Raw genomic sequence first — 244,639 nt, forward strand, 5'->3', positions numbered from 1 at the left:
CAAAACTTAGATTTTCAACTTAGAAACCAAGCCAAATCCGTGTGCAAGTTCATGATCGATTAAGATAGGAAATTCCCTTGGCAAACAATTCAAACGTGTTTCTTTCTTAAGTAGTTTTTAATGTTTCATGATTGACTAATTTTTAGATTTAAACCATCGATTTTGTATCATTGGAATAAAAAAAAAAAGATGATGGAGGAAAAAATTGAATGAAGAATTTTTTAAAATAGAAATAGTTGAGCAAAGCCTAAGTAAAGAAATAAAAATTGAGCTAGGAGATAAGATTATCAAAATCAAAATTTCATTGAAAAAAACATATAGTTGTGGGAGATTGATTGTTCACGAGCCAGAGACAACTTTTTGTGGATTAATTACGCTATTTATGACATTAAAATGTAGGTTAACCTCAAAGCAGTATTGAATGCCCAATTCCACGTTTTTTTTCTTTTCTTTATAAGATTCCATGGTTTTTTGTGGTCCTAGTTCAATGATTCAACACGTTCGCCACCAACGAAGCCGGTGTGCTCACCGGCTGGTGGTCAGAATTTCCATAATTAGCATACATGCTGTATTTTCCATCATACGATACGTGCCCGTGATGGACCCATACATGCGGTTGTTTCATTTCAGATATCCTTCATAAGTTCTTTATCTTAACTAAGTTCATTTAAAACAACAAAGTCGACCACAGACGACGAAACTATTTCCTTGTTCTATTTATTAGAATCGTTGATATAAAAAGACTACTACGGAACAGTGGAACGGCGCCATTCAAGATTTTAGGGGCCTCCGCTGCCGCTTGTCGGGCGGGTTGAACAGATTGCAGGCCCGTTGTTGTGGAGAGTGAAGCGGCGCGGACCGTAGGATCGCCTGCCGAGAGGTGACGTGCGTGTCTTCCTGCCGTTCCTTTTTTCTACCCCCGGGCCTGTCGCGGCTCCCGAGACGAAATCTCCGCCATTCCCTTCGGTCCTCCTCCGCTCTTCGGAAGCGGCTCCCAGCTCCGGCGACTTCCGCCAGTGCTCGCGGGTTCCTTTTGCGCTCCGTTCGGGCTAGGGTTTCAGCAGGGAGGTTCTTGCTTCGTTCTTCGAGTTGGAGGTGGAAGAAGAAGCCTAGGGTTCGTTTTCGGTGATTTGTGGTGCGATCTCATGGACGCGGCAGCCAAGGGAGAGAAAGGTATCCATGTGTTTTTTTTTTTTTTGGATAAAGGTTTTCTTGGTTAACCTCTCTTTTTAATATAATTTCGTGGATTTCTGCCCTTTTTGGAACTTTTTTTTTGAATTTTTTTAAATTATTTCTTTGATTTATCGTGGGTTTCGTTCTTGGAATCGAGTCTTTGATCGATTTTTTTTTTATGGATCCCCATACGTTATTCCTGATCTAGTTCTTTTTTGCTTCTTTGATCAGAGATCAGATCTGCAATGAATCTTTTTAATAATTTTTTTGGATTTGGACTGGATTTGCCGTTGTGGCGGATTTATTATATGTATTGTGGATAGATCTTTCTGCTACGTCGAAGTTTGTTGCAGATTTAATGGTCAGATGTTGTCGTCTTGGTCGGGCTTTATCAGCTCAGAGATCGGGATTTATAGAATTGTTATGAACGTGCGATTCATTTGGAATTCTATACGTCCTTTAGAGCGTTTCTTATCAGTTGTCTTTCTATCTCTTGTCTTCTTTTTCCCTTGTCTTTGATCAATAGATTAATTGAATCAGTTCCTTGGATCTGCAAAGATTCTTGGGGGAATGATAAAAATGTTTACATCTCGATATGCGCAATATATTTTGTTCAGCTTATTTGTACTGGCTTCTTGGAACTATCTCTGCTTCATGAGATCCAATATGAGTGCGAGAAATTCTGATTTTGTGTCCCCTGACTTTTCCAGCTTTCGAAGATGCAATGAAAAATCTGAAGATAGAGCCATCACCAAAAGCCAGCACCATCAATATGGTATTCGTATTCTTATTTGATTCATTCTACAATAGTAAATTTTTCTCTTTCTTGTCACTTGATCTTGCATTTACTGTCTTCCCAATTCTTGCACTGTTAGATGTAACTAAGTTCTGACTTGGGATTGCTTTCTAACAACTTGATATATCTGGTTCTCTGTTTTTCTTTAGTCTGGCCCCAAAGATGCAAGGCCTGCTGATGCAACATCTTGCATCTCCTCAAGGGATGCAACAAGCAGCATCAAAGGTAGTGAGGTGGACCAGGAGACTTTGGTGGGCGTGCCAGGCATGTATCACTATGGATGCTACTATCCTGGTTTGGCTCTTATCCTGTGTGTTTTATTAACGTTTTAGAAATATATTTGCCCCCTTGTCTGACGGTAGTACAGGCACAGGAAATGGATCGTTTGGAGAATGGGATGACCAAAGTTACTTTTTGGGAACTGATGGCTTAGAAATTCAGCCTCCTGTAAGTTTTCTTATTCATGTTATAATACAGACAAACATATATGTATATATTGATAATTTGAAGTCAATCTTAGTTTTTTGTGTTTGTCCTGATCCAGAGCAAGCTATACGTGCAGCTTATGGAACATTAGAAAGCTAAATTTATTTGCTCCATGTTTAATTTCTCCTTCACTCTATTAGTATATATTGTTACTATGTATATGTTTATATATGTATGTATGTGTGTATATATATATTTAGAGAGAGAGAGAGAGAGAGCTGGACTTGGCTACACTTGAGAGAATCTTCACTCACTCAGATTCAGTTAGGTCTCCATTGCATAATAGGAGTCCCACATCGATAATCTAAGTTGTTGGATGTGATCTATTATCTCTAAATTACTTACACACAAACAACCATGTAATTTGGAGACTCCTAGCCTATGCATCAAGTAATTAAAAATATATATCATTTAATATTATTTAGATTGTCCAATTTTTTGACTACTTGATGCACAACTATGCATCAAGTAATTTTTGGTATGCAAGCAATTTGAAGGTAGTAGATCATTTTTAACAGCTCGGATCATTGATATAGGACCTCTATCATCCAATTTAGACCTAGCCAAATTTGGGTAAAGATCCACTCAAGTGTAGCCAAGTCTGGCTCTACATTTTATATATTTCGCCGTCAAATTACTGTTACAATTAATACTACTACCACTATTACTGCAATTATCATTATAATTATTACTATTAGTCAATCTTCTTGGACCTAATATAGGTTGTAAATTATATAAAGATTCTGATTCTTGCTAGTGTTTTGCTTTTCCAAGTGGATGTTGTCTTGTATCTTATCAAGGGATGTTCAGGCATTTATCTACTATCTATTTTTTTTTAATTGTTTTTTGGTTTAACTGTTGATATGGGTATGAAAGGATTTTTTTTATTGAATAAAAGGACATTCCAAAAGCATTATTGAGTCATCTGTGTCGGTAGTATGACTTGCATTGTTGGATACATGAGATACTGTGATTCATATATTAGTTTAAGTTTTTTTTGAATGTGTTCACCTTTAAACCTTTTATTATATATATTATGTAACCTGAGTCTCTGTTAGGTGTATCTAGTCTGCAGAATTGTTCCAACACACTTTCAGCTATGGAAAAAGTTTTTGTATTTTGGCTCCAGAAACCTTGTACTCTACTGCGAATGCAACAATAAGTTTTATATTCTCTCTTTGGGAAGAATCCTGCAGTAGTTCTACTTACCTGGTTCCATTGTACAACTAGCTTTAAAGATTCTATGTTAGTTTCTCTACCTTTTTCATTCTAATAACTATTCTAGCGATTTTTATGTAACAATTAAATGAACAATCTTTTGTGAAACATGATGTGTGAAATCATCCTACTATTGTAGATTGGTAGTAGTAAGCTTGGAAATCTCAGATTTTTTACTTTTCTTGACTGATTGATATAAACAATGAACTAAAAAAAAAAAGGTGAAATCACCAGGAAATACCTCAGTTAAAGATGCTTGATTTGTTACCTTTATGATCAACTGTAACCACAGCATCAAGACAGCTTAAAAGGTCTGCTCTGTGTGTGAGGCTCCTATCATTGTAGGGTTTGGGGAGGGTGATTTTTGCAACTTTAGCTCCGCGTGTGGAAAGACTATTTCCGTGTTTCAAACCTGTGACCTCTAGGTCATATTGAAGCAACATTACCGTTGCACCAAGGCTCAAATAAGTATTTTCCTCTTATTCGAGAATCTTTGTTCATGATCATAGTCATGGATAGATAAATGATTTTATGGTTACTTATGCTTTTCTAAGGTGCTAGCTGATTATGCAACATTGGGTTGCACTAACATATGTTTATGCTTTATTTCAGGCCGTTCAAGTAGATGGATCATTTGTATATTATCTGCCAGGATTTCAACCTGGATACACTTCTTACAATACATCCTTTCCTGGAGCTATGATTGGTTTTGATGGACAGTACAACTTGGGCCAACAGTCATATTACCCAGCACCGATAATCCCTCAACCCCTCGTTTCTCCAGCACCTTTTCCTCAACCAGTTGCTTATGGACCTGAGCCTGTTCCTGTGTACCAATGGGATCCATCTTTTCTGTTTCCAGATGGGTTCCAAGGGAGCACAACTAATGGAGATCCATCAAATCTATGTAGCAAGCCTAATTACTCTTCCCAGAGCAATACATTTGCAAATTTAAAAGCTTCACCAAGCCCAAAGTTTACCTCAGAAACAAAAGGATCCTCACCAGCATCAGATGGGTCACTAACGCCTGCAGTATGTGGTCAACCTCTGAAGCCTGTGAATAAGGTAGTGCATTTTGTATATATTTAATAACTTCATATCCTCTGCCCTGCTTCTGGACATATGTGAATTTTGGAGTATCTTTTGGCTGATTCTTAATGTTTACTTGACTTGGTTATAGGCAGCTGCTGCTGTTCTATCCAAAGGTTATCCTCCCATAAACAAGTTTCCTTCGTATATTAACCAAGGGAAAGGTGGCCTGCTGTATCCAACCAGCTCCGTCAATTTTAAAGAAAATGGTAGAAGTTTGGTTGGCAGTGAGAAGATGAAACCAAGAAACAAGCTAAATGGCTCTGGCGATTTTGATTTGCTAAATGAACAGAATCGTGGTCCAAGAACAAATAGCTCCAAAAATTCTTGGAACTCTGAGGTTGAACCTGTTGGATCTCTCACTGTTGAGAAGAATGAGAACAGTAGCGCCTCAATTGCTGCTATTGTAAACAAAGATGAATATAACCGTCCTGATTTTCCTACAAAGTATGATCATGCTTTGTTCTTTGTGATAAAATCATACAGTGAAGATGACATTCACAAGAGTATTAAGTACAATGTCTGGGCAAGCACTCCAAATGGGAACAAAAGGCTTGACCATGCTTTTCAAGTTGCACAGGAGAAGATGACAGAAAAGGGAAGCAAGTGTCCTGTGTTTCTTTTCTTTTCTGTAAGTACACTAATCCTTTTACAGGCCTAATTATAGATGTGACCCGCTATGATCCGTACTATTTTCGACAATTACGGGCTATGGTTTGCTAGGCGCAAGCATTTGGGTCACCAATGTTACAAATTTGCAATCGATTGAATAAAGTCGCATTTTTTGTATTTGTATTTACAATCGATCGAATAAAGTTACAATCAGTACTATTTTCTAAAGTATGGGCTATGATTTGCTACGCACAAGCATATAGTTCACCAATGTTACAAATCTACAATCAATTTAATAAAGTTGCCTTTTTTTGTATTTGTAATGTTTGTGTCATAAGAAATGAACTTGTTATTGAGGAGACATGTTATTTACTATATGGGTTCCTGAAATTATTGGAAATTAAGGGTAGGGCAAATGTAGGCAGATCTTATATGGTGCTAACATTTACTTGAAAGTGATAGACCCATATTTGTTAGATCCCTGCTGCCAATTTGCTGCATTTATTTTGATCAAGACATGCTTAATCTTGCTCTCATCAGTTTTCATACTCAAGATGCATGTATGCATGCTTTTGTTTAAACTTTTGCGGTGTGATCAAATTCAGTTACATGAGTTGGAATTCAGATGAGGACATTGTGATTTGCAGGCTTTAGCATGCTTTCTTTTTTCCTTTTCATTTTAAATGCCAATTGTTTTGTCGAAGTTATATAGCAGTGTTTAGACAATCAGAATCCAACTGTATTACAGCTTCCGATTTTAAGGAACTTTACAGCTAGGGCATTCTCCTGGGGATACACGGTTTTGAGTTCAATTATCACAAGAGTTTGAGTTGAGATTGAGGTTTATAGATTTATACTGCTATTATTGCCATCCTAAATTCCATTTGTTCCACCCACAGAATTGTTTAGAATGCAGCTTTGCATTTTAAGGAATCTATTGCAAATTACCATTCAGCTTATCTCTTTGCTTGCTTACATCTTTTAAATCATTTTTAATGCCCAGGTTAATGCAAGTGGTCAGTTTTGTGGTGTAGCTGAAATGATTGGCCGAGTAGACTTCAGCAAGAACATGGATTTTTGGCAACAGGACAAGTGGAATGGGTTTTTCCCAGTAAAGTGGCACATAATAAAGGATGTTCCCAATCCGCAATTTCGTCATATAATATTGGAGAACAATGACAACAAGCCGGTTACTAATAGCAGAGATACACAAGAGGTACCCTTCAAAAACTATAATGTAACTTTCTGATAATTTATGTGGTCACAAGATGTATCAAACTGCCTAGATGGCGGCTAGTCCTGTTCATCTGCTTGTGCAAAATTTGACTAAACACGAAACTTTGTATTTATTATATATTCTCTTAATTTTGCTCCCAACACTTTGGATTTTGATTAACACCAATATCTGTAATATTTTTTCCCACAAAAAGACAATATCGGTGATATTGAAATGACAATTTACCCTCTTTAAACCAAATTTGATATCAATAAAATGACAAGTATTCTTAAAGAGAAAATTCTATCATGCCTAACTGTTTAAGTTTTGGACATGTCTCTATGTATACGAACTTCTTCAGCAACCATACTTTTTTGTCCATTGTTAAAGATGCAGGTTATTATGTTTTTAGGATACACAACACTATTTTGATGTTTACTTGGGCATTATTTCATTCCCTTAATCAGCTCTGCTTTACCATCAGAATTATTGTTTGTAAGCTATAAGTTGCATTGCATATTTTTTAACATGTGAAAACCTGCGTGTTATGATGGAGTCTGTAAACTTGGTTCGTATGCCCCACTATTCAAATGCTCTCAAGAATAGGGTGCACTATCCTTTTAAATAATTCCGTTAGAGAGTGAAACATGGTGAAGTTGGATGCGTCAACTCTTACTATGTCTTTCTTTTATTCATTGATTTTGAGTTGAGCTGTGGAATTTTTATGTGGGGGTTTCATTATCTGGATAACTGTTATATGGTCCGCCCAATTAAGTTTTCCTCATTATTTTGTGATAGTTTCTTCAATCTTTTCAGGCATTACCTTATTTGATATATTTTGTCTTCTAATCAAATTCTTATGCTGTATTAATATCAGGTGAAATTTCCCCAAGGTACTGAGATGTTGAACATTTTTAATAGCTATTCCTCGAAGACTTCTATATTGGACGACTTTGGCTTCTATGAGAATCGGCAGAAAGCAATGCAGGAAAAAAGGAGCAAGCCACCTACTCCAAATGTGGTACATTCATCGGTAATATTTTCCTTGATACCTTCTATCAAGGTTCTCATTTTTCTCTGATTTCTATCAGCTAATTGCATGTCTATCGTTGGCTGTACATGACCGTCTGAGTAGTATATTATGCTGCTGCATATGAGAGAAGAAGTATCTTGTTGAAGTGAGCATTATGGGCATCTACTGAATAGGTTGTCTTTAGTGGAAAAGAACCGTCTCTGCTTGCTAATTGAATATATCCAATTGGTCGGGTGTTATAGCAAATTCTGGTGATACTGGGAAAGTTTCATGGATCATTGTGTTTCTGCTTTCTAAGGAACGATAGAAGCTAGACTTTGACTATGCCTATTAAAATAGATATAATCAATTGCTAGACAATTACCAGATTTAATTAGTCTATATGCTACGGTGTTTTCTTTCTTTCTTTTTTGGTGGGGTGGGGTGATTATTGATAATATTGTGATTTGTTCGTTTTGTGATTTTGTTCTTTGTTAGATAGCTATTCATTCTAAGGATTTGATCGACGGCATTAGAGCTTCGCTAATGTTTTTATTTGTAACTTATACAGCCAAAAGCTGATGATGAATTAGCCCAGTTTGCAACGCAAGGTGATCCAGAGTTCGAACTTTCTAGTCCCCCATTGTTAGAGATGTCTGCTGGCAAGACCAAGGAAGAGCAAACAGCGGTGGTTGCAGCGAAGTAACAGCCGTGCCTGTCCGAATTGGGTGAGACAGCGGCATGCTGTGCGAAGATTAAGAATCCGGGTTCATTGGCTAGATAATGCTGTGGCGTTGAAAAATTTGAAAAATAATATAAAAAAAGGGCAGTGGCTGTGGAAAAAAAGTAACTCCCCATGAGCAAGTTTCCAATGATTGGGGATTGATGCGATGGCTGTTCCTAGTAGAGCCGAAAGCAGTACTCCTGGCGATGACAAGTCTGGTGCCGGCGCATTCCAAAGAATTTTTACTCTGCTTCTGTTCTTATTGGAGGAAATGTCGTTTCATATTTTTTTGGTTCATGTTTCTGGGGGGCGTCTGTTATTGGTCCAAGGTTTTTAGGTGGTTGTGTTGTGGGTCAAGTGAAGCCCCCTCTGTTGGTGGGATGGGTGGGTGGGTGGGTGGTCTTGCGGGTTCCTAGACCTGAGCTTTCCAAGTTGAAGCCCAAGGGCTATGTGAATGCAGTGTTGTTGTAAAATTGAGGGATGGAGGGGAAAAGAAAAAAAAAAGGTGGTGAAGAAAGAATTGGAGAAATAAAATCAATAAAATCTCTTTCTTTTTGCTCCCTCCTGCTTTTTCTTTGTAGTTGATGCTTTTTTTTTTCCTTTCCCCTCTTCCTTTTAGAGATGATTGATCAAGGAAGTTCGTGAACTGCCGCGTGGATGGCTCTTTATTGTCTTAGGTATCGTAAACTCACGGAGCTTTAATAACCGTTTGTATGCGAACGATGCGTTTGGCGAAAGCTTAGTTGAGGTAATTGTTTTCCGAATGACCTTAGCGGGTCATTACTGTTTATGTTGCTCGATGGTGATTGGAAAAACGTATGGGCCCGGCCCTCGGTGAATGATTTAGAAGTTGTACCCTTCTTTCGCTGGTTAATTTCGGTCCTCTCATCCAATACCGCAGAATATAAAGGTGAATTATTAGGGCGAATACATAATTAATAGCGGTTGGCGTTGGGTTTGGCTCTCAGCAGCTCCTGATGGAGACGCGGCAGCTAGCGAAAAGGAGCGGTCGACATTTCATTCTGTCACTCAGTTGGATGCTCTGTACGAACGCACTGTAGGTTGCCAATCCAATCATTTAACGATATCTAATTCGGGATACCAAAAGATTGTAAACGCCGCAACAATGACGTCTCTAGATCTCCAGATCGGACACGGCTAGTGATGGGATGGTTGGCCACCATCCTACTCTCTCCACGAAACAGGATTTTTCCAACAATCCTATAAAAAGGATGGTTTCAGGGAAAACGGGCCAGCCTGAGCAACTAAACCCAACATGGGAAAACAGGCTAGGGCTCAATTTTTAGGGCATTTTCAGAATTGAAACTTTGTACAGATAAACCAAGCCAGGGGGATCAGGTATGCTGAAAAATTCTCACAGGTTGGTGTCGGATGCCGTATCCGCAAGGCCTGAAGGTTTTTGAAATTTTAGATATATGTTAAATAAAAATGTTTTGAAAATATCATGGACAATTAAATGAAGTTGTTCATTTTTCACTTATTATAAGAACGAAATGCTTGAAATTGTTACTAAAAGAATTAATTATTAAAAAAGTTACAAGAAGAAGTTATATACAAGGAATATGTTGAAGTAATTGATACTTTTAAATATTTTTAAAAAAGTTTTGGAAATATTATAAAGATTAAAATGAAGTTATTTATTTTTTATAAAGGATTGAATTTTTATAATTAGAATTGAAATATCACAACATATTTCAAAATCAAAATATAATTGTATACCAAATGAAATGTTGTTACGGTGTTGAGGGGTTGTTGATCAGTTGAGAGATCATTGATTTGATCTTGATATTGGTGGTTTTTAAATTTTGCTTTTACTCGACCTAGATTGGCAAAAAAAATTTAAAATCCAAATCCGAATATGATAAACAGAGATTTTTCCCCCCCCTTATATTGTGGTTGTTACAATTCTTTTACGACATCTGTATTCAGAAAAAGCCTTAAAATTAGTTATCCCGATCCAATATCCAGCAAAATTCATGAGCATATGTTTGGATCGATATCCAGATCCAATCCAATGCAATGATTTCTATTTAGATTGGATCAAAACCTGATACGGAAATAGATATAATCGAACACCCTACCTAAATTCTGATATTGGTAATTTTTAGATTACTCTTTTTTTTTTGTTGCTAGTTTTGGATTCTGATTAAAATACTTAAATCTAGATTTGAATCTCTGTATCCAATCGGATACAAGCATTTCTATTCGAATTCGATCAGAACACGAAATGAAAATGAATGTAGTCAAAAAAATATCCAACCCGTTTTCAAGCCTACCTAAATTTTACCTATCAGATGTTGGCTGATTCGTTAAGTGGTCGGTACAAAATCGAATGCATCGATTTTGGTGCATGACTACATCCAAATGCACCGATGAATAGCGTTGTCATGGGATTGTGCCGCTTACAAAAGCCCAGTCACCTTGTCCGAGCATGGTCTCGATCGTATGGAAAATTGGACAAGTGGAGTGCTTTACCTTGATGGATGGTTTCCTCGCCGTCCGGTTCGCGAACGAGGCCGATCGGGAAGCTGCAATGGCAAGCGGGCCGTGGATGGTAGCCGGTCAGCTCCTTGCTGTAGACCGGTGGCGCCCGAACTTCATTCCGGGCGATGTGGGGCTGAGCCGAGTGGTGGTGTGGCTTCGTATGCCAAGGCTTCCCTTGGATTACTGGAAGAAGACGACTATCATGCGGATAGCTGCCTCTGCCGGCACGCCTTTGGCCTTAGATGGGGTCACAGAACAGGGGAGGCGGTGCAGTTTCGCCAGGGTGAAGATAGCGATGGATTGCTCTGCTCCTCTCAAGCCGGGGACGCTAGTGAGGGGTTCATCGAAGGGGGTGGCAGAGGTCTTCTGGCAGGATTTCGTTTATGAGAACTTGCCGGCTCCCTGCTCCAGGTGTGGGCGAATAGGGCATGGGTCGACCGGCTGTGCTTTTTCAGTGGCGGAGGCCGTGGTGGCGGAAGAAGGGGAGGTTCACGGGGACGGGTCAGAGGCATCGAGGTCGCCGTCGGTCCAGGAGAGCAGGGGCAGTGATGTTCCGGAGGAGGTGGCTATGTTCGGCCCGTGGATGGTCACTGGCCATTCGCGGGCGCCGCGGGCGGCTAATGTGCCGGCTCGGAGGAAGACGACGGGCAAGTCGGGGGTTGGCCCGAACTCTCCGCGATCCGGTATGAAGCCAGGCGCGACCGGGACTGAAGCGGAGTCTTCCCCGGTAGATCTCGATGGATGGCAAAAATCCTCCAAGGTCGCTCGCCGTCGAACGCCGGAGAAGGATGTCTCCGAAGCCGGTGGGGGTGGGATCAAGGGTGGGCCGAGTCACACTACTCAGGTCGCAGACGCGCCAGCTGAGTTGGAATCGGGTCCGAGTTCAGGGGGGAGTGACCCAGGACCGACTCGGGCTGGGGTCGATGGTGTGGGTGCGGCGGGACCTGACCCTATTCGGGTTGTGGCTGATTGCGATGACCTTGTTCGGTCTGCGGTCAGGGATGTCGTCGATGCTCGTGGGGGAAAGGGTCGGAGCCAGAAGCGGAGCAGAAGCCCGGCAAGACAGAAGGGGCTGCTCCGTTCGATCTCCCCCGGGGGAGGTGCTGGGATGTTGAGGAAGGAGCGGCCGGGGGGAAGCCATCGCTGGAGGAGCAAGAGCTCCCCCCCGCCTCTCTCGGCGGTGTGCGGGCGACCTCCCCGGGCGGAGCGGGAGTCCAAAGGAGGCGGTCCATCCCGGTGCGGGGTCGGGGGGGCGACAGTGAGGACGTTGGCCCGGTCTCTCTCAGGGGCGGCGCTGGTCTCGGACTCGGGGGTTGACTCGGGGGTATGGCCGACTGGGTCGAAGGGAGAAGACAGCAGTGCGGTGGGGCTGGGGGGTGCGGCCGGGCTGCACGACCTGCCATTGAAGGCGGTGCCCGTAGAAGTGGTACCGGAGGCAAGGGGGGAGCCCTCTCTGCCGCCGACTGCAGAGTCTTCTTCTAAGTCCAGTGGAAGGGGGTGCGGCCAGAGGGTGGACAGTGGGAGTGGGCAGTCTAAGGGTCGGGAGATAGTTGAAGCTGACCAGGGGGAGGTGGCGGGACAGGGGGCCATGCCAGTGACTTGTGATGTTCACCTCCGTGCCTTGGATCAATTGAAGGTTGCAGTGGGCATGGTGAACACAGGAGGATTGGGTAGTGATGGTGCTGTGAATGAGGTGGTGTTTCATGATTGCAACCCTGGGATGGCGGGTTGTGATACTCCCATGGGTGAACAATGAAGGTTTTCCTATGGAATTGTCGTGGTGCGGGGAAGCCCTCTTTTGCCCCGGCGTTCCGAAGGTTTGTGCAGCAGAACAGACCGGATATTTGTATTTTGTTTGAGACCCGTTTATCGGGTATGGGCCTTCAGAAGGCAAGGAGGGTGCTCCCTCGGACATGGGGTTTCTATGCTGTGGAGTCCCGTGGGTTGTCGGGCGGGATAATTGTCACGTGGAGGTTGGAGTCGTGTCGATTGGATACTTTTCATGTTTGTGGCCAAGAGGTGATTCTGGTGATCTCGGAGGGCACGAACGATCCCTGGGTTCTTGCGGCGGTGTATGCGAGCACTGACTTCAGGGAGAGGCGACGGCTGTGGGAGGAGGCTTCGCAGTTGGTTGATCAGGGTCTCCCCTTTCTGATGGCGGGTGATTTTAATTGTATTGTCGACCCTCAGGAGAAGATGGGGGGCAAGCCTTTCTCCCATGAGAGGAAGGTTAAGGAATTCCAGGATTTTATGACTACAAATGGGTTGATTGATTTGGGTTTCTCTGGTCCAAGATTCACATGGTGCAACAATCAACAGGGTCCGGCTAGGGTCTGGGAGAGACTTGATAGAGCTTGTGCGACAGCGGGGTGGGTCCAGAGATTCCCGGATCATCGTGTGTCTCATTTACCCAGGATTGCATCTGATCACTGTCCCTTGCTGTTGAGTACTGATGCCTTTGTTCCGGTGTATCCCCCTTTCAGGTTCGAGAAGATATGGCTCTCTTACCCTCGTTCATGGGAGATGGTTAGGGAGGCGTGGAGCACTCCAGTGAGGGGTGATGCCATGTATCGGGTGTCCCGGAGATTGAAGTTGGCGAGGAGGAGGCTGAGGAGATGGAATCGAGAGGAGGTGGGAGACATCTTTAGGAGGATTGAGGAGTCTGAGGTGGCCATTGTTAGGTTACAGGATCAGGAGGCTCGAGGGGGGGGTCTGTCAGATGAGGAGGTTGGGGAGCTTAGATCCTTACTTGCCCTGCATGATGGTCTACTTAGACAGCAGGAGATATTCTGGAGACAGAAGGCGAGGGTACAGTGGATCATGGAGGGGGATAGGAATACCAGATATTTTCACCAGGCGACAGTGATTAGGAGGAATCAGAACAGGATCAGAGTTATTAGGGATGAGGAGGGGCAGCAGTCGGAGGAGCCGGAGGTGATACAGAGGATTCTGGTGAGCTTCTTTAGGGGCAGATGGACAGAGCAGACTGGAGGAGCGAGTCTAGCAGAGATCCCACTGCCAGGGGTGGTGGTCACAGAGGAGGAGAATTCTGATTTGATTAGTCCGGTTTCAGAGAGGGAGATTAGGGAGGCGGTGTGGTCCCTCGGAGGGGACAAGGCGCCAGGGCCAGATGGGTTCCCTCCGGTGTTCTTTCAGCGATATTGGTGGATAGTTGGACGGGACGTGATGGCAGCTATACAGCAGTTCTTCAGCACGGCTGTGATGGCTGCTGAGTGGCAGAGGACCTTCATTGCCCTGATTCCGAAACGGCAGGATGCTACGGAGCCGAGTCATTTTCGTCCGATTAGCCTTTGTACGACTTTGTACAAGGTGACGGCGAAAATTCTTGCTATCAGATTGAGGGGGGTACTCCCTAGGCTTATTTCCCCGGAGCAGGGGGCTTTTTTGGAGGGACGGAGTATATCTGACAATGTGCTCATTGCTCAGGAGTTTATGTTTGATCTTAGCAGAGCACCGATGAGTAGAAGCTTGATGGGGGTCAAGCTTGATATGGAGAGGGCTTATGACAGGATGAGGTGGGATTTTGTGCAGCAGTCCTTGCGGATGTTTGGGATACATGAGACTTGGATCAGGTGGGCGATGGGCTGTATCAGGGTGCCCTCCTTTGCTATTTTGGTGAACGGTACGCCCTCCCGGTTCTTTTCGTCTTCTGGGGGTTTGCGTCAGGGATGTCCCCTCTCTCCTCTGTTGTTTATTATTTGTGAGGATGCATTGTCTCGATTATTGCGGCAGGCAGTGTCGAGTCAGGAGCTGGAGGCTTACAGACCGGTGGAGGGAGCAGTGGCGATTTTCCATTTGCTATTTGCTGACGATTGCTTGCTTTTAGCCAGGTCCTCGAGGCAGTCGGCTCGAGCTATAGATCAGACTCTTCGGGATTACTGTGCTCTTTCTGGGCAACAAGTCAATTTGGACAAGTCTTCTGTGATCTTTAGCCCGAAGACGCGCGGGGCGCTGAAGCTATCTATACTGGAGGTTCTAGGTGTGGGAGAGCAGGGGGGCATGATGTCCTATCTGGGGGTGCCTTTATGTGGACGATGACTGAGGATTAGGGATTGTGTGTCCCTTGTGACTAGAGTCAGATGCAGGCTGGAGGGCTGGCAGTCTCATTCATTGTCTATGATGGGGAGGATCATTCTGGTGCGCTCTGTACTTTCATCTGTTCCTATTTATCTTCTATCCCACGTCGATATTCCGGTGGCAGTTTTGAGGTCCCTTGAGCAGCTGTTCAGGGAGTTTATCTGGGGGAGGAGTAGCGGCAGAGGCGGGATCCACTTGGTGGCCTGGGAGAGTGTATGCCAGCCGACCAGTGCCGGGGGGCTGGGAGTGCAGTCCTTGATGACGAGACGGGAGGTGTTAGCGGCTAGGCATGTAGTCAGATTTGTGCTTGAGCCAGAGAGCATGTGGTCCTCACTGATGAGGGCCAAATATGGTGTCTTGGTGCCTGGAGGGCGGGTGGAGCGTCACCACTCTCCGATATGGCGTGTGATGTGTGCCAGGGCTATGGTGGTGCTTCCGGAGATTAGATGGGTGATCGGTGATGGGTGCTCGATAGATGTGTTGGAGGACAGCTGGGTGACCGATTGGCCGATTTGTCGTTTGCCGACCATGGTGGACTCTGCGAGGTTAGATGGATGCAGGGTCAGGGATCTGCTGGATTCTGAGGGGAGCCACTGGAGGGTGGGGCTGATCAGGGAGGTGTTTGGTGAGCAGTTGGCGGAGTTGATTCTGGCCCTGCCTATTCCCTCTGGTGGGTCGTCAGATAGGCTGCTCTGGACACCGACGGGGCGGTCGCGGGTGAGGGCCAGGGATCTTTCGGCGTTGTTCTGCAGGACGCCAGCGCGACAGATCGTGGGAGGATGGATATGGAGATTACGGATTCATCCACGGGTGGCACTTTTCATCTGGAAGGTGGCTTGGGGATGTCTCCCGACTAGGAGTTTGCTTGTTCGGCGTGGGATGGGGGTATCTCAGTTTTGTGAGACGTGCGGTGATATCGTGGAGACCACCGAGCATGTTCTCCTGCTGTGCCCTAGAGCTCGACAGATATGGCAGTGCTCTTCGGTCCCCTTGCTTGATGCGGGGGTCTCGACTCAGGATCTGTTGCGGATGTTGAGAGAGTCCATGTGTAGGCCCAGGCTGGCAGCGGAGGGTATATTGAGGGCGTACCTGTCTTATCACATTTGGTTGGATAGGAACGCACGCATATTTGAGGGGAGGCGGGTGCCTCCGAGGACGGTGGTGGACAGAGCGGCACGACATGCGAGGGAGGTTATGGCGGCTGCCACCGAGATTTCTTCTGGGATGGTCAGGGACACCTGGGGTACTTCTTACGCTGTTTCAGCGCCCCTTTTCGTTACTGTCTCTTGGGTACCCCCACCCCCTGACTATCTCAAAATAAATTTCGATGGCAGTAGGTCACTAGACGGTGTGACTGGAGGGGTCGGCTTTGTGATCAGGGATCACGGTGGTAGGTTGGTGGCTGCAGGTGGGCGTCGGACTCCTGGGATTACAGTTGTTGGTGCGGAGCTGCGGGCTGCTTGGGAGGGCTTATCATATGCCAGGCAGGTCCTTGGAGCCGAGCGAGTGTTCCTCGAGGGAGACTCTGCGGTGGTGATCGATTGGATCCGGGGGATGGACAGGTACGGTGACGGTCACCCTTTGATTCGGGAGACTCGGAGGATGGCTCAGATGATGGTCGGTTTCCAGATTGGTCATGTGTTTAGAGAGGCGAACAGGGCCGCCGACTGGGTCGCCTCTTTTGTGGCCCGGCATTCCGGGGATGTTTTGTGGACGTCTACTATAGACGCTCCTTCTCCTTTGTCGTCTTTTATTTCTTCGGACATGGCGGGTTGTACTCATGTTAGATCTATTTGAATGAGTAGCCGATTTTACCAAAAAAAAAAAAAAAAAAAAAAAAGCCCTTTTTGACTCAAGCCTCACCGAAGTTGCATCAAGACCCAGCCCGTGATTACCCCAAAGTTAATCTAATTACCCAACCGCAACCGGCCTCAGGGGAATGAGGCGTGCTTCCTTTTACGACATCTTTGACCATGTGAAAGGAAAGGAAGCTAGACTTGCAGAAGGCACCTAAAGCCAACGCGCATTGGAAGGGCACGTGCTCCATTCATTAAATCTAGCCTTGCCACTTGGCCACCCCTCTCTCTTAACAACAACACCTCCAAATCCTGCTCGACAATATTCGTCATCTTTTAGTTGATTGCATCTTCCACTGGGCAACTCATATTTATAGAAAGGCCAACAGTCACTAGGCAGTATCTTATGTGACTCATCACTCCGGTGATTTTATCTGAAAAGATCCGGCCTCTGCCCCTTCTTTTTGGATCTAATTTACTTTCTACTTTTTGGGTGACACTGATGTAGCAAAAAAAAAAAAAAAAAAAAACCACCTCCATATTGATCACATCTCTCTTTTCTCGCTCTCCCTCCCTCTCTTTCCATCCCAGGCGTTCTTCACGCCTGCCCTGGTCTTCATTAACTCTATAATTACCTTTTACCTTTTATCTTCACGCCTGCCAATGCCTCTTATCTCCACCACCCTATTGGGAGATGTTTGGTGCGAATCCCCCCCCACCCCATCTCATTAAATTCACTGGATGCCACATACCATAAATGCATCACCTAGCGTTAACAATTTAACGTTCAGGTGCCTCTGTTTTCCTTTGTTCTGGATCCACAACTGATGCCACTTACTATAAATACGTCACCTAATTATTCAACATTAAAGCCCCTTCGTTTTCCAGTGTGCTGGACTCGCACTGGGTAGCTACCACCTCAAGAGGCGTAAGCATGCATGCGCGCGCCCCTCCAATCGTTTATCACGGGGTCATGTTCCAATATCCCTCATCCTCACATCGCTTTGGCAGAACCCAAAACCAACAGGAAATAAAAAGACAAAAGAATTTATACACGCGTCTTCGAATCGGTTGGCCCATGCACGACAAATAAAACGTTCCGGAGGAACAACATCATCGAAACCTCGATCGGCCACGTAGAAATGCTTCTCTTTGATCTCCCATCACTCCTTCCACTCTCCTCATGGTCACCGCCGCCGTCCAACTCGAAGAGGGAGGGAGAGGAGGAGGAGATCAAACCCGAGCGAGCAGGATGCTCCGAGGGGCACCAAACCGGCGGTCGTTCTACGTTCTCCTGGCGGTCAACAATGTGGCTCTCTTCGTCGGCACCATCGCCTCCACCCTAGATCCTCTCCCGGTTCTACTTCGCCCATGGCGGTTCGAACCGGTGGGTCGCCACCCTGGTCCAGTCGGCCGGCTTCCCTCTCCTTCTCGTCCCTATCTATCTCGCTCCCTCTGCTTCTTCTTCTTCTTCTTCTTCCCCCTTCTTTCGCTTCACTCCTCGCTTTTTCGCTCTCTGTCTCTTTGTTGGCCTGCTCTTGGGTGTCAACAACCTCCTCATATCCTGGGGCGTACCCTACCTCCCGGTGTCTACATCTTCTCTTATTCTCTCGTCCCAGCTCGCCTTCGTTCTTGTGCTCTCCGCTCTTCTCGTTCGACAACCTCTGACCTTCTCGAATCTCAACTGCGTCGTTCTTCTTACGCTCGCCACCGTCCTCCTCGCCATCGGCTCCGACTCCGGCCGGCCCCCAGGCATCTCCCGAGCCAGGTTCTTCCTCGGATTCGCCGCCACCCTCGGCGCTGCCTGCCTCTTCGCCATCTATCTCCCGTTCATGGAATTGGTGTACAGAAAGGTGGATGGGTACCGGCTGGTGATGGAGGTGCAGGTGGTGATGGAGGTGGCGGCGACGGCGCTGGCGGCGGTGGGGATGGCGGCGGACGGTGGACGAGGGGTGGGATTTGGGGAAGGCCGGGTATTGGGCGACGATCGTGGCGACGGTGGTGAGCTGGCAGATGCGCTTCATGGGGACTGCTGGAATGGTGTTCTTGACGTCGTCGCTCAATAGCGGGATCTGCATGACGGCGCTGCCGGCGGTGAACGTTGTCGGCGGCGTGGTAGCATTCGGCGACGTGTTTGGCGGGCAGAAGGCGGTGGCGCTGGCATTATTTTTGTAGGGGTTCTTTTCTTATCTATATGGGGAGTATAAGAAGAAGAAGAAGGAGAAGGAGAGGAAGAAGGAGGAGGTGGTGGTACCCGTGGAAGGGAAGAAGGAGATGCAGAGCTCGGGCGCCGCCAGTAGTGGTGATGAGGAGTGTAACCCTTGAGTGGTTGGATAAAGAGGGTGGTTTTGTTAGGTTTAAGATTTACAAGAATAGTAGTGGCTGCTCAAAAGGATAGGGTGAGTTGATTTCAGAGTTTATCATTAGTAAAGATGCATGAATGCCAATTTAGTGCAGACAATAGACAAACACCTTATAGAATGAAAGATGCGTGTGTGCCATGTACTCATGCTGCTTTGATCTTGGCATTTGATAGTTTTTTCTAGTATTGAATCATGCCATCGGTCATTCTATTCATTGCTGGTTGGCCATCTTCCAATAGTACACTAACAACAGGTGCAAGTTGGTTTAATTCTGAGAGATTGTTGAGGCACAGTATTGCACTCCCACTCAAGGGTTAGTGTTGCTCATTCTTCCATGGTATTCACATAAAATATCAGCGGTCCGTTGTTTCGTTGCCAATCTCTTGAGCAGTTTTGCGTTTAATGGAGAAGTGCTAGGCTCGATCGACACTAGCTGGGGATGGAGAAGAGTGAGGTATGTCTGTTAATTTCCTCGTAGATCACAAATGCCACTATTTAATTAGCATAATATTTGATGGTATTCAGGCATGAGTGGAAGCTTGACATAAATCGAAATCAACTCATGAATAGGTTTATTTATAAGCTTCTGATGCCAAAGTGCACATGTACTGCAGTCGGAGTCATCAGTAGATAGCAGGGCTCATTGTAGCATTTTCGCCCACAACTTCAACGTAAAGCATTAAACAAAAACAGCATGGCAGCTAATAAATTGAGACATGCAAGATACGTTTGGACCATTTCGATGCATGTACGCAATGAGAGGAAATGAGTGCGAATCCCCTCTAACACTAATTATAGATCATTTTTGACCCTTTAAATTTCTCAAGTGTAAGAATTAATTTCTAAAGCGCTACCGAGGGGAACAGAATCATATATTGGTTGATTGATTAATTCAAAAAGGTGATTGATGGATGAATTTTGTCTGCCTGCATGCTTGCCAAATTAACAGTTACTGTGACTAAAGATATGTTTTGCAAATCTTATTATAGAGGTTAGTACAGCTAATTGATTTGATTTCATTACTGAAAAAATGGTATCCAAAGAAATAGTTTATAGAAATCAAGTAATTGAACTTCTTCATGTTATATTGGGGACTCGGATTCAAATTTTGTCTTCGCCCACATTCTTCAGAAAGATCACAAGATATTTGAGACAGGTCTATTCTCCGATGTTTGAGGCATCCAGGTTGTTGGCACTCGTCCAAAATCTTCGCCCACTGGCTTCTTCTTCCGTTCTGCGGCACAGCAGCAGAATTTGGTTCGAACCTTGTGCTTTTGAAAATTAAAGGCAATCATAATCTTTCTCATATTTTAAAAAAAATGAAAATAATGGCATGCACCATATAGTTGAAAGCCTGCAACTACCTCTCCTGATGCGAACCAACATAAACCTCAGCATGAAATGATTCGTATCCGGACAGCAGCGGACCAGGGAGTTCGTTGTCTAACAACATCAGGTTAATTACAATCTCGTGAGGTCAAATAGAAGATAATCCTGTCTGCAAAGTTATCAAAACACTCCACTTTGTAGTCAATATTTTATATATGTAAACATCATGCAAGATTGAAAAAATAATTTAAATGTTTTGGAACTAAAGTATCGTATTTCTGTATGCTTACTAAACTAGAGGGCATAATTTACATTAAAAAAAAAACTAATTTACAAAGGTATATATGATTTTGTAAGTTTGTGAGCAAAAGAGAATTTTTTAAAGGATATTTGATATGATATATGTTGCTGCCCAAAGTCTGACCGATGGAGCTGCGAACAAGTGTAGCTCAGGACGGTCTGCTTGGAGTAGAAGTCTGACCATAGCTGGATTTGATCTGTCGAGAGATCCTCCGATGTTTAAGTTAGATAGAGCTTTGGCATAGCAAAAAGGAGAATAAACAACATATGAGATGCAAGAATTTACATTTTTAGGTCTTCCCCCTAGACCCACGCTCCACAGGTAGAGAAGATTGGAAAATGCTTGGTGGAAAAGCACAAAGATGAGAACAAAAAAAAATCTTGATACGAATCCTTCAATAATATCAGTAGTTAAGCAAAGAACAGTCAAGTAAAGCTCAGAGGAACAAGCAACTAAGAGTTGTGTCCTCGAAGGACATAATTCAAAAAATATAAATACTGTTTCGAGAATCAAGTGCTTCATAGGATATAAACTATTAATTTGAACATTCAGGGCAGTCACTGATGTCCTAAGAAAGACATACATAAGAAAGACATATTGGGATAGTTGAAGTTTTATATTTTTGGACTTTCTAAAGTAATTTATGCAATATCAACTTCTTTTTAATTTTTTTGAGAAAAAAATAGTGATTTGAAGCAAAGGATGGTGCATTTCTTGATAAATTGCAAAATTATAACAACAAAGGGTCGCGCCAACGGGACAATAATCAACATTTTCTTAGTACTTAGAAACTACTAAAAATTTCTTTATATATAAAAAATGTTATAATAAAAGGAAATGCTTTTGAAAGCATCAAATATATCCACAACTACGACCATGGGGTGAGGTAGAAAAATAAAAAGTTCCGGATATCACAAGTCTCTTTGATGTCACAATTAGAAACAAGTGAAAAATCATCCATTCACCTTTAGAACAAAAAAACCACGGAAGCCTTAAAAGAAATATTTTTTAAATGGTAAGCTTTCAAATAAAGCTTAGAAATAGAAAATTTTATTGTCTACACTGCATGCACTACATCACATGGTCATGCACGTAGCTTAACACGGCCATTGTTCCTATGAACCTTATTCATCAAGCATGAATCTCAATGCATTACTATAGAAACGGGCAGTTGTGATTGGCTGCGTGCACAGCTATGCAATAATTTCCCCTCGAAATAGGCCTATGGTGGAGTGGTTTCCAAACCTCAAATATGAGAACACGCATATGCCCTAAAAATACAGGTAAGGACTAAGAACTGACACGAGAAAACCACCGCAAGAAAACCCATATTGATGCAAAAATTGGAAGCCTCTTTTTTTTGGAGGGGATCTTCATCTTCAAGACAATAGAAAGACGGAACTATCCAGAATGGCTTAACTGTTAATTGGTCATAACAATTTTGTCTTGGATTGATTTACCTAACTCGATTCAATCCGGACACCCGACCTATTGGCAAGTATGACTTAGGTTGGATTCATGGCGGAGCCTCGCAAGCTATCAGGTCAAGACATTTAGGCCAGTTAATTAAATATACAACTTAACAAGTTAAGGGAATATGAGCTATCAAATCAACATCCAATAGGTTGAATTAGTTGGCACAAAAACTAAGAGGAGAGGAAATCAGGGGTGGTGATCGGTGGAGTCAGGTTTGAGCCGGGTCAAATTTAAGTTGAAAAAATCTCCCAAGTTATACCCAATATATTTATAATTAAATAGATTTTTTACATGTATACCCTCTAAATATACAAAATTGTGTAAATACCCTCATAAATTGCTATTTACATGTATACACTTTGTTTTCTTTCTTTTTTATATATGTACTCATACAATCTAACGTCGTTAAAAATAAACAATTTAAATTTAAAATAACTTGAATACTCTTACAAGTAGACGCGCAAAAAGAAAACTTTATAAGAATATACATAAAAATAGCAACTTTGCAAGGATATTCATGCAATTACGCATATTTAAGAGCGTATACACTTAAAAAAAAATTCAATTCCTAATCTGCCAAATCAGCTTAACATATTAGTCTATCATATTGGCTTCTAAGTTATTATGTTAACTCCTAATCTGCCAAATCAGTTTCTAAGCTGTTATAACAGCTCGTGTTTTGTCATATTAGGCTTTATACTGCTACATCAGCTCTTAATCTACCACCATGCTAGCGTCTATGATGATGTGTCAGCTCCTAGTTTATAACGTCAGCTTCTAAATTGCTACTTCAACTCTTGATCTAGTATGTCAATTTCTGAGTATATTTGTGATCTAATTTTCAAACTCAAGTTGGTATTTATAGTTCCATCTTGAGTTTGAGGGAGAATGTTCCTATAATTTTAGGTATCGTATAACAACATACATTACCCATAATATTTTTCATTAGCGTGATCATGTATCAACTTATGTTATTTTTTTTGCTAACATGATTTTATTAGAGTGATTTTAGGGATCACATAACAATTTGTAATACCCATAATATATATTTTTTGCATGAATACCCTCCTAAATATCGAATTTTGCATAAATACCCTTCCAAAATTGATATTTGCATGTATACCCTCGTAAAATACTTGTTTTGCTATTATACATTTTTTTTATCCTCATTTTTGCATATGTACCCACGCCAACTGACGCCGTTAAAAAACTTAACGGTTTCAAATTAAAATGGCTAAAATATCCTTAATAGATAGATGTGCAAAAAAAAAAAATATTTATAAGACGATCGTGATGGAAGACAAAAAAGTAATTTCAAAATTATATTTTATTTTTAATTAAAATAAATATAATTTTTATTAACGGTGTTTGAAGAACCATTATATTAGGATCATCTGTGCAAAAAAACAAAATTTTATGAGGATACATAAATAAATATAAATTCGAAGAGGATATCCACACAAATTTGAATTTTTAGTAGGATATTCTTGAAAAAAATCATATTAAAATTTATACACGAATATGTATAACTCCGTAGATATACCGAATACGATGAAATAAAAAACTATTTTTTTTTTTTTTTAATTTAACAATCTTGGTCACGTTCAGCACGAGAACTGGAATAATATGTCTCGGGAGACCACCAGTGCAGAGGACGCATGCAATTCAACGACCAGAGGACCAGCTGGTCCTGGAAACGAAAACCATTTTAGTTCTCCCAGTCCCTTTGGACCAGCTCAGAAATCTCTTCCTCGGCCACGACGCAGTTCTGTCCCCGCTCCCAGCCCTCTTCCATCCCCACCAAGCCGACAGCTCCGACCGGACCAACAGGCTCAGATAAGTCCGGCGTCGTTCCACGCACCCGACCTATCACGTCGCCAACGACAGCGGGACCGACCGGCGCTTTCCCGATTTGTCCTCATTCGCCTGACATCGCTACGGTAAACAGCCCCGCAGGATCACCGGAACTGAAACCGGATCCGGTACCGGATCCCAAGACGCGCAAAAGAAAAAAAAAAACAACACACAAGCTCGTTGCCTAACACGTATGAGTTCCGTTGACGAGGTCAAATTTCCAGACGCGGGTAAAAAACCGCCAAGGGTAAAAAAAGATGCGGGGTAAAAGACGGAAGGAGTGGGAACGAAGGGCTAGCCTCGTTTCATTTGCCGCAGTTGGCAATTGGCATCATTGTTCGACCATAATGACCCTCGATTTAGAATTCCGACAACAGATTTAGCGTGGCTGTGTCAGAAAATTGAATAAGGTATCATGCAGCCGGTACCTAGATAAATATAGCGCTAAAAGACATAGATTGACCGAGAACAACGGGCTCAAACGTCCTTTAGTTGTTGTCGTCTTCGTTGTTGTTTAGAATTCTTTATTAGCATAGGTATTTTAAAAAAATAATAAACCCAGATAAAAAAAAAAAAAAGTACCTTACGGTTTGGATCGATATGGTATCGATGGATACCATGTCGATCCGAGACATAGGAGAACCCAAGAGTTAGGTACGCCTTGTTATTTTGCCTGCAAATCCATGAAGGCTTGATTTCTTTATTTTTGTTTTTGTGATACAAGAAAGGCTCCATCACTATTCCAACAAATGTAAAAATAAGTTGTGAAGACCCATACGGACGCGTATTTAGTCCCACATCGATTATTTGCTAGATAGATTTTGGATACTTATACAGGATCAAGAAAACCCAAATAATATATTCTACCTAGCCATTTTGAGTGAGATCCTGAGATGTTACAAATGGTATCAGAGCAGATCCGACCCATAACTTATGTGGACTAGGGGACACTGCAGCACGGATCCATTGGGGCTGACTATGGGCCGATCGTGGTATTTGTGATTAGATTTGAATGAATTTGAACTATAATCACTCATCTACCAAGAAAGAAACCAAAGCAATTCCATACACAATATATTGCACCGAGGTTCTTTGTTATGGTTATGGCCTTGTTTAGCTATGAAGTCCTCAGCTAGGGAGCAAAAATAAATAAATAGAAGAGCGCTTTCCTCAGGAATTGTCAATATATATTCAAAAAAAAATGAAAAAGGAAAAGCATCTAAAAGTCCTCACTCAAAAAAAGCATCTACAATCTTTTTATTGATTAGAAATGCATTTATCTTCTATAACTCTTCATCAACTTGAACCTTTTCTGCTAGTTTGATCTCTCCACCTTAGCCCTGAAGGCTGCAGCACAACTCAAGACATGACATGACATCCTGGGCTACAAGCCTGATATGAATAGTTCTTTAATACCACTAGTTAGAAACTCCTCTTTTATGCTCCCCTCAGTTATGGTGTTACTTTTTAAAACTTTCAAATGTGAGAAGCTTCTAAGCTCCACCATCATAAAAGCTTTATGAAGCAATCAGGCACGCCTAACAGCAAGGTATGTACAATGTGAAATGTAAGCAAATACAAAGAACAAGACATAAGCAAATCTTTCCATTTCTCTTATTCCGTCTTTCATTTTTATCTTCCTTTCTCTTGTTATCAGTTTCAGCGATGTAATAATTTCGAAGGCAACTCAGATCTTATCTGCTCACATTGTCTGTCAAACTAGAGACACCGAGAGCGACCGAGCCCAACGTTCATCAAATGAGGTCAAAAAAGCTTAATGAAAGGAACTTGTCGTCTTCTCTGTCAGCTGCTCTTCCGTTCCATAAATTTTGGCCTAACTCGTACAAGCAGACTGGCTGGATTATTTTTCCATCATTTGGTAAGCAAAACAGGGGAAGAAAAGTGTTTTTTGCCCTTTCTTTGTTGGTTTTTACCACGCTGTTGCTTCTGCTGGGAGTGAAAGGGACTGCACAATGGCATGATGGTGGCATGGTAGATACAAGCGATCTCTACTTAGATTTTCAGTATCCTCCTTCGGATCCTGCGTGGTGGAGTCAGTCGATTGTATCGTATGATGAAATTTTCTTTATAGTAATGAAGATATAAAAAATTCAGTGTCACTTCTTGGATCATGCTGCAGTGTTGCATGTCTACAGAGCGTAGCAGTAATACGGAACAAGCTGGCCAACCTCTATCAAAATCAATTCTATATCCTCTTCCGAGGCATTGTATCAGTCCTCTAATAATAGCCAAAATGCTTGCTGAGTGGCATGATCATCATTCTTCATAGGATTTCATGCCTCTCTTCTCATCATGGACCCAAAGGACTCTACTTGCCATGCCACAGACTTCTTAGGTGCTGGCCAGTTAAAAAGCTACGAGCAACATTTTAGATGGAATGCAACTTCAAAGTCCACTGAACATTATTCTAGCAAGATTCAGGCACACAATCAAAAAGGCAATATCATGCTACGGACTCCTGTGAAATGCACTCCAATAGCTGCTAAGACCCATGAATATCCACCAGTTTTGCCTCCATTTAGAATCTTTTGATACCCATAAGCATCCCTTCTGTTTGCTGGGCAACCACTATTCTCTTTCCGGATACCCATAAGCATCCCTTTCTGGTCCTTTTTCATTCACTGTCTATTTGTCCAAGCATTGTGGTCTCCTCTTTTATCATGCTCGAATCTCCGTGGTTTGCCCAAGAAAGTTAACATCTCTTTGGTCCACATGGAGGAGAAGAAAAATTCAGGTCCGTCTAAGAAAAAAGGCTGGGATCAATTGCTCATGGCACTCATGTGGAACATCTGGCACGATAGAAACTCAAGGATCTTGTTGAAAAGAAAATAGTTTTTTTTATTTTTTTGCTTGTGGAGCTATCTTTGTAATGCCAAAACCTCTGTTCCCACGACTGTTCTTTTAGATAAGTTTCTTCTCAGCGTAATTACCGCCCTACTTCTTGTAAATAATTCTTTTCTTTCAATAAAAACTGGGGAGAGTTACTCCCTCCATTGACACTTCGCTGCGACTCATGAAGGTCGGTAACATGCATGAGACACTTCGCTGTGACTCATGGAGGACGGTGGCATGATGTTGCTACGTTGGTCACAAGTAAACTAGTTCCACCAACAATAATGCACATAAGGCGGGGCCTATCCCTGCCAACTTCTGCATCTTATTACAGATACAAGGGTCCTCTGTGTCTGGCTGCATCATCGCCAACTACAGCACGGATTAGGACCATAAGGACTACCACGGAACCTTGTCACGCAGCTATAAGGTTGTCTCCACTCTGGACCACATAATTGGTTCAGTACCTTCCGTCAAAAAAATAAAGATAATAACGGGGCAAAAGTTTGAAACCTCAACTAAGAATCCAAATCTATTTAAACCTAATCACAAGCATCACAATCGGTCCGTAGTCAATCTCATAGAGCCCGTGCTATAGTATTCTCTAGTCCATATAGGCTATGGGCGGATCTCCTCTAATATCATTTATAACAACTTAGAACTTCATTTTTTGAATTTCTTAGTTCTGTATAAGTACCCAAAATCTTCTAATGAATAACTGATATGGGACTAAATATATGTCTACATGGAATCTGAGACAGCTGCTGCCAAACTGGCCAACAATAAGGACATCTAACAAGTTTCATATAAAATTAGCGGGACAAAGTATGCACATACTGGACCCATCACATGCACTAGTACATATAATTTGATAAACGACACCCCCATCAGCCAGAGGATTCCTCCCCATTATAACACCCACCATGCACCAGCAGAAAAGCTCTCTGCAAATTAAACTGCAGCGATTTTAAGGCATGGAAGAAGATCAGCGTGTCCGGATCCTGTATGAGTGCTTCGTCTGTTCAAGCATCTGAACAACCTCTCTCATGGTGGGCCGCTCGACGCTCTGCTCTTGGACGCAGAGCATCCCCACGAAGAACACCTGCATGGCCTCTTCCAATGGAACATTGATCAGCCTTGGGTCTAAAATCTTCACCACCCCTTCTTTGCTCCAATTTGTGTTCATCCTTGCCCACTGGACAATGTCTAGTCCTTCCTCTCCAAAGTCCCCCACTGGTTTCCTACCGGTGATCAGCTCTAAGAGAACAACTCCGAAGCTGTAAACATCGCTCTTCTCATCAACCCTCAGAGTGTATGCATACTCTGCAAGTAAATAAGAAAAAGGGGATAATTAAGCATTCTTATGGCCATATTTGAAGATTGAGATCGGTGGATATCATTAAAAAGCTCTCATTATTTCTTTTATGAAGGGAAAAATCGAAATTTTGTATGTAAGATAACCTTCGGATCCATGTCATGGCATGCAGGTTGGAAGTGAGAATTTTTTTCCAAATAAGAAGCCCATCAGCATATGGCACACAGGGCAAATGGAGCATTTGTATGGGAAGAAAGAGCAAATGAGGCGTCACCAATGCTTTATCCTGTTATTTATGTGCTTTTTCCTTCTAGGAATTGGAGAAAATATAAAGCATGGATCCCAATCAGGATTCCTAGACACTATGGAATCTGGGGTTTGTTATTGACTGAATGATGGTTTTGGGTCAAAAAGGTGATGCTATTGTGTTGAAAGCAAACTGGGCATGGGTTTCGAGGGGGAGAGAGAGAGAGAGAGAGAGAGAAGGTTGGTGGCACCAAATGGTGGAACGAGGGAAAAGCAAAAGGAAGGGATGCTGCTTTCTTTCTTTGAGGATATGGGTCCTCAGTGCTCTCCTTCTTAGGACTGCACCAGATAAAGCTCATTGCTTTAGCCCTATCTACCAGTGTATTTTATTGAGTATGTCTTCTTCATCAAAAGAATAACTCAGAGAATATCTGAGCATCAGAGATGGTAGGTCTAAAGACAAGAGGACCGTTCATGGTTTTGAGAGTCCACTGAATCGCTTCCAATATATAACTAGTTTGATATATTTTTCAAGGAATAATTTATTAGATATATAGATATGCAAACAGTTCCTTCCTTGGGATCATGGAAGCACAAGTTGCACTTCCTTTTCTACTTATAAACCAGAACGTAAAATATTAGAGAAGATCTATCATCAAAATAACTAAAACTAATCAAAAGTTTCAGATCAATTGGGTTAAGCTCAAGCTGCTAAATTCTAAACAAAGCTTAATTTGATCACATACCCGGAGCAATGTAGCCATAAGAACCAGCAATGGCTGACATGCATTCGGAGACTCCGGTGTCCCTCAGATACTTGGCTAGGCCGAAGTCCGCAACATGAGCTTCAAAGTCTTCATCCAATAAGATGTTATTGGATTTGACATCCCTGTGAAGTATGGGAGGACAGCAATCATGGTGCAGGTAGCATAATCCCTTGGCTGCCTCAGTTGCAATCCTCAGCCTAATTTGCCAATTGAGGTACCCTCCTCTCTTCCCATGAAGTACTTCTCCCAGGCTTCCATTCGGCATGTACTCATAGACGAGCAAATTAGTCTCCTTATTAGAACAGAATGCGAGCAACCGGACGATATACCGATGTCTTATCTTACCCAAAGTCTGTATCTCTGCAGAGAATCCATTATCATGCGAAGACCCTTTGCTCATCCCCAGCAACCGCTTCACTGCAACCTGCTCCCCATTCGGCATGGTTCCTCTGTAGACAATTCCAGCTCCTCCTCTACCTATAATGCAGTTCTCTTTGAGGCATTCTACGATGTCTTCACTCCCAAATTCTAACTTTTGGAATGCTGTGAGCTTCCATGACTTCGAGTTCCTCCTCATCATCGACCGGGTCTTCATGACAACTGTCGTGGCAAAAACAATAGAACAGGTTAAGAGGCCTAGTGCAAAGAGGAGCTTAAATTTTCCCGGGAGTTGGGTTTTGGCACCATGCTGTTGGTCTGGTTGGAACTGCGACATCGATGAGAAGTTGCATGGATTTGAAACGGACCCACAGAGTTGAGGATTGGCAAGAAAAGATGAGGCATTGAAATAAGCGAACTGCCCGGTCTCCGGTATTCTACCGGAGAGATCATTGTGCGAGAAGTCGGCCGAAGTTAGACTCTTCAAGCCTCCGATCTCCTTCGGAATACTCTGGTTCAAGTGGTTCCATGAGACATTGAGGTAATTCAGTATGCGAATTTGAGAGACTTGAGCTGGGATCGGTCCGGTGAGCTGGTTCTGGCTCAAATCCAAGTATGTGAGCAAGAGGCAATCACCTATCTCGGGGGGAATTCTACCAGAGAAGTTGTTCCTGCTCATATCCATCTTCAGCATGTGCTTCAGTAGGCCTATCTGAGGCGGCATCGGCCCGGTGAACTGGTTGCCTCCAAGAAGAAGAATCTCCAATGCAGAGAAGTTTCCGATCGATGACGGCAGAGGCCCGAACAACCTGTTGTTTGAGAGGTTGAGCTGGCCTAGCTTCCCGGGCTTCCTTGTTGGCTCCTCTGCTATTACTCCAGTGAGATAATTATTCTGCAATTCCATCAGCGACAGCTCCGGTAAGTAGAGAATTCCCCGGGGAATGGACCCGCTCAAGTAGTTCTGACCCATTCGAACCCTCGAGAGTGTCGAGCATTCTCCGAGATCATCTGGTAAGGGACCAAAGAGGAAGTTGTTGAGCAAGATTAGTATCTCCAGCCTCCGACCGAAGCAGAGAGCTTTTGGGACTAATCCGGTGAGCTTGTTAGTTGACAGATCAAGCTCTCGGAGCTTGCCATTCCGCCCGAGCTCAGGCGGGATTGCCCCGGTGAAGTTGTTCTGCCAGAGCATTAAGGCCTCCAGATTCGGCAGCTCAGCAATGAGCTCTGGAATCTCGCCATGAAACCGGTTAAAGAACATATGCAGCAAGACGAGTTCCCGGAGCTTGGAGAACTCTTTTGGGATCTCGCCGGTGAGAGCATTGTTCGAGACGTCGAGGTATCTCAAACTGCTCAAGTTGCCTAAGTGGGGAGGAATGGTGCCACCGAGCTGATTAGCATGCAGGAAGAGAGTGTCCAGCTTCTCTAGATTGCCCAACTGGGGTGGGATCTCGCCCTCCAAGCCGCAGCTTGATAGGTCAAGATGGACTAGGCTTGCCAAATTCCCGAGCTCGGCCGGGATGCCGCCATCAAACTCGTTGTAGTAACCCAAGTAGAGCTGCATTAGACTGCTGAGGTTGCCAAGCTCGGCCGGTATGGACCCGCTCAGATTATTTCCGGCGAGCGAGAGATAGCTCAGCGCCTTGAAATCGCCATAGCTCGCCGGGATGGCTCCTGAGAAGTAATTCCCGCCAAGGTCCAGGTGTTGAAGCTTGGGTAGCATTGAAAGGCCAAGAGGAAGAGACCCGAAGAAGTCGTTGTTGTAAGCATCAAACACTTCGAGCTCCACCATTGTAGAGAAGTTCCACGCCAAGGTACCATTAAACTGGTTGTCCGAGATGTTGAGATGTCGAAGGCCCGAGAGCTTAGTGATGATAGGTGGGAACTCACCCAAGAGACTGTTTCCGGCGACTGAAAGGTATCTAAGGCTCCCGAGCTGGGCTATTTCTGGGGAGATGAAACCAGAGATGTTCGAGTTGGATATATTAACCTCGACTACCAAACGCTTGGTGTCGTCGCATCGGACACAAGCCCATGAGCAAAGGGCTGCATGGCTTGACATGTTCCAGCTCTGGAGTAAGTGGTCTGAGGTGTATAAAGACTGCTTGAGGGCAACCAAGATAGAGGCTTGCTTCCTTAGAGATAAACTCAGGGAATTGGTGGGAGAAGCAGAGGAAGGAGATAAGAGGAAGAGGAGGACGAGGAGGAGGAGAGAGGAGAGGAAGAGAGCCATGGTGAGCCTTGTGGGGGAGAAGAGCGGTTAGGTTCTTCGGATGTTCTTATCCTTTTATTTGTGAGAGTAGAAGGAAAAGAGAAACAACGGAACTGCAAGAAGAGTTTCACAGGAATGAATGTTATTGAAGTGGTGGTGCCTCTCGGCTTTCGGGTTCTCTTTCTTCCTTTCTCTTCTTTTTGAAAAGAAAAGCTAAAGCTCTCGAGTGTATTAAAAGCGGATCCAACGGGCCGTCGGATCAGAACACCCTCCTCTTGGTGAAAGCCCCTCTTCATGGATAAATTTTCGAGAACACCCTCCTCATCCTACACTGCTGGCTGAAGTAGAGAAATCAGCAGGGTGTCAGCTAAGAGCTGCAATTCCACATCATGAAAAGAGAAATCACCATGCATCAACTGTTTCATGTAAGCATCATCACTCACAAAAACACTGTCAAAGTATTCATTAGTATAAAATTGGTCACCATTCTTTTCTGCTCGTAAAGTTTATTTGTTTTCAAGAAGGCCTTGTGACAAATAAGGGCTTTGCTAGGTAGTTGGTGTCTAACCTTTGTTCAGATAGGGAGAACGGGCTTGAATTTTTCTCAGGTGTTTAAAGATTTTCAGATCATTTCAGGTACAGTGCAGCTAGATGCATTTGTCATGCAGTGCGCATAGCATGAATGCTCATGAAGCCAGTTTGGTTGTAGAATTAGGGAATTAATATGCCACATAGCCTCTGTATTCAGTCTTTAAGGCTTAATCATCAAGAAAAAAAGTGGTCGGTAGGTAACTAATGCATGGATGTAAGTTGTTCTGATGTGAAATTTAATGATTTAGGAGCAATGTGGGGTCCTATCTTGGCAAAGAATAGCTTTTGAAGCCCTATTGCTGGATCCTAATGATGCAGCATTGCAAGGTCAAAAAGCTGTTGATAGGAATTAAATACCGGCAAAGAATAGCTTTTGAAGCCCTTTGTCCAACTATGAATCCCTAGTGGTTATCACCAAAAATATGGAAATAATAAATTCACTTCTCCAAGTCACTGCAGAAACTACATCAAAGGAAACAGAAGATGATGATGATGAGATGAATGATGGTGAGGAGGAGATTACAACCAGCTAGCAGAGAGATAACATAACATGCAGTAACTCAAGAAGGGAGATATTTACAGCTCTATCCTCATTTACCTTTACTACCGGGGACCGCATCATGCTTTTACTTCATGCATGGGGTGAATCCCTGCCTTGCATTCAGACTACAGAATGCAATAGAAAAGATGGATGTTGGTGGATATAAGGAATGTACTCATTCCATCTCTTTTGTTTAACATGTGACTGGAAAAGAGAGTTCACCTGTTGTCAACCATGAAGAGATTTATTTGATTTGTGAGACTGTTCTGCCTTCAAAATATGAGAACCATAAAGTAATAGGAAAGCATGTATGGAGGCTCTGAAAGGAAACAATCACCCATCATATATGTGTTCAATCATGTTACAGAGTAGATAAAGTGAGAGGGTCGTGCATAGGGAAGTAATTTAGTTTTGCCAAGGATGACCATCTAAAAGTTAAAAATGAGATAGATGATGGCTTCCTAGCAAAAGCAAAACATTGTTAAAGCAAGGGAAACACTTCCTCACCAGATGGGCAACAGCTGCTCCTCTTCAAATAAGCAGAGCTGCTGTTGTATCAGATAAGTAGCACGACTAATAATCTAAAATATGCGATGAGAAAAAGTAGTCCTTTTCACCCTGATCGAAATGAAATTCAACATAGCTCCAACATAAGTCATACAAACCAATAGCTGTTGTTATAGGTAACCTTGTTTTAGAGCAAAGACTAGTTTACTATGTTTGTTCCTCTAAATAAAAAAGAGAAGTTGGAGCATCCACCAAATCATGAAAGGAAAAAAAAAAGAATTTTGTAGAAGAAAAGAAATGAGAAAATAGTTGCAAGAAGACCATCCTCGCCATCAGTCATTGAACCAAAAGAGCCCAAGCACCTTTCCATTGATTATTCAACTTCCATTCTCACAAATAATTCTATTGATAAGTCATTCTCTCATGAGGATGTATAACAATGATTTTGCCAGTATCTTATCTACAACTAGTCAAAACATTTGGTCAAAAATACTCAAAATCAAGATGAGAAGAATCATTTGTGTTGACCTTACTCACATCATTACCAGTAATGCCAAATTCAGTGGCCTTCTTCCCAAGGTTATGAACTTCCTTGCAAGCGAATCGTGCAAAGTCCACTGGTTCAGGTATATGAGGTGGTGTGGAGCTCCTCACCAATGCCCAGTTCACCCCCTCGAAAAATGGATGTTGCTTAATCTCGGTGGCACCTCTTCGGTACGCAATCCTTTTCTCTGGGTCCTTCACCAAGAGGCTGCGAATGAGGTCTCGGGCAACTGAACTCACCACCGGCACCTCTGGGAACTTCAATGGCCGGCCTACTACATTTAAAAGTGTATCTCGATTTCCCGACCCCTTGAAAGGTGTTTTCCCATGCATTAGCTCATACAAAAAGATGCCAAACGTCCACCAGTCAACTGCACTGCCATGGCCCTCTCCTCGGATGATCTCAGGGGCCAGATACTCATGAGTCCCAACGAATGACATCGAGCGTGCATTTGTTGGCTCCGCCATTAGTTCTGGGAGGGCCCCTTTCTCAAGGCCAAAGTCCGATTTGGACTTCCGGTTCCTTTTAGGAAGTATGCGGGGAAAGAATGCCGTTGGTTGGACACAGCCCTGTACTGCATGCTCACTGTCAAGCATGCTTTCGCCGATGCCATCATGAGTGGATGAGGACTTGACAAGTGTTGGATTGACGGAGCACCGCAGTGACAGGTCGAAGTCGGATAGCATAATATGGCCATCCTCTCTGACAAGTACATTTTCCGGCTTCAGGTCCCTATATATAACACCAAGCATGTGCAAGTACTCGAGTGCAAGCAACACCTCAGAAGCATAAAAACTGTTCCAAACAATGCAGAAACATGTATGAACAAATTGTTGAAATGAACAAAGTTTGAAATATTCCTACAACGAATCAGAGATTGATTTGTTGAACTTGGACTCTCACTATATGTTCATATGGGGCACAAAGAAAACTGTATACGAGAAGTGAAGATTCTGGTGATGACAAACAAGACAATATGGATTTTCTTTTTAAAGTGAAGGGTGAGACTAGATAATTGAGTTATGAGTGGGGATTTTCTTTAGAAAGAAACTACAATTGAGGTTGTGGTTTGAATCTGCAACAATAGTCTGTTGTTTTTTAGCAAGGGAAATGAAGAGAAAAGAAGAGGAAGAAAATAGGAACAGAACATTCTAGCATCCACCTAAGGAAAAGAAAACTCATGCTTTATACTTTATCTACGTTCTATTTTCTTCTTTTTTTTAAAAAAAAAAAGCTCACTACTCTCAACACATCAATATATGTACTAAATGAATCATGTTTTAAGCTTGTGAACAGGACTTGCCTAGTGATTGACTCAGAAAAGAAGAGAATCCAAACTAGGATCCACTGAGATAGTTCTAACTCAGAATATTGACTCGTAATCTAATCTGAACTCTAAAATAAAATGCCACCCCTAAATCAATGTCTATCAACACAAAATTATTGGATTCTCAAGGATCAACTCAAAAAAAAGAGTTGGGGGGGGGGGGGGGTGTCGAGGGGGTTTGTTTAGAGCTACCAGCCCAAAATAGACCACACTATCTCCATAATATTTGAACACCCAGTAAGGCATGCCTTCCCAATATTTCCAGATTATTCCATATGAGGTGTTTACCATCTGAAATAAAGGCAACTTTACCTCATTGAGATATGAGATATTCCTCCCCTTCTCATCATATTATCTTAATTTTCCACCTGACACCCTTCCATGCTCCTTTTATTTTAAAAGAATTTCCCTCCCTCACTGAAAAGGCTCACCAGAATTCCTGCCTTGCTTTAAACCACAGAGAAAACCAACATCTTGATACATTAACCCTCTCTCTACGCATTAGATATTCTCCAAATATGCATCCCCCAACCCCCACAACAAACTACTAACTCCTGTAGAATCGTCTCTGCTACTCTCCTTAGTCACATTTAGAAAAGTGATTCTTTAAGTAGGTGGACTGCCAATTATGGAATTTACTAAAATTAACTTCAGACAACTTATAGAGCATCTCCACCATCGCACGGACATTCTCACTTTCTTGTGCTGGAAATAGGGGTTGATATTGAGATGTACATGCTCCAAGAGTATCTCTATGCCATTAAAGTAAAGGTTCTGCATCTTGAATGACATAATGCACATAATTTATTTTACTTTCTAGAAGAAAAGGTCATTTTATTTGCTCTGTCTTTCTGATTACTTTAACCACAAAATTTCCTGTTTCCCGTTAGTCATGCAAATAAAGCACTACAACAAATAATCCATGCCAAATGGAAGATTCTTGCACAGTTGTAAAAAAGAGTGAGATGAAATTCTAATTTCACCTCCTAGAACTAAGCAACAGTGAGTAGCCACCAATTAGTAAGAATTACAATAGTGCAAGAAATGGGAAAAACCAACACACGTCCAAGGTACAAAGAAAAAGTAGAAGACGCACACAGGGAGGTTCACCAAGGGGAAAACGAAATATTAAAAATAGTTGTAGTGAAATGACTAAATGCTAGAATGTGCCTTCGAACTGAAGGCTCTATGTAACTTTCTTACAATTTACTACATTATTTTATCACAATAACTGAAATTAACTAACACAAATTGTGGTAAATGAAGGAAGCAGAATAAAAGTTAGAAGCTCACCGTGCAGCCTGCTCACTGAAATACTTGTTAGGCTGCTTCTGCCGGAGAGAGTTTAGATTCCCTCCACTACAATACTCCATGACTAAGCAATAAAACTTGCCTGTCTCAACATGGGAATATAAAGTTGGTAGAAAAGGATGATCAAGGAGGCCAAGAATTTCCCTTTCAGTTTGTGCCCGGATTAGCTTATTTCTACTAACAAGTGAGGCCTTGTCCATAACCTTCATGGCAAAATAGGTGCTAGTGTTCTTGAGCTCGACAAGATAAACACTGCCAATGTCTCCATAGCCAAGGCGCTTCAGGAGATAGAAATGGTTTAGGCCAAGAGGGGGATCTTTGGAATAACATAGCTGAATGGCCTTCCAACGAGAATCACTCCCGGAGTGCCGCTTGATGGATGCTGTAGTGAAACTGTCTAAGCTGTCACTACGGGTGCTACCAGTGCTATCTCGGTCTACAGAGCAGGTACCTGAATTGCTGATCTTTGCGTCACTTGAATTCATGCATGATGTTGCTGTTGAGGAGGATATGGAGGTGGATGATGCCTTTGATCTCATTGGTATTTCCGGACAAGGGCTGGAGCTTGGTTGCCTTGACACCAATGGCCATGAGTCCCCTGATGTCAAAGCAGTACCATCTTTGGTTACTGGATCTAATTTTTTCTTGTTGCTTAATGCTTTCTTCCCTTTCTCTGGTGTTGCTTCTAGATTTGCAACAGGTCTTCGGCTTGGGCTCGGGCAAGAAATGGGATACCGCCCAGCTCCAGTATCATGACTCAGACTTGTCATTGTATCACTATTATACTTTGAAATTGTCTCCAATTTTCTGTTCTTGCACAATGATTTATTCAAAAAAAAACAGTATTCAACTGACAGTCCGTGTGACTATCTGCGTCAGACAATAAAAATTATTGATGTTATCTCACCACAAATAGATGAGTTAACATGTTGCATGGTTATGGCAGAAAGACGAATAACGCACAGTAACTGGTTTCTGAGCAATATTAATAAGCAACTTAAAATATTACCAAAAATATAACAGCAAATATTTGCACTTGTACAACTATATAGTAAAATTTTGTCCAATTGGTGTTATCCCTTTGCAAACCGTTAATTCAATATGTATAAAAGGCCCAATAATACAAGAGATGGGAAAAGAAAAAGAAAAAGAAAATGGCACAATGTGTGCTATTAACATCCATAACTCTAATTTCTTTTCTCTTTCCATGAGCTTAACCAAAAACAATATATTTTTGATGAATTCTATCAAATTATACATATATTATTGGACGATACAGTTTATATTAACCTTTGATTTAAATCTTTAAATATGATTTATACTAGTTTAAAATCTAAAATTTATGTATTTTGGTGGTTTCTAACCTATGCATCGGGTTATCATTAATTAAGGCATGATTCCACGTCAAACTAATAAATCGAAATAAAAATTCAGATTCTCAAATAGAATAATGGAGCGAAAGCTTGGAACGTAAATGCCCCGGAAGAGGGAGAAGGGAGAAATAATTTATACCAAGCTGGTCGGACAGCGAATTATCCTTGGAATCCGATATATTCTCTTGCCCCCCTCATCTATTCCCGATCAATTCCACAATCTCCAACCTTTGGTCAGACAAACTACAAGATGAAAATTTCCGTGAACCACGAGCCATACGGATAATCCCGAACAGGATTTGGGAGGAGAGTCACCCCCGAAAGAATCGAGGGATTGGAGAAGGTTGGAGAGGTCGTTGGGAGGGGAGAGGAAAGCGTGGAGGAAGAGGAGAGGGGAGAGGAAGAGAGAAAAAAAAAAGGGGGGGGAAAGAGGGAATCCATACATATGCAAATAGTTGGATAAATATAGATTTGAAATCAGCGCAAGAATAGAATAGATATAGATAGAGAGAGAAAGAAAGACAGAGGGCTTGGGGTGGGTAACTCGGAGAGTTGCCGATGGAAAAAGGAGGGCAGTTGAGGCGGGAGAGCATTGTATGGGCACGTGCGGTGCACGTTGGGGGAAAATGACGAAGAAATAGCACGCGGAGGGTTTGTTTTGACGGTTAAGCTAAATATTGTATTGGATTCCTAAATTGAGCTAATATAATTAGCATAATCAGTAGATTTTTTTTTCTTCTTCTTATAAAATTTGGGTCCGCTCACTTCGAAGTTTTTTATAAGTTTTTATAAATATAGGTCTAGCTCATCCTGTCATCCTATAATTTTGCTGGTAGAATTTTTTTTTCAGCCTAATCACCCCAAAAATATTCTAAATATAAGATAAAATATCAATAGTTGAGATCCACTTAACTTTTTCTTTTGTTTGTTGTTTATATTCCTTTTTTTTTGTTAACGCATTCCTTTTATATATATGTGTTAAAATTTGGAGCATTGTAGAGTACAATATATGGTAATGTTTAGAAGATAAAGTTTTGGAAATGTTTTGACAAATTGGAGATATTTTTCAGACTTCTAATGCCCAAGGCATTAAAATACAGTGGCAGACCCAATTCATTGAGGTTGACATTGCCAAGATGCTGTAGATTTAATTTATATATTCAGCTTATTATTGAAGCCTCGGTCTCAGAAAATGAAAATATAGGTACTCTATTGAGGATAGAGTTATTTCGCAGAGAATGACAAGGAAACTCGAATATTTGATCATATTAAGTTAAAAATTTAAATATTTTATTTTATTTTACTTATTATTATATATTTCAACATATATTTTGTTTCTTTGTTTGAAATTTTATATAAAGTATGAGATATTGCTACTCAATATACAATCCACCACACCTAACTTATCGTAAAACCAGTATCGACTCCAAATTATAAAGTACTTGAGCTTACGATATTTGTACATTAACACTTGTTTTGACAAAATGCTCTCCTGCTCTTGGATAAGTTCATCAATTCTAATGCAAGATATTTCAAGAAAATCTAGTTTGTATACAAGGGGAGATCAAGAGTGACATTACAATAGTGTTATACCAAGTTCAAAAGTCGTTGATATGTGAAATGGGAAACAAAATGAATCAATAGGATGATATAAGGTGCAATAATTTTATTTGGCTAAAATTAAGAAGGTTAAATAGTAGTATTGGTACCACCGAACTTTGATTTGGATGGCATGAAAACTTGCCACTTTAGACAAGGGATGGTGATTCAATTCCATAGGACATCGGCACTCGTTCCGAACGCTGATTATATAAAGCCCTAATCCAGCAAGAAATGACAAAATCTAATGAGAAATTGAGTTTTGCTTTGATGGGTGAGGTGGGTATAAAGTAGATGGCGGGGAGTATCCCCTTCCATATAAAATATAAAGCATATGGTGGCATTGGCGTTCTTGTTTGAATGATTAAGATGTCTGTAAGTCGCTGTGTTTTTGTAATTGGTTCGAAATCTTAAAAGACAAACGAGGGGTGATATCCAATAAAATGACAAACCTTAGTTTATGGGATTGAACTGCTGGTTAGTATCTTGTTTCTCTCTATAAAAGGTAAATTCGACTCATAATACATGTATCTGATGATTTATATATGCAACTCGCATGAAAGATCCAAGATATACAAACTTTTTGACACAAATAATGAGATCGTACGAAATACATCCAACAATCCACTAGGTCTGACCATGGAGGCTTTCCTGTGGTTTCATAGATCACTACTAGCTTACAAATTGATTTAGTGAAAAAAATGAAGTTACAAAGGCAAACCTTGGCCCGGTATAATAAAATTAAAAATAAACCAACCAGGCAGACTGGCGCCGACTTCAACGCGCGGCTGCCGACTTCATGCTTTATGTATAAATGCTGATGACGACTATAATTTCACGTAGAGTAGGTCTCGGACGCCGACTTCATGCGGAGATCGTCTCCACCGCTTAAGTCGGTTGCTTAGAGATTGGTGCAAACCGCCCGATACGCCGAGCCGGCGATCCCTATAACCGTTTTATAGGGGGGCTTCTCCTCCAGTTCTCCCAACCCCAGGAGAGAACAAGGGGAAGGAAAAGAGAGAGAAACCGAGAGAGCCCAAGGGTTTCGGTTCGGGGCGAGAAATGAAGGATCCCTTCGAGGCCGCCGTCGAGGAGCAAGAATCTCCTCCGGAATCGCCGATCCCGCCGGAGGAGGAAGCCGGCGGCCCATCGGCTGCGGCCGACGGCGACGAGGAGGAGGTCGAAGCGCGGTCGCAGCCCGCTGCCTCGGCACCCTTGTCCGCCGCTGCCGGCGGGGGGAGGGCGAAGGAGGAAGATGAGGAGGAGGAGGAGGAGAACATGGAGGAGCTCAGCAAGATTCCCTCCGGCGGCGACCCCGACAAGCTGGCCAAGATGCAGTGAGTTCCGCGCTCACCCTCTCCAAGAATCGCTCCATACTCAAAGAACCTTTCTTTTCTACTGTTTCGATGCTCCCTTTGAATGATATTAACTGGGTATTCATCGATTTCTTTCTATTTTTCATCAAATTAGGGTTCCAATTACATGCAAGATCGCACATTCTGTAACTTTTCATTTTTTTTCCTTTAAGGACCTGCAGGGTCTGTTATGGCTGGATCTTTACTTAAAAATTATTAGTTAGCAAATGAAGAAGGAATTCGGGGTTGGTTGTCTAAGTGCTCGTGTAAGAGTTAGAATGCATTACTTGAAAATTTTATAGTCATTGTTCAGGGAATATTATGAAGAACTGTGGAAGGAATGGTTACTTTGCGATTTTCTCTAAAAACTTGTCAAATTTTCAAATGATGAGGGAAAGATTCATGTCTCTTAGTAAAATGAATTAACTGTATATGACAATAATAGCTTTGACTCCGAGGGACTCATTTGCCACTGCAAGTCATGGAGGCTCTGGTTTGGGTGTTTCAGGTTAATTAGTTGTCTCTGCTCGAGGAGGGCACATTTTATAACTGTACTACTAAGTTAGCATGCTACCCTTGTTCTTGAATAGACATCCTAACTAAGGAAATAGCCAATTAACAGTGTTAGAGGCCAGTTTTATGATATAAGTGATTAAGGGAGAGCTTCCAATGCTTGCAAGCAAGCCTGAGGTCAGGGCCTTGAACACAGGGCGTTGAACACAACTAACCCTCAAACCAAAACTATGACTGTAGGTAATGATACAATTAATGAGCCATAGTCAGGATATAGACCCACTAGTCTTGTTAGTTGCATCATATGTTCTGTACTTGTTCCTGGTCTTAATTCTTCCCTTCTATGTATGAGCTTAGCTTATACATGATTCTGTTATATTTCTTTACACTTGTACTGGATGAACTTATTGTTTGTAACATGAAGAAGAACCTCAGTTGTTATTTGCTGGTGATATGGTGCTGATTGATAAGATGGGATTGGAATTGATTGATTAAAATCTTACCTAGGAGGTAAACAAAGCATGCAGAATGTAGTTGTCAAGAATTATTATCATGTGGTATTTTCATTATCTGAAATCTGCTATATGAAAGAATGCAGAGATAAACAAAGACATGACTAATATACTTAAAGGTAGGTGGATGAAGTTGAGAGGTAGTTCAAATGCGATGTATGATCAACTGATGCCATAGCAATATAATATGGCTTACAATTCTACATGGCTGGATTATAGTCACCCAATATGCTAAATCTCCATCAGGTTGTTTCTGGCTATGGAATAAAGAACTGAGAAGAGACATTTTTAATGGTATGGGCACTCTGCAATGATGATTTGAGGTGGTTTGATGAAGATAGGTTCTTGGGCTTGTGTTGAAAGATTGAATATAAACCAAACCCAAAAAAAGCCATGTAGTACAAGAAATAATTGGTTAAGTTGGTATTTAAATTGTTAAGTTGTTTCTTGTGTATCTTAAAGGTTACTTATGTTGTGTTAAGATACTTGAGTTGATAAATAATTGTGATAACTTCAAATAAGAAATGTAAGACACTTAGCTCGAAGTGTCCAACACTTAACACTAGGAGTCCTCTAGACGACACTTAAAGTGCCAAGTGCCACCACTTATTCCTGATATAAGTAACTTCCCTCAAAGTGGAGTGTCTAGCTGTGTACTGGAATGGTGCGTAAGTGTCTAAAAGTGTCAATTTCTAGATAACTCAGCTGCTTACACTTATTGGCATACTACTGAATCCTTGAATAGAACATCATGTCAAATTAGTGGAGAACACTTCACCTTAAAAGTTTTTTTGTATGATTTCATGAATATGTCTAACATAGAGATGCAAATCGATATTTAGAATAAATTTTAAATCTGTCTTGGTATTCAAGTTATATCTTTTTTTTGTTCATTATATCATCCAATGTTTTAAATATCAATTATAGGACCCACATCAGACCTGGCTTTTCTCTTTTCAACTAGTACATGTGAATGTTTCAATGAGTGCTAGTTAAGGTTTACTAGACCAGTATTTGGTATCGTTGTATCACCTTATGGTATGTTACTGTACATCCCCCATACCAATATAGGGTTGGAAGGTTTTCTCGCGCCCAATCATGGTACCGCTCTAAATTAGGTTGGTGTTGATCAGTACAATATGAAACTAGGTAGAATCGATCGTTCCATCTGGTATAGGCTAGTTTAGCTCTTGTTGTACCGAACGTCAGTGTCATACATGTATGGTATGGTGTGCCTGGTAGAAAGGGTACGAGTCAATACGCTGAACCATGGTACTAATCGACCTGGTTATTGAACCGCATGGTCCTGAGCAATACATATTGGTATAGGCCAGTATGACCTAACCTAGAGAGACCCAGGATCCAACCATCATCCCATGACCCAGTCTCTCTATGGTCCTATTTGGGATAGCCTGGATGGACTGGGTCCTATTTGGGTTAAACCCTTGATGTGTAAATTTTGAAGTGGACATTAGAATGTAATAAATTAGTCAAGTCCATTTTTCCCTTCTTTAAGCAACACTCCTAAATAATAACTTTTGCATATTGATTATTCATGGGTTTTACATGTAATTGTATATGCATATAAATAGATGCTTGCAGACATGCATACATACATACTTGTGTGTGTTCCTTCTGTCTATGTATGACAATTATTATTATTAAAAGAAAAAGTAGTCTGTAAGGTCAAGTTATGGAGGTTGTACGCTGCCATCGTCATGAATCTTTAGTCATCTTTGTATTAATTCACATTATCAAAATTCGAGGTGAATCCCAATATGATATGCTCCTCGTGTAGTTAGCAGATTGCCATTTTTTCCACTTTCATTTTAATCTAGAACCACATGAATTGCCGTTATATGGCTCTTTTTTGGATAAAGTATATACCAATAATTTGCTTAACCCTTTTGCCATGATTTTAAATATTTGAGCTTGCATAATTTTGGCTACACATGCTTCTTTTAGTGTATCATTCTCCCTTCACTTTTTCTTTAATATTGTTCAAGGTACAAATGATTCCTTTTAAATAGAAGAAAAATTAAAAACTTGAATGATCTTTTACAAAGTTCTCTCCATCAGTATTGACCAAACTTCAATTTGAACCTCACGTAGAATGTTGGGCTTGCCAGCACATGAATATTGAAGCCTGCACGTCATGCTGCTAATATGCTATCACAACAAAAACTGCTAAACTCCTTTGACTCATAATATTTTTCAATTGATAAGCCTGCTTCGAGGAGTCATATTTTCTCTCTATGTTATTCCACCCAAGTTGGGGCTGGGAGGGGATATAACTTGGCTGTAGAGTGTCACCTTGGCATGTGGAAGTCATCTGTTTGAGCCTGATTATCCCTAAACCCACTGTGCGTTTTTTCTATTTTGACTTGCTCCATTGCGGTGATTGAACGAGAATGGATAAGAGGTTTGTTGGGTTGATGTTATAGTGTAGGGATGACTATATTGCTGGGAGCGAATTTCAGGCTAATATGAAGTGTAGGGATACAAGTGATGGTTGCTGAATCTGGATTCGTTTTGGCTTGCCTGTAGCTGATAAAACCATGAAATTGGTGAACAGATGAAGTAGATTATTCTTGGTTTTGTTTGAAGCAGTCTGTCATGGATTGATTCATCCAGTATGGCCTTAGATGGCCTGTTTTATTCTGCCCATTCACAAGAAAAAAAAAGAAGTGCAAGTGATGTTGTTTGAATGAATTTCGACTTATGCTGTCAAATGACTTGGCAAAAAAAATGTTGCACTGTAGAGAATCTTTTAATTCTGCACGATATGGTGGCTCAAACAGTTTTCACTCCTTTCTTAGATTATTTTTAAAATTAATTTCTGTTGGGCTCTAACATGAATTGGAATCTTGCATGACAGTGGGTTCAACAACAGTGATATCGTTTGTGGTTTTATATTTGTGGGGGTGTAGAGGGCATATATCTTAAACATGCAAAATAAGTGGCCATATTTGTCCAGCAATCTGTTGGCTGGTAACTTAAAAAGGTGGTTAGCCACTGTTACAAAATGCACTGTTGCTTGAGTTGATTTTTTAATGCTATTTTCTGTTAATTTTGATGAATGCGTGCATACAAATATAGAAATTAATGTTAAATTAGTTTTAATGCATTTTCCCTTTTTAAGTATGCTTGACACCAATTTCCTTGTTTAGGGCCATTCTATCCCAATTCACGGAGGAGCAAATGAGTCGTTACGAGTCATTTCGGAGGTCTGGTTTTCAGAAAGCTAACATGAAAAGGGTATGCTTACCATATAACTCATCAATTTGCTAGCTAGGTCTATGTTTTCTTGAAACATGTGCTTTGTTATATCAAGTGAAATTGGATACATGTGATATATGTGCTTTTGATTGGTTTGAAATTGAATTTTTTATGCGTCTGCTACTATATAGGTTCAATATTAACCCTTTTCTTGGTTAACTGTATTGGAGAATGTATTAGATACAGGAAGGGCATGTCTGCATCATAGAGATATGGGCTGTGAAAGGGAAGAAATGAGAAAGTGCATATCATCATCTTTCACATGTCAAGTATTATTTTGTGACAACAGATTGGAGTCCCTGCAATTGACAAAATCTTTAAATTCTTGTGGCAAGGAAAGCCATAGGTTTTGTGGCTGGACAGAAGCTAACAGCATAATATATATTCCATGGTGATGGAAGATCAAAAGCACTGCATTGCCATGCTTAAGTCGTTGCGTCATATAGAAGAGAATTGGGGAATCTCATAGGCTGGTTGTTGGTTTAGAACAAGCTCACCAATTGGATATATGGGTTTCCATAAAGTATCAAGATAATTAATTATGGATCCACAAATCACTTGTCTTAGTTAATGAACTATGGTTACCATCCAATGTCACTAAGGGGCTGTTTGGTTGCCTGGATTCCAATTATGTGCATAAGAATTGCGGTTGCAAAAGCTGCTTCGTTTTAGTTGCCTATAATTGTCTATTGCAAATGTATTTGCAACAGCTCCTGAGAATTGACAATTGCAAAGGTATTTGGAACAGTTTAGTTGTATGATGATGAAAGCGATATAGTAACCTTGCAACGACTTGGTAAGATCGCCTTACCTTGGAAACAGTGAACTATTTGTTTTTCTATGATATTTTGACCAACAAGAGGCCAATTATTAACCTTTTTATAAAATTATATGAAGTGTATTATTATAAAAATTATTTGATATTATAATAAGTATTTATAATAATAATAAATTAATGTCTGATGTGTTAATTTGTATAATATGAAGTTGCGATTTAAGTTGGGCAGGTGAGAGGGTGAGAGGATAGGATTTGCAACTGCAGTTCCAATTGAAATTGTGGTCATTTTTGCTGCAACTTGATTTGCAACATGTCCAGTTAAGGGCAACCTAACGGCCCCTAAATCTGAACCATAGGCTGAATTGGAGTAATACCCCACCTCAAGATTCTCATTGTCAATGTTCTGTTTGTTGAATTTTAACTAATCAGTATTCTCTGAATAAAAAATAAGTAATAAAAATTGAAACATTGGGCAAATAATAAAATTTCACACAACATCACTGCAATTCCCATGCTAGTTTGAACTCAGCTGCTAGCATGAACATGGATTCAGCATTGAAGTGGTGAACCATTATTCTCAAAAAACATTAGGAACTGTGTCTCCATCCATCCATATATCCGCTTATCATCTCTTTTGCATGTCCACTTCTTATTGGCTACTGGTTTCCTTTCCAACAATTTTGTCCATTCCACTTTGATTGTTCTCTTGTTTGCCCTTTGCATCTCGCTGGTCACCTCCTCCCTTTTTCTGAATAGCCTAAGAGGCATACTTTGATCCAGTTGGTCCTTTTCCAAATATGAATGAGGCCATGTTAATAAATAATATTATGTAACAGCCAACTATGTTTATAATGTCCCTCTCGATAAAATCACTAAATGCTTAAGCAACACTAGTGAATTATTCAGTATTAAGTGCAGCAGTCATTTTGGCTCCTTTCCAAAGGTTAAATCTTCAGTTCTTTAATTATTCCAGTAGGCACTGGAGGAGGCCTGCCATATAGAAGGCCAGCTGGCAGGTGGAGAAAGCTACCTTATTGGCTGCAGTACAAGCATGGGCAACCAGAGACCCCCAAAATTTCACTATACTTAGTAAGAGCCTAGAGGAAGAAGGGAGGGTAGCTTTCTGCTGCTTGTTGGTTGTATAATTAAATTTTATGATTTTGATTTCACTAGCTGGAGTTGCACCATTTTTTTATATTTTTTTTTTATATGAAGAACGACTGGAGCATTTCGTTAGTTTGATGAGATCGCCGATGGGTTAATTTAGACTATGGTTAACTGATAAGGCCTATTAGGCATCATTGAAGCCTCAGTTCTACTTGTTTGCTCTAATTATCTTGTAGGGCTTTATGAGTTCATTTTCTGATGAAATGTTTCTGGATTGATTACAGCTATTAACAAGCATCACTGGAACTCAAAAGATTTCTGTACCCATGACAATCGTGGTGTCAGGAATAGGAAAAATGTTCGTTGGAGAGCTCGTGGAGACAGGCAAGTTAAAATATTTACTAATGGTTAAGCTCTGGGTACAAGAATGCTACTTGAGTTTCTCTAAATAAAAATTTCCTGTTTTTATTGTGTCCACCTTTACAGTCTCATTTCTTCTATGCCCATCCTATGGGGCAGGGTTTCTACTTATAGCCCTTGATGACATACAATAATCACCATGACCTTAGCACACAATTGCACTTCATGACCCACTCTGACTTTGTTGATATGCTATATTCTATCTTTTCATTCTTTTGAATTTCATATCCATAATTAAGAAACAGATGACATTGTTGCACCATTATGCCATCACTTTTTAACAGCCCCATTTTTTTAATTCTATTTACAGTAAAATAGTGTGGCATATACTCTGTATTAGGTCACTTAATTTTTTTTTATTGTTGATCCTCCGAAACTTCATATTTGAATTTTGCATGTCATACGTCTTATGTATTTTTCACATATTTTTACCTTTCTGATATATACATTTTTGTTTTAAAATAATTTCCATTGATACATTGCAGCTAGAATAATCATGACAGAAAGAAAAGAGAGTGGGCCCATCAGGCCTTGTCACATCAGAGAAGCATATAGAAGAATGAAGCTTGAAGGGAAGATACCAAGGCGATCGGTTCCAAGGCTCTTCCGGTAGAGGAGTTCAGATTATTATTCGGTGGATTTCGTAGGTTTTTGTCTAGTGATGCCAGGCCAACATTTTCTTGTGCATGATGGCTTCTGCTTAGCAAATGCTGCATCTTTGGTGGCATTAGCGTAGAAATGCATGGTTTATGCACTTTTGATGATTTCTACTTATAGGTATCTGCTGGAGTAAAATGCAAGACCGAGTATTAGTTGAATGTTGTTTCAGGAAATGTGAGGCTTATCTTGATGCATCCTTCGTGGCTTGTGGGCTAGTTAAGATGAATCTTCCATAATGTTTTCATTAGCAATGATTTCTTGTAGAGGCCAGTGATTCAGTTCTCTTATGTACTAAAAATCTTCTCTTAAGTAATCTTCTCTGACTGCAAGCTAGCAATGTGCATGGTTTCTAATGTAGATCATACCTATTCACTGCAATCAGGAGTTTACCCCTTCATTCTTGGAGAAAGTTATTCGGTAATGCTGAATGAGAAGCTAAGTCAGTCCAATTCGCAAAGGTACATGAGTCAGCAAAACTGACTTTGTTTTAAATTTCAGTCATCAACTGTGCAATTACTTGGACAAATCTGTATTAAACTCCTTTATGACCCATTGAAATCTACTCGAAAAGCAAACCACTTGCATTTGCGATTTAGAATAAAATGAAATATAATCCAAGTGCCCAGCAATGCTTCAGCTTTATCCATGGGTACGCTCGTGTTTGTGAATCATTCGTCACCTTGAGACTGTAGGAGCTGTATCTGTAGAGCTTCTGAGCGATTACCTTGAGCTTCCTATTACATCATTTCACATAATTTATAAGCCTCTGGGTTGGGTTGGGGGAGGATGATGAAGAAGAGCAAGCAGCCATAAAGAAAGTGCGTGCTTGCACTTGCTTTATTGCTTTAAAAAATTGTGATTTGTCTGTTGATTGCATTTCTTCACGTAATTCACAAAGCCTTTGGAGTGGTTCTCTCTCCATCTATTATGGCCTTAGACTCACTGTAAGGCCTCTTTCACTACTTCATGGCTGATTCTTAACGCAGATCTTTTTGAATCTCAGCTTGTGTTGGGCTTGACTATGCTTTCTTTTCTTGGGACTTGATCCTGCGCTGAGCCTGGCATAGAGAAAACACTGCTTAAGCTCACCCAATTTTGTTTTAAGAGAACATGACGGGAGCTTAAGTATCATCCTAGTTTAAGCATAACTTTGTGCTACTACCTCCATTCGAGCTTCAAATCAAGTGATTACTGGTCCCATGCTTGAAACCACTTTTGGAGCAATAGCTTACATATTAGGCATAGTTTTTGCCGGAATTAGTCTATTTCACTTACTCTGCATCTTGTTGAAATATGCTGTAGAAGGGACTTTCCAACTTACTGCATATTGTAAACGACAAAGTGACTATTAGACAATTAAACTAATATTTAGAGGTGGTTATTAAAAAATCTGGATCTCGACTTTTAATCATGTTTGACGTTGTTTGTTGAATAATGGGACAGGTGGGGTTAACCATGTCGAAAGGAAGTTGGGTTAGTTGTGTCTTGAAGTACTTCGATTTATCTATGAAGTCTTGTGGACATATAAATAGTTCTCCATTCTAAGACATATCATGGTCACTGGTATGATAACAGATGGAGTTAGTATGCTGTCTTTCAGGGAGGATCTTAGCTAGTTACGTTGAAGTGCTTGACTTCAATTGGGAGGCATGCTTGGTTATTAACATTCCAGTGATATTTCTGTGTCAAGGATGAGAAACTAATGATGATTGCAACATCAACTTTGTTAGCCATCATCTTGTCACATACTTCTTGTTTAGAGAAAGGCATACCATTGTCGGTAGTAGTATGATATTGAATGGCGTTCAGATGAACCGCGGTCTATGAAGTGGTCTGAACCAGGTTTTCTATGTTCCATCGTTGAACATTATCGAGTCTACATGAGATTAATAATAGCAGAGCAACTATTTGCACACTTTTCACTGGAAATGTTAAGTTAGTATAGAATTGTAAACTTACCACCACGGATTCTGTAGGCGGAAAGCATCTTCAAATGAAATCCATGTAGGAAAAAGAAAATCTAATTATTTTGAAGCAAAAAAAAATATTATTCTTCATCATCCATCAAATTTTGCTTGGACAGGTGTGTGGCGAGAGAGCCATATTGTTTCAAATTTTGTTACCACTTGTCAATATCAATCGTGTCAAGCTGAACCTTTATTCACTTCAGGATCTAACTACTCGTCCATATCAATTGTGATAGGTTGACTAATAGCATATTTGCTAACCTAGAGCTTAGCTGGATGATAAGATTTCTGGACCTCGCCACTATAAATTTCACCATCCTTTTCTTCTTCTTCTTCTTTTTTTCCTTCCACTAAGATGTAATAGATGGCTTGCGAGTACTCCTCTTGGAGCAATTATCTTGCTGATCTTTGAACATAAGTAACATATGTGATGTCCACCATGGAGCCTTTTGTTTGCGCTTCTTAACTCCTTCCATATATCAATACGCAGCGAATAATCTTTGACTGAGATCATCTAATTTCCACATTGGAACAAATTTATTAAAGTTTTGTCACAAGTCCGTTCTTCGGTTAAAGTAATATGGCCCATGCCTATGACAAGGGTGATACATTTTTATTTGATCTTTGCATGTGGGAGTCCATTTTTTCTTCATCTCCAGTGTTTTTTAGGTTTTTTTCTCTCTTTTTTTTAAAAAAAACCAATGCTCATGTGAATTTATATAGAGTCTATGCCCGTCACAATTGAAGCCTGCTCCTTGCCATGAGTGTGAATGATTGCACCATCTGAACCAAGATTTTCTTCACTCTGTTCTTTTAGACTGGACCATGTCTTTGATACGATGTGCCTATGCCATAGAAAGAGTAATAGTGCAGTGAATTTGGTTTCTATCTCTCTTTCCCTCTCTATGCTCCGAAATTTATTAAGAGGTCCACCATAGATCTAAGATGAATTAAATTTCTGTTATATATATATATATATATATATATATATATATATATATATATATATATAAAATAGCATTTTCATCCTAGGTTCATGATAGATTTAATCCATCAAATAATTTCTCCTCTTCGTGCTGTCCGTCATTGGATTTTCATTTTTGTCTAATCTTTTCGACCGTTACAAGATCATAAATCCAGTGACTGGTGAATGGAGGCGAGTTGAGTCAGCCTGAGCCCTTAAGGTCCAGGATTTTGGTACCAGATTTCCATCTTATAATTTGGCCTGGGCCCTTGGGTGCGGTTGAGACTTTGATGAGGCTAACGGGTCCATGCAGGTGGAGACCGGTCCAGATTAGGCACCCAAACCAACTCTCATGTCATGGTTTGGTCAAATCAATTGGGTGCAAAATAGGATTCTGTCTTCTTTTTTTTCCAGTTAGGTCCATGGCCCGGAAGTCAAAGGTTATGACAAAACTTTCTTGTTACCTTCGAAGCTTTTGGTAGAGAGCCGAGAGGTGCTTGAAATTGACTTTGATGTGAACCGGTCAGCAAGCTATTTGTCCCATACCCTGGCTTTGGATCCTCCTACAGGGAGCATATGGTGGCCAGCAAACTCCATTTTCTACTGCTTTCCTGCAATAGCTTCTAATTTTATTTATTAGAATTGCATTATAGATTTCATGTTTCTGGAAAAAAAAAAGGAAAAAATATTTTTACTAAAAATATCTTCAGCTTGTATCTATAATGGTTTCATAAAATTGATTTTGTTTGAGCTACCAGCTGTCGGAGTCGAGCTAATCTTGAGGCTACCCAACTTTGCAAAATGGTTTAGGTTCTAAGATATGTCTTTTTCTAAACAATTAAGAAGAAGAGAGGGGAAGAAAAAAAGAAAATAGCTGGTACGCATCAGCTTTTTTCGGCGATTGATGGTTTTCTTCTATAACTACTAAAAAAATTTGCCAAATTGCTGCTGAATAATTTTAAAATAGCAAGAATCTTTAACTTCAAACATTTAACTTCTAAATCCTATCCGATAGATTTTCATTACTCCCGATGTGGCAAGCTTATCCCTTTTCTTGCCAATAGTCAAAATTTTCTGCTCTCTTATTTACCATAAATGTTCATTATATCCACAACATTGAATGTGAAAAATATAAAGCTTTTTATAAAAAAAAAGGCAAAAGGAAAAAAATTATCCATAGGACTTTTTTTTTTGCAAGCAACATAAAAGATTTTTTGTGAGTATTAATTTGCTCTATTGCCAAAATTGGAAGTATCCATATTTATCATATTACTAGATTTTAAGGAACCCATATGTACATAAATGAAAGAAAATGCCTTAGCTTTTGTGTTCAAAGTACAAATTGAGTCCCATCAAATATTTGGAGTTACTGGTTGTTCCATTCTCATAGGATTTTCTTTCTAGAAGAATCTAATTTTATTTATTTTTCAAATTGTTGTATTTCTATAAAATTGATAATTTTAGAAAACTTAGCACTACATCTGCCAAACATTTTTCTTTATATATATATATATATATATTTCTTTTCCTTTTGCATATATTTCTCTGTCGTTGAAAATGACCTTGATAAAGGAGAAGTTAATTTTATCATATAAAGTTTAATTCTTATATATCATTTTGCACCAAGAATACATGGAGGAGAGGGTATGGCTAATGTTATAGTAGAAAGATATAATTAATGGTAGATGCAACTCCACCGTGTCCCCATTGGAGGAGGATCCCATATCCATCGCACAATCAGGATCATCCATTCGGTGGGACCCATCCCATCCATCAGCATGACAAAAAACATGCCCTTTTCTAACTAATAAATTTTTGGAGAAAAGAAGAAATGAGAAAAAAAAAAAGTATTTGCGATACATGTAACGCATTAACAGCCATCACATGCAGGCGTTTTTACAGCATCATTTCCAAATAATAACTACTAACCCGTCGTCCGTGGTGGGGCCCACGTGGGTCCCAAACCGCGTGCTGCCTACGTGATCCCTCGAATCAAACGTGCGCGGGTTACAGTTTCCCGCGGGTGAAGGTAATCCAAATGCGGCACACCGTTCTACATCCGTCATAGCCGTCCATCCGATTGATCGACTCGCTGCTGGGTTGATATCAGTCCCTATCTCGATCCCTTGCCGTACGATCTTGATCGTGGGGCTGCAATCTCTGGCTCCGGATATATTATTTTAGGTGGCGAGATCTTTTCGCCAGAGTAAATTAAGAAAAATAGAATCGAGATAATCGGAACCCAATTAGAGTCAAACCTCCCTCTCTAATACCGCAATTATCGGGACTCCGCCCCCCACCCGGAGACCCGCCGAGGGAGTTAAAGAACGAACGTTATTCGCTAGATCTCGATCGGACGGATGGAAATGGAAGCCGATCATACCCTAGAACCGACGTACAGGATGATGCATCTGGATTGGCGCCCGTCAGATATAGGATCTGGATTCGAGCCATGGATAATTTTCTAGAAATCAAAATAGAAACGGACGATTAGTGAAAATAAGGTAGTATGTTAATTATTAATGCATTTTATGTCAATCTTTGATATTGTCACTCTTCCTTAATTTATTATTCAAAGCTGTGTCCTTTGGCAGTACGCTCTCATACCGCCGGACGCAGCCAGCTGACACGCTGACGGAAACCCTACGATTAAGTTACATCGCGCGAACCATCCTGCCATCAACACCCCGGGAAAAATATCAATTTTTTTGCGCTTTTTCTCAGGACCATATACCTGGAATTTTATATTATTATGCTTTTCAGAACTTTAGAAAATAAACAAATATGGCAGGATGGTTTATGGTGTCACACTTAATTGAATACTTTTCTACGAAACTATTCAAAGTAAAATAATACTTATTGTAATGCATCAGCTAAGGTTATGCAGCGGCAAATAAGAGTGAGATAATATGATATTAAATAATAATATTCAGTTATAATAATATTAAATAATAATATGATTATGGTAAACCATGGATGCCATCAGCCTCTCACCCGGCCGTGAACCGGGTATGAATGGCGGCTGGAGAATTGCCGGGCCAGCGCTTGGGGAATCGCTGGAAACCAACCATCAAGCGACAGGTGGCAGCGGATATTCTATCCGACGGTCACCATAAAGAGTCTTATGGAATCGAGGGCGATATCTGTTTTGGAGAACATGGACGGCGGATCTTTATGATCGCATGGAGATTATTATACGGGAAGAAGTTACGACAAGTGATTCACGCACGAAGCGTAAACTGGAGCTTTCTCGTTTCAGAAATACCCGTAGAATTGGCTTCTAATTTCGAGAATGCCTCTGGGGGAGGGAGGGGCATTTCGGAAATTGGAAGGCAGGAAGCGGGGGTATCGTGGGAAGGCCCCGTTCGATCAAGCCGCTATTTTAACCCCGTTTCTGCTGTATCGCCTCATTGCTGCCTTCCGCCCTCACAGAACGGACTCCCTCCCTCTCTCTTTTTTTTCTCTAGAATTCTTCTCGTAACTCCTCAAGTTTTCTTCTGCTTCTCTGAATCTTACGCTTCGCATCTAAGGGCGAAAGAAAGATTGAGGTAAGAGAACTCTGGTTCTTTGGAGGACGCCATCGATGCGCTTCTCTCGAGGAAGCGATGCGATTTTTAGAGAGTTTTGAACGGCGACCGCTCGGTGAATCCCCTCTGCATTGGACATGATGAGGTTTGCTCGGATCACTCGCTCTTTCCTCCTCTTTCTCTACATCTATCTCTCTGCTTTGGTGTCTTTTCATGGCGTTCTAATTTCGAAGGTTTTGGATTCCTTCTCATGAGGTCTTCCTCGCTTGAGATCGATGTTTTCTTTTGTTCGCTGTATGCTAGAGGCGCCGATGGAGGCCTTGAACGCTTCGCTGGGTGGAGATTACTTTCTATTCGGGCGGGTTTCTGGTTATAGATCCGGTCTATGGGGTTTTGGGAGCGGAAAGTCGGTCAGTTCTGGCACGATTTGCTTCCCTTACGCCGAGTCCGGCGTGGCTTTTCCGGGAGTCGGCGATTCGAGTTTCTACCTTCTTGTTTTAGTTGTTGTTCTTATGGACTGTTGTTTCGTCATTTTAGGCTTCTGGCCGGAAAAGGAGAGCAACTGTCGGTTCCGGCGAGACATCTGATTTCCGGCGGGGGTTTCGGATCCTCTCCCCTCCCCTGCCCCGGTGCCTGTGTATCGGTTCTCGTTATCGTTTTTCTGGTGGTTTTCTCCGAAAGACTTATAGTTTCCAGATCGAGTAGTGCCGGATAGTTATCCTCTGCCTCCTATGTGGATTTCCGGCGGAGTATTGCCGGATTTCGGTCTTCCCTTGAAGACGAACTATGATGCGATCTGGTTTCTCTCGAGTCATTTGGGAGAATTCCGGGGTGGAAGGAAAGCAGGAGCTAATATTTGGATGTATGCCTAAAGCTTCTTTTTTTTTTTCTTATTTTCTCTCGTTTTATTCCTCTCCTCCTTAGTTTCTGGCTTGATTTTGCTTGCAATTTCGTCAAAGCCATTTCCAAGTGCTGATTCTTTTAGATCTCCGGCGATGGGAGTGGACAGGCTAAGAATTCGCTAGACGGCCAGGCTCCATCTCTACGTTGCTGCGTTCTTTTCCTTCTTTCTTTTTCCCTTTGGTATCGCCTGTTCTCCCCTTTTTTCTGTTTTTTTCGTTTGATGTGGAGAACTAGGATTCTTGCGGGTGGTCATGCGTTTCCTTTTCATTTTCCTCCTGTGTTTAAAGGATCTCTGGTAGATTTATAGTTTTAGAAGTTTTTTATGTTCTCGTCGTACAGGCCTGTGTTTTGGTTTTCAGAAGATATAATTCTTTGGTTCAATCTCCATCTTTTTCACTGCCTGCTCTTCGTCTACACAAGATTTCGATTTGATTGTCTATATTCGAATCTCAGGATCGAGTTCTTCGGAGTTATATCGATCCAGTTATTTTTCCATGTTTTCTTCGGAAATTACCTAAGAAATCGAGCAAAATCTTCTCCTTGCTGTACGTTTAGCAAGAAGCTTGGATTTTGCTCATCGGAAGACCTCAATGCTCTCAGGCATAGAAAGGATCAACATTTCGTACTCTTTTCTCTTCTCTGAGAGATAAATTTTGATACCCTTCGCCTGAATCCTTCTTCGTTCTGCATTTCTGGTCATTTTTGATAGCTATAGCATTAGATCCTTCAAATATTGTTAGTTTTGGTGCCATTGATGACCTCTTCTTCTATTCGATTTGTTAGCAGATACAGAGTGAGCCCAGATTGCGTCTCCGTCACCAATGGAAGGAAGAACAGCGTGAGAGCCTGCAAGGAAGACGAAGTCGACAACGGTGGCCGGATCCCAAACTGCTCCCCCTTCGAAGGGAAACCTCCGAGGCGTTCTGGGTCGGGATCGACCGCGCCCCAGGACCACCACTTTCCCCATGTCCCCTTCCCCTCCGTCTCCTCCCAGTCCGAGAACCAACCGCCCTATGCCGCCGCAGACTCCACTCCAGCGGCCGCGAAGGCCCCGAGTCACCACCATGAGATCAACGGCGTGTCGCGAGGGGGCGGGGATGTCCTGCTCCAGTGGGGCCAGAACAAGAGATCCCGGGGGTCGAGAGCGGAGACCCGGGCGGCTGCCGGGGACGACTCGGCCCACTCGCGCCAGATGATGAAGATCCAGCGGAGATCGGCGGCCGCCGGGGCGGCGAAGCTCGCTGCCGCCGCCGCTTCGGCGGCGATGCCCCCGCCCTGTGGGTTCTACACCCGCGGCGCCAATCTCCGGCCCTGCTTTCCCTCCCGCGACGCCATGGCCTCTTCGATCAGCAGGTACTAATTTATCTCCATTCTATTATCGCTTCTCTCTTTTTTGCTACAATACTATTTTTCTGTGGATTTTTTTCCTACCCTACCCTATGGTTAGAGGGCAAAGAGCGGCTGCCGCTTTTCTGCTTGGTGGCTGGAGAGAGCTCGTTCATTGATAGATGGGCTCTTTTTGGCGTCTAGGTCGTGGCACGATGGCGGTTTGTCGGATTTATATTTTTATTATATTTATTTTCATTTCATATTATTGTTTCGTTCTGGCTTAGTAGTCACAAAGAGAGGAATTTTTGGCTTTTTAGTTGTGTTTTTTTGAGCATTTGAGGTGGAGAGCAAAAAAGTAGGTGCGTTTCATATCATGCTTCGTTTTTGGATATGGACATATGGTTTATTTTCATGGGTTTTACCTCCGGTGTAAGTGAAAAAGTTATTTTAGAGGCTGTTTAATTTTTTATCTCCGTTATCGTAGCTATAGATCCTAACTCCTAGCCTATCCGATTATTCGTTTCCTTCCCTCTCTGTTCCATGTGATCGGAAGCTTGAATCCCACTTACATAATAGCTAAAAATACCTTGTTGCCCCTACGTCCATCTTTATGCTTTTCTTTTTCCTGCTTCATCCACTAATCTTTACCTTGTTCGTCGAGGTCTCCGTCTCTACAGTAGGGAAATACTTTGGACACTTTTCTCGTTATACCAAACCCTAGCTTTTTCTTCATTCGGAAATTTTTCCTTTTATTTTTGAATTTTTTTTCTCATGAAAGTTTAGTAGCTTAATTTGTTCGCTATTGAGTTTGTATCGGCCTCGGTTCGAGGCTGTAACAGGGAGAGGCTACTGTGGGCTATAAATATTACTAGTATCAATATCTTTTGAGTGGCATCAAAGGCACATTAGTAGCAATCGGGCTTTGTCCCCTCTTCCCGTCCGTTTCCCACCTTTCCTTTCAGGCTTCTAAAAAAAAAAATTCCCCTCTTTTTTCTCGCCATGATCAGGGGCGTCGATGAGCGATCGGGCGGCCTGTCGAGATCCGAGAAGCGATCCCCACCTTCCCCGCCGGAGAAGGCCCAGAAGTCGGCTCCCAACGGCACCGCCGAGGACGCGAATCCGGCGAACTCGAAGGCGCCGTCCGACCAGGAGACGGGCGGTAGCAACGCGGCGGCCGCCACCGGGGAGAAGGTGAGTCTGGAGAACTTCGAGTGGCCGAGGATCTACATCTCCCTCTCGAGGAAGGAGAAAGAGGACGACTTCTTGGCCATGAAGGGCACCAAGCTCCCCCAGCGCCCCAAGAAACGGGCCAAGAACATCGATAAAGCCCTCCAGGTCTCCATCCATTCTATATCTGTTTTTGTCTATTTTGGTATCGGAATTTATACCGGATTTGTCTTCACATTTTCTTGTTTATTTATACTTATTTTATTTATTTCCACGGCCTTCTCTAATTTCTTGTATATTTTTGGGCTTGGGTGCAGTATTGTTTTCCAGGGATGTGGCTTTCGGACTTGACCAGAGGACGGTATGAAGTGAGGGAGAAGAAATGCGTGAAGAAGGTATTACCACTACTATTATTTATTTATTTTGTTCCCGTTTTTCTTTCCTCGAGTCTTCTCTCCTTGATTTTTTTCATTTTACATTACTTTTTTTTCCCTATATTAATAATAATAGTACACATGGACGTCTGGTGTGACCGTCCGTTTGCCCGAAGGACTCAGGTTCCCTTTTGGACCTTTCCTGGATGCTCCGTAAGTTTGTGCTTTTATCCCAGCCGTCCGATCAACTTGCCATTTCCCCGTGCCTTGTATCTTTCGCTTCCCCTGGACGCTGAAGATTACCCGCTAAGGGAGAGAGAAAATGATGGGAATAAATAGTATATTTTAAAAAAAGGAGAAAAATAAGGAGACGGTAATCTGGGAGGGGGCGTGTTATAGCCAATAACGGCCGTCCATGTTTTGTGTGATGTCCGGGATCGAGTTGAGTTGGCATGATTCGCCATTATGTATTACGATGGGCCTGCTCGATCACGACCGTCATGCCAAATACGGACAGCCGTGATCGGCTAACGGGGCCCCTCTCCAGTCCTTGCGCGGACTAGGGAAGGATCCAAACTCAAAAATAATTGGCCGGCTTTCCCTGTCACGTGGGACCGTGATGTTTGGCGAGGTGGTGTCCTCCTCATTGATGGCTCAATTAATAAGGGGCTTCCCCCCCTGCCTTGATGTTTCCCCCTTTTGAACCAAAACGGGATCCCCTCGGATGCCTCCCGTTTTATTTGGTTGTTTGTTCTTATTATTTTATTCTGGAATCTTGTGGGTGGTCGCGGTGATTTTTTTTGTTGGTTTTGGGTGCAGAAGCGAAGAGGGTTGAAGGGAATGGAGAGCATCGACAGTGATTCGGAGTAGTGATGGAGATGATAAGAATAATATGAATCCGACCGAAGCCGGGGCTGATGAGAGAAGAACAAGGGGGAAAAGGGGAAAAGAGGAAGCGAGGATCGGACGGTGGAGCGTTTCCGATGCTTTGTTTTGGGTGTGCTCCTCTCCTAGATGCCTCGGCATCTTCCCCTTTTGTTCTTTTTCTTTTTTTCTTTAATCATTTGGGTTGTTCCTCGAAGCTTTTTTGGTTTTTTTTAAAACGGATGGAGGAGCGGTGTGATCCTTCCATCGACGAGCTCTTGTACAGGTCTCCAGTTCTCATTTTAATGAGAAGAAATTCTTCAAATGAAATTAGAGAAAATTTTCTTTCAATCTAGGTAATTAAGGCCGTTCCGCCTGTCTCGGCTGTGGTGCCCACGCATATATTCTCGAAACCGGATCTCCTCTTATTGGCCACCACGAATCGATCGGTAACGCTTCTTGTAGCCCCTCATGCTCCAATGCCATCTTCTTTAAGCTTGGATGGTGGAAAGGGATATGAAGCATGGAACGATTTTGAAGCTTGGACTGGAACTTCATGCAAATTCTGGAGATCTGATGACTGCTGGTGATCCTTTTGGACCTCAGGGAAGGGATATAGTTTGCTCAATCTGCTCTTTACGGGATGTTGTTTTATGGGCACTGTTATTTGTGATCAATTTCTTCTGTAGCAAATCCAAAAATCTGACCCAAAACTAAACCAGAATAGCGGCAACAAATTAACTACAAAAATCATCTAATCAAACCAAACCAAACCAAACCAACAGGAAGAAACCAATTAGGCAGTTAGCGAACAGAGAGCAATAAATGAAAGAATGAACGCTATGCTTACGAGAGAAAAAAAAAAATACTAGAAAAGACTTGAGAGGGGCGTTTATCTTTGATCCCTCTCTCTCTCTCTCTCCAGATCCAAGAGCTCGCGGGCGTAGAGAAGGCTAGTAATTGGCTCCGATACCCGGCTCTCTCCGATCGGGAACAATATGAAATGGCGAACAGGGGATGGAAACCCAGGGTCCGATTGGATGAGCAACTAGTCTTTGCACGTATCGTGGCTTCTTTTTGTTTTTTTGGTAAAAAATAGGGAGGGGCTCTCCGGGGCCACGGGGCTCCCCTTTTACCAAAAAATGTTCGATACACATCGCAAATTTTCGCATATTTTTTCCGACCCGTGGGTTTTTTTCATTGAGATTAACACCCATATATAAATATGTTACTTCAGCATTACTTTAATACCTGCAGATCAGCAACACTTCTTTCTACTGGTAATGCTCCTCAAACTTAATCAACGCCCTGCGTATTTCAAACCCGAACCATTTCGGTGGAAGCCAACGTTCTGTCTACCACCTTGGTGGCTTCTTTGCTCCTCGGTGCATGTCACGTCTGTGGGTGAAGTTTTCAAAAGAAATTCTGGCTTCACAAGCGGGTTTTTGGGGACTTGGAGTGGGGGAGTGGGTAACCTCGACTTAATTTCTATTCTGCGGGGCTGGGCCCATCTGTTTTGACCGAGACTGTCGGTTTTTCCAACATATCCAGCCTCGTATGTTCTTCAAGCGAAGGAAAAATTGAATTCTCGAATACTTCATCCCCATCCCTCGGTCACCAAGAATGATAACAGCAGGCTAATTCCCAGTTGGGATCCCATCTAGTCATCCTCTTTTTCGGACCATGGTTCTCCTGCCTACAAGAGTTAGAACAAAGTTGACTGAAATTAAAAATAGTAATTTATGGTCCGAACTATCAATTCGATCTAGATTTAATTGAAATAAATTTAAATTTAATATAAGTAAATTTAAATTGTAAATGTATCAACCCGTTTAAAGCTGTTCAATCTATTTAATAATTCGATCAAATTATGACCTAATTCGTTTAATTTATTTAAAACTTATTTGAAAACTGTTTAATCCGTTTCTGACCTATTTAACTCAATCTACTTAATTTGTTTAACTTGTTTAAATCTATTTAACCTGTTAAAAATCTATCTAACTCATCTAATTCATTTAACCTATTTAATAAATGAATTATATGGATCGGATCGGATTTTATCTGTTTAATAACAATGTCGGATTTAGATTTAAAATTTTAACCTATTTAATAAACAGATTTAATTTAGATTAATAAATTTTTGATCCGATCCAATCCAACTGCCACCCCTAACTAGAATAGTATGAATCAATTTGGTGAATACTCTAGTACTCTTAGTTGCGTAGAAATCTCACCGATTAGTCGGATGTTGTGGCGCTTTGCCATTGCCTCTTTGATTGGCATGATACATGTGTCAATCTATAAATTTCAATATGACGATCTTCTTTAGCGATATCGGGATCTAATGCTAGCAATATTAACCTAGAAAAATACTGGAGATTAGTATAACGATAGTGTGGAAGAAATGTTTTGTGCCAAGAATAGAGTTACTTGTAAAGAATGTCTTCGTGTCTGGGATAACAGGTTCTTCGAGCAGCTAAGAAGACTAGTTACGAAGACAACGAGTTTTTTTATTTTGCTAAAAGAAGACAACGAGTTTGACATACGAATTTCCCTGCTACGAAAGAGACGTGGAAATAGGAACGCATGTCTACTTTTGCCTATCTACAGTTTGTTGTCAGCGGACGCCAGACTCTTGGCCCAGCGACGCTGCTTCCGCCTAACCCTAAATTATTTTTTCAATTATCGCGTCCCGTTACGATCCGGCTGTAACTTCTCGAACTGCATGGTAAAATTAGCCTCATGAAGCACCGTTGGCACGCGTAGATGTAAAATAACTTGTTATAATGCATGCATGGATCCAACTAGTTGCTACTTAATATGTCGGTTCTACTATACTATATATAAAAAACATGTTCTCAATCTAGATAAATTTAAGACGGATAACTCTAGGAGTCTATCATTGTTATGGCTATAAATTTAACATGGTTTAAATTTTTGTAAAGAAAATTTAACTTTTGGAAGACCTTGCGTTATGTCATCGAATCTCGATTTTTCACTATGAGCAGTTGCTCCTGAAATGGCCAAATAGGATTTAGATGATCTTATAATTAAAGAGTCAACTTGAACAATTAAAATTTGATGAGATTTTTTTTTATTATGAGAATTGAAAGGTTGGTGAACGCAGCCACTTTCGTATAATATTAGAGTTAGGATTAGGACTGTAACTTGTTATCTACATAGATCAAGGATCGAGAAATAAACTTGCATCGATAAACTGAAAATTAAAGTTTGATCAACAGACTTGTGAAGTGACAACCAAACTAATACTGTTTGCTTCTTAGAAAAAGTTGATGTCCTAAGGATGTCACTCTGCTGGTTTTCCAAGTGGGACAAGGTATATTAACCCTCTTTATAGTTGCACAGTATCCTGTGAATCTATTGATAGGATGAAGTTATCCAAAAGTATTTGCCCATCCGACAGCGCAGAACGCCGTGGAGCTCATGATCTCATTCATGTCTTGTCGATTCCTCAACCCACTAAACCAACCCGTGTACGTCACCAACTACGACCGGTAGGGACCTGGGGGCGGAGATGGCAGGGCATAACCGTCTTTTTCCCGTCAAACTTCCCGACCCGATAAAAATTACCGACCACGAAGAAACGCCCGCACCGAAGAAGAGCCCGAGAGCTACGGCGACAACGGCAAAAAAGAGAAAAAAAAAAGGAAAACCCTAGACCAGGTCCGACCCTTTTTATTTTGTTCCCTTAATTCATTTGTGATTTGTTGTTATCGAATCTATGCTAGATTAACTGTCGATTTTGATCCAATCTCGGTTTCGTGTTTTTTTTTTTGTTCTGATGCTTTCTTATTTTTTCTTATGAGATCATAAGAGGTTGTGGTTGGATTCTTGGTCAATCGTTGAATCTGATTTGTCGCTGAATTTGAATTGCATGTTAATATTAGCAGCTGCACGTGATTGCTGGCAGTGATTTTAGGTGCTGAGTTTTGATCTCGTTAGTGCATATGGTTTTGATTTGGGGTGGCTTGATGTTGTTTGTTTTGGGAGTTTTCAGAAATCAAAACTTTAGGGATTTATTGTATTGAATTTATTGCTGCGATGGTTGATGAATATTAAAGTGACCCTGGTAATCTATGAGTAAAGATTCTTATATTCTTTCTTTTATAAAGAGGAAAGATTTTTAATTTCTGTTTTTGGATAATGGAAACCAAATTTGGATTTGCAATCTCTATGCCATGGTAGGTTCTTGATAAAGAATCAGATCTCTTTTAGTGCCAAATTAGATGTAATTGAACAAGAGAGTGGAACAAAAAGATACATGTTTAGGAAAGAAAAGGGCTATCTTGAACCTTATTAGATACCTCCAACTTATGGTAAAAATAGAGAAGAAAACATGTTTTGGCTTTGACATATAAGCAGAAGATGGAGAAGAAAAGATGGGGAAGGACAAAGAAGAAGGACCACGACAGAAGAGGAAGAAAGAAGAGGAGAGTATGGGGTTGCATAATTTTTCAGAACAGAACTTTGTAATCTTTTAGTCTTGCAAAATTTAGGGCTTTATAGAGCCAACATACAAAGGCTGTTTAAAGCATAAATATCTACTCCTGTTGACTCTAGAAGTGACTTAGTCCGTTACATTACCAATTTAGTAACTTTTGACTCGAATATGACTCTTTAAGATGATAATATCTTGATTTCCACTTCAAATAAACTAATGAAAAAGTATATGCAATAATTTAGCATAGTTTTGGATTAGCTATTTCTCTGTCAAGAACTTGATATCTTTTTCACTCTAATGAATATCGAGAGAAACGGTGCTTCTAGCTTGCATCTTTTCACTTCCATGCTATCAAATGAAAGTTGGGCAGCTGATCCATCTTAAAAAAAAACCAGATGCTTATGGTTAAGTAATGAAGTTGGAGTGTCTAACTTACAATGCTGAATTTTAGGAGCAGGATGGAATCTCCAAAATAAAGGTTATGATGATGGATATGAAAACAAAATTAGATATTTTAAAGATCTCTTTGGAGAAGGCATGAGGTGTGCATTCCAGCTGCCTTTCTTTAAAGGCTTCAACATATTCTCGTGGTGTATGGACTCTAGTGCACGAATCTCTTGATGCTGCAGGCAGATATGAATTTTCAGTGCATATGCTACAAGCTGAATCATCAAAATAAATTGTCAAAATGACCTGGCTCTTGACGGCCATCAAAATGCATCATATTAATTTGAGGTCATTTTGGTCATCAGATTTTGTTCAATATTCTGTCTAATCAGACAGGATCTCTATAGAATATTTATTTCTAATTTTAGTGATAACCAATTCATAGAAAAGTTAGTCTGAAATTTTCACAAAATGTGGGCCCCTCACTGCTTCAAAGATTATTGAATCAGAACAGCTTTAGATATTTACTTTGTTTCATAATTTGGCAATTTATAATTGTCGACAAAAAAATCAACTTGTCATGAATTCTGGTATCTATGCATATAGAAATTATTTAGCACATTTATTTCATTAAGGTTTGTTGACTTTCTAATATAGATGATTTGACATGATTTTTTTATCTTGATAACATTGAGAGTTTGTGTAACTTTACTTCTGTGTTTGCTTAACTAATGATTGGTCCCTCATCTTCCAGAAAATTAAACAGTGCCTTTCCATTCAAATATAATGGTATAATCTAAAGATTCCTTATTTTCCTTTTCCTTTGGTATTTTCACTTGAAAGTTCACATAGTAGATTTGCCATCCCAGTAACTGTTATTTAATTTTTTTGGTTACTTATGATGATTGGTATTTGGTAACAAAGGCAAGTTTGTGAAAACTGATTTTGTCTGATAGATATCCTTCCTGCAGTTGTAAGCAAAGCAATATACTTTTAGATGCCCAATTTTACATTCAAATTTAAGCCCCATTATGCAAAAGTGAGTCAGCTTAATGGATGATGTTTATGGACAAATAGAGGTTTTCCCAGAACACTTCCAGGCCACAAAAACATCTGATGACTGTCTCCAGACAAGGGACTCGGTGACCGATTATTCACTGAGGTTTAAATATGTCTCTGATAATATGAGCATATTTAAAATCCATTCACCTTTTATGATATTATAGCATCTCTGTTCTTTTCTACTACAGACATCATAGCCACTCGTGGGCTGTAAGAAGAGTAATGAGAGCTGCATCTTTGCTGAACTTGTTTTCTCTGCCACGTCTTCCTTGGTCATCTGGCAGTGATGATGATGATAAGGTTAACTTGAGAGCGGTGCATCCATACATGCATGGCTGCATGCACATATCTTTTGTTCTAATTGTTGCTGAGTATTTTATGTCTTTGTTGAGATGGTGGTTTCGATTTTGCAGATTGTACTAACTAAAACGGAAGTAGAATCACTCCGATCAGAAATCACAGATTTGGAAGAAAGAGAAGCTCATCTGAAAGCCCAGTAAGTTCTACTACATCTTCCTATTTGTACCAGATCAAACTCTGTGTTCAGTGGCTTTTTTGGGTATTTTGCTTTGCCTAGTCTGGATCTTATCTTTGTGTACGGGCCTTTATGGTATTGTTCTGAAATTCATCTTTGGAAGTGAATGTTTGAGCTGGGAAGGCCAGTTTGCTGTTCTCTCGGAAATATTCATCCTTCACTTCCAAGATTTAAATTTGACACCGAATTTTCTTTTACCAACAATTTTAGGTGTTTTAGCATCTTATGGTAGTGAAATTGGATGTACCATAGCCACAGTATCATTTTAGTTTTTTTCTTAAACGTAGATAAAATTGGTGTGTGTCTGTGATTTTATCTCCATTCACCTTGGAAAGCTGAGTACAGCTTAAAGTCATAAACTATAGTCTTATGAACTGCATGACTTGTAAATAGATCCCACCCTTTCCTTCAACTTGGTGTATTCTCTTCCTTCCCAACAAGTACTTCTGTAATGTTAATTTGTCATATATTGGTCAAAGCCCAGCATCTCAAAGCCATCTTGATTCTTCCCTTGTTGTCTGTGGTTCCTCATCCCCTTGCATCCATCATGGCTATTGTGCCAGTTCTAGATATTGTTGATTGGAACGATGTCTCTGCCATCTTTCTCTCTTTTCTCCTGAAGCCACTTACTTTTCCATGTTGTGAGGTGTCATATTTTGCATTATCACTTTGGCGCCAAAATGACCCTACTCCCTCCATGGTGACTTCTTGCCAACCAAATATCCAGTTTTTATCAGTTTAGCTGCTCACTCTCTTGTCATTTATGTTATGTCCAGGTTGGAACATCTGGATGAACTTTTGAGGTTTGCACGGCTTTCTGGGTATCTGTATATTCGAACGGTACTGTCCCCATATCCTCAGATTGATTATCTTATTCTGCAATCATATATGTGTTCCACTGTTGTGTGGTAACTAATTATTTGTCTTCCACCTATTTACATAGAGATGGACACAACTTCCGGGAGAACCACCTATAATAGATGATGAAGAAGTTGATGATTGGCTTCCCCGCTTTGTTGTTCTTCAAGGGTCGTGTATCTTCTATTATCTCAAATCTACAGGTATCCTTCTAGGGAAAAATAATGTTATTTTTCTTCAACCTTGTCATGCATTGAGGACAGCCATGTTTGAAGATCTTGGACCATCGTCAGTGGTGTTAAGTGTGAGAAGTATATTAAAACACTAATTATCTTGTAGGAATTCAGAAAATCAGATGATTCATATATTATTGAAGATGTCTACTACCACTTTTATTTCCGAAAAATTTTGCTGGCGAGGTTGACAATCATAAATAAAATGTGAGGAGATATGAAAAGGAGAGAGCAGTCGAAAGCTCTGGTATAAAATATGCTTCTGAGTTAGGTGTGCGACACTTCCAATTAGCAACTGTACAATGTGGTGGACATCCTATAATATTTCAACTGAAGCCTTGTGATGAAAATAGTTTTAGATTGATGGCATTAGACTATTAGGAATCAATATTGTTGCATTTGCATTGCAATTGCAAATATCCATGACAGATCCCAGAAAAACAATGTACCTGTTATTGATTACCAGGCGCAGCTTGTTAACTGGTGTGTTTAAAAAACTTTTGATGCAGATTTGAGCCCTCAAGACTCAACATTATTATCTGATGTTGTTGAAGTTGGGTCGCTGCCACCTCCGGACTCCACATTATTATCTGATGTTGTTGAAGTTGGGTCACCGCCAAGCTTCAAACAAGAAGATGAACACAAAAGATACGCATTTTATGTTTTGACCTGTGATGGATTGCGATTTGAATGCTCAAGTGCTTCCAAAATACAGGTTTATCCTTTTTTTAGGCTATTAGTTGTTAGAAGTATGGCTTTTCAACCTCCAAGTTTTCTTTCTTTAACTGTGATAACTATAAAGTGATGCATTCATATTCTTCATTAGAACACATACAAATCCAAAAGTAATTAAAATGAAGATAAAAATGTAAAGGTTGTGCAGTGTTGTGTTTGTAGTTTGTAATATTTGGTTAGGACCACATACTCCTTTGTAAAATAACATATATTACCATGCTTAGGTTTGTGAATTGAGTCCATGCATATCTATCTCTACCCCAAAAGGTGCTGATCAAGAGGTCAATTTTTTCTCTTCTTTTTTGTCATGACTCATTCACTGGATTAGTTTTCCCCTCCTCTACGATGATAGTATTTATGAGAGTAAGTTTCTTTCCCCATTTCAAATCAAGCCTAATTTGGACCAAGCCAAAAATGTACCATTTCAATCGGCTTGATGACCTTGAATCAAACTAAAATCAATTAAAGCATCTATCAACTGGAATTAAAAGTTTAACGTGATTCTAACAATTTAAATTATCCACCAGTTGAAGCTTAATCATGAAAAATCGGGAAAAAAACTTGAAATATACAATTAGATGTATCATCACTCTACAAAATGCGACATCCCAACCTGGCCATCACAAGTTTAATGTAGTATCAGCCAATGAAACATTTACTTTGCACTCAATTTTTGAGCCTTATTGAGCGAAACCTGATCAAGCCTGAGAATCCAAGTTCAAACTTGGCTCAACAAACTCTGAGCCGAACCTGATTGAGCTTATAGTTGAGCAGAGCTCAAGCCGAACTGAAGCTTTCTCAGATCAAGTGGCAGTCCTAATGCTGTCAGAACCTTTGGAGTTTATTTGATCTCTACTGTTGGTTGATATTCATTTTATATTTTATCCTCCATGGGATAAGAGCGGAGTAAAAAGTTGTAAATAGAAAAAAAATGTAACGATACTCTCCATGTCAGTGTCTGCAAATCTATCATTCGTGAGTTTAAATGGGACCTCTTGGCTTCAAAATTTATCTGAAATTTAACAATACCAACAAAGGCACATCGTTTCTTCCTTTGAATTTTTTGCTCCTTCCCGTTCATCAATAACTGAGGTTTTAACTTTTCTCGCGTGTTATAAATTATCAAATTGATAAGCCTTACTTATGATTACTGGCTTACATCACCATTGGATCACAATGGATTTCAAGTTAAAAAATTTACTCCGAACATATTGGTGTTGAATATATGAAAACAAAATGCTCTTTTGGCTTGTTTAAAGTGCCAACTGCATCAAGCACACATTTAACACATTTGCAGTGACCATTCATTCTCTGGTTAACTTGATTAGATATCTTAATATACAGCATGGAAGTAATGTAAATGTCATTCTAGAAACTGAACTATCTTTTCCTACTTCCAGCTTGTAATTCTGTTAGTGTTCTCTGTTTTCAGGTGGATTCATGGTTGGCAGCATTAAGAGCTGATTGCAAGTTTGTATCTGAGACAACCCCACAAGACTAAATAAAATCATAGCAGGTGCATGTGTTGTGATCATTGTAAATATGTTAGTGAGAGCTTGGATTTAATTGTAATTTTTTATATTATTGTGTATTATTGTGCAGTAAAAGTGTTTATACAACTAGGCATAACAATGTAATGGTCCAGATATCTTCACTATTTTATTGCAAGCATATCCTTTTCTCCCAGCTGTGTGAGATATTTTTTAGCAATAGTTACTTGTAGGAGCCACAGCATATACTATGAAGTGATCTGGTTGCATTATTTCATTTGCTAACAAATCTTCGTATACTTTACATTTAAAAATTTGTATGGTGGAACTATGGAATGATTAAGATGTCAAGAATTGGTTTACTTGTTGATAATTGGTCCATTTTTAGCAGGGATTGAGAATTAGCCTGTGTTCTGTTTACAGCTTTGTCGCGCTAGACTGGCATATCCATTAGTGATTGGACAAAACAGGAGGATAACACCTGAAAACCTAAATTAAGTTTCTGTTGATGATTGCTCGATAATAGGAAACTGACATGAGAATGGTAATGAAGAACCGATTTCTGTCCAATCTCACAGAGTATCATGAAATGATTTTGAAATAAATAAATTGAGTCGATCACTTTCTTTCTTTTTTTTTTGGTAAAAAAAAGGAAAGAAGCGGGCGAGGCGAACCTCACCTGCGTAGCAACCCCCACTGGGCCCCTCTTTGCTGGAGCATGTTCGATTCAGGTCGCAAATTTCCGCGTGCTCTCTCCACCTGTGGTTATCCATGTGTGCGTATGTCACCCCAGCACCACTTCGGTTGCCAGCGGATCAGTAGCACTCCCACCAATAGTGTTCAGGCATGGGGCATCCGGTCTCCGAATTTAATCGACGCCCGTGCGTTTCAAACCGGAACCATTCTGGTGGAAGACAGGCCCCGTTCCCACTGGGCTACCATCTCAGTGGTATCACTTTCTTTTTTGACAGCCATCTCAGAAAAGGGAAGCTTATGATGTGTTCTGCTTCACAGTTTGCACACATGCAGTGTGTATGCTTTATAAACCCAAGACCTTTCACACATGGACTATTAAAGATTCCCTGCATAAAGCCTAACCCAGAAGAAGCATCAACAAGAACATTGCTCTATATCATAGATGCACTTCTTTTGGTCACTCTTTAACTTGGTTGGAGGGACCGCATCTAGAGGCTTTCTCAAATACAGGTTTTTCAGTAGTCTGCCCATATTTGTTGATACTGGTTTGAATCCGAAGGAAAGTCTTTCAAAATCTTCTGTGAGTTTCCAAAACAGCACTTTTTTAAATGCAAAATGGTCCATAAGTGGGGATTGTTTCCATCAGACTGGAACAATTTCTTGTAACTGGGGAGAAAATGGAATCCAAACTTCAACTTAATGGAAAACATGAAATGTCCAGAAAGAGGTGGACAGAATTAGTGCCCAGAATTTGAAAATTAAATGTATATTATATCTCAGAAATAAGGGTGATTTTCACCAATGGTGTGATTAGACTATAATGTGCTATGTTTTTCTTTGCGAAGAAGGCTCTTGATTTGGTAGGTTAGGATAACCCTGATTGGGTTGAGAAAAAGAATCGATCGGATATAAAGGAGGCTCTTGTTGCCGATAACCCAAGTTAGGTTGTGCCTGTTGACCCGGGCAGAGGACGGAAGAGTCAAGTGTCAATTGAGACGGTTGGATATGGCTTGATCAATCGGTCATGGCTGGAATATGGCTTGTTTGACTTGATGTTGATTGCATCTAGTCTTAGTTGGATTGGATTTCTTTATGACCGGTATGGTCTAATCTTGTCTCCCCACAATCTTGTTCTAGTCGAGGAACCCACATTTTCCGATCGTAGCTTGACCGATTCTAAAGCGAGAAAGGCTTAAAGCCATATCATTATTCCATGCTTTTCTGATCAAGAGAAATCCTATAATGACAACCATGTTCATGATTTTTTTTAATAAATCCATACTTTTCTTGAAACTTCATGCCGTATACAGATGTGATTCATTGATGTCGGATCTTTTGAACACTGGATTTGAAAAGGAATTTAGATGCCTGCTCCCTTTTTCTCGCAATCCAATCCTCTTGATTTGCAGCAACAGATTTTCAATTGCTTCCGAAAATTATAGGCATCCAAGCAACTGGTTGTCACCAAAATTTGACAAGCTAACTTATGCTAGCTAGTGCCTATCGCTCTGAACCGGATGTAACTTTGTAACTTTTCATACTGGTCTTCAAAGAAAACACTAAATATTAGTCACAACATTAGCAAGACATTGTTGCAAAGTTTACCTTAAAGTTTCCCATGAATGATTTTTTTCTTAAACATAACCACATGAGAAATAATATGACAATTTATAGGTCGACAGATACTCCTACTAATTGTGAATCATTACTATTTCATAAAGGCAATTGGCTGTGCTTTAAAATCTCGTAACATCTCTCTTTTTACAGGCTTCTCGAGAAAATTACCTAAACTTTAATGGCCATTGCAAGTGGGTTCCTTGCTATATCATAATGAAAAAGAAGAACTTGGTCACTTGGTAAAATATTCCATTGTAAGAGTATTTCTCCATGCAGCAAACAATAAATCCACAAAATATTGGTGATCCAGCTACTTCTCGTGATAGTCCTGCTAATATTTAACATGCACGTACACGACTGGTTGAATGAAACTCTCGCATTAGTTGACGACCGATCTAATGCTGCAAAGCTTTACTTAGACGCAATCCACCAACAAATCCAGCCATCAAATACAACCTAAAGCATCTGCTCTAATTAAAGAGGTAAGATCAGAACAAGAACTATCGTTCCAAACTGCTTGATGGTGCTCCACGCATGCATAGTTTTACAAGAAGTCAGCAACTTAATTTGCTTCCTCCATAATATGATGACATGAGAAATTAGACACTATAGCACAATGAGTCCTCATATTTCGAAACGTCGATGCCAAGAAAAATCATGGCCAAAATATACCATCTTGATATTAGGCTCTATACCATCCTGGTATTATTTTGATATGCTCGGTATGGAGGCCGGTTTGACGTACCAAATATAAGCGCGCCCCCATCTTTTAGATAATTTTTTAAACCATATGTTTTTGGCCAAGATAAGTTGATATCCCGGATCATCTCAATACCAGGTCAACAGATGCTAAACCAGCATCCCCAAAAGGTTTGGAGCCCCGAACCGATTTGCCCTTTAAACCGCGCCGATTCCCCCCGCGGCTTCCGCGGACGACTCGGAAGAGCAGGACCACCGCATTCTAGATACCTAAATGACCTAAATACCCCACATAATGCCCCCGCTAAACCCTACCGATTCATGTAATTTGTAAAATGTCAGGGGTAAATAGTAACAAAACGCCCCAACCGTTGCCGTGGCATCTCACGGTGGATCCGATCCTTCCGAAAGCTTAAACCCCAGAAAGGGGACCCGCGGGACCAGAGCCTCCGGATTCCAACCCTATCATTGGCGGCACTCCCTGTGGTCGAAAATGAGCTCCCAGGTATACCGATCGGCTTCCCGGACGGTGAGGGCTCTCCTTTCCGCTTCCCAGAGCTCTCCGCTCTTGTCCGGTGAGTTGCCGTGGGCTCTTTACTGCTTCCTTCTTTCTTGGAATCTGCCTTCTTGGTTCTGGATGTCAATTTCCGATGTTTTGTTTTGGATTAAGTGTTGATTTGGATTGAAATTGGAGTCGATCATCGATGGCTACTCGTGGAACCACATTGCATGAGGATTTGTTTATTAGACTGCACTCCAATGGTTATTTTTGTGGTTAATTCTATTCCGTATTGGTATGTTCGATTATGCTAAAAAGTCGACAACTTGTTTCAGAAATTCAAGCTAAAATATAGCACAAGAAGTAAATGTAGGTTGTCTTCTGGGTTTATTTTTTGGGTTTATTTTTTGAAGGATTTTTTTTAATAGCATTAGGGTATGAGTTCCTCTTACAATCATACCAAAGGTTATAAAAATGGCTGTTTGAATGACTAATCTGTTGCTTAAATGGCTATATGCAGCCGTTGAACAAATTAGACATAGAGCTGTTATTTATGCTGATTGGTTGTCTAAATGCTGTCCTATTTCTAAATTGTTGAAGGGCTGCTCGTTTCCTTTTGTTTAAATAGTGACTCAGTGATATGATAAAGAAAATAGAAATTTTGCTAACCGCATGAATGGCATAAGATTAGTTAGTGATCCCTCGGTTAGATTGCAAATCATTCATGTGTCAACAATTCCGACTTAAATTATGTGAAATGTTTTTCTGTTTAGAAGGGCGAACCCTTGCAGCAGCTACAATAACCACACTTGGAGGAAAGGTGCTGTCTGTGCCCTCATTTTATGAGAGGGCTGATTATAAGAACTCAACAAGGGGACGGATTTCTGGTGTTCTTGCTGTTCCTGCTGCAGGTTGGTCATTAAATTTATCCATTACATTGCTTAGTATCTCTTCTGTAGTTTATGTTCAATATTAGGTTTAAGGACTTTCACTTCTTTGGTAACTTGAAACTTGAAATAGTATTTTTTTCTTTTTAAGATTCTATAGATTCATGATTTTATTTGCATATGGCTCGACATGTCTTTATAATTTTGGTGGAACTATTGTCATTCAAGTTATTATTTTAATGCTGGTTCCCTTTCTATACATTCAGAGTCTAGACCATGGTTCGCTGTATCGGCTTGAACTGGATGATACAGGGTGTACCAAACCGTACCATTACTTGGTGCGGATGGCATACCGACATTCGATTCGCTGAAAAGACCCCATACCGTACTATACTGATACAATGCTAGTGTGACATTGGTACGGGGTCCAGTACCGAGACGGCAAACTTTATTTTAGACTCGTCCCCACATTGTTTTCCTAGCCTTATAGAGAATCATTTTTTGTATTTGGTTTTGATCTTACAAATGCAGGTATTTTAGGGAGTGATATTATAGTACTGTATCACTTATTGTTGATTTGAAATTTTTATTTCTAGTTTCTAAATTTATCTTCATATTTACATTGAACATTTTTATTTATGTGTATACACTTTCTTTATGTCTCAGCATACATGCTTCAAGGCCAAGAGGCATCTGCTGCGGAGGTAATATCACCACTTAATCATTGTTAAAATTTCTTCTCATTTCCTTAAACTGCAATTTTGTATCACAATTAAATGGCCATTTACCAACTTTTTCAGCCCGAACGCACATTCATTGCAATTAAGCCTGATGGAGTGCAAAGAGGACTGGTAAGATATTTGTCTCTTGTGTGTGGGTAGAGTGGAGCTAATATATGGGCGCCCACAGAACAACCTAATTTGACTCAATCAACATAGTCTAGATTGTGCGTTGTATCGCTCCTACATGTTGTCTTTCACATTTAAATGAATTGTTTGCGTTTGTTATCTGTTGATTTTTCAAGGAAGTGGTACTTTCTTTTTATAATAAAAGAAGATATGAAGTGCATGGGCATATTTCTGACCATAAAAGATATATGTGATTTTTCTTTAGTCAATTACATTTGTGCAGTCTATATTACCAGTTACAGTAATCTTATGCTTGTCCCATGTGTTAGAAGATTCATTGCTTAGCTTTACAACAATGCTATTTTTTTCTTGTTATTCTGTTGTCTCCTTGGTGCTGGTGATCATTGCATCTTTACTAAATGCTGGTGAACTTCATTGCTGGTCCTTGGGAGCTGTTCCTTTAGTGTTAGCTTTTGAAGTGAATAAAACTGTAATCTTTTAAAGAATCTACGATCAAAATGCTTCCCTTTCCAAGGATGATAGAATTCACCAAGTTAGTCTATTGATTTAGATTACTGATGAGCTTGATATCTTTCCCTTGATTCATTTTTATGTATGACATGTAAAGGGATGGTTGTTTAATTAAGTTATTTGGGTTTATAATTTCTGTATTCAGACAGCTGAATTTTTGACCCTTTGTGTTCTATTACAGTACACCTGATAATGATTGTATTTTTCAGATTGCGGAGATCATATCACGTTTTGAACGCAAAGGGTATAAGCTTGTGGCCGTTAAGTTGGTAGTTCCTTCCAAGGAGTTTGCTCAGAAACACTATCATGACCTCAAAGACAGACCTTTTTTCGATGGCCTCTGTGACTTTCTTAGCTCAGGCCCTGTGCTTGCCATGGTAAGAAAATGTGGATATGTTCTTGTGCTATAAAGATATTGATGTAAAATACTTGTCTATTCTCAACTAAATAAATTGGTTCTTATCTAGGTTTGGGAAGGAGAGGGAGCTATAAAATATGGCCGAAAGCTAATTGGTGCCACAGATCCACAAAAATCTGAACCTGGAACAATCAGAGGAGATCTTGCTGTGGTTGTTGGAAGGTATTTCCCACAAAACCTATTTGGGATCCTTTGTTTTTCATAATTTAGTCCTTTATTTTTGTTAGGTTTGAGTAGAAATATTCTAAAATATAAACATTGAAGTATTTATTTTTTCATTATCCTTTGTAGATATGACATGTCTGATTCATTTCAATCAGGTTGGGTGAACATCCATCTCTCTATCCTGGCTAATATTTGAAAAAAAAGTGTCACTATATGATATTCAAATTGAAAAGAATGAATGAAGTTAAGGAAACCATTCATACCTGCATTATCATGGAACCAAGTAGTTCAATTTGCAGGGTTATTATATTACACATTGCTTGTAACTTTTAGTAACCAAGCTTAAATTATAATTTGGAAGAAATCCATCAATGGGTTGTAATTTCAGTCCTTTGTGCTGGTACTGGTCAAAACAGGTTAAATCTGTTGAAGTCTTGCAAAGTTAACTAGGAAAAACAATGAAAAGCAAAAAAATTTCTAAGGAGCATATTTTATATCAGGGAAAAGAAGAGTATCAGGCTTGTTTGGCTTAAATTACGTGTTGGCGAAACACGATTGTTCCAATTATGTTATTCATGTAAAAATATGTAGACAGATGTCATCAAGTCCAAACATCACCACCAGTCAGTAGCATGGTGTTAACATGTTTAGAATGTTTACTAGAAATGTGGCACAAAGTGGCAAATTAGAAGACCATTTTGTGGGAAGAGTGCAAAAGTAGAGTTACCTTAGGAAAGTTCTCTGCCTTTAATAAAAGCAGTCTGTTGTTTTTGTGGAGTTCTCTTGGGGAAAGTTGCTTTTCTGGAAAATTAATGACAAAAGGATTCTCAAGTTTGTCTAGGAGAGTCCAAAAAAGTGGTTTCAAGACTTGTATGAGTTTCTCTAGTAAATATGAACGTTTATGGTAGAGGAGTTATTAATCTGGAACATAATGCAGATGGCATGACGATATGATATGAGATGTACCAGCAGAAAGATAAAATATAAGAGGAATAACGTGCACAAGTTGAAAAGGAGTTAAAAAAAGCAGTCCTGCATTTGCTTATCTGCATAAGAAATAAGAGTTCGTGTGTATCTCGGATTTCCTACCATGGAGACACATTTGTTATGTTTGGCACCTGCAGCACTCTCTTGTTGGTTGTAGACCAAAAATGGGTTCGGATATTGGATGTACGCTGTATTTAAATGTATTGAGACATTTTATGGAAGAAAGATGTGGTATTTCAACAGTTAATGGAAATTTGTTTTTTTCTCCATAGTTGGACTTCTTAAGTTGGACTAAGAATCAGGATTTTTTTGAGGACTGGGAATTTTATGTATGGAGGTGGGTCTTTGCTTTAAGCATCAAAAAAACTTGCAAGGAAGACATTTTATGTTGCTTAGACTTCATTTTTGGTATGTAATCGCGTGCTGGTCGGTTTTTTATCTGTTAGTTAGCATGCACCCTTTTTTTTTTGGTTTTCTTTTCATGTCTGTAGGTTGTCTGGTGTCTTGTCTTTATGTTGGATTGAAAACCAGGACTTGTCATACTTATGCTATATTCATGACTCAGCAGCCTGAGACTGAAAACAGAGTTCAGTTTTTGGTTCTGTGGACCCTGCAGCTTAAATATTGGGCAAATAAGTGATTGTTAGCTGAGCAATCATGTGAACCATTTCTAGATATTGTTTCCTGCAGTTAATGCTTCTGGGCCTTTCATTTCAGTACACGATGCAGAAGTCTGATTCATCAAGAGTGGGTCAGGGCAGGTTTTTGAAACAACTTACTAGGACAGTCGGTGTGGCAATGATAACATCAGGGTGACAATAAATTATGATGAAATATGTTTTGCTAGCAACCTTGTCATTCGATGGTGGTCAAGGCATGTTCTCTTCCAGAGAGATTATATTCCTGAAACCAGTTTTTGTACTGGTTTCTCTTTACCTGAGAATTTCTTCTGCCAAATCAAAGATCAATAAAATGTAAAAACAGAAACTTCTAGGGAGCCTGTCCATATGCCAAACTGTCTGCATTATACAATTCATTAATCATTTTTCCTGCCAAATTAAATACCGAAAAAATAAAGACGTTTTGAGGAATGTCCTCATGGAAGCCTGTCTGTATGGCAAACTGTCCGCACGGTATGATTCATAACCAGCACCTAATTGCCACTGGCAACCACAGGTCAAGTAAGTGCTAAACCAGCACCTAATTGCCACTGGCAACCACAGGTCAAGTAAGTGCGAAACTAAATTCCTGATATTTTACGTAGATTATTCATCCTTGTATTCTTGTGTGCTTTAAAACTTCTAGTATTATTTTTCTGCTTGCCTGACAAAAATCTTTTGGTTTTCCATATTGGCTTATATAACTTGGAAAGAATTTCCCGACTACAATAATTTTTCAATCAAGTGCATGTTGTGATAACCACTTCAATGCATGCTGTGTATTTCTAAACATCAGTTCTGAGTTTTGTGTATGATTTCATTGCATTTCTTTGCAGGAACATAATTCACGGAAGTGATGGACCTGAAACAGCCAAAGATGAAATTGCCTTGTGGTTTGAACCTAGCGAGTTAGTTTCTTATACTAGCAACGCCGAGAAGTGGCTCTATGGAGGCAACTAAAGCAGTTTCTTGTTTCTCTGTATTTTTCTAGTGCTCATCAGTCGGCAGAGGTTGCCATACTTGCAATAAATTTTTTTCGATATGTTGGCAGGCAAAATCCACCTGCTGGGAAGTCCTTGTCATTAATAAATTATATTCTGAGATAGGGGTTGTGTTCCTGTCATCAGGATGCTTCCTGCAGGTTTTTGGGGTTTATAACTTTGGCAATAATAATCTGCACCATTATCATTCAAATAATACTTTGATTGTTATATTTCATCATTTACTTGGTGAGTTTCTGTTCTACATCTTGAATTAGAAGAATGTTGACACCTTACTGCACAGGCCGTGAGCTCGACAGCAGTATGTATGTGCGTAAAACTGCCATCTGACAAAATCTTCATGCGGCACGAGCACCACATAAACAGTAGATTATGGCAGTGATCTAATTTACAGTGGCAAGTTATTTTATGGCCAAGGGATGCATCTAACATCTAATGCTAAGATTTCTGTGTTTTACCCCCTTCGCGAGAAAAGAATCATGAGTTGTTGAAAGTTTGTGCTCTCATGGTTTTATAAATCTGAGGTAGTTGGTTAATGAAAGTCTTGTGCATGGTTTGAGTTAATTCCTAGACAACTAGTAATTCCTATTTAAATCAGAGAACATATGATGCTTGGCTCTTCAGGTTCAGACTTTGGTCACTTCTTTTTCTCTTATATTATTTTTGAGGTCATTTTCTATTTGAATTCATGTATCTCATTAATGCGGCATCCATGCAGATTTAACAGTAGGCCATGCTTTATTAATTTAGCCAAATAGACGTTCTATATTAATTTAACCAGCATCTACTCTACAACTTGATTTCTTAAAAAAAAGAATTGGTTAAGTACAGTCAAGTTACTTGTAATATAAATGCTACAGAAAAAAATACACCACCTCTTGATAAGAAGATATTACAGCAGCACTTCCTATTAGTTTTCTTTTTTTTCTTTCTGTCTATCCTCTCATGTGGTGTTTGGTTGGAGAGTAAGACCCTGAAAAGGATCTTATGCCAGCCAAACATCATTTATAAAATGGACATAGATTTGGAATAAGCTATACCCGATCAATTTATCTTATGCTTATTTTTGGGGCATGGGCTATCCCTGTCCATCCTAGAATAGACATGCACCCATTCTTTATACCCATTTCACCCTTCAATGTTGTTCCTCTAAAACTAATTTTATATTGTTTCTTGTATTACATAATTATTATAATATAGCAATCAATATATTATATACATAAAAATGTTATAGTTCTTCTATGGTGGAATATAATAATATTAATATTATTATACGACATGATATCATATTACGTTATATATTATATGAAAGCATAACTTGCTATGACATGATAATTATGAATATATTATTATAATATAACAATACAACTATAATAATATTAGATCTGTTATCATAAATAACTAACTTTTATTATATTACTATGAATTTAACATTATAACATTGTTGGTATGCTTGTAATATAACTTTATGCTACAATATAACATTCTAATAATATAATAATAAGATTACTATATAACTTTTTTAATGTTAATATTATATAACATGAATATTATATTATATTATTATGATATTACTATGCTAATCATGCTAAGTGTTTCATATTAGATTTTTAATATTCGTTGTTACAATATAATATCCTTATACAAAATTCTAATAGTGTATTTCAATAATTTGGAGCAATCTTCGCAGACTCAAATGGTCCCATTTAAACCATCAAATATTTGTTCAAATATCTAGTCTAGCCCCTTAACTTAGACCAGATCCCAAGTCGGACCATCAAAAAATTAGTTAGATTCGGCCCCCTAAACCTAAATATAAGTTTGATCTTATCTTTGGTCCAAGTCCAGTAAGATGAAGACCCAGCCTAGTTTATCCAGCAACTGTAAACTCATTGTCCAGTCAACAACCAAAAAGCCAGCCTATCATCTACCTAGGGATGCAAATGGGTCAGGTCAACCCGTGACCCAACCTGACCCGAATTTTAGGACCCGCAGGGTCGGGTCGGGTCCTAAATTTGGATCCGTTCTATTTTTCGGGTCGGATCGGGTCCACCCAATTTTGACCCAGATCCAGACATGACCTGACCTATTTTAGGACAGCATCATTTGGGTCTCGGAAGTTAGAGAGTAATAACATCATTTGGGCTTATTTTTTGGGTTGGGTCTGGTTATACATGGATTTGACCCGACCCAAATGACCCATCGGATCAAAATTTGTAGGCATGGACCTGACCCGAATGATCCGTCGGGTCAAAATTTGTTGGCATGGATCCGGATCGAATCTGGGTCCAAAATTAGAACCCAAACAAGAAATCGGATCAGATCGGGGTCACTCAGGATCCAATCCAACCCTACCCATTTGCTGCCCTACGTCTACCGCCGGTGACGAGGCAACTCGCCCCAGTGTATGATGATAAATACACCTCCATTTTCAAATGATGCACCCCTTTTCTTCTTCTCTCAGTATCTTGAAAAGTATGATCGAATATTATGCGGATCTCAATTCATATGAAAATGGGATCAATAATTACTAAAGTCGGTGAATTGTGGTTTTTACGCGTCGTAGGTGTGCCGACTTCGCGACCAACTATAAATAGCTGCACTCGGTAGGGACCCTCGACTATTGACCAAATAGAGAGGGCGTGCGAGCGTCTCTCGGTTCTTGTAGAAACCCTAATCTTGTGTTCGAGGAGCTGCGAAAAATCTCGATCCCTGCCCTTTTTCTTCGAAACCGTGGGAGCCCTATTCTTTGAGGAGGCGCGAGAGATTTTCCAGTTTTTCTGTTTGAAACTCTAGCTCGTCGAGCGAGGAGTTCTCTTTCTCCTGCGGATCCGGTGAGTTTTGTTGTTTTATCGATCTATCTCTTTTTCTACCTTTTTTCTGCGTCTCTTGTGGATTAATCTGAAGATATTCTTTTTCGACGTTGTCTATCTGTATCTTGTATTATTATTATATATCCCTTTCTCTTGCGGATCCGGTCAGTTTTGTTGTTCTATTGATCTATCCCTTTTCTGCATTATTTTTTTTCCGTTTTCTTGATTGATCCGAAGATATTCTTCTTCGACTTTGTCTATCTGTATCTTGTATCATTATTATGTATACGCTTGTTTCTTGGAGGAATGATCTGGAAACCCCACGTTTTATAACTCTTTCCTATTTGTCGGTGTCGGTTTTCTTTTTGATTATTAAGTGATAGAAACTGTAGATTGATTAAAATCTCTGAAATTTTGTTTCTTGAGCATGATTATGTGAAGAACGTAAAATTGGTAGGGCTGATTGACGGGGCCCTATGGGATTGCTATTGTAGGGTTTCGTGTTTTAACCTCCTTAGAGCATGGGATGGTTTCTTGTTTGGGTTCTTTGATTTGTTTGTTCTATTGGTCTGATGAAGGGATAAGTTTTATTATTAATTTGTTTTCAAGATAACGGGACCATATTATTTCTGTTTGAGCTTTTCTAGAATATACATGGAGTCTATTGGAGAATTAATGGGAATAACTTGAATGGATGGTGCTGAAAAAACTTGACAGATTTGATCGTTGTTAGGATTCTGGCAAATATATATGGTTTCATATGGGGAAAGAAATATTCAAACTAATTAGTAATCGCTTTCAGTAAAAAGTGTGTGATTCGATGCTGAGATTCAGAGTGTTCTGCCTGAGTATTTGTGTCTATGTTATCGGTCAAAGATTGGTGTAATACTCCATGCCCCAAGTAAGAGAGAAAATTCTAGAGGTGTCTGAACATTGCTTAAAATGAATTACCCTGGCAGTCTTGGTGCCCCATATTTGTGAGTTGTGTGTGAATAGTATTGTTATATGTTTTCAAAACCTGTTGATTTCCCAACAATAGTGCCGCAGTGCTGCTTGGGTTGCTGTGATCTGTAAAGGAAAGTGTTCTTGGTTCACTAATTACAGTAAAGAATATGTCTTTTCACTTATTAATGGTTCTAGGAAAAGCATACCCGATATCATCAGATAACTATCTAACAAAATTTAAGCAAAACTGGAAAAATGTCAAGTAAAATATATCTCAGCATTTAAAATATGTCATCCTTTTAATAGGCATAAGCATCTTGATTAGCAATATAAATATGATGCTTGTGAGATGCGAATATGAATATCCGGATATATACATGAGTATAGTCTGGTGAAAGTATGTTCAGAAATGGTAAAGATTGAGTGAACATTTTGTAGTAACTGAATTTGCCTTATTAAGAGGGTAAAGGGAAGTATGAACAGATATTGTGTTATGTAGTTCTTAAGAATTCCTAATCTAGAAATTAAAAGAGCCATAACACTGTCAAGGGATTATTCTTATAAAATTATTCTTTTTATTAAGGTTCTTAAGATTCGTTTATGAGTACTCTAGAGAAAAACAAACCACTCCAATTGAATCTTGTTGGTATGCATGAGGTAAAAATCTTATGGTCCGATGGAAAGTCTATTCTTTGTGAAAACATCCATTAAATACTCTCTTTTTATCAATTTTTTTTTTCAAATCATCACTTGCATTGTATCTGCTATTATATATTTTGTTGGGGGATGGGATCAGGATGTCCATTAGATATTCTTCTTGATTCTTGAAAGATAAAGTCATCAGTCACTAACAGCTAGTTGGCATTATCTGCGGGTGTCACTTTCTTACCATTCTTGTAGGTAATCATTTATACACATCTATATCTACAAGACTAATTGATAAAAGGGGGAGAAGTTGTAGAGAGCAGGGGCATTGGTTATCAGTGTCTTTTTTTGTGGCGAATACAAAAAAATCATCTTTGCTTCTCCAACCCACACCTTGCTTTTGGGGAAAAATAAAATATAGAGAAAGATATTAATATGAGAGAAACCCCACCATAGATGGCATAAAGCACTCACCTAATCAATAGAAGAATCCTGTGATCAATCTTTGTGTAGAAATTCCATCATGGTCCATGTTTATGTCATCACCACCACCAATTTCTTTTTTTCTTCTCATTAGCTATTCTTGGATCCCCTTACTCTCCCCAAATCGTGATAGACCATTTGGTCAAATGAATAAAATGTGAAAACATGAGATCTGATCATGTGACCATCATGCAATCATTGACACAGGCTTATTACCCTTGATTGCCTTGCCTATGGCCTTCTTTCAGGAGGAGGCCATGAAGGGGAGAGAGAACTAGGAGATGGGGACATGAAGGAAGTTGGCCCCAATTACACTAATTCCAGAAAGTAGTACTTCCTACTTTCTATTCTTGTATGCAGGCATACTAATTGTCACTGAACACATAATTCTATCTCCTTTTCTTGATTGTTGTGTTCATTAATATCACATGGCTAATACATCTTTTAGATATTTTGCATTGAATGACTTATATTTTGTTTAGTATTTATCAACTCCTCTGCAACAAAAATTTACTGATGCACAATGTGCTTTCCCTGCCTCCTCAAGGTCACTTTCATGAGACTTCCAGTGATTGACACAGATGCCTTTTGCTTCTGATGAGTTGTGCCATCTGATTGTATTAGTACTGCTGCTTAATGTTCTTTTGTTTATAATTTCCAGATGGCAGCTAAGCCACTAACAACTGAAGCAATTGCGCTTACTGAGAAAAAAATGGACATGACTTTAGGTATGCCTGTCACTGTCAACCATCTTGCATCAAAATTGCAAAAGCATTATGACAGACATAAAGCTGGCTTTGTAATTCAATGGCTTTATGCTGGTTGTAGATGATATCATAAAAATGTCAAAGAAAAACATGTCTAAAGGGAAAAGACCTCCGAGACAGCCAGTGAGTGATTTGTTTTTTGTAAGGATTCTATTTGTGCACGAGCTCCTCTTTGTCATGAAAGCAATGAAGCTAAAACTTTTGAATTTGTAGATCAAAAGCCGAGGCTTCCAGAATGGCAATGCTTCCCAGGGTAACGCTAAGGCTCAGCGATTTATGGATTCTAGATCATCAATTAGACAGGTAAAATTACTTTAAAATATGTTCCTGTCTCAATTTTTTAGTTTTCTGTAAAACACTATTTTTTTTTTTTTGATTTCCTGTCTCTTCATTCTTACAATTCATGTCTCTTTAGGGTGTGCTTGCACAGAGAAGGTCAAATTTTCGTGGGAATCAGTTTCCTGTAACAACAGAGATTGCTAGGAGGGCTGTCGCCATGCCAATTCGTAGAGGGGTTAACTGGAACAGGCCAAGGTACTAATGTTTTATACTCTTTCTGTAGGCTTCTTTTTACCTTTTTTTGTCTTTTCTTTATTATTGTTTTCTGAACTCTTCTATTTACCTGTATTTCTACAGGTAAACCATGGTTTTTTCTGTAAATTTTGGGAAGCCTTCCACATGCATGCAATTGAATTATTATGGTTGTTAGTGGGCCATGGAGGTGTTAGATGGGTCAAATATACATATGAGATGGCTAGTTCATTTATCGGTTTCACTTCTCAGTATTATACAAGATGAGATGTGCCATCTCCATTCCGTTGATTTAGACCTGGGAAATGGCACTTATGCAGAATGTTTGCACTGCTTCATTTTGGACATATTTCATATATATGTTGGGGGCATATATGCAGTTTGAGCAATGCCTGAATAAATTTGGTTGAGTAACTGCTTTAGTTTAATGATTAAGAGCTCTATCTGGTTCGCATACTGGCAATGGTGTTTAAAATTATATATGCACTTGCTATTTCGCTAGCGAACCGTAGAGGATGAATTGGAATTTTTTTACAATCATCCTTTTCTGCATCTGGGAGTTCGATATCTCATTTATGATGCTGCAGAGTTAGTAGATATTTGGCCTATGATTCATCTACTGACATGGAAGGAAGCACTTGGATCATAACAGTTGAAGTAAAAATTTTGTTTCATAGTTTTTTTTTGCATTTTCTGAAGGCAAGGTATGGTGTCTATGACATGCTTCTGTTACCTCTACTTATCTTGGATTCTCAGATCTCTTACTGTTCTTTAAAGATTTGCTACTTCAGATATAATCAGTTTCTTCATGTAGACCTCCATGATGGTACACATTCTGCGTACATGGGTTCTGCAACATTAGTTGTTTGTTCAAGGATTTGGACTTCAGGATCGTTGTTGTACATGAGTTTAATTTGTCTATCTGAAACTTATGATTTGCCTGTCTGAAACTCATGAGCTTCATTTATAGCATCCTCAGAGATGTAGGAATTTATACTTGAGTCACTCAAAGTTTCTAAGGGAGAGTGGATCTGCTGTCACTATACAGACGTGAATCCTTATATTGTGTCAACTTTGCCCCTTGTATCTTGAGCAACCTACTGGGTTGAATGGTGGTATACAAACATGGAAGTGACTTGTTATTCTGAGTCACACCTGTAGGTAAACCCCTACTTGTTTTAAAAACTCGAAGATCATCGAATAGAGGGCAATGGAGACTTGAGGTACCATATTTAGATTGGCAAGTGTATTGCCAATGCAGGTGCACCTGAAGTGCTGGCAGTTTCAATTCAGACATGGAGTCTCCATTGTGCAAAGTAATTTCCAAATTGTTTCTAGGAGTTCCGCGTCTGTCGTTCATCTTTCTGAAGCTCTTTGGTTGCTGGGTTAGTACTACCATGTCAATGAAATGTGATTTGGAAGAACTCTTATATGAGTTCAAAGAACTTTTGCAGTGAATGATGGTGGACTTATTCACTGATGTCATGGCATCGCACACTTCTATCTGGCTGCCAATATGATAGAATGGTGGACTACTGGGGAACACATTCTCCATACCTCTGTATTTCTGAGTGATGACAAACTGCTGCTTGTGGATGTAAGTGAGATGGCCATGTCAGTGAAGGCAGAGTTATTCAGTTTCTGGGCAGTTATATCTGGTTTATTTAGTCTCTTTCTTATTATAACTTGCTTTTAAAAGATGATGGTAAGCAAGCTTCAAACTTCATGTGAGAAGTATGATAGTTCTGTGCAGGCATGAGAAAAATATGCTTTTATTTTCACCCATTCTCTTACAAGTCCTTTGTAAACAGCAATGTTGAATTTACTGTTATTGTTTCCTATTACTAACAATTGCTTGTTGAATCAGAGTTGCAGTCGCATCAGTACAAAGGAAGTCTGCTGCTGATAGCTTTGCTGGAAAGGTAAACCTAAATTTCCATTTACCTCGAAAATAATATGGGCAATGGATAATCCTGGTCCACTTTTGATGTCTGATCTATATTAGTAATATGTATCAAATGGTATGCGTGATTACTCTTCACTTACGAGTCATTTCCTGTCACGGATAGTAGTTTAACATAAGATCAGACATTGTGCCTGTTTTATCGTTCTATTATGGTAACATTGATATTATAATAGTTGTGAGAAAAGTTTTTGAGTTTTGGTCAAATTTGTGGCCTAAACTGTCAAATTTCATAGCTTTGGCTAGTTTTGGCTGAAAATGACTGAAACTAGCCACGACCTCTTTTTGAATTTTTTTGTTTTTGGTTTTTATTATTTAATTATGTCGGGATATTTCTTTATTTCTTTAAGCATACTGAATATATAGCATCGATTTTAGCAGCCCTTCCCCCTTTTTCTCCCCTTTTCTTCCCTGGCTTCTTATGTTCCTTGAGGTAAAAGGGGCAATAGATGGTAAACATAACCGTGATGGGTGAAGGCCTTTGAAAGAGCCTTATTGTGGTACTTTATAAAGAGTAAATACTAATTCCAACAACTAAATAGAAGATGCTACCATTCATAGTAATGATGCCTTTTTTATATAATATAAATACAACATTCCGAACTACATTTAGTGAAAATTGTCACTCAACCAAAAGAAATATGAGAAAGTAATGCTCAAATTCAATATAAAGTTCGAACGGGCTAGGCATTGACAAGCTTTGCTGTTGCTAAATGAAGTGAAACTTTCAAACGATTGAAGTGTAATATATATATGTGCGTGTGCGCATGTTTGTAGTACAAGATACCAATATACTTTGTAAATTTTACTTATGCAATATCAACTTCAGCCCAAAACAGTTAAAACTTAAAACTAAACATGCAAGGTATATATTGAAACATACTCAAGTATTATATAATAACTTTTTCTTTTTTTTTCTTTCCCTTTTTTTCGTTGCTTTAATTTTTTTCCCTGATTTCTATTATTGAAGTCTTGAAACTTGAAGCTAATTAAAATCACCAGAACCAAAACTCCTGAATCTCGCCCAAAATTGAAAATGTAACCAAGTTTTCAAGCTTTACTTGGAAGATTATGTTTTGCAATTGTTCTTCAAGATTTTCTTTCTGAACTATGGCTTGTCAAGTGATTTAATTAATCTGAGAGTAAGATGGTTCTTTGTTTTCAACTATTCTTGAAAGATAAATTTTCAAGGACTGGACTGATTTTTCCTCGACAAATACTAGGCTTGCTGTAAAATGTGATGTTTCCTTCTGGTGTTGTTGTGGGTAGATGACATTTTTTTTCAATTTTCCGACTTGTTGCTAGCAAAATTTAATGGTTATAGTTTGTGGGGATAGTTTTGTAGTTTTCAATTTCAGTTCTCTTTTCTGTTTTGATTCCATCCATGGCTGATTTAGATGGAATTTGGATTATGTTCTTTGCTGGTGGTCTATAGATTCTGCTAAACAATATATGCAGGATAAGGTGGTTTCCAAGCAGAGGCCACAGACCTTGGATGCACTGTTTGCAAATATGAAGGAGCAGAGGATGAAGGCGATGTCCCAGCATGCGATCAATGGTAATGGCCATCAGACTGCACCGAGGTTTCGTGCCCAGTGGCGGGGCAGAGGTGGAGCTGCACCTCGTGGTGCTGCCCGCCGGTTTGGAAACTATGTCAAGTAATAGCATTGGTGTTCCCCCGTATATGTTCATCCTTGAATCAATATCCATTATGTGCTGCTAAGTGATGCTTGTACCATGTTCTCCTTTGAAATGGCGCTGTTGGTCGCACAGAAGATGAGTGGAAGGGACAGCACTGCTGCTGCACTGTCACTTCATTCCCCCCTGGATTTTGCATCTTCTGCAACTTTAACTGGTTGAGTGTGCTATGATGTAGTCCGTTTCTCCCCTTTATGACAAATGCTCAACGAGATTGCCTTTTGATTCCTGACTTTTGAACTTTGACTGCAGTTTATATTAGTTGTTTCCAGGATTCTCTTCTACCCCACTTAATATTAACGGATCTGAATGATTGATTTCAGTTGATCCCCTTCAGCTTCTGTATTATTTTCGAGGGGGGGCTGCTGCATCAGCTGGTAGTGTAATGCTTGGTGACCCTGGATTCGATGCTGGTATTGGGTCGGAATGGGGCTTGTTGGAGGAAGCTCATGGATTGGTGATCGAGGGAATCAATATCCATGGTGTCTGAAGCTATTTAGGGTCTCTCTAGCTTGTGTTTTCAAGCAGAAGGGGAGGATATTCATGTTTGCATGCTTGACCAGCGAAGAAGCAGCAGTTAAGCTGCATAATTGAGATGATAATGCTGGTAGCTCTACCTTGTAAGCTGAAAATGATGATCTTTCCCTTATGCTGCTGTTTTATTTACGGTTGCAGGGAAAATTGAAGTGCGAGATATATTGGCATCGAATGCTACCGGAGTACCTCCAACTGGGTGCTACCGATGCAGCTTAATTGTTGTGAACTTGTTTGAGTGGGTTTTCCATATTTACTGGGTAATGAGAGAACGTTCTTCCGTTGTTGGTCCTTCTGCGGTGGATGAGAGCATATATGTTCATTTTGCACCTGCGGATTGCGTGTGGATGTGTGGCTCAGGCGAACAAGAGCAGGCGGCAGCAGTCCCATTTATCTTCAAACCTGCTCACGGTCTTGGATCCAAGTAGGGCTGCGATGAGCAGCGAAAGGAGCAGCCCAAACCTTTTAAAGGTTTTTCAGTGAGCTCAGTAGGGCTTGGGGGCCAAGAAAGAGTGTTGATTGTGATCCAAGTTTTTGGCATGCAGACTGTAGGTTTAACAATGTACGAAGTAGACAAGGCTATAATCAGGGGACAAAGTGGCCGATTAGGCGATTACTTTAATCCCAACAAAAACAGGGAGCCATAAACTTAACATGAAATGGTGGTGGCCGTTGCTCCAGTCTCATGGTCCTCTGCGCGGTGCTTGAGAGATTCCCCTCAAACCATTTGGAGGCAGCAGAACCAACCCACCTAACAAATTTGGTCACATCAGGCAGTCTCTGATTCATCACAACTAATAACAGGCAAATAATAACAGGACGTGGTATCCATCTCACGGTGTAGTGTCACATCCCGCAAGAAGAAACTCGGGAGGACACAATGCACATAAAAAACATAGCAACTCTTTTGACGGTATGAGACGAGTTCTGGATTCATCAGAAAGAAACTCTGATTAGGGTAGGGTTGCATTCATCACAGTTTAGTGTCGCATAGCAACTCTCTGATTAGGGCTGGATGATGGTTTAATCGTCACAAAGAAACATGTCGTAAAGGCACTGACGATGCTGAAGTCATAATCTCATGCAATGGTTTCATGGCATTCCAACACGAAGGACTTCATACCTGTCATTCAAGATCGGGATAGAATCTCATTTTATTCAAAACTTTTTTATAGGAGTTCAGCTCTGCGCCCATCAAGCAACAGTTATTACAGCAAAGCAGATATCCCAATGACACGGGTTTTCCTTCAGCAAGCAAGGCGCCACATACAATCTTCGACATCGTCCACTGAGAGGCTGTCATCCTGGTGGGTTGCACAGCTATCTGTGCTATTAGCTTTAACCATTTCCTAGTGCAATGTATACAATTACTTGCGTGGCCTTGAAACCTCACATTCTTCAGTCTTTGCAAACCTTCCACGCACCCTTGGTTGACTCTCTGCTAGAGCCTTCCTGCAAGCATACTGAAAATACAAAATTTATCACCTTATACAGTTTCATGAACAACTTTAGAGTAATAAAAATGTAGATAGAACCAAATTGGATACATGTGGTAGTTAGCAATAAAGTAATCGATTAATTTCATTGATCAACAACTTATAGATTAGCTTTCGGCAGGCACTGGTAATCGATTATCTAATAAATTATTTTTGCACCGCAAACCTGTGATGCTGGTTAAGATGAAATAAGACCACTTTAGAGATAATTAATAAAGATCGGTCATCAAAATGGGTTAATAATAGTATGATGAAATGGGATTGCAGTCGCTATAAAAATTATCTAAGCCGGATGAAATTTGATGATGAAATTACAAAGTAAAGAGGTGGCAGTAAAAGATCACATATAGAGGCCCTTGGTTTGTGTCCTTTACTGTTTCTTTTTTGCGGGCCAGGGGGAATTTGGGATTGTGTCCATCCTCGCCAACATAAAAGATGAATTCTAAGAACTGAAAAGTGGAAATAATCCAAGTAGTCATTGCAAAGTATTTGAGGGGTTATGTCATCAACAATTAGCCACATGTGAAGAACCAAAAAGTACAGTGCAAAGAACCTTGAGATGATTGCAGTTCTTATGCAAGCCTTTAAATGTTGCAATCCTTCTGCAAGCTCGCATGTCAATGGCTTACCATTGTTGGTTGAACTTGGAGGTGCCACCAAAGAGGCTGAACGCTTTTGCCGTTTTGGTCATTCCAAGGCAGTGGGAGTAGAAGAAAGAACATGTGAATAGGAGGCTGTGGTATGAGTGGAATACGTGGCTGTTGAGGCAGTTGGGGAAAAGGGAGGATTGGGATGGAGTAGTGGTTATGTAGAGATTCTTTAGATTGATAGGATTTTATAAAATTTATATGACAAAATTTAAATAAATAATTAATTTTTTTCCTATGTAAGCATATTCAATAGACCCAAAGACATTAACTCCTGCTTTTCAATGTAGTATACACTCACCAGCAAAGTAACTGGGAATGTTTTCTTTATACTTCAAGACACATTGTTAGGAAATCATCTATTGTTCTTTCGTGGTTAAGGCTGGTTGGGTTTTCTCCTAATGGTCTCCACTCATCAACAGTTCTTTTTCTCTTACATCTTCATTATAAAACATAAAAGACATGAGCTCCTCATAGAATATTTAGCTACAGCAAACTTCTATATGAGATGAATCACTCACAGATACCACGACAAGTTTGGAACAGTAACTAATTTGTTCTTCTAGAAAGTAATTATACTCATCTTTTTGTCATGTTTGTCAATGGTAACAAAATAATAACTCTCATCATTGACTGGATGGAAGCAAATATCATAGCTACACTTTGCCAGATTGGCACACTCATCATTTGTATGCTCAGAACTCTAAGAAAGGTGGAAAGTTGAAAAGATGGTTGTTAATTATTTACCTTGATTTTTCTGCCAAAGTTTCTCTTAGTCTTCTTCTTCCTGTATCTGGAAAGTTTTTGCCTTCGTTCTTCACTCTTGAGGTCACTGATGGTTAAAAGCCGCTCAAATGAAGAACGAACAGCACTTGTGCTTCCAAAATTTGCATTATTATTGTCAAGATTCTGTCAGAAAAACTCACAATCAATGACCCTCAAAATCCTGTAGAAATTACAGGCACATCTAAACATCTGAGTATGCTTGACATCAAACCAAACAATACCTAACTGCGTGCAGACAATTATTTCACTGCCATGCAGTCAGGTGTGCTGGAGATTTCCCCAGTCATTGCATATCTAGGTAAAAGCAAAATATTTTTGAAAACAAATATTCTTGAGGGCATGGACGCTTCTGTCTTGAAAAGTTTGTCCAAGCTCCATAATGCCACAAGCACCTAAAAAGTGCTGCCTCTAAAATAAGTTTTATGCAAATTATTATATAAAAAAGCCATTGATTTTTTTTTTCAGAAAAATTCTGCACCAATGTTTTTATACATAAATTTCCATCATAGCTATGACTCATGCATTACTTTGTTAATAACCTTTCTATGAAATCAGTATAAATAACAAGAGTTGTAGGACCAATTCGGAAGACATAAAAGAAAATGGCTGCCATTTAGCATGGTGCACCATACCATTTACCAGGTGCATTTTACTTCCAAACAAAATTGATACACATTAGCAAATGGACACCATAGGCACTTCTTAAAGCAAGTGCCCATTTTTTTTAACAAAAATGCTATTTTGAGTTTGGCCAAAGGAAAGACAACTATTTGACAAAGTTATTCTAATAAAATATGTTCCAACGTTTAAGCAGAGAACTCTGCTATGGAACTGTTATTCAGAAGTCAGCTCTTTTTTTCTTCCATCTTTTGCTTGGGAGAACTTAGCCAGTGATATGCGTTCCTTTGTCCTTTAATTTTACTTGCACAAACCTATCTAAGCTTAATTTTATTATTCCGATATTATGAAGTCTGTGGGCCTGAAATTTTAAATTTGAATAATGGCACAGATATTCAAGGATCACTCATCTTTGATTTAAATCTAAAAAAGAGTTTTTTAAAGAGAAAAAATCACAATATCTTGTTTTTTAATGTTTCCTACTAAATCAAAGCCAGCATAAACCAGGATATGGAAAAGAAGAATAAAGGAAAACAACCAGTTTGGAGAACTGGTTGATTTATTCTGACCTGAATATCTCCTTCACTGTATGCTCTCCTCATTCCGAATACAGCTTCAAAATCCAGGCTTTGAAAATCAAGAAAGTTTGGTCTAGTTGTGCTACCACAGATCCACTCCATTGAGGTTAGATTTCCAGAGCTGACACTTCTCTGCAATTGTCCTTCTGCAACTAATCTAATTTTCTCTGAACTTGAATCTTCTTCTGTTTGCACTGCAGGAATCTTTGCATCTAATACCTCAGAAAATGATTCTTTAATTGCAGATTTCTCTAGGAGGTCCTTCTTGCACTCGTAGAAGACATCATTCAGTAGTTGATCGGTTTGGACAAACTCCATATTCCCAACCTTAGATGTTTCTGTGATGACATCATCTCCTCCAGATATAATGGACATGGCAGCTATCATGGGATCAAGCGGAAGAACTGGTTCTTCTATGATGGGTTCTGGAGCTTTGAATAGATCCCCTTCTCCACCTAGGTCATATTCTGATATAATGGAAGTGTCCATCATGTTGTCCTATAGAAGAAAATCAGAGTTAACAAAATTATTTTTCTATCCTCAGAAACTACTAGCTTCTTCCACAACATATGTAGTTTTTCTTGTTCTGGTTGGTTGTATTTTTGAGAAGTAAATAAAGAGCAACTGAAAAATAGTATATCTTTGTTAAGAGAGATGCCATGGTATAGAGGTAGACACAGTCCATATATTGCTTCCACCAATAGAGAAGTTTTCATTCTTAACTTGTTGCCACTTCAGGCTGTAATTTTCATCTTGTACATGTATTTTTGCAGCCATCAAAGACAACTATTGGTATTGTAGTTTGAAGAGTTCTTGGAGATTATTAATACAAACAATGAGTTGATAATTTTTCTGAGTGTCATATGTAGCTGTGCAGTGGAAGTGTAAATTATTCAAGTAAACACACACACACAGAGAGAGAGAGAGAGAGAGAGAGAGAGAGAGAGAGAGAGAGAGAGAGAGAGAGAGAGGATGCCTAATTGAATCCTTGGAAGGAAATTTCTGGATCCTCAGACATTTTCTTCATCCAACCATTAACCGAGTACCAACATCTTTTATTGATCTAGTACCCTATTGTAGTACAAATTTGGAATCTTCACGCACTGACCAATGTAGAACCACAGAACGCAATGCAACCTAAACCTACAAGTAGTGTAAAACCAAAAATCTAAATGAAAGAAGCACATGAAGAAAAAGAAGAAAATAACAATAAGCAAAAAAAAAAGGTAACTATACATGATCGTATTTATTTTCTTTCTGCACAAACAGAATCGAAATTAATAATCCCAGTTAATTATACGGTCCAAGAAACTCATCATTTCATCAGATTGCGTTGTTGTTAGTAATAGTTAAGATATTCTGCTACCAGATATATGAGGAATTTCTTATCTCATCACCCCTTTATATCCAAGACCAAATGTCAAAGGAATTTTCATGGAATAAAGATACGAATAGATTCTTGATAAGCACAAGCAGGTGGATATCATTACGATAGCAGAGGAACTGTTATAAAAGTTCCACTTTTTCCCTTCTTTCCGATACTAAAACCTGTGAAGAGCAAACAAAATAACCAGTAGAAACAGCTTGAATCATAAGCACTAGGAAATCAATATATCAAGAATTTGCCACTTCAACAACAATTTCAAGAGGTTCACCGTGATGATCCATTTGCAACATTATGTGCCGTCCATGATGCATTTAAGCTACAAGAGATTACTACTCATCGTATGCAAATTCATAAGTGAGCAGAATCAACACAAGTTCCAGACTACTCAGTAAAATCAGAATTTTGACGTTAGCCAAAGAAAAAAGAGAGTAGAATTAGAGAGTAAAATCAAATTCCTCGGCAACCTAACCGTTCAACGGATGATTGTTTGATATGCTTTTAAAATCTACTCTTGAGATGATTTTTCCATTATTAACCAATCTCTGAGGGTGAAGGGGAAAAAAAAAAAAAAAGCAGCCCAGGGCCACTTCGGTAAAACCAGCGAAGACAGTGAGCATTCAGGTCATTCAGACCCAGTCACGGAGCTCCTCCACCTGGCCGAGCCCATGGACTCGGCGCAGTGCTTCCGTTCTTTTACCAAAACACCCACAAATACCCCTAAAACTCCCTTTTTGCCCTTTTTCTCTTCTACATCCTTTTTCCTTTCTCAGAAAAGGAAAGGATGAAGAAAGAAAGAAAGAAAGAAAACAAAAAGAAAGAAGTAGAAGAAAAGCATTCATCTCAATCGATCAACCCCTTTTAAATTCTTGTTCCAATAAAAAAAATAAAAATAAAAATAAAAAAAAGATGGGGAGGTGGGAGTAAATTACCATGTAGGGTCCACCATTTGTCAGGCTGGTGTCCCAGGGTGGCAGATGAGAGTAGTGCTGCTGGTGGTGGGGGGGCGGCGGCAGCGGCGGTAGCTCCGACGGAGACTCCTGCAAGAAAAGATACTGAAGCCCTGCTTCCGCGTACATCTCCTCTTCCCTTCCCGTCCTCTCTTCTCTTCCCGTCCGTCCTCTCTCTCTTCTTCTTCCTTTCTAGCTATGCTTACAAGAAGTGATGCAAAGAGGAGACCGACAGGAACGGGAGAAAAAGAAGGGGATGGCAGCCAAATATATAGACGAGGAGGTGGGGCGGGACGGCAAATCCAAAGCGTTTCCATCCCTTTCCCTCGGCCTCCCACCGTCGGCTGAGCTGATTCGGTGATTCGGTGAATGCCTTCCTTTGATGATCAGCTGTTCCACCCAGCCCACCAAATAGCATTTACCTAGATCCTCCTCCACCTTTGGATCCTTGTCTCGTGTGGGGCCCACAAGCAACTGATGTTTTCCGGCCCTGGGCTCCCAAATTGGGGAGGAAGTGGAGGTTATTAGTTGGACAATTTATAAAATCCTGTTGCACCCATATGGATATGCTGTTGTGCTCCTTGGACTCAATTATGGGGAACAAAATTTTTTAAACTCCAGTACAAAGAAGAATATTCCTCGAGTCCCAGTTGATTTAAAATAGTATCCTTTGTTTGTCATGTTTGATGGTATGTCTATGCTCATAAGAATTGGGTTGTGCTCTATTTGGTTCCAGCTAGTAATGCTGATGTGTCAATGGTGTTTGGATTATCTATGTATAATGTTTATGTCAGCCTAATGAAGTGTTTGAATTGATTAAAAGAAGGCTGATAGTTGCATGTCTACTATATCAACATGTCATGGATAACAGGATAAGAAAATGCTGCTGATAAGTATGAACTAGTGGTGCATGATTTTTTTCATAAAGTAAGTTTCATTCTTTGTTCAATATATCTAGTTATCTATTCTTGTTTGCTTTCATTTCCAGTAGTGTAAGGATTATAAGCTCAAGTACTGGGGCCAACTGAAACACGCTATGCAAGCCACTCTGCTGTGGATATCACATCATACGGACCTCCACTGTTGGGAGATTTGAGTTCAATCAAAAGGGGCAAAAAAAATTACTGTTGGGAGATTTGAATCCCGGGACTCCGTCAAATTAAGAGCACCAAAGTATCCACCACTTCAGTTTAATCTCCAAAGGAATAAATATGTCAAATAGTTCTGAATTCACTATTGAACTATTGCAGTTCTTTATAGGATTACCGCTGATAAATACTGTCGTATCAGCCTCTTTTATGTACCTTTCCTAATTTTATTCTCGTATGGGCGCCTGATTGGCTTTGAGAAAAGAGTAGGTCATTAAGAGCGAGAAGACAGAAGTGATGGAAGATAAAGATAGAGACTGATGTTGATGGTTGGGAGAAATAGCATAATTTTATATCATACATGGCCGTCTGAGAATGTAGATCTTCAGAACGGGACGCAGTGTCACTACCTTATTTTAGTTAAATTTGGCCTTAAATAGTTCTAAGGTATGAGGTAATAACCAAATCTGTGGTGATGAAAACATCTGGAGCTAAAGTAAGCCCAACAATCATTGGTTTGGATAAGAAGCAACCAAGAAAAAAAAATGGAACTCAACTGCCGTTGTAAAAGAGCTTGCAAAGTTCAAAAATTAAGAGCTAAAAATTTTATAAAATTTATAGATTAAATCAGCATAATTAGCAAAACCATAAAATTATAAGCTTGGTTGGATATATAATTTTTTTTAAGAGTACCTTTAGAGCGGGCTAGTCTAGTCTAACACAAATTTTATAGAATTTTCAATTCAATCATTCAAACAGACTTTAAGAGTTGAACAACACTAGTACTAAAAAAAAAGCATAGAAAATAAAAATAAAGAGAGGGGCATATCTTGACCTCCAATTCATCCAAATGATTCATATTCCCTTGCCGACATGATAGGATGAGGCCAATCTCTTCATATGCTCCATCCATTCTTATGAATCTAACAAAAATAATGCTCAAAGGTGACAACACCCTTCATATATGTATGACCTCGGGTTATTTAATTTGCTATGGTAAATACTAAATGAGGAACTAACTAATTGGTAATTGAATTAAAATAGCCAACCACCTTTTCCAAAGCTCTAGCTAATGACTACTTAGAAGAATAGCTCAACTATGTCACATTATGTGTAGGGTCCAACAGGTGGCCGGACTCGAAAGAAACAAAAAGGGGAAACTTTGGTGGGCTGGCAAAAGAAAAGGTGGGAGGAAAGGAGGGAGATGAAGTGGGAATCTAATTGGGCAAACCACTGGAATAAGAATTGGAAGGCATTAGCTGTTCTGAAATTGATGGCCTGAAAGGGACGACTTTAGAAGCCCTTACATTAGCTACATACCAAAGTTCCCAACTGCTCTAATTGGAGTAGTGATGCTATGCAACCAAAGTGACAATCTCTTTCTGGTCTCAATGCTCTTTTTTCTTGATTCCGATTGAAGCATGTAGGATAAAATTGATGCTAGTTAATTCATTAAGGGTTTACTCTGTCAGAATAGCTACTAATGGATCCCAAGTTAGCTCAGTGAAATGGTCTGAGATTAAACACCACTTGTGTGCAACTTCTTATGATATTGAAATATCTTATTAAATCTAGAGCACTGACACATTTGTTTCTGCGCACGCCAGAAACCTTTTACTACATGGTTGCGAGTCTGTCCCCCACTAATATCAATGCATACCCAAATACAGAGATTTTTCACCCATCATACCATACCTTTAACCATTAGTTATAGAATCCAATGTTATAAAGCTCCTACTACAGTAAAATTGCAATAGTCTACAATGTCAATTATTGAATTGCACCTGTGCATATCTGTACAAACTTCGAAGTAGCTATTGTGTAAATTCTACTTTCATACAAAAGATATAACCCTCCCCTCTCTCTCTCTCTCTCTCTCTCTTTCTCTGAATAAATCTATCTAGGTGTGATGGGCAAATTGTCTGCAACTATATTTATTAAAAGATAATTAGTTAAAAAAAGTAACACATCAGTTTTTTTTTTTTTTTTTTTTCGGCATGCACTTACTGAGTTGAGCTAACAGTGCTGCAAAGGTTTGCACTTATTGGGCTTTTTTTTTCTCCATGAGCACTTATAGGTTCCCCAGTACAAGCCAGTGGGAACTAAAAGCCAAGGCCACTTTTTGCCGCACTCCTTAACGACACCTGGGGCGACATGAATGCACCACGTGGCTCACCGCACCACGGGAAATCTATACCATTTTGCGAACACATCGAGGGGACCCCGGCCTTTTGCCTTCCATCGGCAGCCGCGTTCGCGGCACCTTCGGTTAAGTGCTGGCTGCGTGTCCTTCCGAGAACCTTCCAGAAAAGTTCTAGTTTTTGGTATGGTACGACATGGTTTCAGGTGTCAATTTGGTGCCAAATCACAATTTTACTCTTGGAAGATGTTCTGTGGAAACATTTTTCAGGTACTTAAGGCTCCGTTTAGAGATCAGATGGAGAATGGAATAAGAAATCTATCCTAATTTTATCCCCATGATAAATATCAAACAAGCCAAAAAAAAAAAAAAAAAAAACTGGCATGTGTTAACATATTTAAAAAAATAAAAATAAAAGATAAACAAAATTAATTTTATTTCTCTATCTCATCTTATTCGGCATATATCAAAAGTTATAGATTGGTGTAAAATTATGCTAATATAAAAATAATATTTGCTAAAATAAATTGTTACTTAGTTCTTAAAATTATTTTAATAAAAAAATAATTTTAATTGGTACAGGTTGTTTTGTGTTTTTTAAAATTGTCCCAGCAAAACGGAACCCACTGATCCCGATGGTTTGATTGAAGTAGAAACAGTCGGATATCAATAGTTTCTGAAGTACCACCTAAGCAACATTATTTTCAATTTTTATTCCAGAAGATAGCGACAAACAGAAGGATACATTTGTCGTTTAAAGTAAGAAATAATTACTACAACATCAATTGTACTCTAGAAGAAGCGACTTATCCTACGTACGTTAGTTCCATCTTATCCTTGAATTAGTTATACTACCCCGTTTCAAAACTTGGCCTCCGCAGTATCCCCAAGTAATTCCACACAAAATTCCAACGGAAGCGCGGTAAATAACTTCGGCCGCCTCGGTCGCCATCTCCGCCCTTGGCCTCTAGCTTTCCCCTTGGAAGCATTTGAAGGACGGAAGGTGAGGGGAGCTTGGCCCCACCCCTACCACAACGATTAACGTAGCTTTGGGTCGAGGGAAAAGCCTCGTTTCGCAGCTTCAGTGATAGGTGCGAGGAACCAGCTGTAGTGGAGACGAAGTGATGGCTTCTTTTGTTTTTTTTTGGTTTTTGTTGGTCACGGCGAGGAGATGGCTTTGTCGCCTTCTTTGGACGTTGGCCTGATAAATAATACCCCGGCAGCGGGCCCCGCCGTCCCATCCCTCTCGCATCACTCCATTATGAGAGCCTCCTCGAGCTCCGTTGGTTGTATCGGGTCCATTTCTCGCTCTCTCCACTTGCGTCATCTCATATTGTCATGAAGCGGTCGCAAACATGGCTCTAAGCTACTCAGTGATTGCATCTTTCTTTCCTTAGAAGAATTTTTTTTTTTTTTTTGAAGGCTTCAAACATATTTAATTGTTTTAAGTTTAAGCTTTTACTATCGAAGTAAGTTCCAAACGTTCATGCACTAGTTGTTTGTCTCTTTTGCTATGCATGCGACAGCAGCATCTTTTAACTTGTAGGACCGTAATTGGCCCCGGTAGGTGATGGAGAAGGTATGATTTCAAGAGTTGCTGGGTTAGGTTGCATGGTCCATTGGTATGGTACAAAAGGACGTTAGGTTATATGGGGGGTCACCAATGACCTTGATCATGGATTCCACTTCACCAATTGATCAAGACTCACTTGGCCCAATAAAACTGAAGAGTAGTGAAAGGCCCGGCATCCATCAGTGTCCCTAACGAGTGCAGCTCGTTAGGATCCTTGCACAGGTAGAACTTTTCATGACCTTTTATCCTTTGTTTGAACAAATCTAATAAACTAACCATCCTGAAATCCACCAAATGGAAAAGAAGGAAGGAAACTTTTGATCGAATGTCAAATCAAGACAAATCACTTTTTTACAAAAAATAAAAGAGAAAAAGATGGAACGGATTAGAGCACCAACATAGACTGCGATTGGTAAACTCAAAATGGTTGTTGAAAGATATGTAACAAAGAAAACTTACCAACATCACACCTAATTATTAAAACCATACCTTAATCTTAATGATTACAAAACAAGTTGCAGCTAATATGTTGTTGGATAAGCGGCAGATCTCTTGGACCATCTTGTCCAAAGCAGGACTTCCAGAACGATAGACGCAATCAGCAGGATGGCAAGATTGAAACCATAACCGATTTTCCAGGAACTCCCCGCACCTCCAACTTTGATCCCAAGAGCGATGTTAACTGCTGCAAAAAAGAGTGCAAGCCTTCCAGCCCAGTGGTGGTACCAGTTCCAGTACTTGCGGATTTTGGAGTCCTTATCAGGTCGTAGGAAAAATGCTATCACCTGTATGGTGGGAATTACAATCAGAACAAGCATGAATGGAAGTGCAGCACAATTTGTATACTCTGTTTTCAGTCAATCATTATTTACAGAGGAAAAAAAACAGCTTTCATTATACTTCAGGAGGAGTAACAGCCAGATGCATGCATGCATGCGTGCAATTGAAAACTAAATGAGAGTGTCTATGGCAATGAGATTTCGCCGGTTGCCACCTTTCTCAGTTGGAGAGGTTCTGAATTTGACTCAGGATGGTGGCACTCCTACATGCTTGTCAAAAGGAAAAAGAGGGGGAAAAAAAGGAAATTAATATCTGCTGGTGAGGATTTAGCAACCAAGGATATCAATTGCAAGCAGCGCATAAATAACAAAGTTAGATGTCTATATCACATGTTTTGGAGGCCACAACTTCTAGATAGAGATAGGATTGATGATAACTGGACAATTGTGAAAACCTTAAAGCTTGCTTTAAACAATATATATTTTCTTAAAAAATAAGTAGAATTTAGCTAAATCATAGAATTTATTAACTTGGAGAATGCAATTTCATATTCTCCTAATGATTAAAAGCTCTGTTGCTCTTATGGGCAACATAAACTTGAATAGCCACATTTCACTTTCTTTTGACCGAAACCATTTCTTCTTCTTAGGATTCAAATAAGCACCACAGATCACATTATGTTCTTGTGCCCCAGGTGGAGCCAAGCTATCAATGGAATTTGGAAAATCTCATTCCCTAGATGAAGATGAAGCACATTTACATTATCTCATACAGACATGGAAGTAGTGTTCTCGCATGGGAAAGGGGATTTGAGACTGTGATTTCTGCTATCCTTAACATAAAAAATAGAAACATCAAAAGATATTCAGATATATTCTTAGACAAGTAAAAGATCAGCTCACAGACCTGAAGAATACCCAGCACAAGGACAAAAATGCCAAGGCCCCTGTGTGCAGTAACATTTGCATGCAGTTTGTCATATAGTGCGACTCCAGCCACCACAGCCGCAAGACCAAAAACAAATCCAATAAGTTGAATGACCACATGAAGGTAAAACCATAATGGATCCCATTGCTTGCAATATCTTGCAACAATGGCTCCTATAGGTAAGAGCACACCCCATCCAAATATAGCTAGTGCTCCATGGGTCCTTTTGAGATTGGATGGATAGGAGGAAGAAGCAGATGAAGTACCTGGAAACAAAGTGAAGTGTAAATTCTATAATGAAAAAGAATAAGCCGACTGGTACACTAAAGGAAGTTTGATCCAGAACTAAGACGCAATGGCATAAAACATAGAATGTCCAAAGATTCCACGAACGATGCAATGGCATTATCTCTACTTTTACTAGTTACAGCACACAAGGACTTGAGAAGAAATGTTCATCATATCAGGTTAATTATCAAATGCAACCTAGCAATAAGGTGATGCAAGTAAGAGAGTTGGATATGCTGCTTTGGTTTTAAGCTCAACATGCAGGTGATTGGATGGCTTCAATTGTTGCTGGAAGAGGTCACTGATGAACATTGGTTTCAATAGTTTGGATTTAGATAATAATATTTATGATCAAGGGTTAGATTACAGATTTTAAGGTTTTCCTAAAGACTGGAAGTAGGGGCTGCTTTTGATTTTCTAACAGACTAACTTTATAAAACATGAGTGCACTACCAAGTAGGTTCGGTAAGAGGATCTTCTATTCTAGACGAAAATTTCTGGTATAAAATTCAGGGAAATAGGATGAACTACAGTTGTAAAACACAAAATCACAAACATGTATAGTGATTGTAGTACAACATTCTGCAAATATAATACCAGCTATATATGGAGTAGGTGCCCCGTTTATAAGGCAAGAAATATCAAGTGCTGCGCACAGGTGGCAGATAGGCAACTATGAGAGAATATGTTGTAATAATACTATAGTGTAGATAACAAGTATAGGAAAAATGAAGGATATTTTGTGAATTAAGGATTTTCCAAAAAACATTAAGTCTCTTTATTACACCTTAAAATTCTCAGATTTTCTACAGATCCTCTGAGAAACTTGCCTATCTGCATTCTAAGCATGTAGCTAGTTATGCAGAAAACATGCTGCATGTTGACAAAATAATAAATATAATTTCATAGCTAATCCAAGCATTAATAACCTCACAGCCAGAGAAAGGCTGAGAAAAATGGCAAGAGGAACAAAACCTGATGCGAAGTCAAAGGAAATAGATGTCTTATCATCATGTATTGTTAAGCGCTTATTGACTGGAATTTTAGTCCCAAGAGCGAACAGAAGTTTCTGCTGAGTAATTGGAGCTGAAAATTTCAATTGAAACGCTATGTAGATTTTGGCCTGATCAACAACAACTGTAGGTGGAACAGCAGCAGTCGGCAGCTGCCCCCGGTTTAATTTGACTTCTGAACTAGACTTTCCACCTAAATAGTATTGTTTGATATGAGGTATGCCAGTCTTGCCCATCCAGCCCACCATTGCACTGGAGCCAACCATCATTCCATCCTTCGAGAATCCCATCCCAACCCACCCAGTGGCATATGTAGTAGATAGGACAATGCGCAAAACATTGTCTTGGTCCTTGGAGTACTGCAACAAATGTTTCAAGAAATCGAGGGACAATATTTAGTATCTACTTCAATGAAATATAGTTCAGACAACAAACGTTTCAAGAAACTTTTCTGATAATCAAAGAAACAAAACTAGTAAATGATGCACATTGTGATGCATTATGCCTTGTTCTCGTCGATTGCTTTCATGCATGACATTTTCCATAATGTCCACGGATGACGATTCTAATAATGATCTCGGCAAATTTTATCCAAATTGTCTCACTACTTTGTAGTAATACTTTTCACCTTCCTTTCTAAACATTCATCCACTATACACCTTAAGGATGATGCATCTCTGTCCAAGTAAATATTCATTTAAAATCCTTCTTTAGTCTAAGAGGAAGGGGTGCTGGATCATGCTACTTTTCTTTTTCTTTTCTTTTATAATTAGGTTGAAAGGAAACCTGGCTGAAATTGGTTAGGCTTACCAACCCCCAATAACTTCACCAATTGCCCTAGTTGGCACCCTCGGTCATATTATTAAAACTCTACAAACATTATAGCAATTAGATGTTTGGGTTGCGCCTGTCATGCATTTTTTTCAGTCCTTCCATAATTCATATAGTCTATACCTAGGTTTTCGATCCTCGAAGGTGTGCATCCTCTGTAACTAAATATTTCTTGGTTTTCTTCCTCGAATATGATGTTCTTGTAGATTCAAACCAACATCAGATCATCAAGTTTCACATAATATATGATGAATTTTTCCAACACTTCTTGAATTGCATCATCTCCTCTCCTATTCAAATCATTCCCCTCTATGTAACTTTACAGCACTGATCCGTTTGCTTAGCATTAATCTATGAGTCCGTATCATCCAATTCCAACCCATATCAAGTAAAAATCTTCATATTCCACTTCATGAACCAGAAAATTCATAGAAATGCCACGTCATCAGCACAAGAAGTGACCAGATCTAAGCACCCGAAAATGGGTTGACTGCCCAAGTTCCAAATCCTAACTAAAGATCCATCACATTATCTACATTTAGGATTTTATCCACGATAAATAAATACAAGAGATGAAAGATGTATAGAATGGAGATATAATTACCCTGAGGATAAAATTATTCCAGACGGGCGTGCAGGCGAGGCCGGAATAATTGGTGAGAGCGGCAGGGAGATCTTCCTCACAGCTCTGCGCACGGGCAGCCCCTATGGCGGCCCCGAGTGCGAGGATCAGGGAAAGGAAGCCACGCCCCATGGCCAACGACGTCCCAGAGAAGTATAGAGACCAAGGTGGAAGAAAGGGATACAAGCTGAGATGATCCAAAGAGGGAAAGGTGGTGGAGGAGGGTGGGTGGTTGCCGTCGCTTGCATTTTAAGATGGATGAGAGGATTAATACTTCGGGTGGTGACAGGAGTTGTGCTGTGGGGTAGTGGTTGGTGAGCGGGGCCGGAGGCCATGGTTTCTTTCTTTCTCTTTAGATCCGGCAGTTAAAAAATAATCGGAAGCTGTCATCTAGAAAAGATGGCGGAGGTGGGACGAGAGAGTGGGTGAGATTATCACTTCAAAATTTGGTGCCGTTGGCCCCAGGATGCTGGCTAAAATTGGTCGACAGCGCAATGGCTATCATTATATATAATTATTGAAGCCTAACTCAAAAACTTAAACTAGTAGATGAAATTATTAAAGTCTAACTCAATAACCTAAACTAGTAGGTGAATGGATATTTGAGTAAATAATCACCACCAAAATTCCTTCTGGAATTATTACCACTTTCACGCAAATTAAAAAAGTGAGAACTTTGAAATCATGTTGAAGTCCAATCTAAAAATAATAGATGGATAGATTAATGAATGTATAACCCTAGCCCATTTGCGATTATTATCACTCTCTCAACAGAAATAATAATATTATTTGACAAAAATATCAATACGAAAGTAACTTTTTTTTCGTTCGTTCCCTTTTGTCCGACAATCAAAACATAAGATCTTTATTCATACTATTTTGTTAGCCATTATAGTAAAATAATGGCTAAAAAAAAAAAGCCATGTTTGAATTCTCCTTATGTGCATCTGCAACATAATGGAGCCATGGAGGTCTGCAACATGGTTTTGGAATCCCTTATAACATTATAAGGATTGTTGATACTGAACCATTCGGTATGAGTCGTCAGGAGGTACCTGAACAAAGGGTTTAGAAGATAGCGGTACCTAGTTCGGGTCGCTAAGGTTCATTACGGAACTATAGGTTGTTAACAATTGTCATGTATGTAGGTCGTGATACTGCCACCCGAGACTTTGGATGTTGGTGATAATGTATCATCATCTTATTTGGAGATTCCAACAATTGAGGAATCTGTGACAGCATTGACCTTCACCAACTCCCAACTCTATGATTCTTTATGGAGCTCTTTTATCAACTTCAGTTAGGTTCATTAAGAAAAATGTATCATAAAGTGTCACTGACATTATTGCCAAACTAATGATGCTTTTATGATTGGAAAAAATTACAGGTAACTAACAAGGGAAACAAAGGATCAGGGAAGAGAATATTAACTAAGAGCCAGCAAAAGCCCACAAAAAAGTCCAAAAGATTGTACTAACAGCCAAAAAAATTACACAAAGAGCCAGAAAAGATCGAGAAGGATTGAAAAATTACCATGTAAATAAACCTGAACTTGAATAAAGTTCCCTTTTTTTTTTTCAAACAATACCCAGGGTTTGAACTGGAACTCTACAAGGACAAGTGCTTAGATTTGAGGTCTCAGTCAACTATGCCAAATGGCTAAACTTCAACAAAGTTGAAATGCCTATATTGATGATGGCACTGCAATGCAGTGTTAGACTGTTATCGGTGTGCAAATTTTTTCTGGGCAAATTTTGTGTTACTGAAGCCTTTGTCCTCTTAATAATCAACTGCTGTCCTAAGGATGGAGAAATTAGAATATGGTTATAAGAGCACTTGCTTGCATTCTAAGATGAATCTATGGGCATTATTTAGTCCACTTGACTGGTTAACAACCGGAACAAACATGTTCCCTGTGTTTATGGCCTTGTTTAATAATAGCTCAGATCTCGACAACTCTGTTATAGAAGGCACCATTTGACTTACCTCTAGGGAGAAATAGGAGGCTAAACAACTAAATTACAGAAAATGGTTAGCTCCTTTGTGCATATTTTATAACTAATACACCTGCCGGACTGTGGCGACCTGGAACATTACTAACAATCCCGCCAGTGTATTTCTTCTTGGTTGAAGTCCAGTGCAATTTTCAAAGTGTCTTCAGATCAAGATCCATTAAAACGAGCATTATATGATTACAGTGGAGTATTGTGGTAACGCATGCAGGATTTGATGCTAAATTTGCTTCAAATTGAGGTATGTGGAAGAAATGGATCGATGATATAAGGAACCTCACTGCCATCACCATGGACCTTTAACTTGTATAATTCTTGTCATGATCATCATTCAACACTTGAGCTAATTTATGATGCTATTATTATGAAGGAATACTTGTACCACACTAGTCACTTGGACATAATAAAGAGCTGACCTTCATTACCCCATTTGCTCTTGCATGGCCTTGTCCTCCCCTTCCTGTGCTCCCCTCCGGCCGAACCATGTATCACAACCACTGATCATGACTCCAGCAACCATGTGCGTACAAGGACTTGCAGTTCACAAGAGACCAAGCTATGTTAAGGATCATAGGGATTCCTGAACTTTTCGGCTGGCACCATGCTAATTCCAGGGAACAAGAAAATTATGATGCGATCGTATCAACTAATTTTATCTGTGAATGCAGATGGGGCTATAAGTAACCTAGTTGTTGCATGACAGGATTTATAGGAGTTCCTAACTGGGATATTTGTTGGTTAGATCTAGTATAAGTGGAATCTGAACCAACATGGCAGAATTGCATGCCTGATCTATAATTTCATATTGATTGAATTGTCCAAAAATTTCCCTTAAAAATAAAAGGAGGAAAAAAATCATTCAACTGATGAGATTCTTTATCTGTCTCCCTCTAAGGGAGCCTGTAGAACTAAAAAGTTGAGACTTCATCATGTTTGAATGAGATTTACTCGTTTGCTTACATTTTTCTTGAAAGAATAAAAGATCATGGCCGCATACAACCACCATCCACAACCTCATCCTGCGTTTGATTCCACGATTCACAATATGAAGCCAGATACTTGCACTAAAATTACCGTACTTCAATGAATTATTTGCCTTGCAAATAACACCAAATCATTTCTCTGAAAGCCAACCGATCGATCTCCTCAGCATATAATTAAAGGTTATGATTCAAGTACCCCAACACTGACATCCAATTAAATATGTTCAACAAAAAAGGAGTTAAAAGAATAAGAACTCCATTAATATATAAGGGATCCACGTTAGCAGCATCCATTCAAACTACTAAAACCAAATTAAAAGTGATAGACAATACCATATCATCCATTCATGGATATATACTCTCTTCGTTCTTCCAGAGATGTGAAAGCGGTCGACTCGCACGAGCCATCAGGTAGGACTGATGGAAGATTTTGTATACCCATCGACGTCGTCTGTTTGCGATCGCCTGTAAGCTCGGAGCTCAGGAGGAGAAGGGATCCTCGCCCACATAGTTCCCCGGCGGCTCGTAGTTGCAGCTGATGATGACGCCGCCGTGGTAGCACTCGACGCGGGCGCAGCCGACCCTGGCCGTGCTGTTCCAGACGATCTGCGTGAAGTGGCCACACATCCTCTCGGGCAAGCACGACCTCTCGGTGCGGTTGTAGTAGAGATGCTCCTTGGCCCAGTTCTGGACGGCTTCCTTGGCCTTCCAGTCCCATCCGGTCCCCCAGAACATGTTCTCGCCGTAGGGGCCATGGGAGTGGGTCGTGTCGCACTGCTCTCGCCGCTGCTCGGCCCACCGCCGGGCGTAGCGAGCCAGCTTCTTGTCCCATACGTATGGCTTCTCGCCGGCAAGCTTGCGGATCTCGTTGTGGGCTTTCAAGAACTCGTGGGCCATCATCTTGTAGCTGCCTTTGCCGCCCGTGAAGGAGACGAGGCCTGGAGGCTTCGTCGGGGGTTCGGTGTCTCCGCCATTGGAGACGGGCGAGGAGCGAGCGGAGGTAAGAGGTGGACGTGTTTCTGGGGTCGAGACAGGTGGAGGGCGGAGGGGGGTGCGGGGAATGAGCTGTGGGGACGAAACCGGGAGGAGGAGGAGGAGGAGGGGAAGAGAGAGGGGGAGCGTGGAACCCGCCATTCCTTGGCGAAGGAGACGGAGTTGGAGGGAGGTTTTATTTGAAATAAACGGGTGGTGGAACAGGATACGAGCTTGGTTTGCGGTGTGTGGGATCACCACGGCCATAGATAGAAACTGGAGGAATGCCAAGTTTGGAAGAGGGACAGGGATCGAAGGTTGGCGACCATGGATTGGTTTAGGCCGCCAAATATGGCTCTGGCTAGGATCATTTATAGGGCGCTGAGACGAGCTCTTAAAGGGAACTTACTTGCCAGATTAACATATAATCTTGGAAATTTAGTCATGGAAGAGGGGATTGCTGAAGGAAATGACCAAATTAACAATCAGCAAGAAGGATTTGTCAAATTTTCTATTAATTTGCTTCCAGCAAAATAAGCAAACTGGGATTGGGATCCAAAAAAATATTTAAGAACCAAGATAGAGCATCTGAGAAGAATTAATGGAAAAGAGTAACTCATGCGCTCTGTTATAAAATTTTCAAATCAATAAGAAAACTTATTAATAAATAAGAAAGCATTAACCTGGAGGGTGTTGTGCCACCACCATTGCTCTCAAAATGAAGAAAAAAACATAATCCTACTAGGATTTTAGTGGATCGACAAACTAATTAATTTGCTTGTGTTTATGTTTCGTTCATCAATTAGCATTACCGGGCGTAGTTTATATGTAATTTTCAATCTTGTACAAGATGGACTGTTGATGACACGCTATATGCCCGGCCTTTTTATTTTTTTATGAAACGATGTTCGAGTTTTAATTTTTTTTTTTTAATAAATGGATGGGAAGCCTATCGAAAGTTATTAAGCTTTTTTTGTGCTTGACGGTATGATATATGGTTGATGTATAGCTGGTTTGTGAATTAATAAATCTTTCGAATGATGCATTGAATATATAATTAAGAAATCGATTCATATATGGTTTCTTTCTCAAAATAAAAATATATATTTTTTATGGTTTCTTTTTCGATTACCCTTATTTTGATTTGACTAACTTGAAAGAAAACAGAGAATTTGGTTTCAAATTTTTAGACTGTGTCAAACCCTGATTTCCAAGGTGATTTTTCCTCTTTTTTTTCTTATCAGATTATCTCTCCATTACGTGGTCGAGGTAGGAGGATGATGGAAGCCAGAGCAAGATTTAGTAGCTGTATCTCTTTCGTTTCAGAACTTGGGAGGACCAAAGACCACGGTGGTAGCAAATCACGTTCTTATTTTTGCATGATGATGGCTGGATTCCAAACAAAGATGCCATCGTCTGCATCAATTTTCTTAATCTTCATATGTAACACTTGCAATTAAGGACTGTTTTGTGGCTCATTATATGATGAATCTAAAATTTTTGAGAGGAATGATGCATCTAAATTTGAAGTACAAGCTTTATTTTAACAGTGAGCACCAGTTCATCACTTGCATTACGTCTGACTAAACCAACCCTTTTAGCCGACATTTTTTTTGTAGAAGATTTTAGCCAACAATTTTCACCATAGATTACATAGAACAAGTAAGAAGTCATCTTTTCTCGAAAAAAGAGAGAGTAGAAAGGCATAAAACCATAATAAATCTTTTGTAAGTTCATTTTGTACCTTTGCTGCATAATTGTGAAGGTTCTATAAATTCATGACCATTGGTTGATTACAAAACCAATAACGGAGTGAAAATTTTACAAGCCTGCTCATGTTGGTGTACGTCCATCTGAAGACTACTGATCTCAGAAGATTAACTTTGTCTTCTATGATCTTGCAATTGCATCCTTTATGAGTCTGAGGGATTCAGCCAAGTCATCCAACAGCTGGTTAGGATTTGGTATAGTCAACTCATCAACTGCTAGAACTATCTTCATTGTGTTCATGTAACTTTGGAAATGAAGAGTGAGGGCCTGTTAAAATTCCAACTGAAGCAATCAAAAAAATGACAGTGGGGGTGGTTGAGGCCGCCCTTTATGTCTAAGAAACCATACTAAAATGTACCATGAAAAATAAGATGCTAAAGGTTAGAGATCCCTGCTAAAAATTACAAGATTATATCAAATGACAGTGAGATAATGGACACCAAGGTTTCCTGTGCAATTGCAATGAGTAGCCACCTCTTCAAATGCTCTAATACTTGAAGTTGCTCTTTTTTGATGATTTACTGATATTTCAGTGGCTTAAGGAGCATAACTAGCATGCATACGATCAATCAGCAAGAGGACAGACTGTGGTGCAGAATAGTACCACACACTAGTTATCATCTTAAATAAGCTTTTGCAAATAAAATAAAAGATAAACTAACTTAACTTTGAAGACTATTATGAAGTCACTTACATGAGGGTGCCCATAAACACTGGGAGCAATGTAGACCACTGGATGGCCATAAAACCCAATCTTTTCTACTGGACCAATGATATTTGAGAACGATAGTGTCGTGTGAATAACCATTCTGTAACACAGGGCAGCTGCTGCCTGTGATTCATAAAGACACAGCAGGCATTAGATGTATTTAAATGTTACGTACACTTGAGAAAACTATACATTAAGGGGCATAAAAGCACATATGAGCACAAACCTTATGTTTATGTTGCAAACACATACAGAATGAAGAAGGAAAGGAAGAGAGATGATCACCATGAGCTTAAAGCATAATTAAACTCACTTCCCTAACAAATCTGAAAGAGCATCCCGTACATACATACACGGTTGATAAACAAAGCATACTGACTGCAGCAACTTACTAGACCCAATTACAGAATAAGTCCGATTTTCAATGATTTAAACATTAGGATATGCAGTTAAATTATGTAATCAGGGTATACTACTATATGGAAGCAATTATGATAAGAACTAATTCTTTTTCCTTAAAAAAAAAGAGTTTTGTTTCAGCACATTTTTTTCCCTTTAAGCCATCTCTTTTTTTGAAGCTAACAGTTTAGATTTTTCCTTTCATTCGGTTGATGACTTGATATACCTCATAGTTATAGCTTAATAGTAGCAAAGCATGCAAGTCTCGTCAACTTTAAGGCTCTTTCTAGTAAATTAGTCATTTTTTAAGAAAGATTTATCTACCTAATAGGAACTCTTGCACAAAAATACTCTACCCATGGAAAACTCTTGAACGTCTATAGAATACTTTCTATTTCAAAAAAAAAGATACCAAAGAAAAACTCTTGGAATAACAGGGTGGTAAACCACCAGCTCATTCGTTAAGAGAATAGGAATAACTATTTCAGACTGTGAATCTGCCAGCATGACAGAACCAAGTGACTAGGACTAGACAAACAGGAATTCCATGGTTGTTCATTTAAACCTTTTCTTTTTCCCTTATTTTTCTGGTATGCTGATCCTTTGAATATTGAGAAATAAAGAAATTAATGCACTAATAACCATGATGGTGAAGTTCTTATAGGTAAAATTATGATTAAGAAAAAGGGTGGAGTTTAGTGCAGTGTAATTAATCCAGGTGGAGTTGTTTTCAGAGGCAGCACATAGATCTTCCCTTGATCAATTATGGTATGAGCAGAGCATCAATACTGGTTCCTTTTGCTACCTTTCCATAGAGATAAAATATTAAATAAACTGATAAAAAACACAAAATATGTGATAAGGGGAAGCTCATGAGACAAGATTTTTTTTGTTGGTATATGCTCTAAAAACTGAGTGACGGATATATTATAAGACTTATACCTTTATACCAAAGATTTTAACAATCACCCAAGCACTCCAATACGTGAAGACTGCTTCCAAAGAGTTCTTCTTCCTTTCTGCAATTGCCTTTCCCCTCCGAATATACTCTAGAGGATCCTCGAAGACGGCAATAGGAAACCGGAGAACCATGTAACCCAGCTTATTCCCCCACTTGGCCCCACCTTTTCCTTTCTCCATCATCTCAGCCAAAGCCTACTTATAATCCACAAACTCATTATGAACAAGAAGATCTTAACATAACCCGAATCCGAAGCAGGAGAAAAGAGAACACTCACATGGATTCCTGGCGTCCGTCGAATGTTAACGAGCAGCGCTGTTCTCAGTCGGATGTTCCCTGGCAATCCCTTCTTCTCCTTCTTCTTCATATCATCACCCTCACCTGAGCATCATCCAATTAGCAACAGAACAAAGGGTAGAATTATATATAGTTATACAGTTCTAATCTCACCGTATCTCCTATCAAGATATCGAGAGAGTCCTGCCGACGTAATCCCCACAAGTACATCATTTACAGTCTGAGAATTTGGAAAATTTGAATCCGTTGTCCGAATGTCAGCCAGTTGTTTAACACTTTTTCGACGAGTTCAGCAACAGAAAAAGGTAGGCTTACACAATTCATGGCCTTCTTGATATCCTTGATGTCGTCGAGGCTCACGGTGCGATGCACGAACCGTTTCGGATGGAACTCGACACCTTCCATGCCCATCAGCGGTGTCCGGGTGTCCTTCACGAAGGCGAGGGTGGCGGCGAAGATGATCGCATCCACGAGAGTGTGCCATGCAAGGACCAAATCGGCCCAGATCCAGAGGAGGAGCGCGAGGAGGCCTGACCGGGAGTTGGCGGCGGCGGAGGTGGAGCGGCGGGCATCAGGGATGGAGGGGAGGCAGTCGGGTTCGGAGCATTGGCGAGTGCAGGCGAGGAGGAGGGACATGAGGGAGATGCCGTCGCCGAGAGAGTGGTGGACGCGGAGAACGGCGACGGCTGCGGCCTCGGCGGTGGCGACGTTGAGGATGTGAAGCTCCCAGAGGGGCCGGGAGTGGTCCATGGGGGCGCCGGAGAGGGCGGCTACGTAGTCCTCCACCACCTTGTCCGGATTGACGGAGGCGGCGTCTGGGTCCAGGTCAGGGACGATAACGTGGTCTTCCACGTTCACCTTGGTCCGGACCCATCTCAGCTTCTTCTCGTCCGAGACCTGTCAACCTTACCGTGTTTATTAGCATTATTTATCTAGTAGCTCTCATGCATGTTATCAAGCAATTTTAATTTATAGTCTGAATGGCTAAATTTAGCTCTCTCTCTCTCTCTCTCTCTCTCTCTCTCTCTCTCTCTTACATATTTATTTATATAATTTTCCTATAATATTTAGAGACAATTATAGGTTTAATGTTTATTGGAACATTTGGTTGTACTATGTAGTATTGGTTTTTATTTTTTTTTCTAAAAGAAAGAGAGGAAATTTTTCCACTCTATCTAATTCATTGACATTGAGATAATGAAGCAAAGTTGGATGGTGGAAGGCACTTAATTTACGACAAAAAAAAAGTGACCACACCTAGACTCTTAATTTATAGATCATAATCAACTAACACAAGGGTATGTGCAAAGTTACATAAGCAAGCATGTTGAAATTTCATACGATCTCAATGTGAAGGCTCATATAATGAAACTCTTAAAAACAGACAAAAGTTTATAGCCGGAGGTAAGCATTTTTATGTTATAAAATGCACGAGAACCACATAATATTCCTGCTTCTTGGAGTGGGCATCGCATCTATTCCAGGGAGACACTTTGTCTACGCCACCACTTTTCCTCACACAAACATTGAGCCTTTAGCGCTCCTCATCGTCTCTGGCCCCACACACAAATAACTACCCACGTTAAATAGCTATCCACTAAACCTACCTACTTGATAATTTGGCTTGCCGACTTAATCTCAAGCCTCGACTTAAATGACTGTGAACTTTCTATTTTATTATATTTTTATTAATATTAATTTTAAATAAAAAATAAAATTAAAGATTTTTCTTATTGTCAATCTTGTGATTACAAAAAAAATTATTACATTCTTTTTTTTCTTTATTTTTAGAATATATTTTTTATCGATATATACTATATGGCTAGATGACACACACCAAACAAATTAATCATCTACCAAATTAATATATACCTCTAGATAAATTGATATTTGGTTTTCAGAATACAGTACACAACCAAATGATACATACTCAGTAAACAGGCAATTCAATAATCTAATACACATCTCCAAACAAAATGATACATAATTTTCAGAATACCATATTTACCAAGACACACTACATAGCTAGATGATACATACTCATTTACTTTCTAATACATTACTGCAAATCTCTTTGATACACATGCAGCATGCAACCTAATACGTATCTCCAGATAAATCGATACAAAATTTCTGGAACATGCTTGTTATCAATACACTACATAGCCATGTGATACTCATTAAGCAAATTAGTCATCTAGCAAACCAATACATACTTTTAAGTAAATCGATGCATAGTTTTTGAAATACGATGTCATCAATACCAGAATTACAGTACAAAATATTTTAATTTTGTTTAATTTGTTAAATGTATAACATCTGATCATATACTGCATACTAGTAAATAACATATTTTAGAAACTATATATCAATTTATTTAGAAATATATATTGACTTGCCAGATGATTAATTTATTTAACATGTCTCGTAGCATGTATCGATTAAAAAATATATTTTAAAAATAAAAAAAATATTTTTAATTGTGAAACTTATAACTTGGCAAGAAGAGTCGCTATCTTTTTTTCTTTTTTTTTTTTCCGTCTCATAATTGTTTCCGGTGCCCATACGACTTTTGGTCCTAAACAACGGGAGGAAACCACATGAGGAGACAAAAATTTTAAGATATGTGGGTCCCATATGACATGGCTCGAGAAGTGCAAGGTACGTGCTCTTTTAGTCTCTTGGCTCTCACCTCAGAGCTCCGGCTTGCATCTTCTAGAGATCAACAACCGTGGGTGGGTGGATGGGTGGGTTTCCGTATTTCTTACGCTACAACAACAGGGTTTTTTGGCCTTTTCCTCTAGTACAAATTTCCTTTTTCTGTTTTTCAAGGCCGTTTAGTTGACTAATTATACTAAAATAAAATTATATTAAATTTTAAATGAATAAAACTTATAAAAACAACCATTTAGTTCTTTCTCATAAAACCCAGTTATAAAACTGATAAATTAAAAAACCTAAAATAAATTTTATAAAAAATATTTTTCCTTATCTTTTATAAAATATTTATTATAAGATTATATTTTACAGTCATCTGTTTTAGAAACCACTCTCATATAATCAAATATTTCCTTATTTTTGTATTCGTATGAAATCCATGGATCCGTTAGAAAAACACTTAGACAATCAAAATATCTGTTTTATATTGACTTTTAAATTTTTTGAAGATCTACCAAAGAATAAATTATAAAACTATTGTCCATGGTACCAAACTCGATCTGCTCAATTTCACTCAAAAATAACACCCTTTCTCTCAAGTATAGCTCACAATTGTTGTCGCCACGTTTATTTTTAACAGAGCAAATTATACTTCAGGTTAAATTTTTTTATTATAAATATCTTTTTAAATGCCAAATTTTGTATAAATATTTTTTTAAAATTAATATTTTTATAAATATCCTCGTAAAATACTTAATTTGATATTGTATTTATATTTTATTTTTATTTATGTATATGTACCATATCATATAACACTGTTAAAAAATTAATGATTTTAAATTAAAATAACTAAAATATTCTTAATAGATAGGTAGACAAAAAAAAATAATTTCAAAATTCTATTTTATTTTTAATTAAAATAAATATGGTTTTTATTAACGATGTTAAAAAATTATTATAAAAGAGTATTTATAAAAAAATAGTGTTTTATAAGGATAAAAAATAAATCTAAATTTTAAGAAAATATTCATACAAATTTAAATTTTTAAGAGGGTATCATGAAAAAAATCTAAAAAAAAAAAAAATTGCATGGCCAACCTCACATATCTTTAGCCCAAATCTCGGTGGACCTGCTGACTTATATCGGTTTGAACAACTTCCCTCCCACACTATCACCCTTAAACCCTTAATTAAGGTTGATTAAGCAATAATAAATTGATTCCAAGCCAATTTTCGTATTACTTTCTCCAGTGTACATCAGCATCTCTATTATTATGATACAAATATTCGGAGGTATGACCCCACCCTCAATACCATATTTCTAGAGAAGTGTTCCATGCATCTATTTACTTAAAAAAGGCGAACCCATTAGCTGGTTCCAACCAAGAAACCTCCATTCTTTAAAGGCAAATAGGCAATATGACATACTTTAAATTAACTAAACTATTAAAAGATTAAGCTTCAAAAAAAGGTAAGAAACGTGCACGCCGATAGTGTGTTTGCTGGGATTCCACCGTCACCCATCGCCACAGAAAAAAGCAATTTTTTAAACAAAGCAGAAAAAAGGGGGAAAACCTTTTGTTTGATAAGAGGAACAAAAAAAAAACTGAGAAGGAAGTTTTAGGCACCGACCGGTACCTGGATGCTGGAAAAGCGGGGGTGCCGAGCGAGTGAGGCCTCCAGGCCGGCCTTGACGGCGTCAACGTCCATCCGTTTGCCGCACCCGATAACGGACACGATGTGGCAGTTAAAGCGGGGCTGGAGGAATAGCCTTCCCGCCGGGCTCATCGGCTCCTCCTCCTCCTCCTCTTCCGTTATCTCGCCGTTCCGCGCCCCGTTCCCTTCACCTCCCTCCTTTTCCCCTACTCCACTTCCAGAGTTCTCTCTCCCCGTCTTTATCGACAGCGGCTTCCTTCTGGAAGCCATCTCCCACTTCCGATTCAGGAAGTCCGGAACCGGAGATCGGGGGACTCCGACAACGGGGTGCGCAACTCGGTTTCTGACTTCCCTCTGCGGCTTATTTGGGGGCCGGAGCAACCGGTGACCATTGGCATAGAAAGCTAGGTTATTTATAGAAAGCTAGGTTCCAGAGTTGCCCCGTTTGGGAATCCCATCGGCATCAAAAAGAAAATAAAAAAGAAATTTTCGTTGGGGCCCATTAGGATGGCAACGACCAAGCTCGACTTCGACGTGAAATGAGATAATTGGCTGTATACACCAACTTGCATCGCAGCTTTACCAATAATTTCGTGCCATTTGGCATGGAAATTAGCTGGGTTCCTTCCGCATGGCGGCAGCGGTACACGGAGAACCAGGGAGTTGGCTGTGGAACGGAGTTTCAGCTGGACTTCCTTTAGGCAGATTTGTCGCTGGATTACGGAATCGATCGATGTCGGGAGCGTGCGTGGAATGCGGCCACGTCTCCTACCGTTGCTGCTGCCACGTTCACTGTGTTAGTATTTCAGATTTTTTTTTTTATTTTTTTATACATCGGCTGCTAAAGCTAATTTGATATGAGCAAAACCAACTAAATTTATAAAAAAAAGACTACACAAAAACTGAAGTATATCTACTCCAGAGAATCTCATCAAAATGTTGGGTAGCAAATAAAGTAACCCAATCAACAGCTCTGTTTGTCTTTTGAAACACATGCATAGTCTGAAAAGTACAATATTTCCTCAATGTGGCTGATTGGAGGATTTGGCCATAAAAATAGCACGTCAAGGTGCATTTTTTTTTTTTTGGGAAAAGAGGGTTCTTTTTCTAGTCCAAACAACCAACCTTTTGTTCTTTGATACCTGTTAGTATTATAGTTGAGGCCTAATTTTCTTCGTTTGTTCTTTAATGAATTCCCGGGCTTATGCACAAGTAGCCCATCCCTTGTTTCTCAGAGGAGACCTCTCTTTTTTCACAATTAGGTTCAATATTCCTTTATTTTTGTTTTTTTAATTTTAAAGGAATCCTCTTTTTAAAGGAGGAGGAGTCCTTTAAAAGGCTATTTTTCTACCTACTTCTCGTTCCCCTTAATGGAAAGTTTCACTATATGTGGATTCCAGAAAAATGCACATATGGTTATCTACCTTATTAATTGATCCCTCAAATCTTATTTCATGGCTAGGCACTGGATGGATGTCATGAGGCTATAAATGAAGAAAGTATATCCTTTTCTATATATGCACCACATGGTTATACATGCAGTCAATCACAGTCTTTCATTTCTATGAGCTTCATTCATCAAGCGCTAATCTCAGTGCATCATTACAGTAACGAGCGGCTGACTTTCTACTAGCTCTTAAATGAGTGGTGTTGTGCTAGTTATTTTAATATGATTAAGCAACGACTAGAGTCATTCATGCACTTTATGCACCGGTGATGTCCATCCCTTCCCCCGTCTGCGTGTGCATCATGAGAGCCCCATGTCTGATCCGATAGGGAAAAAGAAAAAATTTCTTCAACCCAATCAATTCGAATCTCTTAAAAAAAAAATTAGAAGAAGATAAAGAAATTTCGAAAGTAGGGCTTTAAGTTTCTTTTTCTTTCATTAATAATTCTTCCCTCTTAGGTCGGATTTTTCTTCTAGTTCGAATATGACTAAATATCCTAAAATAAATATAATTAATATAAATATTTTAGAAAAAACTAAATTTTTGAGGAGGTAGATCTTGATTCTACATCAACTCTACCTTATGCCGCTCTGTCTGATTCTTCTCAAATAGAGAGGTACGTCCAGTCAAAGTCTTTTTCCAAAAAGAAACTTTCAATTTGACCAATCCTTTTTGAAACTTAAACAATGAAATTTTTACTCTAATTAATGACCCAGAGCTGCAAATTTCGAAAATATATCTAATTTCAAAAAAAAAAGATCATCTCAATCGAATATCGTATGACCAAGTTATAGTCTTCGAAAATTTGACATGCAATTCGGCTTTCCGATGTAGCGGATCTCTCTCCTGAACTCTGTCCAGCCCGCTCGTAGTGACCAATGTGTTTAACATCAAGCTAGTGATCTTTCTAGATATCCATAGTAGCCAAAGTATTCTATATCGAGTTTGGTGATTCCCTTGAATACTCATAATGACCAGCTAAAGTATTCTATATCGAGTTTGGTGATTCTCTTGAATACTCATAATGACCAAAATGATCCATATCGAATTTGGTAATCCTTCTGAATACTCGTAGTGGTCAAAATAGTCTACATCAAGTCTAATGATCCTTCTAAATCAGTGTCAATTTAATGTTGATATAAGCGTATATGCTTGCAAGCAAGAATCATCTTGTGCGGACTGGATAAAGGTCCAAGCTGGGAAAGGGTTGTTTATATATAATTTGCAACACCGCATGTAGCAAATATTCATCCAGCAGGCTGCTTAGCGAAGAGTTGGAATATGCTCCCCAGTTGGGGTCTGCACCAGAGAGTTTTGATCGTCCCTTCGTGCCGTCCATGTATTGCAAGATGGCCATTATTACCAGAAGCCATCATAGGACAAAATATCATGTACTGATGCAGAGAACCGGGTTCGTAACCCGGGCCATCTATAGCTATGATTGGATGAGAGGATAGGATGGATTTAAGGGCACCGTTAATTAGTGGAAGATCTTATATGCATTTGTATTTGAAATATCTTTACGTTCATAAGGCAAGCTGTTGGGTTTGTGATTTGGATTCCTCGATCCTTTATTTATTTAGCTTTTTCTCTATCCCCATGTGTCTGATTTTTTTTTTTTTTTTGGTACATCGGCGGCTCATATACGACGGATATTATATGCCTGATCTTCAAGAGCACTCTGATACGAGCAAGTGAACTTTTTTTTTTTTTTCCCGACAAGCAAGTTTTTAACTATATAGCAAAAAACAAGTCTTTTTTTTTTTTTTTTTTTGGCTGCTGAACTATATAATTCACATGAACTGCCACCTAGCTATCATAAATACTAGAAGAACAAAAACAAATCAGTGAAAGAGAGGTTCGCTGCTCTTCAGCACAAAACAAATAACTTAAATGTAATCATTTACTTATGGGGTTTCAAGTGCAAATCTGCATGATTACTCTAAATTTATATAAACATTTTACAATAATTTAAATATTAAAAAATACGCTTCTTATTTACCATATAAACAGTTTTATTTAATTTAATCCCAAATATTAACTAGTATCGGCACCCAAAATCATAAGCCTTATTCCAAACAACACCCTACGTGGTTTAAATATCACAGAAAATCATCCAAGCTTAAGTGCTTAACATAAACCTTATTACAACTAACAACCTATGTAATTTTAGTATTACAAAAACATTCCAACTATTTATATAAGTAATTGCGAACTGTAACTGCTCCCGTCGGGCCCACCCTTTATGCAGGTGAACATTTTGCGCTACGCGAATAATTCGTGAATAAGCTTGAGATTCATAAATAAACGGCAAATAATTGGATAATTGGAAACACGGCCAAGCTATAGTTTTCTGAATTTTCCAATTATTCGCAGAATATTATTTCCCTAGCCGTTAACCTCATCCATTCGCGCCAGTGGCAAAGCCGGTAACTGGATAACGTTCCTTTCACCAGTCATCGCCTCGTTCTTGGCCGCTCCTTCCTCATCCTCATATGTTCGCGCCCTATGTGCTTGTTGCTTTGCTCCTGAGAGCGGAGAGATGGCTCTGAGTGTTCTGTCTCTCTCCATCTCTCGCCCTTCTCACAATTCACCTCCCAGCTTCCGAACCTCTTCTAATAGTACCAGCTCTCTCATCCTCCTTCTAAGGCGATGGAACTCAAGTCTCTTCTCTACTCACAACCTCTGCTATGCCTCTTCTCCCGTCGCTGATAGTTGGCAGCCCATAAGAGCTTCTTCTGACCAGAGGGACGGTGCGAGCACCGGGGTCTCCACTCCCAGCTTGCTGGATGAGGAATTGCTGCGGCGGGTCTCTAGCGCCAGGGATGCCGACCAAGCCCTGGACATGATCGCAGAGGCACATCGGAGTGTTGGGTATGGTACCTTGGAGATTGACGATTGCCATTCGATCATCGCGGCTGCATTTGACCGAGCGAACACCGAATTGGCCCTCTCAATATTTCATGCCATGTGTTCCGGCTTCAGTCAAGGTGGCGTCTTTTTCCTGTGTTTCAAGAGCTGTTCAATATATATATATATATATATATATATATATATATATATATATATATATATATATATATATAAGCTGGTTAGAGAGGAAATGGAGATGAATAGTTTTCCAGTACTAAATTGTGCATATTATTTATTGAGGTCAGATGGGATTTGGGTTATGGACAGGTGTGAGTGAAAATAATTCATCTGTCAAGGGGTGGACTTGGGCCAGGCCAGATGTGCGCACATATGCATTGATGGTTCGGGGGCTTGCAGCATCATCACGAGTGTCAGATGCAATTAGGATGATTTCCTATGTTTCTCGGGCAGGAGTTTCTGCAGGGGAGGAGGTAATTGTGGCTTTCTGTGGTGCATCTTCTTTTGTTGTACTTCAAACAGAATTACACTGTACTATAAATTTCAGTTTTTCCTTGTGTGCTCACCTCTCTAACATGTAAATGTTACTCGATGAAATTAAAACTTCTAATAATGAGGACATTGTGTCCTTTATCCTACATGCATTAATAGCTCATGGCAATCTCTTCTCCCACCACTTTGACATCCAAAGAGAAACAAATATTCAAGGGGAGAAAAGAAGATCATGTGAGGTCCTAAACACTTGTCACCTTGACAGAATTCATGCACATTCCATCTCTCTTAAATGTGACAATCTCTTAAGAAATTACCCTTTATACATTTATCTGGTGAAACTTTATAAAATTATTTCCTCACTGGCAAACTTTATTCCAACATAATAGGCAACTTAATGAAACCTCATCATCCTATGTAAACAGTCTTGTTATTGTGGGTTTACCTCTCTGCTTCCTTCTCTGAAAAACAAGATCGAGCAGTTCCTCTTATCAATATCTGACGATCTTTATAAGACATATCAATATCATTTCAATCAACACCACCATTTACTGCTCAATTGGCTGCATGAGCACCAACACTTAGGCATGTATTATTTTAGTTTCATCTTGTTTAGTGGTTTAAGGGCACAAAAATCAGCTTTTTTTAAAGGGAAACAGAAACCACAATTTAAAGTTAGCACAAATCATTCATCTGAAAACAAATATCCAAAAAACATCTAGGGTGTACTTGGAAATATTTTGAACCAATTAATATCTAAATAGATGGACAGATCAGATTGTAAACTCCAGGTCAAATTTTGGTGTCTGTTGATTTGCCAATGTCAGCATAAAAAAGAAAACTCAGGCACATCTATACTTGGATAGGAGGAAGTGATTGCACCTACCAAGGGTTAAAGTTTTGGTTGTAAAGCACATTTTTGCCCAACTTCAGGTCAAAATATTTTGTGTACTTTGTTCTGTTTAAGACTGATTCAACCAAAACAGGTTCAACAAAAATAAAAATAATATTATGTAAAAAGTATTGAATAATGACCCATAAAAGTTATCAAGACGAGGAACCTGGTGCATAAGTGTTTGCATGAGAGGTTGGAAGTGAGAAATTTGAGCTACAGAGAATTGCTAACAGTTAAATTCAACATAACTTCTCAAAAGAAAAAAAAATCAACATATAACTTCTGGTTTACTAACATGCAATTGATCACTGATGCTGGTGTAGCTGCACCTGTTGCTTCAGATCTCTTTACAACTTGTTTGATGCATGAATCCTTTATATTCCATAATTATTTGTTGCTTTGTTCTATTTTATCTCGTCAAGTCCTTTTTCTTTTAATATCTAGGGAGAAGAAAAGAATCATTATGCAGATGTCGCTCATATACTATCATTTAGGTTTCGTTCGGGATGATTGTGAGATGTCCAAACTGTATGATAGCGATTGCTGTTGCACAACCTCAAGATGGTGTTCAGGTATATCGGTAGCAGTAGCATTCTAGTGATAGATGTTACAGATTCTGTATGTCATGTATTTTGTTAATTAGCAGGCAATTATATTATAGCTGCTTGTGTGAATATAAATTGAAGCACATGTTTATTTAATTTATAGAACAGACAGACGAATACAATAACAAACTTAGAACTTCACAATTACTCTCATAATCTGTATTTTTATTTTATTATTTATCTTCTTGTCATGGCATCAGTGTCCTACTGCTAAAGAGCATAGTTGCACCACAACTTGTACTGTATTGTTATCCCAATGATACATGGGCATACTGGGAGGTTTGAAACAATGGTACATATGTAGTAACATGGGGGCTTTATGACCTCTCGTTCATGAATTAGGACCTTTTGAAATTGCATGATGACTATGAATTTCCAGACAATTATTGTTGTACATTGTTTATCCCTTCTGCATGGGTGGCAAAGTTTTGGGCAGTGATTTTATTTGCTCCTTCTATGTGAGATATGGGATGCTTTTGCGATTTGCAGACCAAAGTATTAAATAATCTAAACATGTGATTTTAGGCTTAAATATGTTCATGGATTTGACTAAAGGAAAGCATGTTAGTAGCAATCAGATGGGCAATGAAAAGGGAGCTTGCTCTTATAGTAATAGGCAAAAAACATTGTTTATTTAATAACATGAATACACTTATGCATCTCCTTTGAAGAAACTTTTGAGATGGAAGAGTTTGGAGTCAATAGACGATGTTTCATGATCATTTTTTTTTTGTTATTATTGATTTTTTTTATACTTTTTCTGGTTGTAATGTGGTATGAATTGTTTCTAAGATGAACCACCATCTTTACTGTCTATTTTTTGTAGAATAATAATTCAACTTATTAAGTTATTATCATCATATCTTTATTTCCAATTTCAAGACTGGTTGACCTTCTAACTAGTATATAGAATTAATTCCAGCTCTTTATGGTAAGATGTGAAAATGTAATATGATATGGATATTTTGGATTCAGAGTCTGTGGAGATATTCTCCTATTTCTAATTAGGTGAGAACATGTAATCTTTTGTCTTCCTTTTAATTGTTTATATGGCTTTCCTTTAGGTTGCATCTTGTTCAAAGTGTCGCTATCAGTATGAGCTTGTATCTGGGGACATAGTTAGCATTGATTCAGAAGAAATCAGGTCAGTAAATACATTCTTAGTGTTCTTTATCTCATTGCAGGATTTCTTTTTGAATAATTTATATACTAAATTTTTTAATGATTTATTGAAAATCCAGAATTTTCTTTAAGTCTTCATATTCCCTGCCTAAGACCTTATGAACCTAATGAGAATGCTCGCCAGTTGTTTAATATATTGCTGTTACTTTAATCTAGGTTGCTCATTTGTTAGGATAATGATACATAAAGAAACATATTAAGGGTTTAAACTTTTTTATGAAATGGCCAGAGAGACCAGTATTAGTTTTATGGTCACTCAATCACATACACTAAATATGTTATGGTTGACTGTTGAACCATGTGTTGTGTAGTGTAAATATTAGAGTATGGCATGTGCAGTGCACATGATAAGAGGCCACAAGAATAAATATGGTGGATAGCTGTGGAAACATTGAAACTCGGAGAGCTTCATGAGCACTCTCCATATGTTTGGATGATAAAAATAATCTGTAATGCATATGTTTAAGCGACTGCAATAACCATGTGGACACAAGTTGCATATGAACATGATGAGAAGGTTGTTTTGATTATTTCCAGAATATGTACAGACTTCTAATACACATATATGTACATACATACTCAAGCATGCTTGCATATGCCTATTCATGTAAGCATGCATGCATGTTTGCAAAAACGTGCAAATGTAGATGCATGTATGTGTTAAGGTCGGGATACATTGTTGACCCATTCTCTAATAGCTTAAGCTTTTGGGCTATAGTGGCTAGTTAACATGGTATAAAGCTAGAGGTCAGGGTTCAAATCCCCTCCAAGTTAATTTTTTCATGGATCCATCTATTTGTTAACTTGACTCTTGAGTTGTTTCTTGCCTTAACTTATTGTTGCTTTGAGTCATTCTTGACCTGTTTATGCCTTCAGGCGCATGGTAAGGCTTGATTACATTGTTGATCCATTCCCTAGCAGCTTAAGCTTTTGAGGTCTAGTAATTAGCCAACAATAAAATCTATTAGCATATAGTATAATATATATCACAAATGTAATATTGGTCCAAGATTAATACACCAAGGTTGGAAGTGATGTCATAAAATTTCTGCATGTGGATAGTCATTATTGGTGAAAGCTTTTTCAGCTTTTGATTTAAAAAGAAGGAAAAAACGCTCACTCTTCAAAGGAGAAAAGAATGAAAGAAAGAAAGAAAGAAAGCTTAAGCTTGCCTTAGAAATATGTAATTTACAAACTGATGATAGATTAGTGGTCTCATTTTCTTTGGAACGCCTGTTAGTAGCAGCTGGAAAAAGGTTCTTTGAGGCTGATTTTGTAATTTCTTTTCCTTCGCTTATTTCTTTCCATATTCATTTCACTTGCTCAAATACTTTCCGGTTGCTCTTCCACATTACAAAGAATTCATGGTGCATTCTTAAAATAGATAATTCCTGATGCTTATGCTTACCTTGCGTACTTTTCAATTTATTCATATCTATTTTCATAATCATGTTTTTCTGTTCATTAGTAAGGGTGTGTTATGCATCTATGCAAAAGGATACCATTTGGCTGCTATATTATGGTGTTGATTCTGTGATATTCACTTTCTCTAAGGATCTACTCCTGCCGAACGCAGCATGGATATTTCAGCTTGGGAAAAGGCTTTGAGGTTCCTACAAATAATGAAAGAGAATATTCCTGCTGCTCTTCACTCCATTGTGGTACACTTTCTCTCGTGTTAATATGTCCTTGACAGTACGTATATTTCTGACCATTTTAATTCTATATTGGTTAAGATTAGTATTCTTAGGCTGAGCCTTTTTTGCTTCTCCACATTTCCTAAAGGCCTAAAACGTGTATTTGTGGATTTTTAATTAAGTACTAATTAGCCCAATTGATATTTATAAATCTGCTATATGCATATTTGTTTTTTCAGTAAAATATTCCTATAAGCTTCTCGAAGTTGATTCTTAATGATATACAGAAATTTACGAGGGAAAAGTTCCAACTTTGATGGAGACAACACAGTAAGACCTGTATCATGGTCCATTACATTTTTTTGAACATTATCATATGTAGTTAAAGCACTAGTTTTATAAAGTCACATCCTATACAACAAACAGCTTTGTATGTGTCGTACTTTTTAAACCATGAATAAGCCTGTAAACTATGAAATATCAACATAGGAACCCAAAAAACTGAAACAACTGAGAACAAACATGGGTGACTTTGAGAGTCTCAAAATTCGTATCTCATAGACTCGTCCCTATTTCTAAGATATGGAGTAGAATAAGAAATTAAAAGTCAAATTCGAATTAGCGAATTTTATTAGTCTCAATTCTTAAATTTGAAATATTAGCAAGGCATACCTGAAGGTTGATTATGATGGAACAACATTTATTTGCTATGCCTACTAACTGCAAAAGTTTGTTTAACGTCTGTAAACCCATATTCCTACATTTGAAATGATATTATAAGGTGCTTTGCTTGGCTAATGCCATGCGTAACGGTGTTTTTCTGTCAGATTGAGATTTCATGCATCCCAAGGTAAGCTGGTGATATTAAAGAAAACTAATTAAGAATTTCACTTGAGATACTCAAATTCTCAATCCAATAAAAATTGAGGTGCTCGACAATGAGTTTACCATGTGGAGTTCTCATAGGCTTTCCAAATCGTGAATGCAGTAAAAGCAAAGTTAGAAATGAGCATATAGACATGACAAGGCTGTAGAGCACCATGGCAAAAACAGGGTTCAGACTTCAGAGTTTTATGGAGATCAGGATTGGTGGAAACCCTATGCTGTGATTGGGATGGTTGACTCTAAAATATTTATGAAGCCAACACCAGATAGCTATGGCATGTTGATTACAGCCAGGATCTTTAACATGTAATACTTAAAGTTCATATCAATAAGAATAAAGGAATCAAATTGCCAGGTACCATGGCATGCTTACCTGGCAATGCCATGCCAAGCTGTGCTAGTGCTTGGCATGCACTGGCAGGGTAGCATGTCAAGCATTGGCATGCGAGGGTACCTTGCCTGTACTGCACTATTTAGTCATTGGCATGGTACAAGATTATGCATGTCATGCTCTGCCAACCAGCATCTAACTCCGCGATAAGAATATAGATAATCTGATATAACCACTTTATGACTGACAACTTCAAGTGATTTAATTGCAAAGAATTTGACACTGCAAAAGCAGGTTGAGTTATGAAGAAAATTGCAATATGATCATTGTTTTTCTGTGACTTCTTTATGCCTTTGACATCTTGGAATAATTGAAATGCAACTCTCTGGCTAGTGTTTGTCAAACTATCTAAGTTTGCAATAATTGGAAAAGAGCATTTATTCAGCAATGATAACCTTGTAGGCTCAATGTGATTAGAACCTGTCATGATTTCAAGGCTTTATAAGAAGTCGATCAGATCAATTATTCTTCCACCAAATTTTGATGTCTTTTTCTCTTTTTATTTGGATATTTGTGGAATAATTGGATGGCAATTTGAGGATTTTATGTTCTCAATGACAGGAAAAGGTGGTGCAACATGAAGCCTGACCAAGAATAAGAAGGAAATGCTAAAAACTTATTTACATCTAAGATTCATAATATATTGATATATATTTTCATGACAAAAAACTCAACAAAATCAGTTTAGTCGCATTTGACATAGAGAGCTGCAGTATTAATAGTTCCATGGTGTCACTAACTCGTACCACAGTTCTTAATTGGTGGTCTATCAGATACAAATCTACACCATTTATAATAATTTTGCATCTAGCAATAACGACATTAACCAATTTTGGCATTTGATTCCCAGACAGGAAGCATCTACATAATTCAACTTATGGTTCTTATGTATTTTAGATAGCATACATGTTTTTTTAACAATTCAATTAACAAATAGATATGCATGCCACACTATATATTTTGACATGAGGAAACTATTGCGTAGCCAGAGTTATTTGGTTACAAGTATGATTGATTTCATGACTGTAATGGTGATTGTTATTCTGCAGTTATAATCTCCTAATTTGTCTATAAGCAGATATGGAAAGAAAAGAAAAGCAGAGGGAATACAAAAACAATTATATCTTCCTGAATCTAATGTTACCCTTCTATAGCTACGAAGTTGATTTCCATTATGCATTTCATCATATATATTCATGTCTTTATTTTGCCACAGGTTCGCACTCCTTCAGGAACAGCTCGTACGCATAAATTTGCTACAAAGACGGTGGAGCTTCCTGCTCAGGAAGGAGAAAGAGTGACCATTTCATTAGCAGCTCCATCAAATGTTTATCGGGAAATGGGTCCATTAAGGTTAAGTGCGAGATCTCCCGGGTTTGATCCAGAGGAACCCATATGTCTCACAAACCACACTAGTGGACAGGTATCACAATTGCTAAGAGCTCCAGTTAAGAATGGTGGTTCATTTTTCCTCAACCCATTTGTTCTGTTCCCTACTCTTGCTTTGCTGGCAACTGGAGATGCTGCCTCTGTAATAATCGACCCGAGCCTTCCTAGACTTATTTCAGTTGCTGCTGTGGCATCATTGGCTGTGGGAACTACGATGAACCATGTACTTCTCCCAGAATTACGTAAGGTGATCTTTTAACTCCCTCTTTCAAAATCTGTTGATATTAATTAAACCTCCTTGCTAATTGAGCTAAAATTATGTCTATACTCGAACTTGATAATTTCTGCTGTTTATTTTTCATAATTGTGACTGCATCTGTTTAGTGGACTTAATTGTTTATTATCTATTTAATATCTTCTGCTTCAACTTTTCTTCCTATTATATGTTCAATGTTGTACATGTCATAGTTGCATGTTTATCTAGAATAGCTGAAACACAGAGGGTAGATTTAAACTGTTTTGATCTTGTTTTTACTTAATATAAGACATGTATTTAACAGGTTTTTAAGGTCATCTTCTCTCTTGCATAAAGTTTCCCTAGATAAAAATTTTGGCTCCAATTCATGAAGGGCAGATGTTAGACTGAGAGCCATTCATATAATTTTCCATATCTCTTATTCAGTGGACCATATCTTCATCCATAAAGTAGAACCCATATGGACTGTGAGAACTGAGAACTAGTTAGATATAGTCACCATTTAAATATGCTTTACAAGGATTTATTAGTATGGGAGAGCTGATCGATTTTTTTTAAAAAAAAAATGTAATTTGGTTAAGATTGTCTCTTGAGTGACAGAATCAGTAGAGATGCTTAAAACTATAATGCTACAGCTGTTATTCTTCATAGTTGGGGCCTCCCCTATCTTTCTCTCTCTCTCTCTCCAAAAAAAGGGAGTGTTCCTTCTCATCATTTTCTTCAACCTCCTACCTAGCTAGCCTTTTCCTCCTTTTCCTATGACCAAGTGCTCCTTAAATGTGAAAATTCAGGAAAAAGAAAAGGGGGGAAAGAAAAGGTCGCCAGTTAGCCAGCCCTGTAAATTATGGATTCTTTAGACCCAGTAAAATTACGAAAAGTCTTTCTTGAGAAATGTTTGGTTACCTTCTTCTTTGGTTATATAACATCAATCTACTTATTTTCTAGGGCGCATTCTAACTGGATCCACTATTTAAGTACTGCTTTCCCGTAAATGTCTAGATCAACAGAATTAAAGAGCTGTGGATCTTGCACATGACACTCTATACCAATGTTCTATCAGTTAGTGTATCTAGCAGTTTTTGACATGGAAAACTAGTTCTGGTTGTGTCTCCATCCAGCAGGCAGCACTTTGCATGGAACTCTGACAGCTTTGTTCACCTTTCATAAATATGCTTTGAGCTTGCAAGTTAAAGATTGATTTTGTAATGAAACATACGACAATCAAGTGATCAACACAATTATACCTCAATTTGAAGCATAGAAAGGAGAAATTGTGGATATCATAGGATCATGTTGTTGCAGTATTTCAATTTGAAATGAAAAGCCTCCATATAAAATGTGTATGCAGACCAAGGTTTTACATATCAGACATACCAGTCCGCACTAATTCTACCAGTATGGTACAGGGATTTGATACAGTACCATACCAACGCAGTATGGGAGGTGTGCTGATTTAGCACCTTTACCATATATCAGTATAGTGCTGTACGTTGCTGTTCAATAAACCCTGTACCGAGGCATAAAACCTTGATGCAGACCTTTTCTTATGCTTGGCCCCTTCATGGTTTTTTCAGCTTCCTCGGAGGACAGTGGATGTAGTTGCTCTTAAGCAGCAGCTTTTGTCTCAATATGACCTGCTGCAGACTCGCATCAAGGACCTAAGACAAGCTGCTGAAAAAGAGGTTTGTCTTTTCCAGATTTAATTCCCTAGTGAAGAATGCAAGTGTTCTTATAGAGTGTTGACTTGTCTGCAAAATGCTGAATAAACTACAGAAGTGCACCTAAATTCTGTGACATTTTCTCTCTAAGGTTTGGATGTTGGCTCGCATGTGTCAATTGGAGAACAAAATTGTAGCTGTAGGGGAGCCTTGTTACCGGTAACTTCACCTAAACATATCTTGCAATAACATCTGGAATATTGTGGTTTTGAGGCAAAACTGTTTATCTGTAATCAATTCATAACCATAAGAGACAACAGTAAACTCTGGCAGTCTCTTGTTCTAAGTCTCCTTGTGTTAAAACACATCTTTTTCTAGTGCTCGACAAGGTAGGGTCAAAAGGGTACGTGAAAGCTTGGAAAACTCCCTCTTGGCAAGGATTGAGCTAATTGATAGCTATGCAAAAGTAGGTTCTCGCCAAGAGTATTGCACTTTCCACTTCAATGTGCAATATTTATCTATTTTGTATTATAATGGAAAATAATCATGCCTGTGTTCCAGATATCTTCAATGATTGAGATTGAAGTGGAAATGGACTCTGATGTTCTTGCTGCTGAGGCAGTGAGTAATGCAGTGAGTAGCTGATTGAATTGCTATTGTCATCCCAATCTCATGGATTTATATGTTGCTTTCTTATTTAAACATAACATAGGAAACTTGACCTATCATTTGACCTTGCAGGAGAGCATTGCAGAACAGATACAACAAATCATGGAGATAGAAAATCTTGAGGAGGCAAGTGTTTCTTATACTCAAGTTGTGTCCTGAACTTTGAAGTCAATCTTTTTAACTTATATTATTATTGTTCGTTCCTTTATTTTGCAAAGCGATGGCGTCTACAAGCAGAGGCAAACGACGAAGTTGAGAGGCTTCTCAATTCTCAGCCTGCATCCAATGAACGTGTGTAGCCATAATGCGGTAATAGACTGATACTGCACTCTCTCTCTTTCACACACACCCACGCATATTTTTCCATGGCAAGCTTTACTTATTAAATTATATTTCATTATTAAATGCTTAATAATTTTGTTGACCTATAGACTCCTTGTCTGTCACTTCAGGTTCTTATTTTAATGATATTAGAGTTGTCCAGAGAAACTAAAAAATCGTCCCTGTAACACCTTCTAAGCATTCTTCTTGCTTTTATTTATAAACGTTAAACACTTTAAAGGCAATTTGACTCTCAGAAAAGAATGAACGATGGCAATTTATGCTGGAAATAGCTCTTAGTTTATGACAATTTATGACTGGAAAATAGCTCTTAGTTTATGACTGGAAAATAACGCTTAGTTTATGACAATTTATGACTGGAAAATAACGCTTAGTTTATGACAATTTATGACTGGAAAATAACGCTTAGTTTATGACAATTTATGACTGGAAAATAGCTCTTAGATCATGGCAATTTATGACTGGAAAATAGCTTTTAGTCATGCAAACATGGCGAGGGAGAAGATAATGCGTAAAGGATCAAAGAGGACTCCTACCTCATGAATGGTATTATTACTTGCATATGTGGAGACAGAGGCAGGAACAGAACATCAAGGAGTTGCGAAACTTAAGTTGTAGCAACAGAAGTTGAAGCGGTTGTGGAGGAGGATGGTAAGGGATAAAAAGGATAATATGATCTAAAGAACCAAGAGGAAGTGGATGTACAAGATAAGAAATATTAAGAGCAAGATAATCAAGATCGTCGATTTTGAAGGAAAAATAAATGATATTTTCTCAAAAAAATAAAACATGGTTCAACATTTAAACTGAAGGGCAAGTAGGTATACTGACAATAACTTTTTTATTGAAAATTATTTCATAAATGATAAGGCATGACCAAGTTAATAGGTTCATGTGATCTAATGGAGGAACAAGAGAAGGTGCTTGGGAGTTGGGTGAATCCAATAGTTTGTCTATAAGAGCCAGCGAACAAGCAGGATGGTAGCAACAAGAGAAGACTTGTGTCGATGAGGTAAACAAGAGGGCAAGAGGGCAACTCCCTTGAATATAAATAGATCTAAAGTGAATCTAGAATATGATGTTTCATTCTTCCATCACCAACCATGTTTCTGTGTGCTGGATGGAAGGACGAGGGAGGTGAAGTAAGGTTCAATGAGAAACAACAAAGCATGAGAAAACAAATATAAGACTTTGACCTATATGAATATCACCAGTGCACCTAGCTAAAGAATTTAGTACAAAACTCAACAAATCGAATAATTTTACAAGAGTTCAAATTCAGGCATAAAATTTTACCGTTTACCAAAAAAAAAAACACGACAACAACAAATAGGAGCTGTGACACAACAAAACTTTTTAATAGGTCTAAGTCTTATCTATGAAATATGACATTCTATTTTCTAATACTCAGGGCTCAGGCCTGTCATATCTACTGTTGCACTAGATAACTTAGTCTATATTCTGTACATATTGCAATTTTATGCAGTAGTGTTTTACTGATATTTGCTGAATCTTATCGACTTTTATCTTCTCTACTAATTATTTTCCACAATTTCTTGAGGTAATTTTAGTAATTTTCAGTTATCCTTTAATTTGTGATTCTTGCACTTATTAGTTCATTTTGTAACATTCAAACGAAATTATATTTTTAACTCTCTAGTGTGCAACATAAAGTGTTTGTAATGGTGATTCTGTTCTTTAATTTTGTACCAGCTAATAAAAGCAGCATGACTCGCATATGCCAGCAGCCAATTGAAATCCTTCCGTATTTCTTCTCCTTCTTCAAAAAAAAAAATCCTCCCGTATTTCTTTGTTCAGTGAAAGCCCTGTAAGAGAACTGGATGATACTCCAAAAGCATTCTTTCACTAGCATCATTGAAATTTCCAAGCTTCGTTTTCATAGTTGTCTTCAGTTCCTAGCTACTTCATATATATGTTTTAGAAGATCTGGTCTCTTCTAGTCAACAGAACTGACTCGACAATTATGAGTAATCCTGTGGATCATGAGTAATCCTCTAGGTGGGTTGCTCATGAAAGTGGCTTCATGACGATGTCATCTTGCTTGAGCAAGAAATGAAGGCACACCGAAGTGATTGTGCTCAAGTGAACCTATTTAAAGAAAAAAAATATAACAACAAAAGGCGCCGCACAAGACAGCTTCATTAGTCTTCAGCACTACAGGCTTTGCAGCAAATGAGACAAGACCAATACCAATACTTGTTTCTGAGTCTAAAATGGATCAAGAAATTCATGTTATGTATGTTATCAAATATTTTTTTCATATGTGTTATGTATATCCTTATATAATTTTCATTTCTCAGTCTTAATTTTCTGCATCCAAGCCAGGTTGTGCTAGTTGACTCCTGAAATAGTGGGAGAGGAGCAAAATTTAATATGGTTGTTGAATTATAACTCTGCTTTTCAAAGTTACAGGATATTAGTAATTTTGCACTGAGCATCCATGCCTGGTTTTACCTCCTCGGTTACAGATCCAAAATGCTGGAGATGCTACCTCTCACTGTGTATTCTCTTGTTGGTTGAACCCCACACAGAATTAGCTCATCCAATCCAAACTGAAACTTATGTAGGAATACCTTTCGAGACGGCCAGCAAACTCATTTTAGCCTATGAAACTGAACAAATTGGAGTTATGGCAAGATTGGTTACATGGTGGTTGGCAGCCAGCATTTCCATGTCTATGAATATATGAAGAAAGATGTCGTTCATTTCTACAAAGAAAACTGAAAAATAGAATATAACTTGCATCAGGATTCAAGTATATATGAAAATAATACATCAATAAACTCAGTATACATGTCATTATATGATTGTAAGAGTTTAAATAAAGAGGTGTATTAACAGTCTGTAAGAGCCATTGCTGTTTGCTTTTGCCTTCGAGACTTTCTGGTAATTTAGCATGAGAAGCCCACATTGTTTTCATGTTCACATAAATAGGTCAGTTTTTTCCACATAAACCGCTTATTTGGAACTTTATTGAATAATTTTGCCCCAGGCACTCGTGATTAGCGTACAAATATTTTTATTTGTGCATCGATCTGTACCACGTTGGCATCTCTGACCAATATCCATGCATGAACTATTTTTATAATATGTACAAAATGGGTGCTTCCGTCCAAGCGTGGGGGCATGATGATGTTGTAATTTCAAGATAAGATAAAATGTGATCAATTTTTATCCATATATATATATATATATATATATATATATATATATATATATATATATATATATATATATATATATATATATATATATATATATATATATATATATATATATATATAAATCCTCTAGTTTCAACCTTTTGAAACTTAAAGAGAGTCCCATATACCACTGTCCCAGCTATTTGGAGTTGGTTTTGTGGATCCTAATGCACTAACCCATCAAATTTGGATCGATTGTATAAAATTCGGTAAGAACGGCTTTAACATTGCATGCAAAGGAAGATATAAACATTAAGTTTTGCTATATTCAGCGATGGAGACACGACGGTGCCGAATCATTATAGAATAATTATGAGAAGAACGGTAGTAATCCATCAAGGATTGAGGCTGTCTGAAAGTCACACATCAAGTATTCCACTTTTGAGCAACGTGACAGACCATAATTAACCTCACATATACTGGTCGAAGAATTTGGATCCACCTTTTAAACGTTCCGTCCACGAGAAGTGGCCCTCCTTAACTGAGACTACTTAGGTGTTAATGTTTTATAAGTAGGATCACTAAGTTTCTCATGACTATATCATTAGAGCAACGCCTGGAATAATGGACAGCTCTTTTGGCCAACCATGCAGAAGCAATGTCTACAAGAGTTGTTAGAGTTGTTCGTTATTCTATCACCTTTCCTCTCATTATTATACTAGCGAGTTCTGGCACTGAAGTCATTCTCATTATGAGAACATCACAGATAAAAAAAATGCCAAATAAATTGCAAGGAGAAAAGTGAAAAAGGCATCTGCACAGAAAATGTAGCAAGTATAAAATGAGAAGGCAATCATCATCCACAACGCAAATAAATACCCCCCCCCCCCCCCAAAAAAAAAAAGTAATCAGTGTTCACCTTTCAAACACTTCCATAGCCCCATCACTATGAACTTTGTTGATTATTTTCTAGCATAATAATGAAAGTATTAATGTTCGTTGGATTTTTCTCTTCTTTTTTTTTTGATATTGTCAATGTCAAAATAGAAATTATAATCGATGCAATTGCTACATTTTATATTATTATTCCGAGTTCCAGATGCAATACTATGATTTGAGATATGCAGTGCTTAAGGACTCCATTCTGCAAATCTCTCCTTTAGAAGAAAGAAAACAAGAAAAGTGCATCAATCGAAAGTGATCACTATGTAGAAGTTGGCTTCACATACATTGAAAAATTTGTATTGAAAAAATGATTTGAATTGAATTGTTCATAGCACTGATGTGTTTTATATATAAGTTGAGCCTCCAGATATAGTAAAATACAACAATAAAATCTCATGATTATGGAAAAGATACTAGAGATCAGATATAGTATAATAACAATAATAAAATCTTATAGTTTGATACAAATACTAATTTTGAATATAGCAATCAAATTGTATAATTTTTGGACATGGATCTGAGATATCATATCAAGATTATGCATGCAATATGCGGTAACTGTGATATTCATAATATCGTATGTATTATAATTGGCGAGATTGTGCATGATTCCAAACTATAATCTACATATTTGCATATATATCATCATGCACCTGCATTTGTTTGCTAACAATGATCTGCGAGAGAATTAGACAAGCTAATAATATGCTTAAAGTTACATGCAGATCAGTGATGAATCCCAATCTTTGATTGTTAGTGAAGCAAAGACTTGATCAGAGGGCCTAGATTTTTCAAACAATTCCGTAGCATTCTCCTTATCATTGGCCATGGTACATTCTTTGATCCGGTTTCCATGATTTGTCATGGCATTGCAACCAACCCACAAACTAAGATGTACGTCTTAGAATCTGTCATTTTCCTAAAAGAAGTCAAACAAACTTATCATAACGAAGACTACCATACAAAGTTGCAGGTCCTCAGTCCAAGTACGTGTCGGCATTAGATTCAACTTTAAGGTACCCTCCCAAAGAACACACCAAAAGTCGGTGCCAAAAACCAATAGCCTGAAACCGACCATCTTCTCGTGCCCTCTTTATTATATTATAAAAAGCCAACAAAGGCTGTCTTCCCCCTTTCCAAATCCGTGAGCAGCGAGTCCCCACGCAAAGGTGCCGCCTTTATTCCCTTCGACCCCCAACGGCCCGAAAATTTTTCCGGCATAAAAACTATTCCAACGTATCCTTCTGTCACCACCCCTCGCGGACACGTGCATTCCACCATTCCGCAACCGCTGCGTTTGCAACCGACCATGGATATTATTTATTCCCATTGTTTTATATTTAGTAGCCGGTTAAATACCTGAGCGTTATAAGTTATTCTCGACAGCGCGTTGTTTGGTAATCTGGCGGCTGGGAATAAACCCCGGGGATAAATAACCATCCTTCTTCCCCCTCTTTCTCCTCCCTGCCTAGGCTTCTTGTATTCGTCTTCCGAATAGCCGAATTCCAGTTCGTTCGCTCCTACTCCCGCACTTTCTTCTCTTCTCTCTGTCGCTCGCTCTCGTTTTCTCGTCGGGATCTCTCCAAGGGGTTTCTCTCGTTATCGATCTCGGGCTCGGTTGATTTTTCTCTAATGTCGAAGAATATTTTGGTGACGGGCGGGGCGGGGTACATCGGGAGCCACACGGTGTTGCAGCTCCTTCAGGGGGGGTTCAACGCCGTCGTGGTGGATAATCTTGACAACTCCTCGGACGTCGCCATCAAGAGGGTTGCGGAGCTCGCTGGGGAGTCCGGCAAGAATCTTAGTTTCCATAAGGTATCGATCTTGTTCTGCGGACAGAGGGGAAGGGATGGGTCTCGGTTTCTTTTCTTTTCTTTTCTTTTTGATGGAACATTGTAGGTCTTGGGCATTCGGTGGTTATGTGTGTGTGTTTGAAAAAAATTGATTGTTTGTCTGTTATTTGATTTGAGGAATTGCGAGTTTCTTGCTCCCTGTTTCAAGCGCAGGGGGTTGATTGGATCTTTTGTTTGGTGATTTAATGATTATTTTTCTTTAAAGGTTTGTGTTTTTAGCGATTTCTTTGTAAAAAAAAGTTTATTTTTCGGCTGGTTTTCAGTTGGGGGCTTTTTAAGAGTATATGTGATCTCAGGGATTTTCGCTTTTGTGGTTGAGATTTTAGGGTTTCGGTAATTTTAGGACACGCTTGTTGTGTGATGAGAATTTAGAAGTTATCGTAATTTTAGCCGTTAATTTAGAAATTATCGTAATTTTTGGGTTCCGGTGAACTGCAATGGACTGTTTAAAGTGTAGCTTTATTTTGATCTTTTATTTTCGTTTAATCATTAAGGATTGGCTTTTGCTATTGCTTTTTAGGGCGATTTCGTGGTAGATTGCTGGTTTTTTGGCTGATTTTCTATTGAAATATTCTTGTTACCCTGTTTTTAGTATATTTATAATCTATTTTTCCTCCTTTGGTGGTTGCAATTCTGGGGTTTCTGTGATTCTAAGGCATAGTTTCTGGTAGATAAAAATTTATCGGACACAAATTTAGAAACCTGAGAAATTGCTGGGTTTGGATGTTTGCCATCTGAGATGAATCAGGGGATCGGCTTGTAACCTTTTATATTGCTTGGGTGTTCAGTTTCATATAATGCTCAATTTTGGAACAAACCACACTATTCAATTAGAATAGGCATTTATGCATGCACTCTGATGCACAATACATTAGTGCATATCACAACCCACATTTGCCACTTACTGGATCGGGAAATGTACTTGGTAACCAGAATGTGAAGCAAAAAGGAAATACTTTGTTCGACAAATTTTTTTACAAGAAATTCTAGAGCTACAAAAAATGAATAGTTTTAAATGGAGCTGGCTTTAATTTATGTATCAGAAAGTGAGTCATCTGGCAATTATTTTATGACATAGGTAATATGAAGTTTGGAAAATTCCTGTTAATCCATTTACAACTTTCACTATTTGCATGTCGACATCACTCTTTTTAGGTAAAGGCTACCAATTATGTCCTGAAGACATTATTGCATGGGCATCATTGGTCACTTTCTCCATTCTGATTTTCTGCATTTTGAGACATTTGCACTCACTGGAACCAAATGGGGAACCAAATGGACTTGTTTAAGTGATGATCCTTTTCCCATGCTCAATGGTGCTCATCAGTTATTTTTGCAGTCATTAATGTTTCCTCTCGTGAGCAGTGGTGACTATTCTATTTGCATTTTATTGTACTGTAGTGTCTTTTTCTAAAAATCCCACTTAATGAGAAAATGGAAGGCATTGGCATATGTAATATCCCTCTATTCTTTGTAGGTGTGAATGAGTTTTTTTTTGTTTCAAGTCCTGTTTTATCTTGGTATTCACGCAGCTAATGCAAAATTACAAAATTTATTGCATAGACTTGATTCCTAATATATCTGTATGCTTCTGCAGATCGACCTTCGAGATAAAGAAGCACTAGACAAGGTGTTTGCTTCAACAAAGTAAGGCATTTTCCAAACAAGTATAATTATCCATTTTCTGGCATCTTAATTCATTTCATAACATTTTCTTCTCTGTAATAGTTGTAGTCATTAACCCTAGGCTACTAGCATCTGAATTTGTCTGACATGCACACGAGCTACCTTCATTGTCAATTTCTTGGATGCCTGTAAGCAACCAAGAATCCATATTGCTTCTAGCATGTACCTGGTACTTCATACTCCTTGTACCAAGATATATATTGTGATATATGCCGTGCTGTACTGCCCTGTGAGTAGATATGGGGGCGTACCTGATACATGCCATACTGATACATGATCAGTATGCCCCTGTACAGCAGTATTTTATACCTTGGGTAGGATTATTAATGGGCGATTTGTAAAGGTTATTGTTAGATTGATATAGCTGGCTTATAACTGTAATAATGAATATCTACATCCAGGTCACTAACTTTATGACAGTTTTAGTCTAAGCAGTGTTCAAAATATTGTCACGGTCATAAAATTCAACTTTTTCTTTGCAAATTCAAATAATTGTTATATTGGCAGTTCTTTTCGATTGCTTTTCTATAATTTAGAACTATTCTACAAGTGGTTGTGCTCTTTTACTTGAACTCTTTTTTATTTTTCTACGGTTATCTTGTTCTGCAGGTTTGATGCTGTCATTCACTTCGCTGGATTAAAAGCTGTTGGTGAAAGTGTGCAGAAGCCGTTGCTTTATTATAACAATAATCTTATCGGTACAATAAATCTTTTGGAAGTAATGGCTTCTCATGGATGCAAAAAGGTACTGTCAAATTATACTTCAATTTTGGACCAATATATTGGTTCTTAGATGGCCACTAGGATGCCTGCAAATAAAAGAGGTGCAAAACATTTAATAAAGCTCATATAAATTGCATAGTTTTCCCTTCTGCGAGATGCATCTGGCACATTTAGTTCACATAAATATTCTTGCTGTGTCTAGGATGACTTCATGCTATGCTATGTATCTTGCATGTATAGTTCAATTATTCCCATATCCTCTATTTTCATCACAAGAATATAATTCATCAGGAAAAGATATTAGGACTGATTGTATTGTCCCATTGATTCTTAATTGTTGGAAGAGAAGGTGCAGTGCTTCTGAATTCTTATCTTCAATGTTCAATCTACAATATTTGCACATTTTATTATCCCTAAAATATTCCACTGGACAGCCTATGCAGAATGTACGATTAATAGATGTTGCATTTTCTTTTTCATTGTCTTTTTCCCTAAAAAAAGAGGTATCTTGGGCTTTTAGTTTCTTGGTAAGTTTAGCAACTGAAATAAATTAGCAATTGGCTATAAGAGAACCCATCATTTTTTTTGCCTGATTGGCTAAGTTATAGAAAGGGATAAGTTTGCAGTTGAACTATATTTATATTTTCTTGTACGCATGGGTCTTGGTAGAGACCCTTTGTATGGAATATTTATTTCATCTGAATTAACATTTTCCAGCTAGTATTCTCGTCGTCAGCTACTGTTTATGGTTGGCCTAAGGAAGTCCCCTGTACAGAAGAATTCCCTCTATTTGCAATGAATCCATATGGACGAACTAAGGTTTGCTCTTTTCTTGTTTACTCTTGTCTTTCTATTGCATTTTCTGCTTTGAACTAATGTCATTATATGGATGCTTGCAGCTTATTATTGAAGATATTTGTCGTGATACATACAGTGGAGACTCTGATTGGCAGATAATATTGCTTAGGTATTTTAACCCTGTTGGTGCTCATCCCAGTGGATATATCGGTGAAGATCCTCGGGGGATTCCAAACAACCTCATGCCCTTTGTACAACAAGTTGCAGTTGGAAGGAGGCCTGCCCTTACAGTTTTTGGAAATGATTATTCAACAAAGGATGGCACTGGGGTATTGTTATTTGACCTATGTATTTGTTTAGCTTACATTGGAATACCTTTGATTTATTGGGAAATGATTTTACCAGATGTGCAGTCGTATTCTTTAAGCATCAGTAAATTGGACCAGCATAGTTCAAGTTTCAGAACTAGAAATTCATTGTTTATAGAGTAGATCTCCTTTTTCCCTTCCCTTTTTCCTTCTCATTTTTTTTCTTTTCTTTGTTTGTTTGTTTGTATACCCCCCTCCCTTTTCTTTTTTCTTTTTTTTTTTTGCTTGAGTATATTTTGTGAGACATACCTTTGGGACCATCAGATGTAACAGTGGGAAATCTATAGGTCGCATAAGCTATATTTTTGGTATGTTTATTGGTTTAATATTTGTTATTTTTGCCATATATCATGTAAAGGATTTCAAAGATCTAAAACTTGAAGTTTCTTATCATTCTACCAACCTATGCCAAATGTGGTTTAACTTGCTACAAATTTAGGGTGGTCATGCCATATTCCTGCTATAAAGAGATAGTGTGGTTTCTTTATGTAGTTGAAATTGTCTAAAATGGAAGGTATTAGGCTGAGTTAAATATCAAGTACCTCTTACTTGCGACTTTCCCATCTCTTAAAAATGCCATGTTATCATTTTGTTGTCGTGCTTCAAAGCTTAATCGCCTACATCTATGGATGATATATTCTTGATTTTTACTTGCCACTTCTTATATATTATTTGTAATGTCCCAATAGGAGCCATATCTAGCATGTCATCAAATTATTAAAGTCATATCATGCACATCTCTCTGATGTTGTTTAATAGCTATACTAGTTCCCTTTCTTGTCATTACTTTGAGTGCAATTCATGTCTTAGAATTACTGAGAAAATTAGTGTCGAGATTGTATCAGTTTACAATTGAAAGACTTGTTCCTTGTGTAGAGTATTTGGATTTTAACTATGTATATTTTCTCTTTTACCTTAACCGTGGAGGTTGCTATGATGTATTGGTGGTTAGAACTTGTCTGCTGTTAAAATGTTTGTTTTTGCAAGCTGTTCTTTATAGACATTATGCCATGATGGCAGGTACGGGATTATATTCATGTGGTTGATCTGGCTGATGGGCATATTGCAGCCCTTAGGAAGCTTTTTGATGGCTCCAGAATAGGTGCGCAACATGCTTTGCTCGTCTCTGTCTCTTTCTCTCCCCCCACCCCTCCACACCCAAGCATGCGGACACACATGCAGACACACACACACATATGCACACGTCACACACAGACATATTTTGACATTTATCTTTGCCGGAGACATATGCTTGGCATAAGGCTTGTTGATTGTATGCTTTTATGACAGCGCAATTCCTAAATATATCTACCTGTCACATGCAATTCCTAAATATATCTACCTGTCACATGCAATGCACGAACTTACACACATATAGTCGTGTTTGACATTTGTCTTTGCTGGGGAGATATTGTTGGCATAAGCCTTGTTGATTGTATGCTTCTATGAAAGTACAGTGCCTAGTTCTATATACCTGTCACAAATGAACTTGCATAAGCAAGGGAATTATGTTGGAAGCAACATATCTATGAATAGAAAATTGAGTTCAGTGCCTGTTTCCATGTTTAAAAATATCAATAAACAAAGCCTTCACCATTTGATTGGTGTGCTGCAAAACAGCTCCTACTTTTCGCTTTGTTTTTTGTACAAGTCTATGAGATGAAAACTTTGCTCATGATGTCAAATTTGATAAGATAGTCTATTTCTTAATCAGGTATTTATTAAATTCATGTTCTCACTTTAATGTTGTTCATTGCCTGCAAATTGTACCTGAGTTGATTTAAAGCTGGTACACTCTGCCAGGTTTGTCCCATCTAATCTCCTAAGGCAAATGATGATTGTTTTGAACAATCACAAGGGGACTAGCCAGTTTCTCTTAAAATTGGTTCAATCCGTTCATGCAATGGTTAAGAATGAATGCCGATCCTGAAGTTTTCATATAGGCATGTAAAAATGAGAGGTTACAAAAGCCAAAAAGGCAATTATAGGTTTCTGTTATGTCTTGCTGAAGGGTAGGCGCACAGGGAGTGCTTAGAGGAATATTATAGGGTTTATAATGTTCTGAATAATGTTCTTAAACAGATGAAGTTTTATACTGCCAAGTGCGCTTTTCTAGTGTATGTGAATGTCTCATGCAATTTAATGTCTTATGCAATTTAATAATGAAATTATGATAATGGATTACATATACAGGAGCATCCATCTTGTTTGCAATTTTAGCTGGATATGGAAAAAGCTGGGGATTCTGGAGTTGCAAACTTGCAGTAGAACATGTCGAGGAAATTTAAGAGTTAATCTATGCTGGATGATGGAGGATGTATTGAGATTGTATGATTATGTGTCCCACCCCACCCCCCACCCTCCCCCTAAAAAGTAGGGTCACAAAATTGAAAGGTGCTGGAATTTGTTTCCAATGGGTCAAGAAAGGAGAGAGAAATAAGAAAATCCGGATGTCATGATGAGCATGTGAAAAAGCTTGCTTCTGCAGAGGATTTGCCAGTCTTTTCAATTCAAGATACATCTTTACTATTCATACAATGTATTTGACAGGATATGCTTAGGATTTACCCTTTTTTTGTGAGTTTTGTGTGATGCGTGTGCGTGCGTGCATGTGTGGTGGGTTGTAATAGGGGGAAAGGGAGTGGGTTGGGGTTTGCTGGTTACAATACTGAAATCATTAATTTCTTTGTGTGTGTGGTCGGTTGTAGTAGGGGGGAAGGAAGTGGGTTGGGGTTTGCTGGTTACAATACTGAAATCATTAATTTCTTTTAGGAATTGTCTTCCCTAAATAGGTTAGCCATCTATTTATGTCTGTAACTTATATAATTCAATGCAGTTGTCATCTTCTCTTTGGATGGTTTTGCATGGTTATTCATAGTTAGGTATTAAAAAAAACTTTATATAGACTAGTAATATCTTGCTGTCTTTGTTCTGATTAAGTTGCTTGTGAGTGACAGGTTGCGAAGTGTATAATCTGGGGACTGGGAAAGGAACCTCTGTGCTGGAAATGGTGACAGCATTTGAGAAGGCCTCTGGAAAGGTACCACTACTTCTGTTTGCGATAATTTGATTAAGTAGTTAAATTTCAGTGGGCCACTTAAATTTCTGCTTGGGGATATGAGAAACTCAACCCCCCCCCCCCCCCCCCCCCCAAAAAAAAAAAAAAGAAAGCAAAAAAAAAAAAGATGCTTAATGGATATATTCTGAGAAGTGAAATACTTCAAAATGGATGAATCATCTCTTTTTTTCCATGCATTGAATAAAGTAAATCAATACAATATCCGAACTTGTGCTACTTGTTATACAAGTATTTGTAGATTTTTTGGAATTTTCTAGGTAACTTATGAATTTGTAGTTACTAATCCTGGAAATTCTTTCAGAAAATCCCTCTGGTCATGGCTGGAAGGCGGCCTGGTGATGCTGAAATTGTTTATGCATCAACTGCTAAAGCAGAGAAGGAGCTGAATTGGAAGTATGTGCACAATTGTAGTATTAGTAGATTGTTACAGACATATGCATACATGAATTTGTGGCAAATATATTTGTTCCCATTTTTTTTCATTCCTTCTTCCATTTGTTCATTTTGGGTAGTCATTTAATTCACTGCAGCCCTAAGAGTTCTTTGACTGAAAATGAGAATTGTCCTTACTGTAGGGAAAGGTATAGAAGTTAAATGTATACACTCGTGCTGACTGAAGTAACACCTTTTTTCTTGTTATAGGACAAAGTATGGCATCGATGAGATGTGTCGGGATCAGTGGAACTGGGCTAGCAAGAACCCCTGGGGATATGGATCACCTGACTCAGCTAACTGAAGGAACAAGTCTTTACAATAACATCAGCTTTTCAATCCGTAAAGTATAGGTCTAGCTAATATCCTCTTCTATGTAATAATCTTTGGTACAAATAAATATGCTTATGTCATGAGAGAGGCATGACTTTCAGATGTTTCTTGCTGTTTATTTCTGAAAGACTTTGTTTCCATCCTATGATTGCTGCGGTGCTGGATGGCCATATGACCTTTTCTTGTAATTTTATTGACCACCAGTGGGCACCTTGGTGCTGTACTTGGAGGAGGGAAAGGTCGATGGTTTGAATGTGTTATAATTATAGAAAATTTTCACTAATGTGGTTCTTAGGAAAGGTTATATATAAAATTTTCCAAGGAAGCGTTTCAAGTGAAATTAAACGTCAGTTAAGGGGATCCCATTCATCTCTCATTCTCTTCTCTGCAGTGTCAACTTTTCTGGTAGATTTTTTTTTGGTTTTTTGTTGTTGTTTTCTTGTTGATAAATGGTGAACCGATTTGGAGCAATTGAGATAAAGTTTGAAAATATAGCAGAAACTCCTACAAACCTTGTTTGAACTGACACAGCAGATGATGAAGTCTGTGTGTGCATATGATTTGACAGGATAAGGTGATTCTACTTTTCTAAGGGTGAAAAATTACTGCCAGATGTAAAAGCGAAGAGTGAATATTTCCCAAGCAAGTATGGCTTTTGAATTTAATTGAAGAAATCCTCGTTGGTGAACTACCTTTTGAAGAATTCTTTATATGACGAAAATTCTGAGAAACATAAGAGAAATATTTTAATTAATTATAAATTTTGCGAGATGTTTTCAATGAGTTCTAGATCATCAAAAAATTTCAAAAATATATATTATTTGAAAATGGTTGATTTTAACTCTTTGATATAATGAATTTTGAAATCCATGACCAGAGTGCAAGATCCACAGCGACAAAGAGGGCTTAACGCCCTATTAGAGAAAAATTCCTATATATTAGTGCACAGCTTTCTTATACAGTATAATGATCATATTTAATTTTTAATTTCAAATCTTTAAGATTAACATGTATATGTGAAGTAATAAATTAATAATTTTATGAATTTATGAGTTATTAATTATGATTATATTTTTTCTCCTTTGTATGCAAATTTTTAGCATTTGATTGAAATATCAAAGAAATTTTTATTGTTTCCATAGATTAGTTGTGAAATAGTTTCATGTAGTCTTAATTTATGTTCATGGACCCTTTTCTTGTCATTTGTGGAAAAGCTAAACAGTGATAGAATAGGAGCAAGTACCTAAGATCCGCAAATATACTTGGATGCTAAAAAGGAAATCAATTTGCATCCATACTATGATACTTAAATTTTGTCGGATCAATTTATCTGCATGCTCTTATCCTTTGTACCGTACCCAAAAATCGACAAATTTATTTACAATATTTTACTTTAACTTTACTTATTTTGGAAAACAGATAATTTTTTATGTTTAAGCTATCTAATTAACCTTTATTAATTATTGCTTGTCGACATTTGCTTTTTTTCCTCTCTAACAAATGGAACAGCCAAAAGGATAGGCATAATTACATACGATCTAGATACGTCAAAAAGATAAGAATTCTGAGTTTTTAATATACCTCAAGACTCAGAAAACTAAAGTAAGCTCGAACATGTTACATATCTTGATTCCTTCAAAGCCCTTCATCAATTTGATGCAGTCGTTGATCAAGATATGCACAATATATAGGGATAGGCAAGCTTTGATATAATAAATGTGAGCAAGATGAGGCAATCACTTTCACCAGTAACCTTCTGCAGCAGTGCTGGTGAGTCATGTCTATAGTCTGTCGGAGTATCCAAGATTCTCGAACTCATCTCGGATAATGACATCAAACACCTGCTTCTCTACCTGAAACCATTAAGCCATTTGCCTTAATCTTATATCAAGATAGAGGAGGATGTTCTCGGCAAATCCATTTAGGATGTAAACCATTAAGCCATTTGCATTAATCTTGTATCAAGATAGAGGAGGATGCTCTCGGCAAATCCATTTGGGATGTAATATGGTTTATAAGCTCAGGCTTCTTTTTTGATGATCTGAAAGCCCATCCCAGAAGGAAGAAATGAACATTCCCCATCCCCAGTTTGAGAGTTGAGACCAGTCAGAAGCTCCATATATTCTAAGAATACCTAATTCTCATGAAGGTTTGTGGGCTTATACTTTGAATTACACATGAATTCGATGGTGTCAATATGTTTAGCATTTCCAAGCTAATAAAATGGGTCATTTTTTGGGGGGCTTTCATGATGTGATGTGCACGAGATGGAGTTTATTTTTTGATAAGGCGTTATGATTGCACAGTATAACAATGCAGTCTCTGGCTGTTCTTGTCCACAGTACAAGCCATGATCTCCAAATTTACGAATCTTCAGAAGAATTGAAAAAGAATAACCATGATGACTATGAAACTCACATTCGTCATTTACCATAAATATTTTTTTGATCTGGATTGTGATGATTAAACCAAGATCTTTCCTCCTGATGGCATGCTCATCAAGTAAATTAAAGAGGTGAAAAGATTTACCGAAAGCCTTGACGGCAATGATCCTATTAACTCAAGAACTACGTTGTCAACAAATAAAGTTCATCTTGCTTCTAATTTTATAGTTTTTAACAATTGCTCGTTGAAGAAACAGAACCTCATGAAAAAGGTGACCCGGTTGGTTCATGAAAAGATTGAATATTTTTTTAGGCAGCTAATGCTCGAAAAAAAAGAGTTTTGCATGTTTTGTTAATTATAAAAAAATAATATATTTTAGAGTAGTTTATAATTTGATTGAGCATTTATTTTTGGTAAAAAAATTATATAAAATATTTATTATATTTTTAATAAAAATTGATAAAAGAAGGGTCTTGCTCTATTCTATCTAAAATTTTTAAAAAAATTAAATTTTTAGATAGAATATCCTGCCACGCCCATTCTTACGACCATGGCAGTAAACACAAAAAAAAAATGATGCTAATAAAAAGGCTAATAAAAGCTTCCGAGGAGCCCGGGCACGGTGCGGAAATGGGAAGGCTAATGACTGAACCCGTGAGACCAGACCGACCGCATGATTAAAGCTGGCGACGCGGTAGCGAAACGACTCACCGGCCCCGAGAGGAGGAAAGAAACCAAGAAACCGCTTTATCGGACGGTCCCCATCGTCCCATCCGTACCATCAAGTACCGCGGTACGTACTCCGCGCATCTCCCTCGAGCGTTTAAGAATAAAACAAAAAAAAATTTCTCCCCCTTCTTCTTTTTGAAGGCCGCAGCTGCGATTTCGAGCGAGTTTCTATCCGTTTGCTGGGATCCGGTCGGGATCTGAGAGTTCTTTACGTTGAAGGTGTCCTTTCATAGCGTTCTGGGCGAGGGAGGGCGAGAGACGGGATGGAGAATTTGATTTCTTTGGTGAATAAGCTGCAGAGGGCTTGCAATGCCCTCGGAGATCACGGGGAGGAGAGCGCGCTGCCGACGCTATGGGATTCGCTGCCGGCGATTGCCGTCGTCGGGGGGCAGGTATGGGTTTCAAGATCTTGATTCATCAGCGTCGCGTCTTTGCTTGTTTCGGTGAGATCTGGGTGATCTCTTGCGCATTGCTGCAGATTTTGGGGTTTACTTGGTTGGATCTTTGGTTTTTGGGTTCTAGGTGGGAGATCTTCGCTGTTTCGACGTTATTTTTTCAGATTTGAAAGTCAAGATGGTTCCTATATGCTTTTTTGCGTTTGCTGATGTTTGATTTCGTACTACGGGACCGGTTCTGGTCCTGTTTGTGCCTGCTGATTGAATCTTTTTAAACTATTGCCAATATGGTGAAAAGTTTCTCCCCGGGCCCTCTCCTGCTTTTGTCATCTAGTTTCAACGACGTAGTTTTGGTCCATGTATGATCTACTCTCTATACTTCTTGCTTTTAAATCTAAAACATTTTCTTGGTTTGCTTCTTGTTTTTTTTTTTTTTTTTGTACATTTCTTTGCTTTTTCTATTTGACCCGGTTCTCCGTTGCTTTTTCCCATCCTGTACTATTATAGTTTAAACTCCTACGACAAGTAATTTGGGATTCTTCCTGCGTAATATTTTCTGGAACATTTGTGATTCTTTGGGAGCCACAGACTCTAGCTATTTTCTCTGTTCAAGTCAGACTCGTTCCACAGCTATTTGGAAAGTTTCCACTGTCAGTTGACGTAATTGAGACTCGATCCACTGATTCCACATGAACTATTCAACTGCAGTGGAAACGGAGAGGAGTTAGGTAGAATATAACAGATTTAATTTTCGAGCTGGTTTCTCCATCGACCTCTCTGATAACATTCTATTGGTTTTGGGAGTCAGCTCAATCCGCCCATGATCGGTCAACCCGATCTATTTTATTTAAAGGAAAACAACCCTTCAATAACACTTATTGGATATCTCATAACTACCAAAGGCATACTGCATCTATATATGGATAATTGCAAAACAGAAAAAAATAAGAGAGAAGGGAAAACAATGTAGAAAGAAAAAACCAAAAAGGAGAGTGATCTTTCTCCATACAAAAAGGATTCTTGAGTTGCGATCAATAAGCGTTTTTCAATTATGTAATTACGCTTACGGCTAGTGATACAAGCTGATCTACAACAAGTAAGTTTTATTTCAATCCGTTTTGATTATGATAAATTTTCCTACATTGGTATCAGAGCATTTAGGGTTGTTTTCTAGCATATTTGTGAATTAAAATAATGATTTGGTCACTGTTTTGCGAACAATTCACATAAACTAGAGTTTTGATAAAAAATGGTAACTTTCTGTATACACGTTATTTTGATCTGAAAATTTATCTGGATATAGCCAACATATAGGAGAAGATACAGTAAAAGTTTCAGGACCAGACTCTCACTGTGGTGAGAGAAAACGCAAATCCTAGTTACAGGATCCGAAACTTTGAAGATTTATAACTTTCTGTACGATGCATAGTTTGACATGATTTTGGTGTCATTGGATAGATCCTTTCACAAAATTTCTGTGCATATAAAATTTGTAATTTTTGGACAGGAATTGAGAAAGTTATAAGGTCTGAAAGTTTTTAAAGTTTCTGAAATTTTGTTGGTTTAAGGAGGAATATGATGAAGAGTAACTTTGACTATTCTACTATTCACTCTCCATCATAGAGACATCAAAATCAAATTTTGACCACACAAATGGACTTATCTCAATATACTGAATTTTTCTGTGTCATTTATTTTATTTTTCTGAATATAAAATAAATTATTATTATTTTTGTTTCGGAATGAGAAGAAAATGATAGAAAAATTATTTTTTGGAAATTAAAAATTCTGAAAATTTCTGGTGGCTTCTGGGCTTCATGTTCTAGGGGGGTTGAAGTCCAGTGGGAGAAACAACTTACGTTTAGGATTTTATACCCTCCGAAAACAAATAAAAGGGATTTATTTTTTATTTTTTTGAAAAATCATAATAAATTATATATTAATCAAAAAATTGTAATTCTAGTTCTGAAAAATTTTAAATTTAATGCTCTTTCATATCAAATACTTAAATTATATTTTTTTAGTAGTTGAAGTCTTCTCAATTGCCTCTGCATAATTCTTAGTATTTTTTTATGTGGGATAGATGGCATCTTCACTACATAATAAAAAAGAAAAAAGAAGCAAGAGAACTAAAGCCCAGAAAGTCAAATTGGAAATGGCTATAGCTAAGAAAGCAAAAGCTGAGAGTGCTTTAAGGGTTGCCGCCGAGTATAATAGAAGGATGTTGCCCTATGAGTTTGAGGACTTATACTACACCTTGATGTGTTATGAAATGGACCCAAATCACACCATTACACAATTGACTATTCCTTGTGTTATCAAGAAAATGATTTACGCTTAAAAGGCTATACAGATGTTGATTGGGGAGGAGACCTAGATGAGCATAAATCGACTTCAGGTTATGTATTTTTACTGAATAATGGTGCCATCTCTTGGAGTAGCAAAAAATAAACTTGTATTGCCTTATCTACTATAGAGGCTGAATTTGTAGCATGTGCGGTTGCAGTACAAGAAAGTGTTTGGTTGAGGAGATTTTTTCAATATCTGAGAATGACTGATGATAGTTTGGGACCAAGAATGATTCATTGTGATAGTCAAGTGGTTATTGCTTATACTAAGGATCCCAAATATCATAGTAGAACCAAATACATTGATACCAAATATAATTTTGTGAGAGACATTATAGCGAAAAAGGAAGTACCTTTGCAATATATATCTACGCATCAAATGGTAGCCGATCCGCTTACGAAACCCATTCCTAGAGATGTTTTTCTAAGATATGTCAGATCTCTAGGACTGCGTAGATTGTAATGTATAAATTATTGCAAAGTGTTATAAATTTGTCACTTCCAATATAATACTCATTTATGAATAATATTTGATTTATTCAATTTTGTCCCTAAGCATGTAATTTTGTACAGTTGAAGTAATATACACACACATTATGTGCTAGGCATATGAAGAGATTAAGTATGTCAGATAGGTTTAGATTGGCTCTCTCACACGGGCAATCGCCTTTAACGTCTAGTGACGTGTAAAGATGAGACATTTAAGCACAAAAAGTCTATTGATGAGAGATCATGCTTAAAATTGATGTCGCCTTGATAAGAAGTCAAGATGAGGTCAAAATTGATATTTTTTGTAATTGACCGAGATGGATGACCCCACTATCTATTTAGCCTGTTCAAAAGCCAGATGTGAGTTCTTGGTTGTTTGTTGTGATAAAGAGCGTTTAGAAGTGGAACTCAAGTTAGGCATTGGAATATGCCGGAACTAAAGTCTGTATGGTGTTTGTTGAAGAAAATGATATATGCTCAATGGGGGCAGAGAATAACACCGTAGCATATGATTCATACCATGTGTGCTATTTCGACCAATAAAAGAAGTGAGAGAATGGATCCCTGCTTCCTCACTGTGTGAGTCTTTATGAGGTATATGTTTGACCTCATAGGGTACCCTTATGACTTTTGACTGTTTCTTTATATTTCAGTTTGATGTTTACTACTTTAGCGTGTTACCTATAGCTTCGGTCGGACAATTATATGGGGCATGTCTAGGAAAGCAATCAAATTGAAATTGAGAGATTCGAGTAAGAAAGGAAGACTATTTTGCTTTACATCCTTATTTATATTCACCGGCCGGACAATTATATCGTATATGAGAAAGTTAGAAATAATTGTGAATATATGCAATGAGAATGATTGAGCATGCTCTCATATTGTTTGAGGGAGCAAAGATGCTTGAATCGATGTAAAGAGATAGATCTGGAGCAGACAACACTCTCAGAGCATGCCGACAGATCTCCCTCCAAATAAATAAGCACTAATGCCCTGCCCGAAAGTCTGCCGCCGTCGTGTGAGTTCCGTACTTGGCTCGCAGTAAGGCACTCCACATACTATCTAATTCCAGGATGTACCTGGGTGCATATCTCGCCGCCAGCACCTCATGCCTCGACGTCAGAGAATGAATTTTCAATTCGTCTTGTCTGGTCGGCTGACATACCACCTCCCATGCCATCAACTGAATGCCCCCTCTGCCCTCCCGTTTGCCCTAGAGGACGTTCTTGAACAGTTGCTCCAGAGACCTCAGCAACGTCACCGGCACACTGGTGTTCGACGATAGGTAGACCGGGATCGAACTAAGAATCGACCGCACTAAGATAACTCTACCCATCATGGAGAGTGCACCCATTTGCCACCTCTTAAGCCTATGTCTGATACTCATCTCGACATCCGTACAGTCCCTACGACGGAGGTGACGCCCTATGATGGGAACATCCAGGTACCTCATAGTGACCACCTGCTCACCTATGCCTAATATACCCCTGATCGCCATCCTCACTTGCACCTTGGTCTTCGGATTGAAGGTGATCGCTGATTTAGCTAGATTGACCCGTCGCCCAGAGGCTACACAGTAATCCTCAAGAATCCTACGTATGACCCTAGCCACCTACCTCATGGCCTGCACCAGGAGCATACAGTCGTTAGCAAACAGAAGATGTAATATCTAAATACTTGCCGGCACCGGTCTATATGCCTCTAGGATCTAGGTCTCCATAGTATGTCGAAGGGCTCTGGATAGTGCGTCCGAACACAGAATGAAGAGCAGTAGGGATAATGGGCACCCTTGCCGCAGTCCCATCGAAAACTCAAAAAAGTGTGTAGACGAGCCATTCACCAATATGGTAAAGGAGGGGGACCTGACACATCCTATCACCCAGCCAATCCAATCCTCCTGGAATCCGAAACTCACCAACGATCTCTGTACAAAGTTCCAACACACTTTGTCATATGCCCTCTCCATATCCAGCTTGATCCCCAATAGGCTCCTCCGACCTGGGGCTCTTTGGAGATCATGCATAAACTCCTGGGTGATAAAGACGTCATCTGAAATACTCCATCCCCCCATAAATGCCCCCTACTCTGGGCTAATGAGTCTCGGTAAGATACTCCTTAGCCTAGCCACCATTATCTTTGTCATGGCCTTGTACAAAATGGTGCACAAGCTAATCGGTCGGTAGTGGGCCGGCTCGGTTGCACCCTGTCTCTTCGGGATTAGGATGACATAGGTCCTCTTCCAATCTACAGGCATCTCTGCGGTGCTGAAGAACTGCTAAATGGCCTCTACCACATTTTGTCTAATCAATGGCTAGTATCTCCTGAAGAAGACTGGAGGAAAGCCATCTGGGCCCGAGGCTTTGTCCTCAGCTAGGGACCAGAACGCCCCCTAGATCTCCTCCACTGTGACTAGCCTAGTTAGAGCTGCATTCTCCTCCTCCAAAACCTTGACCACTGGGGGCTATAACTGGCGGACTCTCACTCCCCAACTGATCCCTCCATCTGGTGCGAAAGAACTGCTCGAACACCCCCTGATGACGTCAGGGTCCTCAGTAAGCTGACCATCGCACTCCTGGTTGCTCTGATCATGTTCCTTTGCCTTCGGATAATCATAGACTGATGAAAAAACCTGGTATTCTGGTCACTCTTCCCGATCCACTGAATTCTTGACTTTTGCCGCCACATGGTTTCCTGCTGTCGAAGTAGTGAGTCATGCATGGACAACTAGCACCTGAGCACCCCCATCTCTACATCTGTCAGCCCCCCTCTGTGCTCCTCTTGTGACTGCAGCTCGGCAATAGCAGCTTCGGCCTCCTCCATCTTTCTGAATATATTCCCCACCTCCTTCCGATTCCACCTCCTCAACCTCCACTTCGTTATCTCCAATCTTCGGGACACCCTATACATGGCCCCCCTGTACTGGCACACTCCAAGCCTCCCGAACATCGAAGATATGACAACCAGAACTTCTCAAATCTAAATGGATAATGATAAGAGAGCTGGGAAGAGGCACTCACCAAGAGTGGGCTGTGATTTGAGGCAATGCAAGGGAGATAATCCATCCTGTAATCCGGATAGCTCTGAATCCACCCCGTCATGGCGAATACTTCGTCCAGCCTCTCCTATACTCTGGCCCGCCCCTGCCTATTGTTGCACCATATGAATCTCGGGCCAACAAAACCAAGGTCAATTAGTCCATTTCGAGTGATAAATTCTTGAAACTCCCTGACCTCCCTCTTGTTGGTGAAGGGCTTCCCTCCCAATTTCTCTTATGGGCCGTCGATATAATTAAAATCCTCCACCACCACCATGGGGTACCCCTATTGAGACATCTTTGATTCCTCCTCCCACAATACCCTCTGTTCTCTGAACTCCGTGCTAGCATGCACAACTACTAAGATCCATGGCATTCCGTCACCCTATGAAATCACCATGACTATCTACTGTTCACAAACATTGAACACATCCAACTTACAGACTCCTTGCCTCCACACAGCAATGATGCCTCCCGACAATCCCTAGGATTCCACTGCATAAAATCCCCACAATCTCTGCAAGACCCTTCTAACATGTTGTAGACTTTGCTCATAGTGACAAGTCTCAAACAGGACACATACCTCCGGGTTATGAAGCTGTACCATTCTTCGAAAGTCGGGGTGAAGGATGGCTTCCTGCCCCCTCTACAATTCTACAGTATGATCGTCATGCTTTCCTCCCCTGACCACAGCCCTTCACCTGGGCCTAGTCCCCAAGCCATCAATCAAATCCCCCTCCCTTGCCCACATGGTCCGCCTGTTGGCTCTGTAGTAAATTCTTTACCTGCTGGAGTACCACCTCATGGTGGGCCCCCACCTGCCGTGACTCTCTCGGCTTCTCCTTGACCCCTAGCTTGACCACACCGATGGAGCAATCCCCCTCCAGAACATCCACTGTGGACACCTGCGTCTCCGCTCCTTCTAGTGGCATCACACCGTCCCGTCAGCCGACACCTCCTCTCCCGATGAAGTTGCCGCCCCCCCTGTGCAGAGGGTTGCGCCTTGGAATTGCAGTACGGGACGCCAATAGTCCCCTAGCCGCTCGCCGGGCTTTGGTGTCACCCTTACCTCCACTCCAGGGAGGCCTCGATGCCACTTTGGATGATAGGGATGGGGAGGAGCTACGCACCCGCAATCGGTTGCGGTGTTGGCGTGGTCGGCTATGCGCGGTCCAAGAGCCCCACGCCAATGAACCTTTGCTCGAGAGATTGTTGTTTTTGTTGTGTTGGACCATCTTAGATGGGTAATGCGACTATCTCTTGCTGCTTTGGAACCCCCGTCTAATCGCCTAGAATCCTATTCTAGCGCTCGGCAGAAACATACACCATGCAATGAACTCGGGTGGAAGAGAAAGATGTGGATTCGAATTCCAAATGACAACGAAAGCAAGAACTCTAGTAAGGACGGAAAGGGTTCATACTAGTCTAATACAATCTAGAGAGGATTGATTTATCATACTCTAGCTCAAGTCTAAGACCTAACCTCTAGACCGAAATCGGCACAAGTGCCGCCTAAGCCTTTCGGCCGACTCTCTACAAAGAGATACAACTCAATGAATAATGATCAAAAGGATATCCCTCACAAAAGGCCTAAGACTCCCTTATATAGATCTAAGACTCATGTGCCATACATGGCTTATTGACGGGATAATGAAATTAGTTCCTAATTAACCGCATGGGGAGAAAATTCAAATTCAAACTTCTTCCATACGGGGTCACATGCTGAAAATCAAATGGAAAAGATGAGCATGAAATAAGTTCCTAATCAGCCGCATGGGAAGAAAATTCAAATTCAAATTCAAACTTCTCTCATGCGAGTCACATGCTGAAATTGCAAAGGTGGAAGGCTGGATCCTTTGGGCGCGCGCTTGGTTGGCCGAAGCGCGTGATCCATTCATCCTTTGACAAGTGTCCGGCTGATGTCCTCTTTGGCTATGGATTGCTGACTTGTCACGCGCATGGAGGATTCTCCATCGGTTGTACTTGCTATATTTTGGCCGTATGAAGATCTCCTTCCTTATTTTGCGCTTGCCTTTGGTGGGCGCCTTGCTGATCCTGCCTTGTTTGTATTTCCTCATGTTCACGGATGGATGACATGGCACGCGCACATGAGGTGCAGTCCTTTAGCCCGCTGAATCTAGGCCCTTGATCTCCCGGATCTGATGGCCATGAAAGAGTCCTAGGACTCCTTCACGGATTGCTGATGTTGGCATTCCCGGAATGGGGGGCTTTCCCTTTATGCTCCCATGCATGTGGCTTTTGGATGGTTAGCTTTCCTTGTTTGCCCATGCACGCGGATTGCTGAAGTGGCATGTGCATGGGTGGCTGATCAATGGCCTGATGCATCTAGGCCCTTGCTTTCTCGGGGTCGAGTAAACATGGAAGAATCCATGCTTGGCAGGGACTCCTCCACAGTTTGATTGTTGGACCCACGTCAAGTCCTTCCTTGGTAAGGACTTAGCTACCTTGTTGGCGCCTCCTAGCTGAGCTCCCTTGATGCTTGCCATGTGGCACACGGATGGGCTGATGTCTCCTAGTCCCATGGAAACTCTAGGGTCGTTGGATGGCTGCCATTTGTCTTGGCCTTTGGGCATGCTTGCTAGCCGTGTACTGGATGTGGGCGCATGCATTCGAGTGTGCACGGGCTGATGGATTTGGCTTTATTGGTTGGGTCCCTCCACTCGCACCCAAGTGTGAATAGGCTTCATTGGATGCGCTCGAGTGTGAATAGGCTTGGCCGAACGCGCTTGGTATGCCTCCAAGCATTGAAATTGGTCCGTCCTTTCACTGTGGTTGGCATTAGTTTCCGCCAATATGCCAAGATTTTGGCTCGGCGGAGCGGGGTCCTCAACACGCGGCCCCTTTTTGGTTTCGTCTCTCCCACGGTGGAGCCCCCTCCAAGCCCTTGAGTACCAGCTTCCGGCTCTTCCAATCCATGAGTCATGTGCAGGTGAAACAGGCTATGGGCCCCATGCATCCACTCGAACCAGGTCCGTTCCCATCGGCTGAAGACGAGGCCCGATCTAGCTTCGAGAGAACTTCCTAGGCACCCGCGTGGTTGTGGCCCAACCCAGTAGCCGGTTCGGAGCTCCGCCCACGACGACCCACCAAGCCCAACTTGCCTCGACCCGCTGAGTCCAGCCCAGACCCTTGGAGGCCCAACCCATTCTTCCCTGGCCCGGCCGTCAGGCCTGACTTAGGTGGGTTGCGAGCCCGCTTGAGTGGGCCCGTGCCCTGCCGTGCCACGACCCCAGAGTCTGACTCGCAGTCCCACCCAGCCCAGAACCGGACCCAGCGCCTCGCCCAGTGCCGCTCGCCGCACCCTCGGCCGCACCCAGGTTGCCAGTCGTGCCACCAGTCACCGATGACTTCCGTCCGGCGATCTTCGCCGGCTTTTGCCACTCCTCCAAGTCAGGTGGCAAAGTCGGTGAGGCCATCCCGATGGCACTCGAGCTTGTCCTGTTAAGCTCGAATGTCTGGCCCGCAGCAGCTCCGGTTGTCGGCATTGCTGCTTTCATCGGCTTGCTCCCCACCGTTGTCGGCTTCAGCCCTCGGACCCTATTGGTGGCCAGCCATAGGCCAAAGACCCGTAGGCCAAGGAGCCGCCGTCGCCTCTGATCTCCGCAGCGTCCGGCCTCCCCAACCCAACTGTCTCGCCTGGAGCAGAGGAAGAAGACCGGCATTCTCCCACACCATGCCCAATAAGGCCACAGTTGAAGCAGAAGATTGGATGAAAGCCTGCCAGAATCGCTCGCTAAAGCCCTTGATGAAAATGCCCGACCGTAGAGGGAGACTTGCATCCACCTCAATCTTAACCCTAGCATACCCCCTCCTCCGCCTCTTCTCGGTGAATCCATCCACCGCGATAGGCCGGCCAGCCATCCCTGCAACCTCCAGGATAGACTCCCTCCTCCAATACTCTAGTGGGAGCCCGGGGAGGCGAACCCAGACCAGCACCTTGTTGACCACCTTCCTCCCTGGGACAAAGTCAGGCTGCCAGCTCTCCATGGCCAAGAGCTGGCCGGCGACTACCCAGGGCCCGTTTGCTAGCGCCGCCTCCCTATCCTCCTTCCTTCGGAAGCGAAGGGCGTGGTGTTCTTCCGCCATTGGGAACGCCTCGACCTCATAGTCGAGCTTCTCTCTCAGTCGCAACTCCCGCGCAACCCACTCCGTCGGGATTCTCTTCCCCAAACTCCTCACGATCACCGCTGTGGAGCTCCACTCTTTCCTCTCTTCCTATACCCTTTCCGGCAACAGTTCGAGGACTCCGATGAAATGCCTCTGGACAACTTCCAACTCCTCAGCCAACATTCTATGGTTAGTCCAGATCGTTTGCCGAGACTGTCCTCCAACAATCTCTGCCCAGGACGGGCTGGATCCCGTCATCCCGGGGCCTGAGCTGCCTGCGCCATCCCTTGTATGCTTCATTGCCTCCTCCTTTCCGGACCTGCCACTGCCCATCGCACTATACACCAGATGTTTGACGAAATTCCCACCCGTCGCACAGCTCCTGAAGCACCCGTATGCCTCCAACCCTTTCCAGGCAACGGCCAGTGAAGCTTCGTCTCCGGTCTCGGGCAGCAAAGAAGACGTTTCGTGTCGAGACCCCCGGCACCTCCTGCCTTCACGACCTCCAAACCCTAGTCTCCCCCAGTCTCCTCGAGCCTCCTCTCCCACCCCCGCCCTGACAATCTCCTCTCCCCACCCCCGGACGACTCCTCTCCTCCCTCGACCTCAACTCCGGCGACTGGTACCCACTTCCGGGGGCTACCTCTCCCACCTCCAGGCTCTCTCTCTCTCTCTCCCCCAAGATGTCTTTCTAGTTTGGCAGGAGTAACTTTCATGGGTTGCCTTTGAAAATAGGAATTTTATGAACCTCTCTCCGAGTATTATAATGCACATCAGCAGATCTAAAAGTTTGGGCACCATTTCATACTTATTATTTGCAAACACATTTCAATCCAATGGGAGGGGGAAATCCATTTCTGACACTATGATTCTTCAAGTCTACTGAGGGCATGTTTCGATATTCCTGTTGGAATCCCACTGGATTCATGGGATGAGATAACTAAATTGGGGGAGGGAGAGAGGGCGAGGGATCAGCCGAGGGAGAGACGTATTTTTTTTTTATCCCCATGGAAATGGGCTGAGGGAGGTCCAGTTGTTCTGGACTGAGCTGGGCCCAATATAATATAGCGGGAAATCCCATTCTCAATCCCACAATTCCAACAAGATTATCTAAACAGTCCCTTAGCATGTCTCCTTCCTGATGTGTGTGTGTGTGTATAGGAAAATGTTAATGCTTTGCCTATATTTCTTTTAAATTGGATAATTGAAAAATAACAAGCCTATATTATAACCCTCATTTGAAGGGAGGGTTAGCCCATAGAATGTGCAAACCAGGAACAAGAAGAAAAGGATGAAGTTGTAGAATCGTAAGGAATAAGGTGTGATGGGGCTTAGATGGATTGAGAAAACATCAAGTAATAAATCATTGAAGGTGCATTGCTGAAACTTGAGATTGTATTAATTGATTAGGAGAGAAGTTTTTAAAAATCTTGAAGTAAGCAATATGCACATGAAAAGCTAATTCAAGGAATGTCAGAGTTGAAGAAGAGGTGATGCTTCAAGAAATGGGGTAAAAGATTGCGAAAGATCTAAAGTACTGATTAGGCTAACTATATAATTTGTGCTATGCAAAATGATAAACTAAACCACAAAGGGTGAGACAAAATTCTTGAATAAGATTATGGGAAGGAAAACAAGATATGTAGACCAAATGGGTAGAATAAGAATGAGAATAATGTCATTTTGTTGAATTTTTGGTAAGGTAGAAAAATCCTGTAAAAAGAGAAACCATAAGAACTTTCTTAGAAAAAGGATTCAATTGGAGGAATATACTTTAACTATTGCGATCCTGGAGATGCTTTAGTATTATCGTTTGATTTTTGATGGCCTTTTTGTTGGTCTGGACCAAGTTATCCATATCGCCATGTTGCACACGTAAGACCCAAAACAGGGATAGTTCAGTCCATGATATGCTAGCTTGATTTTTTAATGATGAGTTGATCATCGATGGGAAGTTGCCATAGTTTATCATGTTTAGAAATCAAACTCATGGTCATTAAGATTTAATTTTTCTCCTTCAATATAAAAAATTAGACTTGTATGTATTAAAGATGGGATTAAAATTATGCCTTTGAAGATCTTTGAGAAAATCAATGATATTAACTGTTAAAATCTTGGTTTGTCTGCTGTCTTCCAATTCTTGAAATAAATTATATTGAATGCTTCTTTCATTTTTCTTTTATGCTTCAGCATTGCCTTTTTTTGGAATTATCAAGGGAAAAGCCTAATAGAAATTCAGCAAAATGGTCTCAGAAAGCGATTTGTTTAAGGTTTCAGGACCTGTACATCTAACCTCTGTGAACTGGTAAGGTTATATTCTGTAAGTTAAGGTCTTTTCCTACTTTTAGCATTATCCAAGCATCCTAAAAATTTTTATTGGGAATGTGCCAAAAAAAAAATGGGGAAAATTAAAGAAGTATACAGACCTTAAGAAAAAAATAAAGAGGTTTGTTAACTGATAGAAATTCTAAATATATATTGCACTAGCTATAAAAATATTAATAGATTTTACTTGTAGCATGAGTTAGCAACTATATCCTTGCATGTTTAATGGGCATACTGTTACAGACTAATGTAAGCCTGCGATATTTTGTCTCTGTCTTCAAAAATTGTTCCAAAGATCTGATAGTATTGTCACCGGTGACTGATTGTGCTGTTATATTTTCTGAGTGATTTCCATATGTGCTTTCTGCTGCATATGATATTTAACCAGATTACAAATTCTGACTGGTTTTGGTATGGTCAGCTTGTGTGGCATTGCAGCAGCATAGTTTGATGATTGTATTCTAAGTAACATGCCTTCTCCAATCAAAATATGTATTCATCCTTACGGATGTAGTTTTGATATACTGTAGCTTGAAAATGCTCTAGAACCAGCTCTCAATACACTGTAAACCCTCTCTGAATTAGTGCTGGATTTCTGGTCAAGGAATATTTGGATAAGAGAGGGAACTACCATGTGACCGTGAAATCCTGTTGGCAGGGATGGGGCCTAAAAGGCCACTAGGCTAATCCATAATAGGGTTATCTTGAAACTTCTCCGGATCCTTTCTGAAAAGAGAACTTCTCAGGGATCCAGCAAATCCTATTTGAAACTTGTCACGCCCCCGCCTCCGCCTCCGCCTCCGCGGGGCACGTGCGGCACCTAGTGCCCACGTGAGGGGAGAACACGGGGCTCCCCTGCCAGATATTGTCCGGTTCCGGGGTCCGCACGTGCGTCGCACGCACTGCTCAGACCCCTCCCTGGTTTTGTTTTCCACCCAAAACACGTCTGCAGGATTTGGAGACACCCGTCTCATATGCCTAGTTTCTGAAACGAGTCTTTCCGATGTGGGACTATTGGGCCCTACACCCTTCCAACCATCGGACAAGAGCCGTCCTCGGCTCTGATACCAAATGTCACGCCCCCGCCTTTGCGGGGCACGTGCGGCACCCAGTGCCCACATGGGAGCCACATGAGGGGAGAACACGGGGCTCCCCTGACAGATATTGTCCGGTTCCGGAGCCCGCACGCGCGTCGCACGCACTGCTCAGACCCCTCTCCGGTTTTGTTTTCCACCCAAAACGCGTCTACAGGATTTGGAGACATTCGCCTCATATGCCCAGGCTCTGGAACGAGTCTTTCCGATGTGGGACTATTGGGCCTCACAAAACTACTAAGATTTTCCCTTGATTTGATTTACTCAGCTTGCAAATAATTTGTGGTTGAGGTATGTTGTCATTAAATTATGCATGTTTCTTCTCCAGTGAGATGCCCCATGCATTCTCGCCATCTGATTTTCACTTTAGCTTCAAAACACCACGGCTTAGATTTGGGTGGATTGAAATTATTATTTATGTCATTTTGCATACAACAGGAACTGCCCACATCACCAGAGATCTATTGCTGCTACTCTGGTTCAGGGTGCATATGTCCTAGAGCATGACCGTCAAAAAAACCGCCATGGTCCGGAAGCCTGTGCACCAGCCTGGTGGGAAAATTTTCATTTCGAACTTATCCGTAAACTTGTTGATGTTGATGATTTTTCCATCTTTGGTGCCATCTATGAATTCAAATCCCCTTCCTCCATCCAAAACTCATCAAACGGCAATGCCCCAAAATTTGTCATTGCTTTCCGAGGTAACCTCTTCAAGAAAGAATCTATTTCTCAGGATCTTAAACTGGATATCCGCTTCTTAATAAATGACCTTGATCGGACTCCCCGCTTTGAAATTGCGATGCAAGCTGTTCGGAACCTGGTTTCAGCTGGAGGTCAGAATGTATGGTTAGCTGGTCATTCTTTGGGGTCAGCAATTACAACACTTGCTGGAAAAAATATGGCTAAGACAGGTATCAATCTTAGAACCTTTCTCTTTAATCCACCATTCATCTCTGCCCCACTTGAGAGGATCAAAGAAGAGAAGGTGAAGCAGGGAATCAGGATTGCTAAAAGCTTTATCACAGCTGGACTTGCAGTGGCTGTAAGAGGTCATGATAATAGCTCTGAGGGTTCCTTTGCCATGCTAGCATCATGGGTTCCAAATCTTTTTGTTAACCCAGCGGATGTTATCTGCTCGGAATATATTGGATACTTTGAACACCGGAAAACGATGGAGAAGATTGGGGCAGGACATATAGAGAAGCTGGCAACACAGACTTCAGGCAGGCACATGGTAAGGAGTCTTTTCTTGAGTGAACCTGGAAAGGAGTCTGAGCCATTGCGCCTTCTTCCATCAGCAAGATTGACAAGAAATTTGAGCCCTTCCCCAGACTTCAGGCAGGCACATGGTATCCGGCAGTGGTGGGAACCGGATCTAAATTTGCAATGCGAGGAATACATTTACAACTGAAATGAAGCACAACAATTTTTACAGTTTATATGAAGCACAGTAATTTCTTGTTCTTTAGTGTAGGCAGTAGTATGGCAACATTAAATGCGTGCAACTTCATAGGTTATCAATACATTGTGAAGTTTCTGTTGTCAGATAAGCTGTATGTTTCATCATTTTCAAAGCACACCAATTAGTGGATTTTGATCGGATGATCAAGGCACATACTTCATGGCCCTTCTGATGGCTTCTGCTGATGTAGGGGGAAATTTCTATGCATTCAAGCATGAGACCTTTTCGAGCAGTGGGAGGTCTGCAATTATGCTCATCCATAAACTCTAGAACTTTACCCATGGAAGTGGAAATAATATATATATATATATATATATATATATATGTATGTATGTATGTATATTCTAGCTTTTTCTTGACCTTGTTTATAATTATTTTGTTAATCTAACTTTTCATGTTTGCAAATGAACCAGTTCCTTTATTTCTCACCTTATCTCTATTACAATGAGGTTTTGGGAAGCTGTTCCTTGATTTTCTAGTGTTGTCTTGCTGTTTAGATCAATTCAATCTGCATTACTTTCTTTTGGACTAGGTCAGCAAATTTTATGGGAAATACTTAATTGTTCAAATTACTCAAGATATTACTCATATTGCTAAATTTTTCATCATTTATTCTGATTTATTTTGTGAAAGTTCACCAACTATTGTTTTTGAAAGTACCTGTGAATTATCAAAAGGATGATGTTATCTGCAGCTTCTCCATTCATACACACTTCTCTGTGCTGATCATTTATTTAGCACAACTTGTGATTCAAAAAAAAAAAATGCTATAGTAGCTTTATCTATCTAAATTCGTATCATTGGGATAAAAATCCACTGGTGAGGTCGCCGAAAGTATATCATCTAGGGAGGGTTTTTTGGCATGCCATATACCCCATCTTACAGATCCTAAAACACGTAAATAAATTAAAAATCATGTAACTCTTAGGAACTAGGACTAGATAAAGAGAAAAAAATAAAAACCAAAAAAAGAGATGAGTGAGAAGGAGGGCATCGGTGGTCACAATCCTTTTCTCTCTTCATCACCACCACTACTTTGCCTTTGATTTTCCATCTCTTCACTACCCTGAGAAGGAGGGCCTCCTCTTCTGTCACCACCACCATTGTCTCCACAATCCAAATCTATGTAAAATTTAATATCCTTTCCTTCTCATTCACCACATCATCCTCTTGGAGCAGTGATCAAGGCAAGATCTCGCTTAGATTGTTCAATACAATTAGATCCGTCTCAAATCTCTCCCGCCAAAGAAGATATCAAGGCATCTCCCTCCTCTTTGCATTGACGTGCAAGGCAATGGTTGCATTGATGCTTAGGTTCGTCAAAGGACGGAGATCTTAGCATAGGCATCCCGATCACCAATAGATAAGATTGCTCCATTGTAATATGGATGTCATGGGGTTTCAATTTTACCAAAGGGTTTTCGTCCCATAATGTTGGTTTTTCTCGGAGGGCGGAGATTAGCATAACGATAAAGTTGCTTTATTGTAACATGGATATCATGAGTTTGTAACATTGAAATAGCCTCTCTACGTATAGAATAAGATTACATAGGTAGTCTCATGCACCAAGATGCCCCTTTTTATGTTTAGTTTTTCTGAATTATTCTGCACTTTTCTCTCATCAGCGATATAGTTAAAAATACTTAATATTATAATTATTAAATATTATCACATGTGTTGTGGTTCAAATCTGGCCCGAGGGTGACCACGCCGGAGGAGTCGGAGGAGCTGTCGGAGAGTGAAAGGAAAGGACGAGCGTCATTTTCCGCACGGCGGTGTACCTGCACAAAGTCTCACCGGTGCTTCCGGTAAGGGCCCTCCGACGATCAAGTTAGAGTGGTATTCAGTTGGTCCCGCCAAAAAATCCCTTAAGTGTTACCTGTTGGGGTTCTTTATAGCCCCGGTAGAGGCGCTTAAGTGGCGGAGGTATGGCCCGTTCCCATCATGAGTGGGGGTGGCGCGCAGCCAAAGCTTGCTTGTGGCGCGCGGTACAGTTCGTTCTGGAAAATGGTAAGGCGTTGACAGTCGTAGCAGGGCATGGCCGAAGTAGCATGACACTGTCCTTTGACTGTCGTAGGCCAGCTAGCAAAGCGTGGCGTAGTGGCGTCGCAATGTACGACCACGTAGGAGGGCGGGGCCACGCACATGGGTGCGGCCGTTGGCGAGGCCGAACTCATCGAGAGATTGCATCATGCATTTGGCGAAGTCGGCTTGACGGGTGCCGAGGTTAGCCCAGTATCCCAGGTTCCGAGGTGTGCTCGGTGGAGTGCCCCGAGCTCAAGGGTCGGGGCGTATTACTAGAGAGGATGCCCCGACCGAGCTCGGGGCGAGTCGGCGAATACAGAAAGCGCCCCGAACTTGGTCGGGCGAGTCGGCGAATACAGGAGGTGCGCCGAACTTAGTCGGGCAAGTCGGCGAATAGCCGAAGTCGAAGGAGCTTTCGGCGGAGTCCGAGGTCGGGCTGATTCTGAGCCGGACTGAGAACACGTCCGGTCGGCGTTAGTGTCTATTGGGCCGAAATTGGGTGGCCCTTTTGTTATGGGCTGGACAATCCATTTTGCCCCTCATCAACATGCACCAGAAGTCTCAAGTTCAAGAACTTGTTTTTCATTCAAACTTCTCTTGTATCTTCCTTCTCTACCCCTGCATCAGGCATGGGCACACTAGCTTGCACCTTAGAATTGGATACTTGTAATCATATAACAGTGTATATTAACTCAATGTGTATGTGTGAAAGCATGTGAGATGTTAGGTTCCAAGTAGGTCTCTTAAATTAGCTGTTTGTGTGGTTGAAGTTAAATGAATTAGCATTAGTTTGGCTCGCTTAACAAGCAAGCCAAGCTTGAGCTTGGCTTGTTTACACCCCCCTACTCGTCAGGTAGGTGCTCCAACACTATAACAAATATGAGTTTTTCCGGCGCTTTTTAAAGCCTATACCGATGCTTATAAGCGTTGATTATTTTTTTGCCGATGCTTTCTAAAACGTCGCAAAAGCGTCGGCTATGTGAGAGTGAAAATTTTTTTGCTGGTGTTCTTAAAAAGCGTCGCTAAAGAGTCGACTTTTAGTGATGCTTTTTAAAGACGCTTAAAAGCGTCGCTAAAAGCCGATGATTATAAAGTTCGTCTTTTAGCGATGCTTAAATGTGTTGGCTTTTATAACTGATATTTTTTATAACAACGCATTAAAGTGCGTTATAATTATTTTTTAAAAAAATTAATTTTTTTTCTAAAATATATATACATTTCCTACTGGATAGTTCTACTGGTTAATCACAACCACTACATTCATAATTACCTGCAGGTTAATTACATCCCACTTTCTTACAAAGAATAAGAAAACCCAACGGCTCCTCCACAAATAGAACAGATTTTTTAGCACAAACATGCTGGGAATTCCACATCAAAGGGGAGATAATACGGTCATGAAATACCAAAAAGAAAAGAACAATTCATGACCTTGAAGACGGATTGGCTAACGAACTTGCCGTGGCTCTGGGATTGGGCGGCCAGGGACACGAAGAGGGATCTAAGATCCTCCAGCTCCTGATTGGTAAAAGCCCTAAATTTTTTTCCCCAAGCAGATAAAGAGACGATCGAAGAATGAAGATTAATAGATGGATGTAATAGGTGAAAAGAGATTGAGAGAGTAAGAGGACGGGGAGAGTTGTACCGGGTCGCGGTGACGAACTGCAGGTCGGCGGATAGTTACAAAGCATTGCCCATGTTAACGGCCCTCAGTGTTTGCCGTCTCCGGTTGATCTAAAGAATAACCGATCAAACCCTAGGTCTGGAGAAACCCTAGAAGAATGAAGGGGAAAGGGAGGGGAGGAGAGGAGAGGGGAAAAAAAAGAAGAGATATTGAATTATGTGGCTTGAAGAAAATTGTTGGCAGACATGAAGCATATTGAATGTCGAATAGATCAATGCAACTAGGTTATCCCAGAATTTATCCATGAATAAACTTGCATATAGGTGTCTCAAAGTATAATGAACAAAAGTTGGGTCTTCTAGGATAGAATATTAATAAGACTAGATAGTGGAAATATGTGCAAGATATATAATGCTTATTCTCATATGAGCTCGACTTTCACTATGGTTCTCAGGAGGCAAGTAAGCCGCCCGGCCTTTATTAATGATTAACAAAGAAAGTTTATATATGGACAAGATATCACAATCTATGACCTCATCCAAAAAGACTAGCCAGAAGATATTATTTGAATTCCTTCATCATGTATAAGTATCCAAGATCTACTCAGTGAATAACCGATGTGGGACTAAGCACACGCTCGCACGGATCCTCAAAGTGGATTTTGCCCATGACCTATGTGGATTAAGGAATACTACAGCATAGGAATATTTGAGCTGACCACGAGCTGATCATGACATTTGTAATTATATTTAAATGGATTTGGATCCTTAGCCTGGCCAGGATGATAGGGCATAAATAGGGGGAGTATGTGACTATTCGTGCAGGTATGGGTTTAGTCCCACATCGGTTATTTACTAGATAGATGTTGGATACTTATATATAGGATCAAGAAACTCAAATAATACTTTTTGGATAGCTTTTTTGGATGGGATCCTGGGTTGTGACTCAAAAATTGTTGGTGATTACAAGAAGAAGCCAAAGCTTGCAGTCTTCCAAGGGTGATTACAAAAAGAAGCCAAACAGGCCGATTCCTCAGTGTGAAAAGAAGCCAATGATTACATGAAGTGTTGATTCGAGAGGAGGAGGAATGTGAAGGACTTGCTGGTGAAGCTCCTCTAAAGAGTATTTTGAAACTGTCTTTGAAGTTCCCTCTGAACTTGCTTTGGACAAGCTTAGTCCCCTGGACCCGAAATCAAAGAGAGGCTAAAAAGCTCTATTTTGGCACAATGGTCCCGTGAAAGGAGCAGCATTCTGCTGCTTCTCTGACATGGGGAAAAAAAAGGGGGATCAGCGAGGTAGCTGAGACCAATTTCTATTTCCGTGTCTTTCTTGATCAGCAGCATCTGAGGAAAATTCCAATACAATCTGAGTGGAACTAGGGACTGAGGATTGATATAACAGACAACAGCTTCAAGAGATTCATTGGCCCGCAGCAACTTAAGAAGGATAAAAATGATCACTTGACTGCAGCATGAAGTTTCAGTTTCAATCCTTGCAACTGAAAATTTTAACTGCTTGACAGCCGACATGGGATGTTCTTTATTTTTAACCAGATTTGCGCAAAGTGTGGGAGAAGCTTTTGATCACAAAGAGATGACCAATCGTTGAAAAGTTGCAGGCCTATCGAGGCAACAGTTGCAAGCATATTTTCTTCAAAAATATGCTTGCATTTCTCTCTTGCCAACAAACCCATGCCATAGCTGCAAGTAACGTGGGCACCAGAGGCTGAATAGATTTTGGAAAGTTTCTGCCTCTCCAATAGGGGCATGGGAATTCAAAACTAGATTGAGGATGGAGCACACCAAGAGAGGTGCAAATAGCTTTCCATATGGAAGAGAAGAAGCAGGGATTTGAGAAAAAGGTGATCTATGAGCATCCACCAATTTTTTTTTCTTTTTTTTTTCAGCACCGTAGAACACTTGATCTTAAATGGCATGCTGAGTTTCCATAAAGAGCTTGCGAAACTGCATTTAATTCCTCTAGTATTTAAAAACTCGTAGAGAGATGCCGTTGAGAAGGATCCATTGCTGTTTAACTTCCACACCAGGCGGTCCTCTTCATGGGTTAAAGTGACCAGAGCTAAAAGGGAAGATAATTGATTGTGTTGGGGGGAAAAAGACCACCCCACAAATACAATCAGAGCACCCGTATCCGACGACAGGCGTGACCCCGGCAAGCATGATCTCGGCGTGCACGACCTTAGCGTGCATGACCCCGGCATGCATGACCTCGGCCCCGGTATGCATGACCTCGGCAGGTATGAGCTCGGCATGCATGACCTCGGCAAGTATGAGCTCGGCAAGCATGACCAACAGTCAAGCCGCTCCGCCTAAAGAAGGAATCACTATACCCTCCATATCTAGGATCAAATCCCGCGATCTCCGCCTCAACGACTGTCAACATTTAAATGCACACGATCTCAACAGATCGCCAGCTAGCCCAAAATCTCAAGCCGTTTACGGTAACTTATTGACTTACACAATCCTATCCAATCACTACGGTAACTCATTGACTTACACAATCCTGTCCAATCACTATGGTAACTCATTAATTCGCATGGTCACGTCCAGTCACAGGTAACCTCCACCCCCCTCCTATAAAAAGGAGGGAAGATCTCGAGGCAGGGGAGCTTCTTCTTCTCCTTCCTCCATACATCTTTTACGTAATCTCTCTCTTTCTTCACAAAAAATCCCCCTCTGAATTAAGCATCGAAGGGCTAGCGCCGGAAACCCCCGCCACCGGCTTCTTACAGGTCCTCCGGAGGATGCAGCCCGTCGACGGACCACCTGCCGGAGCTCTTCCTCCTCACCTCGTGGTCGCCCCCAGGTCCAATTTCCAGCAACAGTTGGCGCTAGAGGAAGGGACCGAGTCATGACCATGAAGTTAAAGAGTAAAGGAGCCTCCAACACCTTCCGGCGTCGCACGCCAAGTCCTGGCCACTCAGTCCAGAACCTACCACCAAGGCCTCCGGCGGATCCAGTTTTCCAAGTCCAATCAGAGCAGTTCAACCTGCTTGTTCAATAAGTCCAAGCACTCACTACGGTCGTTCAAGGCCTACAGCAAGTAGAAGACCAACCTCTACTCCCTCTTCACGAACATGAGTCCTCAGGACGCCGCTCGTGACGTCATTTCTGTAGAGTGTCGCCACCACCGAAGCTCCCACCGAGCTTGACCCCCAAGCCAGGAGGGCTTGTCGCGCATCCATTATCCTGAGAGCTCGAGCAGTCAATTGCCATGTCGGCATTGAAGATTGGAGCTCGGTCCTATAAATTTCTTTACTCCATCGAGAAGAGCTTCCCCGCCGACTTTCTTGAAATATTGGTCCGAGCTCGCAAGTACGCCAAGACTGAGGAAGCCATGGCCTCTCAGCGGGAGGCAGCCGAATGACCTGCCAAGATGCAGAAGAAGCGCCAGGAGGAGCACTCCCAACCAAGCAGCATATTCCCCTGGCATGAGGAAGAGCCTCCTTGGCCCAAGAGCCTAGCTCGCCCGAGGTCTCCCCTCCAAAAGTTTCAGACATACACTCCCCTCACATCCACCTAAGCAGAGATCCTCATAGAGATTGAGGGTCAGGGCTACCTCCGACTTTCATTGAGAATGCGACCGACAGAGTCGCGGAAGCACTCGAAAAAGTACTGCTATTTTCACCGAGATCGCGGCCATGATACAGAGGATTGCTACGAGCTCCGTGATGAGATCGAGGCACTTGTTCGTCGAGGTCGATTGAGTTGTTTTGTCCGTGATAAGGCCTACAGGAGAGAGCCCGAGGATAAAACCCAGTGCCGCATGAGGAGCGGAACGACAACTGACCTCTCACGGGCATCATCAATATCATCAGAAGGCGGGCGAGTAGAGGCACCTGAAACATCGAGCTCGGAAGAAGGAGCTTCCTCAAAGCATCCGTGCACTGCGAAAGTCATCTCCTTTTCCGAGCTCGGAAGAACGACATTCGACGCCATTTCGACGATATTTTGACGCCACTTCTACGACAATCGACGCCACTTCGACGACATTCGATGCCACTTCGATGATATTTCGATGCCATTTCGACGACTTTCAACGCCATTCGACGCCTCCTACGATGATGCGCCCCGATCTGAGTGGGGGCACCCTGCTAAGTCGACCACAAGCCAAAGAAGGCCGCTGAAGTCGACCTCGAAGCAGAGTCGTTTAGCTCGGCTTGGACAGCTCTGCTTAAGGCCGTTAGCTCCGACTGTACGAGAGGTACACCCTACTTGTTACATACATCTCCGTAGATATTTGGCTATATTACAGGACGATCAACGACTGGACTACTTCCTTCGCCCGAGCCAAAAAGCAGCTCGAACTCGGAAGTTGGGGGGTAGTGTTGGGGGAAAAAATGGACCACCCCACAAATACAATCAGAGCATCCGTATCTGACGACAGGCGTGTTCCCGGCAAGCATGATCTCGGCGTGCACGACCTCAGTGTGCACGACCCTGGCATGCATAAGCTCGGTATGTATGACCTTGGCATGTATGAGCTCAGTATGCATGACCTCAGCAGATATGAGCTCGGCATGCATGACCTCGGCAGGTATGAGCTCGGCATGCATGACCTCCGTTTGCATGAGCTCGGCAGGTATGAGCTTGGCATGCATGACCTCGGTTTGCATGACCTCGGTAGGTATGACCCCAGTATGCATGACCTCGGCAGGTATGAGCTCAGCATGCATGACCTCGGCAGGTATGAGCTTGGCAAGCATGACCAACAGTCAAGCCGCTCCGCCTAAAGAAGGAATCACCAGACCCTCCATATCCAGGATCAAATTCCGCGATCTCTGCCTCAACGACTGTCAATATTTAAATGCACACGATCTCAACAGATCGCCAGCCAACCCAAAATCTCAAGTCGTTTAGGGTAACTCATTGACTTACATAATCCTGTCCAATCACTACGGTAACTCATTGACTTACACAATCCTGTCCAATCACTACGGTAACTCATTAATTCGCATGGTCACGTCCAGTCACAGGTAACCTCCACCCCCTCCTATAAAAAGGGGGGAAGATTTCGAGGCAGGGGGGCTTCTTCTTCTCCTTCCTCCATACATCTTTTACATAATCTCTCTTTTTCTCCACAAAAAATCCCCCTCTGACTTAAGCATCGGAGGGCCGATGCCGGAAACCCTGGCCACCGGCTTCTCGTAGATCCCCCGGAGGACGCAGCCCGTCGACGCACCCCCTGCCGGAGCTCCTTCTCCTCAGCCCGTGGTCGCCCCCGGGTCCAATTTCCAGCAACAGATTGCAATACAATTGAGTCTCCCTAGAGTGATGAACTGGCAATCCGATTTTCCATGTTCTAGTCCTTTCATTGAAGAAATCCGCCACTGTTCCATTTTTCCTTCGATTAATCTTGTATAACTAAGGGAAAATGACCTGAAGTGGAACATCATAAATCCAATTATCCTTCCAGAAGAGAGTTCTTTTAAGTGAGTTCGAATTATAGCAAGACCAAACTCGTATTTCACGGACTACACAATTGAAAAGTATACAGTGCATGAAGTTGAAATAGACATTGATAATTCTTATGATACTGTAGGTACTAGCATATAATCTAAAAGTATTTATTTGCAGCTCAAGTAACTGAATTGTCATGCTTGATCTGCGATAAACCATATGGCCGCTCGAAACGTCTTGCATATGACTGCAGCATAAGGGTTGAGATTGGTTATCGTCATCATCTTTTGGAGAAGCAGCATCGATCGTCCCACCCCAGTGCAGATGCATCACTTTCAAGGTGTAGATGGAGCAAGGGGACATCATCAATTTTGGAGCGAACAAATATGAAGGCAGTGCACATCTTTATTAGATTGTCATGTCTTCGTCATTGACTTCAGATTTCATCGCGAAGCTGGGAAACGCCATGGTTTTGTCCCTGTGAACCGACCGTATACAAACCAGTGAAGATGAGATGGACTTCAGTTTCACTTTTAGCAATAATAGGCAATCCAGAATGCACTTATAATGATAATAAAATTGTATAACAGGACCACAAATATCTCCATCTGCAGAACTAACTCATTCTCTCTCTTTTCTTCTATTAACAAATTCATTCTCCACCTTGAGCAGGAGTCAATTAAGCAAATGCGTGGATCAGAAAATGAGACTACCATACCATGTAGGACTATTGGTGGATGCAAAAGGTCTATATATGCTGAAAATTTTCATTCATTATGATAGAGGGAAAAAAAGTAACCCAACATCCAGGACAGGTGTAACAGCCCAAAAACAAAAAATGGGCTCGTGGGCCGGCCCGTGCTCGGCCCATGGAGGAAACGGGGAAGAAGACCCCAGCGGAGGCAGGAGCTCCCAAGGGCCGATCCGAGTTCAATCCGTTCATGCAATGGTCAAGAATGAATGCCGATCCTGAAGTTTCCATATAGCCATGTAAAAATGGGAGGTTACAAAAGCCAAAAAGGCAATTATAGGTTTCTGGTTATGTCTTGCTGAAGGGTAGGCGCACAGGGAGTGCTTAAAGGAATATTATAAGGTTTATAATGTTCTGAATAATGTTCTTAAACAGATAGAAGTTTTATACTGCCAAGTACGCTTTTCTAGTGTACGTGAATGTCTCATGCAACTTAATGTCTTATGCAATTTAATAATGAAATTATGATAATGGATTACATATACAGGAGCATCCATCTTGTTTGCAATTTTAGCTGGATATGGAAAAATCTGGGGATTCTGGAGTTGCAAACTTGCAGTAGAACATGTTGAGGAAATTTAAGAGTTAATCTATGCTGGATGATGGAGGATGTATTGAGATTGTATGATTATGTGTCCCACCCCACCCCCCACCCTCCCCCTAAAAAGAAGGGTCACAAAATTGAAAGGTGCTGGAATTTGTTTCCAATGGGTCAAGAAAGGAGAGAGAAATAAGAAAATCTGGATGTCATGATGAGCATGTGAAAAAGCTTGCTTCTACAGAGGATTTGCCAGTCTTTTCAATTCAAGCTACATCTTTACTATTCATACAATGTATTTGACAGGATATGCTTAGGATTTGCCCTTTTTTTTGTGAGTTTTGTGTGATGTGTGTGTGCGCGCGTGCGTGTTTGGTGGGTTGTAATAGGGGGGAAGGGAGTGGGTTGGGGTTTGCTGGTTACAATACTGAAATCATTAATTTCTTTTTGTGTGTGGTCCGTTGTAGTAGGGAGGAAGGGAGTGGGTTGGGGTTTGCTGGTTACAATACTGAAATCATTAATTTCTTTTAGGAACTATCTTCCCTAAATAGGTTAGCCATCTATTTATGTCTGTAACTTATATAATTCAATGCAGTTGTCATCTTCTCTTTGGATGGTTTTGCACGGTTATTCATAGTTAGGTATTAAAAAAAACTTTATATAGACTAGTAATATCTTGCTGTCTTTGTTCTGATTAAGTTGCTTGTGAGTGACAGGCTGCGAAATGTATAATCTGGGGACTGGGAAAGGAACCTCTGTACTGGAAATGGTGACAGCATTTGAGAAGGCCTCTGGAAAGGTACCACTACTTCTGTTTGGGATAATTTGATTGGGTAGTTAAATTTCAGTGGGCCACTCAAATTTCTGCTTGGGGATATGAGAAACTCAACCCCCCCACCCCCCCTTCAAAAAAAAAAAAGCAAAAAGAAAAAAAAGATGCTTAATGGATATATTCTGAGAAGTGAAGTACTTCAAAATGGATGAATCATCTCTTTTTTTCCATGCATTGAATAAAGTAAATCAATACAGTATCCGAACTTGTGCTGCTTGTTATACAAGTATTTGTAGTTTTTTTAGAATTTTCTAGGTAACTTATAAATTTGTAGTTACTAATCCTGGAAATTCTTTCAGAAAATCCCTCTGGTCATGGCTGGAAGGCGGCCTGGTGATGCTGAAATTGTTTATGCATCAACTGCTAAAGCAGAGAAGGAGCTGAATTGGAAGTATGTGCACAATTGTAGTATTAGTAGATTGTTACAGACATATGCATACATGAATTTGTGGCAAATATATTTGTTCCCATTTTTTTTCATTCCTTCTTCCATTTGTTCATTTTGGGTAGTCATTTAATTCACTGCAGCCCTAAGAGTTCTTTGACTGAAAATGAGAATTGTCCTTACCGTAGGGAAAGGTATAGAAGTTAAATGTATACACTCGTGCTGACTGAAGTAACACCTTTTTTCTTGTTATAGGACAAAGTATGGCATCGATGAGATGTGTCGGGATCAGTGGAACTGGGCTAGCAAGAACCCCTGGGGATATGGATCACCTGACTCAGCTAACTGAAGGAACAAGTCTTTACAATAACATCAGCTTTTCAATCCGTAAAGTATAGGTCTAGCTAATATCCTCTTCTATGTAATAATCTTTGGTACAAATAAATATGCTTATGTCATGAGAGAGGCATGACTTTCAGAATGTTTCTTGCTGTTTATTTCTGAAAGACTTTGTTTCCATCCTATGATTGCTGCGGTGCTGGATGGCCATATGACCTTTTCTTGTAATTTTATTGACCACCAGTGGGCACCTTGGTGCTGTACTTGGAGGAGGGAAAGGTCGATGGTTTGAATGTGTTATAATTATAGAAAATTTTCACTAATGTGGTTCTTAGGAAAGGTTATATATAAAATTTTCCAAGGAAGCGTTTCAAGTGAAATTAAACGTCAGTTAAGGGGATCACATTCATCTCTCATTCTCTTCTCTGCAGTGTCAACTTTTCTGGTAGAATTTTTTTGGGGAAATTAATCACCGGTACATTTATTGACCGGTCTTTAACGTTTAATCCCTGTTGACTGGTTGTTTAACGATCAGTCCAGCCATATTTCAATACTTTATTATGAGACGAAAACGCCCCCTAAGAATATTAAAATGCCCCTGCCCCTTTTGATCTCCCATTCCCAAAAGAAGAAGAAGAAACAGGGGCAGCCGCCACCGACCACGGCCCGTCCCCGCCCGAGCTCCCTCCCGCGGTCGCCACCGGCGCCGTCTCGCTCCCTACCGAGCCCCATCCCGCGGCCCCGCCACCTCCCGTGCCCCTTCCCTTCCTAATCTCCCGTTCTCAGAAGAAAAAGAAGAAGAAGAAGGCCCGGCCGCCGCCGACCACAACTCGCCTCTGCCCGAGCTCCCTCCTGCGGCCGTCGCCGGCCCCTGCTCGCCCCCTCTCGCGGCCTCTTCCCTCCCGAGCCCCCTCCCATGGCCCGCCCCCGTCCGAGCTCCCTCCCACGGCCCCCGCCCGAGCTCCCTCCCGCGGCCGCCGTCGGCCCCGGCTCGCCGTCGACGGCGGCCCCGCCCCCTCCAACGGCCGCCACGGCCCGGCCCCCTCCGGCGCCGCCGGCTCGCAGGAGGAGAAGAAAGAAGAAAGAAGAAGAAGGGAAGAAGAGAAGAAAAAGAAAAGAAAAAAAGGAAAAGGAAAGAAAAAGAAGGAAAAAAAAGAAAAAAAATAAATAATTAAATAAATGCATAAATAAATAAATCAATAAATATAAATGAACAAATAAAATAAATAAAATAAATAAATAAATAAATAAATAAATAATATATTCTATAATAAAATAAAATAATTATAAATAAATAAATAAAGCCGCCACGGCCGGGCCCTCTCCTGCGGCCCCCTTCTGCGGCCGCCATGGCCGGGCCCTCTCCCCCGGCCTCCGGTGGCGCCGGCCTGCGGGAGGAGAAGAAAGAAGAAGAAAGGAAGAAGAGAAAAAAAAAGAAAAAGAAGGGAAAAAAAGGAAAGAGAAAGAAGAGAGGGAAAGAAAAAGAAAAAAGGAAAGAAAAAGAAGAAAAGGAAAGAAGAAGAAAAAAAGGAAAGAAAAAGAAGAAAAGGAAAAAAAGAAAAAAAGAAAAGAAAAAGGAAGAAAAGGAAAGAAAAAGAAGAAAAAGGAAAGAAAGGAAAGAAAAAGAAGAAAAAGAAAAGAAAAAGAAGAAAAGGAAAAAAGAAAAAAAGAAAAGAAAAAAAGAAGAAGAAAAAGGAAAGAAAAGAAGAGAAGGAAAGAAAAAGAAAAAGAAAAAAGAAAAAAAGAAAAAAGAAAAGAAAAGAAAAGAAAAAAATAGAAGAAAAGGAAAGAAAAAGAAGATTCATGTATGTGCAGAAAATACTTAATTGTGTACAGAGAATATTTAACTGTGTGCATCACACAGTTAAGTGTTCTCTGTACACAATTAAGTCTTCTCTGCACACACTTAACTGTGTGATGCGTAGAACACTTAACTGTGTGCAGAGAAAATTTAAATGTGTGCATATAAGACTTAATTGTGTATAGAGAATATTTAACTTAACTGTGTGATGTATAGAATACTTAACTGTGTTGAGAGAAGATTTAAGTGTGTGCACAGCAGACTTAATTGTGTGTAGAGAAGGAAAGAAAAAGAAAAATAAAAGAAAAAAAAGAAGGAAAGAAAAAGAAAAAAAGAAGAAAAAGGAAAGAAAAAGAGGAAAAAGGAAAGAAAAAGAAAAAAAGAAAAGAAAAAGAAGAAAAGGAAAAAAGAAAAAAAGAAAAGAAAAAAAAAATTGTCGATTAACTGTGTGCAAAAAGCAGAAAACTGTGTGCAAAAAGCACAAAACTGTGTTCGGGGGTAAATTTAGTGTGTGCCAACGTTAATTAAGTATGTTTCCAGGTTACATGCTCTAGGCTTACAACAATAAGTGTGTGCAAATGACACATATCTGTGTGCAGTAAACAATAAATTGTGTGCACAGAGCAGAATGCTGAACTTAACTGTGTGCACATGGCACATATCTGTGTGCAGTAATCGATAAACTGTGTGCAAAAAGCAGAAAACTGTGTGCAAAAAGCATAAAACTGTGTTCGGGAAATTGTGTGCATGGAGCAGAATGCTTAACTTAACTGTGTGCACATGGCACATATCTGTGTGCAGTAGTCGATTAACTGTGTGCAAAAAGCAGAAAACTGTGTACAAAAAGCACAAAACTGTGTTCGGGGGTAAATTTAGTGTGTGCCAACGTTAATTAAGTATGTTTCCAGGTTAATTGAGTTTGTGCCATGCTCTAGGCTTACAACAATAAGTGTGTGCAAATGACACATATCTGTGTGCAGTAAACAATAAATTGTGTGCACAGAGCAGAATGCTGAACTTAACTGTGTGCACATGGCACATATCTGTGTGCAGTAATCGATAAACTGTGTGCAAAAAGCAGAAAACTGTGCAAAAAGCATAAAACTGTGTTCGGGTAATTGTGTGCACAGAGCAGAATGCTTAACTTAACTGTGTGCACATGGCACATATCTGTGTGCAGTAGTCGATTAACTGTGTGCAAAAAGCAGAAAATTGTGTGCAAAAAGCACAAAACTGTGTTCGGGGGTAAATTTAGTGTGTGCCAACGTTAATTAAGTATGTTTCCAGGTTAATTAAGTTTGTGCCATGCTCTAGGCTTACAACAATAAGCATGTGCAAATGACACATATCTGTGTGCAGTAAACAATAAATTGTGTGCACAGAGCAGAATGCTTAACTTAACTGTGTGCACATGGCACATATCTCTGTGCAGTAATCGATAAACTGTGTGCAAAAAGCAGAAAACTGTGCAAAAAGCATAAAACTGTGTTCGGGTAATTGTGTGCACAGAGCAGAATGCTTAACTTAACTGTGTGCACATGGCACATATTTGTGTGCAGTAGTCGATTAACTGTGTGCAAAAAGCAGAAAACTGTGTGCAAAAAGCACAAAACTGTGTTCGGGGGTAAATTTAGTGTGTGCCAACGTTAATTAAGTATGTTCGGTGGTAAATTTAGTGTGTGCCAACGTTAATTAAGTATGTTTCCAGGTTAACTGAGTTTGTGCCATGCTCTAGGCTTACAACAATAAGTGTGTGCAAATGACACATATCTGTGTGCAGTAAACAATAAATTGTGTGCACAGAGCAGAATGCTGAACTTAACTGAGTTTTCTGCTTTTTGTAGAAATAATCCTTTTCTTCTTTTTCTTTTCTTTTTCTTCTTTCTTTCCTTTTTCTTCTTTTTCTTTCATTTTCTTCCTTTTTCTTTTCTTTTTTTTCTTTTCTTTCTTTTTCTTCTTTTTCTTTCTTTTTTTTCTTCTTCTTTCCTTTTCTTCTTTTTCTTTCCTTTTTTTCTTTTTCTTTCCCTCTCTTCTTTTTCTTTCCTTTTCTTCTGTTTTTTTTTCTTTTCTTTTCTTTTTTTTTCTTCTTTTCTTTTTTCTTTTCCTTTCCTTTTCTTCTTTTTTCTTTTTCTTTCCTTTTCTTCCTTTTTCTTTATTTATTTATTTATTTATAATTATTTTATTTTATTAGAATATATTATTTATTTATTTATTTTATTTATTTGTTTATTTATATTTATTGATTTATTTATTTATGCATTTATTTAATTATTTATTTTTTTTCTTTTTTTTCTTTCTTTTTCTTTCCTTTTCTTTTTTTTTCTTTTTCTTCTCTTCTTCCCTTCTTCTTCTTTCTTCTTTCTTCTCCTCCTGCGAGCCGGCGGCGCCGGAGGGGGCCGGGCCGTGGCGGCCGTTGGAGGGGGCGGGGCCGCCGTCGACGGCGAGCCGGGGCCGACGGCGGCCGCGGGAGGGAGCTCGGGCGGGGGCCGTGGGAGGGGGCGAGGCCGCAGGAGGGGGCTAGGGAGGGGGCGAGCAGGGGCCGGCCGCGGCCGCAGGAGGGAGCTCGGGCGGAGGCGCGCCATGGTCGGCGGCGGCCGGGCCTTCTTCTTCTTCTTTTTCTGCTGAGATCGAAAGATTAGGAGGGGAAGGGGCACGGGAGGTGGCGGAGCCGCGGGATGGGGCTCGGTAGGAAGCGAGACGGCGCCGGTGGCAGCCACGGGAGGGAGCTCGGGCGGGGATGGGCCGTGGTCGGTGGCGGCTGCCCCTGTTTCTTCTTCTTCTTCTGGGAATGGGAGATCAAAAGGGGTAGGGGCATTTTTGGTATTTTTTGAAAAAACAAAAGGGGCTGAAGGACCGGGAATTAAACTTAATAGAGATAATGGACGAAAAATTTTAAGACCGGTCAACGGGGACCTTTTGTTATAGCGTGGTCTAAAAGAGGGTGGGTGATTAATTTCCCCAATTTTTTTTGGTTGTTTGTTGTTGCTTTCTTGTTGATAAATGGTGAACCGATTTGGAGCAATTGAGATAAAGTTTGAAAATATAGCAGAAACTATGATTAAACTAAGATCTTTATTATTTTTTTGACCTAGAGTGTGATGATTAAACTAAGATCTTGTTAGGAAAGACCCCTTCACTAAATGAAAACTTTCCTATCTTTGTGTGAGTAGAATGAGAATACCACAATAATTAATTAATGTAAGAACTACCAAAAAAAATCAAACCACAAGAAAGCGACAAGAATTTTTAGGTGGAAAACCCTCCAATATGAGGGGAAAAAACTACCGGACCTAAGTCCACCACAAACCTCCACTATCAACAATAATGGGCTTACAAAGTATCTTCTCTAGGCTAAGCTAGAGGATCACATACATCAAGGATCTCTTCCTTTGATCACAAACAAAGAGTTTATATGAAAAGAGTTTAGGCTCCAATAATAAAATGAGAACAATCTCACCGAGTGTAGGTTTGCACAAGGTTCTTCTTCCTCTTGAGATGCCTTGAATAAGATCTTCACCTCCTCCTTGAGATGGATTCCACAAGCACTTCTCCCAAGACGGCTACCTTTTTTTTTTCTTCTCATCCACCCTCTAATAGAATAATGAACCCTAACCCCTCTTTTCCCTCTTTTTGTTTCCTTTTTTTCTCTCTTTTTTTCTATATTTAAATTGATGGGTCCCACCTCACATAAGGTGGGACTCGGCCAACAATTCTCCCCCTCCCACCTTATGTGAGAGGCTCCACCAAGCTTACCTTAAGCATACAAATATCATGCTTCTTCTTAAGCAAAATTTTAGTCATCATATCCGACCCATTCTCATCGGTATGGATTTTCTCTAGATGCAAAAGCTTTTCTTCCAACACATCCCGAATCCAATGATACCTCACATCAATATGCTTCGACCTTGAATGAAAGCTAGAATTCTTGCTAAGATGAATGACACTCTGATTATCGCAATAGAGAGTATACTTTTCTTGTTTCAAGCCCAATTCTTGGAGGAATCTTTTCATCCACAATATTTCCTTACATGCCTCTGTCACCGCAATATATTCGGCCTCTGTAGTGGACAAAGCAACACATTTCTGTAATTTGGACTGCCATGAAACAGCTCCCCCTGCAAAAGTCATCATGTATCCCGATGTAGACTTTCGAGTATCAATATCACCAGCCATATCTGCATCCGTGAATCCTTCTAGCATAGTTTTTTCATTTCCAAAGCATAAGCAAGCTTTGGAAGTACCTCTAAGATATCTAAGTATCCATTTGACTGCATCCCAATGTTCTTTGCCAGGATTCGAGAGAAATCTGCTCACAACACCAACTGCATAGGCTATGTCTGGTCTTGTACACACCATGGCATACATCAAACTTCCTACTGCTGAAGCATAGGAAATCTTTTGCATCTCCTCTTTCTCCCTTTCGCTTGTAGGACTTTGCTTGTTTGTGAGTTTGAAATGATTTGCAAGTGGAGAGGAAATCGGTTTAGCTTTTTCCATATTAAACCGCTCAAGCATCCTTTCAATATACCTTTCTTGTGATAGCCAAAGCTTCTTGATCTTCCTATCACGAGAAATTCTCATGCCAAGCATTTGCTTTACGGGCCCCATATCTTTCATGGCAAAAGACTTGCTTAAGTCTTTCTTCAACCTATCAATTTTGTTAGTATCACGGCCAATAATCAATATATCATCTACATAAAGCAATAAAATGATAAATTCACCATCACTAAACCTTTGCACAGACGCAATGATCGGATTTTGTCCTCTTGTAGCCATGGCCCATCATGAAAGAATCGAACTTTTTATACCATTGCCTTGGTGCTTGTTTAAGCCCATATAAGCTTTTCTTCAACTTGCAAACAAGATGTTCTTTGCCCTTAGTTTTAAACCCCTCAGGTTGCTCCATATAAATTTCTTTCTCCAGGTCTCCATGCAAGAAGGTTATCTTCACATCAAGTTGTTCAATCTCAAGGTCCATACTAGCTGCCAAACCCAATATAATCTGAAGAGATGACATTTTCACAACCGGAGCAAAAATTTCATCAAAATCTACACTTTTCTTCTGACCAAAGCCCTTCACAACTAATCTTGCTTTGTACTTAGGTTTTAAGCTGCTCTCATCCTCCTTTAATCTGTATACCCATTTGTTCTTGAGTGGTATCTTACCCTTAGGAAGCTTTACCAAATCAAAAGTATGATTTTCAGATAAGGATTTCATTTCCTCTTGCATAGCTTGAAACCATTTATCCTTGTCCTTATGATTCTGCACTTCTTGGATGCATTCTGGCTCCCCCTCATCTGTAAGAAAAACATACTCTGAAGCAGGATATCTAGATGATGCTCTGTGCTGTCTATTAGATCTTCTGACCTCTGGTTCTGTCATTTCAGACTGACTTGATAGCTCACCATGTTCTGAAGCTTCACTATGACCATTATCACCTGTAGAACCCTCACTAGCACCTGTATCACTATGCTCACTGTCATTCTGCACATCTTCCCTATCATCATCATGTACCATAGGTGGAGGAACTGGATCAAGATTAATTGGAGAACTGTTCAAATACTTCGGCTTCTCTTGCTTTCCAAAGTCTTCAATAAACTGATCTTCAAAGAAGACAACATCTCTACTCCTGATCACCTTTTTGTCTTTTGGATCCCACAACCTGTATCCAAATTCTTCATGGCCATAACCTAAGAAAATACATTCTTTAGACTTTCAATCAAGCTTAGACCTTTCATCTTTTGGAATGTGAACAAATGTCTTGCATCCAAACACCTTCAAATGACTGTAGGATACATCTTTTCCTGTCCAAACTCTTTCTAGCACATCACCATCCAAAGGAGCCGATGGAGAAAGGTTGATCAAATCCACTGCAGTCCTCATAGCTTCACCCCAAAATGGTTTTGGCAATTTTGCATGAGAGAGCATACATCTGATTCTCTCTACAATTGTTCTATTCATTCTCTCTGCAACTCCATTTTCTTGCGGTGTTTTAGGAGCTGTCTTTTGAAGCTTAATGCTATAATCTTTGCAATATTTTTCAAATGGCCCTCTGTACTCACCTCCATTATCTGTCCTGATGCACTTTAGCTTCTTGCCTGTCTTTCTTTCAACCATGACATGAAAGTGTTTAAATATATCTAAGACTTGATCCTTGGATTTCAAAGCAAAAACCCATACCTTTCTAGAATGATCATCAATAAAGGTAACAAAATAAAGTGCACCACCAAGAGTTCTACTATCCATCATGCATACATCACTATGTATCAAATCTAGAATGTTAATTTTTCTAGATATAGGTGTTCTATGAAATGCAACTCTATGTTGTTTTCCGGCTAAACAATCAACACAAGTTTTCAAAGACACACCTTTGGTATTTGGTAGCAACTCCTTCTTGGCTAGAATTTGAAGTCCTTTCTCACTCATGTGCCCAAGCCTTTTGTGCCAAAGCTTTGTAGAGAAATCATCATCAATTGTATTCACCTCTCCTTTCTTTAGCTTTGCTTGCATCATGTAGAGAGTATTATTTTTCTTTCCTCTTGCTATCAACAAAGAGCCTTTCGCGAGCTTCCATTTTCCTTCACCAAAATGATTGCTATAACCTTCATCATCAAGCTTGCCGGTGGAGATTAAATTGAGGCGGATATCCGGAACATATCTAACATCTTTGAGTAGCAACTTGCACCCTGTATTGGTCTCTAAACATACACTCCCCATGCCGACAATTTTGGATAAATCATCATTTCCCATCCTAACACAACCAAAATCACCGAAGTATAGGATGTGAAGAAACCACCATGTGGAGTGATATGAAAAGAAGCACCGGAATCAATCACCCAGTTACTATCTTCATATGCAAGGTTGACACAACCATCACTAACAACAATGACATCTGCATCAGCTGCAACTGCTGTAACATCCTTTTTCTTTGTCTTTGCTTCACCTTTTTCTGTGTTCTGCTCTCTTTTCAATGCTCTGCACTCTCTTTTCATGTGTCCTAGTTTGCCACAATGATAGCATTTTATGCCTTTCCTTAACTTTGACCTGCCCCTGGATTTATCTCTATTGTAAGGATGCTTGCTTTTGCTTCTACCTCTTCTTTCTGTCACAAGAGCCTCAGCTTCAGGAGATATTCCCTGTTCCTTTCTTCTAACCTCTTCATTTAGCATGCTATCCTTTACCATATCTAAAATGACCTTGCCGTCAGGTGCAGAATTGTTTAGAGACACTACAAGAGTCTCCCAACTGTCTGGCAAAGAACTAAGAAGTAACAAAGCCTGCAACTCCTCATCTAGGACAAGCTTCATAGTAGTCAACTGATTCACCAAGCCTTGAAAGTCATTCAAGTGTTCTGTCACACTTCTCCCATCTTTATACTTCAAGTTGACAAGCCTCCTAATCAAAGAAGCTTTATTCTGTGCAGTCTTTCTCTCATACATGGCCTCTAATTTCTTCCACAAAGAGAAGGCATTGGTTTCTTGAGCAACATGATGAAACACAGTCTGATCAACCCATTGTCTAATTTGTGCAACTGTCTTTCTATTCATTATCTCCCATTCCTTGTCAGTTTTTTCTTTTGGCCTAGCCTCATCTCCATGGATAGGTTCATACAAATCCTTACAATAAAGGATATCCTCCATCCTAGATTTCCAAATGGCATAGTTGGAAGATGTCAATTTAATCATGCCTCCCATAGAATTCTCCATTCGAGTCACACAAGAATTTTATCAAATACCTTGTAGGCACAAAACCTTGCTCTGATACCACTTGTTAGGAAAGACCCCTTCACTAGATGAAAACTTTCCTATCTTTGTGTAAGCAGAATGAGAATACCACAATAATTAATCAATGTAAGAACTACCAAAAAAATCAAACCACAAGAAAGCAACAAGAATTTTTAGGTGGAAAACCCTCCAATATGAGGGGAAAAAACCACCGGACCTAAGTCCACCACAAACCTCCACTATCAACAATAATGGGCTTACAAAGTATCTTCTCTAGGCTAAGCTAGAGGATCACATACATCAAGGATCTCTTCCTTGGATCACAAACAAAGAGTTTATATGAAAAGAGTTTAGGCTCCAATAATAAAATGAGAACAATCTCACCGAGTGTAGGTTTGCACAAGGTTCTTCTTCCTCTTGAGATGCCTTGAATAAGATCTTCATCTCCTCCTTGATGGATTCCACAAGCACTTCTCCCAAGATGGCTACCCTTTTTTTTTCTTCTCATCCACCCTCTAATAGAATAATGAACCCTAACCCCTCTTTTCCCTCTTTTTGTTTCCTTTTTTTTTTCTCTCTTTTTTCTCTCTATTTAAATTGATGGGTCCCACCTCACATAAGGTGGGACTCGGCCAACAATTCTATCTTTCCTCCTGATGGCATGCTCATCAAGTAAATTAAAGAGGTGTGAAGATTTACCAAAAGTCTCGACGGCAATGATCCTATTAACTCAAGAATTACGTTGTCAACAAATAAAGTTCATCATGCTTTCAATTTTATAGTTTCTAACAACTGCTCGTTGAAGAAACAAAACTTCATGAAAAAGATGGTTTGGTTGGTTCGTGCAAGGATTAAAATATCTTTTTAAGGCAGCTAACGCTCGAAAAAAAAATGAGTTTTGCATGTTTTGTTAATTATAAAAAATATTATGTTTTAATATGATTTATATTTAGTTGAGTATTTATTTTTTTAAAAAAAATATATAATATTTATTATATTCTTAATAAAAATTATTAAATTTTTTTTTATACTATTCTATTTAAAATTTTAAAAAATATTTGAAGTTTTAGATAGAATATCCTGCCACGCCCATTCTTGTGACCATGGCAGTAAACCCAAAAAAAAATGATGCTAATAAAAAGGCTAATAAAAGCTTCCGAGTAGCCCGGGCACGGTGAGGAAATGCGAAAGCTAATGACTCAACCCGTGAGACCAGCCGACCGCATGATTAAAGCTGGCGCCGCGATAGCGAAACGACTCACCGGCCCCAGGAGCAGGAAGAAACCAAGAACCACTTTATCGGACGGTCCCCATCGTCCCATCCGTACCATCAAGTACCGCGGTACATACTCCTCGAGCCTTTAAAAACAAAACAAAAAAAATTTGAAAGCTCCCTTACAGCCGGCCCGCGATTCGCTTGCCAATCGCCTTCTCTCTCTTCTTCTTCTTCTTCTTCTTCTTCTTCTTCTTTTTTCTTTTTTCTTTTTTTTTTTTTTTTTTTTTTTTTTTTTTTTTTGGCTAAAAGCGGGTTTTCATACAAAACGTGTACGAATACATCCAATAAAGTCAAAAAATACTAACTCACGGAGAGCCAGAGGCAGCTCCCCCTCCCCCACCCACAGGGTGTATCCTGAATGATGAGCCGCAAAGGCAGCCACCCAGTCGGCTGCCCCATTGACTTCTTGAAATACATGTTTGGCCTGAATAGCCATCCCAACTCCACACATCATCCCTATGTCCCGAACCAAGGGGTGGTCTGAGCCCTCACCCCTCAGCCCCTCCTGAATCCAGCTGATGACTGTGGCTGAGTCGCCCTCCAAAACAATCGAGCCAGCCTGCAATCGCCTTCTCTCTCCCCCTTCTTCTTTTTGAAGGCCGCAGCTGCGATTTCGAGCGAGTTTCTATCCGTTTGCTGGGATCCGGTCGGGATCTGAGAGTTCTTTACGTTGAAGGTGTCCTTTCATAGCGTTCTGGGCGAGGGAGGGCGAGAGACGGGATGGAGAATTTGATTTCTTTGGTGAATAAGCTGCAGAGGGCTTGCACTGCCCTCGGAGATCACGGGGAGGAGAGCGCGCTGCCGACGCTATGGGATTCGCTGCCGGCGATTGCCGTCGTCGGGGGGCAGGTATGGGTTTCAAGATCTTGATTCATCAGCGTCGCGTCTTTGCTTGTTTCGGTGAGATCTGAGTGATCTCTTGCGCATTGCTGCAGATTTTGGGGTTTACTTGGTTGGATCTTTGGTTTTTGGGTTCGAGGTGGGAGATCTTCGCTGTTTCGACGTTATTTTTTCAGATTTGAATGTCAAGATGGTTCCTATGTGCTTTTTTGCGTTTGCTGATGTTTGATTTCGTATTATGGGACCGGTTCTGGTCCTGTTTGTGCCTGCTGATTGAATCTTTTTAAACTATTGCCAATATGGTGAAAAGTTTCTCCCCGGGCCCTCTCCTGCTTTTGTCATCTAGTTTCAATGACGTAGTTTTGGTCCATGTATGATCTACTCTCTATACTTCTTGCTTTTAAATCTAAAACATTTTCTTGGTTTGCTTCTTGTTTTTTTTTTTTTTTTGTACATTTCTTTGCTTTTTTTATTTGACCCGGTTCTCCGTTGCTTTTTCCCATCCTGTACTATTATAGTTTAAACTCCTACGACAAGTAATTTGGGATTCTTCCTGCGTAATATTTTCTGGAACATTTGTGATTCTTTGGGAGCCACAGACTCTAGCTATTTCTCTGTTCAAGTCAGACTCGTTCCACAGCTATTTGGAAAGTTTCCACTGTTAGCCATACCTTTTCTCGTTTGATGATGCTAGAGTTGTCTCCTTTAACATCGAGGATATCTTTTCGACCTGTTCATCTCATTTCGTTCAAAATGCCCGTAATACATTAGTTTCTTAAGCTTTGAATGACTTCTTTGAACTGCCATTGTCATTCTTGATACCCTCCAAAGTGATGCCTACAACTCTGGACCCCAGCCTCTCCGGTTCAAACAAGATATTAACGTTGAAACGAGAGAAGAGAAAGAAAACTAATGATATGTAGTTCAAGTAGTATGCTTTTTTTTTTTGCTATTCTTCGTTTCTTCATCTTGGTTTTATTATTACTTGATATGTCGGTTCTTGGTTCATAAACTTCATTGTAGAGGATATACCAAGTGACATTAAAATTTTTGACTGAGACATGCACAATCATCGGTATCTCTGTAAGATTGAGTTAAATAATTTTTATGAAGTTGAAATGGAAATAAGTAGCACTCCGTTCCCTCCTTCCACAATTTCACTTAAATGTGCAAACATACGTGATTCCTTACGCACGACAGAGCAACATTCCAAGCGTTTTGTACCTATGCATCTGCATCAAGTTTTGATCCCTTTGCAGTGGAGATACTCATGATCCAAGAGTTGCTTTGGAAGTTCCCAAAGATAATTAAACTCTCTAGCTATCTAATCTTCCAGTGTCTGTTATCTACTTAACTCTAGCAAAACCATGAGTCCCAACTCTTTAATTTTAGAGAATGTGACATTCTAAGATTTAGAGTTATTATTATATATTAAATTCATAATTTTACTCTCACATGATCTCATATAGTGCTTTATTGGTACTTTAAACAAATTTAACTATTCTTAAGCATAGTTTGATAGTATATGGTATATCTGGTGTCATGGTGTCACTTTGCAATGTTTTGTAGAGCTCTGGTAAATCTTCAGTGTTGGAAAGCATAGTTGGGAAGGACTTCCTGCCTAGAGGTTCAGGTAATATATTGAACCCCTGCTTTTATTCCATGAACTGTATGTTCAATAGCTCTATGTCTGGACATTCTTTGAAGTATCGAGCAAACTATGTCAATGAAATTTCACAGGGATTGTTACACGACGTCCACTTGTGCTGCAGCTTCATAGGATAGATGAAGGGAGAGAGTATGCAGAGTTTATGCACCTTCCAAGAAAGAGATTCACAGATTTTGGTAATTTTATCTTGCTGACAGACGAGGATCATGTCTAAATTTGATTTTATTTAAGCAGAAAGCATGTGGACCTAAGTGTATGAATCTTCTTAATTGAAACATACAAGAACATCTAATCATTCATAACACTATTTTTAGCTAAAAATTGGAGACTTTCTTTGTTGAAGTAGCGACAGGTTCTCCACTTTTGATGCCTGTAGAATTAATATCTTGAGTATATTTTAGAGTTTGTTTATCTTTAATGGAAAATATTATTGCTTTTGAAAGGTTCTTGCGTTGATAGAGATAGGCAGAAACTCATCTAAGTGACACTATTTCCTTTCATCATTTTCTTCATATGTTGTTCCAGTGGATTATTTTTCATGTTCAATGTCTTTCAAATAAATTCTTTGGTGGATTTCTTTTACTTTCTGTTATTTGTTTAACAGAATTATATTATCCTTATACTTTCTTTCCTGCAAATCTCTGTCATGTTCTTGCAGCCGCTGTGAGGAAGGAGATCCAAGATGAAACTGATAGAGAGACTGGTCGCACCAAGCAAATTTCTCCAGTTCCAATTCATTTGAGTATATACTCTCCTAATGGTGAGGCACTGTGGCTGTTTGCTTAGATACTTTCCATTTTTTTTCAGATTAGTACACTAAAAATCATCAAATAAACAGAACGGCTATTTCATATATAGGCATATACATATACATCATGGTACACCGTACCGGCTCGAACTGGCGGTACAGGGCGTACTGTACTGTACCGGTTTGGTACCGGTATCCACATTCGGTACACCAAAAAAATTCTGTATCGTACTGTACTGACACTGTGCTACTGTGGCATCAGTACGGAGTCCGGTACCAAGACGGCGAATCTTAATATACATCCATATACATGGTTGTATATAAATGAATTAAGTGACCTTTTTTATATAATTCCTGATTTGAAGTTTTGTCATCTCTTTGGAGATATTAGGTGTCATAGGGCATTGAGATGATCTATGGAACCACCCATACAAGACTCGGAAACACAAATCTTGTTCAGTGTGCCTTGTTTCGTTTATATGGGGTTTGCAGAATGGATCAATGTATAAATCATTAACATGGGGAACTCTTATTACTGGTTCTCAACCAGCCATGTTTTGCTGAATCGGTGCCAAGTAGATATAAGGCAACCTTTTGGCAATTATGCTGCCTTAACCATCTATCCTCCCAAAACTATGTAGTGTTGACACTAGATGCGAAATGCATACCTTTTAGTTAAATGGGCGAGCGATTTGAAGACATTTCAAGATGCATGTCAACTATGGAAACTTATATATTCCTCTCCAGAAGTGCTAAATTTGATTGCAGAAGTTGAAAGTGGCACCTTGATCAACTCAACTTGTAAATTGTTACATAAGTAGAGGAAGAGGTTCACATATGCATTCTTTTGTGCTAAATGACTACCACAGAATTGGAGCACATGTTGAACTCATGTTATTGCACTTTAATATGAGTTTTGATTTTACTGGCATTGCTTTGACAATCTGGTGGCAAGCTAGACGCACTAGGGCTAGGCTGCAGCTAGACTGCTTGATGTGGCAGTGATGACAGAGTAGTGGCATAATATGCAGTTTGGTGTGTTCAGTCATATGAATATGGAATGGTGCAAGTTGGTACTAGCCTTTCTAACTTTTTCTCTTTACCAATACTCCCATTTTTCATTACATCTGTGCACGAAGCTGATTCTAAGGCTTTTTGTGTGAATATGTTTCAAATACTGGTGGGATGTCCCATGGGATGACGGGATGAGGTGGCGTTGCAATTGTCAAGATGCGACTGTCCCATTAGTGTTCTGGCATCCTAGTTAGGGCATCCTGTGACATCCCCTGCCTCAAGTGTTAGGCCAAGGTAGGACAATAGCGTGCCCCATTCTACAGAAAAATCGGGATGGCCCTATCCCATGAGATTTAAAATCTTGTCTTGTATAGTTGTTTGTCATCATCGCTTGGATGATATGTTTGTTTATGAAAGCTTATTGAACTATAATATGTAATCTAGGACTTTAGTCATGCTAATAATGGGCTGGATGGTGTGGCAAGAACGTATGTTTTAAGAGAACATGGCTGGCATATGTTGGCATAAGGTTGTTCATTAATAATGTCAATTCTACATGTAGTTGTGATGGCGACAATGTGCTTTGGGAACCAGGACATGTGAGGGAAAGAGAAATGATAGATTTAGTATAAAAATCATCATTATGGTATCTCTCATTTGACTAGACAAAATAGGAATTTATGCTGTCATGTATCAAATAAGAAAGTAAAGTCGGTGTTCCTGTCAAAATATTCTTTTACCAAAATCTCCTTTGGCATCTCTGGACTTAATCTATCCTTTTGGTAAAATTTTTATTTTTACTGATAGAGGATGAATAATAGGATAAATAGTGAGAATTTTAAAAGGTGAGATCCTATAAGATAGGAGACTAGCATTGTGTCGAGCTGATAGTAAAAGGTGGCCCAAAGTGATTTGCATGGAGCTTGCCAGACTTGTTTTTGTAAAAGTTTCATTGGCAGGAAGTAGACCTTGTCATAAATGAGGTATTTTTAAGATGGTCCCAGGTGGTTTTGATAAGCATGCTGGGTGTATTGGGAACATAGAGTCATCATTGTATCTAATAATTTGAATAAATATTTGAAGTGTTTTTAATAGAAAAGAAGGTATCCCTTAATAGGAATGTGGGCTGGAAGGCTATTAATCTTAACCCCTAACCCACATTATCTGGGTAAATCTTGTTGGTTGTCCTGGAAGTAAAGGTCACTTACTGTCTGATAACTTCATGAAATCCTAAACTTTTCGCCATTGGTGGTATGCCATTTATTGCTTGCTTATGCAAAGAGATGAAATAAACTGGTGACAAATTACAAGTGTGCTAATTTTTGTAGTTTATGTGAGGTATAATAGTATGGTTAGTCATGTCTGTTCTTACACTAGATTATACTCTCCTCTATGAATTTAGAATTGAAATTTGGCTTCTAACACTAAGAATTTCAACTTGGACAGTTGTAAACTTGACTCTTATTGATCTTCCTGGACTGACAAAGGTAGCTGTTGGTAAGTCACTTGCCATTCCTTTTAGAAATTTGTAATGTTTCCTTCATCTATATCAAATGATCATTTTCTGGAATGCTAATTAATTTATCATGACTTTTTAGAGGGTCAACCTGAAAGCATTGTGGCTGATATTGAGAACATGGTTCGCTCATTTATTGAAAAGGTAATTTTCATCAAAAGTTCCGCATATATGATGTTGTTTAGGTTTTATTTTATAATCATCAGATATTTTGCAGTAAATGTTCATGTTGAACACCATTGTATGGCATGCATTTCTCATATGGCTATTGGACAAACATGAACATGCATGCAGTTCATTTGCATGTGCAATATATCTCTCCTTGTGCAACATTTAGGTTCTCTTCCATTTCTTGTATGATCATCTTGGTACACTTAAATATTCATGTTGGGTTGTCTTTGTTTTGTATGCATTTCTATTTTAGTTTACTGTGTATATACATTTAGCTTTTGTGCACCATGATGGATGCCTTGTTGTTGATGGCACTATGCTTAAGTTATGAATTTCACATGGATTAACAAGTGATAATACAAAGTGAGATTGACATTTTGACTTTGACTTGCAGCCTAATTCTATAATTCTGGCAATTTCGCCAGCCAATCAGGATCTTGCCACATCTGATGCAATTAAAATCTCCCGTGAAGTAGACCCTAAAGGTATGTTTACAATAGTTGTGTTGAATGCACGAAGGATGTTTACATGATAGATTGGTATACTTCAATGTAGTTTTATCTTGAATTTTTAATTGTCAAGATGTCTTTTAATTCAGCGCAAAATGTTTAAAAACAGAGATATTAGTGATCTATATAACTATATTTTCCTTCATTTTTATCTTATTTTGTAGTCATAAAGAAGGAACGGTTCTGCCTTGCCACTGGCGGCAACTGCAACCCCACGTGGATGGTCATGTGGTGCCCCGAGCACATGATGCACAAATCCCTCATGTCTGCGTGCAGACGAGTGAATCACTGGGTCTGCTGCATCATGCGTTGTGGATCTCATATCACTATCCATGCATGGTTGCACTCGCCACTGGTGGCAAGGCAAAAAGCTTGGCATGGATTCAATTGCAATGTGGAAACTTTTGAACTGACTCTTGTGAGTTGGATATGGACTAATGGTTATGGTAATGGGACATTCACATGGAATTTATAATTATTTAGATCACTAATATCTCTGTTTTCAAATATTCTGCACTGAATTACAAAAGGACATCTTGACAATTAAAAATTTGTGATAAAACTACATTGAATGGCAATAGTTATTGATTGAGCTTCTATCTTGAGGAAAGTTAGTAGAAAAACACGAATTTTACTTGAAATATAGGTGGACTGGGTTGCTTGGTCAGGGAGGTGGACTAGTTAAGTTGCTTGGGTAGCCTATTTGGAGGAAATTGGTTTGTTTTACATTTGGAAGGAAGTTGTTATGATGTTTGCTAATTATAGACAGTGCGATAAAGGTTTATAGCAATGGCTAGAACTATTTCAAATTAGCACCAAAATAGGAAAATGCTTTAGAACGTACATTTTGTGTACATCCAAAGTTCTTTGGTCTTATTAAAGCTGACCTGGCAATTTAGTAGTAAACGATTATGTCATGTATAGCACCAATTTTGGAATTGTGGTAATCCCTTCTTGTCAAGCGTCAGAAGTTTTCCTGTGCGCATGACAAGAGGTGCATAATATTGTTCTTATTATTATTTTGATTAAAATAAATTAGTTCTGGTTAAAACTATGTTTGGTCAAGTTAGATATGGTTACATTGAAACTTGGATTCGTTTGTGAAATTGTTGATATAAGTGTCAGACAGGAAAGAGCACCCAACGGTTGAGCATTCATTGCAACTAAATCTCTGATCTCAGGGCCATTTTCCTTTGATATTTTACCTTGTGAGATTCAAGTTCAGCCATTGGCTTTGATCATTTAGACTTGATTAATGATCAAGTTTCTGCTGATACCTAAAACCACAGCCATATCTCAACTATTGATAGTTTTCTAGTTCATTATCTGACCAATTGAACACCTGTTTAGTCCCTTTTGTTGTAATATCCAATATTGCTATCTTGTCTCTTTGTGGTATTTTGGAGGCTTTTTAATTGATACCTTATGTTTTTTATGCACTTCTCAGGGTGTAGATAGGCCAAGCTCAGGCATGCCATGCCATGCTCAAGATTAAATTTTGTCATAGTCAAGCTGAATTCAAGCTCAGCTTAATTGATTCCAAGCCAAGCTTAAGCTTGCTGAACTGTTTTAAATCAAGCTTTGATTCGTTCATGAACAACAGTGCTTAATGCATGGACTTGTGGATTTTGCCCTGTCCAAAGCTTGTATGACGCCCAGACTACCTCCATGTAGCCAATTAAGCCTTTTCTCTCTTATGCAAAGTTGCAAACCCTCTGGCAAGAGAGAGGGAGTGGAAGGGTTAGTGGGCAAAGGAAAGCTTCTATTACAAAGTAAGGAGAGTACGATGCTGTTGGGGACTTTTCTCTCTTAGGTATCTCTCTACTTTGAGCAGTTGGGTTGCAAAAGCCCTAGAATAAGGGCTAAAGTGGCTAGGATTGCGCTACTTGTCACATATCCAACAATTAGAACAATCTGGATTCAAGATAGTTACAAGCACTAGAAATGTCTTAGAGACATCTAGAAATAGCTGAAGTATCTATAGAGTGTTGGGAAGTTTCTGGAGTCCATGTAGAGTTTGAGTGAATTTTCTAGACTCTTTTGGTGAGGCTGTGACATAAAGGTCCTTTTAAGGCTTTCATACATGGAGTTGGTCTTTTTTGCTAGGTCTAGACATAATGGATGATATGTTTATTTAGGATGTTAACAGTGAAGTCATTAGATTATTAATATCAAATGTCTGAAATGCATTCCATCTCACATGTAATAAACATTGAAATGGATTTTTATCTATGAATAATCGCTAAGGTAATAAATTATTTGTCATTTATACATAGTTCAAGATAAATCAAGGCAAACAGGAGTCAGATGCGAAAATCTCAAGCTTTGATCATTTATATGTTGAGCTTAGATTTGAAGCTAAACCTTAGGTCGTTTACTAATGAAGTGAAACCATATCAAGCTGATATACAATCAGCTCACACTTGACTCTCTCGTTTGCTATTTCTTCTCGCCTTTAATGAGGTGGAATTACTTTTCTTCAACTAAAGACATTTCTAATGTAATACTTTTAAGTTCAAATCACTGACTTTATTAGTTGAGACCATGCAGGGCATTGTCAAACAAGTAATATGAATGATTCCTGTCTTTGAAAATTCAGTGTACCCATTTTGAATGATGCTCAATTTAATGAACTAGTGGCCACCCAAATAATGTTCAATTCTTCAAATATTCTTTTTGATTTCAGGAGAGAGGACATTTGGTGTCCTGACTAAGATTGATCTAATGGACAAGGGTACTGATGCTGTTGATGTAAGTTGATTCTTTTTCTTGGCACAATTCTCCCATCAGTTATAATAAAATGCTTTTGATTTTTAAAACATTTCTGTTTATTGTGATGCTCATGCTTTTTTTTTAATGGGATTATTTGTTATATTCCTGAAAATTTTGTGGCAGCATGACATAAATCATTTTGGTGTAGCTGTGGTTGAGGTTGTGAAATTTTAAGTTAGAAATGTTTTGGATCTTTCCCTTAATCAAATAATTATAATGGTTTTTGCCCATTATTATTTAGTTATTGAACATTGGAATATTAAATCTTTTTTATTTTTTAATGTTTTAGCAAATTGTTTATACAAAGTTTGTTTTTTTTTCTGTAATCTTATAATCTTATTTGATCTTGATTGTCCAAGTTTTGTGGTGCCTCCTGGTAATGCTGTTCAGATAAATGTTGGTTATCTGGTCCTAGTACTGTGCTGTTTTGCTGGCTGGTTTTGATAGGCTTTCTTAAATCCAATTATTCGGGTTAGGTTTTATTATGCTTGTTTGTCACTGTTTGTTGAGATTCTTGTTTTAGTTACTTCTTAGGAGTTTATTTATTTATTTATTTTGTCTGTATGTGTGTCTCTTTGCTGATTTGAGTTTCAAATACATATTTCCTTAACAAAATTCAATTCAAAGTATGGCACATATTAGTTACATACAAGTTGATCCTCCAATACAATTCATCTATTATTTCAAATAGATAGAGGTTTATACTTTAGATGAGTAATACAAATGTCTGCTTTATTCTGCTTTGAATCTCTTTTGAAATTTTTTTAACATGCATAGTATCATATTCAGCTTATTCATATGTTGTGAAAACACTCATGAGCTATATGTTATCTAAGTTCATTTACCATTTCAACTAAATCCAAATTCATGCTACGAATGAGTACTTTGTATATTTGTCATATTTTGCTTTATATTTGTTTTCAAACTTGTAACCTTGCCATTCTCATTATACCTTATGAATATCTTATGTACTTATCACTGTTAGCAACACTTATTGGTCTCGTGTTTTTGATTTCTTAGATATTGGAAGGAAGATCATACAAACTGCAATTTCCATGGATTGGTGTTGTTAATCGCTCACAAGCTGACATTAACAAGAGTGTGGACATGATTGCTGCTAGGCGTAGAGAGCGAGAGTATTTTGCAAATACACCAGAGTATAAGCGTCTTGCTCATAGGATGGGTTCAGAGCATCTAGGGAAGATGCTTTCAAAGGCATGGCAGCTAATATCTTTCCTTCTTGCTTTTTTTTTTGTTTGGTTTGTTTCGAGACAGACAAGGATGGTACAAGTTCCTTCTGGCTTTGAATTATAATTGCATTTAAAGATTTACATATAGATGTCATTTTGCAGCATCTGGAACAAGTGATCAAATCTCGAATCCCAGGCATCCAGTCTCTTATAAATAAAACTATTGCTGAGCTCGAAGCTGAGCTCCATCGTCTTGGAAAACCCATTGCTACGGATGCTGGTGTAAGACTTCCTTGAAATCAATTCATACTTTGCATAGGCTTCAGTACTTATTCTTGCTTCTCTTGCTACAATGCACAATATAGTGGAGAGTGATTTTTTTGGTGCATTGACTGATCTTTTAGCACAGCAATCTCTCACCCATCATATCAATCATAGTTTCTCCTCTAGTAGTTTTCAATGAATGTTTTGTCCGTGACTTGGCTTGATTGAGGTGCCATCTGAAATTGGTGATGCACTGACAGCTGTTGGAATATTTATAAGTAATGTAATGGTGATGCTACTAGTGTTGCCCAAGAAAATCTTGAGTCATGAGTTGTTCTGTTATTTTGGCAAAATCATCCTGTTAGTTGGTACTAAATTAGTTATGAATTGGTCAAAGCCCAGAAACTTCATTATGTATTACTTGTCCCATACTCGTGTTCTTAATAAATTACTTTTATTTCATGTATTTAAATCATATGATCATAATTCACAAACTAGGTTAACAGTATTTCTTTATTTTTTTTCTCCTAATCCAATTCTTTTGATGTCATATGAACTATAGATAGCCGGTATAAAAGGATACATCTGGGATATTCTGAAGCTGCTTCTTATATGACCATATTTCTTTTATTATTTACATCTAACTTGTACTTCATAAAAAGCGGTTGTGATTGTTTGCACCTATGTGCAGGGGAAACTATACTCGATTATGGAGATCTGTCGGATTTTTGATGGAATTTACAAAGAGCATCTCGATGGCGTGTACGTATCTTAAGCCTTTTTTTGTTTCTAAGGCAATCTCTCTTGCTCTTTGTCTCTCTCATATTCATCTTACAACCTATTTCTCAATTTATTGTTTGTTGTTTGCATGCCTCTTTTGCAGTTGAACTTGGATAACATCTATTTTCGGTGAATAAGTTATTTTTGTAGCATTCCTTTTTTCAGAGCATGGTGTTATGTAATCTTGGCTCGTACTTCTGGTGGTTAAGGTTTTAAAGTTATTGGTTGAATTACTTTATTCAAGATAGAGTTGGATTTCTAGGCCATTTTGGTAGTTTGACCGTGGGATTTACTTGTTTCGGTATTTGTGTGACTTGTTATAATTGATCTTATTGATAATATAGGAAATGCGCATCTCATCTCTATCAAGATGATTCTACCTCGTTGGATATTTATTCTGGTATCTGAAGCATGGAACGTATAGAATAGATCAAGAAAATAAAACTATGATTCATTCCTACTATGTACTATTCAGACTTTGCAACTGGACTCAAAAATAATAATACTAATTCAAACAGGGATTTCCTCGATCAACCGATTTTTCTTCTTTCAGTTTGAACAAAGGACATGTTTCTCTACATTCCATCCATTCATTGAATAAATGATCATCAAACGGTTCTTACTTAGAGAACCTTTGGGTTGAACTTGCTTGATTAAATTATTGTGGTAAGTCTTTTCAGTGAGATTTTAAAATACAAGGGCAAGAAACTTAAGCATTATCTCTTGCAGATTAGAAGTTGTGAAGTAACTCTATTGTGGATCTATTAGTCGAAGGGGACCAATGATCTGTATTCTCAACATTTGACTCCCCAAAGCCCAAGGAATTTGTCATTCTAAACATGTTTTTAGCTATTGCAAGTAATCAGATTGCTGGATTCCAGCAACAATATGACCGTGTTCATAGTTGTAGACACTTATTGATGTTTGGTTGCATAATTCCCACGTCAATAGGTTGCTGTGGTTAGCAGTCAATGCCTCAGAAGCTAACGAATTGCCCTAGAGATACTCTGCAACTTGAGGGGCAAGTATTGAAAAGGTTACAAGAGAATGTTCAGTTAGATATTTCATGGAGGCCATCTCTCCTTATGTAAGGCATGTGGGCACAATACACATGTATACAGCATTTGTATGCAACAAAGTAAAACTCAATGTAAGCCAAGTCTCTAACAATATGGTAATATATGTTATAAGGATCATCATAACAATGTCTTCTTTTTTGTTAGAATGTCTTTGGAAAAATATGAAAGCACAAACATGAACTAGAGCACAACCTATTTATATAAGAAAATATATTCATATGCTGATCATCATTTTTAATTGCTTTGTATTGATATAAATCTTTGATAGATGCTTCTAATGTGATAATCTACTCTTAGCTTTGTATAGAGTCTTGGACAAGTTATCATGTCCTTAAATTCTTCTCATGGACATACAAAAATTGCATGCATGTGCCATGCATGTCTGCCACTATATGTTCTTTTGTGTGATATGCTTGTTTAAAGGTTGCATTTGTGCATACATGTACACTAGTTTAAAACCTAATTCAGATATAAAATTCTAATGAAATCCAGGAAACTGGAAATAGTTAAATTCTTATTAATTTGTATTGTCAGATAATGCATATTCCTTTGGTAATCTTAAAGTTCTGGATTCCTGGCCATAAAACTATATTTTTTAAATACAAAAACTAGTGTCCTTTCTGTTTATGTGTGATTGATCTTTAGGATGATGAACTTGTGTTTTATATTTTCTTTAGACATTTGCATCAGCTAGATTGATAGGGTAATATGTTATCCACATTCCACATTTGTTCAGCTTATTTGCTTTCTCTGATTTTATCAACGATGTGTTAAACTCCACAGGCGCCCAGGTGGTGAAAAGATCTACAATGTCTTTGACAGTCAACTCCCTGCAGCTTTGAAGAGGCTGCACTTCGACAAGCATCTCTCGATGGAGAATGTAAGAAAACTTATCACTGAGGCTGATGGATACCAACCTCACTTGATAGCACCTGAGCAAGGATACCGCCGTCTTATTGAATCTTCCCTGGTCTGTATTAGAGGTCCTACTGAGGCAGCTGTTGATGCGGTAAAAGCTTAATCTTACAGCTCTTTTCCACTCTTATGTAATGTTGAAGTTCAATTATCTCTCTCCTTGTGCCAAGCCTCTTTGATTTTTTGTATTGGTGGATGTTTTCCTGTTCTTCCTCTGATCATACTCTTTCGGCAGAGGTTAGATCCTCAATTTATGTCAACATAGATATTTGTATGGAAGGCCTCGGCATTCGAAGCACTGACTAATTGCTTGTATGTTTAATGTACTTGTGGTAGTAATTATTAAATGTGGTTTAGTAAAGATCTGATGCCTTCTATGAGTTATTCAATTGTGTTCTCTATTCCCATATATCTCCCACTAAGAAATTACTCTAAAACTCCACTTATGCTTTCTTGATGTTAAAATGCTAAGGTAAATTATTGTCATGTCTGAACTTTTTGTGGAAGTTTATTGAATGATAAGTAGAAGTTGAGAAGATGAAGTGTCAATTTGGGAAACAAATGTAAAAAATTATTACTGAAAAATCCATATGTAGGGGAATAGAGGAACTGGAAATGGTTTGACCAAAAGCAAAACCATATTTTCAAACATGGAAGACAATGATCATATCAGGAAAGTGCACAAAATGTTGGAAAATGCAAACTCAAATTGAATATGAGATTACATAACCTCACGAAATACAAGTACAAACCAAACTTTCTAATGATCCCATGGAAGCTATCCTTCTTTGTTTCATTATTTTCTTTGATGAATAAAATTGATTCAGTCCCATGATCTAACTGTCCTATGTGGTTTGTTTTTAATTTCCTGTTAAAACTGTCAATTATTCTGAAGCGTTTGTTATATGAAACTGTATTTAATGATTCTTCCTGCATATTGACATTTGAAGTTGATATGTTGTTGATTTCTTTAATCAATCACTATTTTAAATTTGTCACGGCAATGAATGGTAAATTTCTTTGTTGCATGCTTCCAGGTTCATGCTATATTGAAGGATCTCGTTCACAAGGCTATCAATGAGACTGTGGTAAGTTTCTCTCCATGCTCAGCCATCAGAATATTTGCTGCTTCGCTTTGTCAATAATTTGCTTTTGTATGCTGCCATGTTGTCTTTTTGTCCAAAGTTCCACTGTCAAATAGTTTTTCTGATTATATGGTCATTACCACTATTACTTACATGAAGGAATTTTCTCAAAAAAATAATTTAAAATTTCTTTTCTTATCCCATTAGCTCTATGGTGTATAAATGCTTATTACTTGAAGACAAATAGGCTGCATGAGCTTATAATTGTCTAATCAAGAAACTAGATACCTACTTGCCAACTGGTCTTTCAGGTTTTAAAGCAAGCACCTCCTTTGTGAAGATACCTTGATCAGAAGTACTGATTCAGATGGTCACTATCCCTCTGGAGCCTGTCATAAAGCCTCTTGAAACTTTGATGGATCAGAATTTGATCCTTGGAGGTTGAAGGTTATAATGAGATGCATGGGTTACTTATGGGGGAGTACAAATGATACAGGATTTGGGATTAATAGATTAGCCACTCCTTTGTCTTATTTTGATGTTTGGTTCTTTCATTGAGGAAGTGCTTTGCCAGTATTTGCTAATTTTAAACAAAATAAATTCTAAATTTGTTGTGATTATAATGCAATATAAGGATATTGTGGGGAGCTAGATTGCAAAATGCTGTTAGACTTGCCGTGTAAGATGTAGGAAATTGATGGATTCAGAGTTAGATGCCTCTCAGGAACTGCTTTATGCTCAGGGATCTTGATGGTATCTGCAGCATCTTTTCTTCATTCATCCGTCCCCTCCTAGAAGAAAGGATATTAAATAATATCTTCTTCATCATCAATGAGTTATTTCTTCTCAACTTTGCCTGCTTAACTTGTTTTAATATTTTTAGATGCAAAGAAAACTCTTTAGATTACATATCTAATATGGAATGCGCATATATTAGTTCATGAGTTTTATGTTTAAAAGAAAGATATGTCTTGATGATACTTTTGCTTAAAGTATTCTCAGATAATGGAAAGGGGAATCAGGCAGTAGAAATGTTATGAATGACTTATTGGTGGATGATGAATAATTCGTTCCTTTTCAAAAAAAATAAAAATTATTATAAATTTTATTAATTGAATTGTCTTTTGTTTAACTTGTTTACCTTCTTCATTTTTCTTGCCTCGCATAGCATTTTAGGTTTAAATTCATAAGCAGTAAGAGGATTTTGTTTTGCCTGTTCTGCAGGAGCTGAAGCAGTATCCTACTCTCCGAGTTGAGGTTGGAAATGCGGCTTTTGAATCATTGGACAGAATGAGAGATGAAAGCAAGAAAGCAACCCTTAAGCTAGTTGACATGGAATGCAGTTATCTGACTGTAGATTTCTTCCGAAAGCTTCCTCAAGATATTGAGAAGGGGGGAAATCCAACACATTCCATTTTTGATAGATATAATGATTCATACCTCAGACGAATAGGTAAATTGATTTAACTAATGATTTATGTGGATTTTTAGCTGTACTGGTTTGGATTCCGGGTCATATCAATTTTTAAAAACTTTAAGGAGGAGGACCTTTATATGCTCTAATATCCAAATATCCCAAAATTGCATCTGGAGTGATTGTCTGGTCTTATTTTGGCAAGTGCACTTATGATCTCTGATAAATTTGTGCGTATCTCATGCCCTGTCAATGTGATGGGTTTGACACGTTGGGTCTAATTTAGAGCCCATTTCCTCTCTCCCTGCTTTTTGTTATGGCTTAGGAAATCAGTTGTTTCATCTGACCTGTATGTGCAAGTGCTTAATAATTTATGACAGTTGACTCATCCTTTCATGAACAGGAACTACTGTTTTGGCATACGTAAATATGGTTTGCGCAAGCTTGCGAAACTCCATCCCAAAATCTATTGTTTATTGTCAAGTACGGGAGGCCAAACGCTCCTTGCTCGATCATTTCTTTACAGAGTTGGGAACGAAAGAGGTGAGATTAGTCTTACTCAACTGTTAGTTTAGTTATGCATAATCTCTTACTCATGACTTCTACTTGTGAAGTTAAAAACACAAATTCACATCTTTTATAGAATTGAGATGACAATTCCTTTAGAATTAGATTGTAATTTGAGACATATTTGCTGAACTATTGATTAAATTAATTGGAACTCTTACTGTGAATTGTCTGCTTACAGTAAGCTAATATGTTTTTCAAGAATTTCATTATTGATCAGACTAGATATTTTAAGGGTTTTGCATGATATTTTCTTTATAGTTCAATTGTAATTTGAGACACCATTTCTAACTGGGTGATGCAAATTAATCTAGATCAGTCGATCCTTCCATTCATGTTTCATATTGCATGGTAGGCTTGACTTCTGTACTACAATTGATGCATATATTCCTTAATCAAGGAACTTTTTTCCTTCCAAGCTTTCTATCTTTTCTGAGGACACATTGCCCATGTTTTATGTTGATTCAATCATACAGCTAATTTAACCCTGCAGTGAACTCATAATGTTTCAGTTCATTTCCACATGTGATCCGTTGCTTGATGATATTATGGCTGATTACTATTGGAGATATTAAGAATGATGCATGTAGTGAAAGGTCAGTTTGTTCACTGGTAGAGGAACCCCTCCTGTTTGGTGTGTTGGATCAAATCACATGGTTGTGAATGTGTCTGAGTTAAAATGGTATTCTATGCTAATTGCTTCGATGTGCCATCAATCATGATTGTATGGATTATATTCCATTAAAATATACTCTTTTTTTGGTAGGAAATCAAGATATACTTTTTTCAGTTTAAATGCTTTTCTTTCTTTTAGTTATTAATTAGAGTGGTTACGTAATTTCATTAGAAGCGAGGTTTTATAGAAAGGAAGCATGAGCTCACATGCAAATGTTTGGTCACACTTGTTGCTTATGTATGCATAGTAGAGATTATGAGGTGTAAAACACTCGTAGAAATTTTTCATTGCATGCTATTACAATTGCATGCTCTTACAGTAGATGAGAAGGTGGGACCTGCACATGAACACATTGAGAGGGTAGTATTATTCATAGGACATGTGCCAGCCAAAGCATCTTGCACCAGGATGTTTCCAGGAAGGCACTAGTTTCATATTGTTTTGCTTTGTTTTAAAACTAATTTTGCTATAAATTAGAAAGCTGCTTGTCTGCTTTGTTGTTGGATTTAATGAAGTCTTCGGTAGTATGTTGTAATGCTCGGTGCTATCAAATCGTAGTTTCTCTTATTATGACTAAATTGGATATTCTGCTTTATGGGAAAACCAAGCTAGTTGTCAGAAGCTACTTTATGAACCCATGGTAGATGGTAGCAGCGCTGCACCCCCACGTTGTGTCCATGTTGATTTGATTGCTTAGTTCCAACTACTGGCCCATGTTAGTACTTGTTTCTTCTTCTCTGCATTTTTTTACTTACAGGCGGCCAAAGAAAATATATCCTGCCTTCTTGTTCTTGATCTGTTAACATTGTGGAAATCTATAAATAAATTTTATAATAATTTCCAATTACCATCATTAACTAACCAAGTGTGACCATTGTGCTGTGCATGGTGTGATATCTTTTACCAAATATACTTCTGATGATTCAAAATTTTAAAAATGTGCAGAATAAGCAGTTGTCATCATTGTTGGATGAGGACCCTGCAATTATGGAACGTAGATCTGCCCTTGCAAAGAGGCTTGAGCTGTACAGAAACGCTCAAGCTGAGATTGATGCGGTCGCATGGGCCAAGTAGAGACCATTAGGGGTATTAACATTCTTTGTTGTCCTTTGTGTGTTTTCCTTTTTCTCACTGAGTATATATAGGAGATGATATTGTAATTCATTTATTGTTGGCAAAGCCTTCAGAGCGAGCATTGGTTTCTCTCCATATGCTTGCAGGGTTTTTTTTTTTGGGGGGGGGGGGGGGGGGGTGGGCGCACCTTTTGTTTTTTCATTAACAGCAAGGGTATTTCAGGTGTTTAGGTTGCTAAAACGCTGTACCTTTTCACCAGCAATATCAGGCACGGTCGAAAAGGAAATTCGACCATTCAGGGCTGGACATCAACATTTCCTGATTCACACACGTGGCATCTGAAATGTTCCGGTCGTTCTGAAGCTCCAGATGTATGATGTTAAAATTGCATGCAGTGCAAGGTTTTGAAAGAAGCTGATATTACGCTATGGGGCCTTAGAAAATTGTCATTCCATATCTCGCTGGAACGTTCGAGTTTCTTCTTGACCCCATCATGTTTATAAGCTATTTCACCACGGGAACTGCGTTTAACTTTGGGCGTAGCTCATGTTTTTGATGTCCATTTCGGGCTTTTGTGCATTCTCCTTGGGTTGATGATGAGAGACGATTGCGATCTTCTGATGGAAGGAATGGGAAAAAAATGCCTTTTATAGCCTATTTCGCTGCTCTAGCCCTTCTTAGATCCTTCGTAAATATTTTTTCAAGTGCAGCAATTTTAATTGATGCCGAAAATCATAATTTTGGTTGGATCTCGTTGCAAGAATGTAGCGGAACTTGTTCTTTTCTACTGTTCTACAAGAAGAATCAATGGATATCTTCCATCCGTCCCAACTCCCAAAGCACACTTCGGGGAGGCACGTGTGCATGTTGTAGTCGGTGGGTTCAATCTGCTGTCAGAACGAGAGAGTCGTGAACGCGACAAGACAACACAGCCTGTTGGGCGCTGGCACCTCACCTCAGTTGTCGTAATTTGGACTCGGTCCGCTGATTGGTGCTGACAGCGGGTGATTATTCAACTGGAGCAGTAGAAAGGGAGAGGAGTTGGGTAGAATCTGAACTCATTTAGAAGCCATTAACTGATTTAATTCTCGAGCTGGTTTCTCCATCGATCTCTCTGATAATATTCACATGTCAAGAGGTGCCTTCCATGCTTTTACGCTTTTTATTTGATCTAGTCCTAAACTTCTTGATTGATGAGCAGAGGTAACCAGATAGACCTCTCAATGTTCAGCATTCTTTAAATGCACATAGATTGGAATGCTGATATGCAGGCCCCATTGATTCCTCATGAAGTTGACAGCTCACCAAAACGTAGAAAAATGCTTAAAATACCGTTGCTATGTCATCTAGGCGGATTCCTTGCGTCATAATTGCGAGCTACCCATCGTTGCTGCCATGGTGCATGCTCACGAAGAGTATAGTGTGAGAGCTCTTCATTTCCCAGATGAGCAAGGCAAAGCTATCATTGCAATGTCTAAGATTTGGCTACGACAGCCTAAAATTTCTAATTTTACTGATGCCCAAATGTGGGGTCAATAATGTGGCTAAGACAAAGCTTGGCTTGTAAATGCATTTTGCATGGATGCATGCGATGCATGCAAATGTTGGGTTATTTATTTGCCATATTTCTTTCAAACCTTCTTTCTATTAAACTCATCCAAATTTCATAAAAATAAAAGTTTGTTTCTAAACCTGCATTTTGCTCATGCTTACATGCCAGATTTTATATATAAAGCATACATCCATCTTATAAGAGAAGCAACTCAACGTAGCCGGAGTAGTTTAATCCTAAACAACCTACTAAATATTAATTCAAAATAGAAATTAGAGAGCTTGTTTAATCCTAATATATATATTATTAGAGAGAGAAAAAAAAAATGACCGGAAGACTCACCAATATTTTGATTATCTACATTCAAATATCTGAAGAAAAAAAAATCTAATTATTTTTTATGAAAATATCTTAAAATAAATCCTAATTTATAAAATATTTCTCCTTTTAAATTGAGTAATAGTTGATGGACCATTTTATGAGACGAGGCCGTAAAAGGTGGTTCGTTGGCGTGCGTTAATATAGTATTAATTAAGTTCTATGACAGAGTCGTGATGCGGTCATCCTCGTGTCGGTCCTCACCTCGGAGCTATTCTCCCAAACCTCTCCGCTCCCGTCCCCTACCTCCATCCCAAGCAATCCAACCGTCTCATTCCCAGGTAAAAAATGAGAGAAGCCGAACCCTAATTCTCCTTCTCATGTCTATAATCTATTATAGATCCAAATCCCTCTTCCCTTCCATGAAGAGTTTTGAAAGGTTATCCACGTCCTTTTCTGGAAAGCCACATGTGCATTTTAATATTGGTAATCTGACCTCACCTCTTTTTGTTGTTTAAAATATCGTTTTTTAACCCGGAAATGCACGGTTTTGTGTTAATTTATAGTTAGATTCGCTGTCCTGATGGCATTTCCACGGGGCATCGAGAAATTTGGTGGTTTGGTGTTTAAATCCTTTCCAGTTACTCGTTCAATTGCAGATCTCTGAGGTAGTGGAGGTTAGATCTGGCAGCAGTTTCTGGTATGGTTTGGGATTATATTCTTGGGATACATTGTGTTACAATTGTTTCGTTTCTTTTCTTGATTGTTTATCATCGATCTGCTAAGGATTTAGGGGTTTGCATGTTGAATAAAACAAGTTTGGCTAAAATCTCGCGGAAAGATGTGATTTTTGTGCATTATGATTGTTCTGTTTCACTGTTTCGACCTTCATTTTTGAAGCAACTTGATTTGAGGGAGAGAGAACCCTTTTTTTCGTACTTTCTGGTTCGACAGGAGTAACTTTTATGGGTTTTGCCTTTGAAAATAGGAATTTTTTATGAACCTATCTCCGAGTATGATGACGCACATCAGCGGATCTAAAAGTTCGGCCACCATTTCATACTTATTATTTGCAAACACATTTCAATCCAATGGTAGGGGGAAATCCATTTCTGACATTATGATTCTTCAAGTCTATTGAGGGCATGTTTCGATATTCCTGTTGGAATCCCACTGGATTCATGAGATGAGTTTACTAAATTGGGGGGGAGAGAGAGGGCGGAGGGAAGGGCGAGGGATCAGCGGAGGGAGAGACGTATTTTTTTTTATCTCCATGGAAATGGGCTGACGGGGGTCCAGTTGTTCTGGACTGAGCTGGGCCCAATATAGTATAGCGGGAAATCCCATTCTCATTCCCACAATTCCAACAAGATTATCTAAACAGTCCCTTAGCATGTCTCCTTCCTGATGTGTGTGTGTGTATAGGAAATGGTTTGCCTATATTTCTTTTAAATTGGATAATTGAAAAATGATAAGCCTATATTATAACCCTGATTTGAAGGGAGGGTTAGCCCATAGAATGTGCAAACCAGGAACAAGAAGAAAAGGATGAAGCTGTAGAATCCTAAGGAATAAGGTGTGATGGGGTTTAGATGGATTGAGAAAACATCAAGTATTAATTCATTGAAGGTGCATTGCTGAAACTTGAGATTGTATAAATGGAGTAGGAGAGAAGTTTTTAAAAATCTTGAAGTAAGCAATGTGCACATGAAAAGCTAATTCAAGGAATGTCAGAGTTGAAGAAGAGGTGATGCTTCAAGAAATGGGGTAAAAGATTTCAAAAGATCTGAAGTACTGATTAGGTTAACTATATAATTTGTGCTATGCTAAATGATAAACTAAACCACAAAGGGTGAGATAAAAATCTTGAATAAGATTATGGGAAGGAAAAAACAAGATATATAGATCAAATGGGTAGAATAAGAATGAGAACAATGTCATTTTGTTGAAATATTGGTAAGGTAGAGAAATCCTGTAAAAAGAGAAACCATAAGAACTTTCTTAGAAAAAGAATTCAATTGGAGGAATATACTTTAACTATTGCGATTCTGGAGATGCTTTAGTATTATCGTTTGATTTTTTATGGCCTTTTTGTTGGTCTGTGCATAACTTTATCAATATGATATACTGGTTGATTATTAAGTCAAGTCATGACACAGCCAAGTTATCCATATCACCATGTTGCACACGTAAGACCCAAAACAGGGATAGTTCAGTCCATGATTTGAATTAATGATTTGCTAGCTTGATTTTTTAATGATGAGGTGATTGTCGATGGGAAGTTGTCATAGTTTATCATGTTTAGGAATCAAACCCATGGTCATTAAGATTTAATTTTTCTCTTTCAATGTAAAAAATTAGACTTGTATGTATTAAAAATGGAATTAAAATTATGCATTTGAAGATCTTTGAGAAAATCAATGATATTAACTTTTAAAATCTTGGTTTGTCTACCGTCTTTCTATTCTTGAAATAAATTATATTGAATGCTTCTTTCATTTTTCTTTTGTGCTTCAGCATTGCCTTTTTTTGGAATTATCAAGGGAAAAGCCTAATAGAAATTCAGCACAATGGTCTCAGAAAGGGATTTGTTTAAGGTTTCAGGGCCTCTACATCTAACCTCTGTGAACTGGTAAGGCTATATTCTGTAAGTTAAGGTCTTTTCCTACTTTTAACATTATCCAAGCATCTTAAAATTTTTTATTGGGAACGTACCAAAAAAAATATTGGGAAAATGAAAGAAGCATACAGAGCTTAAGAAACAATAAAGAGGTTTGTTAACTGATAGAAATTCTAAATATATATTGCACTAGCTATAAAAATATTAATAGATTTTACTTTTAGCATGAGTTAGCAACTATCTATATCCTTGCATGTTTAATGGGCATACTGTTACAGAATAATGTAAGCCTGCGATATTTTGTCTTTGTCTTCAAAAATTGTTCCAAAGATCTGATAGTATTGTCACTGGTGACTGATTATGCTGTTATATTTTTTGACTGATTTCCATATGTACTTTCTGCTGCCTATTATATTTAACCAGATTACAAGTTCTGACTGGTTTTGGTATGGTCAGCTTGTGTGGCATTGCAGCAGCATAGTTTGATGATTGTATTCTAAGTAACATGCCTTCTCCAATCTAAATATGTATTCTTCCTTACAGATGTAGTTTTGATATACTGTAGCTTGTAAATGCTCATAGAACCAGCTCTCAATACCCTGTAAACCCTCTCTGAATTAGTGCTGAATTTCTGGTCAAGGAATCTTTGGATAAGAGAGGGAACTACCATGTGACCGGGAAATCCTGTTGGCAGGGATGGGGCCTAAAAGGCCACTAGGCTAATCCATAATAGGGTTATCTTGAAACTTCTCAGGGATCCTTCCTGAAAAGAGAACTTCTCAGGGATCCAGCAAATCCTATTTGAAACTAATAAGATTTTCCCTTGATTTGATTTACTCGGCTTGCAAATAATTTGTGGTTGAGGTATGTTGTTATTAAATTATGCCTGTTTCTTCTCCAGTGAGATGCCTCATGCCTTCTTGCCATCTGGATTTCACTTTAGCTTCAAAACACCATGGCTTAGATTTGGGTGGATTGAAATTTATTATTTATGTCATTTTGCATACAACAGGAACTGCCCACATCACCAGAGATCTATTGCTGCTACTCTGGTTCAGGGTGCATATGTCCTAGAGCGTGACCGTCAGCAAAACCGCCATGGTCCGGAAGCCTGTGCACCAGCCTGGTGGGAGAATTTTCATTTCGAACTTATCCGTAAACTTGTTGATGTTGATGACTTTTCCATCTTTGGTGCCATCTATGAATTCAAATCCCCTTCCTCCATCCAAAACTCATCAAACGGCAATGCCCCAAAATTTGTCATTGCTTTCCGAGGTACCATCACCAAGCAAGAATCTCTTTCTCAGGATCTTAAACTGGATTTCCTCTTCTTAAAGAATGGCCTTGATCGGACTCCCCGCTTTGAAATTGCGATGCAAGCTGTTCGGAACCTGGTTTCAGCTGGAGGTCAGAATGTATGGTTAGCTGGTCATTCTTTGGGGTCAGCAATTGCAACACTTGCTGGAAAAAATATGGCTAAGACAGGTATCAATCTTAGAACCTTTCTCTTTAATCCACCATTCGTCTCTGCCCCACTTGAGAGGATCAAAGATAAGAAGGTGAAGCAGGGAATCAGGATTGCCAGCAGCTTTATCACAGCTGGACTTGCAGTGGCTGTAAGAGGTCATAATAATAGGTCTGAAGGTTCCTTTGCCATGCTAGCATCATGGGTTCCAAATCTTTTTGTTAACCCAGCGGATCATATCTGCTCAGAATATATTGGATACTTTGAACACCGGAAAAAGATGGAGGAGATTGGAGCAGGACATATAGAGAAGCTGGCAACACAAAACTCTGTTAAAGATCTTTTCTTGAGTGCACTTGGAAAGGAGTCTGAGCCATTGCACCTTCTTCCATCAGCAAGATTGACAGTAAATTTGAGCCCTTCATCAGACTTCAAGCAGGCGCATGGTATCCATCAGTGGTGGAGACCAGATCTAAATTTGCAATGCAAGGAATACATTTACAACTGAAATGAAGGACAACAATTTTTACAGTTTATATGAAACACAGTAATTTCTTGTTCTTTAGTGTAGGCAGTAGTATGGCAACATTAAATGCGTGCAACTTCATAGGTTATCAATATATTGTGAAGTTTCTGTTGTCAGATAAGCTGTATGTTTCATCACTTTCAAAGCACACCAATTAGTGGAGTTTGATTAGATGATCAGGGCACATACTTCGTGGCCCTTCTGATGGCTTCTGCTGATGAAGGGGGGAAATTTCTATGCATTCAAGCATGAGACCTTTTCAAGCAGTGGGGGGTCTGCAATTATGCAAATCCGTAAACTCAGAACTTTACACATGGAAGCGGAAATCTAATATATATACATATATATTCTCGCTTTTATCATGACCTTGTTTATAATTTTTTTGTTAATCTAACTTTTCATGTTTTGCAAATAAACTAGTTCCTTTATTTCTCACCTTATCTCTATTACAATGAGGTTTTGGGAAGTTGTTCCTTGATTTTCTAGTGTTGTCTTGCTGTTCAGATCAATTCAATCTGCATTACTTTCTTTTGGAGTAGGTCAGCAATTTTATGGAAATTACTTAATTGTTCATATTACTAATTTTTTCTTCATTTATTCTGTTTTATTTTGCTGAAGTTCGCAAATTATTGTTTTTGAAAGTACCTGTGAATTATCAGAAGGATGATGTTATCTGGAGCTTCTCCGTTCACACACTTTTCTTTCTGCTCATTTATTTAGCACAACTTGCGATTCAAAATGAAAAAAAAAAAAATGCTATAGTAGCTTCATCTATCTAAATTCGTATCATTGGTATAAAAATCCACCAGCGAGGTCGCCGAAAGTATACCCCATCTTACGGATCCTAAAACACGTAAATAAATTAAAAACCATGTAACTCTTAGGAACTAGGACTAGATGAAGAGAAAAAAATAAAAACCAAAAAAAAAAAGATGAGTGAGAAGGAGGGCATCGGTGGTCACCATCCTTTTCTCTCTTCACCACCACCACTACTAAATGCCTTCGATCTTTTATCTCTTCGCTACCCTATGTCCTGATTACTCCACCACCTCCCCTTCTATCACCACCACCATTGTCTCCACAATCCAAATCTAAGTAAAATTTAATATCCTTTCCTTCTAATTCACCACCTCATCCTCTTGGAGCAGTGATCAAGGCAAGATCTGGTTTAGATTGTTCCATACAATTTGACCCGTCTCAGATCTCTCCCACCAAAGAAGATATCAAGACATCTCCCTCCTCTTTGCATTGACGTGCAAGGCAATGGTTGCATTGATGCTTAGGTTCGTCAAATGAAGGAGATCTTAGCCTAGGCATCCCGATCACCAACAGATAAGGCTGCTTCATTGTAATATGGATGCCATGGGTTTCAATTTTACCAACGGATTTTTGTCCCATAATGTTGGTCTTTTTAGGAGGGTGCACCTTAACGTAACGGTAAAGTTGCTTTATTGTAACATAGATATCATGAGTTTATAATATTAAAATAGCCTCTCTACATATGGGATAAAATTACGTACAGTTGACTCTTCTCAAACCTGCAGTAGTAGTCTCATGCACCGAGATGCCTCTTTTTATCTTTAGTTTTTCTGAATTTTTCTGCACTTTTCTCTCATCAGAGATATAATTAAAAATACTTTATTTTATAATTATTAAATATTATTATCAGTTATGTATACAAGAATGTATTTCAACTATAACAATGAGATGAAATCATATAACAATATATATTAACTCAATGTGTATGTGTGAAAGCATTGCGAGATGTTAGCTTCCAAGTAGGTCTCTTAAATGAGCTGTTTGTGTGGTTGAAGTTAAATGAATTGGCATTAGTTTAGCTCGCTTAACAAACAAGCCAAGCTTGAGCTTGGCTTGTTTACACCCCCCTACTCGTCAGTTAGGTGCTCCAGTATGTTATCTTGGTATATCATACTGGAACATGCATACAAGAGCCTCTAGACAAGGATATTGAATTATGTGGCTTGAAGAAAATTGTTGGCAGACATGAAGCATATTGAACACTGAAACCTAGGTTATCCCAGAATTTATCCATGAATAAACTTGCATACAGGTGTCTCAATCTATAACGAACAAAAGTTGGGTCTTCTAGGACAAAATATTAATAGAACTAGATAGTGCAAATACGTGCAAGATCTATAATGCTTATTCTCAGATGAGTTCGACTTGCAGATCTTATCTTAAAAAAAACTACCCAAAAGGTATTATTTGGATTTCTTGATCCTGTGTAGAATTTCAAGATCTACTCGGTGAATAAGCAATGTGGGACTAAACACACGCTCGCACGGATTCTCAAAGTGGAACTAACCCATAACCTATATAGACTAGGGGATATTGTAGTACAGGTATATTTGAGTTTACCATGAGCTGATTATGGTGTTTGTGATCCGATTTAAATGAATTTAGATCCTTAGTATGGCGAGGATGCTAGGGCTTAAACGAGATGAGTATGTGACGATCTATATATGTATGGGTTTAGTCTTTATCGGTTACTCACCGGATAGATCTTGAGTACTTATATAGGATCAAAAAAACTCAAATAATATTTTTTAGATAGCTTTTTTAGATGGGATTGTGGGCTCTGACCTGAGAATTGTTGGTGACTACAAGAAGCCAAGCTTGCAGTCTTCCAAGGGTGATAACAAAAGGAAGCCAAACAGGCCGATTCCTTAGTATGAAAAGAAGCCAATGATTACATACATGAAGCGTTGAAATCCCCTCCGAACTTGCTCTGGACAAGCTTAGTCCCCTGGACCCGAAATCAGTCAGAGGTTAAAAAGCTCTATTTTTGCACAATGGTCCCTTGAAAGGAGCAGCATTCTGCTGCTTCTCTGACATGGAGGGGAAAAAAAAGGTGATCAGCGAGGTAGCTGAGACCCATTTCGATTTCCGTGTCTTTCTTGATTAGCAGCATCTGAGGCAAATTCCAATACAATCTGAGTGAAACCAGGGACTGAGGATTGATATAACAGACAACAGCTTCAAGAGATTCATTGATCCGCAGCAACTGAAGAAGGATAAAAATGATCACTTGACTGCAGCATGAAGCTTCAGTTGCAATCCTTGCAACTGAAATTTTAATTGCTTGACGGCCGAAATGGGATGTTCTTTATTTTTAACCAGATTTGCGCAAAGTGTGGGAGAAGCTTTTGATCACAAAGAGATGACCAATCGTTGAAAAGTTGCAGGCCTATCGAGGCAACAGTTGCAAGCATATTTTCTTCAAAAATATGCTTGCATTTCTCTCTTGCCAACAAACCCATGCCATAGCTGCAAGTAACGTGGGCACCAGAGGCTGAATAGATTTTGGAAAGTTTCTGCCTCTCTAGAGGCATGGGAATTCAAAACTAGATTGAGGATGGAGCACACCAAGGGAGGTGCAAATAGCTTTCCATATGGAAGAGAAGAAGCAGGGATTTGAGAAAAAGGTGATCTATGAGCAGCCACCAATATTTTCTAGAACACTTAATCTTCAATGGCATGCTGAGTTTCCATAAAGAGCTTGCGAAACTGCATTTAATTCCTTTAGTACTTCAAAACTGGTAGAGAGATGCTGTTGAGAAGGATCCATTACTGTTTAACTTCCACACCAGCCGGTCCTCTTCATGGTTTAAAGTGACCAGAGCTAAAAGAGATGATAATCGATTGAGATACAATTGAGTCTCCGTAGAGTGATGAACTGGCAATCCAATTTTCCATGTTCTAGTCCTTTCATTGAAGAAATCCGCAACTGCTCCATTTTTCCTTCGACTAATCTTGTATAACTAAGGGAAAATGGCCTGAAGTGGAACATCCCAAATCCAATTATCCTTCCAGAAAAGAGTTCTTTTGAGTGAGTTCGAATTATGCAAGACCAAACTCATATTTCACGGACTACACAATTGAAAAGTACACAGTGCATGAAGTTGAAATAGACATTGATAATTCTTATGATACTGTAGGTACTAGCATATAATCTACAAGTATTTATTTGCAGCTCAAGTAACTGAATTGTCATGTTTGATCTGCGATAAACCATATGGCCGCTGGAAACGTCTTGCATATCACTGCAGCATGAGGGTTGAGATTGGTTATCGTCATCATCTTTTGGAGAAGCAGCATCGATCGTCCCACCCCAGTGCACAAGCATCACTTTCAAGGTGTGGATAGAGCAAGGGGACATCATCAATTTTGGAGTGAACAAATATGATGGCAGTGCACATCTTTATTAGATTGACATGTCTTCGTCATTGACTTCAGATTTCATCACAAAGCTGGGAAATGCCATGGTTATGTCCCTGTGAACCGACCGTATACAAACCAGTGAAGATGAGATGGAATTCACTTTCAATTTTAGCAATAATAAGCAATCCAGAATGCACTTATAATGATAATAAACTTGTATAACAGGACCACAGATCTCCTCCTGCACAACTAACTCATTCTCTCTTTTCTTATATTAACAAATTCATTCTCTACCTTGAGAAGGAGTGAATTAAGCAAATGCGTGGATCAGAAAATGAGACTACCATGCAGGACTGCATGTGGATGCAAAAGGTCTATATATGCTGAAAATTTTTATTACAATAGAGCGAAAAAAAGTAACCCAACATCCAGGGTATGCATTAATAGAAGATGAAAAAGGTCTATACATCCTGATAAGATTTTCACAGTATATCAGCCAGAACAGAATATTTGGGGAATTAATGAAAGGTGCAGGCAAAAAAAATTGTAAAAGCAACAGAAAAATGTTAGAACAACAAAAACTGAAGGTTTAAGTCCAGGAAAGTGGCATTGGAGGGTTGTAAAAAGAACTGTGATTGATGCAGATGAGTAGCATGACCTCAGAAACAAGGGCAGGTGAAGCAGAAAATGCAAATTTGAGAAAAGAAATAGTGGAATCATAACTTTTGACATCTCAAAAGACAGCTGTGGTAGCATGTCTCAGTTCTGCTGGCCAAAGCCAGTATATTACTAATACGATTTATGCTGCAAAAGTGAGGCAAACTACAGTCTGCTTGTCCATCAAACTTGCAACAAAGAAGCTCAGCGAGGATAATAGAAGCTTTCATAACATATAAGAAAGAAAATAAAGCCACCATGCAAATTGGAATGAAAATAGGTCAATAGGTAGTAAACTTGTAGATTTCACTAGGTATGATCCACAATACAAAAAAAAAAAAGTTATAAAACTTAAAATGAAACGAGAGCTAGGAGAGGTCAAGATATTTTTAAATAGATCATTCTGGACCTCATGGTTTTCTGAAGCAGATAGTCTTTGCCACAGTAAATCAAGTTATTGTTATAACGGTTCCTTCTAATCGTCAAACATTACATGTAAAATTTCTGTGGGAACTTAGGTTAATTCTCTAGTTTGGCTCAACAAGATAATTTTGTTGATGATGTAGCCAGATTCCCATTACATCCAACAGTTACAGATAGGCAGTGGATGAATGAAGTTTTCAAGCGAATTTGTAAAACTATCATGACATACCCCTGTAATCTTGGAAATATAATGCTCAGGCAAGGCAAAAGCATGCAAGAATTATAACAGAGAAAATAATCCAACATATAAAATTTAAGCCATGATCTGTCACACATAAAACCATAGGATACCAGTGTATCTTGCGTATGATAAGGATTAAAGATCTAGAACGTGTTGCAATAAAAATATTAGATTTGCACAGATATTACAAGATATTAAAGGTTTTACATTATCTGAAAAATTAAATTAAAAACTAATTCATGTGACGGAAGTCAAGCATCAGTAGCTGCAAAGATAAATGTCATACCTATACATATTCAAGAATACCAACAATTCTAGGGAATTAATATTGAAATGTAGATCCATAGACTGCTCTCCATGACCATTTTCAGTTCTTATAGCCACATAGCACTAATAATTATCATATATCGCATATCAGGAGACAAAAAGCTCGCAGACAAAATTACATCACATATGAACTTGCCAAGATAATAAATTAAGCAACATAATATCTGAAATTATTAGTTATAAGGGACAGGTAAGACCACGCAATATGGAACTTCTGTCTAAGGCTCACTTTAAGTATGGAAGAGTCATGTTCCGCAACAAGGACGGATTTTTCTTAACAAAGTCCTTCCATTCATCAAGGTCTATTCTTCCATCACCTTTTGAATCTGCCTCATCAAATGTCTGTGGAGGTAAAGCAACACGAAAATTAGATACTCTATCAAAAGCTACAACTGCATGTGGTGTAGTCCAATTAACATACGGGATATATGAAATGAAAAAGAATCTGTTTCACCTTATCAACAATTTGTTCAACAACTTCATCTGAAAGACACAAATCTGATTCATTCAAAAGAGCCACCACCATCTCCTTCAACTATTGAAAACATTAAAAAATGGCAACAGAACTCTCTTTAGATGACAACAAATGCATGATAACATTTGAAATGAATTCTTTATATAACTTACAAGAATTTTCTGGAGTATAATGAGCCTAGATTGGTAAGTATGCAATATAGACATGAAGTTTAAAAGAACATTAGTTCAGTCAATGGAAGTTTACTGAATTATGTCAGCAAATTTGATATGCAGCAAGCTTTATCATAGTTATATTGACATGGGTGGTACATAAAAGATGATAAATCTGCAAATTCCAGAATTTTTGGCAATCAGTTTTCAACCTAACTAATACTTCATGAATCAGTAGAAACTTTCTTGCCAACATAACTATGAGTAGGAGACAGACCTACCATGATACCATAGATATTGATTTGCTGGATCCCTCACCTTTGATGATCCACTTAGATATTAAACTAACCATCCCCACAGTCTATTAAACTAAAGGATATAAACGACATCTTTCCTTCCAAATCCAAGATATGGCTTATTGAAAGGCTTAATGAATATAGTAAATTCATATACCAATTATCCCTTTTGCCATTTTCCTCTTGTGCCCCTCCACCTATTCTCTATTTCTATTTTTTTATTCTCTCTCTTTATTTCTTTTTTGCTTTTCTAGCATAATATCAAGCAAAAACCATAGAATTGGCCTTCTACTATTTGTTATGTCTTTTGTACTGTCCAGGCCTATCTCTCATATTAAAAAAAAAAAGAAAAATTAAATAGAGAAGGGAAAAAAAAGCACCCTCATCTCATCATTACAAGAATGAGTTCTAATAAAGGAAAAAATAATCAAAGATCCTAAAGCGTGAAACTGATAACCAGTGCTCTAATGTAATAATATACAGTTTTAGCATCCATTTAAGTGCTCACATATGCAGGTGCGGCGACCATATCACATTGGACCAATGCAGTCCTCATGTAGCCAGGCTCCATGGAGCTGCCAAGCACCTGCATAGCACACCCTCCCCTGCCCCCCACATAAACAAAAAAAAAAAACTGCATATGCAGCACAGACACATGAAGATTGTGATGATGAATTATTGTCTAATAAGTCACTTTTCGAAAAAGCTGACTTTTGAGGGTGTATTTACAGAATAGTAGTCTAAACACTATGTGCATTGATTACTTGGTAGATGTTTAAACTTAGATATCTGCAATGCATCTTTATAGTTCCTAAGTACTTCATGTTTTTGAAAAATAGTAGCGTAGTGTTATGTATTTTTGAAAAAATAGTAGCCTAGACAGTATGTATTTTGTTCATCATCTTATAATTGGTAAAGTTGTTTGTTGCATTAGCTTATTTTGAATTTAGGCTTTCTTTTATTTTTGGATCTCAAACAAGTGGATGTGAATAACTGCACTTTCCTTTATTTTCGAATATCTTTTTACCTATTTTTAATTTCCACTTATCTTATTTATTTTGATAGATTTCATTTATTTGTTAAATATCTTTGTAACACCAACAACATATCCATCCACATAGACCTCCAGCATGCTATAATCAATTTTTATTATCTTGCTAATAAGTTAAATTGCATTAACTCCATTGTGCAAAGGTACCTATAATGATGACAGTCCTGTCAAACAAAATCAATGAGGCTCCATTTCAGTAGCTTTACTAAAAGAAGGCCACTGATTTAAAAGTAACTTTCCTAAAGTTACAGCTGGAGTGGGCCTTGTAGCTATTACACCTGGAAGTATTTCGTTGCTTCCCAGCACTAAAATTTGAGCCATTTTGTTGCTAAAAGAATTTGCCATCTCTTGAGCCTAATGAAAGTCCTCCATCCCCAGGTTGCATGTCAGTACTCAGTTTTGATGACAGAATGAATTACTTATGACATGTTCAAAGGTGTCAACAACAAAACATGGTTGCAGAATTCATGGCGATTTATGTCTTGACGAATGATATTACATTGTAAAGCAGTCAGATTAATTCCAAATAATGAGAATCTAAAGCTAATAATGACTTTTGTTACTTAATCACAATGAATTCCACAGAGGACAATTTACAAGTTGTTGTTTGAGCAGCCAAGGAAATTTGGGAAAAGCTTATAAGACTCTTTAACTCATTAAGAGAAAAGGCTAGATATAGTAGCTGTTTTAGCAGTACAATGTCTCATGAAATCTTGACAACTATCTTAGATATATTTCCGAACTTCTTAAAGTGCCTAAGGTTTCCTCCTTTTTAGACATACCACAATTAAATTCTTCTATTATTTTGTCGTGAATGTTTGACAATTATCAACTGAGATTATAACGCCAACAACAAAGAAAAGATATATTGTACCACTGATGGCAAGAGATACTGTGTACAGGTTATGGAATACAAACTAATTTGGAGGGTTCGAACCATAGTCCATAATGCCCCTTGGACATGACAACACTTAATAGATTTTTAAAGATGAGGGAGCATCGGATCCAGTAACATTCGGGAGCTAAAATGATTTTATTATCAGCACTGCTACTGACCAGGCTAAGATAATTATTGTAACCACTTTCTCAATACTGAAAATCCACAATTACCAAAACGTATGCCACAAAAACTAAACCATAAAACAAAAAATAGAAACAAATGAATAAAATAAGTAAGTACAATTACCTCATAACGTTCAATGTATCCTGTCTGCCTCAAGTCATACAATCTATATGCAACTGCCACAAACACACCCCGAATTTGTGAGTTAAAATCAACCACAGTCATTTTAAAACATCAAGTTAATGAGAAACTAGCTGAAACCAAAGCTAACACATTCTGAACTCTTGTTTGAGAACTACCAATCAAAAAGATGAACACTTGAATGATAAAATTTACTGCTAGAATCCAAGGCATTACATAGTTCCATTAACATCAAAGTCTATAAATTATATTGGCTAAGAAAAAGAACTGTAGATTAATATATCTTAGTTATAATGGTGGAGATCATACATGCAATTTTATCTTCTTGTGGAGCATCAGGGTGAAAAATGCTAAGTGATCTAACAAATTCTCCAAATTCAATAACCCCGTTGCGTTTGACATCAAACAAGTCAAATACCTGCAGAAATTGCCAAGATAATATGAGAAATATATGGTACTCTTTATAGGGTGCCATGAACAAAACTTTCCATCACCCATTCCAGAAATCAATACTCTAGCACACACTGACACTAAAGGACATGAGTGTTAAAAATTTCTTCCCTCTCTTACAGCTCCAAATAGGTACAATTGTGGAAATTATCCAAGATACAACTAAAGATTGATCACTTTCTTTCCATCCAAACAGACATCCACTACACAAGATGAAATTTTGCTTCGTAACCCTCACTTCACTTTTTTCATAATGGAACTAAGCATCTTTCGTTCAAGCCTAGTAGCTCCTTCGATCCAACATGAAATGAAACAACTACAGTTTTTGACTTCCCATTTTATGTGAGCTACTGTGGGCTACTGTGGTCGGTGGGCGCCTGTCTTCGTGGCCCACTATTCTGGAGTACACTGGTTAGGCCTCTTACAGGGAAGGAGGCTACTACTTTGATGGGCCACCTGCGATATTCTGTTTTTCTCTCCACTTGATCGTTTCACCCCTTAATAGATGAAGAAGACTTAATAGGAGAGAGGGAGCTGACCCTGTCTGCAAAGAGATTTTGCTTCTTGCTGTTCCTGAACAGTGCAAGCTGGAATTCTTCCTGCTTAAAGAAATGATTTAGGCACTCATACTAGGAGTTCTAAAACCAGAACCATCAATGGAGTTGCAAATACACAATTCCAGAGTGCCAAACAAAGAGGATACCTTGTGTATTAGGCCATCTTTGATTATCAAAAAACTCAACTTTTTAAATAGCTCATACAATGCTTCTACTTCACTCACGGTAACTGCCATGAATACAAAGTATAATTTTCGTTAGATATGGACATTGAGGGGAACTGCATTTTAGTATCAACAATATAATGGAAAGAAATGCATCTAGCATCCACTTAGGCGAAACCTCCTCTGCTAGTCATGCCCTGGACAAGCAGATACTGGCTTAGCTTATTACATATTTGAAAAACATTAGGATGCCTGAGATAAATGAGCTCTATACTTAAAGTTTAATCCACCGACAAGGAAAAAAGCCAACACTTGTTGATTCACAAATACATCCCTGCCTCATATCCTAAAGACAGTAGTTGGATATTGGAATGCCATGAAAATCACCATGTAAATATATTTGACCCTCCCACATGAGGTTTTGAAAGCAAATTAAAAAAGGCAAAGAGGTCATATACTCACAAAATGTCCCATTATCAGGAATATACTCACAAGCTGTCTCAGAAGCAAGGACTTTGGGATCTTCATATCCAGGTGTGTGTTTGGCATGCTTTGTCGAAACGCAGCCCATCAAACAAGCAAATATAATCGAATATCAGCTGAGAGGAGAGATGGATGCCTTTAGTGCGAAGGTCCGGGGTCAAGTAAGAACCTACCAATCAACAGAGAAAAAGAATTTGTAGTTGCATATAGCATGGAAACATCAAGGGGGAAAAATGTGCAGCATTGAAATGGATGTGTGAATGAAAATTTCATCATAACTAAAATCAAGAACCTGAGCTACAAAAATCATAATTTTAAGAGATGACTCAGGGAAGAAAAAAGAAGAAAATTTACGATTTTATACATGACGAGTGAATTTAAGCATGGATTCCAACTCTAGTACTCCATATCCAAGAACCCGGCATGTAGAACAAATCAGAGTCTAAAGGCGAATAAGAAAATCTTGAAGCTATCCCAAAATCTTCAAGCTAGGAATTCATGTGCGCTAATTGGGTTCCTAGCAAAATCCCGTAGAAAAACAAATGACTCTTCAAATAAACCAGGAAAAATCGAATTTCAACATCATTTCCAATAATCTTCCTTCCTTTCTCCCGATCGTCGAGAAGAGGGAAAAACAGAGAAAAAACACATAGAAGAAAAGAACGTAAAAGATCCCACGAATTTAAGCCCAATCTGATAGATAAATCCTATAATCCAAAACGAGACTTCAAAAATCTCGGCTTTTCCGAATGCAGTACGAGAACTCGATCAAATAACGAGACCATTTCGATCAAGAAATCGAAAACAGAGCGTGTGTGAGAGAGAGAAGAAAGATGAGCGACGAACAATCAATCGTATACGAAGCCCTCTGCGACTCAATCGCTAGAGTATTGTAATCGCCGAGCTCTCCGTTTCTCCGGCCTTGGCGAGCGACCGTTCGCTTCCCTCCTCTCCTTCCCACATTCCGGCCATTTTATGGTTAAGGTTAAAAAAATCCTGCGAGCTGGGCCAAAGTCAAAACCTCGCGACGGCTTCTCTCTCTTTTTTTCGTTTTTATGTAGATTTTTTTTATTTTTTATTTTGATTGGGTTCAACTTAGTTTAGCCTCCAACCATCCCATGCACCTATTTTTAGTAAATTGAGTGCAACCATTTATTTTATGTCATGTCTTTATCTATGAAAACACGATACATACATCAGCCCAAAGTGAGAGCGTAATTAATTTATTAGATGTATTAAATTATGCCATTTTTCTACTCGTGTCTGCTCCGTACATGAGTTCTCTTTTTTTTTTTTTTTTTTTTTTTTTTGATGAAACAAAAGGAGGTAGGGGGAGGAGGGACAAGCCCACCCCCGCGTAGCAGCCCCAAACGGGCCCCGGCTCAGTTACCCCACAGGGCTCCGGCACGAACACCACGTGTGAGTACGTCACACCTGGCACCACCAAGGCTACCAGCCGACCAGTAGCACTTCTAGACCCCGCGTCCAGGCTAGGGGCATCCGGTCCCCACAATTAATCGACGCCCGCGCGTTTCGAACCTGGAACCGCTTGGTTAGAAGCAGAGCTCCGTTCCAACTGGGCTACCACCTTGGCGGCTACATGAGTTCTCTCAGTCGGTGGTTGAAGTAGACAAGAAAGCATCTTACGAGAAGAATTCTAAAATTTAACGTCCACTTGATTATATTTTCAAGATTAAGAAGCTATAATGAATAATCTACTTACATCATATATTTTGACGTGTTCCGTATTCTGATCATTAACTTGCTTGCTGGGTAAACTTCCTAATCTTATCCTACAGCTTGAAATGTTTGTATCCTCACCGTTAATTTACTCTTTGACCATATTTGAATACCTTATATCTCGTTAATTTTGTACTAATGTCTTGTATTCAGTTCGGATCTCTTCTCCGTGCAAAACATCAACCATTGGATTGTACCTTGCACAGATTTCAAAGCACTTCAATTATGTTGTTTCATCCACCTGCATAGATCGTAAAACCATCGATCCAACAACCGATGCCGTGAAAAAAAAATAATAATAAGGGCGAATCATTCTTCGAGATGAGAGATATAGCTAAAATCTCTCATATCGAGGCTAATTCTTCTCCACTCTATGCACCATTACAAGGTATGCCGTCCATGTAACCTCAAAAACATTTTTAAAAAGATTAGCGGCCATCTATGAGTCATATAATGCAAATTATAGGAAGGTGGTTTTAATGCGTTACATCAGAAGGAGGGGGAGAGAGAGAAAGAGAGAGTAGGCTTAGCACAGGGAGCTTTTTTATAAATTGGTAAAGATTAATTTCGTGCTAAGTGAAATGGACGCAAAGAATATTGAATACCATCAAGCACGGATGGCAAGCATGAAGCTTCGTAAGCTTTACTCGTAGTGCGCGAGCTCCATAAAGAGCACAGACATCCAAAAAAACTAGGCTACTACAGGACAATTTAATTGAATACTGCCTTGACCTTATAACCATTCTAATCTTGGAGCTAGGCAAATACAAGCCCTGGCTGGTTTACAGATTGCCACGTGTCATTTGAACTATTCTAGACTATTCCGCAATTGCTCTTAGCGCTTTGCTCTCCTCGGTATAGCACCATAAATCGTGGCCATCAACCATTTGCTCGAACCTAAGGGCTTGAAATTTCCTTCAAATGAACTTGCTACGAGCCTGTCCCCCTAAAAAAGAAGCAAAAAAAAGAGAAGAGAAGAAGCTAGAAGTCAAAAGAGCAAACTCATATATGATGGTTGCCACCAACAATGGAAGATGACTCATAATGACTTGCTAACTTTCACTTTAAGGTTGGAACACCAAATCAAGAGTAGCTGGCGCAAATGAAAAGCCACCAGTTAAACTCCAAGGAAGCTTCAGCTCTTTTGACCATCCAATAGTGAAGATTGGACAGCTTTTTTTTTTACTTGATATTATCTTGGAAAATTGTTTCAAATACCAGTTGTGTACGAGAGAAATTGTTTGAACTTGCTAATGCTGAGATAACAAAAGATCAACCATTCCTTACGTATGGAAGCAACTTCTACTAACAATACGGATCTTCGACCTGTCTGATATGAGAAAATGAATTATTCATATGCATAGAACGAATTTTATAACATTATGCTCATAAAATGAAATAAAAAAAGGTACACGAATGCCGATAAGTTACACCCTCCAATTTGAGCATGAGGTATACTTCATCCGTATGCAAGATTAGTGAAACTTCTAATTATATTTCTCACTACATTAGCTATAAAAATATAAAAATTTAAAAACTATGCACAATTTCATTAATGTAACACTTGATTATATGAGATCAATTTTCAATTTTTTATATTATATATATATATATATATATATATATATATATATATATATATGTATGAATTTATGTATGTGTATAAATGCATGAGCTTTCATATGTGCATGATCCTGCTTGTGTACATGCATGTGTAAACTGCTATTTCTATTAATTATTCTTCTCAGACAGGAATGTAAAAGGAGCTGATTTTTCTGTTCTCTAGTCAGAAAGAGACTGATGCTCAAAAGCTTTCTAAGGATTCGGGTAGCTGATTTTCCTGCTCTCAGGTCAAAAGATTGATAGAGATTGATGCTCAGCTTTTTTTAGACCAAGGAAGAAAAAGGAGGAGGCTGCATGATAGAAAATTATTATTTCATGCACCGGAAGCACACTGTATACAGCCAATCATAACCGCTCGTTTTTACAATCATACATCGTGATGTGCATTTGATGGAAAAGTAGGCGGCAGGGCCATAATGCATCATCTCAGGTATCACGGGAAAGTGATGGGCCAGGCCTGTGTATGCTACGAATAGTGGGAACAAGTGGTGGCCGTCCATCAAATTGTTAATCATGTTCCGTTGATGGAGATTTGGGACGGGGCCCATCAAGATCCATTCACATGGCGTCGCATCTCTTTCTTTGGCTGGACAATGTCTCATCTCTTGGAAAATAGGTGCATTCAGCATCCATCTTTAATTCACTGTGAGCTCCAGCATCCATCTTTAATTTACTGTAAGCTCGTTTGGTTCACGAGAAGCATTTTTTTTTCTAGAAATATGATTTTTAAAAATCAGATTTCTAAAAAGAATATGCCTGAAAAAGTACTTTTGGCATGTTTGGTTGACAATGGAAAAATGACAGATTTTCAGAATGTTTATGTTTGGTTACTATCCACTTTTTTGAAAAAGTTATATGTAATTCCTATTATATCCTTAATAAAACTTAAGTCTTCAGTGTCTCTTTAATGTTGAAGGAATTTTTTGGAAAAAAATAAAAATAGAGTGATTTTCGGCTCACGGAAAAAGTAACTTTTTCATATTTCTTATGGAAAAGATTTTTCATGAAATGTGGGAATTATATTTCTATGGGAATCCAACTTTTCCGTCTCTCTTCTTTGAAAACTCTAATCAAACAAGAGGCATATCATTACTTTTCCGTTGACCACACTTTCTCTCCTTTTTTCGCGAACCAAACGAGCCCTACGAGTAAAATGTTGTGATCATACAAAATTTTACAAAACATGCTTAAGATTTAAAAAAAGTTTTTGTTCAAGATTTAATACCCAATCCATAGACCTAAGTACTTATGAAACCAAAAATCCAACCTGAACAAGTATAGTCAGAAGAGAAATATAAGAATCGACAATTTTTTGATGCAAGATTAATAAAAAAAGTTTTGAGAGAGTTGTAGGTGTAAAGAGCCTTCTGCATGTACCTTACAAATAAAACATAGCTATATACATAGAAAATAAAATGTTGCGAGCACATAACCATATCATGAAATAACATCTTAAAAATAAAAAAATATATATATTTAATTATCTAGAAAACCTTTAAACATGTTGCAAAGATGGTAGTTGCTAGAAGTTAGACTCAAAAGTTGCAAGACAAAAGATAACCAACGTTCCAATGTTTGATAAGCAAATATTGGTGGTTCCTAATAGTCAAATTCAAAATGAGTTTAAAAAACACAAGGTCAAGAATCACATCAATCTTAATCCTCATGACCCTAACTATTCACTTGGCAATGCCCTATTATGGAGTTGTTTGGTAGTTGGCAATTTGGAGATTCTTGAGATGGAATCATGGTCATTTAGAAGTACCACACGTGGGGAAATCCTATCAATAGATTTTATTCTTTAGAAGAATCCCAATAAATTTTTTGTTTGTGGAAAAAAGTTCTGATACTAAAAATAACAAATAATGTTCTTTCTTTTTATAGTCCTATATATACTTAGATGGTAGCCAACAAGTTTAGTGCTACCATGCTATTAAGATATGTGTCCAATTATTGCTGGCGATCTTTATTTTAGGACTTGCTTTTGAAAAAGATTGATGAGTTCAAATCTTGGTGGTGGTAAAATAGAAAGTCTAACATTATCGTATCGAGAAGTAGTTAACCAAGCATTACCTTGTCGACTAATTAGATCCCAAGGCCCTTAGCAGTTTAAGAACCTCTTTTGCGGGTGCCAAATAAGCCTGTCCATTGACCCATGATCAAGATGCACCAAACTCTAAGAAAGGTATTTTATACAATTGCATTCTATAAAAATGTATATTGATGTAGATCCTTTCATGGTCGGAATTTTTTAGGATGAAAAAATGTAATGGCATCATGTCACCCAAGAAGATTTTTGTGCCGACGTAAAACTAATTTGGCTGGCTTTGATCCAACCAATCTCTCGCATAAATAATCCCTGCTGTGCGGCCACCTAACACCATTATTTTTTTAATTTATACAACATAAGCCACTCTATACCATTTTTTTAAAAAAAATAATTGCTCAACCCAACATAAGCCACCCTATACCATTTTTTTACGATTAATTAGAAATATTAAAATTATTTTTTTAGATATTATATTTTTAAAAATAAATTTTTTAAAAAATAATAAAAAAAAATTTGCGGGCAGAACAAGTCGTTATTGTTTAATGGGATACGTACTCGGTCTCATGCTACATGGGAGACATCATGCGGATCCCACGTCCGAGAGATAGCAGCTGGAAAGGGCCTCCCATACCTCCCAGATTCCTCGAGAGCTCGTGCGTGTGATCACGTGGTGTCGCGGTTGTATCCTTTGAGAGAAAGAAGGATGCACCTTCCTTCACGCTCAACCACCGTTGGATCATCCACTGCACAGCTCTTAAAGCGATCCGAATAAATCATTCATCCGTCTGTAGTCTGCAAAGGTTGGGAAGTGAAACGGGGATGATCCAACGGTCAAAAGGCACGAAGAAAGGTGCATCTTTTTTTTCATTATTTAGCAATTCATATCTGACGAGTACAAATACATCCAATAAAATAAGAAAACAAAATATCTCAGAGCGCCCGAGATGGCTCTCCATTTCCAGCCTACACGGTACTTTTCGTATGACTGGCCATATAGACGACCACCTAATTCTCAGCTCCATTAGTTTTACGAAAAATATGCTTTGCCTGAAAAGCCACTCCATCCTTCATTAGCAAGCAGGGGTTGGTTTGCGGCTCCCTCTGAATCATGACCATTGAAGCGATGGTTCCCAAAGGAATAGACGGTAGAGACAGGCGGAACCTATGACTCCTAAAATGAGGACGTATCGAGATACCGCCCGGGCATGCCCGTGAGAGGAACATCTGGGCGTGTCTCTCTGTTGCAATACAAAATATGGATAAACTTAACCAAAGTTATTGGGAATATTTTTATAAAAGTTTTACACACATAATGCAAAAGGCTTGAATTGAATCCGGCCACCAATGTCCGGTTCTCATGCAGAAGACCGGAGGGCAGAGGGAGAATAGCGATAATCCAATCTCATGCGTTTAATAATTTAATTAGAGTTGTAAAATCTTGGTTAAAAACAAGCTTAGCTCAAGCATAAGTGTGTCAGACTAGAAATTCATTGTTTTAGTCTCGACCTAAAGTAAGCTAAAAATAAATTCACTGGATCGATAAATAACTGATCATTGGATTAAATGTACTGATAGAATAACTGTTTCAAATCCTACTCTTTATATTTTTTTTCCCTTCTCTCCCTCTCCTTCTAGTAGTCATCATTAGGGGTGGCAATTTATGACCCGACCTATTTACTCGATTTTTAAACGACCCGCTTTAGGTAAGTTTGGATTTGATATAAATAGGTTTAGATTGTAAATATGTCAATCCATCTAAACTTATTTATTAAATGGGTTGGGTTCAAATTTAACTTTTGACCCATTTAATAATTGGGTCGAGTTATGACTCAATCCGTTTAACTTGTTTAAAACCTGTTTAACCTATTTGAACCCTAATTAATATATTTCGGACCTATTTAACCCGACCCGCTTAACCTGTTTAACCTATTTAAATCAATTTAACCCGTTTAAAATCCATCTAACTTGTTTGATCCGTTTAACCTAATTAATAAATGGGTTATATGGATCATGTCAGGTTAACTATTTAATAAATAGATTGGATTCATATTTGAAATTTTGACATGTTTAATAAACAAGATGGATTTGGGTTGATGAATTTTTGACCCAACCCACATCTGACCCAACCCGTATCTAACCCGACCCGACCCGACGCGATTGCCACCCTATAACAATTCAAAACCTCAGGTATTATTTGGGTTTCTTAATTCTGTATAAGTATCGAAGATCTACCCAGCGAATAACCGACGTGAGACTAAACAAACGCCTACACGAGTCCTCACATACTCCTATGTTTAACCCATGACATTATCGTCGGGCTAAAGGTTCAAATCCATTAAAATCTAACCATAAGCATCATGATTGGCCTATGGTCAGCCTCAATGAATCTGTCCTACAGTATTCCCTAGTGCACATAGATTATGGGCTAAGTCTACTCTCATACCATTTGTAATAATACAAAACCTCATAAAAAAAGATCAGCTAGAAAGTATTACTCAATCCTGTATAAGTATCCAAAATTTATCCAACAAATAACTAATGTAGAACTAAACACACGCCTATATGGATCCTCACATAATAGCCACCATCCAATGGCCTCTACTGGCACCATCAATCCTCCTCCCATGCCGATCCTCCCTCCAACCACCACCACTGCCAACCTGTTCCCTCTGTTAATTGAATATGTTATATTTAGCTCAATTTTAATTGAGCTCAAATCGGGCTTGATAAGATAACAAATAAGCTGCACTTGATTAGACCCAAGATCCATTAAGCCTTGTTGACAGCATTCATTTAAAATTCATGAAAATATGGCAAACTTGCCAACCTTCTGCAGTGAGCCAAAAGATTATAATTGCATATCAATCTACATCCTAGATATCTCTATCTCTACATTTAAAACATTTTCAGTATTTGGAATTATCCTTCCAACATTCGAAGCTACATTTCAATCTCGAGCCGAGATCCTCTCCAATAATTCAAACCAGGGATGGAGACGTTTTGCCTTGCAACCACGGCTCCACATTTTGCATAATGGCTATAATTGGATAGACCACGCCATAGTACGTAAGGTTTTGTGTCCCATGTACTAAACGTGGCCATACAGTCCTGCTATCGTGTAATATATGGATCGTACCCAAGAGCATGATTTCAATTCTAGAACTTCCATTATTTGTATGAAAAAAAAGTAGGCATCTAGCTGAAACAATTATTTCTGTGGGTAACCATGAATTGAGCTTGAGGGTACATGTCGATCTAGTTGCTAAAATATCTTTTATTTGTACAAGAAACTGAACAACAAAAAAAAGATGGAAGGCTTCCATGCTCCTACTCTCTCATCAAAATAATTATAATAATATAAATTAAAAGCAAAAACTAACAGAAATACTGTCCTCTTTTCTTCAGATAGAAATATATTATAAGGCATAACCAATAACCAAAGAAAAAAAAAAGGACCTGCATAGGAAAACTTTTGAGAACTGGAGCGGGGCCCTTGGTATTACTCTTTTGAGATGAGATCGGGCTTGCGTGCCTTCATTTTCTCAAATTTGTTATTTAGTAGCCGAAAACATAGAAATTTGTTTAGAAAATGCAGCCACTTCTTTAGAAATTTGTTTGATAGGACAATTCCATTTTTTTTTTTTCAAAGGACAATGCCTTGCTAGATACAATCATAAATCACCATCAGAAAATTACATGATCATATAAATATCTTGAAGTCAAAGCATGACATGAAATGAGCCCATCTGATTTTACGGACATGGCGATTCCTTGTTAATCCCATTCAAAGTGTAAATGAGCTCCTAATGGACAATCTCCAGGGAGGTATACATTGGTTTAGCTACAGGTGGGAGTGAGATGATGACCCCTATCTCGTGACGTGCGAATTACGACGCGGCAAGGACGGCTTTCCTATAAAACCTACAAGTTGGTGAAAACATAGACTTGATCTAATTAATCTATCAGGCGACGTCCTTTGCTATGTCAAACAAGCTATGCCTACGAGCATAGGATTGAAAAAATACATGATTCACATCAATCAAAGTCGGAGAAAAAAAAAAGTGAACCCACTTGATGAACAGTGTCTTCTAAAAGTCTGAAAGGAGATAGATGAGCCACATCTAATGGAAGCACGGCGCTGTGAGTCAGGTAACTCTGATAAAATATGAAGTGTTATAGTGACATATGCACACTCTTCATGAAAAACATCAGACAAATCAAATATTTTAATTTCCCTACGTATGAAGGTCTCTCTCGTTAAGGTCCATGCCCATTTTGAGCTCCAAGAAGGATATTTATAAATTTCCACAGTTGCTATCACGCTATGACAGCATAGAAGCACCTCCTACCTTAGTTCTGGCTTTCTAGATCATGAAAGTAAGGCTAAGGCTGTCCAAGACACCGTTACAGAAAGAATAAAATTATAATAATGCTATTAAGCAATAGGGATATTTGAGGAGGGTGAGCTGTTTCATTACTTGGATGGCAACAAAAGGCATTCTAAAGCCTTTACTGGTTGAAGACACTGTTTTGAATTCCAATCATGCGTCCGTTTTGTTCATCAGCCCGGCTAGGCCCAAGTTGCCAAGGAATTTTCCATGTAGCTAGATATTTAAAAAAGAAACCTATTTCAAGAAAGAAGTCCACACAAAAAATCCCTTAAATTTGGGAAAACATTGGAAATTGCTTCAAGAAAGCAGCAAAAACATGAACAAACATTGGTAACTAAGTAACAAGGAACATATAGGAAGACCCCTGGCGAATAATAAGTTTAAATACTAATATTATTAGAACATGTCCTGTCCAACAAGGAGGAGCAGGGAGATCTCGTGCAGTCATTAGATGTGCAATCATCAATAGAAAGGATCATATATGCATTATTGGTCATTTATTAGACCACAAGCTCAGCAACTATCTGTAATTTAAATTTCTTCATAGTATCTCCCTTTTCTTCACGAGATCTTTGAGGTTTTCTTTATTCATCTCTCCTGTTGTTACTTTTTTTCTCCCTCACCAACTACTCTTTTCAGTTTCTAAGAGAGGGTCTCGAAAGGATTGTCTAGATCATGATAAATCTAGTGTCCCCCAAGTGAAAACCTCAGTAGTAATAGCATTCTTGTTTACAACATGATCAAAATCCGAACATGATGTGCACTATTTGACAACCAACAATCTATAACAATGGCACATCCAATTTGGTGCAGGGAAAGCTGAGATTGCATGGCAAGATCCAGTCATACAGTCATGTAATACAGTATTTCTCATCATAATCAAATCACATAACAGCTAAGATCTAGTGCTTCTGTCATTATGACCTGAGTCATGATATAAAAATTGATAGGCAGAGATTAGATCTGATACCAAAAAATAATCATGTTGGCGCCACAATTGAACTCCAAGGTAGAAGCTGAACTCTGAAATGAATCGTTGGTAACTAAACTCCGAGTTATCTGTACAGGTATATGTTCTGCCTCCTCATTTTGCTTTAGTATAAAATTCACCCTGGTTGTCCAGCAAAAAGAAATTTACCATATGAAACAAAAGAAAGAAACAAAGAAGCAAAACACTAACCTAGACTACCAGCCACTAAAAAATGCATGCTGAAGGAAAGAAAATTTTGAACATTCCGTAGAAGCGACGAGAAGTAAAAACTATCAGCCTGATACAATTAGTCAAGTGCATTATGAGTTATGGTTGTGTATTCTCGAGCAAATCATGGAGGTGGCTCACTTCTAGTGTTTGGAAGCATGCAAGTCTCATGTAACACCACACATATTTGCCTCCTACTTACATTGCCGATTTCAAACAAACAAGTTCCAAAATGCAAAATCTCTTCCCATAAGTCAAAAGGCGGGCTATATTTAGACCTGTTGTCACTATCTTGACCATAATGACGTGGTTGATCATAATCATACATGGTTAACCATGGTAGACCATCTCACCTGTCACTTAAAACTGTTCACTTCAATCATGTCAGATACATGGATTTCACTTCCACACCTTAACTTTTATGGTGCCAAACATTCAGAATTGAACTCATCTCCTAGTCACGATTCCTTTAAGTACATTGCCTAAGATTCTCACCTTAGCCTTTGTTTCTCCCTCTCCCTTTCTCTTGTTTTTGTTCTTTCTATTTTCACTCTTTACTCCTCTCCTAAAATCCTTTTTCTTTTAATTCTGAAAATATCCATGTCAAGTCTGGCTTCTCAGTAATGTTATTACCGATCTATACTACTGATCTATAGAAAATTGATTATAGATCCTATTAGCAACTCAGCCCTAGAAAACCATGTATCCTTATTCCTCACCTTTCATTCTTTTTTTTTTTTGGGGGGGGGGGGGGGGGGGGGTGGGTTAAACCAGACACCAGGACCGAACTGACTGTCTCCAATGAAACAAAAATTTAGATCATTTGGATCTTTTTCAGCACATCAGTAACGCACATCGTTCTGTAATTTTTTCACACATTTGATTTCATTTCTGATGGAAATCCAAATTTCTGGAGACCAAGCTTACATCGTGCGAGTCGAGGGTATTGCTCCTTGCTCCATTCTTGTAAACCATAACCAAGGGTTTGCACATTATTGTTGAAGCAAAAATAACTCAACTCTCTTCATGTAAAAATTAAAGTATCATGTGCCACACATGTACTGGTTATGGCCTTTGTCAATCACATGCTTGGCCACATGCCTAATAAAAGGAATGAACATATGCCAATTCTTATTGATGTGTCAATCGATGTGTCTTACCCCAAAAATCAGCACGATGAGCAGTAGCAGTAGGACACAGGGCCCCTTGACACAGTGTGAAGCTGCACCAAGTTAATGCCTGTTGGCAAATGCATGGTGGCAAGGCACATAAATCTAATGCAGTGTGAACTCTTACCAATTTAATGCACAACCGGTGCATGTATGATGAGTGAATGGCACGTCAGCAAGGTCCTGCAAGGGATAACAGGCATGCTTGGTGAAGTGATTCGCATTTCTTCATCTTCTAACATAGGCTAATAGGAAAGCTACATATGACTATCATGTGATGCTAGATGAGACCGCTACTAGGCTAAGCAACTAAGAAATGACCAAAGCATTATGATGGTGGAAATTGTAAATTTAATGAAGATCTTTAAATAGGGCTTATAAAAAGCAAGAGTGGAAGGAAAGAAGAGGCTTTGAATACTTTGATCACTACAGTGTCTTCAACCGTGCATTCTTTTCTTCTAACAAACCGAGTCCAAACACTGGGGAATGGAGATACGACTTGCTCTCCAGTACCCTGCACTATCGCACCATCGACCAAGCATCCCACCAAAACCAAGCATCCCTTAAAAGTGGAGATTCAACTTGCTGTCGTACCATTGCCACACTCTGTATACAACCCCTCGAAGTGGATGTCTAACCTACGTTGTTTTTACTTTTTTTTACCTAGAAAGTGGATTGTGTTTCCTTTATCCTCCTTCGTGTCCCTTGTCATATAGCTGCCTATTTTGTGAAAAGCTATTAGAGGCGAATGTCTGTCTGTCTATTTCTTCCTGCTTCTCTTCTAAACACTTCAATGGAAATTTATGAGGTCCTCTTAGCTGAAGTGCCAAGCCTGTAATGTTTGATTGATGAACCTCTACATCAGCTTGAATCCCATTCAACCTCTATCTACCAAGCTGCATACATATGGACAGTCAGTGTTTCCCCAGAGAAACACCGTGTTAATCAGCACGAACTGCATGGACCAGCATGCACAACTTAGGGGTGTGCATTCTTGTAACATGCCCATACCTAGCTAGTGTGGTGTACAACACAACATTGACTAGCATGGCACAGAACTTCTCATATCTTTGTCAGTAGGCAGAGTATAAGCTTTGAGTTTGCTTACTTTTCTTGCAATCAACTAAATATCAGCAGCTGGCATGTTGTACCCCTGTTAAGCTTAACCCTAGTGTCAGGAGTAGAAAGGGAAAATGTACCACTCTTTTAAACTATGAAGGCAAAGCATCTACTACGTCCTTCAGCTTTTAGAAGCTGCCTATTTTTTATTTTGTATCTCTTGATGTCTGATTATTATTAGTCAATTTTGTGATAAAGCAGCTAGTGCCAACCTTAGTTCAATGAGCTTGTAGACATACTAAGATTGATAGCCCTCCATTCACCATCACAGATAAGCTGCCACATTATTTTTGCCTCATATTTCTCAGATTATTCACCTGACTATGCTATGTAGTCCAACGCTCTTTCTCTACAATGCACCGGCACTAAGGATAACTATATCCCCCATGCATAGTTTTACGACTACAGCATGTTTCATTGTGCCCTTGGAGGTTGGGGATCAATCTGCTAAATCTATCATGGTACACTGTGCTAAATTGCTAATACTTCACTTACACACTAAGAAAAGATATAAAGTTGGAATGTCAAGACATTCTAGTTCTTGTATCTGACTACTTTGTTTCTAATGGGGGGTAGATATGTCATTTAAGTGATTTGGTGGAGAGCAGACATGTCTAGAACACTCAAGCATGACTTATGATCCATCTACCCAATCTTACCTCCCAAGCGATAATAAAGACTCATAATGCTTTCTGATAAAGCAACCCTTAAACATGTTAAGTATGTATACAAGTCAAACACATAATACAACATCCAGGAAAACTATATTAAATCAAGCAAATAATAAGAAGTTCAAGGCAAAATGTATAAGAAATCTTGTATCTAATTTAAGATATTTGCCTACAAATAGAGTAATCTACATGTGCAGATGTATGTCAATGAAAAACATTGGAAACCAAGTTGTGCACAAATACACATTTGCCATCAGAAACGGAGCATGCAGAAACACATACACCCATGCAATGCAATGTTGGTCAGTGCCATGAATTATGATTTGCACCCCATGTGTAGATTTCTTGACAGCATTATACACAATATACAATATAACACAAACACAATTTTCTTACACCATGCAAATAATAAGATTCATCAATCAATAAGATCATTGATTGCAAAGAAAAGTGAGGATTACATGTCAATGTCATTATATCATAGTGGAATTAATAGCCTGGTAAAGACAATTGTGCTATTTCACCGTATATATTCAGCCTACTCAACTACAAATTTTCCCAACTCACACCCATCAAACCACATAAAAATCAAGGAACTCAATAAATTAGAATGTAACCAAATACTTTGTCTTGGAAAAGAATAGACCAATTAAAGACTTTTCGATACAAAATTTTGTTGGTGACCAATATGCTTTCTCGAGTACTTGACAAAGCAACTTAAACAGCAATAGCATATTCTTGACAGCAAACACAAGCTAGAAGCTCCTTAAGCTTTCTTTCACTGATAGGATGCCCTTGAAACAAGTCCTCAATGATCTTATTAAGCACCTACATGATTTCGCAGTTTCGCCATAGTAAATTTTTGGAACCAGAAAATCGCATCAAAGTAGTTGTTGAAGTAATAATATCAAAGTTCAACAACAATCACATGCATATATGCATGCACATGCATGCATACATGCATAGATACATATATGTGTGCTATGTGACATAGCAGAGTTCATGCTTCATGACAAACTTTGGCATACTACATTGCATTTGGAAATTTAAAATATCATAATTGTGATTGACTAAATATTACATGTGTGTGTGCATGTATGTATCACGTAAATTGAATGTTCCTTACCTGAACATAATAATATAACTATGAAATGAAAGCCGCTAGTGAAAAATTTCCTGAACAAGACTTTCCCACCATTAAATACATCATAGAATGGATTATGATAGTCAAAAAAAGAGATATTATATGGAGATTTTCCTTCTGAAAAATAATATACTTATTCTGAAATATGAGCATTGTGAAAGCCGGCATTACCTAGACACTTGGCACGGGTGCCATGTCCTCAAGTGTCAGACAGCAACCTCCAAAAATCTAGGCATCGGGACATGGCTACATATATATGTGTGGTTTGTTTGATGCTTATTAAAATTATAAATGCTATTTAACAAATAATTTAATAAAATAGTCATGACTTTTCAAATTGTTTAATCTATTTGCTAGGTTCACGTACGATGTTTTGAGATGCTCAGATTGACAACTAACTATGATATATTTATATCTAAATCACAGTACTTAACTTAAAGCATTCACATAATCTTGATAAAGTTTATTAATATAAAAGGACGCTATCCAGGACACTTTGCTTGAAGTGTCCACAAAAAACAAAAAACTTTTATACTTCACTAGAAGCGTCCCACACTTCAAACTAAGAATCCCCGAAAAGGACACTTATAATGCTCATAATGTGACTGGCAACTATATTCTCTTTCGTCCCCCTTGTCATTGAAGATACATTTCTTGAAGATCTTTCCTCCAGCAATAACAATGTCATACTTGGAAATTATATCATAAAATTTCCCCTTATTAATGTCATATATCTAAAGATTCAATTTGAAAAAACTTCTCCCAGATTATATACAGTAAATCCTGTCACCTAATCAAAAAATGAATTGGTAAAAGATCAATATATTTTTCTGGTGGCTTTTCTTGACAGGTTACTATTCCCATATAATTATAAATAAGCACCGGACCAAGTTAATCTGCTTCTTTTTCTTTCTGTGGAAAAAAAAAAGGAAGAACTACTAGCCTATGCTGTGCAGTCATAATCAATCTAGACAACCCTTTTCTTCTACCCTCATCAATTAACAAATTGATAGATAAAACCAAAAAAAAGTCAATATTTCCTCACCTCCACCTGCATCCCAGCATGCCGCCGTACCCCAATGGCATCATACATTACAATGAGGCTGAAACCAAGGCACACAGGAAACAACGAGTCCGCCGCCCCATGGCACAGGCCCACTGACGCCGTCAGTGCCATGCACAGCGCCGAGTGCGATGATGGCATCCCCCCGGAACTAAACAGCATCCCGTAGTCCCACCTCCGCTCCACAGAAAAGTTCAAAAACATCTTTATAGTCCCACGCCACAGGCCCCCCACACGAACGTCGGGTTCCCGGCCAGCGTCGACAAAAAAGGGGCTGACCAGGGCCTTCGACAACACCGCCGTGGTGCTCATCAGCATCATCCCACTCCCACCGCAGCACAGCAAATCATTCCCACACATCCCTTCATCCCCGAGACGGCCGCCTTCGAGCCAAGATCGAAACGAGTTGGCACCCAAGAGAGGACGAAATCCCCGACGGAGTGGAAGATTGGGAGGAGGAGGCAGAAAGGAGCGATGGGATGGGCATTGTGTGGGGTTTCTAGGGTTTTGAGGGGCGGGGGTTTTCTTGGAGGGGCAACGAAGGAGCTTGAGGGCGGCGAGGATTTGGAATGGGGGGTCGATGAGATTTTAAAGTGGGAGGGAGTGGCCTTAGGTTTTCTGGGGAGGTGGACGGCGGAAACCCTAAAGAAAGGTTTGACGCTAAGGGCCTCCATGGCCGCCCTGCATCGCCCCGGGGAAGAGAGGAGGAGAGGCGAAGAAACAAGCCGGAAGATGGCATTAGGATCAGGTTTACGTTATATTGTAAAGAGCTTTCTTGGTGAAGGGAGCCCTTGGCATTTGTCACAATTACGAATATACCCTGTCGGTTTTTTGCATTGGACAGGTATGAGAAAGCACGGACCGGAATCGGAGCCCGGTTTTACTGGAGGGCGGAATGGGAATTTCGTCCGATAAACGGAGAGTCCCGCATTCCCGCTTCCGCAAAGAGTCGGGGATGAGCCCGGGAGGGCATATCGGTAGACTCCTGACAGAAAACTGTAGGTTCAGAAGATCAAGGCCGTCCATCTATTCGATCTTTAGATGGAATTCAGGTAGATTTGTGGCTACGATTGGCTAACTGGTATCATCGCTGTTAGCAGTTTGGCGGAATAATAGAGATCCACCGGAGGAGGACATAGTGGTAATTTCGAGGAAGAGAGTATCGAATTTAACTTATTTTTCCCCCATAAAAACCCTTCTAAAAATTTAAATTTACATAAATACCCTTTTCTATTTATCTCTCAAATATAATTATTCTTCTAATATCATTAATAAAAATTATATTTACTTTAATTAAAAATAAAATAAAATTTTGATATTACTTTTTTATTCTTTATCATTATTTGATATTTTTTTTTGCACTTGTATCTATTAAAAATATTTTAATTATTTTAATTTGAAATTATTAATTTTTTAACGGGCGTTACATAGTGTAGATATATATGCAAAAATAAAACTTAAAAAATAAAATAGCAAAATAAATATTTTATAAAAATAAATATATAAATATAAATTTGAAAGAATATTTAGGTAAAATTTGATATTTAAGGGTATATTTATGTAAAAAATCTATTTTACTTTGAGAACGTTAAAGCTTGCTAAATTTCTGCGGGTCTCCAGAAAATCACAGTTTTTTCCTCCTGAGAACGTGGCTAGAGGCCTATCACTTCGTGATTGGATGAGGAGAAGTCCGCGATTTCATGGCACCGGAAACCAATTGCCACGTAAGGTTAGAACTTTGCGAAAACCGGTATGGAAAAAATTAGGAAACCAGTGGAGGAATGTAAAAAGATTGATAATTAAATAATTTTTTATGCAAAATCTACTTAACACATAAATAAACAAATAAATAACACTACACGCACGAGCCGGTGAAAACCTGGGTGCGATGCATGAAGAGTCGGGTTAAGCATCGCGATATATTTCCAGCTTTTATCTTTGCCATCCATATCACATCAAACTACCTAAGTACCACAAATCACCCACCCCAAACCCCTCAAAAGCCCCCAAATCTCTTCTTCCTCTCTCTCTCTCGCCTCCCACCCCCGAAGCCTAAAAAATGTCGCTCTCCAAGCCCCTTTTCTCCCACCTCAAATCCCTAAAACCCTACCGGAACCCCGTTCCCACCGCTGCCGCCGCCCCCTTCCGCCTCCTCTCCTTCGCCACCCCCGAGGAGGCCGCCGCCGAGCGCCGCCGCCGCAAACGCCGCCTCCGCATCGAGCCACCCCTCTCCTCCCTCCGCAATCACCCCTCCTCCTCCGCCCCCCGCCGCGCCCCGTCGGGCCCCAAAATTGCATCCAATCCCAACGTCCCCAAGCTCCCGGAGTCCGTCTCCGCCCTCGCCGGCAACCGTCTCAACCTCCACAACCGCATCCTGACCCTCATCCGCGAGAACGACCTCGACGAGGCCTCCCTCCTTGTCCGCCACTCCATCTACTCCAACTGCCGCCCCACCATCTTCACCTGCAACGCCGTCCTCGCCGCCCTCCTCCGCCAGTCCCGCTACGCCGACCTTCTCTCCCTCCACCGCTTCATCACCCAGGCGTCCGTCGCGCCCACCATCATCACCCACAACCTCTTCCTCCAGGCGTACTGCGACTGCCGCAAGACCGACACCGCCCTCGAGCACTACCGCCTCATCCTCAAAGACGCCCCCTTTAACCCCTCCCCCACCACTTACCGCATCCTCGTCAAGGGCCTCGTCGACAACGGCAAGCTCGACCAGGCCCTCGAGCTCAAGGACGACATGATCGCCAAGGGCTTCTGCGCTCCCGACCCCATCGTCTACAACTTCCTCATGGCCGGCTTTGTCAAGAACGACGATGCCGACCGCGTCCTGTCCCTCTTCGACGAGCTCAGGGAGAAACTCGGCAGCGGCACAATCTACGATGGGGCCGTCTACGGGAATCTCATGAAGGGTTACTTCAAGAAAGGCATGGACAAGGAGGCGATGGAAATCTACAGTGAAGTTCTTGGCGATGGTTCCAAAGTCAGGTTCGGGGCGGCGAGCTACAATTCGGTGCTGGATGCGCTGGGAAGGAACAGTAAGTTGGAGGAGGCACTTGGTTTGTTCGAGAGGATGATGAACGAGCACAACCCCCCTCGGAGGATCACCGTGAATTTGGGGACCTTCAATGTGATGGTGGACGCGTATTGCCTTGCCGGAAAGTTCGATGAGGCGATTGCTGTGTTTAAGAGGATGGGTGAGAAGAAATGCAGCCCGGATACACCGTCTTATAACAATCTCATTGATCAATTGGGGAAGAATAAATTAGTCGCTGAGGCTGAGGAGCTGTACAGGGAGATGGGCGAGCGTGGGATCAACCCGGATGAGTACACCTACGTTCTGTTGGTGGAAGCTTGCCTCGGAGTGGATAGGGTGGATGATGCCACAGGATACTTCAACAAGATGGTGGAATTGGGCCTGAGGCCAAATACAAATGCGTACAATAAGGTTATCGGGGGGTTGGTGAATGCGGGAAGGCTTGATGAGGCGACGGGGTTCTTTAACCAGATGAAGGAGAAGGATGTGAAGCCGAACATTGCGAGTTATGAGATGCAGTTGAAGGCATTTGTCGAGGCAGAGAGGTTGGACGACGGACTTAAGATGGTTAGGGAGATACTGTTAGATGATGGGGTGGCTTTCAGTGAAGAAATGAAGGAGCTTGTGGAGGGGGCGTTGAGGAAAGAAGGGAGAGAGGATGACTTGGGCAAACTGTACAAGGATGTAGAAAGGGAGAAAGCTGAGGCATTGGCTCGAGCGGCAGAAGAGAAGGCGAGAGCTGAGGCTCTTGCCAAGGAAGAAAAGGAGAGGAAGAAGGCCGAGGCTGCTGCAAAGGAGGCAGCTGCTGCCAGAGCTAGTGCCGCAGCTATAGAAGCTGTTTTGGGACGGAGAAAGCAAGAGGCAAAGGAGGAGTCCATGCCTGATGGTGCCAGTGGTTCTGATGGGGGATCGCTGGAAGAAGAGAGGAATGATAGTGGATCAGTTGAAGAATTGAAAGGCAGAGATGGAGAAGCTATCAATGCGAGTTTACCTGATGGTGAAGTGCTGAAACAAGCGAGCGATGGTAGTAGCTCGACCGAAGAAACGAAGGAAGGAGCTGGATATGCTGCTCAACAGGTATCAGCTTCACAAATCTGAGCTTGTTTCACAGTATCCATTATAAAATCTTGATGAGGAGAGTTCTTCTCGGTGCTAGTTATTTCATCTGTTGAGGTCATTCTGAACTGTCAAGGAAAATGTAGCTCATCTTTTATTATTATTATTAGGGTTGTCATTTGAAATGTGATTAAGGTTTCTATAAGCTAGGTTATTAGTCATCATTTGGAAATGAAAGCTTTGGCTTGGGATGTGTTCCATTCATTGTAATCTGAAAATCCTGAAATCTGATACTAATAGACATTTTGGAGTATTTCAAAATTATCATTATCTGTTAGAATGTATGCTACATGGTGCACCACTAGCTGTGTTGCTTTATATTCTTGGTACCAGAGTCTCTTGATGATATTTCGTGTACAATTCTACCTGTTCACACGTGCAATTTAAATGTGCTCTGGCTCTTAATAACTAGACTTCAGGCAACGAGAATAGGTGTTCTGAGAATATGCAGTGTCCCTACCTCCTTTTCCTGGTATAAATTGTTGATTTTCTATGATTTGCATGAATGTTGAGATGCTTTTTCACCATCTTAAATGTCTTAAAGTCAAAGCTGATCAAAAAGAAGAAAAGAACTCATTTGTAGACAAAATTATGATCCAAAATTTCTGCAGAGTTTGAGCTCCATAAGAAATGTGGAATTTTAATTTAGATAAGATGATTCATTCACTTCAAGTATCATGATGACTTGAGGCAACTTAACTGCTCTCTTTGCAACAAAGCAGCAAAAGAGCTCATTATAGATTAGTCACATTTACCTCGTAATACTTCTATGTTGTCTAACATTCTGCTCATTTGTCATATTAGGAATCTAATCTATGATGTTATGTGACTGTATATGATGTTTCATCCTTCAGAGTTTGTATGCCAAAGTGTTGCTCACCATGAGAGAATTTTTGGCATTTTCAAGTTGGCATTCTGAGTAGACTCTGTGAAGTATTTATTAGAGATGCCATTTTTAAGATATTCTGTAGCAAACATTTCAATACCAATTCGGGATCCTTTACAGTGCATTTTTGCACTGCAGAGAGCAGTGCACGCTCGGATCGCCTCCATTTCTATTATTATTTTTACTTACATATAATAGTTAATAACCATCTCCAATATCTTTAGATTTACTACCTTTCTATTTAGTTTAATGTAAACAAGCAATATTAACTTTTCTACATATCATTGTATCAACTAATTCTCTACTTTTTTCAATCAAATTTTCAATATTCCAAGTAACAAATCTAGTTTCTTTCTTCCATACAGTTAACTTCTTTACGTGATGCAATTTTTCTTTTCTCCTAAGCACTCTGATTGGTTGCCATCGTACTAGACTTTTACATCCTAGATAACCTTTGCTCATTTGTTGTTACAACTGTGTTGTGCTGTAAAGGATGGAAAAACCTAATCAATTCTTTCTCATTGATCCCTCCAAATGAACAAAGACCTAATAACCTTTACTTATTTGTCACTATGAAAAGGAGCCAAGTTGTTTGATAAGTAAGCTGCATGTGAAAGGTATGGGGGAGGGAACATACCTGTTAGAAACATGAAATAAAAGAAGGGAAATATGGACTTGAGGCAAGGTGACAGGATCGGAGAAAACTTATTTTGGCTGCCAGCAGTAGATTTGGTTGGAAAGAACAAGGATGCTCATGTATGAATACAGGCAGAACATGGTAGGAGATAGCTGTAGCAGAAGAATGTGAGCAGGCCGTAGAAAAATTTAGGTGATGGATATGGAAAAAAAAAATAAAGGACTATCAATGTGAAAATCTAGTTAGAAGGCTAAAATCTATATCTAGAAGCCCCAGCTTCCAACTAGCCTCCTTCAAAAAGAATGCCATGTCTCTTGTACTTAGAGCATTCACCTCAAACAAGCTGTTTAGAGGTGTTGATCATGCTCCTATTTTTATACCAAAAAAAAAAACGTAGAAAATATCTTATTTTACCTACATCTTTGTCCTTGATTGAGCTGTCTTATTTTGTGGATCGGCTCTCTTAAATAATTTATGCAACACCACTCATGTCCTAGATACTGAGAACTATGGAATTAAACTGCTGGGATGTCCTTTTTGGGAATTGAAATGGCTGCTAGGATAAGTTGAACAGCTGCCCATAGGAATAAGAAGTTGATGGCACCAAGTCAATTGGGGTAAAATGGAAAGTTGTCCTTTTTCGGAATAAAAAGAAAAAAAAGTTATAGAGGCTCAAGTCAACGGTGGATAAACTATAAAATGTATTATTTTCCTAAATAGTGAGATTAGTTTAATAATATGATATGGCTAATTAGATTTGCCCAAATTCTTATCCAAAAGCATGGTAAAATTTTAATTTACTAGTATATCCTTATAAATTTTTTTTATTTACACGCCTATCTATTAAGGATATTTTAGTCATTTTAATTTAAAACCGTTAATTTTTTTAACGGCGTTAGATGGCATGGGTACATATGTAAAAATAAGAATAAAAAAGGGTAGAATAGCGAAATAAATATTTTATGAGGGTATACATGCAAATATTAATTTTAGAAGGGTATTCACGCAAAATCCTATATTTAGAAGGGTATCCATGCAAAAAATCCTATAATCTATTATTAGATTAGATTCTAATCCATTACATTATATTATATTACAATATTATTATATCGTATTATATTAGATTAGATTCTAATCCATTATATTATATTATATTACAATATTATTATATAATATATTATCATATTATATTATATTATTATACTATAGTATTCAATATTGTATTATACTATATTATACTAATACTATACAAAATAAAAATATCATATTCTGTTAAAGCAGAAAAGGAGGTTGCGTCCCGTCACGAGGTATTGTCCGCTTTGGAGAGGCCACCCCCTCACTTTTTTAGGACGGAGATACCCCTTACGGCTTTGTCCAAAAGGCGCCTCGTGAGGAAAAGGGGATGGAGACCCGTTATAAGCACAATCTTTTCCACTAGTCAAGCAGTATGGGACTAAAGAGTATGGCCCTCCTTCACCCCCAACACTAGCCCCCTAGTGGGAAGAATTCGTGCAGGGTCATGGTGGGAAGGTTCACCTTCGGG

At 39.3% G+C, this 244,639-nt stretch overlaps 20 protein-coding genes, 1 long non-coding RNA gene and 1 pseudogene across 48 annotated transcripts; 13 read left to right on the top strand and 9 right to left on the bottom strand.

The window, feature by feature from the left end:
• Positions 1-748: 748 nt before the first annotated feature.
• Positions 749-8,819, top strand: LOC103709510 (YTH domain-containing protein ECT4-like). Of its 2 annotated transcripts, none has more exons than XM_008794905.4 (9): positions 749-1,173; positions 1,884-1,948; positions 2,119-2,263; positions 2,343-2,416; positions 4,286-4,738; positions 4,854-5,393; positions 6,378-6,590; positions 7,468-7,623; positions 8,174-8,819. In XM_008794905.4, the coding sequence occupies exons 1-9, from the start codon at positions 1,146-1,148 to the stop codon at positions 8,306-8,308; spliced, it is 1,809 nt and encodes a 602-aa protein (XP_008793127.2). In that variant the 5' UTR covers positions 749-1,145; the 3' UTR covers positions 8,309-8,819. The 2 variants fall into 2 exon arrangements, with proteins under 2 accessions (XP_008793127.2, XP_008793126.2); XM_008794904.4 differs by having other exon boundaries at positions 750-1,173; positions 2,337-2,416.
• A 9,139-nt stretch (positions 8,820-17,958) lies between these two features.
• LOC103709540 lies at positions 17,959-19,050 on the top strand (annotated as a pseudogene).
• An 8,554-nt stretch (positions 19,051-27,604) lies between these two features.
• LOC103709512 (leucine-rich repeat receptor-like serine/threonine-protein kinase BAM3) lies at positions 27,605-33,698 on the bottom strand. Of its 4 annotated transcripts, none has more exons than XM_039131637.1 (3): positions 33,006-33,698; positions 29,209-32,154; positions 27,605-28,224 (listed from the first exon to the last, which is right to left on the bottom strand). In XM_039131637.1, exons 2-3 carry the CDS (start codon positions 31,835-31,837, stop codon positions 27,887-27,889), a joined length of 2,967 nt encoding a protein of 988 aa, XP_038987565.1. In that variant the 5' UTR covers positions 31,838-32,154; positions 33,006-33,698; the 3' UTR covers positions 27,605-27,886. The 4 variants fall into 4 exon arrangements, with proteins under 4 accessions (XP_038987565.1, XP_038987564.1, XP_026661388.2 ...); XM_039131636.1 differs by having other exon boundaries at positions 29,209-32,190; XM_026805587.2 differs by having other exon boundaries at positions 29,209-29,829; positions 29,914-33,698.
• A 96-nt stretch (positions 33,699-33,794) lies between these two features.
• On the bottom strand, positions 33,795-38,544 carry LOC103709514 (serine/threonine-protein kinase RHS3-like). 2 transcript variants are annotated; one of them, XM_039131639.1, is made up of 3 exons: positions 38,150-38,544; positions 36,620-37,507; positions 33,795-34,701 (listed from the first exon to the last, which is right to left on the bottom strand). In XM_039131639.1, the coding sequence occupies exons 2-3, from the start codon at positions 37,405-37,407 to the stop codon at positions 33,939-33,941; spliced, it is 1,551 nt and encodes a 516-aa protein (XP_038987567.1). In that variant the 5' UTR covers positions 37,408-37,507; positions 38,150-38,544; the 3' UTR covers positions 33,795-33,938. The 2 variants fall into 2 exon arrangements, with proteins under 2 accessions (XP_038987567.1, XP_008793132.3); XM_008794910.4 differs by having other exon boundaries at positions 33,795-34,794.
• Positions 38,545-40,584: 2,040 nt separating this feature from the next.
• On the top strand, positions 40,585-48,590 carry LOC103709515 (transcription initiation factor TFIID subunit 11). The gene is made up of 4 exons (XM_008794912.4): positions 40,585-40,946; positions 45,160-45,247; positions 47,438-47,537; positions 48,059-48,590. The coding sequence occupies exons 1-4, from the start codon at positions 40,672-40,674 to the stop codon at positions 48,184-48,186; spliced, it is 591 nt and encodes a 196-aa protein (XP_008793134.2). The 5' UTR covers positions 40,585-40,671; the 3' UTR covers positions 48,187-48,590.
• A 5,975-nt stretch (positions 48,591-54,565) lies between these two features.
• Positions 54,566-59,679, top strand: LOC103698120. 6 transcript variants are annotated; one of them, XM_008794918.4, is made up of 8 exons: positions 54,566-54,836; positions 54,995-55,101; positions 55,229-55,553; positions 56,378-56,947; positions 57,931-58,258; positions 58,408-58,485; positions 58,601-58,677; positions 59,284-59,679. In XM_008794918.4, the coding sequence occupies exons 3-8, from the start codon at positions 55,423-55,425 to the stop codon at positions 59,297-59,299; spliced, it is 1,200 nt and encodes a 399-aa protein (XP_008793140.2). In that variant the 5' UTR covers positions 54,566-54,836; positions 54,995-55,101; positions 55,229-55,422; the 3' UTR covers positions 59,300-59,679. The 6 variants fall into 6 exon arrangements, with proteins under 6 accessions (XP_008793140.2, XP_008793143.2, XP_026657300.2 ...); XM_008794921.4 differs by having other exon boundaries at positions 56,381-56,947; XM_026801499.2 differs by lacking the exon at positions 58,601-58,677.
• Positions 59,680-62,912: 3,233 nt separating this feature from the next.
• LOC103709541 (nucleoside diphosphate kinase 3-like) lies at positions 62,913-78,321 on the top strand. Of its 2 annotated transcripts, XM_039131640.1 has the most exons (16): positions 62,913-63,012; positions 65,149-65,339; positions 65,428-65,539; positions 65,653-65,735; positions 66,551-66,614; positions 66,718-66,835; positions 67,375-67,580; positions 69,033-69,074; positions 69,324-69,335; positions 72,614-72,677; positions 73,375-73,512; positions 74,155-74,192; positions 74,289-74,339; positions 75,077-75,244; positions 75,335-75,447; positions 77,933-78,321. In XM_039131640.1, the coding sequence occupies exons 2-16, from the start codon at positions 65,230-65,232 to the stop codon at positions 78,054-78,056; spliced, it is 1,443 nt and encodes a 480-aa protein (XP_038987568.1). In that variant the 5' UTR covers positions 62,913-63,012; positions 65,149-65,229; the 3' UTR covers positions 78,057-78,321. The 2 variants fall into 2 exon arrangements, with proteins under 2 accessions (XP_038987568.1, XP_026661391.2); XM_026805590.2 differs by lacking the exons at positions 62,913-63,012; positions 65,149-65,339; positions 65,428-65,539; ... (4 more) ...; positions 69,033-69,074; positions 69,324-69,335 and having other exon boundaries at positions 72,533-72,677; positions 73,378-73,512.
• A 2,391-nt stretch (positions 78,322-80,712) lies between these two features.
• On the top strand, positions 80,713-88,264 carry LOC103709518. Its single transcript, XM_008794925.4, has 7 exons — positions 80,713-80,931; positions 83,645-83,711; positions 83,812-83,873; positions 83,964-84,053; positions 84,166-84,284; positions 86,149-86,203; positions 87,703-88,264. Exons 2-7 carry the CDS (start codon positions 83,645-83,647, stop codon positions 87,904-87,906), a joined length of 597 nt encoding a protein of 198 aa, XP_008793147.1. The 5' UTR covers positions 80,713-80,931; the 3' UTR covers positions 87,907-88,264.
• A 1,337-nt stretch (positions 88,265-89,601) lies between these two features.
• On the bottom strand, positions 89,602-95,238 carry LOC103709519 (two-component response regulator-like APRR9). Of its 3 annotated transcripts, none has more exons than XM_008794926.4 (4): positions 94,918-95,236; positions 92,593-93,099; positions 91,367-91,528; positions 89,602-89,939 (listed from the first exon to the last, which is right to left on the bottom strand). In XM_008794926.4, exons 1-4 carry the CDS (start codon positions 95,062-95,064, stop codon positions 89,844-89,846), a joined length of 912 nt encoding a protein of 303 aa, XP_008793148.2. In that variant the 5' UTR covers positions 95,065-95,236; the 3' UTR covers positions 89,602-89,843. The 3 variants fall into 3 exon arrangements, with proteins under 3 accessions (XP_008793148.2, XP_026661393.1, XP_008793151.2); XM_026805592.2 differs by lacking the exon at positions 94,918-95,236 and adding an exon at positions 93,578-93,744; XM_008794929.3 differs by lacking the exon at positions 91,367-91,528 and having other exon boundaries at positions 89,603-89,939; positions 94,918-95,238.
• Positions 95,239-100,017: 4,779 nt separating this feature from the next.
• On the bottom strand, positions 100,018-104,459 carry LOC103709520 (cytochrome b561 and DOMON domain-containing protein At3g61750-like). Its single transcript, XM_008794930.4, has 4 exons — positions 104,180-104,459; positions 102,707-103,103; positions 101,423-101,709; positions 100,018-100,521 (listed from the first exon to the last, which is right to left on the bottom strand). Exons 1-4 carry the CDS (start codon positions 104,327-104,329, stop codon positions 100,258-100,260), a joined length of 1,098 nt encoding a protein of 365 aa, XP_008793152.1. The 5' UTR covers positions 104,330-104,459; the 3' UTR covers positions 100,018-100,257.
• Positions 104,460-107,385: 2,926 nt separating this feature from the next.
• Positions 107,386-109,037, bottom strand: LOC103709542 (pathogenesis-related protein 1C-like). The gene has a single exon (XM_039131641.1). It carries the CDS (start codon positions 108,429-108,431, stop codon positions 107,673-107,675), a length of 759 nt encoding a protein of 252 aa, XP_038987569.1. The 5' UTR covers positions 108,432-109,037; the 3' UTR covers positions 107,386-107,672.
• An 826-nt stretch (positions 109,038-109,863) lies between these two features.
• Positions 109,864-117,027, bottom strand: LOC103709521 (O-acyltransferase WSD1-like). 2 transcript variants are annotated; one of them, XM_008794931.3, is made up of 7 exons: positions 116,591-117,027; positions 112,616-113,197; positions 112,454-112,520; positions 112,281-112,384; positions 111,985-112,197; positions 110,629-110,766; positions 109,864-110,201 (listed from the first exon to the last, which is right to left on the bottom strand). In XM_008794931.3, exons 1-7 carry the CDS (start codon positions 116,882-116,884, stop codon positions 110,055-110,057), a joined length of 1,545 nt encoding a protein of 514 aa, XP_008793153.2. In that variant the 5' UTR covers positions 116,885-117,027; the 3' UTR covers positions 109,864-110,054. The 2 variants fall into 2 exon arrangements, with proteins under 2 accessions (XP_008793153.2, XP_008793154.2); XM_008794932.3 differs by having other exon boundaries at positions 116,597-117,024.
• Positions 117,028-120,468: 3,441 nt separating this feature from the next.
• LOC103709522 lies at positions 120,469-133,230 on the top strand. 4 transcript variants are annotated; one of them, XM_008794933.4, is made up of 13 exons: positions 120,469-121,052; positions 121,243-121,406; positions 122,815-122,892; positions 123,990-124,069; positions 125,684-125,768; positions 128,237-128,656; positions 130,240-130,347; positions 130,475-130,542; positions 130,702-130,789; positions 130,885-130,956; positions 131,065-131,118; positions 131,211-131,301; positions 133,048-133,230. In XM_008794933.4, the coding sequence occupies exons 1-12, from the start codon at positions 120,605-120,607 to the stop codon at positions 131,289-131,291; spliced, it is 1,746 nt and encodes a 581-aa protein (XP_008793155.2). In that variant the 5' UTR covers positions 120,469-120,604; the 3' UTR covers positions 131,292-131,301; positions 133,048-133,230. The 4 variants fall into 4 exon arrangements, with proteins under 4 accessions (XP_008793155.2, XP_026661395.2, XP_008793156.2 ...); XM_026805594.2 differs by having other exon boundaries at positions 120,581-121,052; positions 121,221-121,406; XM_008794934.4 differs by lacking the exon at positions 120,469-121,052 and having other exon boundaries at positions 121,276-121,406; positions 122,765-122,892.
• Positions 133,231-136,593: 3,363 nt separating this feature from the next.
• Positions 136,594-144,998, top strand: LOC103709523 (UDP-glucose 4-epimerase GEPI48). Its single transcript, XM_008794935.4, has 9 exons — positions 136,594-137,258; positions 138,894-138,943; positions 139,592-139,727; positions 140,423-140,524; positions 140,605-140,832; positions 141,892-141,973; positions 143,829-143,911; positions 144,252-144,343; positions 144,593-144,998. Exons 1-9 carry the CDS (start codon positions 137,076-137,078, stop codon positions 144,684-144,686), a joined length of 1,050 nt encoding a protein of 349 aa, XP_008793157.2. The 5' UTR covers positions 136,594-137,075; the 3' UTR covers positions 144,687-144,998.
• Positions 144,999-147,953: 2,955 nt separating this feature from the next.
• Positions 147,954-163,184, top strand: LOC103699925 (GDSL esterase/lipase At4g10955-like). Of its 3 annotated transcripts, none has more exons than XM_039131644.1 (3): positions 147,954-148,221; positions 160,414-160,528; positions 162,081-163,184. In XM_039131644.1, the coding sequence occupies exons 2-3, from the start codon at positions 160,467-160,469 to the stop codon at positions 163,051-163,053; spliced, it is 1,035 nt and encodes a 344-aa protein (XP_038987572.1). In that variant the 5' UTR covers positions 147,954-148,221; positions 160,414-160,466; the 3' UTR covers positions 163,054-163,184. The 3 variants fall into 3 exon arrangements, with proteins under 3 accessions (XP_038987572.1, XP_038987573.1, XP_038987571.1); XM_039131645.1 differs by lacking the exon at positions 160,414-160,528 and having other exon boundaries at positions 162,081-162,343; positions 162,449-163,184; XM_039131643.1 differs by lacking the exon at positions 160,414-160,528.
• Positions 163,185-166,384: 3,200 nt separating this feature from the next.
• Positions 166,385-167,167, bottom strand: LOC103699275. Its single transcript, XR_602849.3, has 2 exons — positions 166,775-167,167; positions 166,385-166,663 (listed from the first exon to the last, which is right to left on the bottom strand). It is a non-coding gene; the product is annotated as an uncharacterized LOC103699275 (long non-coding RNA).
• Positions 167,168-174,031: 6,864 nt separating this feature from the next.
• LOC120112390 (UDP-glucose 4-epimerase 1-like) lies at positions 174,032-175,383 on the top strand. The gene is made up of 3 exons (XM_039131646.1): positions 174,032-174,261; positions 174,594-174,685; positions 174,935-175,383. The coding sequence occupies exons 1-3, from the start codon at positions 174,187-174,189 to the stop codon at positions 175,026-175,028; spliced, it is 261 nt and encodes an 86-aa protein (XP_038987574.1). The 5' UTR covers positions 174,032-174,186; the 3' UTR covers positions 175,029-175,383.
• A 10,999-nt stretch (positions 175,384-186,382) lies between these two features.
• LOC103711229 (dynamin-related protein 5A-like) lies at positions 186,383-204,262 on the top strand. Of its 2 annotated transcripts, none has more exons than XM_039131647.1 (16): positions 186,383-186,669; positions 188,230-188,293; positions 188,401-188,505; positions 188,988-189,089; positions 191,538-191,588; positions 191,690-191,751; positions 192,173-192,263; positions 194,974-195,038; positions 196,080-196,274; positions 196,412-196,531; positions 197,205-197,275; positions 199,156-199,381; positions 200,325-200,375; positions 201,597-201,825; positions 202,190-202,329; positions 203,975-204,262. In XM_039131647.1, the coding sequence occupies exons 1-16, from the start codon at positions 186,541-186,543 to the stop codon at positions 204,101-204,103; spliced, it is 1,830 nt and encodes a 609-aa protein (XP_038987575.1). In that variant the 5' UTR covers positions 186,383-186,540; the 3' UTR covers positions 204,104-204,262. The 2 variants fall into 2 exon arrangements, with proteins under 2 accessions (XP_038987575.1, XP_038987576.1); XM_039131648.1 differs by lacking the exon at positions 203,975-204,262 and adding an exon at positions 202,866-203,965.
• Positions 204,263-206,194: 1,932 nt separating this feature from the next.
• Positions 206,195-211,068, top strand: LOC103711180 (GDSL esterase/lipase At4g10955-like). Of its 5 annotated transcripts, none has more exons than XM_008797234.4 (4): positions 206,195-206,459; positions 206,633-206,673; positions 208,491-208,605; positions 209,606-211,068. In XM_008797234.4, the coding sequence occupies exons 3-4, from the start codon at positions 208,544-208,546 to the stop codon at positions 210,564-210,566; spliced, it is 1,023 nt and encodes a 340-aa protein (XP_008795456.2). In that variant the 5' UTR covers positions 206,195-206,459; positions 206,633-206,673; positions 208,491-208,543; the 3' UTR covers positions 210,567-211,068. The 5 variants fall into 5 exon arrangements, with proteins under 5 accessions (XP_008795456.2, XP_017699301.2, XP_038987577.1 ...); XM_017843812.3 differs by having other exon boundaries at positions 206,195-206,314; positions 206,540-206,673; XM_039131649.1 differs by having other exon boundaries at positions 206,195-206,314; positions 206,544-206,673.
• A 3,357-nt stretch (positions 211,069-214,425) lies between these two features.
• On the bottom strand, positions 214,426-222,258 carry LOC103711181 (calcineurin B-like protein 7). Its single transcript, XM_008797236.4, has 9 exons — positions 222,093-222,258; positions 221,256-221,415; positions 220,746-220,828; positions 220,582-220,641; positions 219,902-220,010; positions 219,575-219,627; positions 216,869-216,949; positions 216,644-216,756; positions 214,426-214,879 (listed from the first exon to the last, which is right to left on the bottom strand). Exons 2-9 carry the CDS (start codon positions 221,332-221,334, stop codon positions 214,810-214,812), a joined length of 648 nt encoding a protein of 215 aa, XP_008795458.1. The 5' UTR covers positions 221,335-221,415; positions 222,093-222,258; the 3' UTR covers positions 214,426-214,809.
• Positions 222,259-231,816: 9,558 nt separating this feature from the next.
• LOC103711182 (uncharacterized membrane protein YuiD-like) lies at positions 231,817-238,144 on the bottom strand. Of its 4 annotated transcripts, XM_026806289.2 has the most exons (4): positions 237,397-238,144; positions 233,545-233,600; positions 233,409-233,470; positions 231,817-232,161 (listed from the first exon to the last, which is right to left on the bottom strand). In XM_026806289.2, the coding sequence occupies exons 1-4, from the start codon at positions 237,772-237,774 to the stop codon at positions 232,157-232,159; spliced, it is 501 nt and encodes a 166-aa protein (XP_026662090.2). In that variant the 5' UTR covers positions 237,775-238,144; the 3' UTR covers positions 231,817-232,156. The 4 variants fall into 4 exon arrangements, with proteins under 4 accessions (XP_026662090.2, XP_026662089.2, XP_038987579.1 ...); XM_026806288.2 differs by lacking the exon at positions 233,409-233,470; XM_039131651.1 differs by lacking the exons at positions 233,409-233,470; positions 233,545-233,600.
• A 1,278-nt stretch (positions 238,145-239,422) lies between these two features.
• On the top strand, positions 239,423-241,857 carry LOC103711184 (pentatricopeptide repeat-containing protein At3g49240, mitochondrial-like). The gene has a single exon (XM_008797237.4). The coding sequence runs from the start codon at positions 239,474-239,476 to the stop codon at positions 241,553-241,555; it is 2,082 nt and encodes a 693-aa protein (XP_008795459.2). The 5' UTR covers positions 239,423-239,473; the 3' UTR covers positions 241,556-241,857.
• The last annotated feature ends 2,782 nt before the right edge of the window (positions 241,858-244,639 follow it).

This window comes from Phoenix dactylifera, chromosome 11 (assembly GCF_009389715.1).
Source record: "Phoenix dactylifera cultivar Barhee BC4 chromosome 11, palm_55x_up_171113_PBpolish2nd_filt_p, whole genome shotgun sequence".
NCBI lineage: Eukaryota > Viridiplantae > Streptophyta > Magnoliopsida > Arecales > Arecaceae > Phoenix > Phoenix dactylifera.

Bases quoted from the DNA above. Each gene is read 5' to 3' on its own strand.
- LOC103709510 (XM_008794904.4), top strand. From the start codon at position 1,146: ATGGACGCGGCAGCCAAGGGAGAGAAAG. The intron at 1,949-2,118 runs GTATTCGTATTC...GTTTTTCTTTAG, and splicing joins AAGCCAGCACCATCAATATG to TCTGGCCCCAAAGATGCAAG. The intron at 5,394-6,377 runs GTAAGTACACTA...TTTAATGCCCAG, and splicing joins CTGTGTTTCTTTTCTTTTCT to GTTAATGCAAGTGGTCAGTT.
- LOC103709512 (XM_039131637.1), bottom strand. From the start codon at position 31,837: ATGGCTCTCTTCCTCTCCTCTCTCCTCCTCCTCGTCCTCCTCTTCCTC. The intron at 28,225-29,208 runs GTATGTGATCAA...ATTTACTTGCAG, and splicing joins TTATGGCTACATTGCTCCGG to AGTATGCATACACTCTGAGG.
- LOC103709514 (XM_008794910.4), bottom strand. From the start codon at position 37,407: ATGACAAGTCTGAGTCATGATACTGGAGCTGGGCGGTATCCCATTTCT. The intron at 34,795-36,619 runs GTGAGCTTCTAA...TGTTTGGAACAG, and splicing joins TTCAGTGAGCAGGCTGCACG to TTTTTATGCTTCTGAGGTGT.
- LOC103709515 (XM_008794912.4), top strand. From the start codon at position 40,672: ATGAAGGATCCCTTCGAGGCCGCCGTCGAGGAGCAAGAATCTCCTCCG. The intron at 40,947-45,159 runs GTGAGTTCCGCG...TTCCTTGTTTAG, and splicing joins GACAAGCTGGCCAAGATGCA to GGCCATTCTATCCCAATTCA. The intron at 45,248-47,437 runs GTATGCTTACCA...GATTGATTACAG, and splicing joins AGAAAGCTAACATGAAAAGG to CTATTAACAAGCATCACTGG.
- LOC103698120 (XM_008794918.4), top strand. From the start codon at position 55,423: ATGTGGATTTCCGGCGGAGTATTGCCGGATTTCGGTCTTCCCTTGAAG. The intron at 55,554-56,377 runs GTATGCCTAAAG...TCGATTTGTTAG, and splicing joins GCAGGAGCTAATATTTGGAT to CAGATACAGAGTGAGCCCAG. The intron at 56,948-57,930 runs GTACTAATTTAT...CGCCATGATCAG, and splicing joins ATGGCCTCTTCGATCAGCAG to GGGCGTCGATGAGCGATCGG.
- LOC103709541 (XM_039131640.1), top strand. From the start codon at position 65,230: ATGGATGATGTTTATGGACAAATAGAGGTTTTCCCAGAACACTTCCAG. The intron at 65,340-65,427 runs GTTTAAATATGT...TTTCTACTACAG, and splicing joins GTGACCGATTATTCACTGAG to ACATCATAGCCACTCGTGGG. The intron at 74,193-74,288 runs GTAATATCACCA...CAACTTTTTCAG, and splicing joins AAGAGGCATCTGCTGCGGAG to CCCGAACGCACATTCATTGC.
- LOC103709518 (XM_008794925.4), top strand. From the start codon at position 83,645: ATGGCAGCTAAGCCACTAACAACTGAAGCAATTGCGCTTACTGAGAAA. The intron at 83,874-83,963 runs GTGAGTGATTTG...TTGAATTTGTAG, and splicing joins AAAGACCTCCGAGACAGCCA to ATCAAAAGCCGAGGCTTCCA. The intron at 84,285-86,148 runs GTACTAATGTTT...TTGTTGAATCAG, and splicing joins GTTAACTGGAACAGGCCAAG to AGTTGCAGTCGCATCAGTAC.
- LOC103709519 (XM_008794926.4), bottom strand. From the start codon at position 95,064: ATGTACGCGGAAGCAGGGCTTCAGTATCTTTTCTTGCAGGAGTCTCCG. The intron at 91,529-92,592 runs GTCAGAATAAAT...TTTTTCTGACAG, and splicing joins ACAGTGAAGGAGATATTCAG to AATCTTGACAATAATAATGC. The intron at 89,940-91,366 runs GTAAATAATTAA...TTGTATTTTCAG, and splicing joins ACTTTGGCAGAAAAATCAAG to TATGCTTGCAGGAAGGCTCT.
- LOC103709520 (XM_008794930.4), bottom strand. From the start codon at position 104,329: ATGGGGCGTGGCTTCCTTTCCCTGATCCTCGCACTCGGGGCCGCCATA. The intron at 103,104-104,179 runs GTAATTATATCT...CATTTGTTGCAG, and splicing joins GGAATAATTTTATCCTCAGG to TACTCCAAGGACCAAGACAA. The intron at 100,522-101,422 runs GTCTGTGAGCTG...CCCACCATACAG, and splicing joins TTGTGCTGGGTATTCTTCAG to GTGATAGCATTTTTCCTACG.
- LOC103709542 (XM_039131641.1), bottom strand. From the start codon at position 108,431: ATGGCCGTGGTGATCCCACACACCGCAAACCAAGCTCGTATCCTGTTC.
- LOC103709521 (XM_008794931.3), bottom strand. From the start codon at position 116,884: ATGGCTTCCAGAAGGAAGCCGCTGTCGATAAAGACGGGGAGAGAGAAC. The intron at 112,521-112,615 runs GTAAGCCTACCT...CCAAATTCTCAG, and splicing joins TCAAGAAGGCCATGAATTGT to ACTGTAAATGATGTACTTGT. The intron at 110,767-111,984 runs GTATAAGTCTTA...TATGAATCACAG, and splicing joins TTAAAATCTTTGGTATAAAG to GCAGCAGCTGCCCTGTGTTA.
- LOC103709522 (XM_008794933.4), top strand. From the start codon at position 120,605: ATGGCTCTGAGTGTTCTGTCTCTCTCCATCTCTCGCCCTTCTCACAAT. The intron at 125,769-128,236 runs GTACACTTTCTC...ATTTTGCCACAG, and splicing joins CTGCTCTTCACTCCATTGTG to GTTCGCACTCCTTCAGGAAC. The intron at 128,657-130,239 runs GTGATCTTTTAA...TGGTTTTTTCAG, and splicing joins TTCTCCCAGAATTACGTAAG to CTTCCTCGGAGGACAGTGGA.
- LOC103709523 (XM_008794935.4), top strand. From the start codon at position 137,076: ATGTCGAAGAATATTTTGGTGACGGGCGGGGCGGGGTACATCGGGAGC. The intron at 139,728-140,422 runs GTACTGTCAAAT...AACATTTTCCAG, and splicing joins CTTCTCATGGATGCAAAAAG to CTAGTATTCTCGTCGTCAGC. The intron at 140,525-140,604 runs GTTTGCTCTTTT...GGATGCTTGCAG, and splicing joins ATCCATATGGACGAACTAAG to CTTATTATTGAAGATATTTG.
- LOC103699925 (XM_039131643.1), top strand. From the start codon at position 148,139: ATGCCCTCGGAGATCACGGGGAGGAGAGCGCGCTGCCGACGCTATGGG. The intron at 148,222-162,080 runs GTATGGGTTTCA...TGCATACAACAG, and splicing joins TTGCCGTCGTCGGGGGGCAG to GAACTGCCCACATCACCAGA.
- LOC120112390 (XM_039131646.1), top strand. From the start codon at position 174,187: ATGTATAATCTGGGGACTGGGAAAGGAACCTCTGTACTGGAAATGGTG. The intron at 174,262-174,593 runs GTACCACTACTT...AAATTCTTTCAG, and splicing joins TTGAGAAGGCCTCTGGAAAG to AAAATCCCTCTGGTCATGGC. The intron at 174,686-174,934 runs GTATGTGCACAA...TTCTTGTTATAG, and splicing joins GAGAAGGAGCTGAATTGGAA to GACAAAGTATGGCATCGATG.
- LOC103711229 (XM_039131647.1), top strand. From the start codon at position 186,541: ATGGAGAATTTGATTTCTTTGGTGAATAAGCTGCAGAGGGCTTGCACT. The intron at 188,294-188,400 runs GTAATATATTGA...GAAATTTCACAG, and splicing joins CTTCCTGCCTAGAGGTTCAG to GGATTGTTACACGACGTCCA. The intron at 196,532-197,204 runs GTAAGACTTCCT...ACCTATGTGCAG, and splicing joins CCATTGCTACGGATGCTGGT to GGGAAACTATACTCGATTAT.
- LOC103711180 (XM_008797234.4), top strand. From the start codon at position 208,544: ATGGTCTCAGAAAGGGATTTGTTTAAGGTTTCAGGGCCTCTACATCTA. The intron at 208,606-209,605 runs GTAAGGCTATAT...TGCATACAACAG, and splicing joins CATCTAACCTCTGTGAACTG to GAACTGCCCACATCACCAGA.
- LOC103711181 (XM_008797236.4), bottom strand. From the start codon at position 221,334: ATGGGCTGCGTTTCGACAAAGCATGCCAAACACACACCTGGATATGAA. The intron at 220,011-220,581 runs GTCAGCTCCCTC...CAATTTCTGCAG, and splicing joins AAAATCTCTTTGCAGACAGG to GTATTTGACTTGTTTGATGT. The intron at 216,757-216,868 runs GTGAAACAGATT...TTACCTCCACAG, and splicing joins TTGAACAAATTGTTGATAAG to ACATTTGATGAGGCAGATTC.
- LOC103711182 (XM_026806288.2), bottom strand. From the start codon at position 237,774: ATGTGTGGGAATGATTTGCTGTGCTGCGGTGGGAGTGGGATGATGCTG. The intron at 233,601-237,396 runs GTGAGGAAATAT...TATCCCTTGCAG, and splicing joins ATGCTGGGATGCAGGTGGAG to GACCTTGCTGACGTGCCATT. The intron at 232,162-233,544 runs GTAAGAGTTCAC...CTGGACAACCAG, and splicing joins ACCGGTTGTGCATTAAATTG to GGTGAATTTTATACTAAAGC.
- LOC103711184 (XM_008797237.4), top strand. From the start codon at position 239,474: ATGTCGCTCTCCAAGCCCCTTTTCTCCCACCTCAAATCCCTAAAACCC.